Source organism: Pelophylax lessonae (assembly GCF_965119305.1).
Source record: "Pelophylax lessonae genome assembly, chromosome: 4".
NCBI classification, from domain to species: Eukaryota; Metazoa; Chordata; class Amphibia; order Anura; family Ranidae; genus Pelophylax; species Pelophylax lessonae.
Genome location: NC_138771.1, coordinates 528,304,058 through 528,547,850, shown reverse-complemented (window position 1 = coordinate 528,547,850; position 243,793 = coordinate 528,304,058). Strand labels below are relative to the sequence as shown.

The 243,793-nt window shown below is 42.7% G+C and overlaps 1 protein-coding gene across 1 annotated transcript; it reads right to left on the bottom strand.

Moving 5' to 3' along the window:
* Positions 1-483: 483 nt before the first annotated feature.
* Positions 484-240,778, bottom strand: EFCAB6 (EF-hand calcium binding domain 6; the record flags this gene model as incomplete). The annotated part of the gene is made up of 31 exons (XM_082254131.1): positions 484-993; positions 7,156-7,305; positions 8,434-8,618; positions 10,492-10,666; positions 14,841-15,056; positions 22,162-22,389; positions 26,425-26,610; positions 34,616-34,811; positions 49,804-49,959; positions 52,075-52,302; positions 63,373-63,491; positions 74,481-74,577; positions 77,163-77,398; positions 78,935-79,068; positions 79,953-80,067; positions 91,620-91,791; positions 93,788-93,958; positions 94,261-94,421; positions 120,742-120,813; positions 122,742-122,912; positions 127,395-127,515; positions 128,224-128,334; positions 144,005-144,153; positions 155,196-155,323; positions 167,261-167,379; positions 177,903-178,039; positions 217,669-217,735; positions 224,584-224,675; positions 228,401-228,621; positions 235,402-235,552; positions 240,731-240,778. The coding sequence occupies 31 exons, from the start codon at positions 240,776-240,778 to the stop codon at positions 871-873; spliced, it is 4,635 nt and encodes a 1,544-aa protein (XP_082110257.1). The 3' UTR covers positions 484-870.
* Between the last annotated feature and the right edge of the window lie 3,015 nt (positions 240,779-243,793).

The following is a 243,793-nucleotide window of genomic DNA, read 5'->3' as shown; positions in this document are numbered from 1 at the left end:
TGTGTGAATCAATCAGGTTCTCCTTTACTGTACACTGCTGTTAATATTACCCTGTGAGCTAGAGACAGTATAGAGACGATTTCATCCAAGTGGAGATTCTTCTCCATTATCTAATCAGCAAGCTGGGTGATGGTGAGTGACCAAGCTTTATGGCTCAACTGCAGTAGAGAAAAGAACAGTCCCCAGTGCAGCTATGCTGTCTGGCAGGTTGCCTAAGTCACATGCTAAACAGAATTACAAATCTTTTGGTACTTAAGACAGATACATATATGTATATTAAATGTACATCTAGCTGCATGCCTGGAGTTCAGCTTTAATAAAATTAAATGGAAAGGGAACCACCAGAGTTTACTTAGTTGCTAATTAAAAAAAAAGGAAGAAAGAAAGAAAATATCTATAATAAATCTGAACATTTAATGAAACCAGGGGATTTAATGAAGTTTATTTATACACACTATGTATAATTTTCTCATGGCAGATGACTAAAAATTACCATCATATATCCATTAATGAACTTGGAGAATTTTTATTTTCGCAATGTGTTGCAATGGAAACGTTTGTACTGGGAGGGTATACCATTTTTTAGCCATGAAGACATTCATCTTAGATTTAGAAACTTTAAAGAGCCCTAGTTATTTTTGTCTTATTAAAGTAATTAGGTTGATGAAAGCAGACACTCTTCATTAGAGTTTAACGCAGAAGCTGCGCTCATTTTGCAGAACGTTATTTATCAGTCTGCAGTTTATGAGCTGTGGCCAATGTTAATGTAGTTTCACAGTCGTGTAAATATATTTATTCCTGTTTGAATCAAAGCATTAAAATCAGAGGATGAAATACAAAACACCACTGCTGCAAAATCGTGTCACTTTCTTATCTCAGAAACTCACTGAGGAAGTCATTGTAAGAGACTTTGGATTTTAAATCTTTGTCAAAGTAGCCTAGAATGTGGAAGAACTCCTCCTCTGAAAGATTGATGCCAAATTTCCGCAGGACCTTAAAAAAAAAAAAAAAAAAAAATTAAATTAAATAAATACATATTTGTCAAGGCTCTAATTTATCCAGGTCATAGTATATAACTAACAGTAGTTAGTCACTTTCAGCTGGAACTGTTCTGCAACGTTGAAGATATTTTACCACTCATGCAAGTGACTTCCAAATGCATCAACTGAGAAGGCCACTTGGATGACTAGTGACAAGTTTAATGATACCTTGTCACCATCTTAACTACTTACCCTCTGAAACAATCTTTTCATTTTTTGCACGGGTTAAAATCAGCATTTTGGCTAGAAATTTACTGGAAGCAGGAGAAGCTGGGAGAATGACCTAAGGCAGACCTTTCCGCCCAGAAAAGTAAAAAGCACAGTTGCACACAGCTCTGCATTCTCAATAATAAACATGGTATACTCTCATTCCAAAATACTGTATTTTAAGTAAACATTAAATTACATTTTCTGCTCTTCTGCCTCTGCCGAGGCACTGGTGACAAAGCCAGTGCCTTCCAGCTGCCTCCTGTGAAGGCTACATTACCAGAGCCCTCCAAGAAATTCTTATCTCTCTTATCTCTTAGATAACTTTTTTTTTAAATTAACGTAGAATTGAAAGAAAAACTTTTTTTTTTCATTTAGATAGAGTAAGGGAGGGTTATAAACCCTGTCAGAATATTTTTTTCACCATCTGTGTCCCATTGTGGAGATTTCCCCTCACTTCCTGTCCCATAGCCAAATAGGAAGCGAGAGAAAATCCCTGCAAATTAAGGGAATCCACTTGGGACCCCCAGGTCACCAAAACTAGTGTCTCTATTGGAAGATTTACCCTCTATTACTTTTCTTGGGAAAACCCAGAATTTGGGATTTTCTTTTACTTAAACTTTCAGTGATATTGGTAAACAGGACAACAATAGGGGTTGAATCTCCTTAACGATGTATGCAGACAGCAATAACAAATGACAGGTGTTCTTATCCCTCTGCACTCTATCCAAAACAAAAAAAAATGGATTTTTGTAAGAACTTACTGTAAAATCCTTTTCTCTGAAGTTCATCGACAGACCCAGCTCCATCTAGTCAGAGACTATAGGGTTATGCTCCTCCTATCAGGAATAGGCACTAGGCAGGAAAAAAGCTTAACCACACCTATGGGGGCTGTCCCTGCAGGCGTAACCCCACACACCCTGCTATCATAAAGCAGTTTAGTTGCAAGCAGTGTTTAGAATAGAAAAAACCCCATTCACTCAGAAGTAGAGGGGCAGGTGCTGCGTCGGTCGATGAACTTCAGAGAAAAGGATTTTACGGTAAGTTCTTACAAAAATCAAGTTTTCTCTATCGTTCATCGACAGACGCAGCTCCATCTAGTCAGAGACTTTAGGGATGTCCCAAAGCAGCATATTCATGAGGGGTGGGAATACAACGGAAACGTAACTCCCCAAAGGCTAAACTAAGCCAAACAGGAAACATTGAGCTCAACCAGGAACAACTGGAGAACAAAGAGAAACAAAAAAAAAACAGTTCTCTTTAAACAGCAGCCTGCAAAACCTATGCGGCCAAAAGAAGCATCCAAAGATGCCAATACATCTACTTTGTAGAATTTTGTAAACGTATGCACAGATGACCAAGTTGCCGCCTTGCAAACTTGCAGCACGATGCCTGATGGCGAAAAAAAAAAAAAAAAGCACTCAGCGCTCTTGTAGAATGCACCTTCATCAGTAAAGGAGGAACCTGACCCTTCAGTGAATAAGCCTGAACTACCGTCTGCCTGATCCTACTTGATATGGTCGCCGCAGACGCAGCCAATCCCTTACAAGATCCTTCGGTAAGGATAAAATGAGCGTCTGATATCCTAAAAGACTCAGTGGTCTCCAGATAGACCCTGATAGCTGGAACCACATCCAAAGAGTGCAACGCAAATTCCTTAGAATGTTTGGGCTTAGGGCAGAGTGAAGGCAACACAATGTCTTCATTCAGAGGAAATTTAGAAACAACCTTAGGAAGAAATGACGGATTAGGTCGAAGTACCACTTTATCCCTGTGTACCACCAGATAAGGTGAGCAGCAGGACAACGCCGCCAGTTCAGATAGTCTGCGAGCGGAAGTGATAGCCATGAAGAAGGCAACCTTCTGGGACCACGAAAGCAGAGAAATCTCCCGAATGTTCCCAAAAGGAGGCTTTTGAAGAACAGTTAATACCAGGTTGAGGTCCCACGGAGGTAGCGGGGACCTTCTCGGAGGAGCTATATGGCGCACTCCCTGTATAAAGGTACGAATCAAAGCATGCATAGCTAACGGCGTTGGAAATATATAGCCAAAGCCGACCCTTGACCTTTGATAGTGCCCAAAGCCAACCGCTGTTCAACTCCTTTCTGCACAAAGGCCAAGACCCTAGCTATTGAAAACAAGCGAGGGTTCACCTTCAGTGATTCACACCATGAAATATACAATTTCCTTGTACGATGATATATCTTCCTAGAAGTCGATTTCCTAGCCTTCAATAGCATAGGAATCACAGAGTCAGAAAGACCTCTATCTCCCAACACCTGGCTTTAAACAGCCATGCCGTTAAAGCCAGCCACTGTAATGCAGGATGGAAGATTGGACCTTGAGACAGCAGATCTTCCCTGAGAGGAAGTCTTGCTTGTAGTTCCTCTGGATCTTGGTCCTCAGGAACTAACTAGTGAAAATAAAAAAAATCACAAACTAACAAACTTTCCTATAATAGCTAAGACCAGAGTCCTAGCAAGAAGCTAGGTCCTATTTCTTAAACTAGGCAAAAACAAAACTGCTTGATGATAGCAGGGTGTGTGGGGTTATGCCTGCAGGGACGGCCCCCATAGGTGTGGTTAAGCTTTTTTCCTGCCTAGTGCATATTCCTGATGGGAGAAGCATAACCGTATAGTCTCTGACTAGATGGAGCTGCGTCTGCCGATGAACGATAGAGAAACTGGATTTTTGTCTTACCGTAAAATCCTTTTCTCAGATGTTCATTGACGGACACAGCTCCAGATCTTCTTGACCCTTGGGTTTATGCTGCCCCCTACAAGAGTAGGACACTAGGTGGAAAAAAGTTTGACTACGCCTATAGGGCAGTTCCAGGGGGTATACTCCCACTTCCTGCTATAGGTCTTCAGTTTTGTAACAAGCAGTGTCAGAAGAACATAAAACCCAACTCAATAGAGGGGCGGGTGCTGTGTCTGTCAATGAACATCAGAGAAAAGGATTTTATGGTAAGACAAAAACACAGTTTTCGCTTTCGTTTATTGACAGACACAGCTCCAGATCCTCTTGACCCTTGGGACATCCAAAAGCAGTGTCAACATGAGGGGTGGGAAGAACACAGCAAGAAACACACTTCACAAAGGCTAAACATAGCCAACCAAGTAAGAACAGGAGTTCAACCAGGAACAACTGGAGCTCACCTGACAAAAACAAAAAACACCCTCAAAGTGGACTAATCCTCTCCAACAGCGGCCTGCAAAACCTTGCGGCCAAAAGAAGCATCCACAGATGCCAACACATCCACCTTATAAAATTTTTTGAAAGTGTGCACGGACGACCAGGTTGCTGCCTTGCAAACCTGCACTACCGATGCCTGATGATGGAAGGCCCAAGAGGCACTAAGCGCCCTCGTAGAATGCACCTTAACACAAAAAGAAGGATCCTGACCCTTAATGGAATAGGCCTGCACCACTGTCTGTCTGATCCATCTAGAAATGGTCGCAGCAGACGCGGCCGGCCCCTTACTGGGTCCATACAAATAAAGACAAATAAAGGACAAATAAAGAATCAGATTTTCGAAACGACTCAGTCGCCACCAGGTACACTCAAACCACATCCAAAGAATGTAAGGCAATCTCTTTAGGATGCTTAGGCTTAGGACACAAGGAAGGCAACACAATATCTTAATTTAAATGGAAACCAGAGACAACATTAGGAAGGGACGACTGGCAGGGATGAAGCACCACTTTGTCTCTGTGAACCACCAGATAGGGTGAACCACAAGACAACGCAGCCAACTCCGACACCCTGCACGCAGAAGTAATATCCACCAAAAAGGCTACCTTCTGTGAAAATGTAAACAAAGGAAGCTCATAAATATTTGTTTGGTTTCTGAAGAACCGACAGCACCAAATTGAGGTCCCACGGAGGTAACAGAGACCTCACTGGGGGAGCCAGGTGGCGGACCCCCTGAACAAAGGTGTGAACCAAGGAATTCCTGGCCAACCGGTGCTGAAAGAAAATCGCCAGGGCCAAAATCTTGCCTTGGGTGGTACCTAAGGCCAAACTTTGATCTACATCTCTTTGGAGAAACTTCAAGACACAAGACACCCAAAAGGAACAGGGGGAACCCCCCCCCCCCCAGACTCACACCACACAATATACGCCTTCCAGACTCGATGATAAATCTTGCTGGAAGTAGATTTTCTAGCTTTTAACAGCGTAGGAATCACCGATTCAGACACCCCTCTATCCTTCAGCACCCTGGCTTTCAATAGACAAGCTGTTAAAGCCAGCAGGATGGAAGATCGGATCTTGAGCTAAAAGATCTTCTCTGAGAGGGAGTCTCCAAGGGACATCGGCGACCAGCCGTACTATGTCTGCGTACCAAGACCTGCGAGGCCAGTCCAGGGCCACTAGGATGACCAGAATCTCTTCTGCCTCGATTCTTCGTAGAAGAGTTATCGGAGGAAATGCAAATATCAGACAATACTGTCCGCAAGGGGCCACCAGAGCGTCTGTGGCGACAGACAGAGGATCCGGAGACTTTGCTACCAACCTCTGCACCTTTCTGTTGAGAGGAGAAGCCAACAGGTCCACATTGGGTTTCCCCCTCCGGAGACACAGTTGATGAAACACCTCCAGGTGGAGAGACCATTCTCCCTGATCCAACGTCTTCTGACTGAGGTAGTCCGCTTGCCAAATTTCAAACCCTGGAATATGCACAGCGTTCTGTCCACCTTGAAATGCTGGCTACTTCCCGGGCTGCTAGGGCACTTTTGGTGCCCCCTTGATGATGGAAACATGCCACGGCCATGGCATTGTCCGATTGAATCCCTACTGGGTGCCCCCCCAGACGATCAGTCCAATGGGTCAGGCAAAGCCTGATCGCCCAAATTTCCAGGATATTGATCGGTAGGCTGGACTCCTTCAGAGTCCAAATCCCCTGAGCACAATCCGTGCCCAAGACACCTCACTACCTGGACAGGCTGGCATCTGTGGTGACCACCGCCCAGGGTTCTTGTTCCATTAGGCAAGAATCTCCTTTTGCAGAGATCTGGTATGGAACTGAGCAAACGGAACCGCCTCGAAGGGAGAGACTATCAAGCCTAGCACTTGCATACAAGCTCTGAGAAATTACCGCCGGCTGGACAACAGGAGCTGTATCACATCCTGCAACTTCTGGAGTTTCACCTCCGGAAGAAATACCCAGGCTGAGGTGTCCAGGGTCAGGCCCAGATAGTCCAGCTTGGTGGACGGGACCAGAACAGATTTTTGGAAATTAAGCTCCCAGCCGAACACTGGCAGAGTTCGTACCGACATTTCCAGACTGTCTTTTAAGGCATTTGGAGACTCTGCTCGCAAAAGGAGTTCGTCCAAGTACACCAGTACCGCAATCCCCTTCTGCCTTAGCAATGCTAACAATGGGGCCAAAACTTTTGTGAACACCCACGGAGCTGAGGAAGGACCTCAGCTCTGATCGCTTCTTTTTCTGCTTTGCTGTCTGTTACAGTTTCCTGGTAATTCTAGGAGACTGTAACATTAAAACTCAGCAGATCTCAGCGCTCCCTGCAGCCTGCGGCACTCCTGGGCCCCTCTACAGCCAGCAAAGCAGAAAAAGAAGAGATCAGTAAGCAACAATGTCATCAGATGGACTGTTGGCTAAGGCCCCAAAGTGGGACATCCTGAGCTGAGTTTTGAGGAGGTCTGCATCTGTGATTGTATGCTGCTTGCTGATCCTAAGTTAGTGCTGCCTGTGCTCGGAGGGATTTGCCTATCTTTCTGCGGATAGATCAAGGCCCTGGCTGGGTTTAAATCGCAGGTGTGTTTGACCCTGAGAGGTCTCTATAAGCCCGTATGCAGGCAATCTTTATGGTGGAGGATATACTACATGCAGGAATGCACACATGCATATGTACCAAGGAACAGAATTTGGAAAAACTCACTGTACCTGTTTGAAATCCGGAATGCTTATATACCCTGTTCTTGCATCGTCATAAGACTGAAAGGCCCTCCTCATTGGTCTCCAGCAATCCACTATCTTTGGCTGGATTCTGAGTATGACATCCGTAAATGTGGCACCATGCAATCCCGTGCTCATCTAACAGGCAATAAAATAAAGAAAAATAATACAAAAAATAGTCTGTAACATGGTCCATAGTACATGAGATTATATCCGTTTAGAGGAAGTCAACATACAGTATCTCTAAAAAGTAAGTACACCCCTCAAATTTTTGTAAATATTTTATCATATCTTTTCATGTGACAACACTGAAGAAATTACACTTTGTTACAATGTAGTCAATGTACAGCTTGTATAACTTGTATAACAGTGTAAATTTGCTGTCCTCTCAAAATAACTCAACACACAGCCGTTAATGTCGAAACCACTGGCAACAAAAGTGAGTACACCCCTAAGTGACAATGTCCAAATTGGGCCCAAAGTGTCAATAGGGGTTTTAACACTTCCCTACTCCATCCAAAAATGAAGGGCGGTTTGGATATGCACTTTAAAGCTGCACTCCTGGCTAAACAAATATTGCCTAAATACAAGAGGCTTATGCATTGTAAGTTAAATCTGGCTGTGCTTTGTGTATTTTTTTCTGGTTTTGTCTCTGCCCCCCACTGTAGTTTCCAGAGGCAACCTTTATTGGTTGGTCCTGCTGGGTCCCACCCACAGCTCTGCTCTCTACATGGCACATTGATGATGCCACTGCTACTTTTACAAGGTATTAACTTGGTTTGCAAAGGTATTTGGTGAACAGAATGTAGATTTATACTCCTTTTGGCTAATGAGGGATATATCTAAATGAAGTATGCTGTAAACGGAGTTCATTTTAATTTAAGTCCAAAAGAAAATCACAAAATATTGGAGTTCCATTGTAGAGGGTTATCATTCTTAGCAGACAATGGTTAATGAGAAATGCTATTAATATGAATAATTATGGTGAGCTGTGATGTCACTTTGACCAGTGCTGAGATTCTAATAAAGCACAAGGACATATGATCAGAATAATCAAAGATTCCATGAATAATTGTTCAAATGTTACATAGAGATTGTTTGCAGTTTTAACGTGTTTGAAATAGCTGACTTTTTTATCTTTTCTTTGGCTGTCTTTAGTGTGACTATAACAGTTGTCTCCATGTTGTAGGTATTAAAATAAAAGCTCAAATATCAGAAGCATGCAAAACATTAAGCTTTATAAAGAAGATAAATCAGAAAACATACCGGGATCCTTGGCTTTTGCAGTTTTACCCTCTGCAAGAGAGCTGATCCTTGCTGCCTTGGTCCCAGTGTGACATTGCGCAAAAAGTCTGTGTATGACAAATTTCCGTTGTTTCTTAAATCATATTTCATAGTTAACTCCTCCAGTTCTTGCTTCATCAGATCCATGTTAAACCTTTTCATGACATCTGAAATAACAACATACCAATAGACAGGATCAGGTGATACTCGTTATTAGTGATGTCCCAGTTAAGTCGTAACCTGCGGGAAGCATGATAGCACATGATAGCAACTACCGGCTCAATCAGCTGCAGCCAAGGAAACCCCTGCAGTCGCTCTTAACAATGAAACGGGGATTCTGGCTGATGTCATTGAAATATGGCCACATGGTCATATTTAAACAACGTCATTGACCATAAATGGCCATGCAGCCATATTAGGTCAATGACGTCACCAGCATCCCTGTCCATTTGGTATGTTCGACTGGTGGAAAGTTATTGGCTGCATCTGATTAGGCTGGTGGCCTGCTATAATGTGACAACTTACTGCTGGTTCGAGCCGATCCTTAGCTCTTCACTAGTCCTTATATATTAGATTAAATACAGAAGTGCACCACTATAAAATCGTTATAAGCCTTTTACGATAGAGACCTCAGCATTACTTCAACAAGCAGCCTGGCCCCTACACCCCTCTGCAGTCTCTATCTTAAAGGAGGGCATGTACCGGAAAGGCTTATAGATATGTTATGGTGATGCACTGCTGTATTTAGTGCACAGTTTTTGTTAAAGAAATGACTTTATTTATTTTAATAAAGTGCCCAATGTTTAAATGGTAAAAAAATATTTAAGCCTTTATTCTCTTTGAGCAGAGGAGGAATTATTAAGATTACTGCTGTCCTTATTGGTATGAGCTGAAGAGGTGACAAGGTGGCAATTATTGGAAGCATCCTGCAGAGGTGTATGAGACCCCTTAAAGGGGAATGTAAATGGTGACCTATTTGCAGATTTTAGGTCAGCATATTAAGGTTAGCGCATAGTGTGAATGGTGGTGGAACTCACTGGGGAATATTGCAAGAGAAGGAGGAAAAGAAGGCACAGTGAATATATTTTGTATATTTAAAGGACTTGGTTTAAGAATTTTTGGTGCATGTTATCACTATGTTGATGATAATTGATAAGTAATTATATTGGATCACTGTAGTATTATTGTTTGAGTATATAAGATTGTATGAGTGGGTGTGGGAAATACATTGCAGTATAAGCAGACATATAGCTAATAATTGCTAAAGGTTTGCCCCTTACACAAAAATATTGCTTTTGTAGAAAATGTTGCACAGAGAATATTTCCTTAAATCATTTGCAGCTTGGCATTAATAGGTTAATGAGGCTGTATCTGTGCTATAAACCAGCATATGGCTGCATAGTTGGCCCAGGGGCACGAAAGAATGATTTGCAAGGTTTCACCCACTATCCTAAACTATGGAATAAACTTATTTTTGCGATAAGTGTTGGAAGGAAACGTAGATGCTTTCTGTTTTCAGAAGACGTTAGTGTTCTTCGCACTGTTTTAGTGGGAGGCTTTTTTCTCATAATTGGAGAATAAAACTCATCCTGTTCTACAAGATCTAGCTGTCCTCTGGTCTGGTGTCACCATGTTGTATCTTACGCTGTAAAGAGAAATTGATGCCAGGGTGTCAACCATAGCCTCATCCATAAAACACACCACTTCTCTCCCTGGGACCATTATGAGTCACTGCACTGCATTGTCAGTGGCTAGTGAGATGATGATTTAGCTAATGAATTTTTATAAAAAAAAATCAAATAGTAACTGTGCCATTTAGTCTACTTGAGAAACAGAGTGCACGTGAAACAGCTACTGAATCAGATTATGAAGAAACCACAATGCCTAAATGATAAAAAAAAGATCACTTCAAGTAGTCCTTGCCCTGGCATCACTGGCTCCCACTTCTGTGATAGGGCAGTTACATTGAAGATTTTAGCAGAGTCATAAAAAAATCACAGGGAAATAAAACAAAAGGGACAAGCATATTGAGTTCTGTACCTGAGAAATCAGAAGCAGAAACTTCTCCCTGCTTTTCAGGATCTTTCTCCCGGAAAGCTTTATGTACATCTTGCCAGCATTTGGTAAGATTTATTTTTAATCTGCTTTCTACCCGCTCACAGTTCATGATTGGTGTAGAAGGAGAGGCTGCGGTATGTGGCCTCTGTATAGAAGTCTATGAAGAAAAACAGAACAGATATTACAATATGCATGCTTAGTTCCAGTAAGAAGGACATTCCTTACATACACTTTGTATAAAAAGTCTAATCCAAATGGAGGATTTTCTTTCTCTACCTGCAGACAGATTTCTAAATATTTCACCAATTTACAACAAAGACATGTTCCCAAACACTATAGAGTTGAAGTACTAGATCTAAACCTTAACTGGAATAATAATAGTTTGCTAAAACAACATGTATTTTATGTGTATCGTAAAGTAACTTACTACAAAGAAGCAAACCCCTGAGAGCGCGCTATAGAGAAATGTATAGTGCAAAATATAGGACAATGGGTTTAAGGACCGCTCTTGGGCAGTTCCCGGCACCCACCGGCATCTATCACATGGCCGGCTACAGGTGCGCGGGGGGAAACACCCAGACAGTCTCAAGGCATCTCAGCGGCCACTGAGGGGAACAATATAGGTAATCTCTTCGAGAAGAGGAGCAAACAGATATTTAGAGAAATATGCCCAGAAGATAAGTCCAGAAGTTATCTAGAGAGCAAAGAGGAAAAGTCCAATCCGCGACATCCAAAGACAAGGCAGACTGGAGGCAGTAAATAAAAAGGGAGAAGGGAAGAACAGAAAAGGGTGAGTAGAAGGATGACTGAAAGGAGTAGGAGAGGAAAAAGGAGTGGGGGGGGGGGGGGACAGTCCGGCCCAGCGACAGCACCGCCATCAGATCAATACATCTCGATATTCCGCTGTAAATGTGAATTCGTGCCAGTAGTACCAGTGCTTCAGAAATTTTTCTCTATCGCCATGCTCCGTCGCCACCTGGTCTTCCATTTCATTGATGCATTTCATCTTACGGAGCCACATGGCTACAGTGGGGGGCTGAGTCTGTTTCCAAAGAGGGGGGATGCAACTTTTCGCCGCCAATCATCATTTTAACAGTAATTGGGAGGGCAGCTTCAGTATAAGGAAGCAAAACTGCCTCTACCAAGATGGCCACCTCCAAGGAAAAGGATCAGTTAAAGGGAGACCACATGTAATACTGGTGACTAGTCCATTGTCTTCTGCCTTCCCTTTTTGGGCACAGTTTCACCAGACTCTATGGGGAAGATTTACTAAAAGTGGAGCACTCGAAGTCTGGTGCATGACAGACCTCAACTATACCCCTCTGCTACGCAGTATTCGTGATCCTCTTACTACCCATGATAAACCCCACATCTCATGGTTTGGCTGTATAAACTTAATCAAAATGGATATCTTGCCCAAACTCTTATATGCATTTCAAGCTGTCCCCCTCCCTCCACCCCCAGTGTTCTTTCGCTCTGTTCACAAAACCATTCGTTCTTACATCTGGCGTAATAAAAAACTGAGGATTAGCAAGTCCACCTTCTCTTTACCCAAGTGTCGAGGAGGGGTGGCTTTGCCTCACATTTCCTTGTATTCTCAGGCGGCGTCCCTACTTCGCATTCTGGACTGGTACCTTAGTGGATCGTCTAAATTGTGAACTCAAATTGAGGATGCCCTACTCTCTCCTGACATCACTTCTTTACTATGGATGGTACCTAGTCATAGGCCTCCAAGAGACCTTTTACCAACCCTCACTAGTACTACCTTGCATACATGGGATGGGTACTTGCGTAGGGGACTGCTCTCATCGGGACCGAGCCCCTTAACCCCCATGTTCAGCATTGCTTCTTTTGCCCCAACCTTGTCTAGATCTACATTTCTTTATTGGCGGAAAAATGATAACCCTCTATTTTGCCATACCCTATGTGGCAGAAAATTGGTCCTGCTTTCCCGAATCCTACCCAATGGTCACAATCCAGAGAGCGCTTGGCTGGAATATACACAGTTACAACATTTCCTTAAACAATACCCCTCTCTTGATGCCTTGACTAGACCAACTACGGAGTTTGAGTCATTGATCTCCCAGTCCTCGAGAGCTGACCACCCGATTTCTCTGCTATATCAAATTCTATTGCGGGAGTCCTATCCGAACCCACCCTTATATCAATCCAAATGGGAGCAGGAATTAAATATATCAGCAGATGAATTAGAGCGGCCTAAAATATTTGCGCTTTCTTATAAGCTTTCAGCATCTTCCATTGTCTGAGAACACAATTATCATATACTATCCAGGTGGTATTGTTGCCCCTCAATTCTTCATAAAATTGACCCTACCATCCCTGACCTGTGTTGGCGCTGTCTGCAGGCTCCTGGCACTATGACTCATACCTGGGGCACTTGCCCACGTCTTACCCATTTTTGGGAAAAGATTTTGCATTTGTTTGCTGACCTGGTGGGTGATACCTTCCCTAACCAACCCCAGTTCACAGTCTTATCCTTAGTGCCGGGCCCCTATAAACAAATCAAAAAGAGTCTTATTTGATTTTTCTTGACCGCAGCTTGTTCTGGTATTGCCAGATGCTGGCGCCAATCTGACCCACCAACCTTGGGCTTGTGAAATGAATCAGATTGAATACTTAGAGAATATGGTAGCATGGGATGAAGATAAATCTGACTCATAGTCTGACTTGGACTGTCTGGAATCACTTCCGGTATTCATCTACTTTTGATACATTTACCACTACCTTGCTCTAGCCTGTTGGGTTGTCCCAGGATCCTCTTATTAGCCTTTGTCATCTTTTGGTGTCAATATAGATACTTGTGGCCTCTCTTTCCCACCCCTCACTTTTATTTTTACTATCAATCACACCCCACCACCCTCCCCCCCCCTTCTCCCCCCCCACCTTTTTATTGCTGCTCCTAGATATACTCATTTACTGATTCAAAATACTTAGCTTCAGAGGTGCTCGTTCGAAATGATTGCATGTGTTGACACCACTCCCCTAATACATACCGGTAGCTTTAGAAGGTTTCTGATCTCCTTCCTACTATTAAGATCCATGTTTTTGTTTTTTTTTTGATCCTCACTGTACTATGGAAATGGGGGATGTTTTCCTATTTGAAGTGTATGTGGAATGTTTATTATTGACATGTGTATTCTTTCTATGCATCACCCACAGGTGTGAGCATTGTTATGACCAGACTCCTTTGAACTGATTATTTTTTACTGACATGTTAAAAAAAAACAAAAAAAAAAAAACAATAAAACCTGGAATCTGAATGGTTTCTATGCAGAGCTGCACCAGATAATGCAATCTCCAGTTTTAGTAAATCTTCACCTAAACAGCCAGTCCCCGGGATACAAACAAGATAGGTTATGTGGGTTTGTTCTTAAGTTGAATTTGTATGTAAGTTGGGACAGGCAGTGGTGTATTTAGGTTTTGTGCTGCCCTAGGCCTGACTAAACTTGTGCACCCCCTAATTTATATATGACCCACCCCTTCCTGTAAAGGCCATGCCCTTTACTGTTCATGACCATCCCTGTCATCTGTGATCCACAGACCACAAGTCTATCAGTGCCCATCAGCGTAGCCTCATCGGTTCCCATACGTTCAGCCTCATCAGTGCCCATCTGTGCAACCTTATCAATGCCGCCTCATTACTACCCATCAGTGCAGCCTCATCACTGAGCGCTTTATGGGGGTGCCAGACTGATTGCCTCCTGGACTCTGCCCTCTGGCGCAATTCACCCCATAGGACTGGCACAATACTAAAAGTGTAGCGCAAGCCGGCGGAGACCCTTTTTTCGTGCGGGAGGAGGCTGTTTTTTTCATGCAGGGTGCAGCTTTTTTGCTGCCCCCCCCCTGCAAAGTGCCGCCCTAGGCCTGGGCCTTATTGGCCTAGGCCAAGATACAGCACAGGGGACAGGTACATTTTTTAGGTGTAACTCCAGCCAACAAAATAATTTTTAAGGTTTTTGGATAGTAAACATTTGTTTTGTGGTCTGTGCCCCTGTTCAGAAGAATTCATCATCTCACTTTCTGTCCTGTGACAATTGGATTTTGAAAATTTTGGGTTGTCGTGGAAACAAAGATTGGTGATAAAGCTTCAGTAGAGACACCTTTTTCAATGATAACTCTTACAGGAGTGAATGTCCCTTCCTAGGGCTAGATTTCCTCTCAATTCCTGTTTTCCCCCTCCATTTGTAAGTATGAGTCACATGTAAGTTGGATGTTTGTAACTCAGGGACTGCCTGTAAGTCTGTGGATGCAGTTCCCAAAAATCTTTGTATCTTTTCTATAATTTACTCATAAACACAAGTATTACTTACTGTGAGTTTGTTAGCAAAGGCTGGCGCCGTTTTTGGTCGTCTGGTCAAGGAAGCTTGGCTCTTTGTGGTCGATGACTTATGGGCTGGTTCTGTTTTATGTGATAACTGATCTTGTGAAGGTGTTTCGGGGATGTCATAGTTGAACTTCCTTAAAAAATCATGATATCTGAGATTTCCATATGAATTTAGGGGCAAGCTGTTCCAAAGATTTTCAAACTGTGGAGAAACAAAAAAAATGTAACAATAAACGATTACTCCTGGCTAACATACTAAGGAAAATGCACTAGCAACAGATTTATTATTATACACAATATAACTTACTTTTGAGGTTTCCTGATCCCACCTAATAGACACACTACGGAGTAAACTTTGTCTGGCCCATTGCTGTCATGTATGCTATCGATGAGTAAAGGCTATTGCTGAGATGATGATACACAACCCCCTTCCTTCTCCCAATAAATTCAGATTAAATTACTAACAAATAAGTCACTTAGAGGTCAGCAGAGAAGGCCTTTCAGGTAAACCATTAGTACCAAAAGCTTAAAGTGGTATTAAAGGCAGATTCAAAATAAGTAAATAAACATGTTATACTTACCTGCTCTGTGCAGTGTTTTTGCACAGAGCAGCCCCGATCCTCCTCTTCCAGGGTATTTTATTTTGGGATTGAATTTGTGTTTAAAACAAATCTGATGTGCAATTCAGATGCATTCCCATAGAAGGCAATGAGCCTAGAATTTGCTTCTGAACCGCACCGCAGTGCTTAAAAAACGCACAGAACTCTTTTTAAATTTGCAGTGAATTCACACTGCCACTGCACCGCACATTTGTGAACTGGTTCCATAGAAAGCCGGCTTGACTCACATGTCATGCAAGTCCGATGGGGTTCAAAACACATCCAATTCGCATATATGTGAACGGAGGCTCAGTGTGTATAAGCCATGGTTCTTCCTGCAATACATGGGTTTCAGTTCCAGTAATGAAATGGTATTTAATCTGTATATTTTGAAGACATGTCAATGAACTGGAAGTGATTTGATTTGAGATAAACCTACTCACTGGTCTGACCCACTCATGGACATTTAAATTTATTTTTGTTGTTTTTATCTCTTTGAGGAGTGCATATTAGAGGCCATTTAGAGGATCGGGTACATGTGGTGTTTTTTGTAACTCACTACCAAGATTTTTTAGTTGTGTGTTTTCATTGTTTAAATTTGGTTGGAGCAAAATAGCTTTACTTTCTGTATAAGAGCCTGTGCACTTTGGTGTGTCTTGTTACATTATTATTTGCAATATAAGATAGGAGTTGGAGTTTTGAGAGTCATAGCCAGGTTATTAGCATTTTTTGTGATATAGGTTTTACCCTCCTTCCTGACCAGAGCACTTTTTGCAATTTGGCACTGCGCTGCTTTAATTGGTAATTGCGCGGTCATGAAACGCTGTACCCAAATTAAATTTGCATCCTTTTTTCCCCCCTGCAAATAGAGCTTTCTTTTGGTGGTATTTGATCACCACTGAGGTTTTTATTTTTTGCGATATTAACAAAAAAACCTGAAAATTTAGAAAAAAAATATTTTTTCTACTTTTTTTGTTATAAAAAAATCCAATAAACTACATTTTTGTCATACATTTAGGCCAAAATGTATTCAGCCACATGTCTTGGATAAAAATAAAAAATTTCAATAAGCGTATATTTATTGGTTTGCACAAACGTTGTAGCGTCTACAAAACTATGGTAGGTTTACTTTAATTTACGCAGCTTTAAGTTTATGACTCCCTATCTCTTTTCTTGAGGTGGTAAAATGGCAGGGCAGTAACCCCCCTCCCCATTACCCCTTTTTGGAAAGTAGACACCCCAAGGAATTTGCTGAGAAGCATGTTGAGCCCATTAAAGATTTCATTTTTTTGTCATAAGTGATTGAAAAATGACAAGAAAAAAAAAAGTTTACACTAAGTTGCCACTGAAATGATATATTGCTCACACATGCCATGGGTATATGTGGAATTGCACCCCAAAATTCTTTCTGCTGCAGCTCCTGAGTTGGAGGATACCACATGTGTGAGACTTTTTGGGAGCCTAGCCGCGTACAGGACCCCGAAAACCAATCACTTCTTTTAAAAATGGCGTAAATTGCTCATTTCACTTCCTCACTACCTATCACAGTTTCGGAGGCCCTGAAATGTCAAGATGGCACAAAACCCCCAAATGACCCCATTTTGAAAAGTAGACACCCCAAGCTATTTGCTAAGAAAATTGTAATTTTCCCAAAACTTGTGGCAAAATATAAAATATTCCGTGGATTCAACATGCCTTTAAGCAAATAGCTTGGGGTGTCTACTTTCCAAAATGGGTCATTTGGGGGGGGGGGGGGGGGTTTGAACTGTTCTAGCATTTTATGCCAAATATTAGAAGCTTATGCCACACATCACCCACTCTTCTAACCACTTGAAGACCAAGCCTTTTCTGACACTTTTTATTTATATGAAAACATTTTTTGCTAGACAGTTATTTTGAACCCCCAAACATTATATATATATTTTTTTAAAACAGAGGTCCTACAGATTAAAATGGTGGGTATTGCAATTTTATTTTTCACACAGTATTTACTCAGCGATTTTCCAAACGCAATTTGTTTTAAAAAAAAAAAAAACACTTTTCTAAATTTTAATGAACAAAAACACACTATATTGCCCAAATGTTTGGTAAAATGTAAAAGATGATCTTATGCCGAGTACATAGATACCAAATATGACATGCTTTAAAATTGCGCATGCCCGTGCAGCGGTGACAAAACTACATACATTTTTTAAAGCCTTTAAAAGCCTTTACAGGTTACCATTTTAGATTTAAAGAGAAGGTCTGCTTCTGGAATTACTGTCCTCAATCTGACATACGTGGTGATGCCTCAAATGCATGGTGCAATTGCTGTTTACATATGACATGAGACTGATGCTTGCGTTCGCCTTTGCGCGGGAGCACGGGGGAAAGAAGTGCTTTAATTTTTTTAAATTATTAAAAAAAAAATTATTATAATTAAATTATTTATTTTGCTTTTTTTTACTTTATTTTTACACTGTCCCTTTATTTATTTTTTTCACTGTCCCTTTCATTTATTTTAAATCATTTTTATTGTTATCATAGGGAATGTAAACATCCCCTATGATAGCAATAGGTAGTGACAGGTACTTTTTTTTGAAAAAATTGTGGACTCTAGATCTTTCATCTGCCCTTAAAGCATCTGACCACACACCAAGATCGGTCTGATAAGATGCTTTCCCAATGGCTCTGTTTTTATCCGGACAAACCAAAGTCATGAAATGCTCATAGCTTCCGGTTTCTTAGGCCATAGATATGATTGGAGCCGTTCTGCTCTCCAATCAGCTCTATGGTCAGCTGGTGGAGTCACCGACTGCATTCTTGGGTTTCCCGTTGGGACAGGAGAGCCAGAGAAAACCATGGAAAGTGAGGGGAGGGGGGGTACATCACACTACTTGTAAAAGCAGTCTAGCTGCTAATTAGCCGCTAGGATTGCTTTTACATGAAAGCCAACCACCGGCTGAAAAAAACGATACAAAGATGATGTCTAAACCTGTAGGCATCATTCCGGTATAACCACTCTAAGTCCAGCAACAGAACAGTATGCTGCTGGTCTTTGTCAGGCATATATTGTAATGTACTTTTTTTCATGCAGTCTGTGGGCTGAACAGAAAAAGAGAACCCAACCGATTCCATTAGAATACCGCCCTGACTCCACCCACTTCTAATGATGGGCATACATGCACTGTTCTTTTCTTATCATTCAGCCTACGGGCTGAACAAAGAAAAAGAACCTAACAGATTCCTCCATTCACATTGATCGATGTGGATGAAGAAATCTCTGCCAAGAAAAGTAAAAAAATATATACAGTATGCCGAAGCATAGGGGAGATCCGCCCTCTGTGTGCACCCCATCCCCTATGCTTCTGCATATATGCTTTTTTTTTTTTTTAAACTGCGGTGGTGAAATCACCTCCTACAGCGCTGGAGTCATGGATTTACGTATTGTGAGAGCAAACTCTGTTGCTGTCAAAATAAACAAATCAGTGCTGCAGCAGAATGGCGTACCTACAAAGCAAACAATGGTTAACAATAAAACACAGTAACAGTAGAGTAAAACAGTAGAATGACATACCCGCAAAGCAAACAATGGTTAACAATAAAACACAGCAACAATAAAACTATTTTTGCCTTTCTTTTTCTTTTTCTTATGTTTTTTTTTACACTTTTATTGTAACTATAAACGTTCCAAAATTTGATAGCCATCTAACATCTTTTGAGACCCTGTGTGAGTGTGCCCTAGACTGTGCCATGCTGTACTCTATACTAATACTCCACTAGTGCGTGGTAGCGGCGAAAACAGTCACTGATGCAGAGACCAGGTTGGCCAGGACAGGAGGGATAAAAATAGCCTATATCCGCTCTTGCTACAGACATGGCATCTTTTCTGGGGGTGCTCCTTGTGTAGGGGAACCAGGGAGGACATAAAGAAAATGTCTCTCATGCAGCAGGCTCTATGCATTTTGATTTGGAAATTGGACCAAAGCACCTTCTGGATACAGAGGGGCTGTGATGATCTCTTCTTGGAATTTTAGGAAGGATCCAGTTCCTCCTGAGACTTTGTATAGTACATAAGGATAATGGAATAAGTATACAGATTTATGGGACTCACCACGTCACCAAGTGATACTGCAGTGATGGTTTGTCTACGACCAGGGTGTACTAAGCTGCTGGTGCTCGCCAGTTCACCAGAAGGTAGAGCGGCACTAGTACCTAAACTCTGCTGCATACTAGAATCATGCGGTTGTTGCACCTCAGGAACAGAAGAACGGGGTCAGATATGCCCGACCTTAGCAGAGACCTCTACTCCGTCAGAGCTATCTGTCAGGCGACCACTGCTCTCTACAGGTTTGTATACTGAGCCTGATTCTGACAGTGAGGACTCCCCATCGCTCACATCTGTCAGGCTCAGTATCCTGTAGGCCTCTTTACTAGTGTACCTTTTGTTTGACATTTTGGCTACTACATTTAAGGGTACCTAGTGTGAATCACAGGTAACAAAAGCACCTGCTTGTTGAGGACTGTTTGAACTGCTACAAAAAAAAAATTACTACTAGTGCTAGCAGAAATCAGGCCTGACTCTGCTAACGCTGCGGTTTTGTGCGCTGTGTATTGGAAGTGACAGTGATCTATTGATACTGCACTTGTTTGGGGTGGGCTGGGCGGAGGGACTAAACGCAGATGCTGACAGGTGTCCGGCAAATGCCAAATTTTTGGGAACGCTAGTATTGTTCTGATCAGATCTTTGATATTGATCCGTTAAGACACTTTACTAGTAATGGAGGTATATAGTGTGTGTGTGTTAGTGTTACTGGCAATCATGGGGGTAAAATCTGATGCTGTCTGGGATTAACACTGATGCTGATGCTGACGTTAACTGGCGTCACTCGTGACACTAATACAGTGATCAGAAAAAAAGATCTGTACACTTTACTAGTGACACTGTGACAGGGAGTGAAAGGGTTAGCGGGGGGAGATCAGGGGGATAAAACTTTATTAGGAAATATGTGGTGGGACCCAGATGCTATAATAAAACTGACACTTACGCTAACTATCCTCACCCGTAACACTAATACAGTGATCAGAAAAAAATCTGTACACTGTGCTAATAAAACTGTGACAGGAAGTGAAAGGGTTAACTGGGGGTGATAAGGGGTTAAACCTTTATTAGGGAATAAATGATGGGTACCCTAAACCTATCTGGGAGTGAAACAAACGACCGTTAACTTCGGCTGACGCTAACTGGCATCACCAGTGACACCAATACTGTGATCAGTAAAATACCTGTACACTGTATATAGTCACTGACAGGGAGTGAAAGGGTTAACTGGGAGGAGGGTGATCAGGGGGTGAAATATGTGTCTATGTGTACTGGTGTCAGTGTAGTGCTTGTGTACTCACTGTGATGCTCTCTCCTCAGTCGCTGGAACCAAAAAGGACTCAAGTTGGGGAGATTGCATCATTTCCTGTGCCTGTGTTTACATTACACAGGCACAGGAGGTTCTTCCATTGGTCAGAACCGATCAGCAGGTCCAGGCCATAAATCATTGGCCTGGACCTGATGACTGATCGGTTCTGAACCAAATCAGATTGCCGCGGGGATGTAGGGTGCGTGCCCCCTAGCCGCGGGCACGAATCACGTACCTGTATGTGATTTTGCGCAGCCGGGCCCTGCTGCAGTATATGTACGTGGGGTGGTCCGGAACTGGTTAAAGTGTATCTGTCAGGTTTTTATTGCTGTCTGTCTGTGTCTGCTAAGAACATTTACCCTCTCTATTTCTTTCTGAGACCATTGTCAACAGTACTGAAAGTGAGGGAAAATCCAAAATTTTAGTAGTCACCAGAACAAGAAAAGAGGGGAAATTTAAATTTTTGGAGACTTTTGTTCCTGTGAAAAATGTCTAAAAAGGGTATTTTACTTTGGAGAAATTTCCTCCCACTTCCTGATGCCTGAAATAAAGGTAAAAACAAGACCCATAGTGGAAGAAAACAAAATATTATACCAACCTTTCCTCTGGCTCCCATGGGTGGCCTCATCATCATCTGATGAGGTCCCAGAGAATGAAGAGTGCCCCATATCTCACAAGAAGTTGCTGCTGCATAGTGCGGGGAGCTCCTTTTCAGTGAGATTTGGAGTACCCCGCATTCTCCAGATCTTGGTGGCAGAACGAAGATGTCACCCTCACCTAGGGGAGTACAGCATCTGTTTTTTTTTCTCTTACAGGTGTTTATAAAACATTTTTACAGTGAGTATGCGCCGGGGGAGGGGAGGGGGGTAATCATATATAAACAGTGCACCTTGCTTTTTTGTACAAGGTTTCCTTCAACTTTCCAGCACCAATAAAATAGTAAAATATTAGTTTCCAGTGAACTGACTCTTTAAGTTGATTCCTTTTGCATATATATAAAACATTCATAAAATTATAGTTCCTATTTGAATGAAGAACTACATACAGCGGTACAGTGCGAGTTGTCTCCAGAAGATTACTGTTCCAAGTATGTACTACAACCATTTATTAGGTGTTGTGGATTTGTAGCTTTATAATTTTAGGAATTCAACAAAAGACTTTCTTTGCAGGCATTTTAGACTGCTTCTTTAAAATAAAAACATTTCAAAACATGTATTTGTCTACTGACTCTGAAAAAAAATATCTTGAAAGTATATGTTTTGTAGTACATAATAACCTTGAATTTGTGTCTATAAAACACAAATAGTATACCTCTTACCTGGTCGTCTGTAAGTAACATGAAATTCCTGTTGCAAAGCTCACGGAAGTCTTCCTTGGAAATGACGGAAATGCCAGCATAGTCTATGTTTAGGAACTCCTGAGCGATGGAGTTAAAGCGTGCCGTAATGATTTCTTGGATGTGTGTGAAGATGTCCTTCATTGTCAGCTCTTGCCCAGATCTTGGCCTGACGGCTCTCTCCACTCTATCCACCAATGCGGAAACAGGCTATGAGAAACACATATCAATAAGTCATTAACAACATATGGAGGTGTTCATTTGCTTCAGAGGCCAATCTTATAAAGAATAAGCAGAAAAAGAATGTTCTTAAAAGTCATTAGGGGAGGCAGCCCACCAAGAGACTTTTAAGAACTGTAGTGAGGATGCAGAAGCATGAGGCTGAAAAAGGGATCTTCCATATCTCAGCCCCCACCACCAGCGCTCTAGAATTTAAAAAGTGGCTTCCTAATGTGTACCTTTTCAATCCCCAAGTACTTAAAAATATGGGTGAAACCTATTTATAATCAATTAGATTGTGTTCTCTCGCTGATACTTTCTCCATTACAGCTGGTGATGAAATCAGCACTGCTGGCCACTTGGGGTGGAGTGACATTACTTGCCCAGTCATGTGACAGTACTCAAACTCAGCGATTGGCTTCTTAGCCCAAGGACTGTCATTTGGGAGCAAGTTACATGCTCCACCATACCTGAAAGTGCCAGTAGTGCTGTTGGCTGCAACAAGAAAGCAGTGGTAGATGAGTAGACTGTCATGTTACATCCAAAAGCGTAAATGTATTTTATTGGGATTGTATGTGTCAGACCAACACAAAGTGGCACATAATTGGGAAGTAAAAGGAAAATGATAAATGATTTTCAAAATTTTTTACAAATAAATATTTGTATTCGAGGTGTTGTGCAGTGCTAGTATTCTGTCACACATAGGGTTTTGCTTTAAGGCCAAAAAGTAAAATTTCGGTTTCATCTGACTAGAGCACCTTCTTCCACGTGTTTTCTGTGTCCCCCACATGGCTTCTTGCAAACTGCAAACAGGACTTCTTATGGCTTTCTTTTAACAATGGCTTTCTTCTTGCCCCTCTTGTGGGCAAGAAGAGCTGTGGATCTCTGCAGCTCCTCCAGAGTAACCATGGGCCTCTTGGTTGCTTCTTGGATTATTGCGCTTTCCCTGTCTGTCAGTTTAGGTGGATGGCAAAGTCTTGGTAGCTTTGCAGTTGTGCCTTTCTCTTTCCTTTTTTGAATGATGGATTGAACAGTGCTCTGTGAGATGTTCAAAGCTTGGGATATTTTTTTCAAACCTAACCCTGCTTTAAACTTCTCCACACTTTTTTCCCTAAACTGTCTGGTGTGTTCCTTGGCATTCATGATGCAGTTTGTTCACTAAGGGCCCTTTCACACTGGCTTTCTGATCAGGTCTGCCTGTCAGTTTTTCAGGCAGACCTCATCGAACCCTCTATTCACCCCTATGGAGCTGCGAATGTCAGTAGTGACATGTCTGCTGACACCCGCCTCTATCTGATCTGATCCTGTCCGCCAATTCCAGCTGGATGGTGACCCTATTTTCCATCTATATGGAGGATCGGATCAGATGGGATCGGATGAAAACGAAAGGTGGTCTGTTTTTATCCGATCTCCCTCTAGAGTAGAGCGGGGCTCTGACAGGTCTGTCTCAGCACAGTGAGCAGAGACGGACCAGTCATCCGACTGTTCAGCGGAGATCAGCGGATCGATCCCCGCCGGGAAACCAGATTCCATCTAACGGAGGCGCCCGGTGTGAAAGGGCCCTAAGGTTCTCTAGCAAACCTCTGAAGGCTTTACAGAACAGCTCTATTATACTGAAATTAAATTACACACAGGTTGACTCTATTTACCAATTAGGTGACCTCTGAATGCAATTAGTTCCACTTGATTTTAGTTAGGGGTATCAGAGTAAAGGGGGCTGAATACAAGTACGCGCCACACTTTTCACATATTTATTAGTAAAAAATCCTTCCACTTCACAATTATTTGCCTCTTTGTGTTAGTCGATCACATAAAATCTCAATAAAATACACTGAAGTTTTTGGTTGTAACATGACAAAATGTGGAAAATTTCAAGGGGTAGGAATACTTTTTCAAGGCACTGGATAAGGGGTTCAGGGTTGGGGGCTCTTTGCAGAGACACAGTTACTTTGCCTTGCACGGCACAACAAAGTTGATAAGTGAATTGAATGTTAGTAAATAAGGTAGCATTTACTTTAACCACTCAAAGGGATTGTAAAGGCAGAAGGGTTTTTTTTTTATCTGAATGCATTCAGATATAAAAAAACCTTCTGCGTGCAGCAGTCCCCCTAATACTTACCTGAGCCCATCTTTATCCAGCGATGTTGCAAGAGTTTTCCAGCTGCCCGGGACTCCCCTCCTCATTGGCTGAGACAGCAGCGCAGCGGGATCGGCTTCCGCTGCTGTCAATCAAAGTCAGTCAGCCAATCAGCAGAGAGAGGGGGCTGGGCTGGGTCACGGCTGTGTGTCTGAATTGACACAGGGAGCTGTGACTCGGCTCAGGTGCCCCAGTGTTGACCATAAAAAAGACATTTTAACTACTTGCCGACTGCCCGCCTCATGTATACTGCGGCAAGCTGGCTTGGCTGCACGACTCACCGTACCTGTACAGTGATCCGCGGGAGCCAGCGGCCTGCCTCTGGCCCCCTCTAGACAGCGGGGATGCATCTGCGATGGCTCCCCGCTGAGAGAGAAGGACGGTCAGCTGTTTTAAACACAGAGGACCGTTGTTCTCCCTGAAATGATCACAGAGTGCCTGTGATCCTTCTATATAGGATTACAGGTCTCTACTGACGTAGGCTCTTTACCATGTGACCAGCTGTATCCAATCCCAGCTGGTCACATAGTACACAGGAAGAGCCGTTGATAGGCTTTCCATGAATAGAGGAGAGCCGATCTTCGGCTCTCCTGACCGGGGGGGGGGGGTCTGCACTGGTAATCAGAGCATTGACTACCAGTGCAGACCCTTGGGGGGGTGTCACTAGAACCACCAAGGATGCCCACGCATGACCCTAGGGATGTCCACCATGGCCACCAGGGATGGCAATCGAACTCAGGGAGCCCACCAGTTCCCTCCCCATCAGCACTGCCCGCCAGTGCCCTCCCCAACAGTGCTGCCCACCAGTGCCCATCATTGCCATCTATCAGTGCCGCCCACCAGTGCCCATCATTGCCATCTATCAGTGCCGCCCACCAGTGCCCATTATTGTCCACCAGTGCCACCTATCAGTGCCCATTAGTGCCTATCACTGATGATCAGTGCCGCCTATCAGTGCCCATCAGTGCCACATATCAGTGCCCATCAGTGATGCCTACCAGTGCCCAGCAATGCCACCTATCAGTGCCCATCAGTGCCACCTATCAGTGCCCATCAATGCCGCCTCTCAGTGCCTACCAATGCTGCATATCAGTGCTACCTATCAGTGCCACATATCAGTGCCCATCAGTGCTGCCTATCAGTGTCGCATGTTAGTGCCACCCCATCAGTGCCTCCTCATCAGTGCCTGTCACTGCAGCCTCCTTAGTGCTCATCAATGCTGAAAAAACGTATCTATTTAAAAAATTGTATAACATAAACAAAAAAAATATTTTTTTTTTCAAACTTTTTGGTCTTTTTTTATTTGTTTAGCAAAAAAGGAAAAACGATCAAATACCACCAAAGGAAAGCTCTATTTGTGGGAAAAAAATGATATCAATTTGGTTTAGGTACAGTGTTGCATGACCGCGCAATTGTCATTCAAAATGCAACAGCGCTAAAAGCTGAAAATTGGCCTGGGCAGGAAGGGGGTGAAAGTGCCCGGTATTGAAGTGGTTAAATAGCGTATAGCACTGGGCAATTATTACTATAAAACACTATACTGTGGGCATGTTTTTTTGTTTTTTACAGGTTGTTTTTTTAACAGCTATTTCATTTATGTATTTTTGCTGTAGCATTTAGAAAAACTCTTCTATTCATCAACACATCTGTACATTTATAAGGAGTAAACTATTGAGAATTCAGACAAGCAGAGGTGGTTATGACAAAGCCGTATGTTCAGAGAGCATCCTCTATTGTTTTAAATGTCAGCATCATGTTTGTCAGCGTAGATTGGTCAACAGACACAGGTAAAATTGCAGGTTTTATTCAGAATTTTTTGATGTGAAAACAACAGACGCAGGCCTTTTTTTTTTTTTTTTTTTGCTCACACAAATGGCACTTGTACAAACCTCAGAGCTGCAGAAATTGTGTAGAAAATCCTTCCAGTCTATTGTGCGGTCCTCGTTCAGCGACAGTTTGCTCAGTAGGTACATGAATTGCTTGTCCGTTAGCTTAAAACAGAAACTGTCAAGAATCTGATGCAATTCAAAAGGCTTTATTGTTCCGGTGTCGTCCTTATCAAACGAGGAAAATGCCTGAAGGTGACAGGAAAGGAGCTGAATTATCTTTCTCAGTCAATTTGGGAAAAGTACACAGTAAAATGCGCAGTGATTTTATTGGCTCTGCGGTCTCCACAGCTCATGTTTTTCAGTAAAAACAATAAATCTCCGCACAATATATTTCGGTCCTCTCTGGGACTGTTGCACACAATGTTACAGGAAATGGCAGACCAAGTAAAATAAAAGATAGCTGTCCTTAAAGCATTTCTAAACTCAAAAACAAAAATATAATATATAGCAACTTGCCAATCTTTTGATGTGGTGTCTGCATTAGTATTCTTCTCTTTAAGGCTTTTTTCCTTTTTGAAATTGTGAACAACACACTTCCTGCCCCTGGGTGGCTACGTTCGTTCTTCTGTTATATCTATGGAGGAAGCTATGGTTGCCACCCAAACTGGACCTCATACATGTCTGCCTATGTTCATCTCCATTCCATGGTGGATAATGGAATTAGCAGTTTACATAAATAAAATAACATTCCTTTATGCTTAGGGTTAACTTACAGGAAGTGACATGGTCACGACATTTCTGGCAAGGTATTTTTTGTTCTTGTTTGATGCCCGAAAAACCCCCAAAAAGGAATAATAACCAATGGGGCTCAGAAGCCGTTATTACACGTCCTCCGGCTGGTCTGAGACCCGAATGAAGCCGGATTCGGATTCGATCAGGTCCCTGATGAAGTTACCCCGGAAGTGACATCACAACATCACTTCCAGTTTACTCGGCTGCCAATAACGCCAATTTCAAACTGCCACCAACTCTAGTTCGGTTTGAATTTGTTAACCACATCCCACAAACCGACGTACCTGTACGTCGGCTTGAAGAAGTGGTTGTACCGGGGGATGCCTGCAGCTAGAGGCATCATCCTGGTACTGTTTTTTAGAGCCGGCGGTCAGCTTTTTAATGATAACAACCAATGGGGTTTAGAAGCCACTCAGCCGTTATCACACGTCCACCAGCTGGTCAGAGTCCCGAATGAAGCCGGATTTGGATTCGATCAGGTCCCTGATGAAGTAACCCGGAAGTGACATCACAACATCACTTCCAGTTTACTTCACTGCCAATGACGCAATTCCAAACTGCCACCAACTCTAGAGGCTGGGGTGGTGGCTGCATTAGTTTCCTGTTTTTGGAAGCCTTTCTCCTTTATTTTCATCTGTTGGTCCAGCCAGCCAGTAAGTGTTATTTTTCATTTACATTTAACAGATCAAGTTTATCAGCAAACGTGGCAGTTAGAAGTTAAACCAATTAACACTGACAGGGGTGCTTACAATAGTCAGATTTTACTCAATTACCTAAAACTTTTATCCCAAAGGAAAAAGAAAATGAAAATGTTGCTGTAACTACTTAAAAAGTGTTAGCTGGAGTTCGGATTGAATTTGTTAACCACAACCCGCAAACCGACGTACCTGTACGGTGGCTTGAAGAAGTGGCTGTACTGGGTGATGCCTGAAGCTACTGTTTTTTAGAGGCGGTGGTCAGCTTTTTAATGATAACAACCAATGGGGCTCAGGAGCCGCTCAGCCGTTATCACACGTCCACCGGCTGGTCTGAGTCCCAAATGAAGCCGGATTCGGATTAGATCAGGTCCCTGATGAAGTAACCCGGAAGTGACATCACAACATCACTTCCAGTTTACTCTGCTGCCAATGACACCAATTTCAAACAAGTGACAGTATTCAAAAATGCCTATTTTGGCGTTTTGAATACTAATAAGTGCAAAGGAGGATTTTGGGGTCTTTTAGACCCCAGATCCCTCCATAAAGAGTACCTGTCACTGCCTATTACTGTCACAAAGGATGTTTACATTCCTTGAGACAGCAATAAAAGTGATCAGATTCTTCTTTTTCTTTTTTAAAAGGAATAGTGAAAAAAACTAAAATAAATAGGAATTTTTTTTTTTTTTATAAAGCGCCACCGTGTGCTCGCGCACCAAAGAAAATGAAAGTCGCGCCCACAAATGTAAACAGTGTTCAAATCAGACATGTGAGGTATCCCCGCGATCATTAGAGCGAGAGCAATAATGCTGGTAAAAGACCTCCTCTGTAACTCTAAACTGGTAGCTGTTAAATTTTTTTCAAAGAGACGCCTATGGAGATTTTTAAAGAGGAAGTAAACCCTCCTCTACAACTTTTACCTATAAGTAAGCCTATGATAAGGCTTACCTATAGGTACTGTAAATATCTCCTAAACATGTACCATTTAGGAGATATTTACCTTACATGCAGCCAGTGACGTCACTGGCGCATGCGCTCTGAAGGAATGGCCGCTCGTGCCGTTCCTTCAGAGTCCCGTGCCGTGACTGTCGGCTCTCGCGCGCGTACGCGGGAGTGACGTCACCGCGGCTCCGGCCAATCAGATGGCCGGATGCCGCGATCCCGGAAGACGGGCAACTGGACATGTCGCCCGTCATAGAGGTGAGTGAGCGGCGCGGCGGGGGCTCGTTCTAAGGTAAGTATTGCATAATGAGCTAGTATGCGATGCATACTAGCTCATTATGTCTTTCTCTTGCAGGGTGAAAAAAAAGAAAAAAAAAATGCGAGTTTACAACCTCTTTAAGTACCGTAATTTGTGGCCATTCCACGAGTGTGTGCAATTTTAAACTGTAACATGTTAGGTATCTATTTACTCGTGTGACATCAACGTTCACAATATTCAAAAAAGTGGGCTAACTTTTTACTGTTTAGTTTTTTTAAATTCAGTGAATTGTATATTTTCCCAAAAAATTGCGTTTGAAAGACCACTGCGCAAATACAGCGTAGCATAAAATATTGCAACGACCGCCATTTTATTCTCCAGGGTCTTTGCTAAAAAAAAAAAAAAAGTATATAATGTTTGGGGATTCTAAGTAGGTTCTAGCAAAAAATGCTGATTTTAACTTAACTAAACAACATGTGTCAGAAAAAGTCTTGGTCCTTAACCACTTGCCGACTGCCTAACGCCGATCTACGTCGGCAGTCAGCCCCTCACAGGCAAAGTGACGTAGGGCTACGTCACTAGCTTGTGAGGGTCTAGGGAGCGAGCGCGCGCCCCCGGAGGCGCGCTCCCACTCCCGCGTGGTCACGGACCCCCCCGCGCGTGTGACCAGCGGACCCGATGTCCGCCGGTCACTCGGCGATCGGCGGGGGAGAGGGAGAATGTCAGGCAGCTTGTGTAAACAAGCTGCCTGTCATTCTCCTCGCTGTAAAGACACTGATAAAACGGATCTAGTATGTAGATCCGTTGATCAGTGTCCTTACAGCTCAAGCCACAGCCAATCACAGTAGAAAGCACGCCCCTAGGGATACACACAGCCCCTCCCTTCCAAATAAAGTTAACCCCTTCACAACCAGTGTATTTTTATAGTAACAGTGCATATGTATAGCACTGATTACTGTAGAAATGTCACTGGTAACCCCAAAAGTGTCACAAATGTCAGTCAAGTGTCCGATCTGTCCGCCCCAATGTCGCAGTACCGCAAAAAAAATCGCAGATCGCCGCCATTACGCGTTAAAAAAAAAACAACAAAAATGACAAAAATCTTTCCCTTTGTTAGTAAACGCGATAACTTTTGCGCAAACCAATCAAAATACGCTTTTTGCGATTTTTTTTACCAAACATATGTAGCATAAAACAAATTGGCTGAAAATTTTAAAAAATTTTGATTTTTACTTTTTTTTTGGGGGAATTTCATATAAAAAAATGTGAAAAATATTGTTATTTTTGCAAAATTGACGCTCTTTTTTTGTTTATAGCGCGTGATCAAAAAATCGCACAGGTGATCAAATACCACCAAAAGAAAGCTCTGTTTGTGGGAAAAAAAGGACGTCAAATTCGTTTAGGTACAGCGTCGCACGACCGCGCAATTGTCCGTTAAAGTCACGCAGTGCCGAATCGCAAAATACCCCCTGGTCAGGAAGGGGGTAAAATCTTCCGGGGCTTAAGTGGTTAAGTGATTAAACAAGTCCATCAATATCTGCTAGTACATATAACATTATCTTCTCCCTAGATTGACAATAATTCTGTCCAAAGGTGTCTCTGTTACTACTTCATCCAGAGTGAAGACACCCTAAGACAGGAAGTGTGTCACTGGTTGAATCACCAGGTGAACAAAAAAGGAAAAAAGCCTAAAAAAAGAAAATGAATGCAGCCACCACATCTACGGATTGGTAAGATGCAATACAGTACACTATTGTTTTTGGATTTAACCATTTGCCTACTGGGCACTTTACCCCCCTTCCTGCCCACGTCAATTTTCAGCTTTCAGTGCTGCACTGATGGGCACTGATAAGACAGCACTAATGGGCACTGATGGGCAGCACTGATGTGAAGCACTGACAGGTGGCACTGATAGGCAGCATTAATAGGCAGCACTGATTGACACTGACAGGCATCACTGGTGGGCACTGTTGGGGCTGCACTGATATTAAGGACACTGATGATCAGTGCCCTGATTGTTAGTGCAGATGTCCCCTGTGTGAATTTGCCAGTTTTCGGCTATCCTCTACTCACACCCTGTCAGCGTCAGGGAAGGATTACCGATAACCGGCAAATGTTGTTTACTTCTGTGATCAGCTGTGATTGGACACAGCTGATCATGTGGTATAGAGCCGCCCCAGGGGGCACCCAGGCAGCACGTGCACTGGAGGAAGTCATATGGCGGCCTCGTTTTAGCCGTCATTTGGCTATAGTGCGCTCGTAAAAGGGTTAAAATGGGAGCAAATGCATGGGTGTAAATGGCATACCTATGCCGTTCTTTCAGAGCCGTGCCATAAACAGTGACTCCCACGAGCATGTACAGGAGAGACATCATCGCCAGCTCAGCCATTCCTATTGCCGAATACTGCAAAACTGAAAAGACCGGGTGAAGATGGAAGCGTCCTTCAGCGGTGACAGTGCACTACTGTAGGGCTTTGTTTTCAGGTAAGTCTGTCATAATGTGCTAGTATGAGATGTATACTAGCACATCATGACTTAAACTGCCCGGGGGGCAATTTTTAATTTTTATGCAGTTTACTACAGCTTTAATACAGCTTTAAGGGGAAAAGAACACTAGAAGTCATGCCCAAAAGCAGGCAGGTAGAGGGTCAGTATTGCCTGTGGTCTCCCCACAGTTAATGTCTCTCGCTGAGGCAGCCATTTAGGTAGAGGCAGGCGTTTGCTTCCACATGTCGGCGAGCAGCATAAAAGTGATATCACCAAATCGAATTACAAATCTCTTGAGACTAGCAGTGCTTTAAATCTCACATTGCAGATATAATATACAGCTATGAGGCTGCACAGGATGGCCTAAGCATTCTCACACCAGGAAACGCACTGCTATTTATCAGGAGAAATTCCAAACAAGAGGTATATTTTTCAGGATACCGATTGAGTACTAAAAGTATAATTATGGGGTAGTATCCAGGATCACCCTTAACTTATACTTATACTAATAAATAAATGACACCACACCTTTCATTTGTTGGAATAAAAAATTTTTTAGGCCGCGGCCATTTATTATTTGTAATAAAAACATAAATAATTAAATATTTAAAATATAGCAAATATGAAACACTGTAAGCCACCCGATCACCAAGATCCGGGTGCCATTAAATAACACATCATCAAAACTTTATCCAAACCATAGAAACATATTGTCCCCCTTTGCAAAAACAAAGGTGACCCTCAAATAATAAATTTAGCCGCGACATCCAAGGGAGGGGGGGGGGGGGAGTTGAAGTTCAATCTTCTTGGTCTTCTCAGCGATGACTGAATGAAAAGGCGGCAATGAGCCCCCTTAAATAGCCCAGTTCTGAACCAGAACCGGCCGGTTTGCGACACTAAGACCTCCAATTTTAAGCGGGAAGCTGACTAACCCACTAAATCTCCCCAGATACAGCGCTAGGGATTGGGCGGGAAAACCCCTCAGTTCAAAATTCTGCCTAGCTACAGACCTATAATGAGCGGGAAAACAGACTCAGGAGGGCCAGGTCAAAAGTTCAAAAGCCCTCTATGACCCAGGCCTACCTCAGCCCACACCCAGCATCTACTTAAAATATTCCATAGACCTAAAACTACTCCATAACTAAACTGCCCTGTTAACTACCCCATGGGGAAAATAAGGGCATAATTTATGCCCATTTTCCTTACATTCTTTAAATAAACCTGTTGTTTTTGTCCTGCTTTAGAAAAACACGGGTTCACTTTAAAGTTGATATGTCTTTGATATCATTAGTATCTAATGAGACGTTGGCAGCCACACTAAAGTTTTGCTTTATGGCAGATATTTATTTACATTGTGTATTTCTATAGCACCAACATATATTAAAGGAAAATCAAGATCAGCATATAGTTTCAACATAGCTCTGGATCTAATAATTGTTTTATCATACGGTGTGCACTGAAGGTAAACTCTGCTTATGAATTTGTTAGAATTTGCTTACTTTAAACTGTCCAGGTCTGTGACCGGTCTGCTAAACCACTTCTGGACCGGAAGGTTTTTCCCCCTTAATGACCAGGCTATTTTTTTGCGATTCGGCACTGTGTTACTTTAACTGACCATTGCACGGCCGTGCGACGCTGTACCTAAATAAAATTGATCTCCTTTTTTCCCCAACAAATAGAGCTTTCTTTTGGTGGTATTTTATCACCTGTGCTATTTTTCTTTTTTTTTTTTTTGCGCTATAAACAAAAATAAGCGAAAATTCTGAAAAAAAAACAAACAAACAATATTTTTCACTTTCTATTTAATATTCCCCCCAAAGATGTAGAAATATAATTTTTTTTTATCCTTTTAGGCCAATTTGTATTCTGCTATATATTTTTGGTAAAAAAAAAATCCCAATAAGCGTATTTTGATTGGTTTTCGCAAAAGTTATCGCTTCTACAAACTAGGGGAAAGATTTATTATTTATTTTTTACTAGTAATGGCGGCGATCAGCGATTTTTAGCGGGACTGCAACATTGGACAGATCGGACCCCTAACTGAGATTTTTGACACTTTTTGGGGGACCAGTGACATTACTACAGTAATCAGTGCTAAAAAATATGCACTGTCTCTGTACTAATGACACTGGCAGGGAAGGGGTTAACACCAGGGGCAATCAAAGGGTGAAGTCTGAGCCTAGGGGAGTGTTTTCTAACTGTATGGGGGAGGGACTTGTGAAATGAACACAGAGACCTGTGATCCTAAATAGGAGGATCACAGGCGCTTTGTGATCATTTCAGAGAGAACAAAGGTCAGCTGTGTTTACAACGGCAGACTGTCGGTCAGTGCTAAAAATAGGCACTGTCTCTGTACTAATGACACTGGCAGGGAAGGGGTTAACACCAGGGGCGATCAAAGGGTGAAGTCTGAGCCTAGGGGAGTGTTTTCTAACTGTATGGGGGAGGGACTTGTGAAATGAACACAGAGACCTGTGATCCTAAATAGGAGGATCACAGGCGCTTTGTGATCATTTCAGAGAGAACAACGGTCAGCTGTGTTTACAATGGCAGACCGTCGGTCTCTCTCAGCGGGTACCGATCGCGGGTGCCCTGCGGCAATCGCTGGGACTGATTGTGGGTGCCCTGTGGCAATCGCGGTCGCTGGCCCCATGTGGATCAGTTCCCCATTGCCTAGTGGGGGCGCCCCCCAGGAGCGCTCCCACGAACCGCCGCACAGGTACGATGGTTTGCGCAGCCGAGCCAGCCTGCAGCAGTATATCTGTGGCGGACGGTCAGAAAATGGTTAAAGCAAAACTAAAACCCTTCTAGGCTTTACAGCCAAGGAAGCTGCCATCTCAACCTCAGTTTGATCTGTAGTTGCCATGGTGCGTCACATGTGATCAGTTATGACACCAGCCCATTGATGGTTTGACTGTTCAGTTCAAAGCACAAGAAGCTGTGACAATTATCATTTACGTAAAGTCTTGAATGCAACTGTTTTGGGAAACAGTTAAATCAATGGGTCTAAATTATAAATTTTCTTGCTAGAGTTGAGAAACCAGTTCATGGAGCGGGTTCATTGTTACCCTCTTACTTTATACAGCTTGTCCTGTGATGACTTTACTTCTTCTTTAAGCCTAACAAGGATCTTCTGTGGGCTGAGAGTTTGCAGGTCCTCTGTTGGCACGATCTGCTCCTGCCTTTGTCCATACTTAGAAGCCCTTCCATCATCAATCATCCTTAAAAAGTCGAAATAGGACAGCTTGCTGTCTATCACTCTCAGCCTAAGCCTGGTGGGAACATAAAACAAGCGGTATGGGTACAGTATAGAAAACAGTAAACATAATTCTTCATTTTCAGTCCTGCACAGTTATTGACAGTAGTTTAGGAGACAGATCATACATTATAGATGGGGGTGATCAAAGCTTTATCGACTGCTCCCTATTCTTCTTCTAGAAAGACACAATGGGCCATATTTTATAACACAACAAAACTGTATTTTACCAGCATAAAATGAAAATAGTTGTAATTCCAGAAAATCAATGCAGCAGATAAATGCGGATTCTGTTCACATGTAAGAAACATTAATTTCATATTTTTATTTTTCATTATTTAGTTTACCATTTACGCATCGCCTTGCATAAACACACTATGCACTACTCCAGTGCATTTTTGTGCATAAAAAAAAAAAAACGATTTTAGATTTTTTATTGTAGCGCACCACAACGTACAGCATGGAGGGTTGCTTTAAAGAGACCCTATCACTGGACGATTTGTTTCAACTAAAATCTGCCTATAGGATTATGTGCATTTAGTGTACACTATATTACCAAAAGTATTGGGACGCCTGTCTTTAAACGCACATGAACTTCAATGGCATCTCAGTCTTAGTCCGTAAGATTTAATATTGAGTTGGGCCACCCTTTGCAGCTATAACAGCTTCAACTCTTCTGAGAAGGCTGTTCACAAGGTTTAGGAGTGTGTCTATGGGAATTTTTGACCATTCTTCCAGAAGCGCATGTATGAGGTCAGGCACTGATGTTGGAGGAAAAGGCCTAGCTCACAGTCTCCGCGATAATTCATCCTAAAGGTATTCTTTAGGATCAGGTCAGGACTTTGCACAGGTCAGGACTTTGCACAGGCCAGTCAATTTCCTCCTTCCCAAACTCACTCATCCATGTCTTTGCTTTGTTCACTGGTGCGCAGTCATGTTGGAATAGAAAGGGCCAACCCCAAACTAACTGTCCCCACAAAATTCGGAGCTTGAAATTGTCTAAATTGTCTTGGTATGCTGATGCCTTAAGCGTTCCCTTCACTAGAACTAAGGGGTCGAGCCCAACCCCTGAAAGAGAACCCCACACCATAATCCCACTTCCACCAAATGATTTGGACCAGTGCACAAAGCAAGTTCCATAAAGATATGGATGAGTGAGTTTGGGGTGGAGGAACTTGACTGGCCTGCAAAAAGTCCTGACCTCAACCCGATAGAACACCTTTGGGAGGATTTAGAGCAGAGACTGCAAGCCAGGCCTTCTCGTCGACATCAGTGCCTGACCTCACAAATGCGCTTCTGGAAGACTGGTCAAACCAGAAAAGTTGAAGCCGTTATAGCTGAAAAGGGTAGGCCAACTCAATATTGAACCCTATGGGCTAAGACTGGGATGCCATTAAAGTTCATGTGCATGTAAAGGCAGGCGTCCCAATACTTTTGGTAATATAGTGTATTTTATGCATGATATTTACCTGTAAAAGCATATTTTGTGGTCACACTATAGAACAGCTGCTCGGTATCTTTCATTTTTGATTATTCTTCAGTGAAGATATTGGGCTATTCTTTACCCCCATCACATACTACAACCCCCCCCCCCCACCCCCTCCTTCCTCTTTTTCCTCTCCTACTTTTTTTCTTTTGTTTTCAGTCCTTTTTCAAGTGCCATACCTTCTCAATATCCCCAGTGCTAATAATCTGACAATACCACCCCACCCCTTAATTTGAATGCATTGTCTCTATATTGCTCCTTGGGAATCCCTACAATACTACACTTACTACCAGCCCCAACAATTAGGCTGCAACTCTTGGATAATCGAGTCTCATCGTCCAATTAACCCTGTTGCCTTAACAGTTCAGATTTTTTTCAGTCATTAAAGGGATCCTATTACCTGCCTGGGCAATTCAACTAGAAGAATACTCTCTGTTTTGTTTCTGGGTTGGAAACTACTTGAATTAACCTGCAGATGGTATATTATCTTTACATTTCTATTTATCCTTATAATTCCTATCCTCTCTAGCTCTATACCTCTTGACATTCTGAAAATTAACTTTCCTTATTTGTGATATTGTACCTTAATGTATGTCTTCCTCTTGTGCCTGTTTCTAATTACTGTTTTGTGAATGATTACCTTGTATCACAATAAAAATTGATTATGTAAAAAAGACTCCCTTGTGCTGGCATCCAAAAGCCCTAAAACTGCTGCCACCATCTTGGGTGTGATGTCAGAAGACACAGAGCTGTCACACAAGTGACATTCTTTAGTATTCTTCACTTCTCCCCTGGCAGATACATGAAAGGTTATGTAAGATGGTATTGGTGGTGGTGATGATGAGGGGTTCAAGGAGCTGGTCCAGCACAAAGTAAAGACACTCCTAGAGGAGACATGGAAGGAGGATCTGTGGCTATGCTATGATATTGACTCTTCCATGATTAGTCATATTTTCTAGCAAGGTTCACATCGCAAGTAAATAACACATATTGATGGAAAGGAAAAAGTCTGCAAGCAAGCATTTATTTTTAAGCATTTTTATTAGGATGGTGTCAGGGTCTCCTTAATGTGGTTGTAAAGGCACAAGATTTCTTACCTTCATGCATTGCATGAAGGTAATAAACCTTCTGTGTGCAGCAGCCCCTTAATACTTACATGAGCCCCCTCTCGATCCAGTGATGTCCACGAGAGCCTTGCCTCTCCGAGGACTCACACTCCTGATTAGCTATTGGCAGCCACAGCCAGTGAGCCAATCAGGAGATAGAGGGGACGGGGCCGAACCACAGCTCTGTGTGTAAAAGGACACACATAGCAGCGACTCAGCTCGGGTGTCCCAATAGCAAGCTGTTTGGATGGAGGAGCCAAGATCACTGGCGTGGGACCCGAGAAGAGGAGGACCTGGGCCAGTCTGTGTAAAACCATTGCACAGAGCAGGTAAGTATAACATGTTTGTTATTTTAATGAAAAAAAAAAATAAAGCTTTACAATCACTTTAATGAGTTTGGTGAATATTATAGAGAGAATACCACTTAGTTTGTCACAGAAGGAAGGAAATAACAGAAGGAAGTTAAAGTGGTTGTAAAATCAGAAGGTTCTTTTTATCTGAATGCATTCTATGCATTCAGTTTAAAAAAACCTTCTGTGTGCAGCAGCCCCCCTAATATTTACCAGAGCCCCATCTAGATTCAACAATGTTGCAGCAGTGTCTTAGCTGCCTGGAAATCCCGTCCTCATTGGCTGAGAAAGCAGCACGGCGCCACTGACTCCCGCTGCTGTCAAACAAAGTCAGCCAATGAGAAGAGAAAGGGGGAGGGGCCGGGCCATGCCCCCATGTCTGAATGGACACACGTAGCTGTTATTCGGCTCAGGTGCCCCCATAGCAAGATGCTTAATGTGGGCAGACTCAACAGGAGGGAGGGGCCAGGAGCAGCAAAGAGGAACCCAAGAAGAGGAGGATCCAAGCTGCTATGTGCAAAACCATTTCACAGAGCAGGTAAGTATAACATGTTTGTTATTTTTAACTGTAGCAGAATTCCCAGCCGTTTTTCTAGATATGGGTCCCCCTGGGTCATCGGGTGCAACAAAAGTATCTCTGTGAATGTTTCTCTAAGTGTGAGCACTGAGACCATGACCAGTCCAGTATCTTTGGGTTTTTTAGGTTTATTTGAGAACTTGGATGGGAAAAGGGAATGAGTTGGATACTCCTTTGACTCAACTATGCACAATTTGCTAGGGACAATTAAAAAATGCTGATTGGCGCTGACTTGACGCTGGCTGGATGCCGGTCACGCCGGTTGACGCTGGTTAACGCTGGCTTGTTAACTCCAAACTGACTTTAGACTGCTTTCTCACATAAAAAAGACCTCTTGAGCTCCCTTAAGCACTCCTTGCTGAGGTAGCTACTTATACTACTGCTGCACTGCTAAACACTTCAGGGCCCACACTTGCACACTCTTTCTCTCACTTATTTTCACTGCTTAGACACTGGCACCCCTTTTTCTAAACATTCTCCACAGGTTAGCTGGCTCCCGGATCCCTCTGACCTTCTAGGGTGGTCCCCTCTCCTAGGCAGACCCCTGGGCAGCTTTGAGTACTCACGGCACTGTTTTTTCCCGAAACCTTTGCCCAGCAGCTCCACTCGGTCCACAGCACTCTGGATCCCTCTCTCTGCAGCTCAGCTCAACCTTTGTCCTCTAGGCCGACTGCCCAGGACACCCTCACTACCGCTGACAGGAGGAGAGACAGCCGTCACCCTCCTCTTGGGACTCTGCTTCCCGCCAAAGATGCCCTGTCACATGCTCCCGTCAGACTTATAGACCATCCCAGGGTGCATCGCGGCAAACTCTGCCCATTGAGATAGCCATAAGCCCTGGTGTGCTATTGGCTAGGTTTCCTCCACTGTCAAATAAGAGCCCTAATTGGAAACAGTGGGAAGACAAGTCACACCTGGAAACATGTGACAGCCTAACTAAATGATCAGGCCCCCCTGATATGCAGACAGGGCCACCCATATGCTTTTTTCCTAACACCTACCTAAGAGGGTGCTACATAAATAAAAGGTAAAAAAAATAGACTTTACAATCACTTTAATTTAGTATGACTTAAGCTTAATGCACACTAGAAAGCAAAAAACTGTTTTAAAAACACTAGACAAAACCGGTAATGTTTTAGCGTTTTTTTTTTTGCTGGCGTTTAGCACAGTGTGTAAGCTATGTTTAGTGGCTTTAGTACTAAGGAGCAGGGCCACCGGCATCCTTAAAAAACAGTAAATAGCTTGTTGTTAAGGAGTGCGCCGGTAAGCCGTTTGCGCGCTGCATCCTTAACAACGGACGAGTCATCAGCTGACGAGGACAAGGATTTCTTCCCCACAACCCTGGTCCGGTTGTTGAGGGGTTTCGGGGGGTGACTTATAAGAATGTGGAAGCCTCAGATCCCGCCCCCCCCCCCCCATGTGAATAGGTATGGAGTACATTGTGCCCCTACTCATTCACCAAAAAAGTGGCAAAAAGTAAATAAAAACGCACAGTTTATTGACAAGTCCTTTATTTTTTTTAAAAAAAAAAAGCCCCCCCGATGTAAATCCATCATCAGTCATGATAAACGCCAGGTGCCGACCCAAAAAAAAAGCACAAAGACTCCTGCCATTTGACAGGTCTGCTGCTAAATAAACTAAAGGGCAGGGCCAGATTTACGTTACTGGGTGGCCACACCCCCTTGTGGCATCATCGACCCAGCAGGCCTCGGGCAATGATGTCACAAGGGGGCGGGTCACCTGGTGAGGTCACGCAGTGACCCTGCCCTTTAATTATTTAGCAGCGGGAAGTGGCAGAGCTGTCAAAAGGCAGGAGCCTTCGCTGGGGTGCAGAGGTTTTTATCTTATTTTTTGGGTTTGGCGTAAATCGCGGTAGATGATGGCCTCGTCTTGTCAAAAATTGTGCATTTTTATTTACATTTTGCCACCCCTGCTGCAAAGCAGCCCCCCCCCCATGTTAAGGGCATGTGGCCTGCTATAGTTCAGGAAGGTAGGGTGCCCCCCCCCCCCTTACTTGGCCTGCCAGGCTGCATGCTTGGATAATGGTCTGATATGGATGTGGGGGGGGGGGGGGGGGGCAACCACACCATTAAAAAAAAAAATGGTGTGGGTATTCCCCTCAAAATCCAGACCTAAGGGTCTAGTATGGATTTGCCCCCCCCCCCCCCCCCGTGTTTTTCTTTACATTTTGACATGAGGTTCCCCTTAAAATCCATATCAGACCCGAAGGGACGCTGGTTTCTTTTTTTTTTTTTTTTTTTTTACAACTTTTTATTGCCCGCAGTTGCTTTTTAACATTCAGCTGTCAGCGGGGAACGCCACCGACAGCTGATGACTCAAACATTGTGAAGAACGCTGCGGCCGGCTTGCCAAACTAGCTATCCCCTGGTTGTTAAGGACGCCAGCAGCCTCCACTTAGGGAGAAAAAAAATGCTGAGCATTTAGCAGAGCTTAGGAGCTGTCAGCTTTTTTTTCTGCCAAAACGCTGCTCCACAGCAGTGAGGTTTTTTTTTCTGCCCCTAAACTCTCCTTCCACAAAACACTGCTGAAAGCCTATGGGTGTATGAACACATAGGATAACATGCAGGGGATTTTAGATGCAGTTAAAGTAGTTCTAATATCAGAAGGTTTTTTTTATCTAAATGCATTCTATGTATAAGGATAAAAAACCTTCTGTGTGCAACAGCCCCCCTAATACTTACCTGAGACCATCTTGATCCAGCGATGTTGCACAAGAGTCTCCGCTGCCTGGGACTCTCCCTCCTCATTGGCTGAGACAGAAAAGTCAGTGAGCCAAAAAGGAGGGAGTGCCCTGGCTGAACCGCAGCTCTGTGTCTGAATGGACACACCAAGCAGAGGCTCGGCTCGGGTGCCCCCATAGCAAGCTGCTTGCTGTGGGGGTACTTGGCAGGAGAAATGGGCCAGGAGTGCCAAGGATAGACCTGAGAAGAGGAGGATCTGGGCTACTCTGTGCAAATCTAACTGCACAGAGGAGGAAAGTATAACATGTTTGCTATTTTTAAATTTAAAAAGAAAATGAGATGACATCTGGCGCCCAAAACAGCAGCTGTAAAAATGCCCAGTGTGCATGAGGCCTATTAATGTTGACAGTACCATGTGTAACTTTTTCATCACATAGAAATAAAGAATGAATTACATATACAAAGAACAGTGAGCTGTGAGCGCACAGAAGAACAGAGAGGTGCATGTATCATTACACACTTAGTCCTTGACTAAAACAAAAAAGTAAATTACCATCGGGGCTGTTTACTCTCTGAACATTCTGTTGTATCTTTCCTTCCCAGATATTGGAATCTGTATTCCGACCATCAGCCTCCTCTAGGCAGCCCATGTAATTATGTAGTGAATACAATAAAACAAACAAGTATGGCTATATCCCTCGACCCTGTGCGGCATTGCAGCTTGTTAGAGAGATATGTTGAGTATTGCTGAATACACATTGTAAAGTTGATCTAATAAATATTAATATTTATACAATGTGAAGAATGTCGGAGGGAATTTGCCTGCAAGCGGCAAGCAAGAAAAGCGTTGCTTGTGGTGGCCTGGGAACGTGCGGAAGAACCAGTCGAGCGGCCGCCATGTTCTGAACATCTGCCGGGTGTGCTGCAGGAGAGTTGGCAGTGCCCCCGTGCAGCTGCCAGGGTGTCTCATGTGCTCCAGTCAGCTGCCGGATTTCCCCTTTATGTTTAACCAATATCAGAGGCGCTGGGGAGAGGGCATGCACAATAGAAGTGTCTAATCGGAGAAAAGAACCTTTAAATGACTCCCATAGACTCAACACGCTCTCATTTACCCTGTATTATATTGTACATCTGCTGAATGTACGACAATCAGCCCTCATTCGACAGAAGAATAAACCAGAGGCTGGCTCAATAAAAAGAGATCAGATCCTTGCATTGAGCAGTAATCACAGTCTTTAGCACACTTCAGCGTAACCCCATATTACAACTCACAAACATGAGAGGCATTATTTGCAATATTTAGCCTATTCTGTGGGAAATGTGTGTGTCACTTTTGTACAGACTGAGGTCAGTCTACTCTTTTAGGGCAGCAAAATATATCTACTACACTTCAAGCTTAAAGCTAAACTCTACATCTATTTGGATTGCCTTATCTGCTAAAGGAACTGCAATTCAGTCCAGCCACTTTATGTATAATGCTGGCAGACAGCATAGTCAGAAGAAGAGTGACACCATATTCTCTGACCTTCAGGTATGGATTTAAATGCATAGTTACATTAGTGCAGCTTGAACCAATGTAAGTATGCATATAGCATACCTGTTTGACCATTGTGGAAGCTGATAATCACAGTAGTAGTTGTCACTACTGCAGTGATCGCCACCTTCTTCTGGGTCTCAAACTAGACGAGGTGTAGAAGTGGGGACGTGGTGTCACTATCTTCACCTCTTCCAATCTAAGAATGCTTTGCATTAATTGAGAAAAATGCAGGGCATTCTGTGAATGGCACCCGTGCAGAGACCTGGTAAAGAATGGCAATCACTGTAGTAGTGGCAACTATTACAGTGATTTTCTGCTTCCACAGCAGTCCCACAGGTATGACATATGCATACTTACATTGGTCCAAACTGGATCAATGTAACAATATAATAAAATCCATACCTGTAGTTTTGCTTTAACGTGGTTGTAAAGGCACAAGGTTTTTTACCTTTATGCATTCCATGAAACCTGTGTGTAGCAGCCCCCACAAATACTTTCCTGAGCCCACTCTCGATCCATTGGCTCCCGCTGCTGTCAATCACAGCTAGTGAGCCAATCAGGAGATGGAGCGGCCGGGGCTGAGTCACAGCATCATGTGTGAATGGACACACAGAACCACTGGTCAGAAGCATGCCTGCTTGGGTGCCCTAAGAGCAATCTGCTTGCTGTAGGGGCACTCAGCAGGAGGGAGGAGCCAGAAGCGCCGGTGAGGGACCCGAGAAGAGGAGGATCCGGGCTGCTCTGTGCAAAAACCATTGCAAAGACCAGGTAAGTATAACATGTTTGTTAATTAACTACCTCCCACCCGGGCCATAGTACATATACGGCCGGGTGGGAGTCTCGTCCTTCTGAATGGACGTTCCGGAACGTCCTTCAGAAGGCGAGAGATCGCGCCGCCGCGGGCATGCGCAGTGGCGCGATCTCGATGTGCCTGTGTCCCTAGGACACAGAGCAACAAGACTAGGCAGGAGGGCCCTGCGATTGGCCCTCCTGGTCACATGACGGCTGTGACCAATCACAGCCGTCATGTAATGTCAATACAGCCGTTGTAACGGCTTCGATCTCTTCTCCTCCTGACAGATCCTGTCAGTGAGGAGAAGATCAGAGGATCGATTCTGCAGCCGGGGTGATCAGTGAGTATTTCTAATTACTCACTGATCACAGGGGGGGGTCTGTGCTGGTAATCAGATGATTGATTACCAGTGCAGCCCTGGGGGGAGGGGATGCCACTAGAGCCACCAGGGATGCCCACCCATGACCACCAGGGATGCCCACCATGACCACCAGGGATGGCAAACAGGGCTCAGAGAGCCTGCCAGTGGTGCCCCCCTATCAGTGCTGACCACAAATGCCATCTATCAGTGCTGCCCACCAGTGCCTGTTATTGCCATCTATCAGTGCCGCCCACCAGTGCCCATTATTGCCCACCAGTGCTGCCTATCAGTGCCCATCAGTGCCCCCCATCAGTGCCGCCAATCAGTGCCACCCATCAGTGCCCATCAGTGCCGCCTATCAGTGCCCATCAGTGCCGCCCATCAGTGCCCATCAGTGCTGCCTATCAGTGCACATCAGCGCTGCCTATCAGTGCCCACCAATGCCGCATATCAGTGCTATCTATCAGTGCCACATATCAGTGCCCATCAGTGCTGCATATCAGTGCTACCTATCAGTGCCCATCAGTGCTGCATATCAGTGCCACCCCATCAGTGCCACCCCATCAGTGCCACCCCATCAGTGTCTCCTCATCAGTGCCTGTCAGTGCGGCGTCATCAGTGCTCATCAGTGCAGGAAAAAACTTATCTATTTACAAAATTTTATAACCTAAACAAAAAAACTTTTTTTTTTTTTCCAACTTTTCGTTCTTTTTTTATTTGTGCACCAAAAAAGAAAAAACCTGGCGGTGATCAAATACCACCAAAAGAAAGCTCTATTTGTGGGGAAAAAATGACATAAATTTGGTTTAGGTAGAGTGTTGCATGACCGCGCAATTGTCATTCAAAATGCAACAGCGCTAAAAGCTGAAAATTGGTCTGGGAAGGAAGGGGGTTTAAGTGCCCAGTATTGAGGTAGTTAAGAAAAAAACAAAAGAAGACTTTAACATCACTTTAAAAACCAATTCTGAGCTTTTTGTCTCCTCTTGCTCCCCACTACCCCAAAGAGGCCCCTAGGCAGTATTTTATGATTTTTTTTTTCGTACATCACTTTTCTGGATCAGGGCTTCAGGCTGGTCATGTGATACCGCAGAGGCCTTCTTCCTCCACATCTCTTTTCTGGGTTGATGGTTAAGGTATCCAAATAAAGAAAAGCTCGCTGCTCCAGGTGAAACAGGAAGCCTGATGATGTCACGGGTGCCTGCCTCAGCTCGCCTCCGCATACGATCAATATAGAAGAAATGGCCGCACTCCAAGATCCACCAAAATTCTTGTTTAATATATGAACATCCCAAGTGTTACAAACAGTGCAAGAGGTAGATGCGTCTACCTTTTGTACTGTTTGTAACACTTGGGATTCATTAAACAAGAATTTTGATGGATCTTGGAGTGCGGCCATTTCTTCTATATTGATGGTTAAGGTAAGTGTGAGTGTGGAGCGCTACAGTAATGACCCCTAAGAGCCGGTTCACACTGAGGCGACACGACTCCTTACTACTTTGGGGGCGACTTGTGCATTACCATGCACCACGACTTCGGAGCGACTTGCAGGGACTTCACATAATGGAAATCTATGCAAGTCGCTCCGAGGTCACCCCCGAAGTAGTACACGACCCTTTTTCTAAGTCAGAGCGACTTGTGTCGCTCCTATTAGAACGGGTCCTGTAGCGGTCAATGGATCGCGAGGGAGCGCGACTTGTCAGGCTGACAAGTCGCCTGACAAGTCGCGCTAGTGTGGACCGGCTCTAAGGGTCACCATATGACACCCTGCACACACAAGGGGGTTGATTTTCTAAAGGCAAAAAGACTTGGCACTTTGCAAGTTTAGTTGCACTCTGCAACTGTAGTTGCTCCAGAGCTTAGTAAACAAAGTGATGTCTTCCATCATCCAATCAAGTGCAAGCAAAAATGCATTTTTTTTTAAATTTTCCTTGCATGTGATTGCGTATTCTTTTAAAATGTAAAGTTTGACCTCATTTACCAAGCTCAGCAGCAACTGCACTTTCAAAGTACACAGTCTATTTAGTAAATCAACCCCACTATGTCCTTCATATTCTAGGTTGAATGCTGCTGTGAATAATTCAGATAGAAGACTATGGACACCTTATTGTGAAATGGATGAATGCAAGGGACAGCCCCTACTGAGGTTAATATTGCCGGTAGAGCTGCTTTTTTTATTTTGAGGACAATTTTTTTTTTTGCCCAGAGTTGGGATTTAAATGGTGCTTTTAAATATTTACCTGGAGCTTTTCTTTGGGGTCAACCTTCCCCTAGTAAACATAATCTTACCTTTAGAATTTGATCCATTAACTGTTTTAACTGTACTCCTTTCCATAAAATGTGTAGCCTAAACAGACTAAGCAGTACTAGTACTGGTAAGCAAAATTTGACTTTTTCTCAAAGGGTAACTAATAGGCTTCATCTCAGTCTTTTATCACTGCCTCTAGCTTCTGATGTATGCAGAGAGTAGGCATGAGACTATCACAGGAAGGGCAGAGGTATCCTTGGTATGCGAGCTGTCACCGACAGCCCGGCTGTAGCTCCTGTATGTTGGGGCTGAGTGGGAAAAAAGCTGGGTTTTGGGGAGACCAGAGTAGAGTTTGTATTTACTGATTTTGCATTTTTACATTTAACAGCAGTTTCTTTATATACTGGCAAGGGAAAGGATTTCTTTTAAACTCAAGTCTTAAAAAAAAAAAAAAGGCACTACTTTTTTTTTTTTCACTGTTACATCTTCTCAAAGTTTTGTATACCCAGTGAGTCTCCAAACACCCTTGTGCACACTTTAATATTCCCCACTTTAGAATGAGTTGTAGGTCTGTATGACCGCTAAGCAATCTGTACACGAAAAATGACTTAAGAGATGTAAAGATACAAGCTGGCACTATTCTTGTTAAATATGCCTGCTGAAGGTGATATAAAATGAATTAAAAATTGAACAGGATGGAATAAAATTGCCACTGCAGGTGTACACAACTGGCAACTCAAGCAGAGTAATTTCACTACTCGAATCCCTAAGAGATACAGATATATGTCAAATTATAAATCTAGACAAGAAGAAACCTCTGTTTACCAAGACAGCAGCAGCAGCAGCAGCAGCAGCAGATTTCTAGGTCTTATTATCTTGGAAAGAACAGATGTACACAGAACTTGGAAGTAGTTAGTGCTGAATGCAGGTACTCATAAAGCATGTGAGTTTAACACAGTGTCAATAAATCCACCAATATTCTATAGCTAGGTCTTGCTACATTATTATTGGACACATACTGTGTGACTCTTAATTTGCATATTCAGGGCCACTGTTAGAAATCATGGGGACCCGTACAGCCTGCCTGACAGGGCCCCCCAACCCCACCCCACCCCATCTGACTGGGCCTGGGGCCTGAGCCCAACCACCGCTCCCCCTAGCCCGCAGGCAGCAAACAGAGAAAAAGGAGGCAGCGCTGACTGTGTGCCTTGGAGAAATAAGGATGTGGCAAAACTGCACTAACAGTGGGAGGGTAGGTGTCAAGAATTTGCAATGTACAGAGTGCAGGGGTCAGGACTATGTAACTTACACAGTGTAGTTTTAGGAGTATGTACTGTAAGGTTTGCAGGAGTCAGGGGTACGTACAAAGCGCAGGAGTCAGGAGTGTTTAATATACAGAGTGAAGAGGTCAGGAGTGGGTAATGCATAGAATGCAGGGGTCTAGAATATGTAATGTACAGAATGCAGTGGTAAGGGGGGGTAATGGCAAAGGTAGCACATGAGAGTATACAAAAATATTCTCCATCATGTTCAGTGGCCAGGGAAAAAAGGGGGGGGGGTGAACCTGGCGCACAACTGGGGAAATGAATATATGAATATATGAATTCATGAAATGAATAATTGGCACTCTTTAGGACCCAGCTGGCTCTGCCTCCCTGTCTACTTAAGCCCTTGAGCAAAATGGCGCATTATTGGCCTGAGGAAGGAGCGCATGCTCCGACAACTCGTCGCCGGCGCCAGTACGCATCCCGGAAGTGACGTCAGAACGGCCATCGCTGTGTCCCCAGTAGATGGAGAGTACCGATCTTCCACTCGCTACTGCCCAATGCTTTGAGACCGCTTGTGCCATCCTGAATTCGGACACTGGGATCACCATTCTCCCTACCACTGTTATGCTGTTTTTATACAATCGTTTGTGAGTACCTTTCTATTTGGTCTATTAAACGTTTTATCCAGACATACTGCACTTAGTGTGGCGCCTGTTTTCTTACTGATGTTCAGTGGCCAAATGCATCCCACTTCACTGAATGGGGATGCCTCACAACCACGTACAACGAACGCAGTTGCAGCGAGGTGGTGAAGGTTTTTAAGGATTAAATCAGATGGTGAGGAGGCATCATAATGCTTCGCTGCCACCTGTCAAACACCCTCTGACAAGTGATACGCTGTGGTTCACTCTTCAGGGGGCAACACTATGTACCCTAATCTACAGCAATGCCCCTCAGTTGTGTCACTCCAAACATGCTTGGTATTACCCAAGAATTCAAAATTCAGCATGGTTAGACCCCCCCCCAGTACCTGGTCTGTATGCCGTCTTCTACCTGGGGCCTGGATGCAGTGCTTGTCCTGCAGGTGGTTCCTCCTGGGGCTCAGAGGCCAGGGACAGCTGGGCACGGCTGGTACACCTGCTCCTCTCCCTTCCCCCTGGGCACCACTGAGCTGGGCAACTAGGGCTGGAGAGAACTGGGGGGGGGCGAAGTAGAGTGGGTGGGGACTCCCAAATCCTGTCCACCAATTAGATAATCCCCGCTGTGCAGCTATTTAGAAAAAAACGTCCCTGGCTCCCTGTGTTCAGTGGAAGCGGGGTACAGTAAGTGGACTTTTTATTACTTTCAGGTTTAGGTGGATTAATCCGCCACAGTGTTCCCAGCCCGTCATTGTGAATTCATATTAAAGAGGCCAGGCTTCAACTGTGTAGCATGCTGCGGCAGATTAATCCGCCTACACCTGAAAGTGATAAAATAGTCCACTTTCTGTCCCCTGCTCCCACTGAACACAGGGGGCCCGGAAACGTTTTATTTCTAAATAGCTGCACAGCGGGGGATTATCGAATTGGTGGACAGGAATTGGGAGTCCCTGCCCGCTCTATCTCCGGGCCCCTCCTGCTAAGATGACAGATTTGGGCCCAGTACAGAAGGGCTAGTGGTCCCCCCTTATCAGCGGCCGTGTACATAATGCTAGGAACCGATGGAATGCTACAACAGTATCTACGCTTCACAGCAGAACTGGCCCAAACATACTAGTCCTTTAGAGAGAGACGGATTAAGAAAGAAGGCAAGACATAGACTTAGACAAGGCAGCAGCCTTGAACCCCATCCCTTCAACTGATTCTATTTCCAATGCCTGTACTGGCATGGCCCAATCAGACCCCCAACTGTTTACAAGTACAGCACATTGTAAACTGATAGGCAGGTTCACAGATTAGGCCTATTGTGTTATCCCCATTGTTTATGAAATAGTTGTAGCTGGGGCCCTTGGACATCCACCAGACTTTGGTCCTTGCCCTGCTTTACACCTTGTGTACACAGGCTCTGGATGCAATCAGTGCATTGAGCACCTGTGAAAAAAATCTTTCAATTACCTTCCATTGGCTCCTGCATCAAAGGCTTTCTTGGCAAATAGGCCCAAGTGGTTGAACAATATGAATATATGGGGGCAGAGTGAGGTTCTTTACATCACAAAATAACACAGGACATTTTTTACACATGCTTGCACATCTTGTTATTTGTGTTGCCAATTCATTTTATAAATAAATGTTATTTTTAGGGCCTGTGTCAATGGGCTTCCATTTACTTTAGCAGGTTTTGCATTCTCATACAAGTCTATGGAACTGCAAAACCTCCTTGAAGCAGTTCAAATCCAAGTCAAAAGGAGGACAACTGCAGGCCATATGCACCCGTCAGTGAATTCTGAGTGATCTCAGAAGTATCCTAAACTGATGCCATTGACACAAGATTGTTGACGTAGACCATTATTTATGCAACCTTCATGGCACCAGAACTGGATATTAAATTTGTGGTGAAATTGGCTATGACAATAAAATATGCCAGTATATGCAGCCTCTTGATTACCTGTATAAGAGATTGAGGAACTGATCATCACTGAGGTCAAAGTTCAGCTCCTGAAGCATGCTTCTGAGGTCCTGAATGGAGATCAAGCCATCCTTGTTTTTATCTATTCTAGCAAAGGCTGCAGCAAAGTCAGGATAATACTCTCTGAACTTGTCTCTGTGTACAAAGAAAGAAGTAGGACATGAAGATGCAGGGAGTGCAAATGGTTCATAATATATTTTCTCCTATATCCACCATTCAGCAGTTTCCACAGATCTGTGCAGGGCTTATAAACTGAAGGAGACTTTTGATAGTTCCCACTGGTTAGTGGCTATTGGGGCCCAAAAGCCGTATGGCAGTTACCAAAGGGCTGCATTTGGCCCCCAGGCAGCAGGTTAGGCTCCAGGAGCTTACACAATATATCAGAGTTATAGCTGTTTATAGATATTGAAAACAAATACAAATACAATTGCAAAGTGTGTGGACCCCCATGAGGTTCCTCTGACATTGGTGTTCAGTCTAGATCCATCTCTCAGTTTTTCAGATGGATCCAGACTGAACCACAATGTATGTCTATGGGTGGCCAAATGCAAATTGATGATCAAAATGAACAGTTTACATCCGTGTCTGTTCAGGTCAGTTTTTTTTAAATGGAAAAAGGCTGGGTCCTTTTATGTTTAGATGGATCTGAATGGATGGATTGCTATCTGTTTATGTCTGTTTTTAGGAATGAAACATTTTTTGTTTATACTTTTTTCATCTCCGATTGGTCTCCAAAACAACTAAGAAAAAATGGATGCAGACTGATGTAAACTGAACTGAACAGGTATAAACTGATGTAAACTGAACTGAAGTGCCAATTGATATAAACTGAACTGAACTTAACTGAAGACAGATGTGCAAACTGATGTAAACTGAATCCGTTTCTTTTTTAAAAAGACGAGCATCCTATGGGCTCATAAAATAACGTAGCGGTGGTGGCAGAGAAAGGGTTAATTGCTTAATTAGCCCGGTGACAATCGCTCTCCGCCTGCTGGCATCTAGATTGTGGTCCCGCAAGCTGGAAAATCTTTGTGCCGGGTGCAGCTGAGAGTGGCATTGTTACGTAAGTGACGGCAGGGTGTGATATTGCCCGGTCCTTGGTCACGAGTTGGTGAGAAGGGCAGGGATCTGATACCCGCCACCGTCACATATTAAAAAGACTAGAATAGATAACACCCGTGTGAAAAGGGCCCAACACTACACTATACACAGTCATTTTAGACAGTTGTTCACTTTTAACTAAGTGGCAAAACTTTGCAGAAGGCCTTGTTTTGTTACAGCATGACTGCCAGTTCTATAAAGTCATAGTTAGATTAGATTGATGAGGAGCCTGCACAAAATTCGGTTGACCTCAGCCCTATTGAACATCTTTGGGATAATTTGGAACACCAATTGTGAGGCAGGTCTATTCATCCAACATTAGTAACTGACTCAACAAATATTCTTTTGGTTGAATGGGCACACATTTCCATAGACATATTCCAAATCTATGTATAAAGCCTTCCCAGAAGATTGGAGGCTGTTATAGCCGCAAAGGGAGAGACATATTCTATATTAATACCCATGGTTTTGGTGAATGAATTAATAATATCTATGAGTTACAAAGGGTACAACTGACTTCAGAGTGGCTTGAAATGGCTAGAAGATTGTTGAGCTACAGTATGCAAGGTTTCCCTTAGTGCCGGTTCACACTTGTGCGGCTGCGGAGATCGCATGTAATTCAGAGTGCACTGCTCCTTCATTACATGCGATCTGAATTATCTGTGCGGTGCGAATTTCAGCCATACACTTTGTATGGCTGAATTCGCACTGCATCCGCACCAAAGATGCACAGGAGGCATTTTTTGAGCCGCATCAAAATTGGATCGTACAGTGCTTCACACTTGTGCGATCCGATTCTGTGCGTACTTGCAGATCGCACTGCGATATGCAATCAAACTGGGGGTGTCGTTAACTTTTAATTGACACCCCCTGCGTTTCGCATATGGCAGTGTGAACTGCCAGATGTGCGGATGTGATGCGGTAACACGCTGCATATTCGCAGCGTTCCCGCATCGCACAAGTGTGAACCGAGCCTTACAGAGCAATATTGAATGCTTAGAATCATCAGGTGCATTCATCACTGCACATCAAGCTGTTCCTAACTTTGAACATACGTAGGTAAGTTCCAATCCACCTATTCACATCAAAATACTTATGACACATGTGCTGCATTCATTCATCAAAATAAGGGAGGCCACTGTTCCTTACTTGACCTGTTGTTCGATATCTTTGATATTCAGAGCTTGGGTCTGATGCTTGTGAAAGGCATGCATGTCCCGGTGGAGCTTCTTCTGCGAGTTGTAATGTTTCTCCAAAGCCTGATGGTTGTCTTCTACAATGCGTTCGCTTGGACCACTGTCTCCACATACAAAGTACACTCCTAATCTCTGTAAGAACTCCTGATGGGTGAGGTGTCCCTTTCCTTCTGGATCATACCTAGGCATAAAAAAAAAAATCCTTTGCAAAAACAACAACAGATGACGTGGGTATAACTACCCAAACTTTTATTTGTGTCATAAGTTTTTCACTTTATATAAGTCAATGATGCAAAAGCATCTTGAATCAGCATGATGCAGCTTTGCTCTAAGTGGGTTATCTGCAAAGGAACTCAAACTGATCTCAAATGCAACTGAAATGGGCCTGAATGCATTTTGCATTTTCGCTTAACACAAAAGCTATTATTCTGGAGGAGACACATGGAATAAAGAAGCTGCATAAGTAAAGTCACAGTCACCTACATTTTCCATCTTTCTTTCTCTAGATTCCCTGTACCCCCAGTTATACTTCTTTTTATCTCTCAAGTGGCCAGATATATATGGGTATCTGCCCAATTTCCACTCCCTTTATAAAGCCAAATAATGGTGTCACACAACCTGATTGATTCTACATAATGTAGGATAAACAAATAGGTAAAGAGTCCAGTTCTAAGAGACTGACACTGTTAGGAGCTTGCAAGAGTGGATGAAAGGAAAACAGAATTATATTTACAACATAAATCGTATTTCAAGACTTAAAGGGATTCTTTACAACTACTGAAAAGTAAGGCTACCGTTTGGTAATAGGCACAGAAATGCACCAGCTCTTATCTTTTCAGTGCTTCCCAGCTGACACATCTGTCACCTGAGCACCAATAAAAAAAAAAAAAAAAAAAAAAATCACTTGCTATTTCCAGGTATGATGGAGGACATGGCGCTCCCCATTCAAATTAGTGCTCAGTTTTGGGGCGGCTCATTGCTGGGCCCGAATTAATAGCATAATGGCATAATAGCTATAGCTACATAGAGATATTAGGGGCATTTAGCTAGGGATTGGGGAATGAGGGAAAACCGGAAAGTCAGAAGCAGACACTATATGGTGCCTGTTATGAACTGCAGCCTTACTTGTTTTAGTTGTGTCTCACCCATGTGGCTTTAATGTAAATGTACTTACAGTATAATCAAAGTGATAAGAAAGAACACTTGATATAGGAGACATGTATACGGTGATATGAGAGTTAAGTTAAAGGTACATGGATACAAATGTTTTTTTTGCATAAACATTTTATTACATTTTTAAAGCAATACAGAAAAAGAAAAATTCCATGTACAGACTTTGAGAACTATCACATCTCAGCCACCCTCTTTAGAATACTGGAATGGTTCCCGAGACCGCTGGTCAAATCTGCCACCCTCATTAAACAAGACATATCGCCGGTGGACCTGCGGGCATTGCTATGGGGATACTCAAACCACTATAAACAGATGCCTTCTCTCTCCCCCCTGACACAGGTGGCCTTGGAGCAGTGGTATCACCGTCGTGGCCTATTTTTACTCTCTACTGACCCCAGCCCTCTGACTCCTCTTTTTGAAAATCCCCTGCTGCCTGAGGGCAGGAAGACAGTGACATACACCTCATATGACAGGGCATCTTGGCCCACAGCATGAAACTTTGTCAACCCCTCTTCGGGTTCCTTCACTCCTAGGTCTGCATCTCACCTCTCCTCTATTGATTGTCTTGCCAGTCTTTGCCTTACCAAATTCTGTCATGCCCTTCATACAACACGCCAAATACACAGACCTCTAACTCCCTTCGAAACCACATGTACTCTTTCACAGGTCCCCCGCCATGCGATCTCCCACATTTATCTTGGAATTATGTCTCACACCCATGGCTCCTTGCCATCATATACTAAGATGTGGGAAAGGGAACTGGAGATGGAGATATCTACTAAGGAATGGTAAACCGCTTTTCTGTTTACTCATAAATCCTCTATATCCACTTTTACACAAGAGAAGAATTTTAAAATATTGTCCAGATGGTACCGGGACCATGCACGTTGAGGAAAATCTTCCCTGAGTCCTCAGAGACCTGCTGGTGTTGCCACAAAGCAAGAGGTACGTACAGAGATATCTGGTGGGACTGCGACCGCATTCAAACTTATTGGCAGCAGATCTTTTCCATATATAGCAAAACATATGATGAATCGATCTCCCCCTCACCTAAAGTGGTACTCCTCTCCATTCTCCCGGGATCGGTCACTTCACAGAAATCTAAGCTCCTCCGCTTCTTCTTATCAGCCGCTAGTCAACTGATCCCGAGACTTTGGAAAACCGAGACCTCCCCCTCACTCACTCTATGTGGATAGACGTTTTGAATGACTACATGTTAATGGAGGAAAAACAAGCCATGGAGGGCGATTCTTGGGATAAACATATATTTCTATGGTATATATGGATACACTACTCCTCTTCAAATAAGTTGCGCCAACGTTTAGCACACTGCCACTAAACCCAGGTGAGCCCTCAACCCTGCCCCAGCATTACTGTCCCTGGTGCTGGGAAAGGGATAGATTCCCCTAAGGGTACTACTATGCGTTCATGACACATCCAAGTCAGGTCCCCTGAGAGACAACGACCCAACATTACTATATAAGAGATGACCACTTCTCCTATCTCCCCCCCCCCCCCCCGATCTCTTTCGTTACTCTTTGCTTTTCTTATTTCTTATTATCCATCCATCCGTCCAGGGGATACTGTGTCTGCTTAAGGCTTGCTTTTATCCTTGATTTGGTGAGTGCATCCCCATAGGTGGTTTTCTTCCTGAGAGCAACTGGGCACCTATGTGGATTACCTGAGCACTTTTTCAGCACTTTAGTTCCACTGAAGGGAACCATTTTTTGGACTGCACCTTAATTTAATACCTTTGCACTATTGCATATGGTTGCACGATGGACATATGATTGCACTTTATTTATGCACTTTAATATATATTAATTTTGTATTTATTGATCACATTATGCACTTTATTTGTACGTATCTCAACATTTTTTGATCACAGTATACACGGATGTATCTATATATATATATACCTGTTAGCGCTGCCTTTTTGATTGATTTTAAATACACAGATGAAACACACATATAGAACTGTTTACCCTCCAAAAAGAACTGCATTTCAGGCCATCCAGACCTCAGATTTACACAGCTCTACCAGACAATACAGTCCTGTCCTGCAGGGGAAAAGACCCAACTGCAGTTTAATTTCTACTTACAGGACTCATCCCTAGCCTTAACCTGTTACGAAGCAGTAAAAGATGCAGCAGACAGATCAGCTTATCTATACATTACTTGAATCTCTCATCACCAGAACCCTTCTTGCACTGCAACACACTTGATTGATTTCTTGTGCTGCTTCTCTTGTCTGTCTTCTAAACACTGCTGCACAAGGATTGCAAAAGGCTAATGCAAAGTCAAATTAAATTACTTACACTGCTTGAATTAAAAAAAATGCACACATTGATGTACACATTGTAATAATAATTACAGGGCTGCATTCATTTCTGTCTTCTATAGCTACTTGGAGTTCAGTTTTAAGGACAAATATCCTGTATTTTTTTTTTGATATGTAAGGTTTTCATATTCCTATTTTTCAATGACAATTTCAATCAGTACCAAAAACCAATTCAGCTTTGGCTCATCAATGTACTTTATTATTTTCTATTCACGGTAAAAGCCAGCTACTTTGTTTCCAAGTAAGGAATTTTAAATGCTTGTTACACTCTTGATATTTTTTTTTTCATCTTTGCTCATTTATAAATGAATTATACATTATCCACCATGGCACTAAAAGCAAGAATCTTCACAAAAGGACTCCGCTTTGCCTATTATATGTTATGACAAAGCTTGGCCCATAAATGAAAAACCTATTTATGTGTATTTAAAGATGGAATGGGGCTTTTTCACAATTGAATTCTGGCAAATATTACAAAGTAATTTCACATCAAGGATAGAATGTTAATATTTTCTGTATAACAAAAGATATTCAGGTATGTGGAATACACACTTAAAGCTAAATTCTGAAAAAAAAAACTTAAAAAAATACCCTTCCAATGGGATTCCTTCAATACTACAAGAGTTAGAAGGTAATTTCGTCTAGAGAAACACTTAAGCCCCGGAAGATTTTACCCCCTTCCTGACCAGGGGGTATTTTGCGATTCGGCACTGCGTGACTTTAACGGACAATTGCGACGCTGTACCTAAACTAATTTGACGTCCTTTATTTCCCACAAACAGAGCTTTTTTTTGGTGGTATTTGATCACCTGTGCGATTTTTTGATCATGCGCTATAAACAAAAAAGAGCGTCAATTTTGCAAAAATAACAATATTTTTCAAATTTTTTTATATGAAATTCCCCCCAAAAAAATGTAAAAATCAAACTTTTTTAACACTTTCGGTCAATTTGTTTTATGCTACATATGTTTGGTAAAAAAAAATCGCAAAAAGCGTATTTTGATTGGTTTGCGCAAAAGTTATCGCGTTTACTAACAAAGGGAAAGATTTTTGTCATTTTTGGTGTTTTTTTTTTTAACGCGTAATGGCGATCTGCGATTTTTTTGCGGTACTGCGACATTGCGGCGGACAGATCGGACCCTTGACTGACATTTTTGACACTTTTTGGGTTACCAGTGACATTTCTACAGTAATCAGTGCTATACAAATGCACTGTTACTGTAAAATGACACTGGCAGTGAAGGGGTTAACTTTATTTGAGAGGGAGGGGCTGTGTGTGTCCCTAGGGGCGTGATTCTAACTGTGATTGGCTGTGGCTTGAGCTGTAGGAACAATGATCAACGGTATGAAACCGTATGATCATTGTTTCTACACAGGGGAGAATGACAGGCGGCTTGTTTACACTAGCCGCCTGTCTTTCTCCCTCTCCACGGACGATCGCCAAGTGACCGGCGGACATCGGGTCCGCCGGTCACACGCGCGGGGGGGGGGGGGGGTCCGTGACCGTGCGGGAGTGCGCCTCCGGCGGCTCGCGTCCCAGAGCCTCACAGGCTAGTGACGTATATATACGTCACTTTGCCTGTGAGGCGCTGACCGCCGCAGTATATGTACTTGCGGCTGTCGGCAAGTGGTTAAAAACCAGTTTAACTTCCCTGATCTCTCACTCCCTTGGCAGCTGGCACTTTTATCTCCCATGCTCCAGGTTGTGGGCAGGCCTTTTGCATCCTCACTTACAATGTAGGACTGTTAGTACTGCATTGTATGTGATGACATCAAAATGCCTTGCAGAGAGCTAGACATTACATTTCAGGCATTATAAGCAATGCCCTAATGTGGTCTCCAGTGAGCCATTTATCATTTGTACTTGTCAACTGTGTTCCATGTTTGGAGGGATGCCAAAGGATGCAGCATTTCTGATTCTAATAATAGGACTGATCAAGTCATTATATTTAGACTCTTTATTTTGGCATTCACTTTCAGGAAATTCACTCTTCCCGATTTCACTAGCATTTGGAACAAGCAGTAGGGAACATCCTCACAAATGGAACACATAGAGCAGGTCCTGCAGGTCCAAGCACCTTTCTGGCAGAATTACCAGAGATTAAAGGAATCAAAGCTGGGGATTTAAAACTATTTAAAATTACTTTTGAAAGTTTACATGAGATTTTAGTGATTGTGATTATATATTCTTTCAAATGTGTTTTACCTAGACTGCACTTACTGGTAGTTACATGGATCACTACCAATTGATCACATGACCAAGAAGTAGTCTGATAGACTAGTGCTTCCTCTCGGCACAGTTCGGCACGGCTCCCCGAGGACCTGCTTTCCATGGCACATCCAAGGGTCCCACCTGCTGCCCTGGTCATGTTATACTCTGCCTTCTGGTCGGTTTGTGGTTGCATCTTATTTTTATGATTTTATAAACACATACAGTTATTAATTACTACACTATAGCCTGTGTGCGGGTTTCTACTTTTTGTATATGGTTTACATGTCTCCCCAGCCCTCTAGCAGCGCCAGGCTCTCTGTGTAGGAAAGCTTTCACTGTATAGTGCCTGGGCACCCATAACCATCACACAACCACAATAGTGGATATTATAATATGGTGGAACATACTGTGTTTTAATAATCTACATCTGTTTATTAATGTTTTACTTTCCAGTCAGAGTCCTTTTTATTGTGCCCTCATCTTGCCTCCACCAATAATGCCTGGTGATTTGAGATGTGTGCTCAGCAGCGCTTTGTTTTTTTTGTTGTGTTTTCCTCCCACTGACCTCAATGATTGACGGAGTACTATTTTTTCTACTGACACCAATGAAGGGGCATTACATAGTAGGTGAGGTTGAATAAAGACAATAGTCCATCCAGTTCAACCTGTGTAGGTGTGTGTGGCTGTAATCATCTCACATAGCCCTGAATATCCTGATCCTTGAGATGTACATCTAAGAGTCTTTTGAAAGCCACCATACTTCCCGCAGAAACCACCTCTTGTGGTAGAGAATTCCACAATCTTGTAGCCCTAACAGTAAAGAACCCCCCACGTTGTCTGAGGTTAAAGCGCTTCTCCTCTAATCGCATTGTATGCTCTCTTGTCCTCATGCAATCCCTTTGACTGAACAGCTTTTTTTCTAAGCTGAGATCCCCATTGAGATATTTATAAATTGCTATCATGTCCCCCCTCAGGCGTCTCTTCTCCAGGGAGAATAAATCGAGCGATTGCAGACGCTCTTCATAATTAAGGTCCTCCAATCCCCTAATCAGTTTAGTTGCCCTTCTCTGGACTCTCTCCAGCTCCAACACATCCCTCCTGAGGACTGGCGACCAGAACTGGACAGAATACTCCAGATGCGGTCGGACCAGAGATTTATAAAGTGGAAGGATTATAGTCTTATCTCTGGAATACATCCCTTTCTTTATGCATGCTAATATTCTGCTGGCTTTGGCAGCTGCCGCTTGACATTGCATGCTGTTGCCTAATCTATCATCAACCAAGACTCCCAGATCCTTCTCCATTTTTGATTCCCCCAAGGGTTCCCCTCCTAACGTGTATTGTGTTTTTATGTTTTTAGTCCCCAAGTGCAAAACCTTATACTTCTCCACATTAAACCTCATTTGCCATGTCGTTGCCCACTCCGTTATTTTGTCCAGGTCATTCTGTAGGATATCTGCTTCATGCTGTGCAGTTATTGCCCTGGCCAATTTTATGTCATCTGCAAAAACTGATAACGAACTACTGATCCCGTCCTCAATGCTGTTTATGAATAAATTGAGCAAGGTTGGTCCCAGGACTGAGCCCTGGGGCACCCCGCTTACTACCTCAGACCAGTCTGAGTATGCGCTGTTTATTACCACCGTTTGGACACGCCCTTTTAGCCAGTTCCGTATCCAAGAGCAAACCCTGCTGTCGATTACCCGCAGACCTTATTTTATAAATTAAGCGCTTGTGGGGAACTGTATCAAACGCCTTAGCGAAATCCAAGTATACCACATCTACTGGTCTGCCCCTATCTAGCTCACAGCTCACCTCCTCGTAGAATGTTAGGAGATTGGTTTGACAAGAACGCCCATTTGTAAACCCATGCTGATTACTGCTGATGATGTTGTTGTCTTTAGCAAACTCTACGATATAGTCCCTTATCATCCCCTCCAGAAGTTTACATACTATTGATGTCAAACTGACAGGCCTATAATTACCCGGGATATGCCTCTGCCCCTTTTTGAATATCGGAATCACGTTAGCTTTCCTCCAATCCCCTGGTACATCTCCTGTCCTAATACTGTCAGCAAAGATCAGGAACAGTGGTCTAGATATAACTTTACTGAGTTCCTTGAGTACTCTCGGATGTACGCCATCCGGGCCTGGTGATTTGTTTGTGTTAAGTTTATCCAGCCTTTCCCTGATTTCACCCTCTGTTAGCCATAGTGGCAAGTCCTGTGTATTACTACTAACCATACAGTCATGGTCAGTGTACCGCTCCATTTCCTGTGTAAAGACTGACGAGAAAAAAGCATTCAGCACTGTTGCTTTTTCAGTGTCCTCTGTAACCATCCTCCCATCATCATTAATTATGTGTGCAATATGCTCAGCCCTAGTTTTTTTGCTGTTGATATATTTAAAGAATTTCTTTGGGTTTTTTTTTTTACTATCCTCCGCTATTTGTCTCTCAAAGTTGATTTTAGCCATCTTGATTTCGTGTTTACTTTTCTTATTTGCCTCCTTGTATTGCTCGAAAGCCGATACTGTGCCCTCTGATTTATATTTCTTGAAGGCCAATTTTTTTCCCCTAATAAGTTTAACGCTACGGTTTAGCCAGCCAGGTTTGGCTTTGTCTCTTCTACATTTATTTAGATAAATGCATTAGTACTCAAATTGACACCAACAATGGATCACTATTCCTCCCACTGACACCAATGACGGGGCACTATTTTTTCTATTGACAGCAATGATGGGGCACTTTTCCTCCCACTGACACCAACTAATGGGCACAATCCCTCCCATTCAAAATAACAATAGAGCACTATTCCTCCCACTGACACAAGAATGGGGCACTATTCATCCCATTTAAAACAACAATGGGGCACTATTGCTACCATTCAAAACAACAATTGGTTATGATTCTTCCCACTGACACCAACGATGGGGCAATACTCGTCCCACTGACACCAATGATAGGGCACTATTTCTCCCATTGACAGCAACAATGGAGCACTATTCCCTCCATTCAAACCAATGATGGAGCACTGTTCCTCCTACTGGCACTAATGATGGGGCACTATTCCTCCCACTGACATTTTTGATGGGGCACTCTTTTCTTCTACTGAAACGAAAAATGGGACACTATTCCCCTAACTGACACCAACAATGGGGCACTATTACTCCCATTCAAATCAATGATGGGGCTCTATTTTTCCCACTGACACCAACAACTAAGGGTTTATAGATGGAGAATTATACAGAGTTTTATGATGTATAAGAGTTGATAGTACTTTGGATTTTATAGTTGTATGTGAGGATTGTATGCATAACTGTGGAGTCATCAGCAATCCTTTCCCCAGCTTGGAATAGTGATTACCATATGGGAGTGTTCTTTTTACCATTCTGGACTATTTAACCCATGGGTTGATTAACCTATATAATTAAAACAACAGAGATCTGATAGGCACATCCTGGGAAGAAGTCTTGATGATGAAACTGGTCGGAAATTATGTCAGACGCTGGAAGTGACGCGGTTACGCACGCTGGAAGTGTCGTTGTGTCCATTTTAGAAGTGGTTACAGGGAGTTTTTTCACTGACTGTTTTTAAGTGCATCGATTTTAATAAATTTATGATTTTATAAGGATTTACTGCACTATGGTCTTTGTATGATATTTTTGCATGGCAACCCTAGAAAGATGGTGGAGTGAAGTGGGACTGTTGGAAGAAGATGATTTTTGTGAAAAGTGATTTAAGGAGCACCATCTGGTAAGGTGCATGGACTGATAACTATTACACATTTGCATGTGGTGGATTTAAGTTTAGAATAGTTCATATTCCCATCACACACTTTCCTGGATATAGGCACATATGTTATGGGTGCTGCAGTGATCCCCAGCTGGACACTGGATACATCACAGATAAGTATACATGTTCAATATTAAAAAGTATATATTATACTCACAAAACAGGTGTGTCTGTACACACATCAACATGATATACATATGATCTCCAAGGTACTGCGCGATGCTGGATGGCATGCAGTGTACCGCATGAAACTGTTGTGACTAATCTGACGCGTTTTGGGGGCGTGCCCCCTTCCTCAGAGCCAAGAATAGCTGCAGGGCATGTTGATGTGTGTACAGACACACCTGTTTTGTGAGTATAATATATACTTTTTAATATTTTAATAAATGTTTTTAGTGGTAATGCACTCGGTCGGTGCGCCCCTTTCTTTTTGTTGTTGGTTTCGGATACCCTTGATCCTGAGGGGGCAGCAAGACCACAAGTCTTACCCATTCAAGTCCGAAGTATCCCTCTTCCATCCATCACATTTCACTCGAGCGCAGGAGAATTGTTCTACAAGTATACATGTTCGCCAGCACACCATGGATCTTGCATAGCAGTCCAAAAAAACATTTTATTGCAAAGGGATCACATCACATCAGGATAAGTGCAACTTTTCGGAGCCATGCAGGACCCCTTCATCAGGCATGTGGTTTAAAGTTTATTGTAGGTGTTGTGTATAAGCAATATTTTACTATATTCGTTTTTTTACTTCTGGGGATTACTTGCACAAGTCACGCTGAATAGCAGTAAAAAGAAGGAACAACGGTTTATTAAAACACAGAATTTTGGAAGTCCGGTAAGGAGTTTGGAGTGTCTGAGCTGAGATAGGTCACTTGACAGAATTTTTCTATGGGTATTAATAGGAAATGCACAGCTAACATATTATAGAAGAGAGAGGCTTTCTATCTGAATATCATTTGTAGAAAATAATATTGTACTACTGTGCATTGGTATTTTTTATTTTTGGGAAAACCATGTGATATCTTTATGCTATTGAAGCATGGACACAAGAAGGCCCAGAGTTGAGGAGAATCTGATAGCTATTGATTGGACATACACCAAGTATATGAAGGATCACTGTAAAGGAAGATTGGATTCAGAGGAAGGCTAAAGAGAGGAATAACAGGAAGAAGTTGATAGATACTGTATATGGCGTCTGATTTTCAGTTACACAGAGACATTATTGAACTTGTTATCTTGGAGTTTAAGAGCACTGGTCACGTTTATGATTGACATCCCTTTCTGTAAGAGTAACAGATTGATTCCAGCTGCTAAGGGAAGAAACGTTGATTTTTATACTTTGTTTACGGTAGAGGTGGGGTTCCAGTGTGCTGTTTAGGAATGTTCAATGGGGCACTATTACTCCCATTTAAAGTAATGATGGAGCCCACTGACACCAACAATGGGGCGCTATTCCTTTAACTGACACCAATGATGTGGAATTATTCTTTCCCCGTTGACCACAGGTTCTAGGTATTTTTTTTTTGTCTTTCACTGACCAACAAGCATGGGGCATTTTTTACACCGACTGGCCACTGAGCCTGTTGCACTGTCTACTTCCACTGATGCTGGGGACATTTTATACTCTCACTGACCACAGTCTGCCCACCCTAAAGTCTGACTGATAATTAATTCACCTTTTATTTAAAATGTTTGGAGCCCCCTGTATTAGATCTACAAACAAACCTACCTGTTCCAGAGTTTTTCAAATTCGCTAGATGTTATAGGAAGTGAAAATCTATACAAAACATTCCTCAGATCTTTCTTCTGTATGATGCCATTTCCTTCGCTGTCAATTTCACAGAAGGTCTGTAAAAGAACCAAATCAGATGAAGCATAGGGTAGAAATAACATATGCTGCAAGAAATCTGCAGAATCCAAGCAGCAGTGGGACGAACTACAATCTGTTACTTTGTGTACTGTGTAGCTACAGTTTATAAATAGTGGGATCTGACCCAAATAGCTCTGAAACTTTTTCCTTTTCTATAACAAAAAACTTGGCCTTACTGTAGGCTTCTTCCTTTGGTCAGCACCCACCATTGTGGTTTCATTCCAGGGGCTGATTTCTATATTACATCAGCAGCAAAGACTACCTCTCCAGGCAGGTTAGCAGAATTGCAGTCTCTCTTAGGAAATGGGGGAGACAGAGACATGAAACTAAAGACAATTTACACTCACCAGCCACTTTATTAGGTAAACCTGTTCAACTGCTTTGTAACACAAATTGCCAATCACATGGCAGCAACTCAATACATTTGCGCATCCAAACGTGGTTAAGATGACTTGCCGAAGTTCAATCCGAGCATCAGAAAGGGGAATAAAGGGGATTTAAGAGACTTTGAACGTGGCATGGTTGTTGGTGCCAGGCAGACTGGTCTGAGCATTTCAAACACTGCTGATCTATTGGGATTTTCAAAAATAACCATCTCTAGGGTTTACAGAGAATGGTCCAAAAAAGAGAAAATATCCAGTGAGCAGCAGTTGTGTGAAGGAAAATGCCTTGTTGATATCAGAGGTCAGAGGAGAATGGGCAGACTGGTTCAAGATGATAGAAAGGCAACAGTTACTCAACCACTCATTACAACCAAGGTATGCAGAATACCATCTCTGAACGCACAACACTTTGAACCTTGAAGCAGATGGGCTACAGCAGCTGAAGACCACACTGGGTGCCACTCTTGTCAGCTAAGAACAGGAAACTGAGGCTATAATTTACACAGGCTCACCAAAATTGGACAATAGAAGATGGGAAAAATGTTGCCTAGTCTGCCGAGTTTCGATTTCAGCTACGACATTCACATGGTAGGGTCAGAATTTGGCGTAAACAACAATAAAGCATGGATCTGTCCTGCCTTGTATTAATGGTTCAGGCTGGTGGTGTAATGGTGCGGGGGATACACTTTGGCACACTTTGCGCCCCTTAGTACCAATTGAGCATCATTTAAATGTCAAGGCCTACCTGAGTATTGTTACTGACCATGTCCATCCCTTTATGACCTTATGACTACAGTGTACCCATGTCCTGATGGCTACTTCCAGCAGCATAATGCACCATGTCTAAAAGCTAAAATCATCTCAAACTGGTTACTTGCACGATGCTATCATGTCAATATGGACCAAAATCCCTGAGGAATGTTTCCAACACTTTGTTGAATCTATGCCATTAAGAATTAAGGCAGTTCTGAAGGCAAAAGGGGTCCAACCCAATACTAGCAAAGTATACCAAAGTGTTCAATTGTAACGCTCCTGCGTTTTTAGTATACGCTGGATTTGCAGCTGCAAAATCTCCACTCAGTAGTCATGTAGAGATGTGTTGAATACCAGATCCAACTCTCCAGGACTCATCACCGTGGGCCTGTCAGCTTCAACATACAGATATATACACACTCAATGAGATGTTCCTGGAGTGATAGGATATATATGATAGTATGAAGGTGATGTGCTGAAGGGACAGGTGTGAACAGTGACAAGGATGGTAATCACTTGATAGGTTTGTATAGGAGAGTTCAAGATGGTATTTAGGAATTCAGATAGGTTAGTATCGAGTATGCTAACAGGTGGTGAGGACAGCAGATGACAAATACAGGATAGACTAACCCAGTGCAAGGATAGATAGTAGTAGACAGGAGAGCTAGCAATCTATGCAGCAGTGCAGATGATAGATGGTAGTAGGCTCAAGAGCTAGCAATCTATGTAACAGTGCAGATGATAGGATAGTACGGATAGGTAGTAACAGTCCTTAATGTGCATAGGTAGATAGTGCAATAAGGTTATGGAGGGTTCCCCTGCGGGGTACTTATCACTTGTAATGTTAGTAGTTTAGAGAGGTCCAGTAGATAAGGAATGATCCGGTAGCGAGATACAGGGATCAGTAGCGAGGTTCCGGTCTGCTCCAGGTAAAGGGAATAGCTGGAGGTTCCGATCGAGAGACAGGCTTGAAAGCATGTGGATAACAAGGCAGGAAGGTAGGGAGAGATAGCCATAAGTAGAAGCGGTATGCCAGGAGTGATCAGGTAGCGAGATACAAGATCAGTGAGTGAAACAAGTCCAGGTAGCGAGATACATGAGCGAGTAACATCAGGTAGGCTGCTTCTGACATGGCTTGATCGAACCAACCATGCGGTTGAACGAACAATGTGAGTGAGACCGCCGGCGGTTGAAATAGCCGCTCTGCGGCGCTCAGCAGTGACATCATCGTTCTTAAAGGTATATGCGTACCACCTGAAGAGAAAGGTGGGACGCATTACAGAGAAAGTGGTGATTAAGGGTACCGGAGGTACCAGAATCTTACAGTACCCCCCCCTTAAGGCCGGCTCCGGAAGGCCTATAGGACAGGTTTCTCTGGGTGTTTCGAGTGAAAGTTCCGTATAAGTCTAGGCGCATGAATATCAGAGGTATCTAGCCAGGTGTCGTCTTGGGGTCCATAGTTCTTCCATTTTATGAGATACTGGAGTCTTCCTCTATGGATGCGAGAATCCAAAATTTCCTTCATCTCATACTCTTCTCCGCCTTCAACTTTTATTGGAGGTGGAGGCAAGATGGTAGGCCTTATTCCTTGGTTAGGAACATGGGGCTTCAGTAGCGACACATGGAAGATGGGATGGATCTTGAGATCTGCTGGTAGGGTGAGCTGTACTGCAGCTTTTCCGATAAGTTTTTTAATTGGGAAGGGTCCCAAAAATAAAGGTCCAAGCTTCTTGCTAGGGATTTTTAATCTTAAGTTCTTTGTCGATAGCCAAACAAGGTCCCGAATAGCATACTGAGGAGAAGGTCTTCTACGAAGGTCGTAGTACTTTTTTTGTTGACTGTGAGCATGTGATATAGTGGTATTGAGTAAACCCAAAGAGTCTTTTATTTGGGTAAGGTAATCCGAGGCTACTGGGTTACTCGATGGCAGGATGCGTGGTGGAAGAAGAGTGGGATGAAACCCATAGTTCAAGTAGAACGGACTTTGCTTCGTAGTACTGTGGGTTGCGTTGTTGTAAGCAAATTCTGCTAGAGGAAGGAGATCCACTCAATCATCCTGCAAGTATGATGTGTAGCAACGTAGATATTGCTCAATGCACTGGTTGACTCTTTCAGTCTGTCCGTTGGTCTGAGGATGGTAGGGAGAAGTGAGCTTTCGCTCAATGCGTAAAATTTGACAAAGTGCTTGCCAAAATTTAGAGATGAATTGTGAACCACGGTCGGACAAAAGAGTTTTTGGAATTCCATGCAACTTAAACACATGTTTCATCAGTAGTTCTGCTGTTTGTTTAGATGAAGGTAGTCTACGGATAGCAATGAAATGTGCCATCTTTGTCAAGTGGTCCACTGACACTAGGATGGTATTAAATCCTTTAGAGGGTGGTAGTTCTACTATGAAATCTAAGGACACAACTTCCCATGGAACCTGGGGTATTGGTAGACTACAAAGTAGTCCAGATGGTTTTGTAGTGTCAATTTTGGACCTTGCACAGATGTCACATGAAGAAACAAATTTTTGTACAGACGTCTTCATATCAGGCCACCAAAACTGCCTGGTGAGCAAATTAAAGGTTTTCGTTATACCCATATGTCCTGCCATGGGCACATCATGCGATAACTTTAAGATCTTGGTGCGCATAGTAGGGGGTATGTAGAGTTTGTCATTGTAATAGAGGAAGCCTTCTGCATCAGTACTTAGTTGTGGTGGAGGTGAATCCATTCTTATACTGTGCAAAATCTCTTCCTTCAAGGAACGGACAACACCAATAATGCGTTCATAGGGTATTATGGGAATGGAAGGGATTTCGGCGCAGTTATCTTCGGTTAATCGTGATAGCGCATCCGCTTTTTTATTTTTGTCTGCAGGCGTGTAGGTCACTAGGAAATTAAATCTTAAAAAGAATAATGACCATCGTACCTGCCGGTGGGAGAGAGTCTTGTTAGTCTGGAGGTATTGAAGGTTTTTATGATCTGTATATATGAGTATTGGTAACTGGGTACCTTCGAGCAGATGTCGCCAATTCTCCAGTGCCAGTTTTATGGCAAGCAACTCCTTTTCACCCACTGGGTAATTCACCTCTGGGCTGCTTAGTGATTTTGAAAAGAAAGCAACTGGGTGGAGTGATGAAGTGTTTGTTGGTCGTTGGGAGAGAACTGCTCCTACTGCCATATTTGACGCATCTACCTCTAGAATATATTGGAGGGATGGGTCTGGATGGCGTAGTATGGGAGCAGAAGTAAAGCTTGATTTTAAGAAGCAGAAAGCTTGATTTGCTTCTTCTGACCATTTGAATGGTTTTTTTTATACTTGTCAGTTGTGTGAGAGGTCTCACAATAGCGGAAAAGTTCTTGATGAACTTCCTATAGAAGTTCGAGAATCCAAGGAATCGCTGTAGGGCCTTACGAGTTGTTGGTATAGGCCAGTCTAGAATACAGGATATCTTACTCATATCCATCTTAATTCCAGTTTTGGATATGAAGTATCCTAGAAATAATATTTCTTCTTTATGAAATAGACATTTTTTTAATTTCACATACAGTCTGTGTGAGAGCAGTCTGGACAACACAAGTCTTACATGTTTTATGTGTTCAGGCATAGATCGAGAATAAATAAGTATATCGTCTAGGTATACTACAACACAGACATCAAGTAAGTCTCTAAAGATGTCGTTTATGAATCTTTGGAAAGCTGCGGGAGCATTACATAGCCCGAATGGCATCACAAGGTATTCGAATAGTCCGTATCTGGTTCTGAATGCTGTTTTCCACTCATCCCCGTCACAGATTCGGATTAGGTTGTATGCCCCTTTCAGGTCTAATTTGGTGAAATAAGTAGCCCCACGCACCTGTTCAATAAGTTCAGGGATGAGCGGCAAAGGATAGCGATCCTTTATCGTAATCGTGTTTAATTGCCTATAATCGATAATCGGCCTGAGACTGGAATCCTTATTGCGGACAAAGAAAAGTCCTGCAGCAGTGGAAGAAGTAGAGGGTCTAATGAACCCTTTTGTCAAATTCTCATCCAAGTATTCCTTGAGATGAGAAAGTTCATCCTGTGAAAGGGGATAAACATGACCGAAAGGCAATTTGCTGTTAGGGAGTAGATCGATAGTGCAATCGTAATCCCTATGGGGAGGCAACACTTGAGCATTTTTCTCAAGGAACACTTCGGACAGATCCTGATAGCATAGTGGTGCAATTTCATCTGACACCACAGACAGAATCTTCCCATAAGATGGGAGGTTACACGTATTTTCACAATAGTTAGAAGGGAAAACCAAAGTCAGTTTTTTCCAATCTATGATTGGTTGGTGTGTGTGTAACCAGGGGAGTCCCAAAATAATAGGAAAATGGGGTGAGGATAGTATGTCAAAGGTGATGGTCTCCACATGTGATTCGTTGGTAGTGGCAAGGAGTGCCTGTGTCTGGTTGGTGATTGGACCAGAAGACAGTGGAATACCATTAATGAAACTAACAGAAACAGGCTTAGATTTTGAAATAATAGGTATTTTATTTAAGGTAACAAAGCGTGTATCAATATAGTTTCCACAAGATCCAGTGTCGACCATAGCCTTGGTGGTGATCCTAGTTTGGTCCCACTGTAATATTAAATGAACAAAAAGATAGGGGTTAGAAAAGGAAGTCGTTAATCCTCCCAGCAAGACATGTGAACACTCACCCTCTTTTTTGCGGACAAGGGGACAGGTGCTTATCGAGTGATCCGAGGATGCGCAGTACATGCAGAGATTTCTGGATGTTCTTCTAGCACGTTCAGTAGTCGTTAAAGGTGGGCGTATGGTTCCTACATCCATGGGAGTAGGGTCAACGGCCGAAATCTGAGAAGGACTAGACAATGGCATTCCCATCTTTTCAGCCCTTCTTTCTCGCAGTCGTCTGTCGATGTTGATACTAAGTTGTATCAAGGCCTCCAAGGTGCCAGGTAAATCCGCTTGGGCGAGCTCGTCTTTAACAGCTTCCGATAACCCGAGTCTGAATTGAGTTCGCAAAGATGTGTCATTCCACCCTGAATCAAGGGTCCATCTTTTGAACTCAGATACAAAGTGTTCTACAGGTCTCCTTCCTTGTTTTAAGGCCCTCAACTGAATATCAGCAGTACTCTGCCTATTGGGGTCATCGTATAAACTAGCGAGTTCCGCTAGGAATAAGGAATAGGTGTAGAGAATCTGATCATTATTCTCAAAGAGAGAGTCTGCCCAGGCCCGTGGATCACCCGTCAAGTATGAAATAACGGTACAGACTTTTATTTGATCAGTGGGGTATGTACGAGGTTTTAACAAAAAAAGCAATTGACATGTGTTTTTGAATTCACTAAATTTTTTCCGATCACCTGTAAACACTAGAGGGAGGGTTTATTTTAGGTTCAGGAGGCTGAACAGCAGTAAACCATGAGAGCTGGGTTACCTGCTGTGTCAGAGTCTGATTCTTTTCTTGTACGTCAGTCAGAGCAAGTATTAACGCTTTTACTTGTTGTGTTAATTGTGTCACTTGAGTGGGTAATTCTGCTGAATCCATTTTTAAGGTTCGTTCAATCTGTAACGCTCCTGCGTTTTTAGTATAGGCTGGATTTGCAGCTGCAAAATCTCCACTCAGTAGTCATGTAGAGATGTGTTGAATACCAGATCCAACTCTCCAGGACTCATCACCGTGGGCCTGTCAGCTTCAACATACAGATATATACACACTCAATGAGATGTTCCTGGAGTGATAGGATGTATATGATAGTATGAAGGTGATGTGCTGAAGGGACAGGTGTGAACAGTGACAAGGATGGTAATCACTTGATAGGTTTGTATAGGAGAGTTCAAGATGGTATTTAGGAATGCAGATAGGTTAGTATCGAGTATGCTAACAGGTGGTGAGGACAGCAGATGACAAATACAGGATAGACTAACCCAGTGCAAGGATAGATAGTAGTAGACAGGAGAGCTAGCAATCTATGCAGCAGTGCAGATGATAGATGGTAGTAGGCTCAAGAGCTAGCAATCTATGTAACAGTGCAGATGATAGGATAGTATGGATAGGTAGTAACAGTCCTTAATGTGCATAGGTAGATAGTGCAATAAGGTTATGGAGGGTTCCCCTGCGGGGTACTTATCACTTGTAATGTTAGTAGTTTAGAGAGGTCCAGTAGATAAGGAATGATCCGGTAGCGAGATACAGGGATCAGTAGCGAGGTTCCGGTCTGCTCCAGGTAAAGGGAATAGCTGGAGGTTCCGATCGAGAGACAGGCTTGAAAGCATGTGGATAACAAGGCAGGAAGGTAGGGAGAGATAGCCATAAGTAGAAGCGGTATGCCAGGAGTGATCAGGTAGCGAGATACAAGATCAGTGAGTGAAACAAGTCCAGGTAGCGAGATACATGAGCGAGTAACATCAGGTAGGCTGCTTCTGACATGGCTTGATCGAACCAACCATGCGGTTGAACGAACAATGTGAGTGAGACCGCCGGCGGTTGAAATAGCCGCTCTGCGGCGCTCAGCAGTGACATCATCGTTCTTAAAGGTATATGCGTACCACCTGAAGAGAAAGGTGGGACGCATTACAGAGAAAGTGGTGATTAAGGGTACCGGAGGTACCAGAATCTTACATCAATGAGTGTATGTACAACCAGCCAATATGTTCCCAGGGCTCACAGCATATGCTAATATTAAACAGATTTCAAAATAAGTCCACAAATGAGATAATGTAATAGCCACAAAAGTGAAAGGGGGATCCACAGCTTCTGAGTAAAACAGATGTGTCCCGCTGCTCACAAAACACGCTCTATAAAGCAGAGTCCAAAGTAAGTCCACAGGTGGATAGGTTGATCACAAAGGGTTAATGGAAATCGGCAGTTCCTAGGCACATTAAATCTGTGAATGATCCGGTCCAACATGTGAAAAGAAAGAAAGTTGGCAGGGTACAGGGTTAGTGGAATGGTATCAACATGTAAAAGAGAGCAGAGGTGTGCAAACATGAGTGCAGAGAGAGATCAATAGTACAGGCACTGAACATGGAGCATAAAGGTTTTAGATGAGTAAGCCAGTGAACAGGGAGCCGGACCCACCAAATTATTATTTTTTTCTTTCTTCCTTCTTCTTCATGATGTTATGATAAATAATAGTATTGCAACATTCTTTGTTATATTTTTGTATGTTTGTTATTGTTTTGTGGAAAACATTACAATAAAGAGATATTGAAACAAAAATTAATTTCTAGAGACACAAACGGCAGTAAATATGGAATATGCAGATGGATAAATCATGAAAATGGGTATATTATGGTATGAACCTCTAATTCCTCATTGAGCCCCTTGGGAGCTAGTGTGTTCAGTGTGAAAATCCAGAGAGTTTCACACCTACAAAATTTCTGAAATCTCTCAGCAAAAGAGGAGTTATTAGGAATAGATTAAATTAACCAAACTCTGAGCCCTTTAGTAGATTTATTGTACTTAAAGTGATTCTAAAGTCTTGTTTTTTTTCAGTTGAAAATAACAAACATGTTATATTTACCTGCTCTGTGCAGTGGTTTTGCACAGAGCAGCCCTGATCCTTCTCTTCTAGGGTCTCTTCTGTGCTTCTGGCCCCTCCCTCCTGTTCAATGCCTCCACAGCAAGGAGCTTGCTATTGGGGCACCCGAGCTGAGTCACAGCTCCGTGTGTGCATTCAGACACGAAGTTGTGGCCTGGCCCCACATCCTTTCTCTTCTCATTGGCTGACTGACTTTGGTTGACAGCAGGGGAGCCAATGGTGCTGCACTGCTGTCTCAGCCCATGAGGAGGGGAGTTCCGGGTAGCCAAACCACTCCTGTCACATCGCTGGATCGAGATAGGGCTCAAGTAAGTATTAGAGGGGCTGAGGGGGGGCGCTGCACACAGAATGCTTTTTATCTTAATGAATAAAAAAAATCTATTCATTAAGATAAAAAGTGTTCTGTGTGCAGCGCCCCCCCCCCTCAGCCCCTCTAATACTTTAAGATTAAAAAAAAACCTTCTGCCTTTGCAACCATTTTAAGGCTAAAATGTCTTGGGATACTGTGATCAACATCTCCATCCTTAAAGCGCAGCTCCACCCAAAAGGGGAAGTTCTGCTTTAGGGACTTGTCTCCCCGCTCCTCCTGAATGATTGCCACTTGTGAGGAGCGGGGGGGAGCAGGTACCTGATTTTGAAAGGTATCCGCTTCCCACTTCTGTTCTGAGCGCTGCGGCACTTTTTTTGTGCAAAGCCAAAATTTGATGTTTTGGATAAAGTAAAGAGGTGTAAACAGATAGAGAAGGGTTAAAACATATTTAGGCTTTTTTGTGTCCCATTGCGCTCAGAAACGGAAGTTCTCCTCCCTCCCTCTTCCCCTGCAGTCTTCTGGGACACTGACAGGTCCCAGAAGACTGCATCCACTATTTACGATGCGCATCACAACTCTCGGTGTGGGCACCTGGCTGTGAAGCTGCAAGCTGTCATAGCCGGGTGCCCATAGTGAAGATACCGGCGCCGGGGACCAACAACAGCGAGTGAGACCGACTTAGGTGAGCACACAACTGGATCATGGGACAGGTGAGTGGCTGTTTTTTAAAAGTCAGCAGCTCCAGCTTTTGTAGCTGCTGACTTTTATTTATTCCACAGGTGACTGGAACTTTATTTAGCCTTCTATGTTCACGAAATTTAGCTCTAACTGTACTTGCAATTTACTTGTACCCACCGTCTCTAAGCCAGAGTTGGGAACAATTAAAACCATGGTCCGTTTGTCTTGATGAGCACTGTCACAGAGACAGAAAGTAATGGAGAATCCAAAATGTTACAGCTATCACCATTAAAAAAAGGTGTGAGTAACTCTTGTAATGGGGATACTCATTCCAGTAACAAACATCTGAGAAGAGAAATCATACTTTCTGTTGCGTCTCTGGGATGGGAAGTAAAGGGAAATCTCAAACATCAGATTTTGGCTGTATATATACTTTAAGGCTCCATTCAAACCAATGTGTTTTTTCATGCTTTTTGTAGAAACCCAGGACAATATTTTTAAAATGGATTCCTATGGAGCATGTTCACATCAATGCATTTTTTGTGCCTCTGTGTTTTTGGAAAGGGCCAGGGACTTTTTAATTTGCAAAACTGTGATTTCTTTGCTTTTTTGGTACAATAGACTTCAATGAGGAAGATGCAGAAAAGCATGTAGTGCATTTTTAACGTGATTTTGCCACGATTTGTGTTTTTAATCTGCCCAACAACAAATTTGCCCAAAAAAAAAAAAAGCCTTAAAAACGCGAAATGCAAATTGCGGCAAAATTGCAGTAATAAACAGCAAAAAGCACTGCAGAATTGCTCAAAAGCAAACTGCATAGGTGTGCATGGAGCCAAAGGGAAGCTCTGAGGTTGTCACTTCGCTACCTATGCAGGGGCATGTCATGTGCCCCTGTATTTCTCTCATGACAAATTTAAAAAGCAAAATAGCCACATGAGAATCCTCAGATGAAAGCTTATAAGCTCTGGCTTTCAGGCCACCTCGTAGCTACGAGCCAGTGATGTCACACACGACACGACACTGAATAGGATTATTTTCACTTTCACTAGCCTTGGTATACAGCCCGGGAGTCAGAGGATAAATGCAGGCTGAGACTTCTCATGACTGATTTCCTTCCTGCCTGCAGTCTCCCTAAAGCTCGTCAGTGATGGCGCTGACAGCCTTCAGTGATGGTGCTGACAGCCTCTGTATTATGTGCTAGTGGCCTATAGGAGGTGCAGAGAGGACATCTGATACAAAAGGTATCAAAACCAAGATGTGGGGGGCTGGTGACGATGTGAACTTGCAAAGAATTAATTTATGCCACGTGGTTTACCTTCGCTAAGTCATGCCATCTGCTTTGTGCCTTTGTCACCAGATAGTAATGAGCTTGCTCGCAGGCCAAATCTGCACAGTCTTGGCTTTGTTTCGGCCTTGGAGAGAAGAAAACAGAATTGATGTCCAATTACAAAGGCAAAAATAATAAAGGAATGTACACTGGTTTTGATTATTTGCACACATTTATCTTTATTTTGACCTTGGGAAAAATATTTTTGACAAAAAATTTGGGAGGTGATAAAAATGCAGACATGTGTATGTATTTACCTATGCATTGTACTGTTTACTGTTATTCAATATGTATAATTATTATTATATATAAAAATATATATTATATATATAGATATAATAATTATAATGAATCAGCACTTTATTTCTTCATTGTACAATATGCAGCAATTTATTGGGACAATGCATATACAGTGTATGTTGACCTGATTACCATTCTAAAGCAATTTTGCACTGCTAAACATCAATAAAATATTTACTACAAAAAATTTACAATTTTTAAAAGTATTTTGTTAGTCAGGTAAATAGGAAATATTCCATATGAATATTTTGTTTTCTCATATGCAGTTGTATCTAAAGGGTTCCTTTACAGATTTTCTAAAGGGGTAGGAGCTATTTTAAAAAAAAAAAAGCCAACCGTTTAACAGATCCCAGTAGCTCAAGCTGCAATGTAGACACAGATATGTGGATGAGACAGAGTAGTAACTCCTCCTTCTCTCTTCCACTTCCTCCATACAGATCCGACGACGGTTTCAATTAGTTTTTCAGAAAGGACCAGCTTTTTTTATATTCTATGTTTTATTAATGCTATGGGAATCCCTGGTCATGGGTGTTCTCTGAATTAAATGTTCCTTAGTAAAACAAAAAAGAAATGTATTCTAATCGACACTGTTCCAATCAGCAGCACTGCTCTAGAAACAGGACTGCTGTTTAGCAAAGCAGTGTGCAGGGGGACATGTCAGCATGTTGATGTTTTAAGCACATTAAAGAAGGTGCAAAGGAAATAAGAGTATTGCTAATTCTTGTGTTGACAAATTGGTAAAACAGAAGACCTAAAAATAGGCTCAGTTCTTAACTGATGGATCCAATGATGATTTTTGTAAACAGGTGTGTATGCTCCCCAACTCTATATTGCAAGCAACATTTTATGGGTCCTTTTCCTGGTTTTCCTTCAGAAGAAAGGACCTCTGAAGAGCCAGGCTTGTTTTTATGCAGACAAACATACAAAAATACTGTGAAATAAAAGTAAACTCTAGCGTGCTCCTCTGTCAATAGCTTCCTAGTACATTATAAAGTAGGAGATACGACTCTGCATATTCATTTAGCTGGTAAAGCAGCCATAGCCATGGTAAAAAAGCCTGTTTTTGGTGCAGAGCAAGAACTCTACACTATGTGTAGAAAGCACCTTTTTCTGCAGAAGTTCAGCACATCTCTGTAAGCCATAGCTAAAGCTCTCTGATAAGCAAAGCTTATGCTCCCTGCGAAGTGAACTAACATTTTCAAAAGTAGAGGTCAGCAATGGCAGGATCTATTATTCTCTTATGATGGTCTGCTCCCCAGAAGCACAATCTGGTCAAAGCTTACACAAGGCTGAGGTCTGCCTCTCTGCCCCAATGGTGACTGGCTCAGCACTGTCCCACATGAGTGGCAGGGGAGTGAGTCACATGCTCCTCTACACTTGGAAAATACTGGGTGTTTTCTTTGCTTCTTAAGGCCAATTGGAGTTTTGGGGCAGAGAAGAAGAGTATGTGCTGCTGGGGATTGGGGCATTAAAGTGAACATGTTGCTTTGCTCTTGGAAAAGTAATTTTTTTCTTTAAAATAACACAACTTGAATGCATCTTTTATATTAGTCTACGGGCCTAATGAAGAAGCCCAGAGCATGGGTGTAATGCGTGTAGGGGCAGAGCCATGCTGGTTATATTGGAGCAAGGCCATCTGGGGGTCAAGCAAGTCTATGATGTGTGGAGGGAGATAGAGGTTTGATGTACCCATATTTCTGTTTAAGTCTGTATCATTACTTTTGGCGTGCTTATTTTATGGGAGTGGATTTTATCTTGACGTTTTAATAAAGCAACTTGTAAACAGAGAGCGCTATCAGTCTTATTCTGTTTTTCATGTGACCTGCATTTGGGTGTGGTGCCAACAAAGTAGGTAAAAGGAGCTGTATGGGGAGCTACTGATGACATAGCCCAAGGAGGGGTAAATTAAAGCCTGTCTGACATTGATTCTATTGGGGGTCAATATTGTGAGGTGAGAGTTTATTACCTGAACAAGGTGGGAGCATGCACGTTCTCAGCGGCACTGAGTGGATTTGAAGATATTTGTGTACACTAAAACATGTTGGTGGTGGATGCACTTCAAGTTATGGATTTTATTGACTTGATGTATTAAGTTTGTAATATAATTCATATATAATTGTGCTACATTAAATATTTTGGTTCTTTTATGCAGTGCCTCGCTGTTTATTCCAACTACTTTTCCCCTGACAGCTTCTTCTAGTCTGAAGAATCATTTCATTGGCTGGAAAGGGCATCAATCGTACCCTTCCAGCTCTCCAGCTTCTCTGCATGAAGCCCTTAGTCTTCAAGCACTTGCATCGGTTGTGCATAATAATGGCATTTACAATTCAATATAAGACTTAAAAACATGACATTCTCAAAAATACTCACGTGTAATAGGAGTTGAGCCAGGGAGGGAAGTCCTCTTTTTCTTGTCTACGTAGTAAGTCCAAGAACTCCATATAATTCAGAGTGGAGGTTAGGCTGAGACCCAGCAATCCTAGTAAACGCTCATATTCCTTCTGGGTGATGATAAACATGAAGCTATCCAGGAGACGGCGGAAGTCATGCATTGTCATTATGCCATCTCGGTTACTGTCCATTTTATAGAAAGCAGTGTATGTGTCCTAAATGTAGCAAAATCAGACAGGTAAGTTTAAACACACCAAACCATACTGTGTAGTTAAAAAAAAAAGAGATATAACATATTTGTAGGGAGGGAGAACTAACTTCTGAAAAGCCTACGTCTACAGTATATCCATTAGACCTTTAAGTGAATACTCCACCCACTGAATTTTATAAGTATCACATAACCTTTCTAAAAACCTGTGAACAGGACTGTTTCAGCAAAATGAAATATCCTCCATATGGATCAGTAGAATGATTGCCCCAATCTGTTCTAGCAGCAAAATTACCAATTTCACCAGCCCCCAAAATCTGTTGATATTAGCCTAAAATGTCTCCAAGTAGACTACTTAGCAGAAATTTGCTTTAAAAAAAATGATGTGGCTTTTTCATCGCTGACACAGGAGTCAACAGGCTTTGTTCATAAATAAAAGTAGCCCTTACCCTAACTCTAACCTGAATCCCTGTGGTGGACAGAGCCAACAAAGAGGCTCCTGTGTAAGAGTAGTGTTTGGGCCTTCATTCAACTACTGGCCAAGTAAAATGTCTTATTCATGGTGTATTGATTGAAAGCTAGATAGAATACGAGTTCATAGAACATGGTACAATGGTCAACCAACATTGTTACTAGGAAATTCTGAATAGGTTACAGGAATATGTTCAGAGAAAAAGACCAGGACTCTGGCCTGACAGGTGGATTTCCCATCATGACAATGCTTCTGTACGTGATGCATTAGGTGTTCTCAAGTTCCTGGCCCAGAAATCCATTCCCAAACTTGGCCAACCACCTTATTTCCCTGACTTTGCACCCTGTCACTTTTGTCCGTTTCCAAAATTAAAAAATATCTTAAAAGTACACAGATTTTATGACATTGCTGACAGCCAGCGTGCTGCGACAAAGATACTGCGCAATGTACCGGAAACAGAATTCCAGGAATCTTTCCAGCAGTGGCACAGTTGTCTGGAAAAGTGTTTCACTTCACAAGTGGACTACTTTGAAGGTGACAATAGCCACTAGTGTATAGGTAAGCCAATTTCTTTTTTTTACAGTATATTCCAGGATTTAAATTGCCACATCTTTTTTTGTTTTGTGCGGCTTTTTTTTTCCTTTTGTGGGTGTGGGGTGGGAGCGGAGGAGTCTATTTAATTTGGATCCAAGGTAAATTTGAATTAGATAACAAAAAATACAAGACAGCAAGCTTGTAAAAATGTGTAAAGCATATTAAAAATTATATTAAACTAAATGCGGAAATAATAATATATAATTTAACCATGCTAAAAGTACACAAAGTATTGATAGTATGCTCATCTTTTTTCATTTATTAAATTAAACATTTCATACAGAGCGCTCTCTATTTGAGAATAAGTGTTTATGTATTTGATGTATATTTATAGCTCTAAACTGTACAGCATCTATAAAAAAAAAAACACTTGTAGAACATAATCTGTGCATTCTTAGGCCAGTTGTAGCTGCATTTCTCAGCAGCACAATGGATTGTAGCCATAAGGCCCATGGGAACTTGTTCACTCATGCTTACCCCATAGCCTTCTCTTAATTTGTTCAGGAACTGGCTGAGACACTCCTCTGCTGTCATGTAATGGAACTTGGTGTTGTTAACACGGTGGTTGGGACTGTTATGTAACTTATCGCCAGGTCCATGTCCTGATGGGACTAAGGCCATAAATAATGCATTAGGATACACATTTTTCCACTTAACAAATGCTGTGATCACACATCAAATGTCCCCAAATTTAAAGCTGAACTCTAAGCAGATATTAAAGAAAGCTTTGCATTCCCTGATATATCATTAAACTTTTTTTTTTTTTTTTTTAATAAAAGCATTTAAATATTTGACTTGGCATCAGCCTTTTGCAATCTTTGCACAGAAGAGCTCAGACTGGGGGAGGAAGCAGCAGCACAAAGGGCCAATCAGCGGTGCTTATGAGCAAACAAGGACACTGATAGGATAAATGAATAAACTGATAGGGGTTATAATCCTCCCTTACTCCATCCAAAATGAAAAAGCATTTTGCCTATAGTTCTACTTTTACCTAAGTGAAATGGGCAATAGAAATGATGACTACTCATTCTCCTGAGGAACAATCAATCGGGCAGGCTTGAAATGTTGGCGCTCTTTGAGTTTCCCCTCTTTGCTTTTCATTCACAAGAACTTTTGGTCAAGCCAAATATTTTTTGCTTGTGAGATTGCCACCCAATTATTGTGCCAGAGGGCAGTCAGATCATGCAAGTCTGACCACCCTACTCCAGCCTGTGACTGGACAGTGAAAGGAGAAGCAACAAACTAATCAGCTCATCTCTACATCTATCAGCACATTCCTTGCCCTGCAGCACCATTGGCTGCTTGTGCTGCTTCACCTTCTCCTAGCCTGAGCTCTGCTGTACAAGGGGTTGCAAAAGGCTGATACCGGATCAAATTCGGGTACTTAGACTACTTGCATTTAGGTCAAAAGCAAACATGTAAAGCTGCATTTGTTTATATCTCTTATACCTCCCCAAGGCTTGGCTTTAAGAATTAAATTTGGTTTATTCTATACCTTCAAACAATGAGACAAAATCCAGATAACTAAGGCCGTCTTTTGTAAATCCCAATTTTTTGGTTAAGGCATTAAACTGATCTTCATCCAGGTGCAGCTCGTGATCCTGCAGAACCTGAGGAGAGAGAAGGTACAGATGAAGGCACGTAACTATCGCAGATTGTCAAATAACGTCGGCTTTAGCTAAGAAATTTACAGCACAGGGTCTGTGATATAAAGTATTTCTTAAAACAAAAAATCGCAAGCGTGTTAATGAATGGAGAGAGTTCTCTAAGGAGATGGCGCTGGAGTTGGGAAAAATACTGCCATGGGGAACCACAAAACTCCAGAACTTTATTCTTCTCTTTCAGAAGTTTCAATCAAGTCTCGCGGGGGAAAATCTCATCTTCTCTTGGGAAGGAAATGACTTACATAACGAGGACTTGACAGATGAAATGTAAGTAATTATTTCTGAGGATTTAACTACTTGAATGACAGCAGGCGCCTGAAAACGAGGCCCGTGACAGCAGGGGAATTTGTTCTTCATAAACAACAGAAGAAAAATTCTGAGTTTGTTAATTTAATCCTAAATAATTTGAATTGGAGCACACATATGTACCAGCTTATGTTCCACGCAGGTAAATATGCAAATTTACTGACTGAATCATGTTCTAAAAACAGACTTGTTTGTATAAAATGATGGAATTTAATGCATTAATTTGAATAGCAAAATAATACCCTAATTTTTTTATGTAGTAATTTTTTTTATTAATTGGTGAAGGTTATTACTGATGTTAACCTCACACTATCTATTAGAGACTGCCCCAGTGACACCTTGGGCTGTTTCCCTTCTTTCAAACTTATTTTCCAGCCCCTACTGGTTTCTTCCAAGAAATATATGGATAGTGAAACCGGTAGAGCAAAAACAGAAAGTTTCATTGAACTCATTGGAGAGGTAATAATTCTATGAGGACAAAGACAGCAATAACCTGACAGAGGATCTGATCTATTCCGAAACGTGTTCTTTGTTCACACCTGTACCTAAGCTCTTGCATCTCAATACCCCTTATGGACCAAAGAAATGTTTACATTTTTGCAATGTGCCTGTTTATTTGGTGATCATTTTTTTTTCTTTTTTAATATACATGTTGCTTGGTCCATAGCTGCACCGGCTTTAGATATACATGTTCAGGGTTTGCTCCCCCAATTTTTTGCTTGTTTATTATGTATTCGGTCTGACCAGACTTCTGAGGTTGAGCACCCCACCCCCCACACACACCTGTACTCTATCAGTGTCCACTATCATGTAGATATAGGAGGAGTCCCCTGTAGTGCATTAGCACATCTCTCCCAGCAAGGAGTGTTGTCTCCAAGGGTTAGAGAAGCTGGATTCACCCCTTTTTTATGGATAGTGTAGGACCCACTGATAATGGGGTACTTTGACGTAGTGGTGGGCTTGAGCACGATATGGCCATATGGTGGGACTAAATCCCCATTTTTATTTATGGATTGTCTCCATATTTGATAGTAATTTCTTTTGCATGTGTGCGCTATTCTTTTTTAATATACATGTTGCTTGGTCCATAGCTGCACCGGCTTTAGATATACATGTTCAGGGTTTGTTCCCCCAATTTTTTGCTTGTTTATTATGTATTCGGTCTGACCAGACTTCTGAGGTTGAGCACCCCACCCCCCACACACACCTGTACTCTATCAGTGTCCACTATCAAGTAGATATAGGAGGAATCACCTGTAGTGCATTAGCACATCTCTCCCAGCAAGGAGTGTTGTCTCCAAGGGTTAGAGAAGCTGGATTCACCCCTTTTTTATGGATAGTGTAGGACCCACTGATAATGGGGTACTTTGACGCAGTGGTGGGCTTGAGCACGATATGGCCATATGGTGGGACTAAATCCCCATTTTTATTTATGGATTGTCCCCATATTTGATAGTCATTTCTTTTGCATGTGTGTGCTATTCTTTTTTAATATACATGTTGCTTGGTCCATAGCTGCACCGGCTTTAGATATACATGTTCAGGGTTTGCTCCCCCAATTTTTTGCTTGATCATTTTTTTCAGAACAAACAACTATTTGACATATTTTATAATAACTATTTGACACTATTTTACATATATTTTATTTTGGGGACAAACTTCTTTTGGCTTTTGTCTTGCAACAAAAATCGTTGTATTTACTATGTAAACTATAGATTAAAAAAAAAAAAAAAAAAGGAGTTTTTTTTTTCTTTTAATTTTGGACCTTTTTATGGGACACTGATAAAACAAAAATAATGGATAAAAAAGACAAATATACATAATTAGGGGTAGAAAAAAAGATAAAAAGTCAGCAGAGACATAATGGCTATGGGGAAAGTGGAGGAAGGAGTTAATTAGGGCTGATTAGGGTTAACTAAGGGCTAATAGAGGTTTAAACAGGAAACCATTTTCATTTTTTGGGAATTTGTTAGGTTCCTTTAACTGTCATGTGCAGATCAAAGGTCACACCTAAATGAATGAAACAGTAAACACAATGAAACAATACATTGTAACATTGTATTTATTAAATTATACTTGCAGGAGCAACTCAATTTTGACAACCACTTCTACTGTGTAATACAAAGCAATTCCAAGCTGTCATTTTTACAGCTGGCAATTGCCGGAAATATTGGCTAGGGGATGATCTGATGACGATCTGTGAATGGGGGAGAGTCTGATCAGTCACAGGATTTTCTCCCCATTCACAGATCATATTATATGCAGTATAATCAGTGAAAGACTTTTCCCAGTGGAGGAGAAGGAAGGAGGGGGCTTATGCCTGCCACATCATCTTTAATGCAGCAGAGCCTGGAGACCCCAAGATGTTAATCCCCACAGTGCTGGAAGTTCAGTAACAGGAAGAGGACAGGGCAGCCCTGCAGTGTTGAGCTCTATAGAATCCATTGTAAATACTATGTTTACAAGCCCTTAAATGCAGTGGCAGCATTCGTTTCCCCTGGTAATCTTGCAAATAACACACTTCCTGTCCCTTGGTGGCTATGTTCACTCCTCCAATGTATCTATAGAGGGAGCCATTGTCATCACCCTGGCTGAACTTCAAGCATGTCTACCTTTGTTCATCTCCATTACATGGGGGATGGGCAGATTAGTCATTTAGACATAAACGACAGGAAGTGACAAAGACACTGCATTTCTGGCAGGATCAAAAGGCACTTTCTGTACTTGCTGGAAATGATTTTACCCTAAAAGGAAATTATAGCAGTCACCACATCTAAGGACTGGAAAACTGGAATATATTACATGTTTTGTGCTTGGGTTCAGTTATCAATTAAAGGTAATCTTACAGGATCTCTTACTGCTCCAGTCCCCACCACAGCCCTCAGAAACACCCAGAACTTCTGGGTGTAACCTTCTCCCTTTCCTCCTAGGATGGGCTACTTGAGTCTGAGTGGCCAATTCCACATGAAAATTGCAAATGCAATACTGACAGTTTAGACCAGCCTTTCTCAACCTTTTCAACACAGAGGAACCCTTGAAATAAATTTCTGGTCTTGGGGAACCCCTGCTAAAAATTAAAAATCTACAACTCATGACACATTAGTGTGACAGTCAGTGGGAAGAATGCTCCTTACTCTTGTCACCATTGGGAAGAATTACCCCCTTACATATAGCTAAAAGGAGCAATGGTGTCATTGGGAAATTATCTGAGAGGCAGAAATTGCCCATTGCTTAAGGAACCCCTAGCAAACTCAGGTGGAACCTTAAGGTTCATCAGAACCCTGGTTGAGAAACCCTGGTTTAGACCTACAGCTCTGATCTACAAATGGAGCAGTAGGGGAGCATAGCAAAGGTATCAGTGGGGGGACGGCTGTGAGCTTTCAAGAGAACCTTTGGCTCTGCCCTTGAATAGGAAAAGTGTCAGATTGTCTTTAATGTGTATATATCCCCAACAACAAACTTCTCGCACTTGTTTCTCATTTGGTACCTGTTAAATGCTTTCTATAATATTGAATGTGCTTTGTTATATCTGTTCGATAACTGCACAAAGATACCCTGCCAGAAATCCAATAACCTTCTTGTGCTCGCTGTCTGTGCTGCTACCAGTTAAATTGTTCTGATCTATCTCTGTGGACTACAGAACACCGCCTCCCTACATTATGAAGAAGCTGCTCCAACATAGAAACAGTATAGTAAGGGAAAGTTGTAACCCTATGACGGTCAGAATCACCAGGTGAAAACAAAAAGGAATAAAAGACAGACAAAAAAGAATGAGGCTACTTAATCTAAAGACTGGGATTCTGCAATATATTACATTTGCGTTCTTGGGTTTGAATAGGCTTTAAAAAAAAAAAAAAAAACTTTACATATAAATATTACAGATATGTAAAAAGTATCATTAAAATGAAAAAGTCTCATCAAAAATGACTTTCGCTAAATATAGCAATTACTGTAAAACTGTATTCCAGATAAAAAACAGCTTTCTTTATATAATGCATATGTGCTTTGCAGTCCTTTAAGTGATCATTAAAGCTTTGGTGTCTAGATACAGAATAGGAAAACACAGTAAACAGAACATTCTCTATAACACGGTACTGTATTTCAGCAGTAATTGGGGAAAAATGCTTTCCTTTTTTGGACAGCACTGCCATCTAACACAGAAAAGCAGTCATTGATACCTTTCTATATGTCTCCGGCATATGTGTTAATTGCGAAGTGTGTAACGAGGATGATTTCTGGCTAGTGGGGCTCCGGGAGGTGTTAACAGACTGAAAAATCTCTCATTAACAACTTGACACTGTTCTCATTGTGCTAAGAAGTCTCGCAGCACAACCGAATGAGCCTTTTTATCAGTGCGAGCCCCGAGTCAACCTGTAATCGCTATTATGTAACATGTCATCATTAAACGGATGTGACAGATGATACGCCATTGAGAATTAGACTGGGATGAAAGAATCAAACACTTATTTTTTTCCAGTTTCCAGCAAGTTTTGATTGACTGTTGCAAAATGATATCAAATGATCCACCCAGAGCACATTTAGAGGTGTGAGTTGACATTTCAGGGTCCTGCACCGAGAAGAATGGGGTCCCCACACGACTGATAACATACATCAAGGGCAGACATATGGGGTAATTCATAATGAGTATCTAAGACACTCCTAGAATTTCAATGGGTCTCTACATGACAAATGTCTGTGTGGGTGATGGGTTCATTTACCTTTTGTAAACAGCTACATGAATCTGGGGTACTGCATGTAAAGGCACACTGAGGCTGGGGTAGTCATACAAATACTTTGGCCTCGGTACATCTGCACTTCTTCCTGCCGATGCAGCTGTCACACAGACGGGATGGGGATTCACTAGTTCCCCATCAGGTCCACTCCACTTGTAAATGACAGTAGGCATTGGGTGGATCTTTAGCCAATAGACAGCCTGCTTTTGGCTATGGAATCTTTTACTGCTTGCTGTTAATTAGAGTGAACCTGACGGGGACCTAGTGTCCTAGATTCCCCAACAGGCTGAGTTCACTCTAGTGCCACTGGCTGCTAGGAGGCTGCCGTGGTTTGGGAGGGAGCTGTAGTGGCAAATATGCCACTCTGCTACATAGCATACGGAGGCGGGCACTTTGGCTGTCTCTGTGGGTGAGATTTACTAAAATGAGTGCACACAGAATCTGGTGCAGCTGTGTATAATACAGTAGACAATCAGATTCTAACTTTAGCTTGTTCAATTTTAAATTGGTACTAAACCCAGGACCCTGCATTGCCTATACCTGGCCTCCCACAGTACACAGAACATGGAAATGCAATTATTTTAGTAAATATGAACTGCTAAATACCTTTTCTCATCAGCAGTATATAGCAGTCTTGTGACTTCTATCAGTGTCCGGCTTAGCACTGGTTAAAGCTTGTAGAAGGAGTTTTCATTCTCCTCTGACTGTGCTATGAGGCTGTATGACCCCTGACCCTCTGTCTGGACAGTGCTGATTGGCCCTGTGCTGATCACATGCACCCTCCCAAAAAAAAAACTCTCTAGCAATACACACCAAACTAAGCATGTGCAGAGTGCCTCCAATGCTCTGTTCTAACAGCAGATGGATTGGGGACAGTAATGGAAGGGGAGGATCTGAGAAGTCAGGCTTAAACAGCATTTTTACACAATGCAGAGGATTAACCTCTTAGATTCCACAGTGAGTATTAAGCATGCTTTACTGCATATTGACTGATTTTACTGTTGTGGGTTTAGTAACAGTTTAAGCTTTGCCAATTAAGCCTAGAAGTTGACAGGTTACTATGCACAGCTATACCAAATTCTGTGTACACCAGTTTTAGTACATCTCCCTCCATATGCCAAGTTAGAGTTGGTCCTAATTACCTCCAGTTTCAATATCTACAAACTGGAGGTAATTATATTTGAATTTGGTGTATTAGGAAGTATATGAATCTCCAGCACGTGTCAGTAAAGTTACTAAAATTGGCAGCAGGGATTTCAAAGGGCCTTGCCATCAGAAAAGTATTGATAGAGATTCATTGGATTCCCAGATAGCGTTTGTACAGACTGTACTGCTGCACAGGACTCCATCTATTAGCTGGTTAGGATGAATGGATGGCTGCTATCTCTTATAATATCTAAACCCTAACAATGAACTTCTTCTCTGTTTTGGTTCCTTTTGGTCTGTATAATAATAATAATATGCAAGCATTTAATTATATTTGTGTGATAAATTCAATAAAATATCTGCTCATCTTGCCAGCAAACTGGTTAGCTAATAACTTCCTACACTCTCTGCTTGTGCTGGCTGTTATCAATGACATTAGGGTTTTATTTACTAAAGGCAAATCCACTGTGCACTACAAGCGCACTTGGAAGTGCAGTTGCTGTAGATCTGAGGGGGACATGCAAGGAAAATAAAAACAGCATTTTTTCTTGCACATAATTGGATGATAGAAATTAGCAGAGCTTCCCCTCATTTCAGAGCTTTCCCTCAAATTTTAAGCGACTGCACTTCCACTCCAGTGAGCGAGGAGGGGGCAGAGCAGAGAGCTGCTCACTGACAGTCAGCAGCTCTCTACTTGGGAGCTGTCAGAACTGAGTGATCAGCGGTGTTCGATCGCTCGGTTCTCAGTGTAGAGGCACCGGGGGATAGATGCGGCATCAGACCCACCTAGGTAAGTATAATTGTACAAATGTAAATAACCGCGCTAAACCCAAAAAAATGAGCAGCAGCTGTAGTGGGAAAAACACTATAAATAGGGATGGTATAGAAAAGCTGCGCTATAACTGATAGTAAATAATCGCACTGATAAATAGCAAATGAACATATAGTTAAAAATGTCCAAACATGTGACACAGCCTGTGCCTAAAAAGTCCAAATAGGATAGTCCAAAGTACAAAAGAGATCCAATCTAAAGTGCAATAGAGGAAATGAATCCACCACCATAGATCACTCCTTCCGCCGTTAATGTGGCATGCAGAAATTGTGCTATGCGCTTACCAGATATAGTAAGGAAATCAGCATCGTATGTAATAAAAGGACATCACTGGGCAATTTCTCTGCTCCTTATCTCAGCGAAGAAGTCCTGCCCCCAGGAATGTAACACGTACGGAGGGAAGGAGGAGTTTGTGACGTCACCCGCAGTCCAGCAGTCCGGTTTGGAGGACGGAGCCGTGCCCGCTTCCAGCCGTGCTGCAATCACCTGCACTCATTATCCAGAAAGATTACCGATTGTTTTATGCTCCTGGTCTGCTGACATCAAGTCACAGAAAAATCACACCAGGGTGGTGATCAAACTGATCTCCAATGAGATAAGGAGCAGAGAAATTGCCCAGTACCCAGGACAAGACATATATTGATTCACAACAGAGGAAACTGAAACTTGAACTGAGCCGAACTTAAGATGTGTTGGGAAGAGGTCTTTGCAAGCAACATTGTTGAGTGAGGCGGCTGGTGTTTTTTGCTGGATACTGCGGGTCTTTGTCCACTGAACGATCTTTCAGGAGAAGGAACTCTGCATTGGGATGTGTCCATTGATGTCCTTTTATTACATACGATGCTGATTTCCTTACTATATCTGGTAAGCGCATAGCACAATTTCTGCATGCCACATTAACGGCGGAAGGAGTGATCTATGGTGGTGGACTTATTTCCTCTATTGCACTTTAGATTGGATCTCTTTTGTACTTTGGACTATCCTATTTGGACTTTTTAGGCACAGGCTGTGTCACATGTTTGGACATTTTTAACTATATGTTCATTTGCTATTTATCAGTGCGATTATTTACTATCAGTTAAAGTATAATTGTAAATAAAGCCATACATCTCCTTTAACCACTTTACGACTGTTCGCCGCAGTTATACTGCCGAAGGCAGCCGCTCCTGTGCAAACTGCCGTAGGTATACGCCGGTCGCGCACAGGCAGCTAGGGGGCGAGCATGTGCCGCCGCAGGCACCCTCCCGCCCCCGCTCCTCAGTGGGGAAGCCTATGCACAGGGCAAGTGGCTCTGATTGCCGCCTGACACCCGCGATCCTTCCCCACTGAGAGAGAAGAACGGTCAGCTGTTGTAAACACAGCTGACCGTTCCTCTCTCTGGAATGATCATAGAGCCCCTATGATCCTTCTATATAGGATCACAGGTCTCTATGGTCATTTTACAAGCCACGCCCCCCCACAGTTATAATCAATCCCTTAGGCTCCTATTTAACCCCTTGATCACCCACAATGGTAACCCCTTCCCTGCCAGTGTCATTATTACAGTAACAGTGCATATTTTTAGCACTGATTACTGTTGTAATGTCACTGGTCTCCCCAAAAGTGTCAAAAATGTCTGTCAGGGGTCCGATCTGTCAGCCACAATGTCGCAGTCCCGCAAAAAATCACAGATCACTGCCATTACTAGTGTAGCACCCTACAGGTGCTAGGTAAAGGTATAGTGGGCCTTGTCTGTCTAACAGCAGGGCTGTAATTTATTAGTCAGGGTGTCATGGTTTCCAGGTGTGCCTGCTGAAGGGGGAGTCTCCCCACTGGCTCCTGTGAGAGGCTTCTAATAGGGCGGTGGAGGAAACCCAATCAGGGGACACATCCAGGCTTGTAACTACCCCAGAAGGCAGATTGTGCTGCAACGGATTCTGGGAGTGGGTATAAGTTTGGGGGTGGCACACGACACAATGTCTTTGGCGGGAGCAGAGTCCCAGGACGGAGAGAGCGGCTGTCTCCCCTCCTGTCTGAGGAGGAGGATCTCGGAGTGCTGCCTGAAGATCCAGAGAGTGCTGAGCTAAGCTGAGGGGATCCGGTGTGCCGAGAACCTGTGGAGAGTCAGAGGGGTTCAGTACCAGGAAAGCCTACACAGGTCGTGAGTACTGAGGATTGTCCCTGGGGGTCTATCTGAAGTTAGAGGGGACCACTCCGGAAGAGGTTCGGGGATTCAGTGCCAGCTAGTGGTGAAAAGGGGTACCTAGGTTGAGGACCCTGAAGTGACAGAGGGGGTACATAGTCAGTGGACCCTGAAGAGCTTAAAAGTGTAAAGGGGGCGCCTGTGATTTGGGCCCTGAAGTGATAGTGCACCGTGTGAAGTGTGCCAGTTGAGAGCTGCAGCAGTACAGGAACTTACAATGAGTTTCTCAGCCAGTGCAGTGCTGGAGGGAGCCATTCAGTGACTCTGAGCTATTGTAGTGTTACATGTCAAGCAGTTCTACAGTCCTGGATCTTCTGGACTAAAGTCGAGGATCCACCACAGTTTCAGTAATTACAAGTGTTCAAGCGTCAGAAAGCGTTGGCTAGCGTCAGCTGGCGTCAAGAAAGCACTAATAGGCGTTTTTGCCAGAAAAGTCCCACAATTGCATCTAGTTGAGCCTAAAGGAGTATCCCACTCATTCCCTTCTCCCATCCCCTTAAGTACAATAAAACCACAAAACAAAGATGCCGGAGTTGTCAATGTCTCAGTGCTCACACCCAGGGCTGCAACTCACAAGGGCTGGAGGGGTAACCGGCACCGATGGCAGACCCACATCAGGCCACAAGCCTGGAAAACCTGCTACACTAGTAAAAAAAAAAATAAAACAATAAAATTACATAAATCCTTCCCGTAGATAGTAGACACAATAACTTTTGCGTAAACCAATCAAAATACGCTTATTGCGATTTTTTTTACCAAAAATATGTAGCAGAAAACAAATTGGCCTAAAATGTTAAAAAATTTAGATTTTAACTTTTTTTTAGGGAATGAATTAAAATAGCAGAATGTGAAAAATATTGTTTTTTTTTTTTTTCAGAATTGTCGCTTTTTTTTTTAGCGCAAAAAATAAAAATAGCACAGGTGATTAAATACCACCAAAAGAAAGCTCTATTTGTGGAAAAAAAAGGACATCAATTGTATTTAGCTACAGCGTCGAATGACCGCGCAATTGTCCGTTAAAATAACGCAGTTCCGAAACGCAAAATATGGCCTGGTCATTAAGGGGGCAAATCCTTCCTGTCCAGAAGGGGTTAAAGAGGTTGTAAACTTGTTTAACTTTTTTTTTTTTTTTTTACAACCTGAAAGACAAACACATAATGAGCTTGTATGCATCGCATACTAACTCATTATGAAATACTTACCTTACAGCGAGCCCCCGCAGTGCCGCTCACTCACCTGTATGACGGGCGACATGTTCAGTCGTCCGTCTTCCGGGATCGCGGCATCCGGCCATCTGATTGGCCGGAGCCACGGTGACGTCACTCCCGTGCACACGCGCGGGAGCCGACGGTCACGGTACGGGACTCTGAAGGAACGGCACCAGCGGCCGTTCCTTCAGAGCGCATGCGCCAGTGACGTCACGGGCTGCATTTAAGGTAAATATCTCCTAAACGGTGCAGGTTTAGGAGATATTTACAGTACCTATAGGTAAGATTTATCATAGGCTTACCTAGGTAAAAGTGTCAGAGGAGGGTTTACTTCCTCTTTAAGAGAAAACTAATACTAGTATGAGTTTTTGGTAGCAGCATGCTGTCTGCTTTATGTATAGAGCTACTCAAGCCTAAAGAGCACCAGACATAAAAAAGAAGAATGGTTTGATGTTTGTTGAACTTTACTGATGAAGTTGAAGAGTCCACTGATTCCTCTGCACTCTATTCAGTTCCCTCTATCTGAATGTAATCACAAATACCTAGAGTTGGCAAAAATTTTAAACAAATTAATAAAAATGTTATCACAGTTTGTAAATCTTAATACTTGGCTTTTCTACCTCATATGCTGGAACCAGCCCATGACTGTACAAAAAAAAAAAAGTGTTTTTGTACAGTTGGTTGATTTGGGTGCAGGGGTGCACTCCCATTGTGCTATTGCTAGGCATCACATGCATCCCTGTGCCTTTAAGGAGGGGTGGGCTCCCTCCAGGCACACCTGCCCTTAACCTATCCATTGCTATATGTACTATAGAGGCTCTGGAAATTAAGAGTTAGGATCGCAGTATATTCAGAAGTCACTTGTCATGGGCATTGCAGCTTACGCATGTTTTTGCACATGTCTGCAAACAAAACCCTCTGTTATTAACGCAAACTGTTAGACAGAACCAATTTGGTTGTTTTGCAGGCTGGCTGGTAAGTATGCTGGGAAATCTTTAGTTTGTTTGCAACCAGCCCACCACTGCCTTACAGAAACTAGCGTCTTGCCTTGACGATGCATTCACATTAGTGCAGTGGAAAACTTCTCTTACCTTTCTGAAATCTTTCTTAGAGACTTTTCCATCTGGATGCCTGTTGCAGGCTAGAAAGCTTTCCTTGATGGTAAATCCGTTCTTTGACATACATTGTTTCAGCTTGTCGATCACCTCGTCCACAGTAAATGTCCTCAATAAATTGCTGGCTTGGTTTTCAATCCCCCTCATTCTTCCAAGAGAGGGGAAAGGCGCATGTTAAACAATTGCTTCACTAAAAGTACATTTCAAATGCTAGGGGCATATCAAAGGGAAATGTAGCATATATAGGCAAGATACATTTTTCAGCCAACAATAGGCTGCTTGACTAGGGATGGTATGGAGGAATGCACGCTTTTTTTAAAACTACAGTATTTTTAAAGGGAAGCTACCCTAATCAGATATTTTAGTTTTTGTTAAAGCGGATCTTTACCCGTAACAGCTTGATAACAATTGAAGTTCTTTAACAAAACAACATACAGTCCACATTAATAATTATGCTACTAAAATTAGTGTTTGCTTTAAAGTGCCTCCAGCATTGTTCCAGTTTCTTCTTGCTGGAGGCTGCAATTTTGTTGAAGCCCAGAGCCCTCACTTCCTTACTGGAAACTCTCCTCTATTCGGTCTCAAAAACTATATGTCACTTTCCTCAAATAAACTACAGGTGCATCTCATAAAATTAGAATATCATCAAAAAGTTTATTTGTTTCAGTAATTCAATTCCAAAAGTGAAAGTCATTTATTTTATAAAGACGCGTTACACACAGAGTGATATATTTCAAACTTTTCTTTCCTTTAATTTTGATGATTATGGCTTACAGCTAGTGAAACCCCAAAAACCAGTATCTCAGAAAATTACAATATTACATAAGACCAATTAAAAAAGGATTTTTTATACAGAAATGTTGGCTTACTGAAAAGTATGTCCATGTACAGTATAGCATGCACCCAATACTTAGTCAGGGCTCCTTTTCCATGAATTACTGGCATGAAGGCGATCAGCCTGTGGCACTGCTGAAGTGTTTTGGAAGCCCAGGTTTCTTTGATAGTTGCTTTCAGCTCATCTGCATTGTTGGGTCTGGTGTCTCTCATCTTCTACTTGATAATACCCCACAGATTTTCTATAGAGTTTAGGTCAGGCGAGTTTGCTGGCCAATCAACCACAGTGATACCATGATCATTAAACCAGGTATTGGTAATTTTGTTAGTGTGGGCAGGTGCCAAGTCCTGCTGGAAAATTAATTCAGCATCTCCATAAAAATGGTCAGCAGAGGGAAGCATGAAGTGCTCTAGAATTTCCTGGTAGAGGGCTGCGCTGACTTTGGACTTGATAAAACACAGTGGACCAACACCAGGAGATGACATGGCTCCCCAAATCATCACTGACTGTGGAAACTGCACACTGAACCTCATGCAACTTAGATTCAGTGTCCCTCAACTCTTCCTCCAGACTCCGGGACCTTGATTTCCAAATGAAATGCAAAATATTCCACCCCAAACTCGCTCATCAATGTCTTAATGGACCTTGTTTTGTGTACTGGTCCAAATCATTTGGTGGAGGGGGGATTATGGTGTGGGGTTGTTTTTCAGGGGTTGGGCTTGGCACCTTAGTTCCAGTGAAGGGAACTCTTAAGTTGTCAGCATATCAAGACGTTTTGGACAATTTCATGCACCTAACTTTGTGGGAACAGTTCGGGGTTGGCCCTTCCTGTTCCAACATGACTGCGCACCAGCACACAAAGCAAGGTCCATGAAGACTGGGATGCTATTAAAGTTCATGTGCATGTAAAGGCAGGCGTCCCAATACTTTTGGCAATATAGTGTATACATATTTGATTTTTTTTCTTTTTCAAATCTGTGCACCATATATGTTTGACTTGCTCCTCTTGACCACTTTGGCTGTGTCCACCAGTGTCATACATGAGGGTGCCCAGTCTAAATGAGTAAAGATAAAGTCTGGGTGGGTGAAACGCGTTAGTGGGCAGACCTAAGGTGGAAGGATGCAGTGTGTGCTGTCCATCAATAAAGCTGTCTAGCTTTGATGACAGTGTGTCCCATTTTCTTCATTGGTGTAGCAATCTAGTTGTGCTTTATGTCTGAGGAAACCCCTTCAAATCTCCCCAAAAGTCATGTTTCACATTATTTGGTGATTTTACTTTTTTAGCTCATGCTAATATAGTAGTTGTTACCTGTCAGAATGATCAGACTGTCTTAGCTCCTCCTGGTATTGATTTCTGTCTAGGATGTCAGTGCTCACACCATTGATGTCATCAGCACATGAGACAGAGACTCCGATATTGTGCAGCAGTTCCATGTAGGCAATGCCCTCGGAAGAGCTATTCCCATACTGGTCACAAATTCTGACAAGAGATAAAAAAAAAAAAAGTATATCAACTAAAAAACAGATAGATGACACAGTCACGCTGGAACAGAAAAGGTTCTAGCACAAAGTGGTTGGAAGCTTACAATGGTGTAAAATTAATTTGCATACTTAAACAAAAACTTTAGAGGGATTATTATTATTATAATATACAGGATTTTATAGCACCAACAGTTTAAGCAGTGCTTAACAAATAAAAGGATGCCCACATACAGTACTTTTGGTTAGATAACAGTTGCAATGATAATAATAAAAAACAGAAAAGGAAGAAAAATGGCATACATATTATAGTGGTCATCTGACAAAGACGGGCAGTATGTCTGAAGGACTCTCTTCAATTGATCTTTGCGGATGATCCCTGAACCTTTAGGGTCATGTGACTGAACAGATTTAAACACATCCTTCAAGTGTGCGTTGATCTTAGTGCAGAGAATGTGTTCCATCTGACAGGAGAAACAAAAAAAAATGTTTTTTCACCAGTTTTAAAAGGAAATTATAACGTATCTTGAGACAGTTCACATTATTAAATGATTGCCCTTTAAAGGGCGTTTTGCGTTTTTTTTCTCCGCCTCTAAACGCCCCTGTTTGGTAGCCTATGTGTCAATGCAAACCTAAGCCTTTACAGGCTTTTAGAGACTGAAAAACACCCATCATTTGCGCATTCAGAAGGGGAGCGTTTGAACAGAAAAGACGCTTGACAAGCCTAAACATGTGTAAACGTGCCTAAAACACGTAAACAGGTTTGCGAAACACAACTTCAGGCTGTTTTTTAAGCTGTGTTTTTCCTGCCAGGAGAAAGGCATTCAGAGGAGCTGGGCAAATGTCTAGTTATCTTTAATGTGTAGTGTTCATATTTTTATGATTTTTTTATATACAGTATATGTAGCCACACAAACACCAATTAGTTCCAAACTTTTAAGGTTTGTTTACACGAATGTGTTATCGCCAGCATATTTTGAATGGGATGGCCGAACATCTTGTGAACCCTTACATATACCCAGTGAACTGACTGGCCTCAAGTGATACACAGAGATTAAACAAATGCTCTTACATAAATTGTATCTGTTGGTCTGCAGTCATCTCTTCTCTACATCTGTTTAAAGTCCAGAATTTATAAAGCTTGTTTGTGCTGTCAGAAAAAAGTGTATGAAGAACTAAAGGTACACTCTGCAGAGCTCAGTGTGGAGAGCTCTGACAGCTGATTGGAAGGAAGGAAGGAAGGGACCTGTCAATCACAAGCAGTCAATCACAAGCTGTGTGCTTGAGCTCTGTCCCGTCACCTTTTTATCTTCTGGGGTCAGGAACATTTATCAAAGTGACTAATGCAGATAGCAGAGGAACGAAGCAGTAGACAGAAATGACACTTGGTGCTCTTTATTGAAACAATTACACATTATAGAGGGATATTCTTTGTTACTATTTCATGTCTGAGGTTTATCAACCACTTTGAAATTAAACTGAACTGAAGATTTGCTATATTATAGGAAATGTTTAAAAACATTATTCATGCCCAAGCAGTACACTGAAAAATGTACCTTTTGTCTGGAATTGCTCCTAAAAATAGTAGTGCACTTCTGGTGTGTGAGGGTGCTTGGGCATACACGTGCAACCTCATAACTTTATATCTGCGTCGTAGATCTGGTGCCTCCGACTGCTAGTCTCAGGAGATTTGGAAATAGATTTGGTGAAGTTACTACAGTGCTATTTACTCGCTGGAGGCTCTGACATGAGGAAACAAAGCCCCGGCAGCTTTACCAAGATAGCCACCTCAATAATGGGGAGAGACCAGCTGCAGAGAGACGATATTGGAAGGTGTATATTGGAAGGCGTAAAGCCAAAATGCGTCAGCATTTGTCATGTTGTCACCGCTATCCATGTTGGAATAAAGCATTTTACTTGGAAGAAGAATTTTCGTGTGCTGGCTTTATTCATATAAGATATTGGTGACTAGTCCTTTACCCTCAAACCTCTTTTTTTGGTATTTTCTATTAAATTGCACCTTAACAATTCTTAAATTCTTAAAGCTCATTTGGCTATACTTCTCCCATTCTCAGCTGACAGCAGGCTAAAGCCCGCTGTTGGCTGACATCTCAGACCCAGTCCAGGCTCTGAAAATATCCTGAACATGTGGTCGGGTTCCACCCAGAAGCCTGGACTGGCAGCTAGGTGCCGAGAGCCTGAGCCAGCCTCTCCCAGCCCTGCACAGCCAAGAGCTCCAGTGAGTTAGAGCAGACAGCTGCTGATTGATAGCCACTGGCTCTCTGTTGGCTGAGGACTGGGGACTCAGTTCTGGGTCTTAAAAGCAGTGGGGGGGCAGCTGCAATCAGTGCTGCAGCCAGGTAGTTAACTATGACTGTTTTTTTTTTTTTTTCGAATCCCATACCTCCCCAACTTCTTTTAATAGACCACACTTTCCAGCAAAAGTGGCATTTAGAAGTTTCAGACAAACCAATTAACACTGACGGTTGTGTTTACAATAGTCAGCTTTTATTCATTTATATAAATTCTTTATTCAAAAAAAAGAGAAAAAGAAATGGTTGATGTAACTGATTAAACAGTGTTAGGAGGAATTTGGCTTCATTTGTTAGTCAAGTCCTTTTACATCTGTTAGTCAAACACTATCCTCTCCCCAGACTGACAATGCTGCTCCTCAAAGGTGTCTCTTTGGCTCCTCTATCTGGATACACACTAAGACAGAAAAGTGTTACTGGCCAGATTACCAGGTGAAAATAAAGAAAAATAATACTTTTTCTTTTTTGTTTTAAGATCGCTTTAAATGTGCGGAAAAATGGACATGATTTTTATTTTACCCTAGTGCAGAACACATGACATTGCGCTTTGTGGTGCTCACACAGCAACTCAGTGTGGGGTGCCATTCTAAATTTACAATTTAACAGCCTTTCACATGAGCAGAGAGAGCCACACACCATAAAAAAGGAGTAGATCTCTGTGCCTGGGAGTGCCAGATGATTGCATACAAACACAATCAAAAACAGGCTGTGGTTGCACATCTTGTGTTTACTTGTATACAGGGAAAATATGTGCCAGGGGTACTCAACCTTTTGAAGAGTGAGGGTCATCTAAGTGATTTGGTAACCGGCCGTGGGTCAAAGTGAAATGAAATGGTTGAGAATTTCACATTTTTATATTAAAGATTTTAAAGTAGAAGTCCACCCTAACACTAAAATCCCTGCATCTATAGACCTCCATGATCTAACACTAACCTGATTTTTTCTGTAAAGAAAAAATCAGTATACATACCTTTTTTGAAGCTGATCAAAGCCGCATCGATCCCACGCTGAGCTGCCAGCTGCGGCTACGCTGTGGAGGCAGGTGCGGAGGACACATCTGACAGCGGAAGCCCCATACTAACATCACTCCCCATTCATTTCACAGCCGTTGTCGGTTGTGTCCTCTGCTGAGCTTCCACCAATGGAGACAGGATCAGATCGGTTTCAAAAAAGGTAAGTATACTGATTTTTTCTTTACAGGGCTAGATAGGTTGCGGGTTGGATCACGGAGGTTTATAGATGCAGGGATTTTAGTTTTAGGGTGGACTTACACTTTAAACAATAATCAGGATAATTATTTTTAGGTCCAATCCCTGCTGGATGTTTACCCACTGTTTAATCCCAAAAACGTTTTTTTTTTTTTAATTACCAGATCACCATTAATCCCACTCTTGCACTCCAAACCAGTGCAATCCTCACTATATTAGAGTCTTTGCAGCCATCCCTCCAATTGCCAAAACAAGGACTGTGGACAATCTAAACAAAAAACAATAGACCAGGGAAGTGCATGTCCTAGTAGTGCAATAAACGTCTTTATTAAGCAAAGATAAAATGACACATAATGCACTCTCAGAATCCACCCTCAGAACACCTGCATGGATGCCACTAGATTAGAGTTGAGCGGACACCTGGATGTCCGTGTTCGGTGGGTTCGGCCGAACTTAAAAAAAAAGTCAGAGGCCGTGTCCCGGACTTTTGCCGAACTTTTCCAGGACACCGAACCCCATTGAAGTCAATGGGGACCCGAACTTTCAGGCACTAAAATGGCTCTAAAACACCAATGGAAAGGGCTAGAGTGCTGCAAATGGCAGCAAAGCGTAGTTAAGAGCATGGCAAGTGCTCTGCAAACAAATGTGGATAGGGAAATAACTTAAAACAACAAAAAAAAAACAGAAAAATAAAACAATGTTCTTCATCTCTGAAGGACGAGGCCCATATGGAGTAGGAGGGAGGTTGAGGTGGTGGTGGATGTGGCGGTGTCATAGGCGTGTGCACAGGGTGTGCCGGGTGTACCTGGGCACACCCTAATCACCTAGGGCACATAGCATTAACGCTCTGTTTGCCAGTGAGGAGATGGGAAAGATCTCCCTCGGACCTGCTCTGCTCTATTTCTCTTTGCCAGCAGGAAGAGTAATGTATCGGGGCCATGTACATGTAGGCAAACACATGCATGTGTATTTAAACTTTGGGGTGCACACCCTAATGCAATAGGCTGTGCACACCTATGGGCGGTGTAGGTGGAAGCGGCGGTGGAGGAGGACCAGGGCCGGATTAAGAGCATCATGGGCTTGGTGCTGAGGATTTTGAAGGGCCTTAAGGGCCGTGCCTTGGCATGCACCCAGAGGAGGAAGGGTGCAGCCATGCATGCCTAATTCAACATGGGATGCTGTCTCTGAAGCCCATAAACACATCCATGCATCGGCAACTGTCCCTCCTTGTCCGGCCTTCGTGCTGTGTGGGGAGGTTCTGAGGGAGCTGCCTGGGGAAGCGAGCATAGAAGCCAGACTTCTGTGTTTACAAGTGACAGAAGAGCGGTAACAGTGAATATGGCCAACCCGGGGCCTATATTAAGGTAGGGGCCTGGAGCTACAGCTCCAATAGCCCCTATGTTAATCTGGCCCTGAGGAGGACGAGGTAGCCAACACTGCTTTTTTTCAGAAATTTTAAATGAGGGTACACCCCAAAAGAGTGAGAAAGAGCAAAAATAGAACAATGGCTGGGTAAGGTCGGTATCCATCGCTATTCTGCACAAGGTACGGAAAAGTCCAGTGGGATCCATGCCTGGTTCATTTTAATGAACGTGAGCTTGTCCACATTGTCTCTGGACAGGCGGCTGCGCTTGTCTGTGATAACGCCCCCAGCCGTGCTAAATACCCGTTCAGATAATACACTGGCTGCAGGGCACGCCAGCACCTCCAAGGCGTAAAGGGCAAGCTCAGGCCATGTGCCCAACTTGGAGACCCAGAAGTTGAAGGGGGCAGACCCGTCATTCAGTACGTCTAGGTGTGTGCACACATAATGCTCCACCATGTTGGTGAAATGCTGCCTCCTGCTAAGACGTTCCATATGAGCTGCTGGTGCTGCTGTTTGTTGTGGCGTGCTGACAAAGCTTTTCCACATTTCGGCCATGCTAACCCTGCCTTCTTAGGTGCTGGCGGTGCCCTGGTTGCGTTGGCGACCTCTTCCTCCTCCTCCTCCTCCTCTGCCTTGTGCTTCCACTGTGGCCCCGCTGTCAGGTGGGAATGCCAGCAGCATCGCGTCTACCAGCGTGCGCTTGTACTCGCACATCTTGCGATCGCGCTCCAGTGAGTGAATTAAGGACGGTACGTTGTCCTTGTAACGGGGATCCAGCAGCGTGGCCACCCAGTAATCAGCACAAGTTAGAATGTGGGAAACTCGGCGGTCGTTGTGGAGACACTGCAGCATGTAATCGCTCATGTGTGCCAGGCTGCCCAGAGGCAATGAAAGGCTGTTCTCTGTGGGAGGTGTATCGTCTGTGTCCTCTGTATCCCCCCAGCCACGCACCAGTGATGGCCAAGAGCTGGCCTGGGTGCCACCCTGCTGTGAACATGGTTCCATCTCCTCCTCCAGCTCCTCCTCCTCATCCTCCTCATCCTCCAGACCTGTTCCCCTGCTGGACAATTGTGTCCCTGGCGTTTGTGTGTGCAGGAACCCACCCTCGGAGCCCCTTGTGAATGACTGCCCTGAAAGCCTTGGAAATGTTACCTCTTCATCCTCCTCCTCCTCCTCCTCATCCTGTGCCACATCCTCTTCCATCATCGCCCGAATAGTTTTTTCAAGGAGGCATAGAAGTGGGATAGTTAAGCTGACAACGGCGTCATCGGCACTGGCCATGTTGGTGGAGTACTCAAAACAGCGCAACAAGGCACACAGGTCTCGCATGGAGGCCCAGTTATTGGTGGGGAAGTGGTGCTGTTCCGCAGAGCGACTCACGCGTGCGTGCTGCAGCTGAAACTCCACTATGGCCTGCTGCTGCTCGCACAGTCTTTCCAGCATGTGCAAGGTGGAGTTCCTCCTTGTGGGCACGTCACATATGAGGCGGTGAGCGGGAAGGCCGAAGTTATGCTGCAGCGCTGACAGGCGAGCAGCAGCAGGGTGAGAACGCCGAAAGTGCGCACAGACGGCCCACACTTTCTGCAGCAGCTCTGACATATAGGGGTGGTTTTTAAGGAACCTCTGCACCACCAAATTCAGCACATGCGCCAGGCAAGGGATGTGCGTCAAACCGGCTAGGCCCAGAGCTGCTATGAGATTTCGCCCGTTATCGCACACCACCAGGCCGGGCTTGAGGCTCGCTGGCAGCAACCACTCATTTGTCTGCTGTTCCATGCTCCTCCACAACTCCTGCGCGGTGTGTGGTTTTTCCCCCAAACAGGCAAGTTTTAAAACTGCCTGCTGTCGTTTACCCCTGGCCGTGCTGAAGTTGGTGGTGAAGGTGTTACGCTGTCCGGATGAGGAGGCGGTAGAGGATGAGGAAGTGGAGTAGGAGGAGTTAGGAACAGGAGGCAAACTGAAGCGCCCTGCAATCCTCGGCGGTAGAAGGAGATGTGCCAAACAAATTTAAAAAGGTGTATCTCACATGTACCGATACAGACTATCCCGCAATTTAATTTTTTACACTCAAACAGGGTGTATATTGAATAGCGGAATAGGACAAACGTACAAACACAAACTAGGCCCCGATTACAATTTTTTGTACCCTAAAGGCAGGATGAGGAGTAGGAGGAGTTCGGAACAGGCAGGAGGCAGACTGAAGCACCCTCAAATCCTCGGCAGTATGAGATGCGCCCCAAAAATTGAAAAGGTCTATATAACACGTACCGACACAGACTATCCCCCAATTTAATTGTTTATACCCAAAGGTTTTGATTAAATAGCGGAATAGAAAATATGATATCAAAAGGTGTATGTATCTCACACGTACCGACACAGACTATCCCGCAATTCAATTGTTTTTACCCAAAGGTGTAGATTAAATAGCGGAATAGAAAATATTATCAAAAAAAGGTGTATGTATCTCACATGTACAGAACCTGACTAGGCCCCAATTACTATTTTTTGTACCCCCAAAGGCAGGATGAGGAGTAGGAGGAGTTCGGAATAGGCAGCACCCTCAAATCTTCAGAAGTATGAGATGCGCCCCAAAAATTGGAAAGGTGTATCTCACACGTACCGACACAGACTATCCCGCAATTTAATTGTTTTTACCCAAAGGTGTAGATTGAATAGCGGAATAGAAAATATGATATCAAAAGGTGTATGTATCTCACACGTACCGACACAGACTATCCTGCAATTTAATTGTTTTTACCCAAAGGTGTAGATTAAATAGCGGAATAGAAAATATTATCAAAAAAAGGTGTATGTATCTCACACGTACAGAACCTGACTAGGCCCCAATTACTATTTTTTGTACCCCTAAAGGCAGGATGAGGAGTAGGAGGAGTACGGAACAGGCAGCACCCTCAAATCTTCAGAAGTATGAGATGAACCCCAAAAAATTGGAAAGGTGTATCTCACACGTACCAACACAGACTATCCCGCAATTTCATTGTTTATACCCAAAGGTTTTTATTGAATAGCGGAATAGAAAAAATTATCAAAAAAAGTGTATGTATCTCACACGTACAGAACCACACTAGGCCCCAATTACTATTTTTTGTACCCCTAAAGGCAGGATGAGGAGTAGGAGGAGTACGGAACAGGCAACACCCTCAAATCTTCAGAAGTATGAGATGCACCCCAAAAATTGGAAAGGTGTATCTCACACGTACCAACACAGACTATCCCGCAATTTAATTGTTTATACCCAAAGGTTTTTATTGAATAGGGGAATAGAAAATATGATATAAAATTGGTGTGATTTATCAATAGCACATGTGAACAGCAGTGTCTTATATCATTCAGCCCTGCTGCAGGCTATGGAGGGAAAAAAAAAATTCCCCTTTTAAGTGTAATTTTTAACTAGATTAGTACAGACTATACCACAATTTAATTTTTTTAACCCAAGGCTGTATATTGAATAGTGGAATAGAAAAAAGTGTATGATTTTTGAAACCACTCAATAATAGCACATGTGAACACACACAGCAGTGTATTATCACAGTCAGCACAGCAGCACTGAAGGAAAAATGCTGCACACAGTGACTGATAGAAAAATACTTTTCTCCCTCCTCCTCAGTGGGCAAAAAAGATTATTTTCACTGCACCCCACACACAGCAAAATCGATGTGGACCAGCTCTGCTGCAGGCTATGGAGGGAAAAAAAAAATTCCCCTTTTTAAATTTTTAACTAGATTAGTACAGACTATGCCACAATTAAATTTTTTTAACCCAAGGGTGTATATTGAATAGTGGAATAGAAAAAAGTGTATAACTTTTGAAATCTCTCAATAATAGCACATGTGAACACTGAACAAAGCAGTGTATGATCACAGTCAGCACAGCACAGCACTGAAGGAAAAACGCTGCACACAGTGACTGATAGAAAAAGACTTTTCTCCCTCCTCCTCAGTGGGCAAAAAAGATTGTGTTCACTGCACCCCACACACAGCAAAATCGATGTGGACCACTGACACCTGCCTATCTCCAGCCTCTCCCTAACAGGATTGATAAGATCGGTCACTGCAAACCCCCCCCCCACACAGCAATATCGGTTGTAGAACACTGACCCTAAAAATCAGCAGCCTCGCCCTAAAATGCCCTAAAATGCCCTACAACTCGCCCTGCCTAACACACTCCGACCTGTCCCTCAATTCTATCCGGACACAAATGGTTTTTGCCTGTCTGTCCCTAATCAGCAGCCAGCACGTATGATGTGTGCTCTGTCCCTGAACTAACACAGCAGAATGACGCAGCAGTGCTCCGTCTCAAACTTATAAAGACTTGGTCACATGCTTCAGATGGCCAATCACAGCTACTAATACATTTGTAGGCATGGCTGGGATGGCTTAAGGCACACCAGTTAAACGCTTGTTGATTGGCTGTTGAAAGCCCGCCATGAAAAGCGCGCCAATGCATACAAAACTCGGAAATAAAATGAAAAAACACGGATTTTTACCCGAATATACAGTAAAGTTTTCGGGTCCATGTTCGGGTAACAAAAATCCAATTATTCAGTACGAACATGGATAATACAGTCCGTGTTCGCTCAACCCTACACTAGATGTAATCCAATCCAGGAAAGAATCCTCTCTCCTTGTGTGTTTGTCAGGAAGGAACAGGGGCTGACTGGCAACTTCTGGCCCAGGTGGCAAATACAAACTAGAGGCCCATGGTGCAGCGATTCGGCCCCTCCCATTCTCCCTCTTCCCGGCCTCCTCCTGACCCTCATTGCAGGCTGAAGCTCCGCTCGCGGTACTCTCCGGCTGAATCTGGGTTCCCGACCTGGACAGCAGGGGGCTGTTGGGGGGAGCTGGGACAGCTCGGTTAGGGCTGGAGGAGAGTCCCAAGTGGGGCATGGAACCGGCCTCTGCTCAGACACATTTTACACCATCCATGCTGGGCGGTTGGGGGGGGGGGGGTTTGCGCTCTGTCCTTGTCTTCAACCCCCACTCATTAGGTCATCAGCAGGGATTTTTTAACTTCTCTTCACCAGAAAACTGGCATGGATCAGCCCAGGGGGCAATTGCCCCTTGCCCCCTGGCCCAGTCCTCCCCTGGGAAGGAAAGAGAAGAGCAGGAAGCCAGTCATCATTCAGTAGAGCTACAGGAGGCTGTGCGGATTGCCAGAGATTTGAGGTCGGGGACCACATCAGATGGCTATGCGGGCCAGGGAGCATGCCTGCACAATTTGCCTTCAGGGCCGCTCATCCATCCCTGTTTGCAAGTAAATGCTTTGATTTGCAGTTACTAGAGTACAGCAGCAGACTGTCATTGATTTGTACAGGCGGCTGTACACAAACAGTGAGGAAAAGCTAATTTTTCATGTTGTATGGCTCTCTGTGCCCATGTGATTGAGCCTAATTTGTGAGGTATGACATTCCTTTCCTTGCACCTCTTTCTTTCGATGCAGCTGGCTCTATTAAGATCCAGTTCTGCTACTTCAAAAGCTCCTCAGTCACAGGAAAAAAGTCGAACTCAGCCCCTGGGACCAGCAGGTAAACAACTGCTCAAACACATGCTCTGCCTTTGCTTAAAAGCCTCCGCACATCACTGAGAGTGAACACACAAAAACAGTCTACCCAAACAGACCCCTTCTACACAGGCCTGTAGACAGCCAGTCTCCACCTATAACTTGAGATATCACTTTTCAGAGGGCTACATTGTTGAAAAGCAAAAATCAACTTCAAAATACAGCCATATTGCTTTCACAACAAATTCATATTTACGGCTGTGGATCTTTGTGCTTTCAATGCTTTTCCAAAAACTATGCAAATAGTGTGGAACATAAAAGTTGGAAGCGGCTGGCTGATTAAATTAATTCTTATTTAATAGCTTGGTTCTCGTCTGGCTGCCTTGCCGATGGTAGTAAACAGCACCGAGATGTTGTTAAAAAGATACAGCAACATTGTGCAGCAATTTACATATAAACTTCTTCCTTATCTGCATGTCAGCCATTAACACTTTCTGATCCACAATGGCTGCAGCTCTTCTAATTGCAGAATGACATTTCTTTCTTCAGAGTTGCCACTGTATTGTATAATTAAAAGGACGAGCAAGAGTATAGTTACAGAGGGACCAAATGCAAAGATTTAAAGTTGAACTCAGGGCAACCATCTAAATAAAGAGATCAAAATATATACATGGATCGAGACTAAATATACATGCTCAATATGAACTGACGCTGACAAATAAGAATCTTTCCACCACAAGGTACATTAAAGCATGAGGAACCTGGCTAGCTCACCCTAAAGCATCCAATTACCTGAAAACCTTCAACAAGAATTAATTGCAATTTATCTAATTACTGTACAGAGAAAGATAGGGCAGGAGGGAGGGGCCAAGACCCTAAAAGTGGAAGATCCGGATCAAGAGGAGGATCCGGATCAAGACTTTTTAATATCCTGTTAACACCAGGTCAAATTTAGATACTGACACCTGCTTCCATTTCCAAAATGTATGTAATAATAATAATGATGGAAAGAAAGCTGCGCACAAAGAACAATGAGCTAAAAAAGGCTGCTAGTACAAAGTATATCAAACCAAAAAGACAATGTAAAGATGGTACAGCGCCACTAAATGGAATAACTAACTAAAGGAAAGGAGGTGAACCAATGTCCATAAGTCCATGTGGAGGAAAAGGATTCAAATGCTGAAAATGTAGCCACAGATCCAACAAAATTCTTGCAAATGGAGTTTCTTGGCAGAGATCACACAAACAATAAAGGATGTACCCTTACCAGACAGTTGGACCCCCTGTTAAGGAAGGTCAAACAGGCGTGCGAAGTCAGTCACCAGAAACGAATAGACAACCCAATTCCTCTCCGAACAGCCACAGAACATCCGGATAGGACCATGGAACCGGTAGACCTCAATGGACTCCAGGTGTACATAGGGGATGACCTCCAATAATACAAATGGGGGCGCACATGGTGAAGTATGTACGGATTTTTATTAATAAAAGAAAGGTAAAAAACTCACATGTAACTGCTTGATACAGGCATGTTAATCGATTGATTGGCCGCGGCTGGAACAGCGTGACTGCATGGGGGCTAGCGTACCTGACGCGTTTCGTCCTGCAAAGGCGTTTTCAAAGGCAAAAGCCCCCCACATGCAGCACGCTTTTATAGGATGCCCCAGATCGTTTGGAATGCGGCCATGTTGTCACTTCCGGTGCGTGATGACGCACTTCCGCTTCCGGTGCGCGATGACGCACTTCCGCTTCCGGTGCGTGATGACTCACTTCCGGTCGCGGCGTGCGTGATGACTCACTTCCGGTTTATCGATCAGCATCGCTGTGAGGCGGTGCTGAACTTACAGAAGCCTGGCGTAGGAAGCTCAAGAAAGAGGCAGAGAAGACAGTCAGCAATGGAGGATGGAGGTCCTCCGACCGCCCAAGGCCAGCCAGAAAGGACCCATCACATCGCAAACCGTCCCCCCAAACCATAAACCAACATCCAGCCAGCAAATTGGGAATTGTGGTCCAACCACATTACAAACGATCTTATATGCAATGTGTAATTACATAATAAAAACAGGTAAATTTGCAACCAGGTTAAATACAAAAAACACAAATAAAAACAAGTGCATTATATATAAAACCAAATTAAATAAGTTACAAACCATAACAAATGATAAAATTCAAACCCATCTGCATGCAATAAATTGAAGTTGAATAAATTGAAGGTCACATAGTATATATGAAGTACTATAGTACTCAATCTAGTACATTGCCCAGTGGTATCTATATATCAGCTGGGACAGCAAACCCTCCAAAACTGTTCAAAGTAAGGGAAGGAAAAATGGGATAAGCAGATTGGCAGTAAAAAGGTGGTACTTCCTTAACGGTCTTACACCTAGGGGTACAGAAAAAAGTTTCCCAAGCAGTGCACTCAAGATGTTGTACTCGGATGCGGGTGCAATGCCGGGGGTACTGGGACACGAGAGAAAAAGACAATAGACAACAAGTGGAAGAGGGTCTAGGGAGTCAATCTGCCAATCAGCTGTTGTTGATAAAGCAGTTGACATCCCAATCCACGTTGAGACCAAAGGGGGTGTAACACTTCAGGTCAAAAATCCACCTGGTCTCAAGTCGTGAGATCTCCCTCCTCACATTGCTCCCCCTCCAGTGTGGGGTAAATTTGTCAATGGCTATAATCCTAGTCCCAGCAGCTTTTTTATGGTGACATTCCAGGTAATGTCTCGAAACGGAATGTTTCGGAAAACCTTGACGGATATTACCAAGATGTTCATTCACTCTAGTTTTCGTGGCTCGGGTGGTCCTGCCCACGTACTGGTACCCGCACGGGCATTCCAGCATATAGACTACGTTCTCTGTTGTACATGTGATGAACGTGTCGATAGGGTAACTTTTCTGTGTGGCGTTGGAACAAAATGATAGAACCTTTCGTTCCTTTATGGCATTGGCTTTGCAAACCACACATCGCCTACAAGGGAAGAACCCTTTTATCTCAGGAAAGAGGTGAGTGGTTCTAGCAGGAGGGTCCACAATATTTGGTGCCACCCTGAGTCTCAAAGGCGGAGCGCCCTTAAACACCACTGTGGGCCTTTCTCCAACAACAGGAGCCAACACTCTATCATTTTTCAATACATTCCAATGTCGGTTAAAGATTTTCCTGATATCCCGAAATTGGTGAGTGTATGGGGTCACAAAAGCGGTGGTGAATGCTGTATTAGGCTCCCTGTTAGCCCTAGAACCTGCTAGCATGCTTGTTCTATCTAGGCCAGCCACTTCCAGAATCGCTAAATCCAGTTCAGAGTTAGAGTACCCTTTATCTAGGAACCTCCCTTTAAGGACTCGTGCTTGCTGGAAGTAGTCCTCAATTAGGGTGCAATTCCTACGGATCCTTGTAAACTGGCTTTTGGGCACCGACTTAAGCCACGAGGGGTGATGGTAACTGTCGGTCCCAATATAGCCATTACGATCCGTGGCTTTAAAAGAAGTTGTAGTCACCAATTCGCTACCTTTAACTGTAATGTTGAGGTCGAGGAAGTGAATATTGGATGAACTCGCCTCATGTTGTCCCAAAGATATTAGTGTTCAAATCCTCAAAAAACTGGGAAAGGGACTCGACGGTGCCATTCCAAATGAGGAGCACATTGTCGATGTACCTTTTCCACATCACTAGCTCATCACGTTGGTCCCTAAAGATGAAATCCTCCTCCCGCTTTGCCATGAACAAGTTCGCCATGCTAGGGGCGAACTTGGCACCCATGGCAACTCCCCTGGTCTGGAGGTAATAAATACCCCCAAACCAGAAGTAGTTGTGGGTCATGGCAAAGAAGAGGAGATTTAGGACCAATTCCCTTTGTGCTGGGATGAGCAGTGGGTCCCTCTGTAGGAAGGAAGAAACTGCCTGGTGTCCGTGCTCGTGGGAAATGATAGTGTAGAGGGAGGCAACATCTGCGCAGATGTTGCCTCCCTCTACACTATCATTTCCCACGAACACGGACACCAGGCAGTTTCTTCCTTCCTACAGAGGGACCCACTCCTCTCCTTTGCCATGACCCACAACTACTTCTGGTTTGGGGGTATTTATTACCTCCAGACCAGGGGAGTTGCCATGGGTGCCAAGTTCGCCCCTAGCATGGCGAACTTGTTCATGGCAAAGTGGGAGGAGGATTTCATCTTTAGGGACCAACGTGATGAGCTAGTGATGTGGAAAAGGTACATCGACAATGTGCTCCTCATTTGGAATGGCATCGTCGAGTCCCTTTCCCAGTTTTTTGAGGATTTGAACACTAATATCTTTGGGATACGCCTACATGAGGCGAGTTCATCCAATATTCACTTCCTCGACCTCAACATTACAGTTAAAGGCAGCGAATTGGTGACTACAACTTTTTTTAAAGCCACGGATCGTAATGGCTATATTGGGACCGACAGTTACCATCACCCCTCGTGGCTTAAGTCGGTGCCCAAAAGCCAGTTTACAAGGATCCGTAGGAATTGCACCCTAATTGAGGACTACTTCCAGCAAGCACGAGTCCTTAAAGGGAGGTTCCTAGATAAAGGGTACTCTAACTCTGAACTGGATTTAGCGATTCAGGAAGTGGCTGGCCTAGATAGAACAAGCATGCTAGCAGGTTCTAGGGCTAACAGGGAGCCTAATACAGCATTCACCACTGCTTTTGTGACCCCATACACTCACCAATTTCGGGATATCAGGAAAATCTTTAACCGACATTGAAATGTATTGAAAAATGATAGAGTGTTGGCTCCTGTTGTTGGAGAAAGGCCCACAGTGGTGTTTAAGGGCGCTCCGCCTTTGAGACTCAGGGTGGCACCAAATATTGTGGACCCTCCTGCTAGAACCACTCACCTCTTTCCTGAGATAAAAGGGTTCTTCCCTTGTAGGCGATGTGTGGTTTGCAAAGCCAATGCCATAAAGGAACGAAAGGTTCTATCATTTCGTTCCAACGCCACACAGAAAAGTTACCCTATCGACACGTTCATCACATGTACAACAGAGAACGTAGTCTATATGCTTGAATGCCCGTGCGGGTACCAGTACGTGGGCAGGACCACCCGAGCCACGAAAACTAGAGTGAATGAACATCTTGGTAATATCCGTCGAGGTTTTCCGAAACATTCCGTTTCGAGACATTACCTGGAATGTCACCATAAAAAAGCTGCTGGGACTAGGCTTATAGCCATTGACAAATTTACCCCACACTGGAGGGGGAGCAATGTGAGGAGGGAGATCTCACGACTTGAGACCAGGTGGATTTTTGACCTGAAGTGTTACACCCCCTTTGGTCTCAACGTGGATTGGGATGTCAACTGCTTTATCAACAACAGCTGATTGGCAGATTGACTCCCTAGACCCTCTTCCACTTGTTGTCTATTGTCTTTTTCTCTCGTGTCCCAGTACCCCCGGCATTGCACCCCGCATCCGAGTACAACATCTTGAGTGCACTGCTTGGGAAACTTTTTTCTGTACCCCTAGGTGTAAGACCGTTAAGGAAGTACCACCTTTTTACTGCCAATCTGCTTATCCCATTTTTCCTTCCCTTACTTTGAACAGTTTTGGAGGGTTTGCTGTCCCAGCTGATATATAGATACCACTGGGCAATGTACTAGATTGAGTACTATAGTACTTCATATATACTATGTGACCTTCAATTTATTCAACTTCAATTTATTGCATGCAGATGGGTTTGAATTTTATCATTTGTTATGGTTTGTAACTTATTTAATTTGGTTTTATATATAATGCACTTGTTTTTATTTGTGTTTTTTGTATTTAACCTGGTTGCAAATTTACCAGTTTTTATTATGTAATTAAACATTGCATATAAGATCGTTTGTAATGTGGTTGGACCACAATTCCCAATTTGCTGGCTGGATGTTGGTTTATGGTTTGGGGGGACGGTTTGCGATGTGATGGGTCCTTTCTGGCTGGCCTTGGGCGGTCGGAGGACCTCCATCCTCCATTGCTGACTTCTTTGCCTCTTTCTTGAGCTTCCTACGCCAGGCTTCTGTAAGTTCAGCACCGCCTCACAGCGATGCTGATCGATAAACCGGAAGTGCGTCATCACGCACGCCGCGACCGGAAGTGCGTCATCATGCACCGGAAGCGGACGTGCGTCATCACGCACCGGAAGCGGAAGTGCGTCATCACGCACCGGAAGTGACAACATGGCCGCATTCCAAACGATCTGGGGCATCCTATAAAAGCGTGCTGCATGTGGGGGGCTTTTGCCTTTGAAAACGCCTTTGCAGGACGAAACGCGTCAGGTACGCTAGCCCCCATGCAGTCACGCTGTTCCAGCCGCGGCCAATCAATCGATTAACATGCCTGTATCAAGCAGTTACATGTGAGTTTTTTACCTTTCTTTTATTAATAAAAATCCGTACATACTTCACCATGTGCGCCCCCATTTGTATTATTGGAGGTCATCCCCTATGTACACCTGGAGTCCATTGAGGTCTACCGGTTCCATGGTCCTATCCGGATGTTCTGTGGCTGTTCGGAGAGGAATTGGGTTGTCTATTCGTTTCTGGTGACTGACTTCGCACGCCTGTTTGACCTTCCTTAACAGGGGGTCCAACTGTCTGGTAAGGGTACATCCTTTATTGTTTGTGTGATCTCTGCCAAGAAACTCCATTTGCAAGAATTTTGTTGGATCTGTGGCTACATTTTCAGCATTTGAATCCTTTTCCTCCACATGGACTTATGGACATTGGTTCACCTCCTTTCCTTTAGTTAGTTATTCCATTTAGTGGCGCTGTACCATCTTTACATAATAATAATAATGAATCAAGAGTTCCATTAATTTGTGTCCTTTATATATACCTAAAGCATAATGAATAATTAAAAATAATAAAACATGAAACCTAAGCAGGGCAATAACTTCACAACAGGATATAGCAATTTACAGGAAGACCTGTATAAAATAGAGGGATGGGCAAACATATGGCAAATTAGGTTAAATATAGGGAAATGTAAATAAATGCACTTGAGGGGTATAAATATGAATGCCCCCTTCACACTAGGGGGAAAACCTCTGGGGGAATCCAGGATGGAAAAAGATCTGGGGGTCCTGCTTGATGACAAACTCAGCAATAGCATGCAATGCCAAGCTGCAGCAAGCAAGGCTAGCAGAATATTAGCATGCATTAAAAAGAGTATTTACTCCAGAGATAAAACAATAATTCTATCCCATTACAAAACTCGGCCGCATCTTGTGTATGCCGCCCAGTTCTGGTCTCCAGTCCTTGGGAAGAATGTCCTGGAACTGGAGAAAGTCCAGAGAAGGGCAACTAAACTAATAAGAAGGCTGGAGGACAAACATTAACCACTTCTGGACCAAGCCTATTTCTGACACATGTTGTTTAAGTTAAAATAAGTATTTTTAGCTAGAAAATTACTTAGAACCCCCAAACTTTATATATTTTTTTTAACAAAGACTCTGGAATATAAAATTGCGGGCATTGTAATATTTTTTGTCAAACAGTATTCACGCAGCGGTCTTTCAAACGCAATTTTTTGGGGAAAAATACATTTCACTGCATGTAAAAAAAAAAAACTAAACAGTAAAGTTAGCCCAATTTTTTTGTATATTGTGAAAGATGATGTCACGCAGGGTAAATAGATACCTAACATGTTACAGTTTAAAATTGCGCACATTTGTGGAATGGTAACAAACTACGGTACTTAAAAATCTCCATAGGCGACACTTTAAAACATTTTTTAACAGTTTAAAGTTACAGTGTATGTCTTTTTTTAGAGTTATTGCTCTTGCTCTGTCGATCATGGCGATTCCTCACATGTGTGGTTTGAACACCGTTTTCATTTGCGGGCGTGACTTACGTATGCATTTTCTTTCGTGCGTGAGCTCGCAGAACTTTTTTTTTCCTATTAATTTTGATTAATTTTAGCACTGTTTTTAAAAAGAATAAATAAATCTGATCCGTTTTATTGCTGTCACAGGGAATGTAAACATCCCTTGTTACAGTTATGGGCAGTGACAGGTACTCTTTATGGAGGGATTGGGGGTCTAAAAGACCCCAGACCCCTGTACTGCACTTTTGAATACTGACAGTTTTTAAATTCGGCGCCGTTAGCTGCCGAGTAAACCGGAAGTGGCGTCATGACGCCGCTTCCGGGTTAATACTTTGGTGACCCGATCAAAGCCGAAACTCACTAATCACTCACAATGATGCCTCATCTGTGATATCTACGCTCAGCAAAGGGCTTAACGTTCTCAGGTCATGGAACATCCTCCTGCAAAAAGAACCTGCATCTTGGCTATCTCCTACCAGAGTAAATACCCAGGAGGACTGGCAGATTGTTTTGCATAAACGTAAGCAAAAATATTGCACAAATTGAGCGCCTCTTACCTTCAAGCTATCTACACCTATACTTCATGACCTTCCCAGTCAGATGGAGCGCATCACCCACGTAACTTCCCCCGACATGAAATGTGCAGCATCCCTGCAATCAGGTTCCCATTGGAACTGCCTTCATTTTACTAACTGTTTTTTACTTTCTTTGTATGCTTTTTAGTTCCTGTTTTGCTTTTTCCTGTTCACTGTCGGTTTCATGTCTGACGCTTGTGACAGCCATCTATTTTTTTATATCCTACTTATATTTGGAGGGTAAATTCCCAGGTGTTTAATTAATCTCAAAATGTAGTTTACCTTCAAGAATATTTCCAAATGAATTCACAATCCGTTTCTAACCCTTTTACAGTTTGGTGTGCCCATAAAGCCTTTATCAGGGGCATTTTTATTCAAATGTGTTCTCGTATCAAACGTTGTAGCTTGACAAACTACTGGGAGATATTCGTATCCTAGAGTCTATAAATCCAATCCTACCCAATCTTCATCTCAAGCCCTCTCTCAGCTACGTACTGATCTTCGACTCCTACTGATAGAACAATATGATAAACACCTTAAAGCTCTCAAATTAATGCACTACTTATCTGGCAATAAAGCGGGCAAATTTCTGGCAAATCGTTTTAAGATGAAGGAAACACAGACCAAAATTGCATATTTGCTAGACCCACAATCTAAACATACGATTATCAACCCGAAGGAAATTGCTAACGCATTTCCCTCATATTACAATTCCCTTTACAACTTCGAAAAAGACCCAAACACCCCTCAACCCCAAGTTGAATGCATTGAGTCTTTCCTTGCATCCTTCCAACTACCTACTCTTACAGACACTCGGCTACAAGCTCTTAATGCGCCTATTACCCCTCAAGAGATCCATAAGGCTATTCGTTCTCTCCCACTAGGGAAAATACCAGGGACTGATGGCTTATCAAACGACTATTACAAACAATTCCACTCCACCCTCTGCCCAACTCTCTCCTCAGTGTTCAGGGCTTCAATGTCCTCTGCCTCCTTCCCATCTGAAATGCTTCAAGCATATATTGTGACAATTTTGGGCTAAAACCCCTAACACCAATGTCAAACTATATGCCAAAATCTTAGCCCATAGGCTAACTTCTATTTTACCAACCCTGATCAAACGGGCTTTGTATCCGGACGCAGGTGTCAGATGCCACAAGAAGAGTTATAGGTATAATACAACAGGCCAGGACCGGTCGGGTTCCTTCTCTACTATTGTCCCTGGATGCAGAGAAGGAATTCGACCGCATCCATTGGCAATATATGCATAAAACTCTGCTGAAATTAGGCTTTACTGGACCTATATTATCTGCTATATTAATCATCATCTGCTAGAATATACAGTGGGTACGGAAAGTATTCAGACCCCCTTAAATTTTTCACTCTTTGTTATATTGCAGCCATTTGCTAAAATCATTTAAGTTCATTCTTCTTCCTCATGAATGTACACACAGCACCCCATACTGACAGAAAAACACAGAATTGTTGACATTGTTGCAGATTTATTAAAAAAGAAAAACTGAAATATCACATGGTCCTAAGTATTCAGACCCTTTGCTCAGTATTTAGTAGAAGCCCCCTTTTGATCTAATACAGCCAGGAGTCTTTTTGGGAAAGATGCAACAAGTCTTTCACACCTGGATTTGGGGATCCTCTGCCATTCCTCCTTGCAGATCCTCTCCAGTTCTGTCAGGTTGGATGGTAAACGTTGGTGGACAGCCATTTTTAGGTCTCTCCAGAGATGCTCAATTGGGTTTAAGTCAGGGCTCTGGCTGGGCCATTCAAGAACAGTCACGGAGTTGTTGTGAAGCCACTCCTTCGTTATTTTAGCTGTGTGCTTAGGGTCATTGTCTTGTTGGAAGGTAAACCTTCGGCCCAGTCTGAGGTCCAGAGCACTCTGGAGAAGGTTTTTGTCCAGGATATCCCTGTACTTGGCCGCATTCATCTTTCCCTCGATTGCAACCAGTCGTCCTGTCCCTGCAGATGAAAAACACCCCCACAGCATGATGCTGCCACCACCATGCTTCACTGTTGGGACTGTATTGGACAGGTGATGAGCAGTGCCTGGTTTTCTCCACACATACCGCTTAGAATTAAGGCCAAAAAGTTCTATTTTGGTCTCATCAGACCAGAGAATCTTATTTCTCACCATCTTGGAGTCCTTCAGGTGTTTTTTTAGCAAACTCCATGCGGGCTTTCATGTGTCTTACACTATGGAGAGGCTTCTGTCGGGCCACTCTGCCATAAAGCCCCAACTGGTGGAGGGCTGCAGTGATGGTTGACTTTCTACAACTTTCTCCCATCTCCTGACTGCATCTCTGGAGCTCAGCCACAGTGATCTTTGGGTTCTTCTTTACCTCTCTCACCAAGGCTCTTCTCCCCCGATAGCTCAGTTTGGCCGGACGGCCAGCTCTAGGAAGGGTTCTGGTCGTCCCAAACGTCTTCCATTTGAGGATTATGGAGGCCACTGTGCTCTTAGGAACCTTAAGTGCAGCAGAAATCTTTTTGTAACCTTGGCCAGATCTGTGCCTTGCCACAATTCTGTCTCTGAGCTCTTCAGGCAGCTCCTTTGACCTCATGATTCTCATTTGCTCTGACATGCATTGTGATCTGGAAGGTCTTATATAGACAGGTGTGTGGCTTTCCTAATCAAGTCCAATCAGTATAATCAAACACAGCTGGACTCAAATGAAGGTGTAGAACCATCTCAAGGATGATCAGAAGAAATGGAAAGCACCTGAAGGGTCTGAATACTTAGGACCATGTGATATTTCAGTTTTACTTTTTTAATAAATCTGCAACAATGTCAACAATTCTGTGTTTTTCTGTCAGTATGGGGTGCTATGTGTACATTCATGAGGAAGAAGAATGAACTTAAATGATTTTAGCAAATGGCTGCAATATAACAAAGAGTGAAAAATTTAAGGGGGTCTGAATACTTTCTGTACCCACTGTATACCTCCAATATGCTTTCCAATCCCTTCTCAATCTTCAATGGCACCAGGCAAGGTTGCCCCTTCTCTACATCTATCTTTAACTTACTGATCGAACCCCTTGCAGGGGGGCCATAAGATTATCCCAAAAAATTACCGGATTCAGATTTAAACGGTACTCCCACACAATTAAGCTTTTTGCAGACGACATAATTATTTTCCAAACCAACCCTGAAACCTCCCTAGGTGAGACGCATGAAATCCTCAAAACATTTAGCAAACCAACATTCTTATAAAGTTAACTTCACCAAATCTTTGCTCCGGGACCTTGGTATTGACACTTTTTAAAAAAAAAACTCCAAACATCCTACCCATATACTTAGAGTAATGATGGCATTCCTTATCTAAGCATACGTCTTGTATCAGATATTTCACAACTAGCAGATGTTAACTATCTACCTCTAATTGACAAAATAATTAAAGAAACCCAACGTGTTTCTAAATGTGAGCTCTCATGCTCATGGTCAGGCAATCTTGCCTCTTTTAAAATGATGCCGCTACCCCAAATACTATACCTTTTCAGGGCCCTCTCCATTCCTGTCAAAAAAGGCACTTATTGGCCCTTAATTCATTACTCAAAAAATGTGTTCGGAAAAATATAAAAAACCTTGCAGTTCCCACATCCAACTGCTTAAACATAAATATGCTGGAGGCATGGGGATGGTTGATCTTCATGATTACTTTATAGCGACCCAACTCTCTCAACTGTAATATTGCTTCTCTCCTTCGATTGACAAACTGTGGATTGATATTGAGATATCCACTTGCCCTACATCCTCACTCAGCAATTTACTAATAGCTGATATATGGAGACCCCTCTCATTAAAAAAATGTACCCTTTACCACCCAAGCCTCTTTGATCGCATGGAGGGACTTCTATTCACTAATCCCCACAGCTACGCAGAGTACATCACTGCCCATTCCCCCGCAAGTCCTAGAGCTAAAAATTCCACACATCTCTCCATAAATGGATGGAAGGGAATTTTACATCGTAAAAATATGTTCAATTAACAAATTCTTAAACCGTTTACAGAACTCCAAAAATAATTCCAAATACCGTCCACTGACCACTATCTGTACCTCCAATTGTCCCACTTCTTAAACTCACTGACCTCTCCTGAGATATATGTCCACAAGCAAGGATTGCAGTTTTTCCACAAACTGTCACCCTCAGTAAATGGTACATCCCCATTCTATAATCTTCTACAAAACAAACTCACATTCTATAAGTTCAGTCCATACTTGAAATGGGAGAAAGACCTAGGGGAGAACTTCACCACTAACCAATGGCAGTCTGCCTCCATATTTCAGTCTATAGTCTGAAGTCTATATTTCAAGCCTCTAAATGCGCTAACCATTGGGAGCCATCCCAAAAAATTGCTCTCAGTTGGTACCTTACTCCGTATAGACTTTCTGAATTTCTTGTGTCTCAATCCCCACTATGCTGGATAGGTTGCGGAGAGGTAGGACAACTCATGCATATCTTCTAGCCCTGCAAACACTTATCCAGTTTTTGGAATAAACTGTTTCTCACAATATCTAAGATAACTGGGATCCTCACCCCATCCTCCCCAGCTCTGGCGATCCTCAACCTAGGAAAAGAACATCCCCCCCAGTGTTCGAAGAATCGTTACTCATATGTTACTAGCTGCCAGGTCCCTTATAACTAAAAGATGGAAATCAAACCTATCACCTAATGTATCAGAAGTGATTGACATATTAAAGCAAAATTATGCATACTGGCGCACAAACATGGTAGCAGATGACTCTTTGACCATTCCTAATACTTATGGAACTCATGGGTGAAGAATCATTGACTGCATAATATGAAACATACAATGATATGATAACTAAGAATGTCACATATATCGTCTATGTTTTTCTAACCTTCATAATTATTCCTAGTCAAATCACAGCTTAATACAGACATCCTGTTTTACTTTGCCTTATTCTGTTTCCCTTAGTTCATTATATTTAATTTTATTTCCTAGTACTGTAGTTTACTTTTGTAACAACTAGCACATATCATATATGTAATGTTAGTGGAGCCATGATGGGCTCAATGTTATTTCATATGTGTGAACCCCTTTGGGGCAAACATTATCTGGTGAATTGTTGTACTTTCAAAAAAAAAAGGAGACACGTTGCCACTTAATGAAGTTAGATGAGAAGCAGTTTAACTTTTAACTGACTAAGGGTATTTTACTGTTAGAGCAGTAAGAATGTGAAAGTCCCTTCCGCAATCAGTGGTTTCAGTGGTAAATGTCGCTAATTTCAAAAAACCCTTAGATGGCCATCATATTGAACACAATGTACAGGGATATGGGCAGTGGTAAAGACATAATACACACGCACCCCAAACACATGTTGAGCTGGATGAACTGGTGTCTTTATTCAACCTTACCAACTATTTAACCTGTCACAATGGGGTCGATTTACCAAAGCTGTTGGTCATCAAGGTTCCCATTACCTTGAGCAGTGTATTTCTTCTCTTTGCTTACCAAAGCTGGAGACTGCAAAATCTGGTGCAGCTCTGCATAGTAACTAATCAGCTTAAAGCGGAGTTCCGGCCACGAAAAAGTTTTTTCAATAAAAATACTCCCGGGACAGTCAGAGCTAGTAAATTCCACAATGGATAGCCTCTGTACTGTCCCGGGTCGCACTTACCTTTTAGAAGAAATACTTACCTTGAAAATTTCTTCTCCAGCGCTGCCATCTCGGATGTGGGCAGCTGAAGCCAGCGCGTCCTCTTCTGTGTCCTCTTCCGTGTCATCTTCTCCCAGAATGCGCCTGCACCGGCCCCGATCGTCACTTCCGGTGCGGGCGCGTCATCCCTCCACAGCTCCTGGGCATGCCACGAAGCTGTTTAGAAGGGAATGACGCGCCCGCACCTGAACTGACGAGCGGGGCTGGTGCAGGCGCATTGATTCCTGGGAGCGATGACGTTCAGCTCCCCGGAATCAGTGCAAAGAGGAAGTGACGGCGCGGGCCGCGGCCGCAGAGGGAGGAAGTGGAAGGAAGGTGAGTATAATTTTCTTCAATAACAAAGTGAGTAAACAAAACAAAAAAAATTGTAACTATCCATTTATTTTTCAGGTGACAAAAAGCAAGCGGATGGCCCAAAATCGACTATGTCGATTTTGTGGCCGGAACTCCGCTTTAATTGAACAAGCTAAAGTTAGATGCTGATTGGCCTCCATACACAGCTGCACTAGTTTTTGCACTCTCCAGTTTTAGTAAATCAACCCCAATATGACCAACAGCAGCAGTATACAAAGACTAATCCAGTCAATGGTTTTAGGATTTAAATTTCCCCAAACAAACATCATACTGTGTACTCAGCATATCTGATGCTATCTGCGTTGTGACAGGTTCTATGTAAATCCCCCACTAAGCATTATCTTTATCTAGAATGGCCGTTTAACACACACACAATGCAGTTTCTAAAAAAGTATAAACCTTTTTATGCATAAAAGACTTAGATGATGATTTATAACAGAGAAGATACCCTGAGTACTCTGCACTGCACTGGCACTTAAAGTAGATGTAAATCTGATTCATGAAATTTCAACTAGGCACATACAGATATATCTGCAGTGTTTTCTTATCTCTCTCTAAAGCACTAAGGGCCGGTTCACACTGGTGCGATGCCAGACATCGCATGTGATTCGCAACGCATTGCTGTGCAGATCACATGCGATGTCTGTGCGATGCAAATTCAGCCATACAAACTGTATGGCTGAATTTGCATTGCATTCGGGCCAAACTCATGCAGCACCCTTTTTTTTGCCCGCACAAGAATTCCTGTCCGATTTCACAGTTCGCACTGCGTTCTGCGAGCTGATTTGGGGGTATGATTAATTTTTTTACTGACACCCACAGTGATTCACAGAGCCACAGTGTGAACTGCCTGCGATTCTGATGCGGTGCAGAATCTGCAGCTAATTCGCTCCGCATCCAGTATGAACTGGTCCTTAGTCCCGTAGCTTTCTCCTGCTCCGTTCTTCTGTTATCAGCATGATAATGTCTGACAAGTTCTCCCTCAGCTGAGATAAAACCAGGCTGAATTTTGTGTCAGGAGGGTTCTATAAATAGATTAGCAGATAGATGGTCCATTCATAGAATATTCCTTCCTTCCTCTGCCTATGTGGAAGGGTTGTGTGCCTTTCCTCCAATCAGCTGTCACACAGTGTAAGGCTTCACTACACTCCCAGTGCTAAACAGGAAGAGAAAATCTCTAACAGGATGTGCACTTTATAAAGAATATATAAAGCTGAAGACAGCAGATATGCATGTAAAACTTATGTAGGGAGATTTGTTTCATCTCTGTGTATCATCTGATGCTGTTCACTTCACTGGGTATATGTGAGGGTTTACATCCACTTTAACGTTTAATTGTCAGCCTGTCGTGTGATTTTTTCAGGTGGCCATTAGCCTGCCTATTAGGTCCACCAGCTTGGCAGCCGAAAGGCCAACTGAAAACGTTGCTGCTAATTGTGAGGCACTGTCTAATTGTTTAGCACTGTCAGCTTGCAAGAGGAAGTGTTCTCTAAGTAAAAAAATGTTAGCAACAGATTCACAAAAAAAAAAATTAGCTTAAAAAAATGTATTCAGTGAGATGTGATACCATACAAACAGTAATTAAAAAACAGATTTACATAACCTTTAACTCCTTAATGCTGCCTCCCTTCAATGCCCAAGTAAATCATGTGACTCTTCTAATTGTCTCTCATAGAGGTCATGTGCTTGGTCTTGCTGGTTCCCAATCAGAAGTTGTGACCAAGAGCTGTCGACAGCTTGGTCACTGTGTTGGGGAACACAGTGAGCATGCTCTCAGCATGCAACCTCAGGCTGCTGTGGATGCACTTGTGTGGCAGCTGGGCATTAAAGGCCACTTCTCTTGTTGCCACATATACGTGGTTAGCAAGAAAAATGCACGAGTAGAAGGGGACATGTGACCAGGAAGCTCTTACCGTCTCCAAAGACAATGCTACTGATGTATCCTTTACGGGTTGCTTGGTATTATTTAACCACTTGTGACCTGTCTAGTTAAAAAAAAAGAAAACATTTTGGGCAAAGCGGTTTTAAAATATGCTTGTAAAATATTCAAATCATACTAAAATAACATGAAACTTCAAAACAGATGAATTCAGAGCTGTGGTTTATATAGTGTAAGTTTTCCAATGTGTTGCCCACAAACTAGCATAATTGCCAGTGTGTTGTCTAAATATTGCCAATATTGCCAAGGTGTTCCCCATGAACTGCAAATATATTACCCACATTTGGTACAAATATATTATCAAAATTGCCAGTGTCTGAATATAGCTGTGATTGCTATTGTTTTGCTCACATTTGATACCCATGTATTATCAGGATTACCACTGTGTTGCTCAAATACAGTCATGTCTACCAGTGTGTTAAATGCATACTGCAATATATGTCTGTGAATACCCACAGCCTATGGCATGGTAATGTGTGAGTGTGTGACCAAATTCCTAGCTAGATAATAAGTGTTACAGGCCAGGGAGCCACATCCGTAATTTACATCAAATTTTTACATTCACAATAAAAATGTCGGACTTTTATAGTACCGTAAAAAAAGTTTGTTTTGGTAATCATACGACTACAATTCTGACCTGTAGAGTCCTGATACTCTCAAACCACACCCCTAAAAAAATATATTCTGGCTCTACCCCTATCACAGCTCATGATGACCAACTCACAGGGTTCCAAAACTTTCCAGGTATGATGTGTCAGAATGTACTAGTCATGCCACTGAAATAGAATGAGAATAATATGCTAGTAACTAATAATTACCAGCTCAGTTCTCATCAGACATTATGTTGTCCTTTCCCTCTTCCAAAAGGTGTGAAAGGCCTCCACGCAATATTTTGGTATGGGGCCCCTACAGATCATATACTGGTCCTTGCAATCTGCTAGAAAACATACTGTATATGAAAACATCTATTGCTTCACTATGTAGTGAATCCCCATCCCTGAAAGACTACGTGCATGCTAATGTCCAACTCCAGGCTCCGTTTCCTACCATCCCTGGAGCCTGTGCCAGCTGTTTTTTTTTTTTTTTTTTTACTTAACTTGTCTGTCCTTAGTTTTTCAGGTTGAGTAACATGCTGGTGAAAGTGAGGTACTGCATAGGGACAGTTCCAAATAGTAGGTGAGTACTGCAGTCTGAGTTGTCTTTTTAGGGGACCAGGAGGAACATTTAAAAAATGATTGACATTGGCCCTTTAGATGTTCCCCACTTAGCTGGCTGTATACTTATTACTGGTGAGTAATTCACTGAATGAAGGAAGGATGAAGGTGACAGCCTTGTAGCACGCACCTCCAAAAACACGCCAGCAGCACCTATGATTCTCTCTGTTCCCATTTAAAATAAATACTTAGAAGCTTGATGTTTTCTGCTGTCTGTAGAGCTGAGCCTGTGTTTAAAAAGAGTCAGCACTTGAAGGGTTAATTTACTTTTTGGCTACATTTGCTTCTTAAAAATTCATGCTTCCAATAAAGTTTTGTCTGCCTGTGGAACGTGCTACTTACAACTTCATAGTCAGGCGCTGCTACATACTGCGAGCCCTCATTAGGATTGTCTATATTCATCCTCGTCTGGCAGCCATGTGCTCGCTGTGCAAATTCTTCTTTGTTCCTTGATTTATAACCCAACTAAACTACAACGAAGCCCAGATTCACATACTTTTTATCTGAAATATCTAAAAATGGATCATCATTTCTAAACATTTGGTATTTTTTGGTCATTCTGACTACAGGAGCTTCCCAAGCAGTACCCTTCCCATGTCGCCTAATGCAGTGTTAATGTATTTTGCTCATTAGATGGGTGACGGCAATGCTTTGGGAATCATTCTTTTCTATCGCTATGCGACTTCCAGGTCTCCTAGCTCAGAACAAACCAGACAGAGAGAAGAATAAAAACAGCTTTCAGCTGCTAATGGGCACGTACAACAGATTCCTTTTCTTCAAACAGGTCCAGGAACTGGTGGTAGCTGATGAATCCGGTGTGTTCTGGGTCCAGGATGATCATTAACTCCTTGAACTGCTCGTCTGTAATGCGGAACATCATGCAGTCAACGAGACGGCGTAGCTCCTTCCTGCTCACTTTGCCTTTGCGTCCCTGAGACCCGTAGAGAAAAACAAGTTATCACTCTAAAACACCCTAGAAGGGTCTGTCCAATTAGTGTAGATGTAATTTAAACAGCTAAAATCTCATATAAGCTTTAAATGTCATTTTTAATACGTTTAAATCTGCGGCTTTAATTAAAATGATATCTGGTGTTCCTGCCAAGGTCCTTGTTCAGGTCTACAACAGGGTGACAATGCTCTGTTGCTGTCTCTGAATTGCTGTCAGACTTTTTTTTTTTTTTTTGATAATCACTTTTTATTAAAGTTTTATAAAACAGAAATATAAAAAAAAGATTAAAAAAAAAAACAAAACAAAGGAGAGTATTGCAAGAAACGTCCTTATAAAATACAGCAATATAGATTAACCATCTGTCAGATAAGCCAAATGACATAAGGGTTGATTTACTTAAGGCAAATAAACTGTGCACTTTGCAAAGTGCAGTTGCACTCTGCAAAAGCAGTTGCTCCAGAGCTTAGTAAATGAGCAGAAGGTCTGCTGACTTCCATCAGCAAATCATGTGCAAGGAAAAATGCTGTTTTTTTTTTTTTTGTTTGTTTGTTTTCTTCCTTGCACTTGATTGGGTATTCTTTGCAAATTGAAGTTTTACCACATTTACTAAGCTCAGGATCAACTGCTCTTGCAAAGTGCAACTGCACTTTGCAAATTACACAGTCTATTTGCCTCTAGTAAATCAACCCCAATGTCTACACAAAGGACATGCTTTGTAGAGGTTGTGCTGCAATAGACAGGTTTCACTCCTCAAATATCAATAAAAGAGGACAAAGACCAAGAACGAGTAGCTTAAGGACATCAGCTACTGTGTAAAAATACATGCAATACTAAATAGCCCCTATAGGGAAAAAATGGGAAACAGAAACAAAAGAAATGGAAAAAAAAAAAATGGTATACCAGAGCATCCAGAAAGAGAGAGGGAGCTGTAGATTAAAAGTTGTCAGCTATGCTGTTTGCTCTACCTCAGATGGTTTGTTTGTGGACATGTTGGGCGGTTTGCCGGAGCTTTGATGGCCTTCCCTTTTTCTTGAGCCACGGGGATCGATTGAGAGCCACCTGTGTTTCCTGAGGGGACCCGGGCTGCTACTGCGCTCCCCCCCTCCTGCCCATCTTGGGTGGAGGGTCGGGTCCGGGGGGTCCCTGGTTGTGGGGCCACTTTGGGGGAGCTCTGATGGAGGCTGATGGCCCCCCTCCCCTGGGGTGGGCTCCGATCTGGGGACCCTTGGCGCCTGTGGCTGTCCATAGTAACTCCTGGTTTATGGCTACCGGCATCCTGCCCTCAGTCCTGTCATGATTTTGTTATGTTACCTGCCTGATTTTTGTATCATGTTATGACCTGCAATACTGTACCCCCTGAGGTGTGGCACTATTTAGCCTCATCCTCATTTCCACTCTTCAGTTTTGGAGTTTTCTTCTTTGTGTTTATTTGTTAAAATAAATAAAGATTCTTAAAAATAAAAAAGTTGTCAGGTCTATTGAGAATATTACAGGGGTGTACAACTTATATTATTAATAATAGTAAAAATATAAAAAAAAAAAAGAAAAGAAAGCGGGATGCTTAGTAACAATACCACTAAAGCTGTTGAAAAGGACATGAGAAATGTGGCCTATGTAGACTCAGGGACACAGAAGAGATAGGGCCAATAAGCTAAGAAGAGAAATACTCGTTCAGCTATCTGGGATCTCGTAAGAATAATACAGCCAACCTGACCAAATATCACAAAATCTAGTTGGCTCCTAACAGTATGTACACAACGTTCCACTTTCACAAAATTATAAACTTCCCTTTTTCAGTCAGCTAACGTAAGGCAAGTAGCCTGCCTCCAATATCTCGGAATCAGGCTCTTGCCTGCATTCAGTCGATGAGGAGTAACTCTCTTCCTTTCTTCTCTTCCTATATAGCTTAACTGAGACAGAGACATCATGGAATTGAATCAGTCATTTGTAGCCTCCATCGGAAGCCTGTGCAACTGAGTGACCAAGCCGAAGTGCAATTGGGAGACAGGAACAGAGCGTTGTCATCCTATAACAGGAAAGGCCTGAACAAAGACCTTCATGGCAGAATCGCCAGGCGCTGCTACTACAGCGATTGCCACTGTCTCCCAGGTCCTGTGCCTACATACCAAACACAGGGGGATACTTGTTTGACATGGACACTGTCCACAGAAAGCCTTGCGTTTTTCTCCCACTGTATTAGGTGAAGATTGTAATGTCACCGCCTCACCACCTCACCTTGTTTGCATTTATTAACAAAAAATGTTTAGAGGGGTCGTCATGAAGCTATTGCAGAGAGTGTAACCCAACTGAAAATGGGAGACGCCCATAAACCCAATGATCAGTGGGCTACTGCACTCGCCACATAGAAGACTCCAAGAAAACATAAAAGGGGGGGGGCAATGTATGGGACTTTAATGGTGTCATACAAAAGATTGGTAAAGACAGATTCATAAAATTTAAAAAGGAATTTTTATTGCATCAAGACAAACATATCTTAAAAGACAGCGAACAGGATAAACAAACCTATTCAGAGAACATAGGATATAATATCACATTGTTGGAACAAGAGGGACATGGAGAAATACGTATTTTATCAGAAGAACCAGAATCTTCGGTAAGTGGGTACAAAGGGTCCATGTCCGTCTTAAGATACTTTACATGTTTCGCGGTGTTTGAACCGCTTCTTCAGAAGTTTATTATGCACAATAGTCAAAAATCTCTGATGTAGGAAAGTAAAACAAACACAAAAGAAAAAAGAAAAACAGCGTCAATGATAAAAAAATTCAATAATACATATTCTATTATACCAGCTCACTGATAGTAACCCATATAACCAGCACCCGTGCACGTATCCCCTGTAACGCCGAAAAGGCATAGTTGGAAATGGTGATGATTGGAGGTGTGCAACCAGCCATATACAGGTCCCTAGGGCGAGTGCGGTGGCCCGAAAAGAAAAAGAACAATAGACTCGGAGTAGAAAAAAGGGGGGTAAAGATAGTGAATGATTTTTCACCTCTGTGACTATCTTTACCCCCCTTTTTTCTACTCCGAGTCTATTGTTCTTTTTCTTTTCGGGCCACCGCACTCGCCCTGGGGACCTGTATATGGCTGGTTGCACACCTCCAATCATCACCATTTCCAACTATGCCTTTTCGGCGTTACAGGGGATACGTGCACGGGTGCTGGTTATATGGGTTACTATCAGTGAGCTGCTATAATAGAATATGTATTATTGAATTTTTTATCATTGACGCTGTTTTTCTTTTTTCTTTTGTGTTTGTTTTACTGTCCTACATCAGAGATTTTTGACTATTGTGCATAATAAACTTCTGAAGAAGCGGTTCAAACACCGCAAAACATGTAAAGTATCTTAAGACGGACATGGACCCTTTGTACCCACTTACCGGAGATTCTGGTTCTTCTGATAAAATATGTATTTCTCCATGTCCCTCTTGTTCCAACAATGTGATATTATATCCTATGTTCTCTGAATAGATTTGTTTATCCTGTTCGCTGTCTTTTAAGATATGTTTGTCTTGATGCAATAAAAAATTCCTTTTTAAATTTTATGAATCTGTCTTTACCAATCTTTTGTATGACACCATTAAAGTCCCATACATTGCCCCTCCCCTTTTATGTTTTCTTGGAGTCTTCTATGTGGCGAGTGCAGTAGCCCACTGATCATTGGGTTTATGGGCGTCTCCCATTTTCAGATATGTTACACTCTCTGCAATAGCTTCATGACGACCCCTCTAAACATTTTTTGTTAATATTTCATTGGGGACGTAGGTGTCTGTTTATATATTGATTGACACATATGGCCATTTAGTAGTTTTTTCTAATATTGTTTGCATTTATGTTTGTTGCAAAAAATGCAAGGCTTTCTGTGAATGCTGCCTGTGCAGAGCAAGTCACCTCCTGTATTCACTATGCAGGGCAAAGGACAGACAGCAGCGATCACTGTACTAGAGGCACCTGCTACAGTGATTTACAGCTTCTACTGGGATCCCACACGTACGACATATGCATACTTTTATTGGTCCAAGCTGGATTAATGTAACTATGCATAAAATGCATACCTGGAATTCAGCTCTTTGCACCTGTTTTATTGTGAGCTCTATGGACCTCTGTGGTGAGAACAGGCTATAGAGGTCATTATTGGAGTGGTTCTTCAGACATAGGTGAAACTTGTGGCAAACCTATGGGAACTGTATGATTCTGGCAAGTCAGCAATAAATAAAACCCCCAAAGAACACTGCCAACCCCTTGTTAAATTAAGCTTCTACAAATTCTATACCTTGTACCTTATACCAAAACCATTGAGTGCACATACACAATTTCTTTCTACAAAATAATAAAATGAGCAAAATGAGCCTAAAGTCATACTATATTCATATTACATAACAAGTGCTGACTATAGAAAAATTACATACAGTAGTAATACCATACAAGAATGAAACTCACCTCATCAAGTATAAGAAAGGCCTGTTTTAGCGAGGGGTAGGCTTCCTGGAAGTGTTGGTGAAGTTTCTGAAGAATGTGATCATTAGAGAATGTTTCATCTCTTATTTTCATAGGACTCACTCTAAGATGTAAAGATGAACATACTCAGTTGTGAAGGGTTATGGCTATACAGTACGGTATATGTAAATGTCAAAAGCCTAATGTTAAAGAAAGTTTGTCACTCCTCCATTTCCTATAGAATCTCTTGAAAGCCCATCACCTTGACCCACTTACTGTATACATTCTTGTCTTCCCTATGCAGCCCATTCCTTTCCTAAGGTGTTCACATTTTTTGCGAATTGGATGCAGGTTTCCCCGCATCCAATTCGCATGTCAGGAGATTGTGTCCGGCTCTCTATGGAGCCTGTTATCATATGTCCGGAGCGGCTCTGGTGCGAATTGCACAGGAGTCCTGTGCGTCTTCTAGTCCATTTCAGATCCAAATTCAGCCTAAAATTCCGACTGAAATTGGACCTAAAACGGTGAACAGGGACACACTGGACCCCTGCTGTGAGCCGCTTCATGTGGCAGTGTGAACCCAGGCTAAGTCATAAAATACCCAATGTGCGGAGGAGCATGTGGCCACCTTTCATCCAGATCCTACCTGCAGCTAAGTTTCTTTATATTTTTTTCAATAATATTCAATTTATTACCTCTATCTGTCATCACTTAATTAAATGTTATATAAAGTTTTAATTATACCTGCCAGTGTTTGTGCGACGATTGCTCTTTGCACATGGTAAAATAAACCCCAAAAACATAAACGTTTATGTAAACCGTGATAAATCACCTGTGATTTGACTTGATCGGCAGAGTCTGGCCATTTTCAATGCTGACAGGTCCCTGAAATTTCTTTAGGAATTGCTCCCAGGAGACTGTGTCTGTGAGATTGAATTTAAACCTGGAAGGAAAGCATCTACATTACACACACTATAAAAATGTTTTGCACCGCTTTTAAACCCATCTGCCCCTTAAGTTTACACTTAATCCCATAAATACATGTTGATCCATCCAGTAAAGTCCACCTATTGCAGCTTCCTATGCTAGTATGACAACGATGCTGCACTGCTCTTGAATTCAGAACAGAGTTGTCACTTTCATGTAGGCTGTGCCTGCTTACACTACAGTGGGATGAGAAAGTGTTACAGGAGACATGGCTAGAAGCATCATCACGGCTAAGTCACAAGCCGGTAGCTTGTCAATCACCACACTAATGTGAAGAAGAATTTGGTTCAGTCAGGTAAGGTAAAGGAGAAGTACCACCGCCAAAGCTTGTGTGGCTTTACTTCTCCTGTGTATCACAGGAGTGCGGTTCTTTCTGCACTCCTATGACCCGTTTTCAGCAGACAGCAGGTTGAAGATCACTGTTGGCTGACATCACAGAGCCGGTGTTCCGTGAAAAAACAATACCCATAAAAATTCCATACCCTCGTCACTTCCAGTGCACCTACGTCAGCACCTACGTCAGTGAACAGCTGAGGAGCTTACTAGTGCGCATGCTCGGAGGGTATAGAATGTTCACGGTAGTGTGTTGTAACGTTACACCGCATCAGCTGTTGCGGCGGTTACATTAAAACATCTCCGCTGCAACATGAATCATCTCCACTCCTACCCCTGTCACTTCCCTGATCTTGGCTACTAAATGTAAAAGCAGATCACGGAGCCGAGATCTGCATGATTTAGATTTCATACACCTGCCACCGCTTTTACATTTAGTAGCCGAGATCAGGGAAGTGACAGGAGTAGGAGCGGAGATGATTCATGTTGCAGCCGAGCTGTTTTAATGTAACAGTTGAGGCCATGTAACGTTACACACACTTCCGTGAGAATTCCATACCCTCCGAGCATGCGCACTAGTGAGCTCCTCAGCTGTTCAATGACATATCCGGAGCTGTGAGCATGCGCACTGCTACGCTGCTCAGTTGTTCCATTACGTTTCTGACAGGAAGTGACGTGGGTATGGAATTTTCACGAGGTATGGTTTTCTAACGTTACACCGGTCCAGGCTGGGGAAAGATTGTGACCATATGGTCGGAATCCACCCAGATGCCTGGACTGGCACCCTGCTCAGCCTCCGAGCTTGATGCTGAGACCCTGAGCTGTCCCCCCCCCCCCCACATCCCCCCAGTGAGCATGGAGGGGGGGCAGTGCAGAGAGCAGTTGACTGACACAGCCACTAGCTCTTTGCTCATGGAGCACTGAGAACTAAACCATTAGCTGTGTTTGATTGCTCGGTTCTCAGCCTTAGAGCTGGTAGGGGACAGATGCAAAATCGTACTGATACTGCATCCACCTAGGTAAGTATTTCTTGAAAAAAATATGGAAAAAAAAAACCCCTCAACATCTTTTTTTAGGAAGCTTCTTTTTTACTTTATCAGGCTTGTGCATCCCATAGTACCTGATTTGGGACTTGTTTAGACTGTCATACAGAAGCCTTTAGATGAACTTAAGGCTCCGTTCACATCTAGATGTTGCAATTTTTACAGGCATTTTTCAGGCATTCCTGGCGTTTTTTTTCTGGAGTTTTTGCAGAGTTTTTGTGCAGGCGTTTTGCTTAAGCTGACAGAATGCTCAGATGTGAACCGTTTGCCATTAAAATGAATGGAATTTGTCTTGTTGGGCATTTTTAGAGCTGAGGCTTAGAGCAGAAAATAGCTCCAAAAACACCTAGATGTGAACAGAGCCTTACTATTTTAATGTATTTTTTTTTTATTTTAAGTATCTTTTGCTTAACCTGTACTCCGTTAAAATTCCTTGCACAAGATACCTGATTTACCCACAAAGCTGTGAAAAGTCAGGACGTAGAAACCAAGTTAAACTAAATCAGATATGGGGCACGGGAGATGTTTTTCTTGTTAATAAAGGCAAAATCTAGCATCAGAGGCTGGAAATCTAAAATGGAGTACAGGTTAGAGTATAGGTTAAAGTACAGGTTCACTTTAAAAATATACACAAATGAACACATCTTCCTGAAGATGCGTTAGATGACCTGATATCCTGATAACTTTTTATGAAAAACTCAAGTGCCAACATCATCTGTAACAAGTATCAAAGTGAAGGGATTTAACAAGAAAATAAAAGCATACACCTATATGTCAAAGGAATGAGAGGTGTGCTCAAACCAGCATACCATCTCAAAAGAAAAGAAATAAGTACAATAGGCAAAAACGATTTGGCAGCAGGAGTTGTGTTGTAGAAGTCCAGGATATTTGTTTTAGAAGAGACATTGTGAATGAAAGACATATCTTTCTAAAGAAAAGGGTGCTAAAAGAGCATTTAAAGTGGATCTAATCTCAAAAAGTTAAGATTTTCTATATTATAGGAAACATCTTAGGTGTACCTAAGCAGTACCTTTTGTCTGGAATTTCTCCTGAAGAATAGCAGTGCACTTTGTGGTAAGTGAATGTGCCAGGCACTCCTATGGCTACATTCTCATAGATACATATCTGCAGTGTGAGAGCAGACTGGTAGTTCCAGGGGATTTGGAGTGAGATTTGGTCATTTTCCTGCTGCGCTGCTTACTGTTCAACTTGCTGGGAGGCTCCTATATGAAGAAGCAAAGCCCTGCCTCTACCAACGTGGCCACCTCCATATAGAGAGACAGTGCAGGACAAGGCATGCCAAGTGAGTTATGGGTAATGACCAGCTATAGGAGACCACAGAAATAACTGGTAACTAGTCCTTAACATTCTGTCTGCTTTTTTAAGCACGGCTTCCAGGGACCAATTCCTCTTAAAAGGCTTGGTAATGTCTAATGAAAAGATGCTCCGGTTAAAGAGAGAACATGAGAGAAGTAGTGGGGATGTGAGAATCAAAATCTCTATTACATTTGTAGCAGAATTCCCAGCATAGGTGCTGGCTGTGGGTCCACCTGGGTTATCGGGTGCAACAAAAGTACCTTTGGACATGTTTCTCCAAGTGTGAGCACTGAGACAAAAACCATCCCAGTATCTTTGGGTTTTTAGGGTTATTTAGGATCTTGGATGGGAGAAGGGATGAGTGGGATACTCCAACAACTGAACTATGCACAATTAGGCAGGGACTCTGGAAAATGCTGCTTGACGCTGGTTAACGCTGGCCGGATGCCTGTTACGCTGACTTGACGCCGGTTAACACTTGCTGGATGCCTATTAACGCTGACTTGACTCTATGACTTTGCCTTTGACTAATGAAGTCCTTTTTAGCTCCCTGAGGTACTCCTTCCTGAGGTAGCTGACTGTACACTTTGATTGTACTGCTAAACACTTCAGGGGCCACGCTGGCGCCCCCTTTCACTCCCCTATCTTCAGGGCTTTGAACACTCTGCACCCCCTTTCACTGCCACAACTACTGGTTAGCTGGCTCCTGGATCCCCTTGACCTTCTGGAGTGGTCCCCTTTCCTAGGCAGACCCCTGGGCAGATCTTGAGTACTCACAATACTAATTTTTCTGAAGAATTCTGCCTAGCAGCTCCACTCGGTCAGCAACACTCTGGATCCCTCTCTGCAGCACAGCTCAACCTCTGGTCCCCTTAGATCGATATTGTTGTTTTTTGGAAATCATTCCCCTTAGGTCGACTGCCTGGACCACCTTCACTCTCTGACAGGAGGAGAGACAGCCGTCACCTCCTCCTGGGACTGATGCTACCGCCAAAAGACACTCTGTCACATGCTCCCCACAGATTTATATCCAATCCCAGGGTGCATTGCGGTAGACCCCGTCCACTGAGACAGTCATAAAACCTGGTATGCCATTGGCTAGGTTTGCTCCACTGACCAACAAGATCCCTCATTGGACATATTGGGGAGACTCCCCAGACTCAATAGACACACCTGGAAACATGTGACAGCTACCTAACAATTCAGGCCCCCAATGTTGTGCTTGCCCTAATCCACAGAATTTGATTGTTTCAATGACTTTTGTTGAATGGACATGTTTTTCTCAATCAGCAGCTCAAGCAGGTCCCACTGTCCGAATACAATGTTCCGACAGGGGAGGAGGCCTCTTTCATTCACCTCCAATTGAAAAAAATAAAAATAAATAACCGTCTATGGCTGGCTTTAGTGCCAGTTCATACATATGCGATGTCAGACACCGCATGTGATTCGCACCGCACTGCTATGCAAAACACATGTGATGTCTGTGCGTTGCAAATTCAGCCATACAGATGGTTGAATTCGCATCGCATTCGGACCAAGGTCGCACAGGACCCTTTTTTTGGTCCACACCAGAATCGAATCGCATGGGTGTTCACACCTATGTGATCCGATTCACGTCCGAATTGACAGTTTGCACTGCAATATGCGAACTGATCTGGGGGTGTTGTTAACTTTGTATTCACACCCCCAGCGATTTGCATATGATAGTGTGAACTGCCTGCGAGCCGAGTGCGATGCAGGAACCCCGCAGTGGATTTGCAAGAATCCTGCATAGCATATGTGTCACATCCAGTTATCAGGACCATGGACAGCTGCTGCTTAGCAGAAACACAGGTACTTGAACTCGCACCAACAATCAGTCACTGGGAAAAACTTTTATAGCTTTAAAATATCATATGGTGCAGAACAGTGGAGGTGAGAAAGTCATGTAAGACTGAGCTTATGTTTTACTTATGGTAACAATAGCAGTTATTCTTATACCAAGTTATTACCAAGTGAAGGGTATTGTGGATACTACAGCACACAGACATTTTAGACAATTGTGCACTTCCACCCCTATGGTAAAAGTTTGGGAAGGCCCTTTCCTTTTGCAGCATGACTGTGCCTCTGTGTACAAAGCCAGCTCCATACAGACATGGTTTGATGAGTTTGGTGTGGTGGAACCTCACTGTTTTACACAAAGCCCTGACCTATTGGACAGCTTTGAGATAAATTAGAATACTGATTCCAAGTCTTCTCGTCTAACATCTGTACCTGATCCCATAAATGCTCTTTTGACTGATATGCCACAAATTCCAACAGACATACTCCAAAATCTTGTGTAGCGCCTTTCTTTCCAACCATGTGGAGTCTGTTATAGCCACAAATGGTGTGGAGGTGCATCTATATTAATGTTTATGGATTTACAATAGGATGACATGCTCATATCAGTTTGATGGCCAGGTGTCTGTAAAAGTACCAAACTTACCTCTGTATACACTATATGGCCAACGTGGACACAAGCCTTTGTCACAAACGAGGTTTGTGAACACAAACCTTTGACTATATAGGGTAAACAGGGGTAATTTTGTACTTTAATGTTTGAAAACATATATTAACTGAATATTCCTTTTAATTGCTGTGTACATCTCAGTGGACAGCATCCTGATAGACAATGCTTTGCAACAGAATAATACATCTGATGGGCCCAAACTGTTTACCAGTTGCATAATGCTTACTCCGAAAGACTTTTCTTGCAAGAAATCCTGAATCCTTGTTTCAATACGCTAACTATTATATTCTTTGCATAATAATCCATTGTGCTTTACTCTGTTGCTTTTGAGAAAACTATAAACTGGATGATTATGAAAACCAGCGGCCATTGTATGAAAACAACGGCAGAAAATTATAATATAGCTTTTCTATGTGCCCATAATACCACTCATTCAGTAGCCACACAATCTGCTCATGACGGGAAACGAGATTGTTTAATCTGTTTCTTTTTTACCCATATAGTGTTCAGAGATATTATATAAAATAAAAACCAGGAAGATTTATGAAGAGTGGAGACCTCATCAACAGATCGCAGCTGTCTTTCTTTAGGTATTTGTCTCAATATGGGTAATTTGCAGTTACATGATCATCTTTAACCCTAGAAAATATAAAAGAAACTATAGATTTTTCCCCATCCCCATATCACATTAACCATTTGAGCTCTGGAAGGTTTTACCCCCTATTCAATTACCAGGCCATTTTTTGCTATTTAGCGCTGCTCTATTTTAAATGCGCTGGCATGCAAAGCTGTAACCAAATTCAATTGTTTGTCATTTTTTCCCCAAACAAATAAAGGTTTTTTTTGTGGCATTTGATCACCACTGGGTTTTTTATTATATAAATGAAAAAAGACCAAAAATTTAAAAAAAAAAAAAATAAAATATATATATATTTTTTTTTTTTTTTTTACTTTCTGCTATAAAACATATCCATAAAAAAATCAAATTTTTTCATAAATTTAGACCAAAACAAATTCTGCTACATGTCCTTGGTAAAAAGATAAAAAAAAATAGGTGTATATTGATTGGTTTGTGTAAAAATTATAGCATCTACAATCTATGGTATATATGCTGGAATTTTTATTTATTTATTTGTTTATAGTAATAATGATGGTGATCAGCTACTTATAGTGGGACTGTGATAAGACAATCTGACACTAAGCCCCCGTTCACATGCAGGCGACGCTACCTCGCACCGCGACCTCCGAGGTCGCGGTGCAAGCAGCGCGCCGCGACCTCGGAGCGGCCGCCACGGACTTCATAGCATTGAAGTCTATGGCGGTCTCCTCCTGGTCGCCCCAGAGAAGCTCCGGACCCTTTTTCTAAGTCGGAGCGACTTGTGTCGCTCCTATTAGAACGGGTCCGCAGCTTCCCTATGGGAGGCGACCTACGGCGACCTGTGAGGCGACCAGGTCGCCTCACAGGTCGCCTTAGTGTGAACGGGGGCTAACTGACACTGGGTGGGAACTAACTGACCTTAACATCACCGGTGACACTAATATAGCAATCAGTGTTAATACTTTACACTGTCACTGTACTAATAACACTGGGAAGGGGTTGACATTTCAGGGTAATCAAGGGGTAAGTGTTAATGTGTGTATTATGCATTGCTTTTTTACTAAAAATCTATTTGTTCCTTCTCCCTGTGTGCCCTGTACCCGGAAGAGGCCAGTGACGTACAGGTAAGTCAATGTGCCTGTAGGACCCGTTATCTGCAGTACAATGTGGGCAGGCGGTTCTAAAGAGGTTAAACCAATTGACTGGGTCAAAGTTTGAGGATACCTGACCCACATACCTACACATGCATGTGGACATCTGTCTAAATGATTGTATTCAGGTGTTTCCACAGAAGGATGGTGGTAATGTTACAGTCTACAAAGACATAATTTATACACTTTGGGGTTGATTTACTAAAGACAAACACACTGTGCACTTTGCAAAGTGCAGTTGCCCTCTGCAAGAGCAGTTTCTCCATAACTTAGTACATGAGCAAAAGCTCTGCTGACTTCCATCATCCAATCATGTGCAAGCAAAAATGCTGTTTTTTTATTTTTTTATTTTCCTTGCATGTAATTGGGTACTTTTTGCAAAGTGAAGCTTTACCTCGTTTACTAAGCTCTGGAGCAACTGCACTTTGCAAAGTGCACAGTCATTTTGCCTTTAGTAAATAAACCTCTTTATGTCCAAATGTTTGTGGATATCTGACCATCACACATAAATGAACATAAATTGAACATCCCATTTTCAAACTATAGGTATTATTAAAAAAGTTCCCCTCACCCCCTTCCTCTTTCTGGCTAGAACCTTTCTCGAGATTTTGTTGTGTGTCTGAGGTACTTTGTGTCCCAAAAGAACATTTGTGAGGTGAGGCAAGGTAAGAAGACCCTGGCATTGCAATTAATCCCAAAGAGTCCAGTTGGGTTGAGGTCAGGGCTCTGTGCACACCACACTAAATTGGTGAACCACATCCTATAGCGGAACTAAATCCTTGAATAGTGACCCTTGAAATGCCTGCGAGCTACCTCGTCCACACCCCTATTCTCTCCCCAGCCTTTTCTGGGTTCAGGGTCTTTGGCCAACTTGGCGGCCAGGCCAGGATGACCTAACTCTCGTGCATTCACGCAGGAGGTCTTTCCTTTCAGCATGGAGGTGTGCCGAGAATGTACACTGAGTTGCACATGCATAGATCAGTGTACATTCTAAAGCATCCTGTGAAGAGGAAAGTATGAAAGCCTTTTTTTGCAGAAGAGACATGTCTTTTTGCCATTAGGTGTACTTTGGCGATGCATGACACTTCTGATTAAATTAGGGTTCAGAGGCTATCCTGACAACTGCTTGACGTCAAACTGCACATTTAGAAGCTGGGAAAAAATGTGAAAATTCAGGCAGTTGAGAGGGCAGCAAATGTTAGGCCCCCTTCACACGGGCCGATCCATTTTCACAGACTCCCCTTGCTGAGCAGGGATCGCTCCATTGATCCCAGCTGAGCAGGCTGATAACAGGTCCATCTCTGTTCACTATGCTGAGACAGACCTGCCAGAGTTCTGCTCTCCTCTATGGGGAGATCGGATAAAAATGGACAGCCTGATTATTTTTATCTGATCCGACCCGCTGGACGGATGGCGAATGTATCGACATCCGTCTGTTTTCAGCGGGATCTTGTCAGATCGGATGCCAGGCAGGTGTTAGCGGACACATGTCCACTGAAATCCGCCTCCCTATAGGGTAGAATGAGTGGCCCGATCAGGTCTGCCTGAAAAACGCACAGGCGGACCTGATTGGTCAGATCATGTGAAAGGGGCCTTCGACTTCACTTGACCTCCACCATGAAGAGTCAGAAAAATCCAAATTAAACATAACTAAGAGGGAAATATAAATCTTTCATAAATCAACCTGTACCTGCAATAATATTTAGTTTATAAGCCCAGTTGTGACTGCCGTATTGGCTGGAAAGACAAAGCAAAGTGAAGTATTGCAGAAAGAAGGAACAAAATGTAATAAAAATAATGAAGAAAAGAAAAAGTGGGCATATGTTAGTGAAGACGGTGACTGTGTTCTTTAAAAAACAATGAGAAAAATGTAAAAGGTTTTTTATATATTCTCTTTTTACATGCTTCAGATCAACAGTCAAGGCGTTAGCGAAAGTTGCTTCAAGCAGAGACACTGCGTAGCGCTATTAACTAAATCATGCCATGTATGACGAGAAGAAAATTAGATGCATGTGTCGACATTTTACTGACATTTTATTATTAAAAAAAATAAAAAATCACCGTAAAATAGAAAATTTAGCATGTGTGAAAGCTCCATGAAAAATCATCAGCCAAAAAAAAAAAAAAAAAAAAAAAGGAATATCTGCTATAGATAAAAAAAAAAAAAAAAAAAAAAATGAAAATGCAAACTGAATAAAACTCAGCTCAGGAGAATGAGAGAACCAATTTCTACACTAATATATTTTGGGCAGAATGTAGCTGTAATCGCAATTTCAGATGATCAACTAAATATAAAATTAGGGAGCGTTTTACCTGGCAGATGGCTTGTAGAATAATGATTATATTTGCGATTCCATGATGTGAGGCATGGTTACATGGGGTAAATAGGGTAACAAAATTTTTTAGAGTTCTGAGCTACCTCCCATCAGCTCTATGGGCTCACCACATTGGTGAAATACATTTAGAAGTCTCCTCCTGTAGTTTTTATGATTTACACACCTGCCACACTGTACAGACAGAAGAGAGACACTAGCTTCTTGCTCTATATGCCTGCTGATTCAGCCAATCAATATTGGGATAACGTTATTTTACTGCCCAGTATGCAGGCATGTTAAATAGAAATTTACTAATGTCGATTTATATCCTCAATTGATCACATTAAGTTTTGATAAAACACAAAACAATTGTCATGTTTTCTTTTATTCATCTTTGTTGCTTCCCAGCACTGTTAATTTCCTCCAGATGTTTTGCAGCCACCTCCTCCACATGCACTTACTCACTCTATTAACAGCTGCACATCATTGCTTTTAACCAGCATCCTGATGGTGACAGCAATGGACAATACATGTGCGTCAAAACGCTTCTCCTCTAATCGCATTGTATGCCCTCGAGTCCTCATGCAATCCTTGCGACTGAATAGCTTTTTTTCTATGCTGAGATCACCATTGAGGTATTTATAAATTGCTATCATGTCCCCTCTCAGGCGTCTCTTCTCCAGGGAGAATAAATCAAGCGATTGTAAACGCTCTTCATAATTAAGGTCCTCCAAATCCCTAATTAGTTTAGTTGCCCTTCTCTGGACTCTCTCCAGCTCCAACACATCCCTCCTGAGGACTGGCGACCAGAACTGGACAGAATACTCCAGATGTGGTCGGACCAGAGTTTTTTAAAGTGGTAGGATTATAGTTTTATCTTTGGAATACATCCCTTTCTTTATGCATGCTAATATTCTGCTGGCTTTGGCAGCTGCCGCTTGACATTGCATGCTATTGCTTAGTCTCTCCTCTACCAAGACTCCCAGATCTTTCTCCATTTTTTATTCCCCCAAAGGTTCCCCCCCTAAAGTGTATTGCGCTTTTATGTTTTTAGTCCCCAAGTACAAAACCTTACACTTCTCCACATTAAACCTCATTTGCCATGTCGTTGCCCACTCTGTTATTTTGTTCAGGTCATTCTGTAGGATATCTGCCTCATGCCGTGCAGTTATTGCCCTGGCCAATTTTGTGTCATCTGCAAAACTGAAAACTGAAACCAACCTAATCGCTCTCTTCGTTCCTCTCAAAACCTCCTGCTCTCTGGCTCCCTCGTCACCTCCTCCCATGCTCGCCTCCAGGACTTTTCCAGAGCCTCTTCAATCCTATGGAACTCCTTACCCTTATCTGTCCGATTATCTCCTACTCTGTTAGCTTTTAGGCGATCTCTGAAAACTCCTTTTCAGAGAAGCATTTCCTACCCACACCTAACAAATATACCTCCATTTTCTCCATCAGTCCATAACCCACGGTTATTGCCTTTTGTTTCACTTGACCCTCCCTTCTAGATTGTAAGCTCTAACGAGCAGGGCCCTCTAGTTCCTCCTGTTTTGAATTGTATTGTAACTGTATTGTCTTCCCTCACATTGTAAAGTGCTGCGCAAACTGTTGGCGCTATATAAATCCTGTATAATAATAATAATATAGAACTACTGATCCCGTCCTCAATGCTGTTTATGAATAAATTGAACAGTGACTCTCCTTAACGGGAGGCACAGATGGCAATACAAACTAACTTAGATCTACTTTAACAACCCAATGCAGATGACACTGATTAACATTAAATGTAAATAAAGGAATAAGGGTGATTTTCACCATAGCAAGCGAATGCCAAATGTCCACTCAGCTGTAAGAGAAGAGTGGGTCACCTTACGGAATAACGGGGAAATGCTTGGCTTCATTGAGTGGCAAATGTTACAAAGTCAATCTTATACCATTAACAGTTTTATAATTATAGTAAATATTAAGGCGGAATTCTAAAATCAAATTGTTGGCAAACTCTGTGCACCTTTTTGCAACAGGAGACTACATTTAGTAATAAATAACCTGCAACTGTATAGCAAATTTTCAGTATATCTGCCATTCATTGCATTCTATATGTGACTTGTAGGCTCTATTATATACTTCATATATATATTTATATACCTCATATACTTCATATACCTCAACTTCTTCCCCTCACCGAAGGGGAAAGTGATTAAACACATTGAGACTGATTAATTTATTATAATACAGGAACTAAACACAGCTCCTAATCCAGGTATTACTCTGGCTGGGAGTAAGATATTTTAATTATGTTTTTAATAATGTGTAAATTAACTAATTTGAGTCTAGATTTATTTGCTCCTGTGTTTTCATCATGACTATATGCTCTAGGCTTAATAGAGGTTATTTCTGGGAATGATTCCACAGCCACATATACCTGATAATGATAATAAAACACCAATCACTCCCCTTCTCTATCTCCATAACACTTTCTTTGTGCTTCATAAACACACAAAAATTTTACAATTCTATATCTTTATTGAAAAGTATTTATGGAGCTGGCTTTTTGCATAGGGACACAATCATCTTGGAACAGAAAATGGCGTTCTCCAAACTATTACCACAAGGCTGTAAATGCAGAATTGTCTAAAATGTCTTTGAATGCTGAAACATGTAGCTAAACTAAAAAATTAGAAATGTTTTTTCAGGCTTTTTTTCTTTATATTCACCTGGTGATCCTGCAAATAACATACATTGGGCTGTATCACACTAGAGGTTGGGGGGATGGGGGTGTGCAGTAAAAACTGGTGGCCATGCTATGGTTTTACCGTCCCCTGGAATTCTAGCATTACAGCTTGACAGGGCTGTACACCGTGGTCACAAAGCTTTGCTTCGCAGGTGCGCCAATTTTAACTTGCACTCTGCCTGTCAAACTCACCTTTTGAGATAATTGGACTGCACCGCAACTTCAAGCCAGGTGCTTGGCCTGCAGTTGCGGAGCAGTCCCACCATGTAAAATTGCTGTTCAGAATTTTAAAAAAAAAACAGGCATCAGGAGGCAGAAAGAGGTGCCTTCTGAATGCCTGACAGCTGCCACCACAGATCACTTTTCAGAAGGCATTCAGCATTACCACCAGTATGATAGAGCAGTCCCTGTTCTTGGGTAACTATATTTTTTCTACACTACGGATTTAGTCATGGTTATTACAGTGGCTGGACTTCTATTTATACTTCTACTTTCAGGATGACAGCTTTTGTTCTTCTCCATTAAAGTGGATGTAAAGCCTATTCATGAATTCTGACCTAGGCACATATATCTATAGTGTTTACCTATCTCTCTCCAAAGCCATAAGTCCTGTGTCTTTCTGCTGCTCTGTTCCTCGGCTATCAGCATGATAACTTCTGACAAGTTCTCTGATACAGGAGATAAAAGCAGGTGGTCGGGGAAGGGACTTAGAGACCGATTAGCAGAGAGCATGTCTATTCACAGCACAGCTCTGCAAGTTTATTCATTCCTCTGCCCATGTGGAAAGGGAGGGGGGGTGTCTTTCCTCCAATCAACTCTTACAAAGTGTATGCCAAGACTCTACACCCAGTGCTGGAATAGGAAGAAGAAATTGTAACACAATGTGCATTTTCTAAAGAATATGGAAAGCTGAAGACAGCAGATACACATGTATAACTTATGTAAGGAGATTTGTTTCATCTCTGTGTATCATCTGAGGCTGTTCATTTCACTGGGTATATGCAAGGGTTTAATTCCACTATAAATGGTGGATGTGGGATTAATAGATTACACAATAAAGATCAGGATTTTTATTTTCTTTCCAGCTCAGTGGAATCGACAAGGATAAAGAATTTCTGGTAGGATCAACAAGTATTTTCTGTGTATACTGAAAATGTTCCTAAAAAGTGAAAAATAATGTGACCACCATAATTAAAATATCTAAGGACTGGTAAGCTGCAAAATATTACATTTTTGGGGGTTTTAGCTACGTTTTAAGTTATCCTTCACTGGAAACATCAGATCGCAGACATTAGAAAGGTCTGCTTTTGGTCTCATTATGATAGGTGTTACACTTAGGTGTCCACCAACATTTGGTCTCGCAGTGTAAATACCATTCTGGGATTTGACAGGAACCAATAATATAATACGATTTTTCAGCTTTAACATGTACCAATTTGGATATAAAATCACAAGCCACCCACATATTGAATATTTGTAGACTTATCCCAGCAGAGGGGCCTACCAGGACAAAGACATTTATCCAGCAAAGCAAAGTTTAGCAGACTCCCATACATTATTATAAGCGGGCCTGTTCAGTTGCTGTAAATGCTTTATTATCCTAAAAATACAATTGTGCAGTCTCTGCAATGGCTGGTAATTCTGCATAAAATTCTCATTATGAGCGTACTGTTCATCTCTGAAATGCTGATCCTATTTTGGGAAGCATTGTGTTACTGGAAATAAATGAATGTAGGTTAGTGAATCTGGAACACCTTCAGAAATCCGCCTTACTTTTTAGTATCCTGACTTAACATATTTTAGTAAAAAATACATAAAATACAAGTACTCCATTCCGGTCCTTCCAAGAAGAGTGATTGGATGGCAGAACAGCTCTCAAGGCCAAGGCTTAGTTAACTAATGAGGATGGATATGACAGGTTAAAGGCAAAGTTCACCTGAAACGAATATTTCTGTTTTTCAAAGTAGGTAGGTTACACCCTCCTTAGCATGATGAAATGTTTAACCGGTTCTGGATCGGAAAGGATTTATGGCGTTGGCCTTAATGACCAGGCCATTTTTTGCGTTTCAGGACTGCGTTACTTTACCGGAAAATTGCGCGGTCGTGCAACACTGTACTGAAATAAAATTGATGTCTTTTTTTCCCACAAATAGAGCTTTCTTTTGGTGGTATTTGATCACCTGTGCGATTTTTATTTCTTGCACTATAAACAAAAAAATAGCGACAACTATAAAAAAATATATATATTTTTCACATTCTGCTATATAACATTTCCAAAAAAAAAAAAAAAGGAAAAATCAAAATATTTCATCTTTTTAGGCCAATTTGTAATTGGCTACATATTTTTGGTAAAAAAAAAAAAATGGCAATAAGCGTATTTTGATTGGTTTGCGCAAAAGTTATTGCGTCTACAAACTAGGGGAAAGATTTATGTCATTTTTTACATTAAATTTTTTTTTTACTAGCAAAGGCGGCAATCTGTGATTTTTAGCGGGACTGCGACATTGCGGCCAACAGATCAAACCCCTAACTGACATTTTTGACACTTTTGGGGAGACCAGTGACATTACTACAGTAATCAGTGCTAAAAAATATGCACTGTTACTGTAATAATGACATTGGCAGGTGGGGTGATCAAAGGGTTAAGAGTGAGCCTAGGGGAGTGTTTACTAACTGTGTGGGGGGTGGGTTTGTGAAATGATCATAGAGACCTGTGATCCTATATAGAAGGATCACAGGCGCTCTGTGACTATTTCAGAGAGAAGATCGGTTAGCTGTGTTTACAACAGCTGACCGTTCTTCTCTCTCAGCGGGGAGGGATCGCGACTGCCCGGCGGCAATCGCGGTCGCCGGTCCCATGCATTGGCATCCCCACTGCCTAGTGGGGGCGGGAGTTGCCCATTGTAAGGGTTTCCCGCTCTGTCTAGAGAACCTATGACATAAGAAACCAGGAGCTGACTCAGCTTAATAGACTCCATTATTAATTAAAATAAGATTTTTGGTTGGATTGACATAATAAAGATCAAAATGACAGTAAACATGTCCCCACATCCCTGCTCAACACTAGATACAGCACTAATGATGGCTCTAAAGGGGTTGAAAAGTCCACTTGCTGTAAACTAGCGGTGATACCTTTGTACTGTATTGTTTTTTTTTTTTTTCATCAAAGCAAAAAAACAGCAAATAGCATTAACGGTGTGATACGGGTCAACTGGTTCAATTTTGATTTTAATAATTGTTTCATAATATTTAATCATAGATAAATGTATTTCTCCACAATGGAGAAAATATAAAGAAAAAAATGAAAATTTGTCAATGTAGCGGCCAATCAGATAGCAGTTGTCTTTTTTTTTTTTAATGGGAATTTCATTAATAGTCACAGGCAACAGTGATTTTTCACCACTTTTTCTTATCCGGCCCCGTAGACTCATTGCCAGACCCATCTGTATTCTCATACGGTATGTAATGTTGTAGAGATAAACACAATTCACAATAGACCAGAAGTGTTACAGTAAGCAAAAAAAAAACATTATCATTGGATTAAAAAAATACTTTGAATTAACAGGGATATTTGCTGCAAATAATGCAGAGGGTTAATCCATCTTTTGTGACATCGTACTGCACTCTGGAGGAAACATCAGGGGTCTTACCTGCTCATTAACTCATGAAATGTTCGGTCTGGTAGCGGGAAGATGAAGTTATTAATGACTGACTTTAAGGCATCTAGAGAGACACATCCAGTCTGATCTACGTCAAACGATCTGAAAGCCTTTACAAGATCCGGGTGTGCAGAGGGGATCTGTAATGGAAGACATTGTATGGACTTTGTTCATAAAAGTGAACCTCATAAAAGAATAAGAACCTTTTTTTTCATTCTTAAATTCAATTCATTAATTTGTATTTAATGCTGCACAGTCATCTTCAGATGTTTCATTGAAATGGTTTTCAGTCGCCTAAAAGTCCCCCAGCTATACTAATAAGACTTGCTATGCTTGTGCTATATTTAAAGCAGAATTTTACTGAAATCACCCCCCATCGAATCAATGGAATCTAACAGTGGGCAAACAATGGAAATTATTTATTTTACCACCAAGCAAGCATTTATAAATAGGTCAAATATATGTATGTATGTATATATTCATTCAGTTGCATTTAACTCTCAGCAATCGGCAGGTGGCACTCATCCGCAGCAGCCTTGTAGCTCGAGAGCAAGTCAAGAGGAACACAGATCCTTTATGGTTTCCTGGATCACTGGGGAAGCAATCCAGTTGGTTGATGCTGCTCCATGTGACTATGGCAACCACCTTGGGTCAGCCAGAGCCTATTTAAGGCCCTGACTCCCCAGCCTGACATGCTTTTTGCGAGTTGGTATAGTAGGGACAGGTACTCTGCCTGTTAGGGACAGCCCTAGAGGTGGATAACTGAAAGCGTAGGGTCGCAACTCCTTTGGGCATTATCCTGTTTGGGTGTGAGATGACCAGGCTGCATTCTGCTCTCTTAACAGATGCAGCCATTTCAGCTGAGACCTGCTCTCTTCACATTACTGGAGAACGTGAGCGTACCTGGCTGGGCAGCCCTCCCCACTGGGTTTGTTATGAACGATTGCTGCATGATTTCAATAAAAGTTTTCTGTTGAACCTGACTGTGATTGCCGCCATATCACGCTGCACTCCACCTAAACTCTTGAAGCCTTCCTTATATAATTTTCCTGGCAAATTTTTCACAAGGTTGGTTGGCAGATTTTTCCTTAACTCTCCCCAGTTATTTAGCTTGGAGCTGGCATGTAAAATGTGATAACATGTGAATAGCCAATTTGTACACACATACTAAGTACAGTTTAAACAGGAGCCAATTAACCTAACAGCATGCCTTTAGAGTATGGGTAGCACCTGGAGGAAACCAACACAAGCACAGGGAGAACACGCCAACATGTAGGTGGGGTCCTGGCACATATTTTAACCAAGTGACCTCAGTGATGCCCCCAGGTCATATTATATATATATATATAAATGCAATGTGAAATCAGCATAAATAAGATTCTCCATACTGCATACCATAGACAAAGTGCACAGGTATGTCAATATAGAAGGTCTTCCCTGTTGATAATGATTTTGCAGCACAAATATTTTGGTCTACTGCATGTCCACTATATGGCCAAAAGTTTTTAAACATCTGACCATCCTACCTATTTGAGCTTTCTAGACATCCTATTTCAAACCCATGGTCATTTATATTGCCCTCTGTGTGGCTGTAAAAGCCCCCACTCTTCTTGAATTTACACCCATTGGCTAATGTTGGACAAGAAGACCTGGCTCACAATCAGAATTCTAATTTATCCCAAATGTGTTCAGAAGGGTTGAGGTAAGGAGGGCTCTGTGGAGGCCTCTCACGTTCTTTCATACGTAAACTGGTCAAACCACGTCCTTGCGTTGCACATCTAAAATTAGCAATTTGAAAGAGTGTCCACATAATTAATTTGTAAGCAGTATTTTATCAACGCTATTATTGGTGTAAGGGGTTTTATTGTCAAAATAATGTATGTTCAGATTTAAGTTGTGCAGGCCAATGGGGCTTTCTCTGTAGAAATTCTTATCAGTGATAGCTTTTATGTTAATTTCTTCTGCTCACTGCTAAGTCAAGTACCACTCCAAACCCTCAGCTGTCTGAGAGACTTGTACACGGTAACATTATAGGCTGTACAATTCTCCACTGCTGCTTTCTTTTAAAATAATATGATGCATAAAGATAGAATTGAGAAGATTTTCACTACTACAAATATATAGTTTGAAAGGTGTTTTGAAAAAAAAATAATCTAATTCTAAGCATTAGCACAATTTAGGGAACTTTACAGTTAGTGTTATTGTGGGCCTGGAGCTCCACTCTATATGAAATCTGTTCAGAGAGAACATGGACACGGTCAATGCTGCCCTAAAAATGCTAGTTTCCTGGCTGTCATGCTAATTTGTGTTTCATGCAATGAAACAAGTGTGGACATCCCCCTGACTTTTAAATCTACATGTTTGTTCTGGGTCAGGGACTCAGAACAAATTGTCAAATTAAAGACATCAAAGGAAGTAGCTATACTAATTTACAGCACACCCGGAAGCTCACTGCTCAACCGTGCCCCTAGGTGCTCAGAGCCTATTCCCATGCTGAAATAATCAAACAGCTACAAAAGGATGATAATGTATTGGCGAAGGACAAAAACAGCTTTACTGACACCGTTTAAAACAGAGCATTAACCAAACACATATGTCGTTATCCTCATATTACACAAAAAAAAAAAAAAAACTTACCAGAAGAGGCATAATCCCCATATATCAATCAGAAAATCACAAAGGACAAAGTATTGGGACTTTAGATATGCCTCCAATAGTAAAACAGACTCAATAAAAAAAATACCAACAATTTTATTGATACAAATACTGAATGTTTGAGGTCAGAAACATACCAACAACAAATTCCTGCAATCTCAACTTAGGGTTCAAAATAGTTATTGTGATAGGGTCTATGCATTCTACAGGAAACCCTGCTCTCTCCTAAGAGATCTCGTAAGTGTTCCCAAATGGTTACAGTGCCACATAGAAAAAAAAAAAAAAAAAAAAAACATCAAGTGAATATAATGACAATGTATCATATCAAATAAACACAACAGCCAATATAATAAATAGAAAAAATATATAAAAAATTATATATATATATATATATATATATATATATATATATATATATATTAATTACACTTTTTTTCTGGTTCCGTCTTCACTAGGGGATGTTTTTCTATGTATTATATTGGCTGTTATGTTTATTTGATATAATACATTGTCATTATATTCAATTAACAACTACTGTTTAGTTTTCTACACAGCACTGTAATCATATTGGGAACACTTACGAGGTCTTTAAGGTCCTGAGGAAGAAGGGTTTCCCATAAAATGCATAGACCCTATCACAGATACCACCTTGAACCCTAAGTTGAGTATCCAGGAAATGGTTATTGATATGATTATGATCTCAAACATTCAGTAATGAATTATTTTAACATACTGTATGTCAAAATTGTTTTTAATGTTTGTATCAATAAAATTTGATGATATTTTTTAATTGAGTCTGTTTTACTATTGGAGGCATACACAAAGCCATACTAGTTTGTTCCTTGTGATTTTAAAAACAGAGTATTGCAACATGCTTTGGACTCAAAGTCTTCAGGCAAGCACAATTGTCATTCAATCTTTCGTACTTGTTTGATGGATTCAGCATTTTAGAAAGAAATCAGCAAGAGTAACTACCCTCATTCTCTCAGCTGGAGGTGTATGTTGAAGTGTCATTAATTTGGAATGGCACCTCAATGCACAACTACAGTAGCCTTCAAGGAACTTATGCTGCAAAGTACCACAATATGCTGTGTTAAAAAAAAAATTTGCAGATTCATATTTTAGTCTGTTGTTGAGTGTCCAAAATGCTGCCTTTACACAAAGCAAATAATACCACCTGTTAACATGCTTGCGGTAATGCACCTCAACCTATCCCATAACTCTAACGGGGCTCTAAAGTGTAACTGCCTTCAGACTCCCCTCCCAGTGCCTATAGCAGTTACACTTTAGGTTAAGTAGAGTTTAAGAGCAACCTTTTCAGAATTAGGTTTATGGACCATAAATTAGCTTTTAGATTGTTTTTCTTTTCTTTTTAGGTCTAATACATGAGTTGGTCCTAAACCTTTACCCAAAAACCTGTACCAATTTTTTCTTCACACTTAAAGAACGTCTGAAAGACAGCATGCAAAGAAAATAGCTTATAAAATCATCTGAGAAACTCAAGTTTGGCTTTAGGAGTTCTAAATAAATGGAGACAACAATTTTTATTTTGTTTTGAATTATTACTCTCTTCTATTGCAACCTGCTGAGCTCAATATACATCTGAGTCTCTCAGTTTTTTTTTTTTTCTACAAAAAGGAATATTTGAAAAAACAAAATCATTTCATATCAAGTAACACGCATCCAAACACATGCTGAGAGGTTTGTCAGGTTTCAAAGAGAGGAAACTGCTGCGTTTTAGTGCTTTTCAAATGCTGGATATATTTCGAGATTTAGTTTTGTGCCTGAAAAATAAAGGTTTATCAATTTGTATTTATCTCTCTGTAAAATTAATTATTCACCGCTTTTGAGCTAGCTAGGTGCAATTCACCCAAAACACACAGGGGAAGAGTATATAAAAACAGGTATTCTTTTAAATGTAACATAGCTTTGAGCCATAATTACACATTGATTTCTTTCATGAAAAAAAGTTAATTAAAATACTTACAGTAGTTGTAACACTTTCCAGATATACGAGGAATGCTAATTTCTTGGGAATGTAACATATTATATATTTTTACACATCTATATGATGCATGATTTATTTGATTAGCCTTGAGGATGTATCATAGAGTAGGAAAGGGAGTTGCAAAGGTTTAAGCTGACACCAGGTACCTGTTAGTTGTTCCCAAACCACATCCAAATTCATACCCCAAATGTCACCTTAAAGCGGAGTTCCACCCAAAAGTGGAACTTCCGCTCATTTGCTTTCTCCTCCCCCCTCTGGTGCCACATTTGGCACCTTTCAGGGGGGAGGGGGGAACGGGTACCTGTTTTTGACAGGTACCCGTTCCCTACTTCCAGGAGACCGTGCCGCGGCACTGTCCCTCGGAAGTTTGGCCCCCCTCCTCCTTCCCCCGCCACCGAGCCAAACCGAATGCGCAGCGTGCTTCGCGCATGCAAATTAGGGACCCGCCCGTGATGCCGTAAGGCTTCACTGTCGGGCTCCCTCACCGGTAATGGCGACGGCAGCACCCAACAGCCAATGGAAACATCGGCTGCGGTGCAATCATCGCTGGACTCCAGACAGGCAAGTGTCCTAATTTTAAAAGTCAGCAGCTACCGTATGTGCAGCTGCTGACTTTTAATTTTTGGAGGGGGAGGCTGGAGGCTGGAACACCACTTTAAAGTGATTTGTTCTATTCGGTGACCGGAATGAATATCCATAGATCCCCAGAGTCTGCCCTCTTTCAAAACTTACACGATGAGGTTCCCAAATACTCAGCGCAAATAATCATGTACAGAGGGAGACATTTTTATTTTATCCCCTGCAGATTTTGTAAGTTTGCCCGCACACAAAGAAATGAAGGGTCTATAACTTTTCTCATAGGTGTATTTTAAATGATAGAGACAGAATATCAACCAAAGATCCAGAACATAACAAAATACAAATGTTATAAACTGAGTTGCAGTTCAGTGAGTAAAATAGGTATTTGATCCCCTACCAATCAACAATATTTCTGGCTCCCACAGACTGGCTACAGTATGTGCTTATGTGGTACACCGATTAGTCCTGTCAATTTAAGAATGTGCTCCTAACGACAACTTGCTATAATGGAAAACTACCCCTGTCCACAAAATCTCTTTCTTCCATTCAAACTTCACCATCATGGGCAAGACCAAAGAGCTGTCAAAGGATGTCAGGGACAAGATTGTAGACCTGCAATGCGCTACAAGACCATCGGCAAGAAGCTTGGTGAGAAGGAGACAACTGTTGGAGGCATTATTCACAAATTGAAGATATACAAAATAACCATCAATCACCTTTGGTCTGAAACTCCATGCAAGATTGCGCCTCATGGGGTAAGGATGAACATGAGAAAAGTGAGGGATCAGCCCAAAACTACATGGGAGGAGCTTGTGAATGATCTCAAGGCAGTTGGGACCACAGTCACCAAACAAACCATTGGTAATACAATACGCCATCACTGATTAAGATCCCGCAGGGCCTGCAAGGTCAGCCCCCTCAAGAAGGCACATGTACAGGCCCATCTGAAGTTCGCCAATAAACATGTAAATGATTCAGAGAAGAATTGGGAGAAAGTGTTGTGGTCAAATGAGACCAAAATTGAGCTCTTTGGCATTAACTCGACTCGCCGTGTTTGGAGGAAGAAAAATGCTGACTATGACTATGAACACAATCCCTACAGTCAAGCACAGAGATGGAAGCATTATGCTTTGGGGCTATTTCTCTGCTAAAGGTACAGGCTGACTTTGCCAAATTGAGGGGCCAATGAACGGGCCATGTATTGTAAATTATTGGACGAGAACCTTCTTCCCTCAGCCAGAACACTGAAGATGGGTTGTGGGTGGGTCTTCCAGCATGACAATGACCCAAAATATACCACCAGGCCAACAAGGGAGTGGCTCAAGACGAAGCACATTAAGATAATGGAGTGGCCTAGCTTGTCTCCAGACCTTAATCCTATAGAAAATGTATGGAGGGAGCTGAAACTTCAAGTTGCGAAGTGACAGCCAAGAAACCTTAGGGATTTCGAGAAAAAGAAGAGTGGACCAAAATTCCTCCTGAGATGTGGGCAAACCTGGTACCCAACTTCAAGAAACGTCTTACCTCTGTGCTTGCTATCAAGAATTTCTCCACCAAGTAGTAAGTCATGTTTTGCTTGGGGATCATATACTTATTTTACTTACTGAACTGCAACTCATAACATTTGTAATTTATAATGTGTAATGTGTTTTTTTCTGGATTTTGGCTGATATTTTGACTTTATCATTTAATATACACCTATGATAAAAAAAATTGTAGACCCTTCATTTCCTTGTAAGTGAGGTGATTTGGGCTAAACTGGTTCATTATACTACTTCTCTCTCAGCAAAGTTTTTCCATCAAAATGGAAATTTTTGATATTGTTCATTGATCATCTTGGGTTTCTGCTGGACAAAAAAGCTCCTCCTGCCTATAACATAGGGGAAGCTTTTCTGTAGTCCAGCAGGGGAGAACTAGTCCCAGGGGGTCCAAGGACAAGCAGATAACTCCATGCCCATCATTCTCTGCAAGGCATCTGCCTGTCTGTGGGCAGCCTTAGATCACTTTCCAGAGATTGGCCATTGATAAATTTAGTCCAGGAGGAAAATGACACAAAAGAAAAATGAATGCCTCTTTAGAGGCATCTGGCCATCTTGTCGCTATAGAACATGCCTTACGGCCACGCATAACCAGCTATGTTTTCATTGCTGGCTGTTTACTTAAGCAACGACAGATGGTTCTGGATTGGAAATGAACTTCCATTTAATTGCAGACACATTCTTTTCCTATATTTTCTTTCTATTCAAGAATTACATCCAAAGCAATAAAAATATACTTTTTTTTATATTGGCCACAAGCATGTTAACTTCCTCCTTATTTCCATAGCGGTATTGTGTACAATCGACTAGCACCATAGCAACAAGGAAAGTGGTTATTGTTCTGCCTAAGACAAACCATATTGTTTTTCAATCTGTCAGTGACTCACAATGTTTTCTGTCTTCCGTGCGAGAGATGATTCAACCTTTGTCTCAATTTTCTAAAGCTTTTACCATCTTTCGCATCAGATGGATGAAAGGAGGCTGTGAGATGGTCTTATCTCAAAAACAATGCAGTGATAATTGCTGGATGTATTTTATCACCTTGTAATATGCACAATAAGTCAAGTATGAACGAAGCCTGTCATTGCTGAATGGGGCTTAATTATGGAATGTGTGTTTACACTTCAGAATACTGACAAGTTCACAGGAGGACAAGGCTGCTCAGTTTTAGAGGGATATAAGCAGTCACCGCGTCCTATAAGTAAGGTCATCTATACAGAAACAGAACTCTTACAATGATGGGCAAAGAGTGATTTCCCTTGGTTCTTTTAAAAAGCCACACTGCTAAAACCAATTGCTGCTCATTGTAGCACATACTTTTCAAAGGTCCTTATGCCAGAATTTTTTTAGGCCATCCAGTCAATTACAAGTACAATTACTAATTTAAAATAGACAGATAGATGGATAAACAGATACCTTTAATAAGCTCCTCCATCTACTGTATATATGGCTATAACTGCATGTAGCACTGCACTTTGGGGGGGGGGAGTAGTCCTCTTTTCCCCCATTCCTGGGGGTGTAGGGGCTATAGAAACAGGCATCTGATTATGGTGCCTGCTGTACATTCTGAATATTCCCTTGCCTCCTCTGTCCATGGTACACATCCACCTTAATAAGCAATTGTACTGTGGAAGCTGTGCCCAAAAGACAAGCAGAGGACAATGGAAGAATTACCAGTATTAGCTGCGGTGTTGCTGCAGCCAATCCTTTCATCATTACTCTGTGTTTCTGTGTGAAGGTGGCTATTTCAGTAGAAGAGCAGGGCTTTTCTTCCTCATGTCAAAACTGCCCTCTGATAAATGGTGGAAAAATATTCAAAAGGCGACAGATGAGGTGACGGAAGCACAGATCCACAGAATAGATAAAAAAAAAAGCAGGGCAAAGTTGGCCCTTTATTTTACTGCCCTATCTTAGGTCTATTTTCCTATCAATAGAAACTGTCCATCTATTTGTTTCTTGCGGCTAAGCATACCATAGCCAAGGCCTGGAAGAAACCCACAGTCCCATTTGCAGCTGTGAAGGACTGTTTGATCACTATATGCAAATAAAATGAAGGGCCACGAAAAAGTGCAATGAAGTCCTAAAATATAAAGGAAAAATGGTCCAGAAAAACCCCAAAAAGTCCCACTGTGTTTCTTGTAAGTGAAGGGTGAAATCAAATTCTAAAGTGTCACCATAGGGTGGCACTATGGACACTCAAACGGTGCCTCATCCTAAATCAAAATGAAAATTTTTGGGAAAAGCAAAGAATGGACTTTAATGGCACACCATGACTAACAACCTATTTTATAAAATGTATTCTTTTATGAAATTTGTTATTAAAAAGTATATAGATATTAAGGTATATATAGTGTGAAACATGTAGAATCCAGTGTCAATTACTGAATCCACCTCACCGCTGTTGGATACCTATTCCCATCTATACAAACACCCCACCCCTCGGGGTTGGGGTCAAGGGTTTGATACTTTGTAGATTGTTTCCGAACGCCGGGGAGAAAGGTGGTGTTCAGGGTCATTTATATTTTAGCAAATTTTTTGTACATTGTTGAATATGATTTTGTATATACATTTAATTGTTGGGATTTTTCTATATACTTTTTAATAACAAATTTAATAAAAGAATACATTTTAGAAAATTCGTCGTTAGTCATGGTGTGTCATTAAAGTCCATTCTTTGCTTTTCCCTAAAATTTTCATTATGAAGGGTGAAATCAACAATCCATTGTCTTAGCACATGTGCTTGTTCTTCTCAGGGTGCTTAGATGACCCATCACCGACCTTAAGTGAACTCAATACTCACCAGAAAACATGGCTACTATTACAGCAGCAAAAACACCTGTGGTATAAGGAGTCCTTCGGGATGTCAGCTCCAGAAACTGCACCTGACAAAGTTTCTGGTGATGACGTCATGCCGCTGCAAAATCCTGGGTCGGCAGCGGCTTTCTATGTAACTTTATTGTATTTTTTATGCATAATGATGTTTTTATTTGGACATTAATAAAATACTACACTATTGGAGATCTTTCTTGGTTCTTGGTAAGCTTTGTTTGCCCTAGTTGGAGTGTGTCAGAAGGAGCTACTGGATACGGGCCGCTGCATTTACTTCTGAGGAACTCCTTATATACCACAGGTGTTAATGTTGCTGTAATGGTAGCCATGTTTGCTGGTAAGTGTTGAGTTCACTTAATGTCGGTGATTGGTCATCTAAGCACCCTGACAAGCACCAGTACATATGTTAAGACAATGGATTGTTGAATTTACCCTTTACTTACTAGGGTCACAGTGGAACTTTTTTTGTGTTTTTCTGGACTCTTCTTTTTCTTTTTTATTTAAGGACTTCATTGCACTTATTGTTGGCGCTACACTTTATTCGTATATATTTATACTGGTTGGTTATACTACCTGATTGTGTAAGCGGCCTTGCATATTTTGGATTCTTTTCACAGCGCAGATATTCACACATTTAATTGTTTCACTACTATGATGATCAATGAAAAGATGTCCAGCATTTTACATGACTCCCACTCTAAATTCATAAAAATATGGGAACCTTGGATATCTTACACTTTTTCCATACTAAATCCAGCCAAATATGGCACCTTGTAACCCATCAGTAGACTAATACCAGGGCCTGCAGTATTCCCCCCACCCCCCTTTTTTTCCTTTCCTTTTCTTCTCTTCTTTTTCCTTTTCTTACTCTAAATCCCTCGCTTCTCTATCTCTCTTCCTGGCTCCTTTCTAACATTCACCTCACACGCTCTTATGCCTGGGTCTCTTAAGCCATCCAGTTGCTCAGGCCAACAGCCCTGTCGTGTGGCCACATTGTTAAATCTTTAAAACCTTGTTCATTATACTGACGTGCACCCATCCTTTTTTTTTTTTTTTCATTATTACTGTTTGATGGTGTAAACGATTCTCATTCACATGTGATCATAAATTACCCCTGTGTGGGTGACCCCTGCATTGTATTTCCTTTGATTTTTCAATAACATTTTTGTACAAGGAAAAGGAAAAAAAAAAGCAAGGAGATCCTTGCACTACAGGCCCTCGGGCACCTTCTGAAAGGTCCTCTCCAGCAAGGAGAACAGTAAGCAGCCTAGTAGTGATGCCACCAAATCTCACTCCAAATCTCATAAGACAGTCAGGGGCAGCAGTGCCTAGATGATTTTACACTGAAGATATGTAGCTATGATGCTACAGAACAGTGCCAAGGCAAAATAAATGCAGTTTAATTTTTGAGGAGGAATTCAAGACAAAAGGTATTTTTTCAGGCACAATTAACAACTCCAGATGTTCTTTATAACAGACAATCTTCATTTGTTTGCTTCAGGTCCACTTTAAACATAACAAAGCCTCACCAAGATACCAGGTCAGCCCAAATCCCCCAAGCTCTCGTAGTTACCTTCTTCCTAAATGCTGCTTCTAGTTCCTCAAGGGTGAAGTCCTCTGCATTGATCTTACTAGGTGTAGAAGGCAGTCTCCAGCCCTTTTGCTTCTCATGCACCAACTTAGTGGCCTCCCAGTTTAATGCTGTTAAAAATATACTTGATTAAAGAATAAGCTATGCTTAATCAGAAAAATAACTCTTCAGCAAATCGTATATGGCCAAATAAGCAGAAAATAAAAATATGCAAACATCTAGCATGCTAGTACTTTAGGCATGCCTTAGGCATATTAAGGGGTCAGTTTTACCAAAAACATTTCAGCTTCTGAATGATGCTAGACAGGCACAGTAAATCGCCTAATAGTTCCTTGTATCTAAATCAGACTCCAGGGATGGGATCCTTAAATTAGAATATATTTATTTTACAAAAGCACTGTGTGTGTTAGGCAACATGTTTAATGAAATAATTGTTTTCACTTTTTTCATCCTTTGTTGCGTGTTAGTGCTCCTAATCTCCTGCAGCTTATTTGCAGCCACTTCTTGTCACTGTGACCTTCAGTGATGGCTGCATGGCACTTTTCATGAAGGGTTTCTAAAAATAACAAAAGTGGACCATGTCTGCATAATATGTCTTGAAACAGCTATTGGAAGCCCATGTGACAACATGTGAGTAACAATACAGAAACTGGGAGACAAGGCCAAAGTGTTTTTATCTTACACAGGAATCGCCTGATCAAACACCTACATGGTAGGATCACTAGGTATTATTTTATTCAAAACAGTATATTTTAAAATATTGAAAATGACTTTTAAAGTTCAAGTTTTTATGAGATTTTAGTGAAAACTGAATTTTTCAGTTTTTTATTTGTTAAAAAAGTTTGAAATATCCAATAAATTTCGTTCCACTTCATGATTGTGTCCCACCTGTTGTTGATTCTTCACAAAAAATTACGGTTTTATATCTTTATGTTTGAAGCCTGAAATGTGGCAAAAGGTCGCAAAGTTCAAGGGGGCTGAATACTTTCGCAAGGCACTGTGTGTATATATATATATATATATATATATATATATATATATATATATATATATATATATATTATTTTTTAGCAAAGACCCTAGGAAATAAAATGGTGGTCATTGCAATTTTGTATTTTACACGGTATTTGCACAGAAATTTTTCAAACACAATTTTTTGGGGGGGAAAAACACTTTCATGAATAAAAGAAAAAAAAAAAACAGTAAAGTTAGCCCAATTTTTTTTTTTGCATAATGTGAAAGTTGATGTTGCGCCAAGTAAATAGATACCTAACATGTCACGCTTAAAAACTTGCGCACATTTGTGGAATGGTGCCAAACTTCGCTACTTAAAAATCTTCATAGACTATGCATTTACATTTTTTACAGGTTACTAGTTTGGAGTTACAGATGAGGTCTTGTGCTAGAATTATTGTTCTCCCTCTAACGTACGCAGAGATACTACACACGTGTGGTTTGAACGTCGTTTACATATGCGGATCCTGTTACGTATGTGTTTGCTTCTGCATGCAAGCACGAGGTAATGGGGGTGCTTTAATTTTTGTTCTTTTTATTGTTTATTTTATTTAATTTTTTTTTTTCTATCACTTTCATTCCGATTACAAGGAATGTAAACATCCCTTGTAACAGGAATAAGACATGACAGGTCCTATTTATGGAGAAATCTAGGGTCTATAAGACCCCATATCTTTCCTCTAGGATGGAAAGTCTGAGATGAAAAAACCATCTCAGGCCTTCCAGCCGAACACACGGCAGTGTTTACAACTGCCAGGGATGGGCATGACGTCATAACGTCACGCCCGACCTTCGAGAGTCATAGAGATGACCAGGGACCATCTGGTCCTCGGTCAGCTCTATGGTAAACCTTCGGCGCCGGCAGATTCCTTCTCCAACTCGCTGATCGCATGGGCGAAAAAAAAAATGTGAATGATGCCTGTAGCTGCAGGCATCATTCAGATGTCTCCAGTTCTAGGACATCATAGGACATTCAGTGGTATGGAAGTGGTTAAAACTGCTCTCTAATTTTCCCCTAAAAAAACAAGCAATTCAACTTTGCAGTGTAGAGGAAGCTCCATTGAAAAGTTTAAAGTGTAACTAAGGGCAAAACCAGTTTTTTTAGGTTGGAGTCCAGAAGGATTTGAACTCTTATCAGTTTGTATTGCTGTCTGTGCCCCCGTTGGGGAGATTAAACTTCTATATGTGTCCAGTTTACTGTTCTCATTAAAAATGAAAGCAAAACAAAATCACAAATTTTGGGTTGTCCCCCAAAAAGTAGTAGTGGGGGAAATCTTCTAATACAGACACTAGTTTTGATGACCTGATGTCCCCAGGGAATTCACTTAAATTACAGAGATGTCCTTCCTGTTTGGCTATGGGGCAGGAAGCGAAGGGAAATCTCTGCAATGAGACACAGATGGTGAAAAATATTAGGGGTTATAAACATCCCTTACTCCAACCAAAAAAAATAAAAAGTTTTGCCAATAGTTCTCTTTTAATTTTTTAATATATAAATACTGAAAATTAAAAAACAGGTAACTCACAATTACAAACAAAACCAAGTTATCAAACACAGCACACAGATATAAAATATGAAAAAAAGCCACTCACTTTGTCATTTCTTGTAAGCTGTGGAACCAATGAATGTACCAAATGTTGCAAAAACAAGTTAAATAGACACCCATTAATGTAGTATTCCAGACAAATATAAAAGCCACCCTTTATCCAGCTATGTATTCATTAACAAAAATAATGAAATCTGTATACAGTGATAGTACAACTGCCTGATACCTGTCTTTATAGTATCTGTCAGGTTTTTACATGTCCCCCATAAGGAAAATGTTGCCTCACTTCCTGTCCCTGCAATACCAGCAATGTCTGCTGATATTTAGGAGCTTTAGTGCCAGTTCACCCTGGTGCGATGCGGGAACCCTGCAGGTTCTATTGCAGGTTCTCGTTTTGCACCCAACTCCTAGGCAGTTCACACTGCCATATGTGAACTGCCGGGAGTGTCAATGCAAAGTTATTGACACCCCCAGATTAGTCCACTTATCGCAGTGTGAACTGTTGATTCAAACAGAAATCAGATCGCATAGGTGCGAACACCCATGCGATCCAATTCTGGTGACTAAAAAAAAGGGTCCTGCACGACTTTGGTCTGAATGCGATGCGAATTACAATCTGTAATTCATTCAGCCATACAATCTATATAGCATCGCACATACATCGCATGTGATTTGCATAGCAGTGCGGTGCGAATCACATGCCATGTCTGACATCGCTATAGTGTGAACCAGCACTAAAAGCTCACTTCTCCCATGCATTTAAAGCAAATTCATACTGTGTCCATGCCACAAAATGCAGCTTTTCCTAAAAGCCCAATTGAACCTTAGGTTGTTATTATTGTAATGAAGGCAGGCCACCACGAATAAAGTGTTTTATATGGGTTTTTTTGTATTTGCTATTGGTGTATGCCTCATGCCAATCCACCCAGTGGCACGTTAGAGCAGCCTTTTTCAACCAGGGTGCCCGGGCACCCTGGGGTGCCTTGAGGTGTCTTCAGGGGTGCCTTGGCAAATTGCCTAAAAATTGCCCAAAATTTGTAAACAAGCTGTGGATGAAGCCTGCCTTATAGTTATACAAAGCCACAGGTTTTCATTGTGCACCATTACAACCTTCTAGGAGGATGTCAGTCACCTGCAAAGCATCCTTGTTTGACCATCATTCCCACAGACGATGAGTGACTGCACTCCAACTTGAAACGATATGGTTTATTGATCGAGATGACAGACAAATGTTGTACAGAGACGGGACCGAGGTTAACGCGTTTCACAGAGTTAGAGCCGCTTAGTCATAACCATATGGTTCCGATCCTAGTCTGAACCAAGCTGAGTGAGCCCACCAAGAAGCTCTCACTGTACTGGGCCAATCATAAGCAGTCAAAGCATTCCCCACCTTCTGGGGCATTCCCATGGCATATGTGCAGCTATGCTATGGGTAACCCAGGGGAATCCAGAAAGTGTAATTCTCAGCAGTCCCCTAGGGGGCAGTGCTACATTTAAATCTGCTAGTACATTTAACACTCCCCACCCACCAATCTGATATTGGTGCAGCCGGCTGTGCCTCCTGGTCTCATTCCTCCAGAGTGCAGGCACTCTAATACAGGAGGGGTGTTACTGGCAAGATTACCAGGTGAAAAAAGAGGGAAGAAAGCCAAAAAAAGAAAATGAATGCAGCCACCACATCTAATGATCGGTAAGCTGCAATATAATAGGTTTTTGGTTTCAGGATTAATATTGATTTAAAACAGTTCCCACGTTTGTATTTCATCTTTGGATTCGATTCAGCTGCGTGCTTAGACTTCAGTTTTAACCTCCCTGGCGGTATGATTCTTTTGGATTTTAGGTGCTGAAAGCGGTACCATTATTTTGCATGTAATTCTTGTGAATGAGCAGCCCAAACCAACTGTATACATTTATTATATATATATATTATATATATATATAAATGTATGTATACATATATTATGTATATATATATATATATATATATATATATATATATATATATATATATATATATATAATGTATACAGATGGTTTGGGCTGCTCATTCACAAGAATTACGTATATATATATATATATATATGTGTGTGTATATATATATATATATATGTATATGTATATATACTGTATATATATATATATATATATATATATATATATACATAAAAAAGTACAGTAAAACTGCAGGAAAGGGCACTGGGGGGCAATGTAATGTGATTTTATTTTATTTTGAACGGTATCAGTGTGTTTGGTGTGTTTTACATTTGAATTTGCCGCCGGTTCCACCCCCCCGGTGGACGTCACGTCGCCGGAGACGGAAGCCGGGGCTCGCAGACGATCGGGAGAGAGCTCCGCCGCCGCATACCGCTCGCAGTCTTCGCTGGATCCTGGAGAAAAGGTAAGTAAAACCTCTTCCAGGATCCAGCGATCTTCCTAGCGCTACCCCGAGTGTGGCTCGGGGTTACCGCTTTTGGCTCTAAAATCTAACCCCGAGTCACACTCGGGAATACCGCTAGGAAGGTTAAAGTATAAATAAAGGCAAAGCTTTTTTTAATTAGTTTTGGATAGAGGGGAGATGAATTAGAACCCCTGTCAGCTTTTATTGCTGTTTGTGTCCCTGATGAGAAATAGAAGAGATTTACTCTCTCCATTTGCCTTGTTTACTATTATCAACAAAAGTGAAAGTAAAAGAAAACTCAAATTTTGGGTGGTCTTGGTAATCTTCCAATGGGTCCTCGGGTCCCCAAAAGATTTCCTTAATTTGCAAGGATTTCCTCTCACTTCCTGTTTGGTTATGGGATAGGAAGTGAAGGTAAATCTTCCCAATGGGACACAGATGGCAAAAATAATCCTTACAGGGGCCATAACCCTCCCTTACTCTAGCCATAAAAAAATGTTTTCCTATAGTTCTACTTTAACCATGCTTGCTTTTGCTTTATAGTAAAATTTGTATTATTCTACTCAGTGCATTCCTTCGTCTCTAGTACTGAGTAAAAATGGCTGGCAATAAACATGAATGCCTAATATTGGGTTAGAAAACTTCTGATCACGTAAATAAATGTAAGATTGCACACTTAAAGGGTAATTGTATAATACTACACTAAACAAAATTATAAACGCAACACTTTTGTTTTTGCCCCCATTTTTCATGAGCTGAACTCAAAGATCTAAGACTTTTTCTATGTACACAAAAGGCCTATTTCTCTCAAATATTGTTATACAAATTTGCCTAAATCTGTGTTAGTGAGCACTTCTCTTTTGCCGAGATAATCCATGCACCTCACAGGTGTGGAACATCAAGATACTGATTAGCAGGGTTTTTTTTTCTCAGAAAATAGGTACAGGAACTCAACCATGACCCCCTAAACTGCCCCCCCCCACACACACACACACACACACACATCAAATAGTGGGAGTGGTCAATTTTCATGAAAAGAGGGAGGGTCTTAAAGAGACATTAAATACCAGGAGTGCATTTCGTACAGAGCGCAGAGTTCGGGGGATTGGGGGGGGGGGGGCTACACACAGAGTAGAGAGTTTTGGGGTGCAATGCGTATAATAGTGCAGAGTTCAGGGGTGCACTGCATACAGATTACAAAGTTCAGGGGTGGGCTACACACAGAGTGCAGAGTTCTTCCACAGCTGCTTACCTCTGCATCCCCCTTCCACATCTTACCCTTCTTCAGCTCTGACCTCTGCATGCAACACCCCCGCCCCCCTACGCTACTCCCATCTTCTTCCCACCTCCATAAATGCTCCACCATCTTCCGCACTTCTTACTTTTATTACTGTATTAAGCTGAAGCACCCAGTCGGCTCTAGTACCTCCCTGCACACTGTAGGTGGCTCCGCCTCTCTTACTTGCAGGGAGATCATCCAGTGGGGGTGTTGGCATCTGCTCTGCACCCCGGGCACCTGCATCTCCCTTGTCCCCCATCCTGCACTCAGTGGGAGCCACTCCGGAGATCAGATCTGAGGGAGTCTTTGGGGGACAAGCTTTCACCTTGTAAACACAGGAGCCAGACTTCTGTGTTTACATGTGATAGTGGTGAGCAGGGAGGAGAGGGCCTGAGCCAGAGGTGGTGGAACTGAGTTCCACCAAGTTCCAGCTGAAAAAATGCCCTGCTGATTAGACAGCATGATTATTGCACAGGTGTGCCTTAGGCTGGCCACAATAAAAGGCCACTCTAAAATGTGCAGTTTTATCATACAGCACAATGCCACAGATGTCGCAAGTTTTGAGGGAGCGTGCAATTGGCATGCGGACTGCAGGAATGTCCACCAGAGCTGTTGCCCGTGAATTAAATGTTAATTTATCTACCATAAGCTGTCCCCAAAGGCATTTCAGAGAATTTAGCAGTACATCCAACCGGCCTCACAACCGCAGACCACGTGTAACCACACCAGCCCAGGACTTCCACTTCCAGCATCTTCACCTCCAAGATCGTCTGAGACCAGCCACCCTGACAGCTGCTGCAACAATCGGTTTGCATAACCAAAGAATTTCTGCACAAACTATCAGAAACCGTCTCAGGGAAGCTCATCTGCATGCTCGTCGTCCTCATTGGGTTCTCCACCTGACTGCAGTTCATCGTCGTAACTGACTTGAGAGTGCAAATGCTCACATTCAATGGCATCTGCCACTTTGGAGAGGTGTTCCCTTCATGGATGAATCCCAGTTTTCTTAGATATTTGAGTTCAGCTCATGAAAAATGGGGGCAAAAACAAGTGTTGCGTTTATAATTTTGTTCAGTATATATCCTCACTGCTCCCCTCAACTGTTTGCATCTTTCCTGCATGTGAGTGGTTGGCAGTTCACACAGAGCAGCATCTCTTCTGTCCTTATTCCAAGAAAACAAAACAAATACCTCACCATCACTGTAGCATCCCTCACCCAACAGAGATGACTCAATCTGGTGTGCTTTGATTTAATTTCACAGGTCTAGAAGGGTTCATGGTGGGGGGTGGGGACAGCACCCGTCAAAAAGGCAACGGTAAATGGCTTCCTGCTGTGTATTTCATCCTCTATCTCCACTTACCTAGAAAATGTATACATTTTAAAACTGTAAGTTTGACCCTTTTGTATTGATTACCTGGAATTCCCATTAAACCACTTGCCGACTGCCTAACGACGTTTTACGTCGGCAGTCAACCCCTCATAGGCAAAGTGACATAGTTCTACGTTGCTAGCCTGTGAGGCTCTAGGGAGCGAGCGCGTGCCTCTGGAAGCGCGCTCCAGCTCGCTCACGGACCCCCCGCGCGAGTGAGCGGCGGACCCGATGTCCGCTGGTCACTCGCGATCGTCGGTTACACCGGGAGAAAGGCAGGTGGCTAATGTAAACAAAGTTTAGTAAACGCAATAACTTTTGCGCAAACCAATCAAAATACGCTTTTTGCGATTTTTTTTACCAAACATATGTAGCAGAAAACAAATTGGCCTAAAATGTTAAAAAATTTAGATTTTTACATTTTTTGGGGGGAATTTCATATAAAAAAATGTGAAAAATATTGTTAATTTTGCAAAATTGTCACTCTTTTTTTTTTTTCTAGCGCATGATCAAAAAATCGCACAGGTGATCAAATACCACCAAAAGAAAGCTCTGTTTGTGGGAAAAAAAGGACGTCAATTTCATTTGGGTACAGCGTCACACGACAATGCAATTGTCCATTAAAGTTACGCAGTGCCGAATCGCAAAATAGGCCCTGGTCTGGAAGGGTGTAAAATTTTCCGGGGCTTAAGTGGTTAATATGGACCCCTGTCCAACAATGCCCTATGCTGGAATCACCAATCAGCAAACCAGAAGTTTGTCACGTGAGGATGGGGGGCTGACCTTCCAGAAAGTCTGTATTTGCATAGCCGCTGGGCAGACCGATGTTGTTATATGGGACATGTGTCCATCAAGTATGTTCCAATGTTTCTGCTTTAAAGATTTAAGTCTTTCACACATGTTTACTGTGTAAAGAGCTCAGTGTCTGAACACTATCATTATTCACTAGAAAAGAGCAACAAGATATGCCGCTCCCTGTGCTAATAAACGCTTGAAATTAATTACAAGATCTTCTGAAAACGTTCTTCCTGATGGTTGAAGACTTTGTTGTTTACTTAGCAGTATATCACTATCAAGGAAGTGTCAGAAAACAAATATACAAATGAGAACTGGAGAAAGAAAAATCAGAAACTCCAAAATAATTCTAATGAAAGGACGCTGGGGCTGAAAAGCAACCGCTGAAGCAAAATAAGGCTCTTTATAAAGCAATCCAATTCCTCGTAAAGACCTGATTGGTTGCTAGGGGCAACACTCCACTTTTGTTTCTGTATTTGTCCATACTGAGGTTGCAGATGTTGGAGGGTAATGTTGCAACCACTTTATCCATTTTATTTTGGATCATGAATGGGCTTGTTGAAACCTTAAAGAAATCAAGTGTTACCCTGAATGAATTGGCTGATCAGGGTAAAGTTGGCCATAACCCTAATAAAAACAAGAGCTTTGAGTATATCGCCAAATCATAGTGGACACCCAACTATCACACCTGGATGAGCCATGGCCATTAATATGGAGTTGTCCCTCCTTTGTGGCAAAGCAATTTTTTCCTATTTTAAGAAGACCCCTCTGTGGAAAAAAATAATCTTGCCTATTCTTGGAATGCTTTCCACGAGAGACTGTGGGAATTTGTGCCATTCAACTAAAAAAAATACAGTTAAACCTTGGATTGAGAGTAACTTGGATTGATAGCATTTTGCAAGACAAGCTAATTTTTTTTATACATTTTGACATGATAAACAAGCGATGTCTTGAAATACAAGTAGCGTCACGTCACAACTGAGTATAAAAGAGAAGAGAGGCGCCTCTAAGTGTAGCAATATGGTTACATTTAATAAAGGTACAACATTTACCAAATCACATGGTTGATGATTAAACAGGTACATCTAAGTACGCAGGCATCTGGGGAAAATCTGTCCACATAGACCATCCTCCGTGCCGCCATCAACGTCATCTCTTCCACACTGGGCTCCATGAACGCTTCAAGGCTTGGTTTCAGATCGCTCTACTGCAGGGTAGTCTTACCGGTCACAACTGCAGACTGATGAAGGTGAGAGCCGGCGGTGCACAGGACACGATGTGGACAGCTTTACCCCAGGTGCCTGCATACTTAGATGTGCCTCTTTTAACCTCCCTAGCGGTATGATTCTTTCGGATTTTAGGTGCTGAAAGCGGTACCATTATTTTGCATGTAATTCTTGAGAATGAGCAAACCAACTATTTACATATTTTTTTTTTTACTGTGCGTTCTTCTTTATAACATCTTGGGTATGATAAAGTTTGAAACCCAAAATCATAAATTTTAATATAATAAAAAACTATAAATAAGTTAACGTATGTATGTATGTATACATATATATATATATAATTATATATATATTATATATATATATATATATATATATATATATATATATATATATATATACATAAAAAGTACAGTAAAACTGCAGGAAAGGGCACTGGGGGGCAATGTAATGTGAATTTATTTTATTTTGAATGGTATCAGTGTGATTGCTGTGTTTCACTATTTGAATTTGCCGCCGGTTCCACCCCCCTGTGAACGTCACGTCGCAGGAGACGGAAGCCGGGGCACGGAGACGATCGGGAGGAAGATCTGCCGCCGCATACCGCTCGCATACATCGCTGGATCCCGGTGACAAGGTAAGTAACCTCTTTTACAGGATCCAGCGATGCTTCTGGCGGTACCCCGAGTGGGGCTCGGGGTTACCGCTTTTGGCTCTGAAATGTAACCCCGAGCCACGCTCGGGAATACCGCTAAGAAGGTTAATAATCAACCATATCAGTTGCTAAATGTTGAACCTTCATTAAATGTAACCATATTGCTACACTTTAAGGTGCCTTTGCCATTTGTGAATGGACATTTTATGGTTATACAACCTATCACATTGCTATAATCTTTTTATATGGACCATAAACTTTTTTTTATGAATAAATGGTTGTGGAACAAATCATCTGAGTTTCCATTATTTCTTGTGGGGAAATTTGCTTTGATAGAAGAGTGCTTCGGATTACGAGCATGTTTTCGGAATGAATTATGCTCTCAATCCAAGGTTTTACTGTAATTTGTAAGCTCAGGTACTGATGTTGAATGAGAAGACCTGGCTTTCAGTTCATACCAAAGGTGTTCAGTAGGGTTGAGGTCAGACCTCTGTGGAGGCCAGTTGAGCTTCTTCTCATTAAACTCATCAAATCAAGTCTTTATGGAGCTGGCTTTGTACACAGGGCACAGTCATGCAGAAACAGAAAGGGGCCTTCCCCAAACTGATGTCACAAGGTTGGAAGAGCATGATTGTCTAAAATGTCTTTGAGTGTTAAAACAGCCTTTACTAGACACATCTGAACTCAACCATTTGGAGGAATACCCACAAACCTGTAATGTTTCTGATTTTGAGCACTACCTGTATAGCCTTATCAAAGGCCCTTATGCATGTGCAAAGAGATTTGGGGAGTTGTTTTCAATGTAGAGGGACTATTTACAACCTGTAGCAATATCTCCCTGCATTAGGGTCCTAATTATTTACTCTTCCAAAGGTTTAGGAGTACCATACTTGCACCAATGTCATTGTTTAATAAAGACTAGAACAAATCCCATGCTTATCCTCGTCATGTTAAAACTGGTAAATATCTGCTCATCTATGGCCACCTATGACTTCCACTATGCCTCATTTTATCAACATGCCTAAAACAAGACTTGTTTTTTCCCTATATGTAACTGAAATCTTTCATTTTCAAGCCAGCATTGGGAATTTTTTTACTGCAGAATTTAATTGGTCTCTCTGGGTAACTTTGTACAGTGTCCAAACACATTAAAGTGCAAATTAATCATTCTTCCAATTGTGATCATATCAGAAGAACATTGTAGAATGTGTCTTCATAAGATCCTTCTACAGGACTGTAATTGCACAAGAAAAATTCCAGTGTGTTGTACCAACAAATAAGATCATCATATAAGGAAAGGTTCATTTGTGTTTTAGGTAAATTCCCAGGACAACCTACTTCCTGGAACAGCCGTTCATATGCTTTTCTCAGTTGTGGCTAATGGTGGGGTAAGTATTTGTTACTTTGGTTTAATAGATGGAGCTTAGTAAGATTACCCCGATTCTAACACGTCCAAAAAAATCTACATCACACACTTGTAAGGAGTTTGGTTTCACACCATACCAGTTCAGAGATGCTGCCTTGGAGCCATGTGGCAGAACAATGGGAAGGAAGTGTCACAGCATGCTATATTCATGTGTCTATATATATTATGAGCCCAATATAGCAATGGCCCACCACAGTTTACTATATGGGTGCCAAAGTGTGTAATAAATACTCAAATGATCGCATTAAAATAGGAAAATAACATAAATAGTTGTCAAGAGAATTACACTTTAAAGAAAAAAGGCCTGGTACCTTTCCAGGAGCACCAGCTTCCTTACCTTGGGCGACATTTTCTTGTATTGGCTTGCTTTGCTGCTCTACGTTAATCCCCAAATTTCGTAGCAATTCTTTGTAGTCCAAAGTATGTTTTTTCCCTATACAATATCGGTTCCAAAGCCTGAAGAAAAACATTTGAAAAACATTCAGTTTAGAACCTAAATGTCCACCCAGAATCCAGAAACATCCTGGAAGGTTATTTGGTTTCTCTCTAAACTGGTCCTAGTGTGAGTATTTTTCATGCAGTACAGACTGTAGGATAAGGTGAGGGATGCTATCTTCTCCAATGTGTTAAAGAATTGGTCAGCACCATATAAATAAATAGATAAACAAATTAATGCATCATGAAGATGTGCCATTAATAGATGGTACTTCAAATAAAAATCTCATTTTCAAGCACCTGTTAGACAATAGAACGAGCAGTAAAAAAAATGTGCAGAGTTTGTTAACTCATTGCTACCATTCAGAAACCATCTAACATCATGAAACTGAATTGTTAGAAATGAATTGTGTTTTGTAGCCACAGGAATGGATTTCAACTAGGCAATAGTGTGAATTGGACTAAGTGCTGAAGTCATCAAAGATAGTTTTCAAATAAATCGAATTATTAGTAACTTACAATCTGTGCTCATTGAACATACACTCCATTGTTTCCTTTTTGCAAGCAGCAAGATATTACTCCCTGAAAATGGAACATCAGGCAAACTTTTTTATTCAATTTTGGATCGATTTTTGGATATTTTTAGTTAGTTTTCTATGTGTGCTCAATAGGGAGATTTATCTTCTTCTATATCAGTGAAATCTCATTTTAAAGGGGAAATTAAAAGGCAATAAAACCCTGTCAAATGTTCTAACCTTTCTCTACATCTGGCCAAAGCTTTTCTTTAACATGCAGTTGTTTATTTGTGAGTGGCTTTACATACAATACTTGGGTAAACACCTATGTGCGAGTAGGGTGTTTCTCCCTGATCATGCCACTGCAAGCATGTGCTGTTAAATGCAGATGCAGCTCAGGACCCACTGTTCCCCTCACCAGTAGTGACTTCTCAGAACACCTTCCCCTGCTCCTTTCTCTAGCTCATCTCCCGCTCCTCCTTGCTCTCAGCAGAGCTTCAGCAGAATAGCTGCCCCTGCTCTCCTCTTCAGCAGTGACTCTGCAACTCAGTTCACCCTGCTCCAAGCAATGACTCAGCATCTCAGGTTCCTCTATACCCCTCAACAGCAGTGGCTCAGCTCTCCTTCCTCTTCCCTACCAGCAGTGACTCAGCAGCTCAGCTCCCCCTGCGCTCCTCTTCTAGCACAACCATCTCAGTTCTCCCCACTCAGCAGTGACACAGCAGTTCAGCTCCCCCTTCTTACCCATTGAAGTAGTGACTCAAAAGCGCAGTTCACGCTGCTCCCACCCCCCATTAGTGATCCAGCAGGACAGGTAATCCTGCTCCCCCCTCCCAGCAATGACTAAAATTGGCCATCAATTATACAATTCTCTTCTACAATTTTCCTTTAGATTTACCAAAACCACATAATATGAAATCAAACCTAAACACTTACAATTTGTACACAATATGGCAGGACCTTGCACTACATAGTTAAAGGTAAATCTAAAGAAAATTGTATAATGTATGTCCAGCTTTACAACCTGTAATGTAAACACAAAGTAGGAGATCTGGGAGGGGAGAACAGTGGGATTGGAGAGAGCTGACTTGGATGACTCCAGAACTACTGAAATTTGAGGATGAATTGCCCTACAATGCATTAGCTACAGAGGTAATGAGGGCTTGTTTTAAAGCTCATTTACTGTCTGTTATAACATGTACATATTTGAATGTCCATAGCCTGGCCACAGTTACACTTTAAAGTTTTTTCTTTTATTCTTATTTTTGATGAACACATCCCTTTCCTTTTTACATTTCTATTTCAGTGGTTTTATCATATATTTTCTTTATTGCCTTGTATGCGAACATATTTTTATTACAGTCATGAAAAGTTACGGCGCTGATACTTTTCGCTGCTCTTTTTATTTGTGCTGCTCGTCGAATGCACCAGCTTGTTCTACAGCCCTACTGCTCAAGGGAGGACAGCTGCGATGCAGTGAATTGTCACCCCCCCAGCTTCACTCACCCAGCACTCCTGGTCTCTCCTTTTAAATCCTTTTCCTTGTGTCTTAGCAGTTTAATTGAAAACCGTGCAGCCGTTTTATAATTTACTGCTTATGTGATTCTGGAATGGATACAAATTCAATTTAAGGATCTAAGCTGTTTTTCTGATCGTAGTGAAAAACGCTGGGTTTACTGTGAAATAAAACACTGCGCCGGGTTATTGCCTTCCTAATTTCATTATGCCAGCGGGATTTTGGGCTGGAGAATGGGGAGCTTTAAGACAGACTTCAGAATCTTTTATTATTGAATTAACTTATATAGTTTTATTCAGTAGGAGGGAAGAGGTCATGTTCCATTATTGACAGGACATCACCCATTACACAGTATTGTCGTATTTAAAAGAAAGCTATCATCTTTTTGCTGTTCAGATATACATGTGATTGTGGTCATCTAGAAGGGATTATATAATATTTTCAATATTTTTTACACATACTGAACATATTAGAGATCAGCATGATGTAACTAATTTTATAAATGTGTGGTATTTAAAAAAAAAAAAGTAAATTTTATAAGTAAATGGGGGCAACCATAGTTGCTGATTATATAAGAAAGGCTCTGGTTCCTGCTTTGAAGTACAATACACTTGTTGTGCTTTACTGCTCCTTCTCCCAGTGCAAGTCTATGAGTTTGGCGAATCACTGAAATTACTCCCTGTGTAACTGATATCTTATCTCAATAGCTGTTAAAGCACATGCAAACCCCACCCCAAAAAAATAGGGCTTACTGGACCTTAGATGTAGTAACTGCATTTATTTTTTTAGGCTTTGTTTTTTTTTATTATTATTTTTCGCCTGGTAATCCTGCCAATACCACACTTTTTGGCATAAGGTGGCTAGACTTATTCTCTAAAGCTGGCCGTACACAGATGAAATTTCACCTGATTCCAGTGAAGTCATGGGTGGCACCAAACCGGTCAACACATTTCAAATAAGAAAGGAGTTTGGCGGAAAAAAAAAGTTGGAGTGCAACCAATCAGCTGCAGTCTTGTAATAGCCGGCATCAGGAGATTCGCCTATTCACACTGTCTAACATGGATGGGGTAAACAATGGATTTCTCTCGTAAAGGGGTGTATGGCCAGCTTAACTCTCACTTCACTATATCTAGAGTAAATCAACCAGGCCTGATTTCAAACATGTCTTCCTCTCTTCATCTCCATTATATATAGATAAGTAGTTTACAAAAGTAGATAAAATTGTTTTGTTTAGCATAAAATAATAAAGCAAACTTTTTTTAAATACCGTTTTCATCATTTATTGCAAATTAGCACTACTTTCTCCTTGCACCTACTTTCTGTCTACCATCCAAAAAACAGGCTGCACACCAGAGACGTTAAAATTCCAGTCAAGATGTATTGCAATGATAGCTCAGCACTCACTCGCAGTCAAGGCCATGCCCACAATATATCTCACCCACAGAGGTACTTAGGCAGGATTAGGCTTGCTGTGGGTAAAACATGTTGTGGGCATGGCTTTGGGTGTGCTGTCATTGCAATAAACCTTGGCTGGAGCTGAACGCCTTTAGTGTGCAGCCCATGATTTGGATGGTGGAGTACAGTGAAGCAAGGGTGGACTCCAGGGCCCTGGCACCCAGCTGGCTGCAGGAAATTGAGGAGGATACAGGCTGGCCTGTGAGCTTTGAAAGGGGTTGGATACTTCCTGTCTACAAAGACTCCATTGATGGCTGCATGGAGTTTGCCAGAGTAGGTTTCCTGATGGTGACAGTAGAGGACAATGTCTGTGCAGTGTGCACCAACATGGCTGCTTGCAGTCTCTATTGAGAGAGTGTGCAATATGGTGACCATGCCGGAGTAAAGTTGGGAGACAGGTATCACCCTATAACAGGATAACAGGAAGTGCTTAAACAAGGATAACAGTATTATTTTAATTAAAGCTGCAGACTAAAAAATAAATAAAATTAACCCAATACATTGTTGTTTTAAAAACCTTACTTTTAGGTTTCAAGCGTATTGCTGCTCCTTAACTGATGTTTTTGGGACTTTGGATGTCTTTGCCTAAGCCCCTGAACTCTCCTCAAAAAAAAAAAAGCCATTGGGGGAGATTTACTAAAAGTTGAACACTCAGAATCTGGTGCAGATGTGCATTGTAGCCAATCCGCTTCTAGCTTATACAGTTAGGCTCCTTTCACACAGGCAGCTCTGCTCAGCGGGGGATCGATCCGCCGATCCCTTCTGAGCAGGTGGATGACAGCTCCGTCTCCGCTGTGCAGCGACAGAACTGTCAGATCCCCGCTCTCCGCCTGTCCGTTCTCAGCCGATCCGATCCTCCAGACGGATGGAAAAAAGGGTTCCCATACGTCCGGATTTCATGGACAGGATCGGATCGGATACCAGCGGGTGTCAGCGGAGATGTCTCCGCTGACATCCGTCGCTCCATAGGCTGCATGGAGCATCCGATCTGGTCCGCCTGAAAAACTGACAGGCGGATCGAATCGGAAAGCCTGTGTGAAGGGGGCCTTAATCTTTCACAATAAAACATGGAAGCTGATTGATTTCTATGCTGAGCTGCAGCAGATTTTGCACACTCTAGTTTTAGTTCTCTCTCTATGTACTGGGGTTCATTTATTAAAGGCAACTAGACTGTGCACTTTTCAAAGTGCAATTGCTCCAAAGCTTAGTAAATGAGGTAAAGCTTCACTTTGCAAAGAATACCCAATCACATGCAAGGGAAATAAAATCTTGCACATGATTGGATGATGAAAGTCAGCAGAGCTTCTGCTCATTTACTAAGCTCTGGAGCAACTGCACTCTGCAAAGTGCACAGTCAATTTGCCTTTAGTAAATCAACCCCATAGGCTCTAGAGGTGTTTAGGAGCAGCAGAGTTTAGAGGCAGCCAAAGCTCTTTTCCTGAACGCAGAAGAACCGCGTTCAGGAAAGGAGCTTTTGGGCATAAAAATTTTCAAATGCATCCAAACGCACCTAAGCGCTAGGTGTGCTTGAGTGTTTATTCATTTCAATGGTCAGAATGAATTACAAGTCTGGCCATTGAAATAAACACCCAAACTGGAATTGTCTCTTTTTCTACACACAAGAGCAGTTTCCATTTTTTTGTCCAATGGATGACTGAATTGCTTTTTCTTGCTCCATGGTCCCCAGTTGAGGGGCCTTTTTGGAAAATGAGCACATTGCAATTTCAGGCATTGCTCTGCTAACTGATCGTCTAACAGCCCAATGGCGCTTGGATCGGTCATTCTTCATTTCTGCACGATTGCTTAAAGAGGAGTTCCAGTCACCTGTGGTAAAAATAAAAGTCAGCAGCTACAAAAAGTGTAGCTGCTGATTTTTAAAAAAAACAGCAACTCATCTGTCCCAGGATCCAGCGGTGAGCTCACCCCAGGCAGTTTCACCTGCTGTCTTCGACATCTTCACTATGGGCACCTGGCTGTAACAGCTTGCGCATCGTGAGCGGTGGATGCAGTCTTCTGGGACCTGTCAGTGTCCCAGAAGACTGCAGGGGGAGAGAGGAAGGAGAACTTTCATTGCTGAGCGCCGTGGCCCTCAGAACGGAAGTAGGAAATGGGTATCTGTCTAAACCGGGTACCCACTCCCCCTCTGCTTCTCAAATATGCCAATTGTTTAAGAGGAGCAGAGAACAAGTTCTTAAAGTGGAACTTTGCAGAGAGAAACTCTTTTTAAATTTACTCTTTGTTGTTCATGTTATTGCGTAGTATCTTTGCACTATATAAATGTCCATTTTTTGTTGTTCCCAATAAAAATCTAAATAAAAGAAAAAAAAAAAAAACACCCAAAACATGCCTGAAGGTGTCTAAACGAGTTTGAAAACTGCGGCCTAGGTGCATTTTTAACACTGATTTTTCCTGTCAGGAGAAACAGCGTTTGCAATAAACCAGTGTGCATGAGGCAGTATAAGTAGTTTGTAAATACATTCTGTATATACAGTATCTCACAAAAGTAAGTACACCCCTCACATTATTGTAAATATTTTATTATATCTTTTCATGTGACAACACTGAAGAAATTACACTTTGCAACAATGTAAAGTAGTGAGTGTACAGCTTGTATAGCAGTGTGAATTTGCTGTCCCCTCAAAATAACTCAACATACAGCCATTAATGTTTAAACCACTGGCAACAAAAGTGACTACACCCCTAAGCGAAAAAGTCCAAATTAGGCCCAAATAGCTATTTTCCCTCCCCCGGTGTCGTTTGACTCATTAGTGTTACAAGGTGTCAGGTGTGAATGGGGAGCAGGTGTGTTAAATTTGGTGTTATCGCTCTCACTCTCTCATACTGGTCATTGGAAGTTCAACATGGCACTTCATGGAACTCTCTGAGGATCTGAAAAAAAGAATTGTTGCTCTACATTAAGATGGCCTAGGCCATAAGAAGATTGCCAAGACCCTAAAACTGAGCTGCAACACAGTGGCCAAGACCATTCAGCTGTTTAACAGGACAGGTTCCACTCAGAACAGGCCTGGCCATGGTTGACCAAAGAAGTTGAGTGCACGTGCTCAGCGTCATATCCAGAGGTTATCTTTGGAAAACGAGATGTAGGAGTGCTGCCAGCATTACTGCAGAGGTTGAAGGGGTGGGGGGTGGCCTGTCAGTGCTCAGACCATACTCCGCACGCTGCATCAAATTGGTCTGCATGGCTGTCGTCTCAGAAGGAAGCCTCTCCTAAAGATGATGCACAAGAAAGCCCACAAACAGTTTGCTGAAGACAAGCAGACTAAGGATGTGGATTACTGGAACCATGTCCTGTGGTCTGATGAGACCAAGATAAACTTATTTGGTTCAGATGGTGTCAAGCGTGTGGCAGCAACCAGGTGAGGAGTACAAAGACAAGTGTGTCTTGCCTACAGTCAAGCATAGTGGTAGGAGTGTCATGGGCTGGGGCTGCATGAGTGCTGCCGGCACTGGGGAGCTACAGTTCATTGAGGGAACCATGAATGCCAACGTGTACTGTGACATACTGAAGCAGAGCATGATACCCTCCCTTTAGAGACTGGGCCACAGGGCAGTATTCCAACATGATAACGATCCCAAACACACCTCCAAGACGACCACTGCCTTGCTAAAGAAGCTGAGGGTAAAGGTGATGGACTGGCCAAGCATGTCTCCAGACCTAAACTCTATTGAGCATCTGTGGGGCATCCCTAACGGAAGGTGGAGAAACGCAAAGTCTCTAACATCCACCAGCTCCGTGATGTCATCATGGAGGAGTGGAAGAGGACTCCAGTGGCAACCTGTGAGGCTTTGGTGAACTCCATGCCCAAGAGGGTTAAGGCAGTGCTGGAAAATAATGATGGCCACACAAAATATTGACACTGTGGGCCCAATTTGGACACTTAGGGGTGTACTCACTTTGTTGCCAGTGGTTTACAGCAAATTTACACTGTTATACAAGCTGTACACTCACTACTTTACATTGTAGCAAAGTGTCATTTCTTCAGTGTTGTCACATGAAAAGATATAATAAAATGTTTACAAAAATGTCAGGGGTATACTCACTTTTGTGAGATACTGTACATGGGACATGCCACTTTTAGGAATTTCTGATGAGACATTCCTGGTTGTAACATAACTACCATGAATAGATACAATAGTTATATCTATTGCTATTTTATTATCCCCTTTATAGAGTCAGGAGTGTGATGCTGCCAGTATGAATAAAGCAAAATTATGTGTTTGCACGACAGTTTATTGGCCAAACTCATTGTGCAATTATCATGCATTACCACAGAAAATAACACATGACCTTTTAATGCTGGCTAATGATGAACAATGCTTGTTAGGGAAAGAAAACTCCTGTGCTTAATGACCCACCCTGATTACTGAGCATGTAATGCCAATAAACATGAGCTGGCTAATTTTGGTCATTATGTTGCTGTTATCATTTTTTATCCTAGAATGTGTACAATCTTCAATAATCCCAGGACTAGGGCTTAGGTATGGAGGTGCACTGGTTGCAGCTTTGATGAGGCCCAAGAGGACATGTTACACCCTACTCAAACAAACCATTTAAATTGTCATTAAAAAAATTGTCATTAAAAAATATTATAATTAGGTATGAAGTACAGGCACCTAGGGCCCTAGTATCACATTGTGCTGCCTGGGTCCAAAAATAAAATGCTGCTCCTCACCCCCCCCCCCCCCCAAAAAATGACGCCCACCAAAAGGCCCCTACATCCATTATTTTATATAAACATGAAATTTTGAAAATATTATATATCCTGTTACCTTCTTCCATAACTCACCACCGGACCGGTCCACCAAACACCCACTGTGTGTCCTGAGTCCTCCTGTCACTCCTGTGTCTGCCACAGCCACTGCATTAAAAGATCCAACCTGCCCTGTGTGAGATGTCTGATGTCATTGCGAACACCCCAATGACGTGAGGAAGTTCCTCGGAGGAGATGCTCCGTCTCCTCATACTCATCAGTTAGCATTACGGGCGGCAGTATGAGATGGGTAAATTCCACCCTTAACGCGCCGCAAACTGATGACACAAAAAACTGCTGGTAAAAAAATCTTGGGAGTCAATTTGCTGCCCCTCTCTAAGTGCTGCCTGGGTCCAATGGACCCAGCTGGACCCTTGGTAGGGCCAGCCCTGATCACAGCCAAATGTCAGGCAATGACAGGCAAAGCTGCTTTACTTTCTATAGGTAATGAAGCTTGCCTACCGCTTATTACCTCCTGCACATTCCTTCTAAACATTGAAAAACTGCTCATCATCAGGGTTTATTTACTAAAGGGAAATCCACTGTGCACTTGCAAGTGCAGTCACTGTAGATCTGAGGGGGAAATGCAAGGAAAATAAAAAACAGCACTTTGCTTGCACATGATTGGATGACAGAAATTAGCAGAACTTCCCCTCAGATCTACATCGACTGCACTTCCACATGCACTTGTAGTGCACAGTGGATTTGCCTTTAGTAAATCAACCCAATAGTATTAAGCCAAAAGGAATGTGTAGCAAAAACGTTTGGGCCTACTCTGTCAGAACTGTCCAGGATGGTCAGCAGTTTGGGGAATGCTATTGCCTTAAAATAACACCCCCCCCCCCCTTTTCCCTTGTTATTTATTTACCTTCTGATAATTTTGTTATGAGAAGCTCACAGTGTGCAGAGTTTAAGGCCCCGTTCACACTGGGGCGATCCGACTTCCCGGGGCGACCTCCGAGGTCACGGTGCGAGCAGCGTGCCGCGACCTTGGAGCGGCCAGCACGGACTTCATAACATTGAAGTCTATGACGGTCGCTCCGGGTCGCCCCAAAGAAGCTCCGGACCCTTTTTCTAAGTCGGAGCGACTTGTGTCGCTCCTATTAGAACGGGTCCGCAGCTTCCCTATGGAAGGCGACCTACGGCGACCTGTGAGGTGACCAGGTCGCCTCACAGGTCGCCCCAGTGTGAACGGGGACTCAGTACAGAAGAGGAGAGGTGCAAGGTAGAAAATAAGGCTGGTGTACAGCTTTAGGTAGCCCTATGAGTGACAAATTTGATTATGAGATTTTTACATCATACACTTTGTATACACAATGACCACATGCAGTATTTTATATGTGTATAAAAAATAACCGCGCTAAGCACAAACGTGAAAAAGTGAATAAACCAATATAAATGGTGACAAAATAAATGACAAATGTGAAAAGCTGCAGCTGTAGTGGGAAACACCAAAGAATAAATGCAAAAGAAGAGACGCGCTAAATTGACACAATGATACTAAAATCAAACTTAAAAAATTGTGATGACAGTAAACTGTGCTTCAAATTATACCAGAATAAATCATAGCAGTGAAACAATCTAATGGTAAATAATGTCCATAAAGATATAGAAAAATTGAATAGTCCAAAAATGGGTGCCAAGTGCAAGAAAGGAATCCTTCACCAAATCTTGTGACTTCCTCCACAATCAGTGCTGCATGCTAAGGGCACGCTAAACGCTTACCGGAGGGAAGATAAAGACAAGCATCCAATATATAATAGAAGCACCAACGGGATCCTGTAGGTGGCGTGATGCCTCTCTCTGACACGTCCAGCAGGGAACCGTAATCATAGACCAACAGTCCGGGCCCGACACTCCTCCTCTGCTGCCACTTCCTACAATGTCTCCTCTCTACCTCCTCCCTTATTTTATATAATAAATTCATAAACATAGATAAGTGCTAAGATATCGAAGTGAATGTTGTAAAGTAAAAAAAACAGGAGCCAGGCTGAGACTGCCATTCATTTCAATACCAGTGGGTCTGCATTGATGTGTGGCTTCATAGGATCCATCCTTTGCTCAACAGTTGTTTGGAGCCGAGGCGACCTCCTTCCCTGGCCTGCACTCACAGTGGTGGACTGGACAAAGGATTGCTTTCTATTGTAGCCTGAGCAGCACACATTTTCCATTACTGGTTTACAGTATTTTAATCATTAATTTATTTAGCACAATGGTGATTTATTCACATCATGCTTGCAGCTTCACTTTAGGATGGTACTTGAATTCATTTATATATACACTTACTTTTCATACTCCACATTCTTCATCTTGAAGCAGTAGTTTTCTAGGACACGCCGCAGTTCGTGTTTTTGAATTTGACCATTTTGGTTATAATCAAACAATCGACAGGACCTGACAATGTTCTTCAGATTCTTGGATATCTGGAAGAAGGAGACAAGGCTTTGTCATAAATACTAAGTAGCACATAGCTTATGAAATATGGGGAAAATGTAAAATGCAATTTTGTACAACATAAGGAGAGAATGGGAAAGGGGGGGGGGGTCAACAGAACTGCTGACTTCCAAAATAATAATGTCAGCATATTTTACAGTGTCAAAATCTAAGATGAGCTTGGTGGAGTACATTTGGGGATCATCATACATGACCTCACAGTGGATTAATATTGCTTTCCTCCAGAGCTGAAAAATTCATAGTCACTGTTTTTGCTCCTTCTGCCGCAACTGCTGTCTTTTCTAAGACACCTACAGGGCCCATAGTCTTCCCCATTTCTCCATGGAGGTGCCAATAAAAGGAGGGTGGGGGGAGGAGGGATGGGAAAAGAGGGGAAGGAAGGAAGGAAGGAGAGACTGGCAAGAAAAACTGAGCATTAGTGCTCACTTTTTCTTTTTGGGGGGGTTTTGCTGATACATAATGCTCATACATCTCAGGGGGCACAGTTTGGCATGTTTGCCTTGGGCTATTGACCTTGTCCTGTCACTGAGCCCCACCCACTACAGGCTGCTTGTAGAAAACTACAAGAGGGGCAAAGACAAGATCAGTCACCCTGCACAAGGCGAGAGAACAGCAATGACCGGTCTTTATTACAAGAAGCTCCTGCACAGACGTAAAGATTTACACTGAGTCCCTGCACAGATCTGGAAGAAATACACACAGCACACCAAGATTCAGGGAAGAATACACGACATTGTATTAAGACAACGCTTTCTTATCCCAGAGTTTGTCTTTAACTTTTTGGCCCCTTTCACACGAGCGATCCGATCCGATCCGCCTGTCAGTTATTCAGCTCCATGCATCCCTATGGGGTTGATATCTCCGCTGACACCCGCTGCTATCCGATCCTGCCTGTGAAATCCGGACGGATGGAAACCCTATTTTCCATCCGTCTGGAGGATAGGATCGGATGAGAATGGACAGGCGGTCCGTTCTCATCCGATCTCCCATAGAGGACAGCGGGGATCTGACAGCTCCGTCTCTGCACACAGAGCTTTCATCCACCTGCTCAGCGGGGATAGGCAGATCGATCCCCCGCTGAGCAGAACAGACTTCGTCGGGCGGTGCGCCCGTGTGAAAGGGGCCTTAGGTGTTTCTTGGTGTCATGGCGGACTGCAAACCTTTCTCAGCATGTTCACTATGATCTGTCCCAATAAAAATGTTTAGGGACAGCGTGAGCTCCCTCTCTTTAATATACAAAGGAAAAACCCAGCTTTGTAAACATTTAACTCTTTGTTAGGACAGAAAATGTTTAAATCTAGTTTACAACTGATGAGATGAGATCTGCACAGCAAAGACAGAATTAATCATGGCTAACACAGCTCCCCAGCTTTCTCATAAACAAAGAACTAGTAGGATTTTTCAGTGCTGGAGTTTCCAGAAAAGAGCAGCTAAAAGGGTAAGCTGCCATTTTTAAATATTTTAATAGGTTATACTATGTGAAGGGAACGTATAACAAATACTGTATAAAGTGGGTGGTATCCCAATTTGGCTGCAAACATAGAACTACATTAAGATTGCCCTTGACAAAGCAACACTGGAACTGGACCTTTTTCTCACAGAATCCGCTAAAAAGCAGCTCAGGCGTCCCCAACACCAGTTCTACACTAAAGCTAATAAACCCGACACCTTCTTAGCACTCTCGCTCCGCAACACCAATGTTGTTCGGAAACCGATCTGACTAAAAACATCCACCACGACTTACACTAGTAACCCACTTAAGATTCTGGAGACCTTCCGTTTACACCTCTCAAAACTTTATTCCCCTCCAGCACCTCCGCCTGACTCCCAGATCACCGACTTCTTTTCTGACCTCACCTTGCCTTCACTGTCTGCCTCTCAACGAGAAGATTTCGATAGACCCATATCTGACCTGGAAATCCGCATTGCCATCAAGTCTCTCAAACTCAACAAGAGACCCGGGCCCGACGGCTTCACAGCCTCTTACTACAAGCACTTTTCTGACCTCCTGACCCCCATGCTTTCTAAAGCCTATAACTCATTGCTTACAGGCCACTCTCTCAGTCCCGACTCATTGAAAACAGCTATCTCCATGATACCCAAACCACAAACTGACGACTCCTCTTGGACTAACTACCGCCCGATCTCCCTCCTAAACATAGACATAAAGATTAAGGCCAAAATACTGTCAGCCCGTCTTAATCTCGTCATAGGCTCCTTGATCCATAGAGACCAGACTGGTTTCATCCCTTGTCGTCAAACGGGAGACAACGTACGCAGGGCTATTCATCTTGCCTACCAGGAATTGGAATTGAACTAGGTGGTCACCATCATAAATTATGCTTATTCGCAGACGACATCCTTCTATTCCTCACCTCCCCACTCACCTCTGCTCCCAATCTCCTAGCTATTTTGCAACAATTTGCCCATATCTCTGGCTTGGTTGTCAACACCCACAAATCCAAAGCACTCAATATTTCCCTGCCTGCGCCCCTCCTCACACAACTACAATCGGTGCTCCCCTTCTCCTGGGCCACTCACCACATTCCCTATCTAGGAGTAAAGCTCACGGCTGACCCTCTTGACCTCTATGCAGCTAACTATCCTCCAATGCTACAACACCTAACTAAGCTTATGCAAACTTGGTCCTCACTTCCCTTAGCTTGGATGGGTCGCATCACGGTTGTTAAAATGGCCTTGCTGCCCAAAATATTGTACCTGTTTCGGGTTCTGCCCTTACATGTCCCCTCCTACTACCTGCGTCAGCTCCAAAGCCGGACCTTCTCCTACGTCTGGGGTAAAATTAGACCCAGGGTATACAGACAGATTCTTCACCTCCACAAACTGCAGGGCGGGCTGGGCCTCCCCCACTTCGCCAAATATTACCAGGCAGCCCAACTAGCCCAACTGACCAAATGGCATGCTACTCAGGAAATTCCCCTATGGGTGGCCCTTGAAGCGGTCGAATGTGATCCTTTATCGGTGGCCAACCTACTGTGGTTAAAATCCTCTGACCGCAGATCGATTACCAACCCCATTCTACGCCATTCTCTGCACCTTTGGCACACCCTAAAGTTCAAGTACAAGCTTCAGTCGCCCCATAACCCGCTTCTCTCCTACCTCCACAACCCGTCCTTCCCCCCAGCTTGGGAATCCCCATCCTCTTTTCAACATTGGTCGGCAGCTGGCCTCCTCCGGGCCCACTCCTTGATCGTTTTCGATGCATTTAAATCCTTCCCGACTCTCCAAGACTCACACCAACTCCCCAATTCTGAGATCTTCCACTACCTACAAATTAAACACTTCTTATCCCACTGCATGCGTACAGACACGTCTTTACCCACCTTGACCTCATTTGAACACGTTTGTCTCCATGACCCACACACCCGAGGTCTAATATCCCTCCTTTACTCTAAACTTTCTGAACCCTTAACCCGAGCTCTCCCAGCATATGCGTCCATATGGGAACGGGACTTGGGCATTACACTTGAGCCTGCAGACTGGTCCAAGATCTGGCAGACGACAAAGACAGCCTCCCAAAATATTGTGGCTTCCGAAACCAACTATAAGGTGCTTATGCGTTGGTACCTTGTGCCAGCTCGTATTGCTAAATTCCATCCCTCATACTCTCAGGACTGTTTCCGAGGCTGTCAGGATGCGGGCACTCATATGCATATCTGGTGGTCCTGCCCCGTGGTCCAACGATTTTGGAAGGCTATCTTTCGCATTCTCTCCACCCTCATGGACACACACATCGACCCTGACCCCTGTTTCGCCCTCTTGAACATGAAATCAGCTGACATTTCCACGCGGCAGCACAAATTGCTCCTACAAGTCACGACAGCGGCTAAACAAACAATAATTAAAGCTTGGAAAACCCCCCATCTACCTATTCCCGAAGTGAAACACAGAATCACTAATGCCATGATTCATGCGAAAATTGAAGCGGTCCTGCTGGACAGGGTCGAAAAGTTTGACAAACTATGGCAACCATGGGTAGACCACTTTCTCCCTCCGAACTTTGATAGCACTCTCTTATTGCCCTAAACGGCATCTACGTGATGCTTGTATCCACCAGTAGTTACCCTGCTCCCCCCCGGCGACCCCCCTCCTCCCCCCCACTTTCTCCCCTTCTACCCTCCTCCTTTCCCCCCATTCCTTTCTTCTTCCCCCCCCCCCTGTTTTGTCCCCCCGTCTCCCCCCTTCCTCCCTATTCTTACCCCTCTTATGATCATATCCCGCCATATGTACAATACTCTGTCTCGTACTCTTCCCCACTGTGGTTACTTCTCTCCACATTCCCTACACAAATCATTTCACCATTCTACAACAGTCTACATCTTGTTTGACCTAATGCCAAGGACTCCTGACCTAACCAGGCTTCCTTTCTTCCTCTGAGCCTTGTATTGCGACCTCCGAAAACGATACTTTCATGCATGCTATATGACCCACTGAGGGCGCAGTAGCGCGCGGGCACAGCAAGTTCCCTTTTAGGGGTGCCCGGGTGTTGGCTGTGCTGGACGGATCTCCCTTCTGGGGTCGTCGCCCACTTGGCTCCTGAACATGTCTGTTAACCTGGTTTGCTTTGTTACTATCTCCAGTTTACTGTTGCTACCTGTTGTGCAAATGTAACCTCTCCTGCTCTGATTGTACATGTTGCGTTGTATTTACTTCTGTTTTTTCAATAAACTATTTGAACAAGAAACATAGAACTACACTAAGCGTTCACATCTAGGCATTTCTATTTTTCCTGGCGTTTTTAGGTTGACAAATGACCAATGAAAAAAAATAAAAATGCCTGTAATCTGCCAAAAAAGAAGCTCATGTACTTTTTTGAGCGACGAGCGCTTTTGCTTAAGGCGACAGAACGCTCAAATGTGAACAGGGGCCATTGAAATTAATAGGATTTGTCTTGTTGGGCATTCTTAGAGCTGAGGCTTAGAGCAGAAAATGGCCCAAAAATAGCCTAGATGCGAACGGAGCATCAGGGTCAGGTAAAATTTATGTATGAGCAAAATAAAAGGATTTTTTAGTCTTTCCAATACATACAGACTGGAACTCAGATGGCAAAGAAAACACCTGGCATGGATTTGAACCATTCCCTATTTTATCCAAGGTTGAAAAGAAATAATAATCCTGTAACCTCTGAAAAGGTAGGTGAACTTATCCTTTATTGGAATAGTAGGTATACAGCAAGTGTAAAGGGAAAGTCTTTGCAGCCTAACGATTTTTAACTAGCCCAAGGCTAGGAAGAGCGCTGGTAAAAGCAACAGGTTTCAACAATAAAAGCTAAACATCCTTCCTAAATTTGAGAATATTAACAGAAGATTGGAACTCCTCAGGACTGGAGCAACTTTGAATTATACAGTGTTTCTGCGAGCAATGGCTCGGAAAGACTGTAGGCAAACAAAATATAGAATCTGCATGAAAAGACGTGGAAGCACAAATGTAGCCTCTGCGATCAGAGTCAATAAATAACTTGGTGATTTGGGTCATACAGTCTTGTATGACTGGTAAAAGCCTTAGCCAAAAGGGAAGAAGGCTCAGCCACATCCGATGGAGTCAAGGAGGACTGTAAGGACAGATCAGACTCATAGATTAGAAGATAACATGACTCCAAGCAACAGACATTGGCATTTGGCACTGTCAGAACATGGGCTGTCACCTGCTGCAGCGTGACTGTCCCTTCCTGTAGAGGTGTAAGCTGCAAACAAACCAAAGAGACAATGCTCCAGTTGTGATGTAAAGAGTCTTGTTTAAAAAAAATAACAAAAAAAGAAAAGAGGTGTTAGCAAAAAAATTAGTCTTACCACAGCAGATCTGTAAAAAAGGCACCCTTCCTACTAGGATGCTAGCAAAACGTGAGACATACTGGTAGTGTGCGTGTGTGTGTGTGGGGAGGGGGGGTATCCTAAGTTACTACCTTGGACAACAGAAAAATTAACATTTATGTTGTAGCTATGTAAAGTGGGGTACACACTAGTAGAAAATCTGCCGAAAATTCCAGTTCGAGGCAAATCGTATGATTTTCGGCTAGTGTGTACACAACTTTCAGCAGCCGATGCCGACATTTTCAACGAAAAAAAACGGAGGGACAAACACCAAATTTTTTATCGTCCGTCCCCAGACGACCAATTTTCGTTTAATGTGTATGCAGTACGTCCGTGAAAAAACGGATACGAAAGACCGCGCATGATGATCGAAAGTTGCTGACAACCCAGAAGTCTAGGAACAAATGTCCCAAAAAAAAAAAAAAAAAATCAGACGAGAAATTTCGTGAACATTTATGCACTGTCAACTAAAAACGGTTATGAACGCTGAACGTGAGAAAAATCTGAGGATATTTAGTCCGATTTCCATCAAGTGTGTACGGGCCTTAAGAGTGGGTTGAGTAGTTATCAAAAGACAACTGAGAGGGCTGACACCATTCAGTTTACAAAAATAACGGTTCAAGTGTGTGTCGAGGGTTGCTTTAGTGTTGGATACACATTGCGCACTCTGTACTATGAACACTACTTTTGAGCCCTGAGAACCTTGCTGAACCGTGCTGAGAACATATGTATAGCCAACATATGCAGATGCCCGAGAGCGTTTGCACTGCGCCTGCACAGCTGACTGCCTTCCAGCATCTACGGGAGCTTTTACGTTTCTGGCTAAATCAACTGAGAGAGTCCCTTTACGAAACAAGTACCTTGTCCTCTGACTGACTTTGAAAACCTACAGCAATCTGCAGCCGTTTATGGTTACAATTAAAGACTCTCAGTGCCGCCTTGCACTCAGATTATGTACACAACAATATTGAGCAGGCAATCAAAACTGAAAAACGCTCCCCCGAGGGCTCGTTTTATTGAAGCCTTCAATGGCATCTCCGTGGGTGAACCGGTCAAACAGAAGAGTTTTTCCAGCAAGCTGCATCCTTCAACAACCAGCACCCTCAAGCTTTACCCTAGCATGCTATAGCCACCCCTGCGATGGTCATGGATCATTTTTTATTAGCCACATTTTGTTTCTGTTTTGTATCATCCTCTTGAAATTGTCATTCTGGAGGAAAGACGGAAGAGACCGGGGAAAAAAAAAAAAAAGAAGAAGACACAGATGAGCAGATATCAAGAGACATTCGCTACTAAATGAACTGGAACAGGATAAGTATCTAGACTGTGAGGTTGTGCATTCTGGCTGTGTTCCTGCAGAAGTGCGGTCTAACTTGTCTCTCTCTATTGATTCCATCTGTTTACACTCTACAGAGTATTGGCGCCCTGCTGTGCATATATCCTATTTACCAGCTGGTAGCGCTGGATTACTTCCAACCCCTGGCAGGCTGCCTAGAAAAACAAATGGAGTGCATTACTTTGGTTCGTCTTCTGTTTTTAATTAACTGGAGTGTCCACTATGGCTAGTTGACTTGCATTTACATAAAAATTAATGTGTTTAACGACAAGGTGGCATTTCCCTGGCCGGGCCCTGCCATGTACACAGATCTGCTAGAATGATGAATATTGTGCTCACCGGGGATTTGCTGGAATGCTCTGTCATTTTTTTATTTTTTTTTTCACCAATGTCTAATGTGGTAATGATGAAGAACACTACTGGGGTAGATTAAAGAGACATGGACACTTTACCTTATTTTGTAAAAATGTTATTAAAGTTGAACTACTTATTATGGTTTTGGGTTCACTAAAAAACTGAAAAATCATTTTAGGGCTAAACACCGGGCAAAAAGCTAACTACATAATTTAACCGCTTGCCGACTGCCCACAGTAATATTATTGCAGCAGAGAGGCTCGGCTGCGTCCAGTCACGTAGTACTACGTGACTGAAGTGCATGCGGTTTAGACACAGCGGGCAGAGGGAGGAGAGGCGGTGATTGCTGCCTTCCTCCAGCGATCGTCCGGGAAACGGAGAGAAGACCCGCCTGCTTATGTAAACAAAGCAGGCGGATCTTCTGTGGGACAGGCAGGGACAGATCAGCAGTTTCAGCTAAGCTGAAACTGCGATCTGTCTGTGCCTGTCACAGACCCCCCCCACACAGTAAGTACGCATATACCCCTTTGATCACCCACAGGGTTAACCACTTCCCTGCCAATGGCATTATTACAGTAACAGTGCATATTTTCAGCACTGATTACTGTAGTAATGTCACTGGTACCCCCAAAAGTGCCAAAAATGTCAGTTAGGGTTCCGATCCGTCCGCGGCAATGTCGCAGTCCCGCTAAAAATAGCAGATCGCCACCATTACAAGTAAAAACAATAGAAATGACATGAATCTTTCCTGTAGTTAGTAGATGCGATAACTTTTGCCCAAACCAATCAAAATACACTTATTGTAATTTTCTTTTATCAAAAATATGTAGCAGAAAATAAATTGGCCTAAAATGTTAAAAAATTTGATTTTTAAATTTTTTGGGGGGGAATGTCCTATAGCAGAATGTGAAAAATATTGTTTCTTTTTCACAATTGTCGCTCTTTTTTTATTTATAGCGCAAAAAATAAAAAAAAATCGCACAGGAGATCAAATACCACCAAAAGAAAGCTCTATTTGTAGGAAAAAAGGACGTAAATTTTGTTTGGGTACAGTGCTGAATCGCAAAATAGGGCCTGGTCAGGAAGAGGGTAAAACCTTCCGAGGCTGAAGTGGTTAAATACATATATGGGAGCTGTTTTACCAGTATAAGGATTTGTAATTCTGGCCAGCCAGATATATACAGCCCTATCAGGCAGCATAGACAGATTAGTGACCTGACTTCTCTCTGCTGCAGTTCAGCAACACGGCCAGGTGACCCAGCTGCCCCCAGACTGTATATGGACAGTAAGGCTGGCCATACATGTTCAATATGCTTGTACAATTTTCTGTTAGATTTACCAAAAACCATATAATATGAGGTCAAAACTAAACAACACGTTCAATTGTATCCTATAAAGACGACCTTTGTACTTCATAGTTGAAGGTAAATCTAAAGAAAATTGTACAGAAAATTGTATAAAGTATGGCCAGCCTAAGGCCTCATGCATACTAGGCATATAAAATGCTGCTTATACAGGCTTTTGTCGTTTTTTTATTCTGCTTGTATAAGACACTCTATGTTAGCCCATTTATCCATGTGCATATGCGCGTTTACAGGTATATTTGCAGAGAAGTGTTTTCAGGCTGGAACAAATAAACTACAAGTGCGTTTTTTGTGAGCTTTCGGGCAGAAAAAAAACGACTGCCGCGCATAAACGTAGTGTTTAGGAGCGTTCAGCCTTTTCAAGTGTACATTGATATTAATAGAAAATGAGCAGAGGGGAAAGTTTTGGGAAAAAAACACCCAAAAAAGAAAATGCCCATAAACACTCAAACTACTGTGCAGGAGCATTTTTATGCTGATTTTTCTGCCAGAGGCTCTGGCATTTTTTAAACCACCTAGTGTGCATGGACTCCAAGAAAGCAGTAGCAGAGAGGACAGAACTCCTTTGCCAGATCCAGCGCTTCTCTGTGCAGCTGCAGAAAGGCTCGCCTTTACCCACCCTCACCCCTTCTCAGCAGTCCGCAGCAGAGAGGAGGGCAGAACTCCTCCTACAGATCCTGTACCTCTCTGTGCAGCCGCATCACCACCTTGTCTCTGCCTCCCCTGATATCAGCATTCAGTAGATTCTGGAAGTTGACTCCAGCCCACTTCTGGTCCTCCTCCAGACCCTGTACTTTCTTCTTTCCAGATCCACCTGCATCTTCTTCCTGACAGCAGCACAAGGTAAGGGGTGCATTGTGATGTCAGGAAGGGTGGGTGACTCTTGAATTCTGATGGTGGGGGGGCTCTTGACATCTCATGTAAGGGTGTAAGGGGGTGTGGGGTGCTTTGGACATCTAATCTTACAGATATAACCAGCCCTTTGAGGGCGACCATAATGCTGATGTGGCCTGTGATGAAATTGAGTTTGACACCCCTGGTATACAGGATGGCACTGTAAGCCAGTCTGGTGCTGGGCATGCTTAGGGCCATGCCACTCAAGAGTTCCTGACACTAGAGGCAATTTTCCAATGACAAGTTTGTTAAAGGAGAAGAGAGATCACTCACTTGCTTCTGTGGTGATGCTACCTTGTTGGCTGAGCCAGCAGGGTGTCACACTGCCACTGCTTCCTCACTGACGGGGAGAATTTTGCGGTATTTTGGCCATTGAGGGAGCAACTGTAAAGCAGTTGAGTGTTCTCTTTAGTGAGCTTGTGGTTGCATTGTCGCTATCAACAAAAGGATCAGGCAGCACAGTGGCTAAGTGCTTTGTACTTCTGCTTAGCAGCACTACGGTCCTCAGTTTGAACCCCAAGTTGTGCCCGCGTGTGTTTCCTCCCACACCCCAAAGGCATGCAGGTAGGTTAATTGGCTTCTTTCTAAATTGTCCCTAGTATGTGAAAATGAGTTAGGGACCTTAGATTGTAAGCTCATTGAGGGCAGGGACTGATGTGAATGTCTATTAAATATATAAAGGACTGTGTAAATTGATGGCGCTATATGAGGCCTGTTTCACACCTATGCAGGTTGCAGTTTGCGTATTCCAGGTGCATTTCGTGTTTTTCAATACAAGTTTTTGATTCATTGAAGTTTATGGAATCAAAAACCAGAAAAAAATCCCTGGCCCTTTTTATAAAATGCACAGATGTAAACATGACCCATGGGAAACCATATTAAATGGATTGTAGTGTAGGACATTGCTCTAAGGCAAGACAAACTTGAGGTACTAACTTTAGTGTACTCAAGGCTTGTGCCAAGCTTTACAGCTTATTGCACACAGCACTGATTATCCCAAAGTAACAGAACCAGAGCGTGCCTGTAAACATGCATCCACAGTGACTCACGCAACCCAGCTGCTGCTGCACTGTGTACCCTCCAGCCTCTGACAGAGGCTTGCACACTGAAAACACTTCCTTTAAGAAATCGCGCCGTTTGTGCTTGTACTGCACATGCGCTGCGTGCTATGGGGCGTCCATGTGCACGCCAATCGCGTCATGACCCGCCCCTCTTGGCTTCATGCTTACACTTGTGCTTAAATGGGGAATATTCGCGTGTGTGGAAGCTATCCGAGAAGACGAATATATGCGGGCGCCAAAGCGAAGATCTGTACGCCTAATAACATAGGATAAGAGCAGTTTAAGCAAACAAAGTGCGTTTTGTAACAGCTGATACACCTTACAGGTGATCAGCACAGGGTGAAAACAATATGTTTAAACCAACAAGGTGTGCTTTAACATAGCTGATACACCTCCTGTTTTGCATAGGTAGAGTGAAAATTGTTTAAGCAAACAAGGTGTGCTTTGATACAGCTGATACACCCACTGTTTTGCAAAGGTATAGCAAAAACATTTCAACAAACAAGGTGTGCTTCGACAGAGCGGATACACCTATTTTCTCTTTATAGAGACCAACATGGCACAGGGTATCTGTTATCTTTTAAAGGGATTAGTGCATACAAATATTTTTAAAGTGGACTTCCAGTCCCGCCCCAGGATTCTGTCTTGTAACAAGAATCCAATCTTCACCCTTAACGGTGAGTTTCTGTCACTTGCCGACCTTGAAGGACTGGGTCCCCTTGCTTTTGAGGAGCCACTCCCTTGGACCTGTAGAGCACCCTGCCGGAGCGCCTTTGGGGTTGGTTTTACAAAGGGTTCGTATCCCAGGGTCCATTCCCTAAAAAGGACAACATTACAGGCAAAACATTGTATCTGCTTTCCTGAAGCTCAAGTACTATCCTTTTAGTCTTTGACTCTTTTAGATGGATCGGATTGCTAACCCCTTAGATTCAGAGATCTTTGATCAGGGTTTGTAGCATAATCTTCTTTCTTCTTCTTTGAAAAAAACATAAAATTGTGGAAAGCTTCTCCACCGTGACCATCTCCTTTAGACACCGGCAAAAAAACTGAGGTTCTTCCTGTGTAGGAGGGGTTATATAGGGGGACTTTCTGTCTGATTGGTTGCCAGTGTCCATTCACCTATAGGTGGCATATAACCCATATGGTTATGAATATGGCTCTGTGTTCCGTGATGTACAATAAAGAAAAATACTAACAATTTTGAAAGAGAAAAAAATATATATATATTTTTTACTTTCTGCTATAAAACATATCCAATAAAAAAAAAAAAAAAAACGAATTTCTTCATCAGTTTAGGCAAATATGTATTTTGGTACATATTTTTGGTAAAAAAAAAAGTCCCCGTAAGTATATATTGATTGGTTTGAGCAAAAGTTATAGTGTCTACAAACTATGGGATTATTATTATTATTATTATTATACAGGATTTATATAGCGGCATCAGTTTAGCGCTTTGCAATATGAGGGAAGACAATACAGTTACAATACAATTCAATACAGGAGGAATTAGAGGGCTCTGCTCATCAGAGCTTACAATCTAGAAGGGATATATTCATGGATCTTTTATTTATTTCTTTTTTACTAGTAATTGCGGTGATCAGCGTATTTTAACGTGACTGTTATATTGCAGCGGAGAAATCTGACACTTGACACTTTTTTGGGAACTCGTGACAGTAATACAGTGATCAGTGCTAAAAATATGCACTGTCACTGTACTAATGGCACTGCCTGCGAAGGGGTAACATCAGAGGCGGTCAAAGGTTTAGGTGTGTTCCTAGCCAATGTTTGTGTAATGTGTGGGAGGAGCTTGTACTAAGGGAAGACATGGATCCTTGTCCCTGCTTTGTCCATGCCTTCCCTACTGACAAAATGTTGTTGTTTACATATGCAAACTGTTGTTATATCTCAGGGGGTGCCGGTGGACATCCAAGTCAGTGGTACCTGCTGATTGGCTCTCGCTGTGCCCAATCACAGCGGAAGTGAACCACCGGCAGAGCAAATTCACGTCCGCTACCTGAAAGTGCAGGATCACGTATTTATACCTGATCTGGTTCACAGCGGCCGCCCTGTAGCAGTAAAACTGCTATAGGGTGGCCGTGAAGTGGTTATGTGTTGAAGATAAATGTTTGTCAGAAGTCCATGACTGGTAAAATTAATCTACAGTTGACCTCCTTCTGACCTCCTTCTGACCTGCATTTAACCTGCTTTAGGCCAGTTGCACATGGTAAAAGAATTTACTAATGTTTATCCTCAGGATTTTGTCGACAAAAAGATCCTGAGTAAAATGGTTCATAAAGGCCTTGCCTAAACATGCGTAAAGGAGCGTAAAGGCGTGTAAGTGTATACAAGCATTAGATTCATTTATTTTTGCCAATATTGCAATATACATGTATATACGAATGTAGAGACATGTAAACAAGCTGTAATGTTCTGGTACCTTTGGGTACCCTAGTTACTCTTTCATAAGTGTATGCGCCCCACCATTCTCTTTTGGTAAGGTGCGCATACACCTTTAAGACTGATGCTGTCATCACTGAGCGCCGGACTGGATGGCTATTTAGATCGCCGGCTCTCACTCACATGTGTTCGTTCAAACTGCTTTGTGCCTTGATGCTAACCTGTCTTGAAGCTCACATGCTTGCAAGCATACCTCGCTGTCGGAACCACGCTGCGCTGATCCCTGTATCCCGCTACCGGATCATCCGCTCTTGCCGAACCTCTCCTCTGCTACATTGCTATTAGTGATAAGTACCCCACAGGGGAAACCTCTATAACCTTTATACTAAAGCTTACACTATCTATGTCTGCATACTAAGGACTATTACTACATCTGCATTATCTAAGATTGCTAGCTCTTGAGCCTACTACCACCTGTTCTTGCACTGGGTTGATCTCTCTTGTATGTCCACCTGCTACTCTGTCATCTACTACCATACATGATTGCTAAACCTATCTGCATCCCATCTGCTACTATCTTACTTTCAAGAACATTTCCTTTCAAGTGTCTGTCATCTACCATCTCTACCCAACCTGTCTCTTCAGCCTATCATCACTGTGTTACTATATACATAAGTCACTCTAGGAAACATCTTATTGAGTGTGTGTATTTACTTGCTGAATTGAGATCATCCACACATGATGAGTCATTGAGAGTTGGGAATGGTGTCTCAGCGTTTCTCTACATGACTACTGAAGTGGAATATTTCTGCAGCTGAAAATCCACATCATACGTAAAACGCAGGAGCGTTACACAAGCATACGCAAGTACATTTCTGCACTCAAACATTCAATTTTCTATTTTTGTTTTACAGCTCTGTATTCATTGCTGCATTACTCATCTTTACACCGCTGTCTGTTTACATCTACACAGACCCTAAGAAAAAAGTGTTGTAAATACTTCCACCTGGTAGGGCAGGTCCAGGGGACAATAACTGGATTCTCCCTGCAGGAATTATTATAATGTATTAGAGAGGGGTGGGCGGAACTCTGTTCAAGAAGAACCACTGATTGTATGGCTCTGCCTGACCATCCAACAAGGTTGGTTAAGCACACCAAAGAAGTTATACTAACTACTTGCCGCCCGACCACCGTCAAATGACAGGGGAGTGGTGCGGCTCCTGTTCTGGGAGGAAGTCATATGATGGTGCCCCAGAATGGCAACTCTCATGCACCCGTGGGGGCACGCAGCGATCGCCGGTGCCCTGTGTTCCTAGGACACGTCGCGACCCCGATCCTGGTAAAGAGCCAATGACGTGGCTCTTTACCCATGTGATTGGCTGTGTCCAATCACAGCTGGTCACATGTAAATGAGGAAGTGCCGTTTATCGGCGCTCCTTGCCTCACACTATCAGAGTGTGTGGTGAGGAGAGCAGACCAGCGGCTCCTCCTCAAAGGGGAGTCCAGAACAGATAATCAGGGCACTGATCATGCTAAATTCACTGTCTGCTGACATCACTGATCGATCCCATCTTTAGTAAGGGTACACCCAGATTCCTGAGGGGCAGCAGGCTCAGCCTCTCAGCGAGCCACTTCGAGCCTGAGCCAGCTTCTCCCACCCCCTCCACAGCCCAGCACTTCAGTGAGCCCTGGAGAGGCAGAGCAGAGAGTGGTGACTAACAGTTGCTGCTCTCTGCTCATTGAAGACTGAGAACAGAGTGGTCAGCGGTCTTTGGTTGCTCAGTTCTTGGTGTTAGAGACAGTGGGTGATAAATGCAGCATCAAGCCAATGCTGCATCCACCTAAGTGAGTTAAAAATGTTTTTATTTTATTTTTTCATTCCCTAACTTCTCTTTTAACTCAGCATTCCATAACATACCATCACCTACTAAGACCCAAATCCTGTACATACAGAAGAAACCAGCAATAATTTGTATTAGAGCCTGAAACCAGGATCTCTGCTGTGTCTGGCAGTAAATCTTCTCACTGAGCTACCTGAGATGCTGGACAGCTCTGTGCCCGATCCATTGGACAATCCTGCCTTGTGCCTTGTTTTCTGCTGAACCTTGAACTCTTTGTTCCTCCCATGAACTTCCTGGTTTAAACAATGTCTCTGCACTTCCTGTTTGCCAAAATATTGTGGTCTCTCTAGCCAGTATCTGTCAGGGAAATGGCAGTGGAAGAACTAGCATTGTTGCCAATACTAGAGATGAGCGCATCAGGCACACTCCCCTTTGCATGTGCATTGGCAGAAGAATGGAGAATTGTCGCACGGGTGCATGGTGGCGTGAATCAGCGAACACGTGTGCACAATGGCGCACGCATAACGTGACAGATGAGGCCACTTGCTGGCCTATATAAGAGAGCTGTGGATTCTATCAAATTGCTGGATTGTCGTCAGCCTTCCTGTGTTCCTGAGCCTCTGTGTACTTACCTTGGATTTCCTGTTGTGTTCCGGCTTGTTCCTGAGCTGTCTGATCTCTTCTCCTGGCTTGCTCAACCAACCTTGCTCCTGTTTGATCACCTGTGTATGACCTCGGCTTGCTTTACAAACTTTGCTATTACTACCTGCCTGCCTTCCTCTTGTGACGTAGGCCAAGTTCCTGTTTCCACTACCTGCCTTTCCCCCCAGACGGTTTACCCATGTTTGACCCTCAGCCTGGCTTCTACTACTGCGTGCACAAGTTTGCCAAGTACATCTGGAGTTTCCCAAGAGACATCTGTCTTGCTGTGTATCCTGTCATCTCCAGCTACCACCAGGTGATCACCGGCCCAGCTCTACAGCACCCTGTTGGCAACCTGCGCCTCTTTGGACGCTACACCTCCTGTACCACCTTCAGGGGTGTACTGCACTTAACCGAAAAGGGAGCCTTCTCTGCACCTTGGCCTCGGATCAGGTACGTGACAGTACAATCCAGCCAGGTCAGAGGCCGACCAAGGCTCTTCCCCACTCAAGGCTCTGTTCCAGCAAGTCACCGCCCTTACTCAGGCAGTACAGAGTCTTCAAGAAGGCTAGTTATTATTATTATTTCAGGTACTTATATACTCAGGCAGTACAGAGACTTCAAGAAGGCAAGTTACAGTTGGAGGGTCGTCTGCAGCATCTGGCAGTTTCTCCTACTCCTGCGGCTTCCAGACCACCATCTGCCAGTGCTGCATCAGCTTCCTCGTCACAGGAACACACCAGCTTCTCCCACACAGTGATGGTTTCTCCTCCCGAGTCACAGATACCAACACCTGAGTGATTCCTCGGTGAGCAGAAAAAATTCAGGGCCTTCAAAAATGCTTGCCTATTATATTTTGCCTATATGCTTGCCTATTATATTTGGCCCTTCAGGCTAGAACCTTTTTCCACTGAGAATGTAAAAGTGGGGTTCATCATTTCCCTGTTATCAGAGGAACCCAAACTTGGGCCCATAACTTACTGGAACAAAAAAAAACCTGTACTGAACTCTGTGGACACTTCCTTTGAGGCGATAATCACCAGGGCACAGCTACTGCAGAGTCCGCCCTGCAACAAGGGAAACGTCCAGTAGAAGATTACACCATTGATTTCCGCAAGTGAACAGCTGACACAGGCTCTTAAGTACTAGCACCAACATAGACTATCTGAGACCCCTGAAGATGAACTGGCTCAAATTGAGACTACCGCTACTCTTGAGGGGCTTCTACAACTTGCCATTCAGCTTGACAGACGTCTGCGAGAGTGGCGGTCCGAACTCCTTCAAACTTTCCAGCCTACCTGGATGCTGCCTAAAAATCCACTGGCTTCATTACCTCCTCCTGTACCCTCTTCCACCACAGTTTCTAAAGGGGAACCTATGCAACTAGGCCTGGTCCGTTCCTCCCCGACTCCTGATGAGGGTCAACTTCGCCAGAAGGCTAATCTCTGCCTCTACTGCGGAGGGGTCGGACATTTTTTACGCAACTACCCTGTTAGACCCAGTAAGTCTTACCCACGGAGCCCTTCAAACTGTCAGGTCTCTGGGCCTGCTCTTTCTCACCTTGTTGTCCCTGTCTCTGTACAGGTACTGAAGGGGAGGTTTGACTCCTAGTAATCGTTGATTCTGGGGCTTGCAGCTGTTTTCTGGACTTATCTCAGGCTAAAAGACTTTGTATACCCCTTCATCATAAAAAGCAAAGACTTGAAGTTCATTTAGCCGATAGTTCCTTACCCAGTTCTGGACCAGTTACCCAAGTAACCAGACCCATCCTCACCATAGCAGATTCCCGGCCACCAAGAATTTATCTGCTTTGATGTCTGATGCTCGCCTATGTTTCCCATCATTCTGGGACTCCCTTGGCTGCAAGCTCATAATCCCCAAATCAACTGGGCCAAAAAAGAAATCTCCTTTTCTGCTGATTACTGCCAGCAGCATTGTTTTGTCCCCGGATCCAGTAATTCTACTAGCTGTCTGACTGTTCAACCAGTATCTGATACCCCCCCCCCCCCCCCCCAGAACGTTCCATCAGCTTCTCAAGAATTCATGGACGTTTTTGACAAGTAGAAGGCCGAAGTCCTCCCACCTCACCGGTATGGGGCACTGATGAAAGGAAAGGGGACTCTTGGGACCATGATGTAAGAGAGGGAACTTTGAGGACCCTAATGAAAGGGGTAAACTCCTAAAGCTGTGTAAGGAGCCCCAAAATTTCTGATGGCTGGCTGCCCTTTCCCCACACACTGCACAGACTTTTGCCATACTGATGCAGGATTGGGTGACGCTAGCTGGAGACCAAGCCATCTCCTGCAAACTTCAGCCAAGCCATGAAGAAGAGGTGCCCAGCCAATGAGGTACCGTGCAAGCCATGCTGCACGCAACATCACTTCCCCCCAGCTCCCCAGTCAGTCCCCAGATGGAGCTAATGCTGGCAAGGAGGTGAGAAAGCATCCCTGCACAGGCTGCATTTGCAGGCTTTGTTTTTTTGGGGGGTGCAAGCAGCTGGTCTTGCCTAGGGTACAAAATAGTCTAGCACTGGCCCTGCTTGAATGTAGGGTTAAGCTGGAGGTTGTAAAGATGACTCCTGGTTAGGAGACACCTACAGGGGAATCTCTATATAACACCTCAGTAGCCCGAAATCCCAGAGTGCACTTTAAAGTAAACTGCTTCAAAAGTCTACATGGCTGTTGTAGAATCCACCCCTTCCCACTAACTGCCCCTTCTTTTTGATCAGCAAATGTGTGAGCAGGCCTTAACTGCAACAACTTACCTGTTAAAGGTGGCATTAAAGGATTGAGCTACACACTAAGAATGTAGCATTTGTTTGCAAATTCCTTTGTAAACCCTTCAGAATTTCATAATACCGGGATGCAAAGATAATGCAATCCTATGCAAGCACCTGCTATCCACGACAGAGGTAATTTAAACCAAAGTACATGAGGAAGGCAGTGCATGAACCACACCGGGATGCAATGGATAAAGAAGTCAGGTGAACATCCAGTATAGAAAGGGTTAACAGTTTATTGGTATTGCTAACCGGAAAACAAAGTACATAAAATGCTTACATCCCCCTCGCCTGGAGTGGACAAGGGCACCTGGCAGCAAGCAACATGAGTGCGAGGAGGTCAGTCTCCCAGAACGGCTGAGCAGTGTGTGCACAAAGCCGGAAACCAGCAGGCGCGAGGATGAAAGGACTCCGCTATAGTTCCAGATAGGGCTGAACGATAGTCGATATGATATCGACTATCGTTCTGCGGGCATGGGCGATATTCATATCGCCGAAGACATGATATTTAGCATTAGGCAGGGAGGCAGGGAGAAGTCAGGACTCGGGGGGAGGAGGAGGACTCACAGTGATTGGACATCCGTCCCACACGTTCAGCGGTGAGCAGCGCACCGTGAGCAGCTGAACAGCTAACCAATCACGCGTACCTGCACACCTGATTGGTTCCCTGTGCCGCTACTCACGTGATTGGTTCGCTGTGCTGCGCTCACCGCTCGGTAAAGAGAACTAGCTCCAGGGCGGCAGACTAAACGTGTGGGACGGATGTCATGTCGGGCTGTGTTCTTCTACCTCCTACCACCACTGTGAGTCCCGACTCTGCCTTCCACACTGTCAGTGTCTTCTGCATTCCACCCAGTTAAATATCGCGATATATATAATTGAAAAACGAATATCGCAATGTACTTTTTTTTCCCAATATCGTGCAGCCCTAGTTCCGGAGCAATGACATCAGCCGGTCAGGCACCACTTGCGGGGAAACACCAGAAACCAGGGTGGAAATCAAGCTATATGGTTGCCATGACTACATGTTTCGCGCCATGTGCTTTATCAAGATGACTTGATGTCAACGCTCCGGAACTACAGCGGAGTCCTTTCATCCTCCGGCTTGTTTCCGGCTTTGTGCACACACCGCTCAGCCGTTCTGGGAGACTGACCTCCCACTCGTGTTGCTTGCTGCCAGGTGCCCTTGTCCACTCCAGCCCAGGGGGATGTAAGCATTTTATGTACTCTGTTTTCCGGTTATCAATACCAAATAAACTGCTAACCCTTTCTATACTGGATGTTCACCTGACTCCTTTATCCATTGCATCCTGGTGTGGTTCATGCGCTGCCTTCCTCATGTACCTTTTATCCCTCCACCCTACAGGCACCCCAGGAGTGCCTGGTTTGTGTTTAATGCTTTGACTTCTGGATTGGATGTTTTCCTATGGCTGCCCTGGGTGCGAATCTCTTTACTGAGCCATTGGTTGGCTAGCAGCAGAACAATCACTGGGGGGCCTCACAGGTTTACTTCTATCCCTCCACCCTACAGGCACCCCAGGAGTGCCTGGTTTGTGATTATTGCTGTAATTTAAACCAAGTAATCACCACACAGATTTTCTGTAAGATACAGTGGTGTTGCTTGCTCCTCGTGATAACATAATGTTGTGAAGAACTGGGGTCATGGTTTCAGTTTCTAACCAAGAAGACTATCTGCATGGAATCTGTGTAGTCTTCCAGTATTTTTCTGGGTTTTCTGCAGGTGTCACCAAGAACACTATCTGCACAGAGTCTGTGTAGTCTTTATGTGTTTGTCTTGGTTTTCTGCAGGTGTCACCAAGAACTATATCTACACGGAGTCTGTGTGGTCTTCCTGTGGTTTTCTCTAGGTATTCTAAATACTTGCAGATCAGCTAACTTAGACCTACACTGGTCTTTATAGACCCTGGTGTATCACTGCAGCATGGACAGTAGATGGTAGGCCTTTTCAGAAATAATTACTGATGTAAAAAGCTGTATCAGCCCTATGTTACCAAGAAAATGAATCTTACAATGACTAATGACATCACCACTATAAAGACACCGAGTTATACAGTGGTTGCTCTATAGAAATTTCCAACTACACAAAAAAAGGGGGTGGCAAGAACCATTCATTGTAAAGACTCATGAATATGGCTCCCTTCATAATTAATACATACACAAACTGTAGCGCTCCCTGCCCCCCTCCTTGCCATTTTTCATGTGTTCCTAATGGGGGCCCCTATTCTTCATGCTTGGAATGCTCCCTCTCCCCTATAGTCCTTTATTTATAACGTCTGTATAATTTTGTCGAGACGTGATTAAAGCCAATAATTTACAGGAGACTTTTATTGCACACCAGCTAAACCGTTTGGAGCTTCTTCAGACCTGCTGGCAGCGAAGGGATTAACTAATGTACAATAAGCAGTTGTCTTTTTATCATCCCTCTGACAAACGCTGGGAAGAAAGAAATGTAGCAGAGATACAGCGCTGTGCCCTGGAACACTCAGCAGCGCCATCAAGGGGCCGAAGAGCAATAAATTGCAGAAAAGTTGCTAATTAGAAACCATGTGTAATTTTCTGATATTTTCACGCTTCTGTCTCACACCAGTTTTTGTTTTGCCAGGAAAGGAGGGGTAAGCTCTTTGTAGATATAAAGCGAGTTGGTGGTATAATGTATTATATATAAGCTGATTGTGTTAGTATTTGAAGTGTAGAAGCGCCAAACATGAAAGGTCTGAAGGCAGGAAGTGCAGAGTTTTAGTCTTTTTATTTATATTCTTTTTTCTTTTTATCAGAAACGCATTAGAGGCCACAGTCTAAGGCAGAAATGTTCCCTGTGATTTATTATAAGCTGATTTAATTTCTTTATAGTTCTTATAACCAATCATACACTACAAGCATATCTAAATTTACTAGTCTCTAGATGTGGTAGCTGATTAGTTTTCTTTTTTTCAGTTTTTTTTTTCTCTTTATTATTACCTGGCAATCCTGTCAATAAGACCCTTCGTGGATATGTTTACTCCTCTACAGTATCTGGAGGAGGATTGATTGCCACCCAGGTTGGACATCAAATATGCCTGCCTCTGTGTATCCCAATTACATGGGGTTTGAAGAGATTTGTAGTTTGAAAAGAAAAAAAAAATCACATTTGCTGTCCATTCAGCTCATAGTAAGTAAGGTCATCAGGTATTTTTTTGATTTGCTGAAAATGCTCATAAATACATTTTGCCACCACAGTACAAGTAAGCTGCAATATATCACAATTCTGTTCTTCAATTTATTTTTCCTTTAAAGAGAATCTGTCACCTTGCGCATTTTGGGACAAGTGTCAGGTTTTCCTAATAGGCAACCCCCAGCCCACTTAGACTTACCGCTGGTGAGCTCCACCTCTGCTAACCCTCACAGCTCCCACGGGTGAATTTAAGTGCCATTTCAGGGTATAGGGAAGTATGACCTTCTCTTTTTCTCAGGATGCAGTTGCCATTTGCGTGGGGTAGGAGAGAAGGTGTACCAAAAACCATGTGCAAGCTCTAACACAGACTGACACAAAGCTTAAACTGGGGTTGGCACGCCTACCAGCAAACCAGAGCAGCATGAGAGGGTAGAGTAGGCGAGGAAGTGCCCTATCAAGAGACCCTGTCACTTTGACCTAAATGTAATTCCGACTGAATCAAACAGCATTCTCCTTAACCGCTTGACCTCTGGCAGATTTGCACCCCTTCAGGCCATTTTCTGCGATACGGCATTGTGTTACTTTCACTGACAATTGCGCGGTTATGCAACACTGTACCCAAAAAAATGTTTGTCCTTTTTTTCCCACACATTCTTTTGGTAGTATTTGATCACCTCTGCGTTATTATTTTGTGCAATATAAACAATAAAACAATCAAAAAAAATAAATAAATACATTTTTACTTTCTGCTATCAAAACATATCAATATATCAAATAAAAAAATGTAACAAATCAAGTTTATGCATAAATTTAGGCAAATATGTATTCTGCGACATATTTTTGGTATAAAAATCCAATCAAGCGTATATTGATTGGTTTGCACAAAAGTTATAGCATCTATAAACTATGGCATATTTTTATTTATTTTAATTTTTTTTTTTGTTTACTAGTAATGGCGGTGATCAGCAACCTATAGCAGGACTGGGATATTGCGGCAGACATTCTGACACTAGCTGACACTTTTGACACTTTTTGGGGACCAGTGACACTAATACAGTGATCAGTGCTAAAAAAAATAGGCACTGTCACTGTACTAATGACACTGGCTGGGAAGGGGTTAACATCAGGGGAGATCAAAGGGTTAACTGTGTGCCTAGCCTATGTTTTTGTGTACTATGGGTGGTGCTTTTACTAGGGGAAGGCATGGATCCACGGCCCTGCTTTGCAGGAACACAGGATTTGTGGCTTCCCTACTGACAGAACAGCAATCTGCCTTGTTTACATAGGCAGACCATCCTTCTGCCTCTGTACTGAACAATCGGCAGGTGCCAGCGGACATCGAGTCAGCAGAACCCACCGCTGGACTCCCGCTGTGTGTGTTCACAGTGGCAGCGAGCTGCTGGCACTGCGCATGTGTGCCTTTACCCGGAAGAGCCAGATCATGTATATATACATGATCTGGCGCATAGGTGCCACCCTGTAGCAGTCAAACTGCTATGGGGTGGACCTGAACTGATTAACGTGGTTGTAAACCCTTACATATACCCAGTGAAGTGACTGGCCTCAGGTGACACACAGAAAATAAAAAAATCCTCCTACATAAGTTGTATCTGTCTATCTGCTGCCCTTTCTTCTCTACATCCGTTCAAAGTGCTGAATGTTAAAGCTTGTCTGAGAGTTCAGAAAAAAAGGGGGCAGATAGCTGAAGTTACACTGATTGGAGGAAAGGGAAACAGAAACAGAGCAGAGGCTGTCAATCAGCTGGATCTCCCCTGTCACCATTTTCCTCTTGGTGTCAGGAAAACTTGTCAGAAGGGATTCATTTTGCTAGCAGAGGAAGGAAGCACCACACAAAAGTGACACATAGTCCTCTTAATTGAGATAAGTACACACTATAGAGCAGTGTTAATTTCGTCGACTAAAACTGACTAAAATGTTTTCATCGACTAAATTAACACAATTTTAGTCAACTAAAATACGACTAAAACTAAAACAATTCAGATGACTAAAATACGACTAAAACTAAAATGGCATTTTAGTCTTAAGACTAGAATACGACTAAAACTAAAATGGCATTTTAGTCAAAAGACTATAACTAAAACTAAATCGAAATGTGCTGCCAAATTAACACTGCTGCATGCTCAAAGCTTAATACCATAAATAATAACATATTAGATTTTTCACTCCAGGACCAGCAGTAGTGTATAATGAGTTTGGAAATTGTAGAGAAATGCTTAAATAATGCATTACAAATTACAATTGAACTACACCCATTCGATTATAGATGACTAAAATGAGTTTTAGTCGACTAAAATGTAGGACGTTTTAGTCGACTAAAATGTGCTGGAGTTTTAGTCGACTAAATACGACTAAAACTAAAACACTTGCAGAAGACTAAAATGGGACTAAAACTAAAATCCCATTTTAGTCCTAAGACTAAGACTAAAACTAAATTGAAATTTGCTGCCAAAATTAACACTGCTATAGAGGGATATTATTTGTTCATGGTAACTGCGGTCTTTCTATGATTACTTGGAAATGGTAACGGTTGGGTTGGAACTTTCTGACCGATGGCCTATTGAGTGTGAAACACAAGCATGCTTAATCATGCCTTGAAGGGGAAAAAGAGAATGTCCTATTGCTTGCTACCATTACAAGACATTTTAGGACCCTAGGTCACATTTTACATCTGGGCAAAGGAGATTATTATGAAAAACTACCAAAGTTGACAATAATGCATATAAAACTTCTATATTAAGTGCCCAGTGAATAAAAAGTTTATTTATTTACACCAGTTGACCTATTCTGTTATTTTCCACTATTACATCTATTCTGGGTGGCTTTAATGGACTAACAGAGTAGCAATAGCGCCATCTACACGTTCTTACAGAGTACAGCATTTCAGCATACATCAAGTATTATATTGTAGTCAGTTTTGGTTTAATTGATATACCGAGGTATTTATGATTTCTTTTATAGTAAAAGGTGCATTTTAGAGCCAAAGTATACAGATTTAAATTACTATGTAGCAGTACGTTAACCTGTTATCACTAAATGATAACTGGAATGTGTTGCCAGCAATGTGCTTGTCAAATAAAGGTTAAAAAAACAACTCCACCTAAAATTAATTTCTGTTTTGGTTTAAATAGATTCATACTCAGATCCCTTGCCCGGTCTTTACTGCTGTCCAGACCCCAGAGTAAAGTCTCCCTGCTCTCACTAGCCATGCTTACCAGATTTCATATAGTATATACATAGAAGCCAGTGACAAATAGACTATATGGTAAAAAGTTTGTGTACACCGGACCATCAGCCCTCTATGAGCTCATTGGATATCATCTTTCAAAACCATGAACATTAATATAAAGTTGTGACCCACCACCCTCTTTTGGCACTTTTCCACTGCAAGTACCGGCTCGGCTCTACTCGGCCCTGCTTGGCCCGGTTTGCTTTTCCACTGCTGGTACCGCATGGTACGGTGTTGGAACGGTTCGGTACGGTACGGTTTGCTTTTCCACTAAAGTAGTACTAAAGTTAAGTGGGTGGTATAACAACGATTCTCTGACCAATCAGTGGCTATTAGTGACTGCATGCAAAGGATTGTGGGATATGGTACCAGGTATGGTACCTGTTGGAACCACAATCGAGGTGGTACTGTTTTTGAGAGCCGTACCATTCGGTTCCATGCAGTGGAAAAGCGCCGCCCTACCGTACCGAACCGTTCCTACACCATACCATGCGGTACCAGCAGTGGAAAAGCACAAATGCGAGCCGAATCGTTCGGTTCCATGCAGTGGAAAAGCGCCATTAGTGGCTATAAAAGCCTCCACTCATCTGGGAAGGCTTTTCCCAAGATTTTGCAGTGTGCCTCTGGGAATTTGTGTCCCTTTAAGAAGCCAGGTACTAATATTGGATGAAAAGACCTGGATTACAACCAGTGTTCCAATTCATCCCAAAAGTGTTCTGTAGGGTTGAGATCAGAGCTCTGCGTTGGCCGCTCGAGTTCCTCCACACCAAACTCATCAAACCATGTCTTTATGGAACAGCTCCAAAGAAGAAAAGGGACCTGCTCACCATGCTGAAAGCCTCAGAACTAAATTATTTAATACATCCATCAAACAGATCGATCGATTCAAGATACAAACTATCCCTTGTGTTTCACTCAGAAGTGAGTTTATTCATAGGCCCTTTGACCCTATGGATAATCTCACTACTGAGTGAAACACTTTAGGGCCCTGGTGCCTCGGATGTACTGATCTGTTTGATGGATGTATTGAATAAATAGTTCCAAGGCTCTATGTAAGGTAAGCGGTTCCCCTTTTTCTAGAGACTCTATATTGGCTAATGACTACAAGGAACCAGCTTCTGTTATCGGTGGTATCCCTGGTGATTGGAGCCTCTAGCCGAATATCTTAACTCTGGTTAATATGTCTTTGTACACAGGGGCACAGTCATGCTGGAACATTAAAGGGTCTTCATCAAACTGTTACCACAAGGTTGGAAGAGCACATTTGTCAAAATCACCTGAAATCAATTATTTGGAAGGGGGTTCACATACTTTTGGCCATTTGATGTAGGTGTGATGGCCAGAAGTCCACAAAACTCTGGCCATATAAAGCTCAATTCACACAGCTAATGCACCAGAACAAGGATCTTTATTTTAAAAAGTGACAGTTATCTTAAGCTTTGCCGTCATGTGGCTAAAATAAGAATCCGTATCCTTGTGTTGAAGCTTTGTGATTTAGGACTATAGTGTAATTTAATGGAAACTATTAGCTCAGCCCATCAAAGTCCTAGATATCACTAAAGTTTCAGTGGTAGTTTTAATTCTGCCCTAGAATAGATCATACTGGGTGGAATTGTTTAATTACATTCTATTACCAGATCATACTATCATTATGAAAAACCATCATTATTTCTTTCCAGCCCCTCAATCATATTCTGATTGTAATTTTCCAGGGCAGGTTTAAATCAGACACGCTCATGCCCTATGTCAGTGATGGCACCCCAGATGTTTTAGAAACTACATTTCCCATGATGCTTAACTACACTGCAGAGAGCATGAGCATCATGGGAAAAGCAGTTCTAAAACCTCTGGGGTGCCAAGGTTCGCCATCACTGCGCCTTTGTGATTCCAAGGATAATGATTAAAAAAATCAGCATTTTACGACATCCACTCGTACGTGTCACAAGTAAAAGGAAGTAATGGATGTATTAAACAGATGATTAATTGTTCACAGATTTGAAAAAAAAATGTCACGAATCTTGTAATGTTCCTACAAGGTACAAGACATATTTTAATTAGTTAAAATGACAGGGAAAAAAAATTGCAAGGTCTGCATGTTATAACAAGATTAGATGACTGTAACAAGGTTTCTCTAATTACTATTTAATTAGCTAATTCTAATTAACCTAGTTTTAATTATCGCCATCCATGGTATACACCTGCCTAAATTCCTGGGGCCAGGCTGCAATAGTGAAATCTCAGGCTCTATTTGTCACCTACAATTTTGAGGAGTGAGATATTGCTGCATGAATATATGCAAATAAATGATGAACCTATATATGCGATGAATAATTTAAGTAAATAAATGAATTAATTAATTAATAAAAATATATTAGTATATTACACAAAATGAAATGGTCTTGTTTAACCACTTAAGCCCCGGAAGATTTTACCCCCTTCCTGACCAGGGCCTATTTTGCGATTCGGCACTGCGTGACTTTAACGGACAATTGCGCGGTCGTGCAACGCTGTACCTAAACAAATTTTTATGTCCTTTTTTTCCCACAAACAGAGCTTTCTTTTGGTGGTATTTGATCACCGGTGCGATTTTTTGATCATGCGCTATAAACAAAAAAAGAGCGACAATTTTGCAAAAATAACAATATTTTTCACATTTTTTTATATGAAATCCCCCCCCCCCCAAAAAAATGTAAAAATCTAAATTTTTTAACATTTTAGGCCAATTTGTTTTATGTTACCTATGTTTGATTAAAAAAAAAAAAATCGCAAAAAGCACATTTTGATTGGTTTGCGCAAAAGTTATTGCGTTTACTAACTAAGGGAAAGATTTTTGTAATTTTTGTTGTTTTTTTTTTAACGAGTAATGGCGGCGATCTGCGTTTTTTTTTTTGCGGGACTGCGACATTGCGGCGGACAGATCGGACCCTTGACTGACATTGACACTTTTGGGGTTACCAGCGACATTACTGCAGTAATCCGTGCTATACATATGCACTGTTACTGTAAAAAATGACACTGGCAGTGAAGGAGTTAACTTTATTGGAGAGGGAAGGGTTAAGTGTGTCCCTAGGGGCGTGTTTCTAACTGTGATTGGCTGTGGCTACATGTGTAAGAACAGAGATCAACGGTCCTACATAGTGTAGCGGTGTAACGGAAGATCGCGAGTGCCCGGCGGACATCACGGCGGGGCACACGCGCTGGGGGGGCACCGTGACCGCGCGGGAGCGTGCCTCCAGCGGCGCGCGCTCGCTCCCTAGAGCCTCACAGGCTAGCGACGTAGACCTACATCGCTTTGCCTGTGAGGGGCTGACCGCCGCAGTAAATAGTCGTGCGGCAGTCGGCAAGCGGTTAAGCTTGCCGCACACCTTAAGTCAACATTTACTCTACCAGCCTGGGGCACAAGCAGGACCTAAATAAAGATCATTTTTATCACTAATTATTCTTTCCAGGAATTAGCTAAATTCTTCAATGCAATAATATATAGGACCCGCTGGCATTTACTCATTGCTATCATTAACCTTAAATCTCACACAATACACCCTCTTCTTTCTCACTGGCTTAAAAAAAAATCAGGGTTAGAACTTAAAGTGCATCGGTCACAAACACACTCAGTTAGGTTCAGTAGATCCAGACCTCAGTTAGGTTCAGTAGATCCAGACATATCAGCAGTTGATGTTTTATGGAAATTCTGACTTTTCCTGTAAACATATACTGTAACTTGGTACCAACCCCTCTCACCTCCTAAGCCTCTCTATTGGTTACGGAGACCACCCATTTTGGTAAAAGACCATTAGGGAGGCTCATCCCTTTGCTTGCGCCTCCAGTTAAAAGGTGTACTGTAAGCACATGTGCATTGCTGTAGAGTCTGTTTGGCTCAGAGTGCTGCTTGTCCTGCTCCTAGACTCAGTGCTGCTGTATAGGGAAAGCCAGGATGCTGGTATCAAGGCAAAATAAGGAACTTATAGTGACTTTGTCAATTAAAAAAAAATAAAAAAAGAAAGCTGCTACCAAGTGTTCATACATTCCTATTGGTCAAGGAGGCAGCCTACCACAGTGACAAGCCAATGGGAATGAGGGAAAGCACGGGCAAGCTCTGATACTACTCAAAAGTGTTAGGCTCCGTTCACATCTAGGCGTTTTTGGGGAGTTTTTCTGCTCTAGGATCAGCTCTCAAAACGCCCAACAAGACAAATCCTATTCATTTCAATGGCCCCTGTTCACATCTGAGCGTTTTGACGCTGTTTACAAAACGCCCAACGCTCAAAAAAGTACATGAGCTTCTTTTTGGGCAGATTACAGGCATTTTCCATTGGTATCTATTCAATCAAAAAACGCCTGTAAATCGTGGTAAAAATCGCGGTAAAATCGCGGTAAAAATCGCGGTAAAATCGTAGTAAAAAACGTGCGAAAACGCTACGCTCAGGTGTGAATGTAGCCTTAGGGCTTCACTTATTCAGAATAGCTAGCTCTAAAAGGATTGCAGAGTAGTGACATAGGGGGAGATTTACCAAAACTGGAGCACTCAGAATCTAGCACAGCTGTGCATGGTAGCCAATCAGCTTCTAACTTCAACATTTTCAAGTAAGCTTTGACAATAAAACCTGGAAGCTGATTGGTTACTATGCAGAGCTGCATCAGATTTTGCATGCCCCAGTTTTAGCAAATCAACCCCATAGTGGCCTAGGGAGGGAGCCACAGTGGGGAGAAACAGACAGACATCTGAAGTCACCAAATGTCGGAATCTGAACCTTCTAACATTGAGTATAGAGAGCAAAGATTTGCCCTTTTAGTGGCACAGCACAGTGACTTATTCCTTGTAGCACTGGGGACCAATGTTTGAATCAGTTAAAACACTATCTCGATGGAGTTTGCATATTCCCCCTGTGTTTGTGTGGGTTTCCTCCAGGTTCTCTGGTTTCCTCCCACACTCCAAAGACATGCTGGTAGGTTAATTGGCTCCTGTCTAAGTTGGCCCTTGTATGTGATAACATGCGTTATCACATTCTGCATGCCAGTCCCAAGCCTAAGCAATTAAGAAGGATTAAGGAAAGACTTAGTAACTTACCCTAAAGAAAATTTGCCAAGAAAAATCTTTGGAAATGGCTGTCAAGCATATCAGACACCATGCCCATAGCCTTGCCAAGGGTCTGCTATGACTGAACAGTGTAAACATTGGGGAAATTTGACTCCGGTGGTGCATCTGTTGTAAGAAGTTGAGCCAGTCCAGAACTGCATTTTTAAGGGCATGGCAGCTCACTATTATTTGAATGAATGGAAAAATTAACAGAAAACAGCAATTTCCAATGCAAGGGTTCCACCATTACTGTAATATGCACAATGCTTCAGCCTCCTGGCTTACTGGCTTACTCACTTGCCACATGGCTGCTTCAGGCCTCACGCCTAGGCCTTAGGTCTGCTCCTCAGACCAACACCAAGGTATCCTTCAGTCAAGCTCCCTCGTAGCTTGCTCAGAAACAGCTCTTAGCTGCTCAGACGCGGACTACATCTGCCTCCTGCAGATATGGACACTCTCGCTCCCCCCTGCATCCTTTGACTCCTAGAGAGGATGGGAGTCCCCCTGACTCCCATGCACAGGCCTCCTGTCTGTTGGACGGAGTCCTGAGCTCTAACACTGGGTCTATTATGAACCCAGCCCACACTTGTGCAATCAGCATGCCTGCCTCTCCAAAAATCAGGCGCAAATTGCTAAAATAAACAGTTGCAAGAGCTTGCCTCCCAACAACAGATACAGTTGTGCTCATAAGTTTACATACCCTGGCAGAATTTATGATTTATTGGCCATTTTTCCAAGGATATAAATTATAACACAAAAACTTTTCTTTCACTCATGGTTAGTGTTTGGCTGAAACCATTTATTATCAATCAACTGTGTTTACTCTTTTTAAATGCTAATGACAACAGAAACTACCCAAATGACCCTGATCAAAAGTTTACATACCCTGGTGATTTTAGCCTAACAACAGGGCTTTATTGCTGTTGTGTCACACAAGTTGACACAAAGGGGTTTGAATGGCTATTAAAAAGGTAACCATCCTCACCTGTGATCTGTTTGCTTGTAATTAGTGTGTGTGTATAAAAGGTCAATGAGTTTCTGGACTCCTGACAGACCCTTGCATTTTCATCCAGTGCTGCACTGATGTTTCTGGATTCTGAGTCATGGGGAAAGCAAAAGAATGGTCAAAGGATCTGCGGGAAAAAGTAGTGAACTGTATAAAATAGGAAACTGATTTTAAAAGATATCCAAGGAATTGAAAATGCCAATCAGCAGTGTTCAAACTCTAATCAAGCAGTGGAAAATGAGGGGTTCTGTTGAAACCAAACCACGGTCAGGTAGACCAACTAAAATTTCAGCCACAACTGCCAGGAAAATTGTTTGGGATGCAAAGAAAAACCCACAAATAACTTCAGGTGAATTACAGGACTCTCTGAAAACACGTTGTGTGGCTTTTTCAAGATACCCAATAAGGAGGCACTTGAAAAAAGATGGGCTGCATGGTCGAGTTGCCAGAAGAAAGCCATTACTACGCAAATGCCACAAAGTATCCCACTTACAATACGCCAAACCGCACAGAGACAAGCCTCAAACCTTCTGGCACAAAGTCATTTGGAGTGATGAGACCAAAATTGAGCTTTTTGGCCACAACCATAAACACTACATTTGGAGAGGAGTGAACAAGGCCTATGATGAAAAGTACACCATTCCTACTGTGAAACACGGAGGTGGATCACTGAGGTTTTTGGGGATGTGTAAGCTACAAAGGCACAGGAAATTTGGTCAGAATAGATGGCAAGATGAATGCAGTATGTTATCAAAAAATACTGGAGGAAAATTTGCATTCATCAGCCCGGAAGCTGCGCATGGGACGTACTTGGACATTCCAACATGACAATGAACCTAAACACAAGGCCAGGTCAACCTGTCATTGGCTATAGCAGAATAAAGTGAAGGTTCTGGAGTGGCCATCTCAGTCTACTGACCTCAATATCATTGAGCCACTCTGGGAAAACCTCAAACGTGCAGTTCATGCAAGACAGCCCAAGAATTTACAGAAACTGGAGGCTTTATGCCAGGAAGAATGGGCAGCTTTACCATCTGAGAAGATAAAGAGCCTCATCCACAAATACCACAAAAGACTGCCAAGATGTCATTGATGTTAAAGGGTTATGTTGAAGGGTTGATGTTACACGGTATTAGGAACTGGGGTATGTAAACTTTTGTCATTTCGGTAGTTTCTGTTGTCATTATGATTTAAAAAGAGTAAACACAGTTGATTAATAATAAATGGCTTCAGCCAAACACTAACCATGAGTGAAAGAAAAGTTTTTTGTGTTATTCATATTCTCCGAAAAATGGCCATGAAATCATAAATTCTGCCAGGGTGTGTAAACTTATGTGCACAACTGTATATACAAACTAACCCTCAGACAAAAAAAAACAAATTAAGACTCACCTTTTCCCTTTATCTATACCAACTTTTCACTTATCTTTTTGGTGCTTCACTAACAGTATAGGTTGTAATAGGACTTTAGGACTCCGGGACTTCTCCAGAGCCTCTCCCATCCTCTGGAACTCTCTATCTCAGTCTGTTTGGCTATCTCCTACTCTGGCTGCCTTTAGCCAATCCCTGAAAACTCATCTTTTCCGGAAGCCTATCACACCACCAACTAAACTAACTTTTTACCACTTCCATCAGCTCAGCCCTACAGTTATAACCTTTTGCCCCCTGTTTACATCGAGGCGATTTGACATGTCAAATGGCATGCCAAATCGTAGCCTATTGCCAGCAATGGCACCGTCCAAATCAGTGCAATGCCGACTTTGCGGCACTGCCTTGATTTCCAAAAGTAGTTCCTGTACTTTTGGCAACTTCCGGGGCAATTTCAATAGACATCTGAGCATGAACCCGCACAGATGTCTTTTAAATCACCCCCGAACTCGCAATGAAATGCGGTTTTAAAATTGTGTGAGTTTAACTGAACTTGCACTATCTTAAACCTGCCTCCTATGTGAATGAGGGCTTTGTACCGCTTGCCCCACCCTATTAGGTTGTAAGCTCTTATAGGCAGGGCCGTCTTGTATTCTATTGTATCGTAACTGTACCGACTCCCTTTCATATTGTAAAGCACGGCGCAAACTGTTAGCAATATATAAATCCTGTATAATAATAATAGAAACTCTCCTTCCTGGCATGTTCATTAATATGATGACAACACTGCCTTTGCATGCACAGTATAGAGAATCAGCATTGACACCCTTCTATGCACGAACCCAAGCACTGACCACAGACTTCAGTAGTAGCTTTTGTAGGTCAGGGCTGTGTGAAGAAATTACTACCTCTTGCTGTGCATGGCTGCAGACAGGTAAAGGAGCTGTTATTCTACGCTACTGCAGTGGGCTTGGTATGAAAATTAACCAGATATACTGCGGCAGGCTGGCTCGGCTGCGCAAATCGACATATGGGTACATTGGTTCGCTGGAGCGGTCCTGGGGGCAAGCACGCCACGAGGCCGCATGCGCCTGCCCCACTAGGCAGCGGGGATGCCGATCCATGGGACCAGCGGCACTGATTGCCACCGGGCACCCACGATTACTCCCAGCTGAGAGAGTTCAACGGTCAGCTGTTGTAAACACTATATAGGATCACAAATCTTTGTTCATTTTACAAGTCCCTCCCGAATACAGTTAGAACACACTCCCCTAGACTCAGACTTAACCCTTTGATCACCACTGGGTTAACACCTTCCCTGCCAGGGTCATTATTACAGTAACAGTGCATATTTTTAGCACTGATTACTGATTACTGTAGTAATGTCACTGGTCCCCCCAAAAGTGTCAAAAATGTCAGTTAGGGGTCAGATCTGTCCGCCCCAATGTCGCAGTCCCGCTAAAAAACGCAGATCGCTGCCATTACTAGTAATAAATAAATAAAAATGACATAAATCTTTCCCCTGGTTTGTAGACACGATAACTTTTGCGCAAACCAATCAAAATACGCTTACTGTGATTTTTTTTTTACCAAAAATATGTAGCAGAATACAAATTGGCCTACAAGGATAAAAAAAAAAATGTGATTTTTAAATTTTTTTGGGAATGTTATATAGCAAAAAGTGAAAAATATATATTTTTTTCAGAATTGTCGCTGATTTTTGGTTTATAGAGCAAAAAATAAAAATAGCACAGGTGATCAAATACCGCTAAAAGAAAGCTCTATTTGTGGGAAAAAAATGGATATCAATTTTATTTAGGTACAGCATCGCACAACCACGCAATTGCCTGTTAAATTAACGCAGTGCCAAATCGCAAAAAATGGCCTGATCATTAAGGGGGCAAATCCTTCCGGTCCAGAAGTGGTTAAAGTGATTGTAAAGTTTAAAGTGGTTCTAAAGTCTTAAAGTTTTTTCCCTAATGCATTCTAATCCCCCAAGCCCCCCTCCATACTTACCTGAGTCCAATCCGATCCAGCGATGTGCACGGGAGCAGGGGCTCTCGGCGCTGTCTCCCTCCCCCCTGGGCAGACTGATAGCAGTGGAAGCCATTGACTCCCGCTGCTTTTAATCAAATGCTGTACCAAGTGGGGTGCGGGGCTAAGCCACCCGCTCTATGTCAACATGCACAGGTGCCCCCCATGAAAAGAGGCTTTTTAAGTGGGCACTGGCCGGGGGGAGGAGCCTGGAGCACGGGCGGGGTACCCCAGAAGAAGAGGATAGGGGGCTACTCGTGCAAAACCATTGCATAGAGCAGGTAAGTTTAGCATGTTTGTTATTTTAGGTGGCACTGGTGGCCACTGGTAGATGGCACTGGTGGGCACTGGTTAGCAGTACTGATGGGCACTGGTAGGTGGCACTGTAGGCACTGGTTAGGAGCACTGGTGGTCACTGTGTGGAACCGATGCCCCTTTTACAGAAGCCGGTAATCTGCCTATTTTTTTCTCCTCATGCTGTCAACGTGAGGGGAAAAAAAACAGATTATAGGCTTATGTTTACATCATGTGATCAACTGTCATTGCCTGACAGCTGATCGTGTGGTAAAGGGCCGGGACTCGGTGATCACAGAGAGTGCCGCAGGGGGCGCGCTGACTGTGCGAGAATGGGAGCATGTCCATTTATGCCCTCCCTGCAATCTAAGCCCACAATGTAGCTGTCTTTCGGCTAAAGCACGGGCAGCAAGTGGGTAAAGGGGGATTATGGAAGGTAATCTTTGGAGTATATAGGGGTTCTCACCCATGCAGGGTGAGGGATTCCAGGGTAGTCCAGTTGGAGAAGAGAAGACTGACTTACAGTGCTCTCAGGGTTGGTAAGTCCACATTTGGGACCTGGAATTCGGAGAGACTTTGGGTGAGCGTCCAAACCTTGATTACTGGGACTTTGGTCCCGAGGGGGTAACCCACCTACAGGGGAGACCTAAAAAGGAACAGGAAGCAGACAGCAGGCGTTTGTGAGGTGGAGTAGAGCAGAAGACAGCTGAGTGAGTAATGTGGACTAGTTTATGACACGGTTGCTGAACTGTGGAGATCTCCTCTTTGGGACCCCTGAGGCAAGTGGGAACTTTAAAAAACCCTGTTAAGGGAGGAGTGTTACTGGCGGTGAGCTGAGCCTTTTATTATTGAACCAGAAACTTAACAAACTAAGTTTGTTTGTTTTTCTTTGCTTAGGATAAGCTATTTTCAGTTTGCCTGTGTTTGGAAATAAAAGGACTATTTGCCTATTATCAATAAGTCTGGCTTCCACATACTACAATGGGTATTATGTACTTTAGCAGGCTGCTTTTGTTTAATTTTTTCAGTGACAATGCCCCTTTAGGAAGTCAATACTGTACAACATAAGTGCAGCACTACAAGCTGTTATCTTGTCTTACACTCCTTCCTCACTTCTATCCTTTTCTAAAAGTTCCATAATAAGAACAATACAGTCGAAGGTAAATGAACAGTTAACAAAATGACTTCTCGCCTTATATGAATAAATCAGAAAGAATGTATTCTCAGCAATTAGACACTTAAAGTGTTACCTATCAGTGCGATAACGCTACACGTGCGATACAAGGAGACTGTGACAGATGTCCTTCCTCCCTTACACCAAATTAAGGTGCAATATCACACCACGCTCTCCATCTCTGAGCTCATGTTTTGAGGGGAAATCTGATGGCATAATTTATTGCCAGATAAGAGTTAACTGTTGCAGAACCAAAGGAACAAACCAATTGAATGTTTTTCTTGTAGCGATTGTTCTACAGAACAATAACGTGTCAAAAAATGTCATAGAATGGAGAAATGATCCTTTTTGGTGCACACAGAGTAAAAAAGCAAATATCGGACATGGACCAGTGGCCTTGCTTTTTATGGATATAAGTTAAAGCTGCATTGCAAGGCATTTTGATTTTTACATAACTACTGCTTGCACTCATGCTGAGGGATCTTCAGAAAAGTATTGAGATAGAGTACTATGATGTCTTCAGTAGCGATGCACCGAAATTTCGGCCGCTGAAGATTTTCGGCCGAAAATAGGGTTTTCAGCATTGTGCCAAAAAATAAATAAATAAATAAATAAATAAATGGTGCCGAAAACGTCCACGATTTTACTGCAATTTTGACGTGCTTTTACTGTGCTTATATAGTGTTTTTCATAGGTCATGTGATTTAAAATGCATCAAATACGCAACCCAGGTGAATTTTTGATGCGTTCTTGCTGCCTTTTTAATGCACTTCAATGGGGAGGTGCATTTTTGGTGCCTTTTTTTTTACTGACCAAATATGCACCAAAAATGTAGCAAGTACGATTTTGAACACTGCTTCAAAAGGTGGCGATAATGGTGGACAAACTCATAATTGTTTAAATTCATGATAATACTTAAAATGTTGAATATAATACAATTATTTATAAAAACATATGTTTCAGTTTTCGGTTAAGTGCATTCTGAAATTTCAGTTTCAGCTTTGGCAATAGAATTTACATTTCGGCGCACTACTAGTTTTCAGGAAGATTTATACACCACACTCTGCCTGCCTATCACACCTCCATGGTCTCTTTGCATTTCCCAGGGTGCCACAGAGGCCCAATGATGATATGTAAAGTATGTAATGAAAATTTTTTAAGGTTTTATTTTACAATTTTCATTAGCAAAACAGAAGCAGATTAAACTTCAGCTATAATGGTGTGGTAAAGTGTAACTAAAGGCAAAAGTTTTTTGTTTATTTTTGATAGATTAACCACTTGCCTACCAGACACTTTCACCCCCTTCCCATCCAGGCCAATTTTCAGCTTTCAGTGCTCTCACACTTTGAATGACAATTGCGCGGTCATGCTACACTGTACCCATATGGCATTTTTATCATTTTTTTCACACAAATAGAGCTTTCTTTTGGTGGCATTTAATCATCTCTGGGTTTTTTATTTTTTACAAAAAAAAAGAAAAAAGACAGAAAATTTTGAAAAAAAAAAAAGTTTTTCTTATTTTCTGCGAGTAAAATTTGAAAATAAATAAATTTTTCTCCTTCACTGATGTGCGCTGATGAGGCGGAACTGATGGGCACTGATAGGCTGAACTGATGGGCACTGATGAGGTGGCACTTATGGGCACTGATGAGGTGGCACTTATGAGCACTGATGAGGTGGCACTGATGAGGAGGTACTAATATGCCGCACTGATGAGCACTGATAGGCGGCACTGATGAGCAATGATAGGCAGCACTGATGAGCACTGATAGGTGGCACTGCTGGGCACAGAGGTGGCACTGCTGGGCACTGAGAGGCGGCACTGACGGGCGGCACTGATAGGCGGCACTGATGGGCACTGGCGGGTTGCACTGATAGACACTGACGGGTGGCACTGATGAGCACTGATGGGCAGCACCATCAGTGCCCACACTCAGTGTCCATAGTGCTGCCAGTCAGTGCTCATCAGTGCCTAGATGAGCAGGCACTGATGGGCACTGACTGGCATCACTATGGGCACTGATTGTGGGCACTGATGGGGGGCACTGATGGAGGGCACTGTGGGCACTGATGGTGGGCCCATTGTTTTTTTTTTTTACCTCTGTAGTAATCAGGGCACTGGTGATCAGTGCCCTGATTACATTCCACTGTGTCCCCGACGGCTGATCGGCTCTCCTCCTTCCTCACACTGCAGTCTCCGTGTGAGGAAGGAGCGCTGGCGATGAGAGATGATCTCATATGTTTACATATGAGATCATCTCTCATTGCATGGTCCGATCACGTGGTAAATGGCCGCAGTGACTGGCCATTTACCACGATCTGTGATTGGCTGTGTCCAAGGGACACGGCCAACACAGATTTTCCCCGATGCGCGCTCGTGGGAGCGCGCGGGGAGCCTGTCTCTGGGAGGCCGTTTAAAGACGGCCTCCCGGAAATTCGAGTCCGCGCTGTAGCCGTACGTCGGCTATAGCGCGGATGGCAAGAAGTTAAAGGAAGATTTTTATTTTTGCCATCTGTGTTCCATTGTGGAGATTTCCCTTCACTTCTTGTTCCATAGCCAAACAAGAGAGAGAAAATCCCTCTAAAATGAGGGAATCTCAGGCTGTCACTAGGGTCGCCAGAATTAGTGTCCCTGGTGGAAGATTTCCCCTCTATTACTGTTCTGATGTCAACCCAAAATTTAGGACTTTCCTTTACTTTCACTCTTTTGAAAGCAGTAAACAGGACAAATAGAGCAGTAAAAATCCCTAACAGGGGCACAGACAGTAAATTAAAACTGACAAGTGTTCTACTCCCTCTACACTCTATGCAAAAGTAAAAAAAAAATTGCCTTAAGTTACACTTTAGATAAGTTCACCTTTGTGAACATGTTACATGTTACACCCATATTTAGGGTGTAACTTGTAACATGTTCAGCATCTGCCTGATCCCCTCCCCCCTTCCTATGACAGCAGGCAGGGTTTGTCTTCCCACACCCGCTGTCACTATTCAAAAAGAGCGAGGCCTTTGCCCATATGGCCACATCGTTCATTCAGTTCTGTGAATGAATGAACTACAAGTACTGACAGCCTTTGCGGCTGACGGCTTGTAGTTCTCAATGAACTACCAGGGCGCTAATGAGCGTTCTAGATAGTTCATTGATCCTCCTGTCACTCAATAATTGTCTGCAGGAGCCTGGCATTACACCTGCGATCTACTGATCACTGGTGCAATGCTCTGTATTCCCCTAAAAAAAAAAAATAATAATAATAAATGCGCATTTTTTTATCTGCAAAAAAATATGTTTATTATTTTTTTTAAAGGCAGGTGAACTTATCCTTTAATAATTACAGAGCTGCATTCCTTTGTGTGTTTTATATCTGCCTGGAGTTCTTCTTTGAAGGGAACATGTAATGTAATTTCAGTTAAAAACATATATTAGTCTATTATTGCATTGTTTAAAGTATCGCCATTTCATTAGATTTTTCACATTTTTTTTATGCTTGACCTTCCAGATTTTTGTTTTTGTAAATGTAATGATTTGTAGATTAGCCACTAGGGGAAAAGTAATCTGCCTTACCGCTTCACAATTTGCGAAATAAAGTATCAGCCACATGGATATTGGAATATTTTTGGCTGATTTATAAAACTAGCATTGTGAGAAGGAGCAGAAAAGCACAACCAGCATGGTATTGCGCAGTAAAAAATATTAAACTACAGATTACATTCCCATGATGTTGTAATACCTTACCTTTAGCTTCAGCTGGGCTTCAAGCTCACTGAGCGTCATTACTTGATTTGCCTGGGAATAGCTCCATCTTAAAAAGGAGAAAATATGTATTAATATATAAGTATAATCAGTTACCTGGACTGCATTATCAATTTAAACAGGTTTGATATAGAGACAGAAAGCTCTGGTCATTCTCTGCCATCAGGGTTGGGGGTAACTAGTTACAAAGTAACTAATTACAGTAACTACATTACTTTTTTTGGTAACTAAGTAAAGTAACTAGTTACAATACTAATATTGGTAACTACACTACTTTACTAGGCTATAGGAACGCGCTTTCCTGTGTTACCCAAGCCGTGCGATACAATCGTTATTTCGAAGAATCGAGAGGGATGAAGTTTATGACTTTTTGTTGCACTTTATGTTTTATTCTGTTTTTTCAGGTTTTGTTCTCATGTTTCCCAAAGCCTGTGTTTATACAATAAACTCTATGCAGAAAGAGTGTCATTTATCTTCTTCTACACGGTCAATTAAGAAAGAGGAAAGTAAAGTAATAAGTAGTGAAGTAACTTTTCAAATGCAGTAACTAGTAAAGTAATCCCGTTACAATTTACAGAAGTAACTAGTAACTAGTTACATTTTTTGAGTAACTACCCCAACACTGTCTGCCATACTGTGTTGAATTAATCGAAGAGAAAAAATTAAAGGGATTGTAAAAGCAGAAGGTTTTTTTTATCTTAATGCATTCTATATTGATTAGGAAAAAGGGTATTTGTTTGTAATGTAAATTAAACGGTGTGTGTCACTGTAAAAAAAAAAAATCTAAATACGTACCTTTGTTCATGTTTGGGTTTCTTTGTTCCAGTGACCTCACCACCCCTCTACAGTTCCCTCTTGCTCTATCAATGGGAACATATTGAATTACATGGCGCTTCGCTTTGGATCATTCTAGAGAGTCCAGTGTGTGGGTGCAGCCTTGATACTCCGGGCTAACAGGAGGTCAGTTGGATGATACTGGGCAGTGAAGCATTGCTAAAATCATTGCTTAATTAGTGACTCTGCAAGGGACAGCCCTGGAGAGGAGGTGAGTATAGAACTCAGAGCTCCTTTTTTTATGTTTAAGGCTGCATTTATACTGTGTTTAGCCATGGAGTGAGTTCCGGCGGCAGAAATCTACTGATTTCTATTGCTGGGTTTGACAGCTGTAAGCGATAGCTGCGGCAACTGAGCCTGTACACTGCTGCTGTTCTCACAGCCAGCGATTACATGTGGTGATCCCAGCTGGATGCACACAAATCACCGCAGGTAATCGCTGGCTGTGTGAAGAGCCACGGATAGCTGCAGCTGCTGACAGCCTGTCATTACAGTGTTCAGGCTCAGCAGCCACAGCTATCTGCTCACAGCTGTCAAACCCAGCAGCTGGAATCAGTACAGACACAACATGAAGGAATCTCTCCAACGGAGCTTGTGACTGTATTATAACCTGACAGGAGTTTGAATCCTTCCCCACCAATTCCAAAGTTAACAGAAAAAATATTGGCTATGCATACACCAGTTGTCATTTGCCAGTGCAGAACGGATTTTGGTTATATTAGGGAACACAGACAGTCACATCTTGATAAATAGGGCCCAACATAATAAAAGTAATAAGCTTATTTTACTTTAGTCATTATTGAAAAGCTATCATGACAGAAGTAAGGGGGCTAGCATTGCTGACCACCTTTCTACAGTGCTAAAATGTCTTTTATCATTTCATGTACAGACCAATTTTAACATTTTCACATATTAAATCAGCATTTTTTGCTGGAAAATTACTTAGAACCCCCAAGCATTGCTTATTTTCTCAAAGCAGAGGCTCTTGAAAACAAAATGGTGGTTGCTGCAATTTTTTATGTCACACAATATTTGTGCAGCCATTTATCAAATGCAAATTTTCAAGAAAAAAAAATACACCTAAAGTTGTTTTAAAGGCTTAAAGTTTTCTACCTTATTGCATTCTCTGAATGAAGGTTAAAAAAAAACATTTTATGGTCAGCTCCCCCGAGCCTCCCTAATACTTACCTGAGCCCCTGATTCTGATCCAGCAATGTGCCCAAAATTAGTAGTGCTGCTCTCTCTTTGTCCTCACATGACATAAAGGCAGCAGCGGGAGCCAAGGGCTTCCACTGCGGTCAATCAAATCCTGTGAGGAAGGAGTCAAAATACACACCCAGCCTGGCTCAGGATCAAGTCCGCACAAGTGCCTCCATAGCAAGTGGCTTGGACTGGGGCACTCGAAAGAGAGGAGGAACCAGGAGTTCCAGCTGGGGAACCCAGAAGAGGAGGTTCAGGGTTGCTTTGTGAAAAAATGTTTTACAGAGCAGGCAAGTATAATGGCTTTATTTTTTTTTTTTTTTTTTACATCAGATTTTATTTAGAAAGATTTTTTTATGTTACACTTAAAGCGGAGTTCCACCCTGGGAATACTTTTTTTAAATAAAAATACCCCCGGGACAGTCAGGGCTAGTACATTCCACAATGGCTAGCCTCTGATCTGTCCCGGGTTGCACTTACCTTTTAGGATAAATACTTACCTTGAAAAAGTATTGTCCAGCGCTGCCATCTCAGGTGTGGGCAGCTTGAAGCCAGCGCGATCCTCTTCTACGTCCTCTTCCGTCTTCTTCGGTCCCACGATGCACTGCACCGGCCCAGCCGTCACTTCCGGTGCGCGCGTCATCCCTCCACAGCTTCTGGGCATGCCCTTTAGAAGGGAATGACGCGCGTGCACCGGAACTGACGTCGGGGCCGGTGCAGGCGCATTGATTCCTGGGAGCGATGACGTTCAGCTCCCAGGAATCATTGCAAAGCCAGGAAGTGACGAATCGCCGTGGCCGCCGAGGGGAGGAAGAAGGAAGTAAGGTAAGTATATTTTCTTCTATACGAGGTAAGTAAAAAAAAATAAAAATTGCGATTATCCATTTGTTTTTCAGGTGACCCGGAGCGAGAAGATGGAGGTAAGTATAAATTTAGGGTCGAACTCCACTTTAAGAGTATAGAAACAACCCGCCTCTTGGGGAGGAACCAGAAAGAGAAAAGAGTGCCCTTCAGAGAGATAAAAGGAACAAAAATGTCCACTAAAGATTTCAGGTACTTTAGACATCATAGTGCCTTGACATTGCCAATTACAACTCAATAGGATTAACTTAAAGAGAACAATAAAAAAGAAAAAAGACCCAAAAGGCACTTGGAGACACTCAGTCCACTGGGACCATATTGCATCAAACCTTTGCATAGAATTCCTAAGGTAGTAAGTGTGCTTTTCAAACTAGATCCGTTATCCATTCAGAGAGAGCAGGTGATCAAAGTAAGATCCACTTAAAGAAGTATAGCCAAAGCTTTTTTGCAAGGTGAAGCCCACTGTCAGCTAACATCACAGAGCCGATCCAGGCTCGGGATTCACCCAGAAGCCAGGACCGAGACTCTTAGCGATCTCCCGAGATCCTGAGCCAGCCCCTCCCACCCCCTTCACAGCTCAGCACTTCAGTGAGCGCTGCAGAGGACAGCAGAAAGCCAGTGACTGGCAGTCAGGGCTCTCTGCTCAGATAGGAAGGGCAGAACTGAGCGATCATAAATGTTTTTTTTTTTTTTTTAAAGCCATACTTCTCTTTTAAGATCAATTTGTCTGCAAGCTGTGAATAATGCTCGTGAGGATGAATCAATATATTGAAACAGGTGAGAGGGTCAACTGATGGGTTAAGCCCTAGGAGACCATCACATTTCCCTACCACCTCCTCAATTTTGGACAGCGCCACAAAAAATGGACAAGGGATAAAGGAGAGTGTCTACATCGTGCAGCCTGACAAGTCGCGGTCCATGCAGTGCTACGGGAACCGTTCTAATAGGAGCGACTCAAGTCGCTCCGACTTAGAAAATAGTTCCTGCACTACTTCGGGGCGACCTCGGATCGACTTGCATTGACATTCATTATATGAAGTCCGTGCAAGTCACGCTGAAGTCCGCGGTGCACGCGACTTCACAGGTCGCCCCCGAAGTCGTGCCGCGATAGTGTGAACCGGCACTAAAGTCCATGTTTTCTGACCAATTTTCCAGTTTAAATGTTAGAAAGTGGCACTTCTTGCTGGGAGCAACTGGGAGGCGTGTCTGGCTTGGTTGGGGAGTGAGGCGCGAGCTGAGGAGTGCGGAGAATTAGGAACCCTGGATTCAAATTTTTGCTAAAAGAATACGTTTGATTTCAAACCCCACCAGGATCCCCCCTTACATTCACCGGAGGACCGGTACCGTTTAAAGAGTTAAAGAGATAAGGAGAAAACAAATAGTGACCCCTCTATCCAGACCCCCAAATGTGGAGGAAGTACCTGCAGCAGAGAATACTGTGATATCTATTACAAACGCTCTTTATGAGTGTTCTGGAGGTGAGCGGCCATTACACTTATTTATGGATAAATGCTCACACCCAGGTGATATATTTCCCTCCACTGTGAAGACAACTTTACTTATCTCCACTTTATCTCACTTTGAGAGCACATGAACTTTTACGCATTCATTTATATGCACAAGGACACTTTGTTTATTTATTTATTTATTCATCTTACCGCCCTCCTGTATGGATTGAATAAGCACCGTTTACCACATATGTTTTTACTAATATATTTTTGGTACATTTATTGTATTTTAGCACAGTGCACTTTTAGATTCACTGTCACCCTTTAACTGCTACATCCACGTCCCAGCATCTTTTGAGATGTTATTTTTGTGATGATATATTTCTTTGTCTGATGAATATATTTATTTGATCATCTCAGCACAGTGCACTTTAGTTTCACATTCACCTTTCAACTGCTATCCCCACTTTTTCATCATTTATTTATGATGTTATTCTTTATTTGTGGGTGAATTTTTATTATATTCATTGTGTGATCTTATCATTTTATTCATTTATCACAATTGCTATTTATTTTTATTATGTGTGATAGATTAGCGCAGATTTATTTAATTGAATTCAGATTTTCTTATGTATGTGGTGACACTACAGAAAATTGGCTGCTAGTCAGATTTTATCACATTATATCCACTGTCTATCTACTCTCCATTTACTACATCTTGTTCTATGGTTAGCGCTTAGGCTTTCTACCTTTAATCTAAGAATGCAGGCATTCGGGGTAAAGCTTTCCATTTATCCTCCCCACCGCAGGCTCTCACCGCTGTCAGTCTGCAGTCGTGACCGGGAAGACTACCCTGCAGTAGAGCGATCTGAAAGCGAGGCTTGAAACGCTCGTGGAGCACAGTGTGAAAGGAATAAAGTCTATGGCGGTGTAGAGGATGGTCTATGTGGACAGCTTTACCCTGGATGCCTGTAAACTTAGATGTGCCCGTTCTAATCATCAACCAAAAAATTTTGTACCTTCATTAAATGTAACCATATTGCTACACTTAGTGCCGGTGTTCTAAAATTTAGTCAGACCCATGAAAATTCCGGACCCTCGTCACTTCCGATGACGCTGCGTCATAACCCAGCTGATGCGAGCCCAGGTGTGCATGCGCACAAGGCATTTTCAAGGTCCGATAAAATTCTAAGGCTTACGAACAGCTGAGTGAGAGGAGGAGGGGCGGATACACCGCCGCGTCATCGAGCAAGAAACATGTTGCAGAGCGGACTTAGAGGAGGCGGGAAGGAAGTGAATACTCATAATAAATAGTAATGATAAAAAAAAAAAAAAAAAGAAATACTAAACATTTTTTATCATTACTATTTAGTATGAGTATTCACTTTCTTCCCGCCTCCTCTAAGTCCGCTCTGCAACATGTTCCTTGCTCGATGACGCAGCGGTGTTGTAACATTTTCCCGCGGTGGTGTATGCGTCCCACCTCAGCCCCTCCTCCTCTCAGTCAGCTGTTCGTAAGTCTTAGAATTTCATCTGACCTTTAAAATGCCTTGTGCGCATGCGCACCGGGGCTCGCAGAAGGGCTCGCAGCAGCTGGTGGTGACGGAGCGTCCCCGGAAGAGACCGGAATTTTCACGGGTCCGACTAAATTTTAGAACACCGGTTCCCACTAGCACGACTTGTCAGGTGACTTGGTCAGCCTGGCAAGTCGTGCATGGTCGCGGTCATTGAGTAGTACAGGACCCATTCTAATAGGAACGACACAAGTCGCTCCGACTTAGAAAAAGCGTCCTGTACTACTTCTGGGCGACCTGGAGGCGACTTGCATTGACTTCCATTATGTGAAGTCCGTGCAAGTTGCGCCGAAGTCGCGCTGCACGTGACTTCACAGGTCGCCCCCTAATTCGGAGCGACTTAATGTGAACGGGGTCTTAGAGGAGCCTCTCTTCTCTTTTATACTCTGTTGTGACGTGACATTACTCTTATATCAAGACATCACTTGTTTATCAAGTCAGAATTTATAAAAAAATTAGCTTGTCCTGCAAAACGCTCTCAAACCCAGATACTCTCAATCCAAGGTTTTACTGTAATGTAGGCTCTTTTCATATGCTTTCATATTCTATGGGCTTACTGTGCATTTGTAACAAAGCTGTAAACAGGATTATTAATACCATAGGAGGTTCTCATTGTACTCAGCAATTCCTCTACCATGGACAGCTCCCAGTCTCTACAACAGCTCCTACCAAACAAACAATGGAGTTGCTTAGTTTCCTACTTCTTTCATGTGACATCGGTGTCACTGTCAGGCCAGGCTACAGGTGCAAACTTCAATATGACATACAATAAGTAAATAGAGACAATATTTGACTTTTTGCCAGCAGATTCTGATTTATTGCACTTGTTATAGTTACAGAAGCCTCACAAAGCAAATCACCCACTTTAATCGCAGCTGATTTAAGGCATTGTCCTATTCCCACTTGTGATTTGTTTTATATCTTATGTGTGTAACTGTTTGCTAATCACTAAGAGACAAAAGCCATGTCCCTCCACTTACCTCCTCTTTACCCGGGACATGCTGCTGCCACTTCGGTGGTATCTGGCCAAAAAGTCAAGATATGGAATGGTGCCATTAGCATTGACGGGAATCTGAGAACAAAGCAATGGAAGCAATTCAACTTTTCAACAAAAATGAAGAGAAGTAATAAAAGGCCACAAGATTTTAATAGGAATTATTTTATTTTAATAATATATTTATTTAGGGAGCCACTGAAACAGGAAATGAGGGGAAATCTTAAAGCGGTTGTTTTTTTTTTTTTTTTTTCATACCTGCAAGGTAAAAGGCATAATGTGCTAGTATGCATCGCATGCTAGCACATAATGTGAGATTAACCTGAAAGCGAAGCCCTCCAGCAATACGATGTTATCGCTGGAGGCAGCATCCATCTTCACCCAGTTTTCCTTCCGGGTCCGCGGTCTCCGACTGTGTGACAGGCTGGAACCGGGATGGCGTCATTCCCGCACATGTGCGGGGGAACCATCATTCACGACATAGGTATCTGAAGAGACGGCTTGGTTGGCCGTTCCTTCAGAGCGCATGCGCCGATGATGTCATCGGCTGCATGTAATGTAAATATCTCCGTAATGGTACACGTTTAGGAGATATTTACAGTACCTATAGGTATGCCTTATTATAGGCTTACCTATTGGTACAAATTATGTCTTTGAGTTTACTCTTTAACAGGAACACAGAAAGCAGTGAACACTTCACAGAGGAACTACCATTTTATCCAGAACTTTGAACAAAAAATTTAATGAAAAAAAAAAGAGGCAAAGAAGTAGTTAAAAAAAATAGAGGGTTAATAAAGAGCTAACATTTCTATTTTTATTTTTTTTACATTTTAGACATACCAATAATTTACTAATGAAGGCTACAACCTAACCATGAAACAATAAAGAGAGACTTGGCTGTCACACTAAAGCTGTGTTCACACTTGTGGCTAGAGGGGTGGTAAATTAAAGCTGTTGAGCCATAGATTCCCTTTCCCCCTCAATTGCCAGCCTAAACCTGGGCATACACCCTCTTGGGGCTGTACACATACCGCGGCCAAATGTACACAGCAATTCACATTCAGCGTGCATTGCCACCACCAAAACACAACCAATGGAAGTCTAGAGTCGTGCCAAAACCATGTACAATGCATATGAAAGAAGATGGCTGACCTCACTCTACCTTACTGAAGATCCAAAGCTTTATTGTAGAAAATCTATCATAAAAATATTTTCACAGGTCCACAGAGACAGGTAACGGCATAAAGGGGTTTTTAACGATAGAAACGTGTTAATGCCTGCACCTGATCAATGGAGCCGTAAAAATGTTTTTAGGATCAATTTTCTACAATAAAGCTTTGGATCTTCAGCAAAATGGAGTGCGGTCATCCATCCTCTTTCATTAGTATTTCAGCTGTGAACTGGACCAGCATCTACAGCCGGAGATGAGTTTGGGGCTAATGTGAACGGACCAGCCTGGATCGGTTGTGTATTGTAGATTTTTGTTTCATGTGCAATACATGTGATTGGCCGTGATGTGGCATATACAGAGTTAAATTAGGTGGTAAGGAGGCCACATAGTGCCTCCTCAACACCTGTCAAATGTCCACTGAAGAGCAATCCAACACACATCGCTCTTCAGAGGGCCCTACACATGTGAACGAGTCCTAACAGCTCAGTCCTGCAGTTCCCACTGATAGAACAGCTCTGCCAGTGTAATCAATGGAGCTCTGTTGTCACTTTGACAGGTGTTCTCCTGCAATCTGTGTATAAGGACAGGTGCTGGCACTCCTGATACAGAGCTGGCTGTCATATTGAGAGCGGAGTTCTGCTGTTTACCCAAGAAGAGCCACTCTCTCATTGTAATCTCTAGAACTAAGCTGTTGGCCAGGGCAATGGCAAGCTGTGCCCTGCAGTTTCATGAAGCTGCTCAGGGCTTGTATACATTGCAATCCCCGTGTTCAGTTTACAGCTCTGCATGCATGTTTGGTTGCAATTATAATATTACAAGCATGTTTTCAGTGCATTCATGATGATTTTTTAGGCATTATTTATACTGAGTTCCATTTACATGCATTTGTGGTGCATTCAGGCACGTGATATACTGTAATGGTGTAAACTATATTCCATGAAATATATTCATTTTTCCTGTATATGCATTCCTATTGCATTCAGAAACTGCATCTGCTGTAAAGGATTGTTCTGTAATGTGCTTTTACATGCATTTCCAGAATGTTTGAAGTGCATCTGTGGTGCACTACATGTTTTTTTCTGCAAGAATTACGATTTTCTTTAACTAAGTATTTTTACCTGCATTTGTGGTGTGTTTATGTGCATTCCAATATCTTTAACTGGGAAAAATGCAGCATGCTGCAACACACATAAAAACACCGCAAAGACTCACTGAAATATATTCAGTCTATTTTTTTTTCGCATATGCGATTGTACTGTGTTTAACCCCTTCATGCCTAAGCCTTTGTCTGACATTTGTTTCTTACATATCCAAATCTGTATTTTTTGCTAGAACACTCAAACATTTATATTTTTATATATATATATATATATATATATATATATATATATATATATATATTTTTTTTTTTAGCAGAGACACTAGAGAGTAAAATGGTGATCACTGCAATATTTTATGTCACACGGTATTTGCGCAGCGGTTTTTCAAATGCATTTTTTTTGGAAAAAAATACACTTTCATGAAGTGAAAAAAAAAAAAACAATACAGTAAGACCGCATTCACACTGGTATGACTTGGATCGCGACTTGTCAGCCTAACAAGTCGCGGTCCGTCACGCTCCCACTGTGTAGTACAGGAGCCGTTCTAATAGGAGTGACACAAGTCGCTCCGACTTAGAAAAAGGGTCCTGTACCACTTCGGGGCGACCTGGAGGCGACTTGCATAGACATTCATTATAGGAAGTCCGTGCAAGTCGCGCCTAAGTCGCGCTGCACGCGACTTCACAGGTCACCCCCGAAGTCGGAGCGACCTAGTGTGAACCGAGCCTAAAGGTAGCCCAATTTTTTTATATAATAATATGAAGGATGGTGCCAAGTTTGTCTGTTTTGAATGCTATAACAAAATGTTTAAGGCTCCAGTAACCGGAAGTGATGTCATGACATTGCTTCCAGGTTTCTAAATCAGAGACCGGATCAAAGCAGAAAATGGTTTTTGTTCGAGTCTTCGGCCAGGGGACGTTCTCTCCCGCTCCTTGTAATAACAACCCAGCGGCTGCTCAGCTCAGCTGGAAAAAAACTGATTCTGAAAGTGGTTGTAAACCTCACACATGAAATATGAACAAAGCATATCCCTCTATAGTGTGTGCTTGCCTCAATCCAAAGCATTAAGTGTCATTTCTGTCCTGTTGCCTCAATCCTCTGCTATCTGTACGAATCACAGCGGACAGGTTTTTCTGACACCAAGAGAAAAATGGTGATGGGGGGGGGGGGGGGGGTCTGAACGCCAGCAGAAAGACAGCTTCAGCTCTATTTCTATGCGCTGTGTGAAGAGGGGTGTGTCTCTTCCCTCCAATCAGCTCTCAGCTCTGATCACTGAGCTCTGCGGAGAGTAATTTTCGCTCTCCACCCCCTGCATTCTGACAGCCCGGATAAATTTTGGACTGTGAATGGATGTGGAGAAGAGAAGACTGCAGATAAACAGGTACAACTTATGTTCCATCTGTGTTACACCTGAAACCAGTCACTTCACTGGAGATACAGCATGGAAGGGTTTACAACCTCTTTATCTAAAAATAGGAGTGTTTTTACAAGCAACAGGCAGATACAGTAAATATGAGGCCCAGTGATCTTACCTTAGCCAGCAGTTCATCAAACTGTGATTGGGTCAGTGTTATGACAAAGTTTTTCAGAACTCGGTTCAGTTGCCCCTTGGTGACGGAATGCATCTGATCAACATCCAAAGTCACGAAGGCATTTTTTAAATCTTCTTCAATTTCGTTAACTCTTTGGAATATTATTTGTTCTATTTCTTGAGTGGTGAGATTGGGATCGGGGACAGAGAGGACTGAAGACGCTAAAAACATGAAACCAACATTTCATTATGACCTTATAAGTGTGTTGCTGCTCCTTCATTGTCCAATCACCAGGGAGGTGGAGGGAGGAGAAGTGGCTAAAGAATAAGAAATTTAGCAAGCATGTACCTCTTAGGCCCCTTTCACACTTGTGCAAACTAAAAGTTGTGCAATTTTACCGCAATTTGTACTGGACTTGAAGCAATGCCTATGTCTTTGGACCTCAAAACGCATTAAAATCAGCCCAAAGTAGTGCAGGGACTACTTTGAAGTCGTTGCGACTTGAAGTTGTACAGATATGAATGGTACTCATTGGAAATCATGGAGTAGGGCTTGTCATGCGACTTTGCAGTCCCAAATCGCAGGACAAGTCACACAAGTGTGAAAGGGGCCTTAAAGTCACCGATCAGTGAATGCCATTACCATGATTTCAGAGGTAATGTTTTTTATTGTGGAAATTGGGAATTTTTTAAGCTAAGGCTGTATTTGAATATGGGCATGTGCCTAGCTTTTCACAAGATTTCCCTGTGACCAGCCTGGTGTATGAATCCTGGATTATGAATTACAGTCGGGAAGTATTTAAAGATGACCTCTAGGCAGATATAGACACAAAAGAATGCAGCTCTGTAATCATTATCACATGCTTCAATGTATAGTAAATACAAGCAGTGTAAGTAACTAAACTTGATTGGTCTCTTGCAATCCCTGTGTAGCAGAGCTCAGACTGGGAGCAGAAGAAGCAGCACAAGAAGCTGAATCAGTTTATGTGCTGAAGAGAAGGATGCTGATAGGAGGAGAAAGCGGAGTGACAGAGAGATGAGCTTATTACTATGCTGGGCCCTCAGATTGAGGACACATAGTGGCAGAAAAACTTACCGTGGGGGAAATCTCTAAATTGAAGAGAAATATTGTAGCAAATGATTGTTTTGTTATTTTATCATTTAATAGTCTATTTGTTATTATTGTGGTATTTTTGCCCAGAGGTCTGCTTTCATGTGGCTATATACATACACTATATTACCAAAAGTATTGGGACACCTGCTTTTACATGTACATGAACTTTAATGGCATCCCAGTCTTAGTCTGTAGGGTTCAATATTGAGTTGGCCCAACATTTTGCAGCTATAACAGCTTCAACTCTTCTGGGAAGGCTGTCCACATTGTTTAGGAGTGCGTCTATGGGAATGTTGACCATTCTTCCAGAAGCGCATTTGTGAGGTCAGGCATTGATGTTAGTTCTATCAGGTTGAGGCCAGTAAAGTTCCTCCACCCCAAACTGGCTCATCCATGTCTTTATGGACCTTGATTTGTGCATTGGTCCAAATCACTTGGAGGGGGGATTATGGTGTGGGGGTGTTTTTCAGAGGTTGGGCTTGGCCCCTTATTTCCAGTGAAGGGAACTCTTAAGGCATCAGCATACCAAGACATTTCGGACAATTTCATATTCCCATATTTGTAGGAACAGTTTGGGGATGGCGCCTTCCTGTTCCACCATGACTGCGCACCAATGCACAAAGCAAGGTCCATAAAGACATGGATGAGCAAGTTTGGGGAGTACTCAAAGTAACAGAACTGCTGGGTTACTCATAGTGACAGACTGCATTATACACACCATTATTTATACTGCCTACGCTTTGTTTCCAACGTGCAGGAAAAGAGCGCTGAAAGTTACGGCAGTGATCAGTATGTACAGGAGAGGAATGCCAGAGACTATGACAGGAGCCAGTATGTGCAAAACAAAAGTGCCAGAGAAGTGCGCCAGAGAGTATGACAAGGGTCAGGATGTGCAGGAGTATACTGCTGGAGGGAATTTCAAGGGTCAGGATGTGCAGGAGTATACTGCTGGAGGGAATGACAAGGGTCAGGATGTGCAGGAGTATACTGCTGGAGGGAATGACAAGGGTCAGGATGTGCAGGAGTATACTGCTGGAGCGAATGACAAGGGTCAGGATGTGCAGGAGTATACTGCTGGAGGGAATGACAGGGGCCAGGATGTGCAGGAGTATACTGCTGGAGGGAATGACAGGGGTCAGGATGTGCAGGAGTATACTGCTGGAGGGAATGACAGGGGCCAGGATGTGCAGGAGTATACTGCTGGAGGGAATGACAGGGGTCAGGATGTGCAGGAGTATACTGCTGGAGCGAATGACAAGGGTCAGGATGTGCAGGAGTATACTGCTGGAGGGAATGACAGGGGTCAGGATGTGCAGGAGTATACTGCTGGAGGGAATGACAGGGGTCAGGATGTGCAGGAGTATACTGCTGGAGGGAATGACAGGGGCCAGGATGTGCAGGAGTATACTGCTGGAGGGAATGACAAGGGTCAGGATGTGCAGGAGTATACTGCTGGAGCGAATGACAGGGATCAGAATGTGCAGGAGTATACTGCTGGAGCGAATGACAGGGATCAGAATGTGCAGGAGTATACTGCTGGAGGGAATGACAGGGGTCAGGATGTGCAGGAGTATACTGATGGTGAGAATGACAGGGGTCAGGATGAGCAGGAGTATACTGCTGGAGGGAATGACAGGGGTCAGGATGTGCAGGAGTATACTGATGGAGGGAATGACAGGGGCCAGGATGTGCAGGAGTATACTGCTGGAGCGAATGACAAGGGTCAGGATGTGCAGGAGTATACTGCTGGAGGGAATGACAGGGGTCAGGATGTGCAGGAGTATACTGCTGGAGGGAATGACAGGGGTCAGGATGTGCAGGAGTATACTGCTGGAGGGAATGACAGGGGCCAGGATGTGCAGGAGTATACTGCTGGAGGGAATGACAGGGGTCAGGATGTGCAGGAGTATACTGCTGGAGGGAATGACAGGGGCCAGGATGTGCAGGAGTATACTGCTGGAGGGAATGACAGGGGTCAGGATGTGCAGGAGTATACTGCTGGAGGGAATGACAGGGGCCAGGATGTGCAGGAGTATACTGCTGGAGGGAATGACAAGGGTCAGGATGTGCAGGAGTATACTGCTGGAGGGAATGACAGGGGTTAGGATGTGCAGGAGTATACTGCTGGAGGGAATGACAGGGGTCAGGATGTGCAGGAGTATACTGCTGGAGGGAATGACAGGGGTCAGGATGTGCAGGAGTAAACTGCTGGAGGGAATGACAGGGGTTAGGATGTGCAGGAGTATACTGCTGGAGAGAATGACAGGGGTCAGCATGTGCAGGAGTATACTGCTGGAGGGAATGACAGGGGTCAGGGGTCAGGATGTGCAGGAGTATACTGCTGGAGGGAATGACAGGGGCCAGGATGTGCAGGAGTATACTGCTGGAGAGAATGACAGGGGTCAGGATGTGCAGGAGTATACTGCTGGAGGGAATGACAGGGGTCAGGATGTGCAGGAGTATACTGCTGGAGGGAATGACAGGGGTCAGGATGTGCAGGAGTATACTGCTGGAGGGAATGACAGGGGTCAGGATGTGCAGGAGTATACTGCTGGAGGGAATGACAGGGGTCAGGATGTGCAGGAGTATACTGCTGGAGGGAATGACAGGGGTCAGGATGTGCAGGAGTATACTGCTGGAGGGAATGACAGGGGCCAGGATGTGCAGGAGTATACTGATGGAGGGAATGACAAGGGTCAGGATGTGCAGGAGTATACTGCTGGAGCGAATGACAGGGGCCAGGATGTGCAGGAGTATACTGCTGGAGCGAATGACAGGGATCAGAATGTGCAGGAGTATACTGCTGGAGCGAATGACAGGGATCAGAATGTGCAGGAGTATACTGCTGGAGGGAATGACAGGGGTCAGGATGTGCAGGAGTATACTGATGGTGAGAATGACAGGGGTCAGGATGAGCAGGAGTATACTGCTGGAGGGAATGACAGGGGTCAGGATGTGCAGGAGTATACTGCTGGAGGGAATGACAGGGGCCAGGATGTGCAGGAGTATACTGATGGAGGGAATGACAAGGGTCAGGATGTGCAGGAGTATACTGCTGGAGCGAATGACAGGGGCCAGGATGTGCAGGAGTATACTGCTGGAGCAAATGACAGGGATCAGAATGTGCAGGAGTATACTGCTGGAGCGAATGACAAGGGTCAGGATGTGCAGGAGTATACTGCTGGAGGGAATGACAGGGGCCAGGATGTGCAGGAGTATACTGCTGGAGGGAATGACAGGGGTCAGGATGTGCAGGAGTATACTGCTGGAGGGAATGACAGGGGCCAGGATGTGCAGGAGTATACTGCTGGAGGGAATGACAGGGGTCAGGATGTGCAGGAGTATACTGCTGGAGGGAATGACAGGGGCCAGGATGTGCAGGAGTATACTGCTGGAGGGAATGACAAGGGTCAGGATGTGCAGGTGTATACTGCTGGAGCGAATGACAGGGGCCAGGATGTGCAGGAGTATACTGCTGGAGCGAATGACAGGGATCAGAATGTGCAGGAGTATACTGCTGGAGCGAATGACAGGGATCAGAATGTGCAGGAGTATACTGCTGGAGGGAATGACAGGGGTCAGGATGTGCAGGAGTATACTGATGGTGAGAATGACAGGGGTCAGGATGAGCAGGAGTATACTGCTGGAGGGAATGACAGGGGTCAGGATGTGCAGGAGTATACTGATGGAGGGAATGACAGGGGCCAGGATGTGCAGGAGTATACTGCTGGAGCGAATGACAAGGGTCAGGATGTGCAGGAGTATACTGCTGGAGGGAATGACAGGGGTCAGGATGTGCAGGAGTATACTGCTGGAGGGAATGACAGGGGTCAGGATGTGCAGGAGTATACTGCTGGAGGGAATGACAGGGGCCAGGATGTGCAGGAGTATACTGCTGGAGGGAATGACAGGGGTCAGGATGTGCAGGAGTATACTGCTGGAGGGAATGACAGGGGCCAGGATGTGCAGGAGTATACTGCTGGAGGGAATGACAGGGGTCAGGATGTGCAGGAGTATACTGCTGGAGGGAATGACAGGGGCCAGGATGTGCAGGAGTATACTGCTGGAGGGAATGACAAGGGTCAGGATGTGCAGGAGTATACTGCTGGAGGGAATGACAGGGGTTAGGATGTGCAGGAGTATACTGCTGGAGGGAATGACAGGGGTCAGGATGTGCAGGAGTATACTGCTGGAGGGAATGACAGGGGTCAGGATGTGCAGGAGTAAACTGCTGGAGGGAATGACAGGGGTTAGGATGTGCAGGAGTATACTGCTGGAGAGAATGACAGGGGTCAGCATGTGCAGGAGTATACTGCTGGAGGGAATGACAGGGGTCAGGATGTGCAGGAGTATACTGCTGGAGGGAATGACAGGGGCCAGGATGTGCAGGAGTATACTGCTGGAGAGAATGACAGGGGTCAGGATGTGCAGGAGTATACTGCTGGAGGGAATGACAGGGGTCAGGATGTGCAGGAGTATACTGCTGGAGGGAATGACAGGGGTCAGGATGTGCAGGAGTATACTGCTGGAGGGAATGACAGGGGTCAGGATGTGCAGGAGTATACTGCTGGAGGGAATGACAGGGGTCAGGATGTGCAGGAGTATACTGCTGGAGGGAATGACAGGGGCCAGGATGTGCAGGAGTATACTGATGGAGGGAATGACAAGGGTCAGGATGTGCAGGAGTATACTGCTGGAGCGAATGACAGGGGCCAGGATGTGCAGGAGTATACTGCTGGAGCGAATGACAGGGATCAGAATGTGCAGGAGTATACTGCTGGAGCGAATGACAGGGATCAGAATGTGCAGGAGTATACTGCTGGAGGGAATGACAGGGGTCAGGATGTGCAGGAGTATACTGATGGTGAGAATGACAGGGGTCAGGATGAGCAGGAGTATACTGCTGGAGGGAATGACAGGGGTCAGGATGTGCAGGAGTATACTGCTGGAGGGAATGACAGGGGCCAGGATGTGCAGGAGTATACTGATGGAGGGAATGACAAGGGTCAGGATGTGCAGGAGTATACTGCTGGAGCGAATGACAGGGGCCAGGATGTGCAGGAGTATACTGCTGGAGCAAATGACAGGGATCAGAATGTGCAGGAGTATACTGCTGGAGGGAATGACAGGGGTCAGGATGTGCAGGAGTATACTGCTGGAGGGAATGACAGGGGCCAGGATGTGCAGGAGTATACTGCTGGAGGGAATGACAGGGGTCAGGATGTGCAGGAGTATACTGCTGGAGGGAATGACAGGGGCCAGGATGTGCAGGAGTATACTGCTGGAGGGAATGACAGGGGTCAGGATGTGCAGGAGTATACTGCTGGAGGGAATGACAGGGGTCAGGATGTGCAGGAGTATACTGCTGGAGGGAATGACAGGGGTCAGGATGTGCAGGAGGTGAATGCTGGAGAGTATCATAGTGGCCTGTATAAACAAGAGAAGAGTGCCAGCGAGTATGACAGGGGCCAGTATGTGCAGGAGAAGAGTGCTGGAGAGTATGAATGGGGCCAGTATGTGAAGAAGTTAAGTGCCAAAGAGTATCACATTGGCCAGAATATGCAGGAGAGGAGTGTTGGAGAGGATCATAGGGGCCAGTTTGCATAGGAAGGAGCCCAGGAGAGTATGGCCAGCTGGTATGTGCAGGGGAGAAATGCCAGAGAGTATAAAAGGAACCAGAATATGCAGGAGAGGAGTGCTGGAGAGTATGACTGGGGCCAGTATGTGAAGAAGTTGAGTGCCAAAGAGTATGACATTGGCCAGAATATGCAGGAGAGGAGTGCTGAAGAGTATGACAAGGCTCAGTATGTGCAGGAGAGGAGTGTCAGAGAGTATGAGTGTGTGTGAGTGTGTGTGTGTGTGCGTCTCAGGTGATAAATGAAACTTACACACGGAAGATCTCACAGAAGATGAAGTACTAGGACGAGACAAACTTCTACTTGTAGAGGACAAAGGCCGCCCAGCAAACATGATTCCGCGAGTGAGGGGGCGCAAGTCCCTGAAACTCCCAGAGTTCATCACTGTGGGCTGCCTGGCGCTCTGTCACAAAATAAAGAAATTAATAAAAAAAAATAGAAAATGACAAATAAAATATGCAACGGTACATTAACTGGAATAATTTCTTGCATAATTAATTGGCAGGAAGTAAAATTAGTCATGTGGGAGATGTCAGGAACAACATTAATGGTGCATTAAATCTTTATTCCTTTCACTGCCTGAAGATTTCAGCTATGTTTTTAAGCTACAGTTAATGCCTACTAAATTGAGCGCCTTCACAAATGAGATTTATTGACTGACACATAAGAGATGTAAATCACAGTGCCGTCAATCACAGTAAGGCTGGGTAATAAAGGTCAGCTCTGCCCAAATTCGATGTTATGGGGGGGGGTTTTTATGGTTGTAGGAAACCTGAATCACATGCTCAATCTCCCTTTAAAAACTGCCAATTTTGTTTAAAGAGACACAGACCATTTATTCCAACAACTATCTTTTTTTAAGATTATACATGCATGCAGTGTATTTTATGCATGGTATTTGCCAGGAGAAGCTCCTCTAGTGTATACACCCAAAAGCTCTGAGACTGCTGCTGGGTGCTTCCATCTTGGATGTGATGTCAACAGACTCAGAGCTGTCAAAATTCTATAGTATTCCCCTTCGCTCCTCCCCCGGAAGCTTCAGGTTATGCTGGGAGGTGAGGGGGAGGGTCAGAGGAGCTGGGCCAACACAGACAGTAATTGGACACTTCCAGGTAAGAGGGCAATGATATGCAAGGAAGGAGGGGGCTGTGCTAGGGAATTGACTCTTCCAGGAGAAGTCAAAATTTCTATTAAGTTCAAGGGCAGAACATACTGTATAAAGCATATAAAGGATATATAAGCAATTCCAAATACATACTATGCATAAATGGTGCTAATGAATGAATGACTTCAAAGGCACATTGCATCTAAAACAGAAAACATTTACACATACTAAAAAAAAACAAACACTGCAACTAAGCATGTAAAATACTTGATTTTTCTGTGTTTTTACCTGAAATCTTTTTACGTTGGTGACAGGGTCTCTTTAACTGCCACGACCACTAAAAAGTCATGTACCTGAATGGGTTGTTGAATAAACATAGAAACTGGCTACGAGACTGTGACATATTTGCTATGTGCTTGTGATTGTCTAAAAGAGACATGAACCAATGGCAAATCGCACCACCAAACTCTCCAATGTGTGATTTAAAGTGTCACTGAAGGCAAAACTTTTATTTTTTTTTGGATAAAGTAAAAGGAAGTTTATAACCCCTATGGATAGTGTAGGACCCACTGATAATGGGGTACTTTGACGCAGTGGTGGGCTTGAGCACGATATGGCCATATGGTGGGACTAAACCCCCATTTTTATTTATGGATTGTCTCCATATTTAATAGTCATTTCTTTTGCATGGTTGCGCTATTCTTTTTTAATATATAAGTTGCGTGGTCCATAGCTGCACTGGCTTTAGATATACATGTTCAGGGCTTGCTCCCCCAATTTTTTGCTTGTTTATTATGTATTCAGTCTGACCAGACTTCTGTGGTTGAGCATCCCACCCCCCACAAACACCTGTACTCTATCAGAGTCCACCATCAAGTAGATATAGGAGGAGTCCTTTGTAGTGCATTAGCACATCCATCCCAGCAAGGAGTGTTGTCTCCAAGGGTTGGAGAGGCTGGATTCACCCCTTTTCTATGGATAGTGTAGGACCCACTGATAATGGGGTACTTTGACGCAGTGGTGGGCTTGAGCACGATATGGCCATATGGTGGGACTAAACCCCCATTTTTATTTATGGATTGTCTCCATATTTAATAGTCATTTCTTTTGCATGGTTGCGCTATTCTTTTTTAATATATAAGTTTATAACCCCTGTCTGGGTTTTTTTTGACATCTGTGTCTCATTGGGGTGATTTACCTTCACTTCCTCCCCCATAGCCAAAACAGGAAGTGAGAGAAATTTCTTTCAAATTAGGAAATCCTGGGGTGTCACCATTGAAGATTTCCCTTCTATTACTTGATGGTGTCAACTCAAAATGTGAGATTTTCTTTTACTTTCACTTTCAATGAGAACGGTACACGGTGAATCTCCCCAACGGCGGCACAGAGAGCAGTAAAAACTGACCGGTGTTCTAATCCATTTCTCCTCTATACAAAACTTAAAAAAAAAAAAAGTTTTGTCTTTAGTTATACTTTAATTCCGATCTGTAGCTATCCTAAACTACATTCATATTTATTATACACTTGGTAATTTGTCATTTGAAGTTTCCCCTACTGATAGTTCAAGTAGGATAGAAAAGTAATGTCTGTGACCACTGTATACAAAAGCCCATATATGACTGAGCAGTATAGTCACAGACATGCCCCTATCTCCCATCTACAGTTACATTACAATTCCATTCGGGGTTGATTTACTAAATAAAGCATGACTTCAATTATCTAATCATGTGCAAGAAAAAATCCATTTTTTTTTAACTTTTTCTTGCATCGGATATTCTTGCAAAGTGAATTTCCATTTCGTTTTACTTCATTCACTCAGCTAAGTGGAAACTCAAGTGGATTGGGGCCTACTGAGTAGGTGAAATGTGTTTTCCTCCATCCTTCCCCCAGACCAGTGCCTGTAATACCACCCTGCAGACAGACGGCCTAGGGGGGAGCCAGTGCAGTCACTGACACGCCTCTATCTCCCATCTGCAGCTACATAACAATTTCATTCCATAGGGTTGATTTACTAAAGGGGTAAAGCATGACTACAATCATGTGAGAGCAAAAAAATGTTTTATTTTTTTTACTTTTTGTTGCATTGGGTATTCTTGCAAAGTGAATTTTCACTCAGTGTCACCTCATTCACTCAGCTAAGTGAAAACTCAAGTGTATTGGGGCCTACCGAGTAGGTGAAACATTTTTTCCTCCATCCTTCCCCCAGACCAGTGCCTGTAGCACCACCCTGCAGACAGACGTCCTGGGTACTTGAAAAGAAACCAAAGCCAAAAAGAGGTAAAAAATGAACATGGGGTGCGATTTTTAGAGAGAAACAAACCGTCCAACTGTCTTACATGGCATTTTATAAATGGTGACAGTTCAGCTTTAAAGAAGAAATCCAGTTGTGGACATTTTACATAGTTACATTGATCCAGCTAGGACCAGTGTAACAAATGGCGCTTTTCCACTGCATGGAACCGAAAGGTTTGGCTCGCTTTTGTGCTTTTCCACTGCATGGTACCACATGGTACAGTGTTGGAACGGTTCGGTACGGTACGGCGGCGCTTTTCAACTACATGGAACCGACCAGTACGGCTTGCTTAAACAGTACCACCTCAGTTGTGGTTCCAAGAGGGCCGTACTGGTGCCATATCCCACAATCCTTTGCATGCAGCCTTGACTGTTTGTCACTACTAGCCACTGATTGGTCAGAGAATCATTGTTATCCCACCCACTTTACTTTAGTGGAAAAGCAAACCGTACCGAACCGTTCCAACACTGTACCATGCGGTACCATACAGTGGAAAACCAAACAGAACCAAGCAGGGCCGAGTGGAGCCGAGCCGGTACTAGCAGTGGAAAAGTGCCATATGTATAAACCATGTCTGTGGGATCCCTCTAGAACAGTGATGGGAAACCTTGGCACCCCAGATGTTTTGGAACTACATTTCCCATGATGCTCACCTTCCCTGCAGAGTGCATGAGCATCATGGGAAATGTAGTTCCAAAACATCTAAGGTGCCAAGGTTCGCCATCACTGCTCTAGAAGCTGGAAATCACTGTAGCTACTTTAGTGATCACCACTTGCTTCCAGGTCCTGTCCCGAGCGGCTGCCTTGCTGCATCGTAAACACATGAGGTCGCCTGCTTGGCACAGGCAACATTCAGTTAACACTTTGCATTTTTTCAGTGCATGCAACACATTCTTTGATTGGACGATGTTTAGAGTGTGATGTCACCACCCCACCTCCCCTCCTTGTCCAAGCAGAGAAGGTTTTACACTCATTGAGAAAATGTATAGAGATCCCTGAATGGCACCTGTGCCCAACAGATGACCTCCTGTACACACAATGCAGCAGGGCAGCCGCTTGGCACAAGACCTGGAAGCAAGAGGAGATTAGTGGCGTAGTGGTGTCTACTACAATGATTTCCTTCCTAGAGGGATCCCACAGGTATAGTATATACATGGTTATATTGGTCCGAGCTAGATCAATGTAACTATGTAAGAATATCCAAATCTGGAATTCTTTACCCACCAACACCAATGCAAAACAGAAATTAGGCTGGAGATGACCTTTAAATAGGAAGTGTGTTCTAATTAGTGATGGACCGATATCGGTTTTTCGTTGCCGATACCGATATTTTGGCCAATGCATATCGGTATCGGCCAATATTTTTGTACATTTAAAATTTTTTTTTTTTTTTGACAAGTACTTTTGTGGAGGGATCTGGGGGTCTAAAAGACCCCAAACCCCTCCTCTGCTCTTAAAAGCATTGTTTGGCTGTTTTGAGTGCTGTCATTTTTTTTTAATCTGGCGCCAGACAGTTTTTGCATGGAGACCCGATCAGAGCCAAATGCAGCTTTGATCAGGTCTTCGGCAGCCGTGCAGGTGGGACAGGAGACCTGCGTGAGCCGCGAAAGGCAGCAGGAGAGGGGGGGCGTCCCCTCCCACTCCTTGTAATGACAGCCGAGCGGCTTCTCAGCCGCATCGGTTGTCATTACAAGACAGCCGACCGTCGGCTATGGACAGCGGTACCGAGGTGTTGCCTCTAGCTGCAGGCATCACCCCGGTACAAGCACTTTCCCCAAATATCGGCAATATTGGTAACCTCCGGGGGCCGATTCCGATATATTGGGAAAAGTGCATATCGGCCCCCGATATATCGGTCGCTCCCTAGTTCTAATAAAAGAAAACCTGACAAAACACAAGAAAAATGCTGTGAAATATTATACATAAATACTCAGAATCCCTGAGATGCGATTACACACCTCCCATTCTTCAATGCAGACCTTATAAGAACGAAAGCCCTCCTGGACACATACACAGACTTTCTGAAAGTCAGAACAAAGCCATGCCCCTCTCCTCCACCCATCTTATGATGCCGGTGGCTCTCTGCTCTGCTGGATTGCTCTGTGGGGTGCAGAGGGGTGTCCATGTTCCAATTTTACATAAAGTGTGTCCTTACATATGAAAACCAAAATGCTGACACATACCTGTGACAGGAACGGCTGTGCTGAAGGTCTATATGATGAATGTTCCATTGTCTATTGGAAAAAATAAAGCTTGTTGAAATAACAGTGCACACTGCAAAACCCACACAAACACAACAAGAACAAAAAATACTCCATGTACATCACGTCACTGGTGGAAAAAAAACAAAAACAAAACAAGTCCACCCTGCGCTGCAAGACATTTTAGGCAACAAATCCATATGTTGCCAACTGTACAATTAAATAGATCCATGTCTCAAAAATGGAAAGAAGTACAGAATAATTTATTTAAAGTTTAATTTATTATTTTATCAGTCAATTAAGCTTATGGGAGGATCGGAAGATCCAGGCTTACATTATCATACATGTGCAGGCTCGTCTTTGAAAGGTTGACATTTGGCCCGTATTGAGCTCCATTATCTCTTATAGAACTCCATTATCTCTTATAGAGCTCCATTATCTCTTATAGAACTCCATTATCTCTTATAGAGCTCCATTATCTCTTATAGAGCTCCATTATCTCTTATAGAACTCCATTATCTCTTATAGAGCTCCATTATCTCTTATAGAGCTCCATTATCTCTTATAGAGCTCCATTATCTCTTATAGAGCTCCATTATCTCTCATTATCTCTTTAAAGTAGAACTAAACCTTCCTCTACTTCTCAGCCAAGGAAGGTGCCATGTTAGCCTCTGTTTGATCTGTACTTGCCATGGCACTGCACATGTGATCAGATAGGACTCCAGCCAATCCATGGGCTTGAGTTGAGAGCACAAGTAACTATGGCAGTTATCATACATGGTATGTCTTGAATATGTTTGGGAGACAGTTTAATTGATAAGTTTGGTTTTGCTTTATAACTGGCCATACACTGGTAGATTTTTTTAAAAGATTTGTGCGAAAGATCTTGTCAGTACGTTCGATAATGTCATCGGAGAATTGATGAATGTAATACTTTAGAATTCTGATTTTACTGGTCAGTTTTGGAACAATTTTTATTTCTCAAACAGAAAACACATTCTGTTATAATTTTGTTTGAGAAAAATTTCCATCCTTGTCCTTTGGATTTTTCGTCGCTATGGTTGCAAACAACCCTCAATTTGACCTCGTTAACTAATAGAAAATCGAATGAACTTTCCTAAACTTTAGGCTGGAAGTTCATGATTGAATAAGTTCAGACATGACCGGTTCTCTTTACTGTGATATCCTGGGATGTTCTGCTCATTCGAATTACCAATCAGAGGAACACAGAAGGTATAAAGAACTTCCCTTCCTGAGTCCAGCGCCCACTATGATCTTTCAGGGATACCCCATCTCCCTACTACACCACTGCAAGACGGGGATCCCCAGAGCACAGCTAATAACAAATACAGGGGGAGACACATATATGTATGGGAGTCACAGAGAGCACCTATAGAAATCATAGAGAGCACCCATGGAAAACAGAGAGCACCCCTACAAGAACTATAAAGTGGACCCACGGGAGTCACAGAGAGCACCTATAGAAATCATAGAGAGCACCCATGGAAAACAGAGAGCACCCCTATAAGAGTCATACAGCGCACCTATAGGAGTCAGAGAACACCCTATAGGAATCATAGAGAGAACCCTATAGAAATCATAGAGAGCACCTATGGGAGTCACAGAGAGCACCCCTATAAGAGTCATACAACGCACCTATGGGAGTCAGAGAACACCCTATAGGAATCATAGAGAGAACCCTATAGAAATCATAGAGAGCACCTATGGGAGTCACAGAGAGCACCCCTATAAGAGTCATACAGCCCACCTATAGAAGTCAGAGAACACCCTATAGGAATCATAGAGAGAACCCTATAGAAATCATAGAGAGCACCTATGGGAGTCACAGAGAGCACCCCTATAAGAGTCATACAGCCCACCTATAGAAGTCAGAGAACACCCTATAGGAATCATAGAGAGAACCCTATAGAAATCAGAGAGCACCTATGGGAGTCACAGAGAGCACCCCTATAAAAATCATAGAGTGCATCTATGGGAGTGAGACCCAGGTACTCCTGGCACCTATAGGAGTCATGTCTGGTAGGGCTTTATACACACTCGGGGTGTCACACTGACCTGTGCCCGGGGGGGAGGAGGGATCACAGCTGGCCGCCCTCTCTCTCTCTCTCTGGGGGATCCGCACACCGCTTTCTCCGATCCCGGGATGTTTCCAGGACGCTGTTACCGTGGAAACCACTCCCGGACTGTGATTGGCGAAGGAAGGCATGTGATAGAGCACGGGAGAACTTCAAGGGGTGAGTGGGCGGGGCGACTAGGACAGGACAGCCCGATACAGACTGAGAGTATCCCACAGCACAGTATCTGACAGCCTTCCCCTGTTCTCCGTACTGGGCTCACACTATACACTGCTGTGCTCTTACTAATGGAGGTGGACTTTATCCTGGAAATCCTCTTGCTGAGCCTCTGGCATCAATATGTTGTGATTTACTGATCTGAGACACCGATGTAGACCCAGGAAAGCCGGAGGGCATTAGCAATGTCCTGTCTGCATACTTACCGAGTAAATGACAGCTGCTGGATCAGCATGACAGCCAGAGAAATAGTATTTTTATCAAGGCGTATAATCAGTAGTTCTAAGGTGTATAATCACAAACTTTTACAATATAGTAAGTTAACCTCCACTCCTTCCTGGGCTGTTCTTTATTTTCTATTTCTTCTCCCAGGCAATCCTGCCAGTATCTTCACTTCCTATCCTTGGGTGACAACCCTGAATGGATTGCTCCCTGGAAAGGAGGCGTTGTCACCTATGAATGAAAAGGTACAGGCTGACTGCTTCCATTCAGCAACAGTGACACCCCCAGCTGTCTGCACACTGCCTGGCCACATCATTGCAAAGAAATGTGCACCCAATGGGAGACACAAAGTGCACTGTTCATGATCGGTACAAGACCAAAAGGGAAATGTTTGAAATTATTGCTTTAATATTAAATGATTCACATCATGATGATTTGTAGTAAAAAAAAAATGCAATTCTGGGGGGAAAAAAATCTACAATAGCCCCCTATTGGTGTGTAAAAAAAAGCT